This window comes from Homo sapiens, chromosome 2 (genome assembly GCF_000001405.40).
Source record: "Homo sapiens chromosome 2, GRCh38.p14 Primary Assembly".
Taxonomy (NCBI): Eukaryota; Metazoa; Chordata; class Mammalia; order Primates; family Hominidae; genus Homo; species Homo sapiens.
This window is the reverse complement of record NC_000002.12, coordinates 67,080,577-67,368,934: the sequence shown is the minus strand read 5'-3', so window position 1 is coordinate 67,368,934 and position 288,358 is coordinate 67,080,577. Positions and strand designations below refer to the sequence as shown.

Sequence of the window (288,358 nt, the reverse complement as noted above, 5' to 3'; positions counted from 1 at the left end):
ATATCCAGAATATATAAGAAACTTTTACAAATCATTAATAAGAAGACAACTTTCTTAAAAATGGTTGTTTTAGGCTGGGCGCAGTGGCTCACACCTGTAATCCCAGCACTTTGGGAAGCTGAGGCAAGAAGATCACTTAAACCTAGGAGTTTGAGACTAGCCTGGGAAACAAAGTGAAAGCCCCATCTCTAAAAAAAATTAAAACAACAACAACAACAACAACAACAACAACAACAACAAAAACTTAGCCGAGTGTGGTGACATGTACCTGTAGTTGTAGCTACTTGGAAGGCAGTCTGAGATGGGAAGATCGCTTGATCCCAGGAGCTGGAAGCTTCAGTGAGCTATGATTACACCACTGCACTCCAGCCTAGGCAACAGAGCAAGACCCTATCTTATAAAAATAATAAAATAAAATAAAGGGTGTTTTAGGCAGAATTCACCCCCTTGCCTGGAATGTCCATGCCCTAATTCTTCTGTTGAATATGTTATGCAACATAGCATAAGGAATTTTTGCTGATGTAATTCAGGTTAGTTATAGACTTTAAGACTGGGATACTATCCTAGGTTATCTGGGTGGTCTCAATTTAATAATGCTAACCTTTAGAAGCTAGAGACAGAAAGATGAGGTAGAAAGAGATGAGCTAGCTAGAAAGATACAAATGATCTTTTCTTTACCTAGAAAAGGTAAAATAGAGTCAGAGAGAGATTCAAAGTGTGAGAGGCACACAACTCCTTGTTGCTGGAGGTAGCCACATAGAAAGTAAAAGAAGAAATCCAGGTAGCCTTTAGGAGCAAAGATTGGTCCCTAGATGATAGCCAGCTAGGCAATGAAGATGTTAGTCCTAGATAAGCACAAGGAACCAAATGAAGCCAACAACCTGAGCAAGCTTGAGAGAGGTTTCTTTTCCAGAGCCTCTGGTAAGTCCCACTGAGACCTTAATTTGTCTTATGAAACCCTAGGCAGAAAATGCTGCTGAGCTCACCTGGACTTCTGTCCTACAGAAACTGTGAGATGATAAATTTGTATTGGTTGAAGCAACCAAATTTGTGTTAATTTGTTATGGCAGCAATAAAAAACCAATACAGTGGGTAACAGATTTGAACAGATATTTCACCAAAAAGATTATACTAATGGCTAATAAGCCTACAAAAACATGCTCAAAATAATTAGTGATTAGGAAAATGTGAATTAAAATGAGATACTGCAATGTACCCATTAAATGGCTAGAAAAAAAGACTGACGACATCAAGTGTAGGTGAGGACAGGGAGTAACTGGAACTCTCATACATTGCTTTTGGGATGGTAGAATGAGACAGCTACTTTGGAAAAAGGTTAGCAGTTTTTAAAAAGTGAGACATTGTGCAATTGAGAAATTCCATGCCTAGATATCTACCCAAGGGAAATGAAATCATAAGTCCACACAAAACTTGTACATATATGTTCACAGCAGCAATATTTCTAGTAGCCAAAAAGTGGAAACAATTCATCAACTGGTGAAAGGATTAACAAAGTGTTGTATATCTATAAAGTAGAATACAATTCATCAATAAAAAGATACAGACTACAGATACATGCTATGACATAATGAATCTCAAAATATTATGCTAAGTGAAAGAAACCAGATGCAAAAGACTATGTATTGCATGACTCCATTTATATGAAGTTTCCAGAAAAGGCAAATTTATAGAGACAGAAAACAGATGAGTGGTTGCCTGGGGCTGGGAGTGGAAGTGAAGATTGACTGCAAACAGGCACAAGAGAGCTTTTTGGGATGATGGAAATGTTTCAAAGCTAGATTATGATGATAGTTGCATTACTCTGTACATTTACCAAAGTTCACTGAATTGTATACTTCTGATGGGTGCATTTTATGGTGTATAACTTGTACCTCAATCAAAAAAGATGGTAATAATTAACTTTGGTGAAAATATAAGAAAGGAAATGTAATCATAGTACAATGCTCAGCTGTGAGTAATATCTACACAGACTTTACTGAGTATTGATTTAATCTAAAAATGACTACAACTGAATTGGAATCATAGAGGAGGGAAAGCAGAGGCAATGGGAGTCTAAGAGAGTAAAGTGCTAAACTACCATAATAGGAAGTAATTAGATAATGCTCAACATTCATGTATCTAAGAATAGCAAATACACATACTATTTAAACATTTAAAGTTAGGTAAATGTCAAAAGAAACAGCTGAAAGAATCAAAATGACTGCTTCTGAAATTACCAAGCAGGGAGTAGAAAAAAGTGGGTGGGAAATAGATAATTTTATGTTACAAATATTTTAGTACAATTTGAAATTTTAAAGCATGTGAATTTAATAAGAAAGACTTTAAACATGCAAGCTTCCTTATTTTTTTTTCTCTCCTCTTCTCATTTTTCTTTCCTCTGCTTTCTGGGAGATTTTTCTAACCTTTTTCTAAATTTTATTTCCTAATAAATCTATTGAGTTAAAAAAATTGAAGCTCTCATGTTTTCAATTCCATACTCTTTCTTTTGTTCTTTGAATGCTCCTTTTTATAGCATCTTATCAATGCTCTTCTTTCTCTAGGATTGTTGTGTTTTTCTTAAGGTTTTTTTTTTTCCCTGCAGTCTTTGTTTCCTTTGCATTTTTTTTTTCTGTTTTCTTGTTCTCAATTATTCACATTATAAGGTTTTCTCTGCTGTCTGTAGATCTTGGTAGCTCACTTATGTTTAAGAGTATCAACCTAAGATTAATATCCACAGAATAAACTCATGGTGTTCTGCCTGGTGATGGGGGAGAATTTGCCCAACTTCATAGAGTAGAAGAGGGGATTTGGTATTTGTTCCTTAAACTGCTCTTAACCAATTTTCCTTATGTTAGCACCCCATTTCTGGGAGCACTTAGTCCTTCTGATATCTGAGTCTTTGGAGGAGTCTGTGAACACATTCAGGCTTCCCACATTACTAGATTAGGATTCATCTTCTTCCAGTTTCCTGTTAGTTACCACTGGTTCATCTGCTTTCCCTTTCCACAAATGTGGTTGAAGTTGTATCCTCTCCTGTTCTACTCATACGTTGAGATTTATGTCTTTAAAAGCAAAAATCCCTTTATTGCCATTTTTAGTGGAAGGGAGAAAAATTATAGGCATATGTTCAATCTTCCATTTTACCTACATAACTGACATAGATATTTTGACTGCTGGGTCAATTTTGGTGTTGCATAAACAAAGAAACAATTAAAATCTCGATTTCCAAGGAAAGTTGGTAAGTGATGTTTGAAATGGACATCCTTACCTTGGACCAGAGCATGTCAACTTCTGGGAAAGACATGAAATTGATAAAAATTAAGTCTGAGGATAAGGGAGGTTGGGATGGGCTAGGGTTGGCACATATAGTGGGGGATGAGGTGGGTGTCAGACAACATGCAGAAGCAAATTGTACAAAACCCAGACTCATATGTCTACTCAATAACAACCTTTTTTTTTCAGAACCAGTCTAAGCAAAATATTTGCTCCTTTTCTAGTATCCTACATAATATGCATATCAAATCCTCTCATTTTTTTGTTAAAGTAGCAACAGTCATACTCATTTAATTTTAAATAATACATGCATTTATCAGCTTAATGATGGCACATATTTTTCCATTGGAAAATTTAAAGGAATCTTCTGCTTTTGGTAGTGTTCTTGATTACAGTTCCCAAAGCAGAGTTTGAATAATTCAGAAATGCATTTCTTAACTCCTATTGATCATATAAATAGGGGAAATTTTCCCCAAGTTGGAAGTATCTTATTTTTTCTTCAGCCAGAGGTGATATCAATTTGTTTCATTTTACATAAAGTTTTAATTTTGATTGGGCATTTATTATAAAATGACTGTAAGGGAAGGGATATTTGTGTTACATTATAATCTTATTCTCAGCTCCAGGTTGTACAGGACATTGTCACATCTCTTTTCCCATCAGATCTTTTAGTATTCAATATTATATATATATTTAATTGAATTCTTTAGGCTATTGTATAATCATTTAAGAGCTATTTTCATATCTTTAAAAGTTAACTTAGTTATGACACTTAAAAAATTACTGTTAGTTCTAAAAGTAATATATACTTGTAAAAAATTTATGTCATATCAGAATGAAAAAGGAGTGAAAGTGTCCCTTAATTGGAGTGGTTATGTCTGTTAAGCATCTACCTTGCTAAAATAATAATATGCTAGTAACAAAGCAGTGATTTTACATTCTGACAGACTAACCTGGATGTGAAAATAGCCAAGACAATAGTCTCTTTAGTCATTATGTGGGGATCAACAAGTTTGTCTCAAATTGCACTGTGCATTTGATTAGTGGTACTGTTGGATCTTGAGAGGAATGGTATCTGGATGCAAATGGAAAAAGAAAAGCCTTGGAAGTGGTGAAGAAAGAGAAAGATGTTGATTGATTAGAAAATAATTGCTTTGGAGAACAGAGGTGGATTTCAGGTAAATGAACCCAGACATCTTTGGGTTGGGTGTGCTCAGTGATGTGAGGCAAAACCGTTTCTACCCTGCAGGTACCTGTTCTTAACGTTCTGATTCACAGATTAAAGTCTGAGGAAGTCAGGAATGTACTTCTTAACTCATCCTTATTGTTTGCAGAGATATTGGAAATTCCTTGAAGAGTAGGATGTGCTCTTTGGCCTTCAGTCAATGTAGTTGCCAGATTTTGTCTTTTTATAAATCCTTGTCATGAGGTTAAGAACAGAATTTAAATGGAAACTTGTAGGATATTTATACAGACAGGAGATTCAAATACACTGTATTTGCCTTATTTCTGCTGTCATTTATATTCTACAGCTTTCATATGATAGTTGATTATGGCATAGGAAACATGGTGCTATGGTTTCCAGAGCAAAACTTTATAGGACTATATTTTTATTAGGGAGGAGTGGTGGTTCAAAGGAAAGAGGATTGGACTTCAGAAGATATGAATTTGAGTCCCAATCTGTCACTCACTAGTTGTGTGAAATGGTGTTAAGTTACTTAACTTCTCTGAGCTTCAGTTTCTTCATCTGCAAAATGAGATGATACCTGCTGCTTGGGGTTGTTGTGAAACTTAGACACTATTTAGAAAAGTGCAACATCAACTGTGTAATGGTGAACAAAGATAAGTGTGGTACTTGCCTTCACAGAGCTTGCTATCAGGAGGGACAGTCAATATTAGATAATCAATATCACCAGCAAATGTAAAACTGCATCTGTGACATGGTACTCCACTCCACATCCCACCTTCCAAAAAATCCTGTTGTCTCTGTCTCTGTCTTCATAATATAGGGAATCCTCACTTTGTGGTTGGTAGGCTTGAATTTCAGTTACCACAGTTTAGTTAAATAATACCAGTTCACCAAAAACATGGTTCAAATTTCAGTTACCACAATATATTAACTGAGTAATACTAACTCTTCAGTTCGTAAATCTCTACAAAAATAATAGCTGCTCATCATAATCAATGATCAATCATGTGACTTCTTTCAGAGCTTGTCAGTGACTCATCATAGCACATCTCTTATGCCCAGCAAAGTGTGCAGTTGTGTTGACTCCTTGTCTCTTAGTGATAAATAGATATGACATTTTACAAAAATGTGTAATTGAAAGAAGAAATTGACCCATAAAGATGAAAGTGTGGCAAAAAAAAAAAAACCCAAAATGATAATAATGGTGGAAGTGAAATGCAAATCAAATGTAAATGGAGTTATAGAAGAAATACTTATCCATGGGAATGTAAGTGCTACCATACTTCAAGAGACTCTAGATTTGTAGCCAGAAGGACTTCCTTCATTCAGATGGACTTACCAACAAAAATGAAGAAAGTAGTTGCGCTAAAAAGGATGAAGATGCCCCAGAGGAAATTACAGAGAAATTAACTGCACATTAAAGAAACTCTCAGAAGTATTTCATGATGTTGAAAGTACAAACATTAAATGTTGGAAGTTGACACAAATTTAGATAGAAGTATGATAATTCACCAAGGTATATAGGAAAGAGGTTGCTCATTATTGTATGTTATATGGCAATTTTAAAAAGGCAAGAACTGTTCAAACCACTCTTGTTATTTTTTTTTTACAAAGAAATAAAACACTATTTTTTTTCTAGTGTTTCAATTTACTGTGTTCTCATAAATAATAGTTTTAGTAGTTTTTAGTATTTCATTTCCCTATACATTTTAACTGACAGAGAGTTTTTAATGTTTTGAGAAAAATTTTAAAGGTTGTAGAATAATCATAATTATTCCTATTGATTATTAGGATGAGATTATTTATTAAGTTGTACAGTCATGTTTACTGTTCTGCAGTATATTCAAACCAAAGATTGCCTGAATATATTAAAAAAATTCAACCATCATCATCTCATGCTTAGATTATAGCTATAGTCATCCGAACTATTTTTTCTGCTTCTTGCCCTGTTCTCCTGAAGTTTATTCTGAATACAGAAGCCAGAGTCATCCTGAAAAACACATGTTAGATCACGTCGTGTTTCCACTACTGGTTTCTGATCTCACTCGGAAGGCAGCATGCCTACTTTTATAAGGACTCGTGTGATCTAAGTTCCAGGTTCTTTTCTGTTTCTGACCTCATCTTCTGTTACTCTCTCTTGTTTCTCTCTGCTTTAGCCAAAGAGTCCGATCACTGTATTTCTTTATTTTATTTTATTTTATTTTATTTTATTTTATTATTATTATACTTTAAGTTTTAGGGTACATGTACACAATGTGCAGGTTAGTTACATATGTATACATGTGCCATGCTGGTGTGCTGCACCCATTAACTCGTCATTTAGCATTAGGTATATCTCCTAATGCTATCCCTCCCCCCTCCCCCCACACCAAAACAGTCCCCAGAGTGTGATGTTCCCCTTCCTGTGTCCATGTGTTCTCATTGTTCAATTCCCACCTATGAGTGAGAACATGCGGTGTTTGGTTTTTGTCCTTGCAATAGTTTACTGAGAATGATGATTTCCAATTTCATCCATGTCCCTACAAAGGACATGAACTCATCCTTTTTTATGGCTGCATAGTATTCCATGGTGTATATGTGCCACATTTTCTTAATCCAGTCTATCATTGTTGGACATTTGGGTTGGTTCCAAGTCTTTGCTATTGTGAATAGTGCCACAATAAACATACGTGTGCATGTGTCTTTATAGCAGCATGATTTAAAGTCCTTTGGGTATATACCCAGTAATGGGATGGCTGGGTCAAATGGTATTTCTAGTTCTAGATCCCTGAGGAATCGCTACACTGACTTCCACCATGGTTGAACTAGTTTACAGTCCCACCAAGAGTGTAAAAGTGTTCCTATTTCTCCAAATCCTCTCCAGTACCTGTTGTTTCCTGACTTTTTAATGATTGCCATTCTAACTGGTGTGAGATGGTGTCTCACTGTGGTTTTGATTAGCATTTCTCTGATGGCCAGTGATGGTGAGCATTTTTTCATGTGTTTTTTGGCTGCATAAATGTCTTCTTTTGAGAAGTGTATGTTCATGTCCTTCGCCCACTTTTTGATGGGGTTGTTTGTTTTTTTTCTCGTAAATTTGTTTGAGTTCATTGTAGATTCTGGATATTAGCCATTTGTCAGATGAGTAGGTTGCAAAAATTTTCTCCCATTTTGTAGGTTTCCTGTTCACTCTGATGGTAGTTTCTTTTGCTGTGCAGAAGCTCTTTAGTTTAATGAGATCCCATTTGTCAATTTTGGCTTGGGTTGCCATTGCTTTTGGTGTTTTAGACATGAAGTCCTTTCCCATGCCTATGTCCTGAATGGTAATGCCTAGGTTTTCTTCTAGGGTTTTTATGGTTTTAGGTCTAATGTTAAAGTCTTTAATCCATCTTGAATTAATTTTTGTATAAGGTATAAGGAAGGGATCCAGTTTCAGCTTTCTACACATGGCTAGCCAGTTTTCCCAGCACCATTTATTAAATAGGGAATCCTTTCCCCATTGCTTGTTTTTCTCAGGTTTGTCAAAGATCAGATAGTTGTAGATATGCGGCGTTATTTCTGAGGGCTCTGTTCTGTTCCATTGGTCTATATCTCTGTTTTGGTACGAGTACCATGCTGTTTTGGTTACTGTAGCCTTGTAGTATAGTTTGAAGTCAGGTAGCATGATGCCTCCAGCTTTGTTCTTTTGGCTTAGGATTGACTTGGCGATGTGGGCTCTTTTTTGGTTCCATATGAACTTTAAAGTAGCTTTTTCCAATTCCATGAAGAAAGTCATTGGTAGCTTGATGGGGATGGCATTGAATCTATAAATTACCTTGGGCAGTATGGCCATTTTCATGATATTGATTCTTCCTACCCATGAGCATAGAATGTTCTTCCATTTGTTTGTATCCTCTTTTATTTCCTTGAGCAGTGGTTTGTAGTTCTCCTTGAAGAGGTCCTTCACGTCCCTTGTAAGTTGGATTCCTAGGTATTTTATTCTCTTTGAAACAATTGTGAATGGGAGTTCACTCATGATTTGGTTCTCTGTTTGTCTGTTATTGGTGTATAAGAATGCTTGTGATTTTTGTACATTGATTTTGTATCCTCTGACTTTGCTGAAGTTGCCTATCAGCTTAAGGAGATTTTGGGCTGAGACAATGGGGTTTTCTAGATATACAATCATGTCGTCTGCAAAGAGGGACAATTTGACTTCCTCTTTTCCTAATTGAATACCCTTTATTTCCTTCTCCTGTCTAATTGCCCTGGCCAGAACTTCCAACACTATGTTGAATAGGAGTGGTGAGAGAGGGCATCCCTGTCTTGTGCCAGTTTTCAAAGGGAATGCTTCCAGTTTTTGCCCATTCAGTATGATATTGGCTGTGGGTTTGTCATAGATAGCTCTTATTATTTTGAAATATGTCCCATCAATACCTAATTTATTGAGAGTTTTTAGCATGAAAGGTTGTTGAATTTTGTCAAAGGCCTTTTCTGCATCCATTGAGATAATCATGTGGTTTTTGTGTTTGGTTGTGTTTATATGCTGGATTACATTTATTGATTTGTGTATATTGAACCAGCCTTGCATCCTAGGGATGAAGCCCACTTGATCATGGTGGATAAGCTTTTTGATGTGCTGCTGGATTCAGTTTGCCAGTATTTTATTGAGGATTTTTGCATCAATGTTCAACAAGGATATTGGTCTAAAATTCTCCTTTTTGGTTGTGTCTCTGCCAGGCTTTGGTATCAGAATGATGCTGGCCTCATAAAATGAGTTAGGGAGGATTCCCTCTTTTTCTATTGATTGGAATAGTTTCAGAAAGAATGGTACCAGTTCCTCCTTGTACCTCTGGTAGAATTCAGCTGTGAATCCATCTGGTCCTGGACTCTTTTTGGTTGGTAAGCTATTGATTATTGCCCCAATTTCAGAGCCTGTTATTGGTCTATTCAGAGATTCAACTTCTTCCTGGTTTAGTCTTGGGAAGGTGTATCTGTCGAGGAATTTATCCATTTCTTCTAGATTTTCTAGTTTATTTGCGTAGAGGTGTTTGTAGTATTGTCTGATGGTAGTTTGTATTTCTGTGGGATCAGTGGTGATATCCCCTTTATCATTTTTTATTGTGTCTATTTGATTCTTCTCTCTTTTCTTCTTTATTAGTCTTGCTAGTGGTCTATCAATTTTGTGGATCCTTTCAAAACACCAGCTCCTGGATTCACTAATTTTTTGAAGGGTTTTTTGTATCTCTATTTCCTTCAGTTCTGCTCTGATTTTAGTTATTTCTTGCCTTCTGCTAGCTTTTGAATGTGTTTGCTCTTGCTTTTCTAGTTCTTTTAATTGTGATGTTAGGGTGTCAATTTTTGATCTTTCTGGCTTTCTCTTGTGGGCATTTACTGCTATAAATTTCCCTCTACACACTGCTTTGGATGTGTCCCAGAGATTCTGGTATGTTGTGTCTTTGTTCTCGTTGGTTTCAAAGAACATCTTTATTTCTGCCTACATTTCGTTATGTACCCAGTAGTCATTCAGGAGCAGGTTGTTCAGTTTCCATGTAGTTGAGTGGTTTTGAGTGAGTTTCTTAACCTGAGTTCTAGTTTGATTGCACTGTGGTCTGAGAGACAGTTTGTTATAATTTCTCTTCTTTTACATTTGCTGAGGATAGCTTCACTTCCAAATATGTGGTCAATTTTGGAATAGGTGTGGTGTGGTGCTGAAAAGAATGTATATTCTTTTGATTTGGGGTGGAGTGTTCTGTAGATGTCTATTAGGTCCGCTTGGTGCAGAGCTGAGTTCAATTCCTGAGTATCCTTGTTAACTTTCTCTCTCGGTGATCTGTCTAATGTTGACAGTGGGGTGTTAACGTCTCCCATTATTATTGTGTGGGAGTCTAAGTCTCTTTGTAGGTCACTCAGGACTTGCTTTATGAATCTGGGTGCTCCTGTGTTGGGTGCATATATATTTAGGATACTTAGCTCTTCTTGTTGAATTGATCCCTTTACCGTTATGTAATGGCCTTCTTTACCGTTACATAATGGCCTACCATTATGTAATGACCATTATGTAACGTCTCTTTTGATCTTTGTTGGTTTAAAGTCAGTTTTATCAGAGACTAGGATTGCAACCCCTGCTTTTTTTTGCTTTCCATTTGCTTGGTAGATCTTCCTCCATCCTTTTATTTTGAGCCTATGTGTGTCTCTGCATGTGAGATGGGTTTCCTGAATACAGCACACTGATGGGTCTTGACTCTTTATCCAATTTGCCAGTCTGTGTCTTTTAATTGGAGCATTTAGTCCATTTACATTTAAAGTTAATATTGTTATGTGTCAATTTGATCCTGTCATTATGATGTTAGCTGGTTATTTTTCTCGTTAGTTGATGCAGTTTCTTCCTAGTCTCGATGGTTTTTACATTTTGTCATGATTTTACAGTGGCTGGTACCGGTTGTTCCTTTCCATGTTTAGCGCTTCCTTCAGGAGCTCTTTTAGGGCAGGCCTGGTGGTGACAAAATCTCTCAGCATTTGCTTGTCTGTAAAGGATTTTATTTCACTTCACTTATGAAGCTTAGTTTGGCTGGATATGAAATTCTGGGTTGAAAATTCTTTTCTTTAAGAATATTGAATATTGGCCCCCACTCTCTTCTGGCTTGTAGAGTTTCTGCTGAGAGATCTGCTGTTAGTCTGATGGGCTTCCCTTTGTGGGTAACCGACCTTTCTCTCTGGCTGCCCTTAACATTTTTTCCTTCATTTCAACTTTGGTGAATCTGACAATTATGTGTCTTGGAGTTGCTCTTCTCGAGGAGTATCTTTGTGGCATTCTCTGTATTTCCTGAATTTGAATGTTGGCCTGCCTTGCTAGGTTGGGGAAGTTCTCCTGGATAGTATCCTGCAGAGTGTTTTCCAACTTGGTTCCATTCTCCCCGTCACTTTCAGGTACACCAATCAGACGTAGATTTGGTCTTTTCACATAGTCCCATATTTCTTGGAGGCTTTGTTCATTTCTTTTTATTCTTTTTTCTCTAAACTTCCCTTCTCGCTTCATTTCATTCATTTCATCTTCCATCACTGATACCCTTTCTTCCAGTTGATCGCATTGGTTCCTGAGGCTTCTGCATTCTTCATGTAGTTCTCAAGCCTTGGCTTTCAGCTCTATCAGCTCCTTTAAGCACTTCTCTGTATTGGTTATTCTAGTTATATATTCCTGTAAATTTTTTTCAAAGTTTTTAACTTCTTTGCCTTTGGTTTGAATTTCCTCCTGTAGCTCGGAGTAGTTTGATCGTCTGAAGCCTTCTTCTCTCAACTCGTCAAAGTCATTCTCCATCCAGCTTTGTTCCTTTGCTGGTGAGGAACTGCGTTCCTTTGGAGGAGGAGAGGTGCCCTACTTTTTAGGGTTTCCAGTTTTTCTGCTGTTTTTTCCCCATCTTTGTGGTTTTATCTACTTTTGGTCTTTGATGATGGTGATGTACAGATGGGTTTTTGGTGTGGATGTCCTTTCTGTTTGTTAGTTTTCCTTCTAACAGACAGGACCCTCAGCTGCAGTTCTGTTGGAGTTTGCTAGAGGTCCACTCCAGACCGTTTGCCTGGGTATCAGCAGCAGTGGCTGCAGAACAGCGGATTTTCGTGAACTGCAAATGCTGCTGTCTGATCGTTCCTCTGGAAGTTTTGTCTTAGAGGAGTACCCAGCCGTGTGAGGTGTCAGTCTGCCCCTACTAGGGGGTGCCTCCCAGTTAGCCTGCTCAGGGGTCAGGGGTCAGGGACCCACTTGAGGAGGCAGTCTGCCCGTTCTCAGATCTCCAGCTGCGTGCTGGGAGAACCACTGCTCTCTTCAAAGCTGTCAGACAGGGACATTTAAGTCTGCAGAGGTTACTGCTGTCTTTTTGTTTGTCTGTGCCCTGCCCCCAGAGGTGGAGCCTACAGAGGCAGGCAGGCCTCCTTGAGCTGTGGTGGGCTCTACCCAGTTCGAGATTCCCCGCTGCTTTGTTTACCTAAGCAAGCCTGGGCAATGGCGGGCGCCCCTCCCCCAGCCTTGCTGCCACCTTGCAGTTTGATCTCAGACTGCTGTGCTAGCAATCAGAGAGACTCCCTGGTCGTAGGACCCTCCCAGCCAGGTGCGGGATATAATCTCCTGGTGCGCAGTTTTTTAAGCCCGTCAGAAAAGCGCAGTATTAGGGTGGGAGTGACCTGATTTTCCAGGTGCTGTCTGTCACCCTTTTCTTTGACTAGGAAAGGGAACTCCCTGACCCCTTGTGCTTCCTGAGTGAGGCAATGCCTCACCCTGCTTTGGCTCGTGCACGGTGCACTGCACCCACTGACCTGCACCCACTGTCTGGCACTCCCTAGTGAGATGAACCCAGTACCTCAGATGGAAATGCAGAAATCTCCCGTCTTCTGCATCGCTCATGCTGGGAGCTGTAGACCGGAGCTGTTCCTATTCAGCCATCTTGGCTGCCACCCCCGATCACTGTTTTTCAACCCACCAGGCAGGCTTCTATCCAGGGCCTTTGCACTTGCTGTTTCTTTCCTGGAATGCTCTTTCTCCAGATATCTACCTGACATATTCCCTCATTCCCTCCAGGATTTTATTCAAAAGTCACCTTCCCCATGTGATTATTTATTTCCCTGGGCACCCAGTATCTGAAGTTTCAGCCCTTTCTTTCTCATCCCTCTTTTCTTCTTCATTTTTATCTTTCCCTTACCAAGTATCACTAACACTATATTTTTCACATTTTAATCTTGCTTATATTTATTTCCTTCACTACAATGTAAATAGAAAGAAGAGAGGGATCTTCTTTTTGTTTTTATTCTCTATCACATATCCCCAGTGCCTACAACAGTGCCTGACATGTGGTATGTGGCCTCTGAATATCTGCTAAATTAATGTAGAGTACATGATTGAAAGTCTATACTTTTAACAGTTTTCAGAAATAAAATTATTTCTGGATCATAAAGGAGCTATTGTATGATATTTCACAAGTAAATGAATATTTTTACCATCTGAATATTAAATTTTACAAGAAGATAAAAACAACTAAATACAGCTTTGTCTTTCATGACAAACATGTTATAATTTAGTTTCCTAAATGTTGGTAAAGGAGGGATGTTTGTTTGTGTCGTTGGCATTGAGAGCTGTGGAGTTATACAAAAGATGCCATTCATCAAAGTCCTGAAGGAAATATTCAGTTGCATTTGACCAGCTAATGCAATTGGGAGGGAGATATTTTGTTCAAAAGAGATCATACTATAACTAAAGAAAAAAAGGAACACTCCACATAATAATATCTTTAATTCTCCATAGATTAAAAACAGAGGATAAAATAAAGTAGCTCTTGATGATGTTAATTTTCAGCTATATCCTCCATAACAATCACACTATTTCTCTCCTTGAAGTTTCTGCAACTGCTTTTAGTGGTCAAAACTTAAAAAATTTTTTACCTCCTCTTTTTAACACTTTTACCCAATGTATGAATCTTTCAATTTTTACATTTTTGTTTCTCACTTTTATTTCTATCTTTTCCTCTGCCATGTTCCCTAACCTTGAAATTGCTTTTCTTTCTTAAATTAGCTTTCCCCCAATTCTCTCCTTATACTTTTTTCTATGAAGCTTTTAAGATGCTGATAGAAAATTCTTTTGCAGAGATAAAATATGGATATAATTGAGTTAGATTGAAAGAGCAAAGTAAAATGAAATTTCGAGAGACAGTTTAATTGTCATTAGCTGAGGGATTTTCTTGCTTTCCCCAGTGTGTTCAGGGCCTAGTCTTTATTTGTGGGATGAGTAAGAAAATATCATGTGATCTGGATGGGCACGGTGGCTCACGCCTATAATCCTAGGACTTTAGGAGGCCGAGGCAGAAGATCACCTGAGGCCAGGAGTTTGAGACCAGCGTGGCCAACATGGTGAAACCCCGTTTCTACTAGAAATACAAAAAACAAATCAGTCAGGCCTGGTGGTGCATGCCTGTAATCCCAGCTATTCAGAAGGCTGGGGTCCCAGAATCACTTGGGCCTGGGAGGTGGAGGTCTTGGTAAGCCGAGATCACACCACTGCAATCCAGCCTGGGTGACACAGCAAGAATCTGTCTCAAAAAATAAAATAAAATTAAATCAAATAAAGAAAAGAAAATATCCTGTGACCTATGTCAGTCTAGGAGTCTAGGACTGTGTTGGGCTCAGCATCTTCCAGCTCCCTCAGGTTTATGAGATCTTCTGTGACCTCAGCCTGTGTAGGACTGAAAACCACACTTGGTCCTGGGTTTCCACCTGGACCCTTGGGGCCAGCTAATTGCTCCAAACCTCTCTCTTTGAGCAGACTCAGCTGTGCTCTGAATGCCAGCCTCTGGTCATCTGTTCATTTTAGCTCTGTCCCCCCGGACTCGGCATGTTCTCACTGCCCATCCTTCTGTCACTGCCCTTCTCCCAACACTATCCACTCTGCCCACTGAAGCCTCTGCTCCATGGTAAATAAACTTTCTCCTTGGTCTTTAGCTTTTCCTAGACCTCCCTTAGCTTTATGACTGAAATGAAATCAGAGCCCCCTGAAATGTGTGATGGGAGTAAGGTGGAAGCAATATCTAACTCTCATGCCTACGTGCCTTTTCAGTTCTACTCTAATGTAAAATTATTGTGGTGTTTTTCCTTTTTTCTTTTTATAGAGACAGGATCTCACTCTATTACCCAGGCTGGAGAGTGCAGTGGTACGATCACAGCTCATTGTAACCTGGAACTCCTGGGCTCAAACAATTCTCCTGCCTCAGTCTCCCAGGTAGCTGGGATTACAGGTGCTCACCACCACATGTGGCTTATTTTTAAATTTTCTTGGAGCAATAGGGTCTTGCTGTTTCTCAGGCTGGTCTCAAACTCCTGAGCCTCCCAACACACTGGGTTTATAGGCGTGAGTCACTGTGACTGGCTAAAAATTGTCCTCTTTTGAGGCTTCTCTCTTCAGATGCTAACCATCTACCTTACCAGTCATTGTCATTAACTGAACTGTGGGCCCATAGAGCTGCCTTCATCAACAGCACAGGCCCCCGGCTTAATCGTTCCTTTCGCTTTAAGTCCACATCCATTCTTGGTCATGCATGTCTACTTTGGAGGCACTTTTCAACCATTAGGAGATACGGCCATGTTAGGCTCTAATTAATTTTTTAAAGCAGCGAGACAAACATTTCATAATACTAAAAATGGCAGTCTATGTAATTGTTTATAAATATTAAGATCCTGTAGAAGAATGAAACACCCCACCTCTTTGAATTGAAGAATGACCAAGTGACTCTCTTTGGCCTATGCAATATGAAAGGGCAAATCACGTGTTACTTCCATGCAAAAGTCGTAAGAGCCAGGGAGGGCTTCATTACATTTTCCCCACCCCTGTGCTCACTGAGATATAATAAAAGTGTGCAATCACCTGTTATTTTAAGCTGCTGATATTTCCTTGTGCTGATTCTCTCAGCATAATTTAGCATATACTGATGGATATATTAAGAAACAGATTACTCCTCCTCCACCCACATAAAATAAGGTTTTATCTGTAAGGTACTTTATTTTCTATCCAAAATAATCTATGCTTGTGTGTGTGTGTGTGTGTGTGAGAGAGAGAGAGAGAGAGACACACACACACACAGAGACAGAGAGAGAGAGAGAGACAGAGAGAGAGACATACTCCATATCAAACTAGTCTAGACCCTTTGTGTTCCTAAAGAAAACCATGGATCAATTTTCAAAATACCACCATAGCATATAATGTTCCCCCTTAAAAATAAAGTGAAGTATAACCCAAAATAGGAATAATCCCATAAATCCCTAATGAAGATTACTACATGAAAGACAATCTTTGACACAATCAGTGGCAGAGATATGTTCTTAAGCCCCCCACCCATTCAGATACGGTAATACCTGAGCACATGGCAGACTATTCCACAACAACTTCATGATTTCTTGAAAGAGCCCCAATTGTGAGCACTGAGCCCGTGAGTGCCAGAGACCTTCTTGTATTAATGGTTCTAGAAAAAATATTTAGACTTTTTGTAATTTCATAGTTTGCAGATGAGGGTCCCTCTGCCTTAAAGGCTCTTTTACCACATTCATCCCCTTCTTTACCTAGGTAGGCCCTGCTTCTGGGATTTGTGGATTAAAGTATACAAGCAGTAAAACACTTTAATGGATATCCAAGAAATATTTGTCAGAAATTTGTATCAATTTAAATTCCTACTAGCAGTGTGTGAAAGTGTCCTTCCCACCAAAAGGAGGACATATTTTTAATATTATGTTTCAAAATAATGTTAAGTTGTTTCAAAAAATGTTTTAAACCACGTAATTGTATACATGTCCAAACCCAATGCTTTATTCTGTGAACGTTTGATACATTAAAATTATAGTACTAATAACTCCTATAATTCTTTACCTTGGTTTATTCTATGGAATTATTTCAGCACTTCAGGAAAAATCATTCTGGGCATGTTGTAAAATTTGTTTTATTAGCCGTGAGTGGCACCTCAAACTGTAGGTATTTAAGCAATTGCTTCTTGAGAAGTGTTCATCTGAGTGCAAATGAGTTTGGCTCTGAACAGATTTTAGCAGGCATTTGACAGCTTGGATGACTGGCACATTGTCATCTTCATAACACACCTAAAATGCAGAGTGCCAAAAATCACAAACAGGTTGGATGTAGTTAAAGATCTGAGACCTTGTCCAACTTAGTTAATCTTTTAAATCATAGCAGCAGAAATATGCCAACTTTAATTAAAATTGCAGATTATTGTGTAAAACATGACTACCTGATCCACAAATATGTATTTTTTTATATTAATGTTCCATATTTGTGTTATAAGACTCATGTATTGTGTGGACTTGGCAGCTGATGGTAGTGGGAACCCACTTGGGCAATGATGATTTTGGTATAACAAGCAGCATTTTCTTTCTCTGATCCTTTTGATTTCGTGCTCTAGGGCTATATAACTTGGGTAATTTTTATGATGAGGAACAAAATTCATGTTTTTATATCATATATTGATGATAAACATTTAATAAAGGACAGTGAAAGGACTCAGAGAGTCAGTGGTTCACACCATATAACACATTCTTCTTGGGAAGTGCTGGGTTTTTTCATTAAAGGGATTTTGGATCATAGTGTGTGTGTGTGTGTGTGTGTGTGTGTGTGTGTGTGTGTGTGTGTTTTAGTTAATGTTCTGCTGTTGGTGAAATACAAAAAAGAGAACAAAGTTGTGTCCCCAATGAAATCTCATCTCGAAGCGTAGTTCCCATAATCCCCACATGTTATGGGAGTGACCAGGTAGAGATAGTTGAATCATGGGGGGTGGTTTATCATGTTTTCATGGTGGTGAGTTAGTTCTTATGAGATCTGATGGTTTTATAAGGGACTTCCTTCTTCACTGGGCACTCACACTTCTTCTCCCTGCTGCCATGTGAAGAAGGATGTGTTTGCTTCCTCTTCCACCATGATTGTAAGTTTCCTGAGGCCTCCCCAGCCATGCTGAACTGTGAGTCAATTAAACCTCTTTCCTTTACAAATTAGCAGTCTTGGGTGTGTCTTTATAGCAGTGTGAGAACGGACTAATACAGTAAATTGGTATCAGGTGGTGGGGTTCTGCTGTAAAGGTACCCAAGAATGTGGAAGCAACTTTGGAACTGAGTAACAGGCAGAGGTTGGAAGTTTGGAGGACTCAAAAGACGATAAGAAAATGTGGAAAGTTTCAGAAATTCCTGGAGACTTGTTGAATGGCTCTGATGACAATGGTGATAGTAATATGGACAATGAAGTCCAGGCTGAGGTGCTCTTAGATGGAGATGGGGAACTTGTTGGGAACTGGAGTAAAGGTCACTCTTGCTATGCAAAGAGACTGGCAGCATTTTGCCCCTGCCCTAGAGATCTGTGAAACTTTGAACTTGAGAGAGATAATTTAGGGTATTTGGCAGAAGAAATTTTTAAGCAGCAAAGTGTTCAAGAGGAAGCAGAGCATAAAAATTTGGAAAATTTGTAGCTTGACAATATGATATAAAAGAAAACACCATTTTCTGGAAATAAATTCAAGCCTGTTGCAGAAATTTGCATAAGTAACAAGGAGCCAAATGTGAATCACCAAGACAATGGGGAAAATGTCTTCAGGGCATGTCAGAGACCTTCATGGCAACCCCTCCCATCACAGGCCTGGAGGCCTAAAAGGGAAAAATGGTTTCCTAGGCTAGGCCCAGGGCCCCTCTTCTGTGTGCAGCCTAGGGACTTGGTGCCCTGAGTCTCAGCTGTCCCAGCCATGGCTAAAAGGGACTAAGGTACAGCTTGGGCCATAGCTTCAGAGGGGGAAAGTCTCAAGCCTTGACAGCTTCCATGTGGTGTGGAGCCTGTGGGTGCACAGAAGTCAAGAATTGAGGTTTGGGAACCTCTCCCTAGACTTCAGAGGATGTATGGAGACACCTGGATGTCCAGGCAGATGTGTGCTGCAGGGGCAGAGCCCTCACAGGGAACTTTTGCTAGGTCAGTGCAGAAGGGAAATGTGAGGTGGAAGCCCCCACACAAAGTCCCCATTGGGCTACTGCCTGGTGGAGCTGTGAGAAGAGGGACGCCATCCTCCAGACCCCTAAATGGTAGATCCTCCAACACCTTGCGTTGTGTGCCTGGAAAAGCCACAGACACCTAACACTGGCTGAAAGCAGCCAGGAGTGGGGCTGTATCCTGCAAAGCCGTAGAGGCAGAGCTGTCCAAGGCTGTGGGAGCCCACCTCTTGCATCAGTGTGACCCGGATGTGAGACATGGGGTCAAAGGAGATCATTTTAGAAATTAAGGTTTAATGACTGCCCTTTTGGATTTCAGACTTGCATGGGGTCTGTAGCCTCTTTGTTTGGCCCATTTGGAATTGGTGTATTTACCCAATGCCTGTACCCCTATTGTATCTAGGAAGTAACTAACTTGGTTTTGATTTTACAAGCTCATAGGCAGAAGGGACCTACCTTGTCTCAGATGACACTTTGGGCTTGGATTTTTGATTTAATGCTGGAATGAGTTAAGACTTTGGGGGACAGTTGGAAAGGCATGATTGTGTTTTGAAATGTTAGGACATGAGATTTGGGAAGGGTCGGGGTCGATTGATATGGTTTGGCTGTGTCCCCACCCAAATCTCATCTTGAATTGTAGTTCCCATAAACTCCACATGTCATGGGAAGGACCAGATGGAGATAATTGAATCATGGGGGTGGTTTCCCTCATCCTATTCTCATGAGAGTGAGTGAGTTCTCATGAGATTTGATGGTTTTATAAGGAGCTTCTTCCTTCACTGGGCACTCACACTTTTTCCTGCCACCATGTGAAGAAGGATGTGTTTGCTTCCCCTTCCACCATGATTGTAAGTTTCCTGAGGCCTTCTCAACCATGCTGAACTGTGAGTCAATTAAACCTCTTTCCTTTATAAATTACCTGGTCTCGGGTATGTCTTCACAGCAGTGTTAAAAGGGACTAATGCAGGCTCTTTTTTATTAAATTTAGTTTTCAAAAAATTTTTATTATGTTGCAAAATATTCACTAGATAGATGTTTTTATTCCTAGAATAATGTCACCAAAACATATTGAGTACCTATTTTAAAATTTCTTCTCAATGTTTTTCTTTCAAAGAGGAAATACAGGAATCCTGATCAGAGAATGGAGAGAGTAGGGCATGACAGGTAAAAAGAGAAGTCATTGAGGAATGACTATCAGGAGAATCAAAACTAGAGTGTTAGGATGAAGTGGAGAGGAAGAAACTGCATTTTGTTAACAAATAAATTACTAGTAGTTCTGACAATTAGCACCTTGAGGAAGATATCATAAAGCCATGAGTTTCAGAGCTGCAAGAGACGATGGTGAGTTTTAATTCCCCCATTCATTTTTCCGAGCAAGAAAATTGAGATCCAGAAACTTGTCTAAGATCTCACAAAGTGGGGTGGGTCTCAGGGGATGGGGGGTGGTGGTTAAAGCTGAGATCAGAAGGCAGATTCTTGTATTTTCACTTCTGTGATCACTCTTCGATGCTTCAGCTAATATGTCCACTTTAGAGTTTAAATTCACTGAAATCTGGAGCATCTGTGACTGATTTTTTTTAAAATGAACATACTAAAAGTTATACAATGAATCAGTTTTATCCCTTAATAGAATCACTACAAAATTATACATTAATTCCAAAACTGATTTATGACCTGTGTAACCTTGGGAAATTTCTTCATCTTTCTACTCTTTCATTTTCTCATCTGTAAGATGAAGATATTGACCTTGCAAAATTATTATAAGGTTTATAGAAAATGTATGTAGCACTACACCTATTCAAGAAATAGTAGCTAGTGATTTAAAAATAAATCACAGCTAGCATTTATTGATATGTGTTTCTGTTTAGTACTTTATATGAACTATCTCATTTGCTCGTTTACATTATTTGTATGAATATTATCATTTAAAATTACAGTGCACTGTGTAACAACATTTTGGTCAGTAGCAGACTGCATGTAGGAAGATGGTCTCATAAGATTATAGTGGAGCTGAAAATTCCTATCACCTAAGTGACATTGTCGCCATCCTAATACCATAGGATAACACATTACTCACATTTGTTGTGATACTGATATAAACAAACCTACTGCACTGCCAGTAGTGTAAGTCTAGCACATACAATTATATACAGTATATAATGCTTGATAATGATAATAAAGTACTGTTACTGGCTTATGTGTTTACTATATTATATTTCTTATCATTATTTTAGAGTATACTCCTTCTATTTGTATATATGAAAAAAGTTAGCTGTAAAACAGCCATAGGCAGGTTTTTCAGGAGGTATTCCAGAAGGAGGCATTGTTATCATAGGAGATGACAGCTCCATGCATGTTACTGCCCCTGGAGACTTTCCAGTGAGACAAGATGTAGAGGTGGAAGACAGTGATATTGATGATCTTGACCCTGTGGAGGCCTAGGTTAATGTGTGTGCATGTGTGTGTGTGTCTTAGATTTTAATTACAAAGTTTAAAAAGTAAAAAAAAGAAAGAAAAATATCTTCAAGAGTAAGGATATACATAAAGAAAAAAATTTTGCAAAGCTGTACAATGTGTTTGTATTTTAAACTAAATATTTTTAGAAAAGAGTCAAAAGAGTTAAAAAGTTTAAAAGGTTTATAAAATAAAAATGTTTCCGTCATCTAAGGTTAGTTTGTTATTAAAGAAAGAACAAAATTTTTAAATAAACTTGTTGTAGCCTAAGTATCCAGTGTTTATAAAGTCTATTATAGTGTACAGTAATGTTCTAGGGCTTCACATTCACTCACCACTCACTGACTCACCCAGAGCAACTTCCTGTCTTGCAAGCTCCTTTCATGGTAATTGCCCTGCACAGGTGTACCATTTTAAATCTTCGATATGGTATTTTACTGTACCTTGTCTATGTTTAGATATGTTTAGATGCACAAATACTTACCATTGTGGTACCATGGCTTGCAGTATTCAGTACAGTAATGTGCTGCATAGGTTTGTGGCCTAGGAGCAATAGGCTATACCACATATCATAGGTGTATAGTAGGCTATACCATCGAGGTTTGTGTAAGTACATGCTATGATGTTCACACAATGGAATCGCCTAATGACACATTTCTCAGAAGGTATCCCTTTCATTAGGCAATACATGACTGTATATTAGCATTGCTCAAAGTATGTTCTAGCTATTCCTTTGGAATTCTTGCATCTGAGTAATTAGAAGAGCCAGATTTCTGAACATAAAGCTGCTACTTCCCTGCTACCAGTGCCTGACATTTTATAGGTGGAGCTGGGTCACCACAGGCAGTGCCTCTAGTCATGACACTTTGTGTTGTTCTATGTGGATGTGTATTAGATTCCTCTTGCTCCTGTAACAAATCACCATAAACGTAGTGTCTTAAAACAACACAATTTATTATCTTACAGCTTTGGAGGAAAGGAGTCCAACATGGGTCTCACTGGGCTAAAATCAAGAGGTTGGCAGGGCTGCATTCCCCCTGAGGCTGTAGGGGAGAATTTGTTCCATGCCTTTTGCAGCATCTAGAGGCTTCCTGCATTCCTTGGGTCATGGCTCCATTCTTCCATCTTTGAAGCCAACAACATTAGGCCAAATCTGTCTCACACTGCTATTTCATTTCCGCTTATAAGGACCCTTGAGATTCTACTGGGCTCACCCAGATCATTTAGGATAATCTTATTATAAGGTTGGCTGATTAGCAACATTAATTTGATCTGCAGCCTTAATTTTCCCTTGCCATGTAACAAAGCACATTTGTAGATTCTGGAAATTAGGTTATGGACATCTTTATGGTTTGGAGGGCATTATTCAGCTTCCTACAAAAAAAGAAATAGAAATCTCTAGTTAAGAGCTGAATAATCTCACTATACTATATCTATATCTCTGCAGGAAAGAATCTGATAGCATTGACATATTCTTCACCAGCTTTGTTTTGTCTTCAGTGTTGCCTTGCAATAGTGAGATTTTTTTTTTTTTTTTTGCCAGCAAAATGGTTTCTTTTATGTAGAATTTATATGCAGCAATTTCTTTAAGATGTGTTAGTATTGGCCAGGCGTGGTGGCTCACGTCTGTAATCCCTGCACTTTGGGAGGCCAAGGCAGGCGGATCATGAGGTCAGGAGTTTGAGACCAGCCTGACCAACATGGTGAAACCCTGTCTCTACTAAAAATACAAAATTAGCCAGGCATGGTGGTGCATGCCTGTAATCCCAGTTACTTAGGAGGCTGAGGCAGGAGAATTGCTTGAACCTGGGAGGTGGAGGTTGCAGTGAGCCAAGATCCCGCAACTGCACTCCAGCCTGGGTGACAGAGCCAGACTCCATCTCAATATATATGTGTGTGTGTGTTAGAATTATTATTCCTAATATTTCCCAATTACTTGTTCTTGAAGAGATAGTGTAGTATTAGAAAGGCATTCTTGGTGGGGGTGGGGACCAGGAGGGAGTACAGAAGGGTCAGAGGGAATGAAGTATCTACTATGCCTTTACCTTATGCATCCTGATTGCCACGCTGCAGCTAGGAGCACAGGTGTTGCAGGCAGATGAACCTGAGTTTGAATCTTACTGCCTCTTATTAGCCAAGTGACCCTGGGCAAGTTATTTAAATTTTATAAGCAGCGATTTTCTTACATGCAAAGCAAAAATGTTAGCACTTATTTTACAGGGTTATTGATATTAAATGAGATAATGCACACAAAGCATTTAACATACTACCTGACTCATAGTGAGGACTCCATTAACATTAGCAGCTGTTGTGGTGGCGGTTGTTATTTTCATCTCTCTGAACTTCAGTTCCCTTGTTTGCAGGGGACGGTTGTATCAGATGCTCTCTAAGATTCATTCAGTTCTAATAGTCTATGATGGACCGGGCGTGGTGGCTCATGCCTGTAATCCCAGCACTTTGGGAGGCCGGGGCTGGCGGATCACGAGGTCAGGAGATCGAGACTATCCTGGCCAACATGGTGAAACCCTGTCTCTACTGAAAATGCAAAAATTAGCTGGGTGTGGTGGTGCGCACCTGTAATCCCAGCTACTCTGGAAGCTGAGGCAGGAGAATCGCTTGAACCCAGGAGGCGGAAATTGTAATGAGCCAAGATTGCCCCACTGCACTCCAGCCTGGTGACAGAGCAAGACTCCATCTCAAAAAAAAAAAAAAAAAAAAAGGTCCATGGTGTTAGATATTATTCTCCATGTATGAAACGCTTGATTAACTTTGTTTCATTTTGTTGCTGAAGAGTGAGCTGTGTAGATTTTAATTAGGGATTCAATATCTGTGTTCTAAAGGTTATATATCCATTGAAGTTATTTATTTCTGGAGATGGGTCAGAGAAATTATATTTTTTCAGAGACTGTCCTTTTAATCTTAACTTTCAAATTTCATGGCATGAATTTGGCCATAGTATTCTCTTTTGATTAAAAAGAAGTCTCCACTGTTTCTGTAGCTATGTCCTTTATGTCTGCTTTTAAGATTATTTTCTATTTGTCTTTTTTCTTTTTTATTCTTTATTGCTTTGGCTAGTAGTTTGTCTAACTAGTTTTTTTTTGTTTTCAAATCAACTTTTTTTTTTTGCTGATTCTTTTTAGTTTTATTCTTGTTTTTAAACATTTTATTAATTTCTGCTTTTACTGTTATTATTTTATTTTATATACTTTGTAGTTGATGCTCTCCTAATTTTTTGAGTTGCATAGGTGAGTTATTGATTTTTACTCTTTCTGAAAATGTATATAGCATTGAGAATATAAATTTTTTCAAAATATTGCTTTAGCTTTATCTCATAAGTTTTGATATGTACAATTTTCATCATTCAATTAATTATAAATATTTTGAAATGGTCATTGTAATTAGAATACATAAATTATATAAATTTTAAATTTCTAAATATATGGGATTATTTTTTGTATTTGACTTCTAATCTGATTGTACTTGTTCAGAGGCTGATCTGAATGACAGAGATTCTTTAATATTTGTTGAGAATTGCTTTTTGTTCTAATAGATGATCATTTTTTATAATTTTTCTACATAGGCTTGAGAAAAGTATGTTTAATTGGTGGATGCATTTTTATATGCAAAATATGAAGCAATGCATAGTAATATTTTGTTTTTGATTTATCAATTACTAAGAAAGATGATAAAATCTCTCATTATAATTTTGCCATTATCAATATATCCTTGCATTTCAACTGATTTTTGCTTTTCATGTCTTGAGGCTATATTATTAGGTACATACAAGTTGCCATTTTTACATATTCCTGCTAAATTTTGATGCTTTTAATATATAATGACCTTCTTCATTTCAATATGCTTTTTTTTTGCCCTAAATTGCATTTTATCTGCTATTAATGTAGTGAAAAAAGCTTTTTTTTTTGATGGTGGTGGGAGGGCAGATATCTTGTTTCTTTCTTTACTTTCAAACTTCTGTGTCTTTATGTTTTGGGCGTTCCTCTTTCAAACACATACAAACAAATTTCTATGTTTATTCAATCTTAGAGTTTGTAATCAACTTGTATTTTATCTTCACTGAAGATCTTTTAAACTGGAGAATTTAGTTTTTTAATATTTGCTTTTATTAATGGCGTTTGGGGATTTATTTCTACCATATTATTTCATCCTTCCCTTGCTTTCCTCTTTAGTAGTTACATTAGGGCTTAAGTTTGGAAATTATGTACCTAGAGGTGATTGTAGAAGCCATTGGAATGAGTATATTGTCAAGATGAGTATATAGTCATGTCATATATACATAAGTATATATGTCAAGTATATTGTCAAGTCGAGGCGGCAGAACTTGGAGGAAAGTTTAACAAGCTGGTAGAAAGAGATCCTACAAAGAGACTGATGAATTCTGAACAGAGAGACAGGAAAAGGATCTGGAAAGGGTAATGTCTTAGAGTCCAGCAGGTGAAAAGGTTTCAAATAAGAGTGCATGGTTAGCAATACCAGATGCTACTGAGTCTATGAAAGGGAATTACATTTTGTGGTTAGAAGATTATTGAAGACTTTTGAAATAAATATTTCAATGAAGTAGTAGGAACAGAAATTTTATGGACAAAGGAAAGGCATGATGTAGAATACAATCTTTGACTGAAGGATTTGTAACAATGGGGGAACTTTAGCATGAGAAAGAAAGTACCCGTCAAGATGTAGAAGAAATAATGTAACAGAACAGGAGCAACTGATGAGCCAAAGTCATCAATACAATAAAAATCTCCACACTTTCTTCTGATGTAGGTTTCTTTTCAAGAATCCACTTAGAGACTGCACAGATTACATGCCTAATTACGAGTTGGAAGAAATGCAATATAAATGACGAGGGTGTCTCAATAGGCAGCACTGATGAATCCATTAATTTGGGTATCATTGATCAAGCACTGTGAAGTTAGTCCTGCAATGTGGGTTAGATCAGAGCATACATTAATAAACGCACTTGCATTTGACCTATAAAATGAATGATCAACATGTCCCATAGGGCTGGGAAACTCATGAGCTCTCTTAAGAATCATCACTATCACTAAGCCATTTTAAAGGCCTGGTTTTAGATTTTCATTAGCAGAAATATCTCTGAATGCCTCTGCTAATGAAAACCAAGTGCCTAATTTCTGCTAAAACAGACTCAAGGCAATTATTAAAGTTTTTGCTCTTAAAGTGAAAATAAAGTAATTTTACTTTACTTGTACCTTTTGTCTTCTTTCCTTTGGGAAGTGACTGCAATCACCAATTTATTTAGCAAATATTTATTGAACAACATCAAGAGTGTGACACTCACCCTAAGTGGCACTAACTTGTCAAATAGCTCAGGAGGAGCTATTTCTATTTTATTTTTAAAAAAGAATATTTTGACTAGGATATCCTTCCTCTAGGCATCTTAAATAAAGCATTGTTTTAGGGTAAGGGCAGTTATCCACACTGCTGAGAGCTTTGACTGCTTAGACAAGGCTCTATTCACTTTCTAGAACTCTAAAAATTGTGCAGTGAGAAAAACATAATGGGTGGCTTCATTTTGAAGTGGCCACCCTTAAAAAAGAGGATTTCTCTTTTTGTAAGGAAAACCTTATTTTTTTTTTTGTTTTTTTAGAATGAAAAGTAAGTGCCCCAAAATTCACCTAGACATTGGGAGGGTGCTTTATTTGCTCTGTATCATCAAGTAACAAGAGTTTGATGATTGTCTTTTGGAAGCTCAAGAAGGAGTTGTTTAGGGCTTGAGTAGTATATAGAGTAGAGGAGACAGAATAAAAGGGTCTTAGTAGGAAGATGACATGGATAACAGTCAGGACCTAAGCGGGGAAGAGGGTTGGTAAGAGAGTTATTGTAGAAGAATGGCTGAATATATTTATGGTGTGGAATATTCCATTTGAAGTTAGTTTTTGACCTGTGGTGTAATTTAATTTCCTTCTATAATCCTCAATACAAGTCAGTTTTACATGGCACCCTTATTTAATGGTGCTTTGGGTGATGCAGGAAGAGGAGCTCTCCCATGCTTGGGACAGAGGGGGAATGAGGAAGAACTCACCTGGAGGTGAGATGGCAAGGAGAGGGATTTCAGAAAGAGTAGGAATCGGACACAGGGAACCTTTTGGGAACCCATGGAAGTATTGTGGTGTGGTGAGATTTTTCACAGAAAGTGGAATGATTACAGAGTGATTTTATTTATAAAAACATGGTTCCTGATTCTTCAATGCCAGAGAACTTGGGGATAGCGAGCTTACTCTTGAAACACTGACAGCAATGCCAGTTGGTCATAAGAATGTATTCCCTCAGGCAGCACAGATAAATAAAAACAGTGAAAAAAAAAGGTGGATCTTGAAAGTTCTAGGACTCCAATTGGAAATAACTTTTCACAGAGAAATGAAGACATCCTAGCTTTGCTCTCACCTGCTGGGACTCTGGATAACTGACTTATCCTTGCCAAGCCTTAGTTTCTCAATGTATAAAATGAGAGAATTAAGCAAGTTACCTATTAGAAGAGTGCCTGCCACATATTAAGTGCTTAATAAATGCTAGCTTCTAAAGAAGGTGACTCTGATGCTACATAAATAAGTCATTTATCCTTTTAACATTGCATACCTAGAGTGTGCCAGCATCTGTTAGACTAAGGCTAAGACTCACCCTTCTCTCCTCTGGTTTTATTACCATTGAGAAATAGGAGAGGATGAATTGGGATCCAAACTTTATATTTGGAAGCCCAATACTACCATAGTGCAGGGCCCCTGGCAAAAAGAGAAGGAAAAATGGGGCATCCTATCATTCTTTTGTAAACTGAGCAGCAGAGGGAGTGCCATGATGTGCTTGCCTCTTACAGACAGAACATGGATGAGGAAACATCACCCCTTGGGAACAAGCAGCCCTGGGAGAGCATGGAAGGGGCACTTGTCCCAGTTGGAAATAACGTAATCTCACCACTTGTGAGTGGGACTTGGCCCAGTGCTGCTTGGTCTATTCTCACCATCATATAAATGATTCCTCTTCTAGTCTTGCAAACGTGCATGTGTGTGCAGTTTTAAACGTTTGAGAGAATGGATTTTGTATTAAAGGCGTCTCCGTTCATGTTTATTAATGGAGAGGTTGTAGAAGCAGGACTGGTGTTTGTTTCATTTATTTAGCACTTGTGACAAGATGGCTCTGAGCCTGGCCAGTGCGAGGACATTACTTTATTGATTAAATAATGTGATGAAAGGGAATGGTGCTTATGTGTTGAGAGATTATTGCCAGAGACACTTGGCCAACGAAGTGCTGAAAGGAAAGCAGTGTGACACTTCCACTGTGAGTAAGTAATTAGCAGCCAGTTGGAACTGAAATGAAGTGTCCTGGGGAAAGTTCCCATTAATGTTGCAGGTTTGCATTTTTAAAGGCATACAGAAACATACATCTTACTTCTTCATGTTTTGACTTTGAAATAATAAAAAATAAACATCTGAAACTACAGTGATATAGAACAATACCTTTGAAATGGCACAAAATAAAACTGCCCAATTTTATATAAAAGGGACACAATTCTAATCTCAGGTATCATATATAAAACAGGAAAAAATTCAAACAATGCATTTATTACATTACTTTATTGCAGTTCTAAAAAATGTCTACTACTTGTAGAAATATTTTAGGGTCCATATGAAGAAGACGTCCTATGCAGGCATTTATGGGAGAAAATAGGACTGTACTATTCAAGAGTGTAACCTGACATTTGTTCTTTAACCTGTGGAATGATTTGAAGGATGGATGTTTTGCCCAGAAAGATGGGGATCTGTAAGAACTCGAGGCACTTGTAGGTCTAGTTTGAGTGATGGCATCAGGATTTACTCTCTGTCTCATGCAGATAGTCTAGCGCTCCTGAAAGGGCATACATGGGCATTTGCAGCTCCTTTTGACAACTTGCTGTTTATTCCATCATGTCTGTAACTCTTCAGAATATTGCTCCTTGCTTTTTGTTCTTCATTATTTATCTTTTTCTCTCATTAACCTGCCTGTCTGTATTCTTTATTTTCTTTTTTTCTCTCTTCTTTTTCTTCTTGGTAGAGCAAATAATTAAAACAAGGACTCTGAAGGCTCTCTTCCTAGATCCAAATACTGATTCTGTGACTTACTTGCGGTATGACCTTGGGAAAGCCACTTGACATTTCTGTGCTTCAGTTTCCTCATTTGTAAAATGATGATAATAATAGTGCTTACTCTTAAGGATGCTACAAGAATAAAATGATTTAAAATATTTAAAGTTCTTAAGCCATTCTTGCCACATAATAAATGCTATTATAATTTGTATGTATTTATACGATGAATTAACACATTGGTTTGATTCCCACTGACTCAAAAACATTTAATCACTCTGTAAGACCTCCAGAATGATGCCAAAATTATTACCAAGAGATTTGAGGTGCCCTATTATTTGGCTGTAACCTTTTAAACCTCTTTCATGATATACTCCACCACATCCCATATTCAAGTCACTTGAGTGTAGTCATGCTATAGTTTAGAAGTTCGAACCCTCCAAATCTCATGTTTCAATTTGATCTTCAATATTGGAGGTCGGGCTTAATGGGAAGTGTTTGCATCATGGTGGCAGATCCCTCATGAATAGATTAATGCCCTCTGATGGGAGCTGGAGATGAGTGAATTCTCACTCTTAGTTTCTGTGGGAGCTGGTTGTTAAGAAAAGCCTAGCACCTCCCTTCCCTCTCTCTTGCTTCCTTTCCCACTGTGTAATCTCTGTACATGCAGGCTCCTCTTCACCTTCTACCATGTGTGCAAGCAGCCTGAGGCCTTAGTGACAAGCAGATGCTGGCACCGTTCTTCTTGTACAGCCTGCAGAACTGTGAACCAAATAAACCTCTTTTCTTCATAAATTACTCAGCCTCAGGTATTCCTTTATAGTAACACAATTGAACTAGGATAATTCATCATAGCTTGAATTTACCATATATTTTCTAACTTCTCCAAACTACTCACTCAGTAGAAATACTCCCATTTCTTCTTGTTTTCTGCCACTTAAATGCTGAACACCTATGTTTTTATCACTTAAGAATTTGAACATTATCAGTATATGAAAAGTTCCCTGTGTAGACCTCTCCTATTTACTACAGTTGTGGGAGGCTGAATGATGGCCTCATACTCCGAATGGCCACATTCTAATCCCTGGAATCAGTGAATATTACCTTATATGGCAAAGGCTGTCTAGAGTCATTAAAGATTCTTGAGATAGGAGATTATCTTGGAGTATTCACCTGATCTCTAATGCAATCCTAAGTGTCATTATAAGAGAGGGGACAAAGGCACAATTCACACAGAAAAAAGAAGAGAAATTAATATGACCATGGAAACAGAGATTGGAGTGATGCAGCCACAAGCCAAGAAATGCCAATGGCCACCAGTAGTTGGAGGAGGCAACCTCCAGGAGGAGCCTGGGCCTGTCTACACCTTGATTTTAGCTCTGTAAGACTCATCTTGGACTTCTGGCCTCTAGAACTACGGAAAAGTACATTCATGTTGTTTAAAATCACCAAGTTTGTGGTTACTTGTCACAGCAGCCATAGGAAACTAATACAATGGTATTGCGGTCTATGATTTTATTTTCAATACATTTTCTTAATTTGTTTTAAAATTTACATACTGCAAAAATCACTCTTATTGGTATATAGTTCTATGAGTCTTAACAAATGTACAAACTAATATAACCATCATCACAATCAAGAAATAGAACAGTTCCATCACTGTCTTACCCCCTGCATACCCAAATATCCTGTGCTACTCCTTTGTTGTTGAACTCTTTCTACACTCTTTTTTTAAAAAAATAATTTTTTGAACTGGGTTTCACTGAGTCACCTAGGCTGGAGTGCAGTGATGCCGTCATAACTCAGTGCAGCTTTGACCTCCTAGACACAAGCGATCCTCCTGCCTCCACTTCCCAAGTAGCTGGTTTCACACACGTCCATGTGAAGAGACCACCAAACAGGCTTTGTGTGAGCAATAAAGCTTTTAATCACCTGGGTGCAGGCGGGCTGAGTCTGAAAAGAGAGTCAGCGAAGGGAGATAGGGGTGGGGCCATTTTATAGGATTTGGGTAGGTAAAGGAAAAAGGGGGGTTGTTCTCTGGCAGGCAGGAGTGGGGGTCACAAGGTACTCAGTAGGGGAGCTTTTGAGCCAGGATGAGCCAGGAGAAGGAATTTCACAAGACAATGTCACAGTTAAGGCAGGAACAGGCCATTTTCACTTCTTTTGTGGTGGAATGTCATCAGTTAAGGCAGGAACCGGCCATCTGGATGTGTATGTGCAGGTCACAGGGGATATGATGGCTTAGCTTGGGCTCAGAGGCCTGGCATTCCTGTCTTCTTATATTAATAATTAATTTATTTATAAAATAAATATATATTCTTAATAATTAATTTATTTATAAAATAAAACAAAACAGTGGTAAAGTGTTGGGATGGCGAAAATTTTTGGGGGTGGTATGGAGAGATAATGGGCGATGTTTCTCCGGGCTGCTTCAAGCGGGACTAGGGGCGGCGTGGGAACCTAGAGTGGGAGAGATTAAGCTGAAGGAAGATTTTGTGGTAAGGGGTGATATTGTGGGGTTGTTAGAAGAAACATTTGTCATTTAGAATTATTGGTGATGGCCTGGATACAGTTTTGTATGAATTGAAAAACTAAACAGAATAAGAGAAGGAGAAAAACAGGTGCACATGTACCCTAAAACTTAAAGTATAATAATAATAATAAAAAAAAAAGGACTAAGAACTGGGAGGACTTAGGACATCTAATTAGAGAATGCCTAAGGAGGTTCAGCATAGCCTTACCAGCAAAGCTTATTTATTTACTTTAACAGTTAAGAGTGACGGTTTGGGGATAGCACCAGGAGATATCAGCTGTGATAGCTTGGAGAAACAGTGTAAACCGGCAATGTAAACAAGAGCAGGGCATGTATGAGTAGTTGAGAATGGTGAATAGGAGTATGACTAGACAGAAGACAGTAGGGATGACAAGTTTTTTGCGGCACAGTCCAAGTTGGTCTGGTGTCTGGAATGAGACTGGGGCCTAATAAAAAGGAGCATCTATACAGGAGCTTAAATGAGCTGTACTTTGTAGCATTCTGAGGACAGGCCTGACTTCTGAAAGGGAAAGTGGTAAAAGTATTGTCTATTCTTTTTTAAGTTGGTGGCTGAGCTTGGTGAAGTGTGTTTTTAAAAGACCTTTAGTCTGTTCTACTTTTCTTGAAGACTGAGGACTGTAAGGGATATAAAGGTTTCACTGAATACTAAGAGCCTGAAAAACTGCTTGGCTGATTTGACTAATAAAGGCTGGTCTGTTATCAGACTGTATAGAGGTGGGAAGGCTAAACTGAGGAATTACGTCTGACAGAAGGGAAGAAATGACTGCGGTGGCCTTCTCAGACCCTGAAGGAAAGATCTCTACTTATCTAGTGAAAGTGTCTACTTAGACTAAGAGGTATTTTAGTTTCCTGACTCGGGGCATGTTGAGTAAAGCTAATTTGCCAGTTCTGGGCGGGGGCAAATCCCTAAGCTTGATGTGTAGGGAAGGGAGGGGGCCTGAATAATCCCTGAGGAGTAGTAGAATAGCAGATGGAACATTGAGAAGTTATTTCCTTGAGGATAGATTTCTACGATGGAAAGGAAATGAGAGGTTTTAAGAGGCAGGCTAGTGGCTTGTACTATAGCATAGCCTGCTTTTGCTGGTGTGTGGTGATTAGGCCTGGTGGAACTGCCGTCAATAAACTAAGTGTGATCAGGGTGAGAAACAGGGAAGAAGGAAATGTGGGGAAATGGGGTGAACGTCAGGTGGATCAGAGAGATACAGTCATGAGGGTCAGGTGTGGTATCAGGAATAATGTGGGAGGCCGGATTGAAGTCCAGGCCAGGAACAATGGTAATTGTGGGAGACTCAACAAAGAGTGAGTACAGCTGAAGGAGCCGGGGAGCAGAAAGTATATGCTTCAGGTGTGAGGAAGAAAATAGATTTTGGAAATTATGAGAGCTGCAGAGAGTGAGTTGAGCATAGTTTGTGATTTTAAGGGCCTCTAAAAGTATTAGGGCAGCAGCCGCCACTGCACGGAGACATAATGGCCAGCTTAAAACAGGAAGGTCAAGTTGTTTGGACAAAAAGGCTACAGGACGTGATCCTGGTCCTTGTGTAAGAATTCTGACTGCACAGCCTTGCACTTCAGCTGTATCTAATGAAAAGGGTTGGGATGAGTCAGGGAGAGCTAGAGTGGGGGCAGCCTCTAAAGCTGTCTTCAAGGAATGGAAAGAGGAGTGGGGAAAGGATTTAGGATCTATGGGGTCAGCTAGGTTTCTTTTTGTGAGTTTATATGATGGTTTTGTTAGGATGGCAAAACCAGGTATCTAAAGGTGAAAGTATCTAACTATGCCCAGGAAGGAAAGGAGTTGTTGTTTTGTAGAAGGGGTTGGGGTTTGACAGATTAATTGGACACAATTGGCAGGGAGAGCACGTGTGTTTTTATGAGAATTATGCTGAGATAGATAACAGATGAGGAAGAAATTTGGGCTTGACTGAAGTAATGGGGGCTGTCTGTGAAGCTTTACGGCAGTACAGCCCAGGTAATTTGCTGAGCCTGATGGGTGTCAGGGTCAGTCCAAGTGAAAGCGAAGAAAGGGTGAGATGAAGGGTGCAAAGCAATAGTAAAGCAAGCATGTTTGAGATCCAGAACAGAATAACAGATTGTGGAGGGAGGTATTGAGGATAGGAGAGTATACGGGTTTGGCACCATGGGGTGGATAGGCAAAACAATTTGGTTGATAAGGCGCAGATCCTGAACTAACTTGTAAGGCTTGTCTGGTTTTAGGACAGGTAAAATGGGGGAATTGTAAGGAGAGTTTATGGGCTTTAAAAGGCCATGCTGTAGCAAGCCAGTGATAACAGGCTTTAATCCTTTCAAAGCATGCTGTGGGATGGGATATTGGCATTGAGCGGGATAAGGCTGATTAGGTTTTAATGAGATGGTAAGGGGTGCATGATCGGTCGCCAAGGAGGGAGTAGAGGTATCTTATACTTGTGGGTTAAGGTTGGGGAATACAAGAGGAGGACATGAAGGAGGCTTTGGATTGGGAAGAAGGGAGGCAATGAGATGTAGCTGTAGTCCAGGAATAGTCAGGGAAGCAGATAATTTAGTTAAAGTGTCTCGGCCTAATAAGGAAACTGGGCAGGTGGGGATAACTAAAAGGAGTGCATAAAAGAGTGTTGTCTAAGTTGGCACCAGAGTTGGGGAGTTTTAAGAGGTTTAGAAGCCTGGCTGTCAATACCTACAACAGTTATGGAGGCAAGGGAAACAGGCCCTTGAAAAGAGGGTAATGTGGAGTGGGTAGCCTCCGTATTGATTAAGAAGGGGACGGACTTACCGTCCACTGTGAGAGTTACTTAAAGCTCGGCGTCCGTGATGGTCTACGGGGCTTCCGAGACGATCCGGCAGCGTCGGTCTTCAGCCGCTAAGCCGAGAAGATCTGGGAAGGAGTCAGTCAGAGAGCCTTGGGCCAGAGTTCCAGGGGCTCTGGGAGTGGCTGCCAGGTGAGTTGAACAGTCCGATTTCCAGTGGGGTCCTGCACAGATGGGACACGGCTTAGGAGGAATCCTGGGCTGTGGGCATTCCTTGGCCTGGTGGCCAGATTTCTGGCACTTGTAGCAAGCTCCTGGGGAAGGTGGTTCTGGAGGAACGCCTGGCCGCTGCGGTTTAGGCGTTTGGAAGTTCTTGTGTGCTGGAGATGTGGCTGGGGTTTGTCTCACAGTGGAGGCAAGGAATTGCAACTCAGAAATATGTTGCTACTTGGCTGCCTCTATTATTGTACACCTTGAAGGCGAGGTTAATTAAGTCCTGTTGTGGGGTTTGAGGGCCAGAATTTAATTTTTGGAGTTTTATTTAATGTCAGGAGCATATTGGGTAATAAAATGTATATTGAGAATAAGACGGCCTTTTGACTTTTTAGGGTCTAGGGCTGTAAAGCATCTCAGGGTTGCTGCCGAATGAGCCATGAACTGGGCTGGATTTTTATATTTGATGAAAAAGCCTAAACGCTATCTGATTTGGGATAAAGAAAAAGGAGTATTAACCTTGACTATGCCTTTGGCTCCAGCCACCTTTTTAAGAGTAAATTGCTGGGCAGGTGGGGGAGGGCTAGTCACAGCACGAAACTGTAAGCAGGACCAGGTGTGAGGAGGGGAGGTGATAAAAGGATTATAGGGTGGAGGAGCAGAGGCTGAGGAAGAATTGGGACCTAGCTTGGCCTGGCGAGGAGGGGAGAGGTCAGATGGGTCTGTAGAAAAAGAAGATTAGAAAGACTCAGCGATGCTTGGGGTTGGGACTGAGGGGACAGGCAGGAGGGAAAGAAGGAAGATTTGGGAGGAGTTGCATTGAGAACAGAGACTACAGAGGGACTGATGTGTAAAAGAGTGCCTGGACGTCAGGCACCTCAGACCATTTGCCTATTTTACGACAAGATTTATTTAGATCTTGTAGGATGGAAAAAATGGAAGTGCTGTTTTCTGGCTATTTGGAACTCCTGTCGAGTTTGTATAGGGTCAAGCAGCATTGTAGAAGAAAATAAGGCATTTAGGTTTTAGGTCAGGTGTGAGTTGAAGAGGTTTTAAGTTCTTGAGAACACAGGCTAAGGGAGGAGGAGGAGGAATGGAGGGTGGAAGGTTGCCTATAGTGAAGGAAGCAAGCCTAGAGAAAAGAGAGTAGAGACATAGAAGGAAGGGGTTCGGGGGTTCTTAAATTCCAGAAAAGTGGGAAAGGGGTCGGGGTGTGGAAATAAGGGGTTGGGGCACAGAGATAAGAGGTCAGGGCGTGGAAATAAGGGATTGGGGTGCAGAGATAGGTCGGGGTGTGGAAATAAGGGATTGGGGTGCAGAGATAAGAGGTTGGGGCATGGAAATAAGGGATTGGGGTGCAGAGATAAGAGGTCAGGTATGGAAATAAGGGATTGGGGTGCAGAGATAAGAGGTCGGGGTGCGGAAATAAGGGATTGGGGGTTCTTGCCCGCTAGAAAAGCTGGACTTGCCACTAAGGGTGAAGGAGAAGGGGTTGAGGGGTTCTTGCCCCTCCTCCAGAAAAGCAGAGAAGGGGTAGAGATATGGAGAGAATGGATTGGGATATTTGCCCCTCCTCTAGAAAAGCGGCACTTGCCACTAAGGGTGAAGGACTAAGGCAGGCATCCCTGCGTGGTCTGACACCTGTGAAACCTGGGTGAATAATCAGAGAGGTGTCCCTGAAATGATTAAACACAAAGGGAAGGCTGCCTTCCCTAGTCCGTGACTGGCGCCGGAGTTTTGGGTCCACAGATAAAACGTGTCTCCTTTGTCTCTACCAGAAAATGAAAGGAATTGAAGTTAGGAGAAGGGGGAGATTGAAGTGTGGCACCAAGATTGAAAGGAGAAAGAGGTTGAGGGATAGTGAGGGAGGTTGGAGAAGAGAGTAAAAAGAGGCTGCTTACCGGATTTGAAATTGATGAGATGTTTCTTGGGCTGGTCGGTCTGAGGACCTGAGGTCGTAGGTGGACCTTTCTCATGGAGCAAAGAGCAGGAGGACAGAGGATTGATCTCCCAAGGGAGGTCCCCCGATCCCAGTCACAGCACCAAATTTCATGCACTTCTGTGCGAAGAGACCACCAAACAGGCTTTGTGTGAGCAATAAAGCTTTTAATCACCTGGGTGCAGGTGGGCTGAGTCCAAAAAGAGTCAGTGAAGGGAGATAGGGGTGGGGCCGTTTTATAGGATTTGGGTAGGTAAAGGAAAAAGGGGGGTTGTTCTCTGGCAGGCAGGAGTGGGGGTCACAAGGTACTCAGTGGGGGAGCTTTTGAGCCAGGATGAGCCAGGAGAAGGAATGTCACAAGACAATGTCATCAGTTAAGGCAGGAACAGGCCATTTTCATTTCTTTTGTGGTGGAATGTCATCAATTAAGGCAGGAACCGGCCATCTGGATGTGTGCGTGCAGGTCACAGGGGATATGATGGCTTAGCTTGGGCTCAGAGGCCTGACAGCTGGGACTACAGGTGCATGTCACCATGCTATTTTTTTAAATTAATTTTTTGTAGAGATGGGGCGTCTTGCCATGTTGCCCAAGCTGGTCTTGAACTCCTGGGCCCAAGTGATCCTCTGGCCTCAGCTTCCCAAAGTGCTGGGATTAGAGGTGTGAACCACTGAACTTGGCCCCTTTCTACACTCTTAATCCCTGGCAACCATAGATCTTTCCAAAACTATAGTTTCGCATTTTCCAGAATGTCATCTAAATAGAATATTTTCATATGCATCTGTTTGAGTCTAGCTTTTTTCATTCCATGTAATGCATTTGAAATTCATCCCATGTGGTTGCATGTATCAATAGTTCATTCTTTTATATTGCTGAACAGTATTCCATTTTATGAATATATTAAACAGTATTCCATTTTATGAACGTACTAGTTTATCTGTTCCTCAGCTAAGGAATATTTGGGTGGTTTTTAAATTTCACTTGGGTAAATACTTAGGAATGGAATTGCTGAGCTGCATGGTAAGTATATGTTTAATTTTTTCTTTTTTTTTTTTTTTTGAGACAGCATCTTACTCTGTCACTTAGGCTAGACTGCAGTAGCATGATCATAGCTCACTGCAGCCTTGAACTCTTGGGATCCAGCTATCCTCCTGCCTTAGCCTCCCAAGATCTGGGACTACGGGCACACTCCACCATGCCCAGTATATATTTAATTTTATAAGAACTTGTCAAACTGATTTCCAAAGTGTCTGTACCATTTTCGATTCATATCAGCAATATCTGAGAGTTGCAGTTGCTCTGTATCTTTTCCAACACTTAATATTGTCATTTAAATTTTAAAAAATGTGTTTATTTTGGTCATTCTGATATTTGTGTAGTGGCAACTCATTGTAGTTTTAATTTACATTTTTCTAATGACCAGTGATGCTAAGCATATTTTTCATGTGCTTGATTTCCGTCTGTGTGTCTTCTCAGATGAGCTATCTGATTTTTATTTTTTTTTAGCAGTCGGGAAACCAATGTAACCTTAGCAATAGTGAATGTCAAGTTCAGAATTATACGTTAGTTATTGCTTTCAAATGAAACTTTTTGTCTTAATCAGTTTTGGCTACTGTAACAGACTACTATAGATTGGATGTATTAAACAACAAATAGTTATTACATTTATTTCTCACAGTTCTGGAGGCTGGAAGTTTGAGTTCAGGGTGCCAGCATGGTGATGTTCTTGGTGAGGGTCCCCTTCCTGGTTTACAGATGGCTGACTTCTCATTGTATCCTTACATGGCAGAGAAAGAAAAAATCTCTCTTGTTTCTCTTCTTATAGAGGCATTAATCCCATTCATAAGGGCTGCACCTTGTGACCTAACTACCTCCCTAGGGCCCTGCCTCTTACTAGCATTGATTTGGAGGTTAGGATTTTAACATATGAATTTGAGAGAGACCCAAACATTCAGCCCATAGCACATCCTGTTTCACATACATTAAATTTAGAAGCATTTAATTTTACTATGAGGAGTCAACCTCAAATATTATTTTACATAAAACAGTTCTGATAAATGTATGATTTAAGGTAACAATAACTTTGTGAAATTAGATAAAATGAGCAATATAACACTAATTCAGGTTCTAGTTACTGTTGTTCTTTAGCCATTATATAGCCATAACATGATCTGCAGAGCAGATTGATTTCTTCCTCATTAGGATTTTCTTGAATTGGTGCCTTGACTTAAAAGCTGACCCAAGTCACTGTGTTATTGGTCTTTTGGTTTTCCTCTGCAGGCATTGGCAGCTCCATCCCTTTGTGATTCACTTGCAGTTTTATCACTTGAAATAGTGAGTTTGAGTTAATCTTTTCTTCTTAAGTACTACCCATTTCCTTAGAATTCACATTTCAAGAACTCCCTGGATATTCCAAATACATTGCCATTTTAAGAGGTTCTCCATTTCATTTTTCAATTATCCACCAATAATCCTGCCTTTAATCCTAGCAAAGAACTTTCTCTACAAAAGACCCCTAAGCTGCCATCATTCCCCCAGAGAAAATTATTCTCCAATCTTCCCCTCAATTTCTTCTTGTAAACATTGAGCCTTTGATGCTCTTCCCAGAGAGTTGTTAGCCTTTTGTCTCTTCTTCCATATGAATGGGCTTTTGCAATCAGACTTGAGTATAATCTTGAGTTGAACTCAATGAACAAATGATTTCTGCACTGCTGTTGTATTTATAACTCTGTAGTGGAAAAAAAGGGGTTTATAATCTGTTTTCACTACTGAAAATAGGTTAAGTAAGGGTCTGCTGCTATTAATCTTACTCCAGGAGCACTACCTTATTTTTAAGATAGGTACATAAAAAATCAACTCAAGAAAACGTTTCTTGAATGAAGCGAAGTGTTTTGTAGCTCCAGCTATAGATTTAGATGCCCTAGCTCGCCCCATTTGGGAATATTCTCTTCCAGGCTATAATTTCTTCCTTCTTTTTCATAAGACTGGAGGAGGGAGAGTCAGTTACAAATTTGGTTATAACATAACTGCAAATAACCACGTTGTCAGGTAACTTCTCTTTCATGTGATAGAATACATTGGTTTGAAAACATATCAGAAAATATTTTACTGAGATCTTTCAGAAAAAAAAAAAAAGTTGTAAGACACACTTGCCCATACCTTTTTGGAACAATTTATTCCTTGCTAAAGTATCCGCTTGTTGCTATACAGATGCAGTCTGAGAGATTAAAAAATTAAAACCATCAATATGTCCTACGTAAAAGCAAATGAGCTTCTCAGGCTTTAGAGGACTTTTATATATGTGGATTTTTTGTAGGCTAATTTAAATATTAATAAAAAGATAAGAGAATTGATCCAAATGTCTTTATTCTTGTACTCATAAGCCAAATTCTGCACATTGGTTCAGAAATAATGAACCTTTAACCAATTCTAAACATCCCCATTCTAATTATTTACTTGAAGTACTTTTAAAGATTGCATCTAAGCATGCAGTGATTGAAACAAATGTTTTTGTAAGTTTTTTTCTATAATGTCCCACATTTTTACAAATGTTTAGAATATTTAGAAATATTTCAGATGTTTTGGGATGTTCTTGTTGCTATTCATTGGCAAGAGATGAGATGATTAATAACAAACTGTTGGATCACCTAGTTCTCCAGTTGGCCCTTCACATTTGTGGTACAGGTCAGGATGTCTAAGAGAATAGTGAAACATACTCACACCTATTATCCCTGCAGGAGGAAGGCTGCAAAGGCAGGACGAATCCCACTCAAGCCACCATCCATACAAATCCACTGGCTTTGGCATGATGTTTCCTCTCTTAATATGTTTTACTGAAGACTGATATTAACAGCATTCTGCCAGGAAAACACTAAAGGACTGTCAGAATAAAGAAGACTAAAGAGAAATGACAGCTGAATTCAGGGCATGACCCATGACATTTGATTTTTTTTGACCATAAAAATAGTATTGAAATCTGAATAAAGTCTATAAATTAGATAAGAGTATTATAGCAATGCTAGTTTTCTGATTTTGGTAATCTTTTGTTGTTTCATTGGGGAATTTCTTCTTTATTAGAAAGATACACAAGTATTTAAAAATAAAGGGGTTTCATGACTGTAACTTATTCTCAAAGGATTAGAAAACTCAGAATCTATTAAAAATATGTGCATATATACATACATATATACACAGAGATATACATGTGTATATAAGGCATAGACATTCTGTGTATGTCTGTGCATATACACACAAAGAGATAGATACAGCAAATGTAGTAAAATGTTAACATTTGGGGAATGAGGATGAAGGCTGTATGAGAATTCTTAGAGCTATTCTAAATACTCCTTTTTTAATAATTAGGTTGGTGAAAAATAAAAACTCTTTACTATGAGTCTGAAATTTTGGCAAGATATCTAGTTAAAAGAAAAGAAAAAAATCCCAGCTTGCATGTTTTTGAGAGGGGAACAGGTGGCTCAGAAGCAATAGGATAGCAGGAAAAATGCAACCAAATATGGGAAACTGTAGGCATTATTAAAAATTAATAAACACTATTAGTCTACATATTCTTATATGATTGTATTTCAAAACCTAAAACTAAATTTTCACTTAGGAAAATATGTTAAATGAATGAGAACAAACCCACCCAGGAAGTTGGAAGTAGTAAATTCTGTAGTGTTTTCTCTGTAGTTGTTGACAAATGCCAACCTGGCTTTAGTGTATACACAGGATGATTCCATTTATTTTTATGAGTGTTGATACTTTCCAGATGTTTGTTTTATTAACCTACCTAATTTTCTTCTTTCTAGTAATGAAAGCACTGGGTCCTGTTGATTTCAGAGCAAACAGCAAATGCATAGTGGATTCTTACAGATACGTTTCCTCATTACGTTTGCTAATTTTTATGAAACATTAAACAGATTAAATAATGGGAAATAATTCTACTACTTTATATTTTACCAAATCTTCCTGTCAAAAGAAATATTTTTCGTCTTTGTATCAGACACTGCTTACTCAGTATATATATTTCCCGCAAGACCCCTCTTCCTGACCACAGATCCATGTGCTTCAGGGCAAACAACATCATTCCTAGTTCCAGGAGGCAGAGCTTTTCTAATCCAATCACAGTGATTCTACACCCTAACAGTGACTAGTTTAGGAATTGGCATATAACTCATTTTTAGCAAAGGAAATTTGCTAATCAGGATTTAAGGGACACTTAGTAGACTCCTGAGAAAGAGACCTTTGTTCTTGTCACTATGATGCTGGATGTGACACCTGGATCTGTGCAGCCCTCATAGGACAAAGCTGATGAGGGATGGGAGAGTGGAAAGGTGGAGAGAATCTGAGTCCCCAGTGACAGTGATAAGCTGCTGAATCAACCAGCCCTGGCACCGTGATTACATTTGGACTTGCAGATATTATTATTATGCCTGGAAATTTGTGTTTTTTGAAGGTGAATACATACTGATTTTTCATTAAGTATTCTGAAAGTTTTCTACAAAAAAATTTAAATTTCATGATTATTAAAAAGCTAGTGAGATTTATCAAGCCAATTAGATGATACAGGCTTTTGTATTTTATTTAAACCAAGCATAGAAATACGTATTTCTTGAGTCATAGTCACAATCTCATTCATTTTCTGAGATGTATATTAACAGTTTAGAATGAGAAATTTATGAGAAAGAAGATAAAGGAATTCTGGCTGTAAAGTGAAAGTAATATTTACCTACTTCATAAAGTGATAGTGAGAACTGAATGAGTTATATTGAAAGCTCATAGAGCAGTGGCCGGCAGGTTGTGAGTTCAACAATTATTACTAACAATAGCAATTATAATTATTATTCTTTTTTGTGGCTTTTGTTGCTAAAATACTTGCTATCTTAATTTTAATTGTCTTTATTTTAAGTAACAGACTCTCTGAGAGGCAATGAATACCTCCAGTGAATTCAACTGGAGAATTTTGGGGAATAAATGTTATAATTTCTAATTCTTAGATGAAAAAACTGAATCATAGGATGGGACTTTCTATGCAACATCTTCAAATACAATCTTGATCATCACATGGATACCAAGTCCAATATAGCATCATTTAAAAATGTGAAGGGTACCAAGGTGTACTCCAGTGTGTATCAAACAGTGGGCCATGTTACAATGGTAGATTATGAGGCCAATTTAGTGGGGTTGCAACCATAATTTTAAAGAATTGAATTATTATGGAGTAGGACTGGTAAAATAAGAGTAAATTGCCTGTGTAAAGGTAAATATTGTTTGTGAAACCTTGTTTTGGTAATGTGTGCATGTATTGGTTTAACCTCTCACTGTGAGTTTTGATTATTGGTAGAGTGGAGAAACAGGGGCTCCATAGCCAGACAAACTTGGCTTCCAATATCATTGGCCTGTTTTACAGAAAAGAGCATGGAACTGTGCCTACAAGCTAACAGGCACTCAAAACAATGTCCCTTCTTTCCTGCCTCTGTCCACAGGCTGCCCCCACCTTCTCCAGTGTGGACTTGAAGTTTTGGAACCACAGAGTAATGCAACACTGACATTACACACAAGGTGTCCTTAAACAAACAGGTATCACTGTGTCATATTACAAATTCATCCAAGCTCGACACACCAGGAGCTCCGTGAGTGATCTGGGTTCTGAAGCAAGGAAAATCAATTGTATTTAAACAACGAAAAATAGTGTCTCCTGAGCTGCTCATAGCCAAGAAATCACTCTGGCCCCATTCTTAAAATAACAGGTATTTGGGTAGAACTATTGATTGTTTTCACTTTTGTTGCCTTAGCAGAATGACGCATCATCCATAAAAAATGTGAATGTGAGGACGGTGGGACCATCCTGGCACACTGAGCAGCAGGGACCTCCGAGCCCTCAGATGTCATCCAGCCAGGTGTGTGGGGGCCACTCGCCATGCACAGCTTCTCTCAGCAGAGGTGAGCTAAGAGGAGGGAGAGGATAAATGTGTTATCACATGCTGCCCATTGCTTATCACACAGGGAGCCCACATCTCCAAGTCCAGTGCATTTACTTGATATGACTTACCTTAGTTCCTTTTTTACCCGGGTGGAATGCTCAGGGGGAGGAACCGAGACACATTATTTGGTTTCACTGACATAATATTGAGCAGAAAAAGACGAATTCTCCTTCCCACCTCCTTTCCTTCTCTTCTTTTCTTCTTCTTCGTCTTCCTCCTCCTTCCCTTCCCCCTTCCTTTTCTTCTTTAATAAAACATCCATTTATGTACCAGAACTTAGTGAAACTGCTGAGGTAGTCAAGCCTGTAAATTGAACCGGTCCCTTTTACCTCCAGAAAATATGAACGCATCCTTCTGCCACGGGGCTGGCACACATGGCGGGATTATGCTACCGTTAACAGGAAGGCAGGAAAGTACATTATCACTTCAGGGCTGTCATTACCAGAGGGTTTCGCTGTGAACTATAGCATTCAGGGCAAGGCAGGCAGTGGAAAAGGGGGGCTGGGTGGGCAGGGAAGAAAAAAAGAAAATGTTGTTGTTGTTTTTCTTCCCTTAACAGGCTGACCAGAATGGTGGTGATATGAAGAGTTGGGGAATTCGACTTGAATACAAAACATAACACTGCTTTCACTTAAAAAGGTGATGACAACAGCTACCTCCTTCCATTATCCTGTAGGTACATATTTGGAAAAAGACAGGCTCAGCCACACCTGATGGCTTCAGCTAATCAATTCATGTTCATCTTAAATCTGTCAAGACAAGATCACCTATTTAGTGTTAAGCTTAAAGGGATATATTTTGTGCCAGTGAAATCTCAAAGAGATCAGTTCACTACACATTTTTTTTTTCTTGCTCCTCATAGAACAAACCCATTTTAAGATTATTTTTCCTCCTTGGTATAAATTTTAAAATTTATTTTAAACAAATCACTTATTTAATATCATAAATTACAGCAATAAAATGACCAAGAGATGAGAGTGCGTTTGACTTTTTAGGTTAGTTCATAAAACAGTTGCAAAGTTCTATATCTAAGTAGCGTTATTGCGATCTTATAACGGCAGAACTTGGGGATAGGCAGTGGAGTGAAGTTCAGAATCTTGGGCTTTGTTTTCTTCAGTCCTTCTACAAAGTTGCTTAGCACAGATACTGAACTCTTAGAGAAGTTACAATCATTTTTAATCCGTTTCTTCACAGTCTGTTTTTTGTCTGGATTCTGTTGTACAGCATAACAGATAAGCAGATCCCTAATGAGTTCAGAGCCAGCCAGTTAGTTCCTGGATATGTTACAGGTCCTTGTTAATCCAGTTAGGTATAGCAGGTTACTCATTTTTCCCATTTCTGCCCTTCACCTTGCCCTCCACTAAGATTTCTAATTTTATTGCAGAAAGATCTACCTTTTAGCAATGAAGAAATCATTATTATTTTTAAAAAGCAATAGTGGTGAGAGTAATTCTAGGCAAAGTATTACAGAAAAAGTAAACAGCATGAGATGGTGGTTCTACGATTCCCTACAAGACCATCTGTTTTCCCAATGAAAAATCTAGTGCTTCCTCGAGTTATGTTTTAAAAGGCTTAAGCAATCATTCAGATAATCAGACTTCATTGCTATGAAATTTCATCAAACTGTACTCAATCCTTGAACTCATATCTGGGTCCATTTTGCCAATCAGATAAAACTTCCTAGGCTTTTTCCTAGAGGCATGAGTGGTTAACTTGATCTTATTGCACTGCAAAAGATTTTGTGCTACACATCATTTTTCATAAAAGCTATTTGTTGTGTTAGGAGAACTCCAGAGAGACTGCTTGTTAGAATAGATTTTGGGGGTGGGGGTGGGCCAGCGCTGGTTCTGCTATGTCACTTTGGACCAAATGAAAATTCTTAGAAATTCTTACAAATTAACCTCAGAGGACATGAGGAGGCAAAAAGGTGATACAGAGGAAATTAGTGTCTTGGTAAGTAAAGATGTTATTTCTCATGAACAGACCAATAATTATAAAAAAAAAAAAACCAAAGAAATCTATAATTTGGAAGCACTGAATTCCTTTGTCTTAAGATTGTCACTTGCTTCTTCTTTCAGTTGGCATAGGGGTTAAAGCCACCTGACTCCTTTTTTTTTTTTCCTTTGTAAAGGTCAGCCAACGCATGCCCACTCTTGTCCACATGAGCACAAACAGCCTTTGCGTTGAAAAAGCACTAGGTGGTGCCCATTTTCTTTGCTGGTGAAAGGGCTGGATTCCCCAAGGGAGTCACTCTGGGCAAGTTCACCAGGCCCTGGCCCACATAGCACAGTGCACTTCTCTCACAGATGACCAGGAGCATGGTGTCACAGTCTGTCCCTTCCCTGATGCATCCTGGGGCTTGCCTGTTTTAGGAAAGAGCTTTGATTTGGGGATACAGTGTTTTTACATGTGAGGATAGGAGTAGAGGAGGGTGGTGGCAAAAAGCTTCGAGTGTTCCCTTTGAAAATGAAAGATAAGAGGAATAAAGGCTGCAACACTGCCATCTGCATTTGTAAAAAGTCATAGTATATCTCTGCCAAGGCTCTCCTCCTGCCAGATCATCTGGACAATGCAGTGCACATGCTAATTTTATTTTTTCCCACTTTTGCCTGTAATCAAACTGTGGAAATAAGGCAAATGAAGGTTAATCTTAAATTTCAATTTGTCTCTTCACAAAAATAATTATTTGTTGAATAAAGCATGGCTAAATTGAAGATTTTGCATGCCCATGTCTCCCCCCCAATACCTACCATTTGAAGAGGTGGCTTTATACTACTGAGTTCTTTCCTTTAAAAAAAATCTTATTAGGCACGCTTAACAGATTGTTGCTTTGTGTTCAAGGAGAGCAGATAACTGGCTAAGAAGATTTTTTTTTCCAGAATAATTTTATCCAGGCGATATGCCCATCGGATCTGTTTTAGAATGTAGAACTATTTAGAAAGTTTTTGTTCTTGTAAAGATCTGGTAGCAGCAATTGAGCATAATCATGTTATTGTCATAAAAAGAAAAGAAAAGAATATAACAATTTTTTTCTAGTAGACATATGTCTTGTCTGTCTATAACCTATTCCCTGAAATTTGGCCTAGTAGAGTTAGTTTGTTCAAATATATTTATTTTGTTTTAGAGAAAGCAAGAAAATTGTTTTTTTGAATGCCAAAGAAATAGATTCTTGTAGTAAAATCTTAATCTTGTTTCACAGGTTGGTGAACCATACTCCAACAGAAAGGGGACATAAGACTGTAAGTAGTTTTAAAAAGTTGAACTAAGAGAAAAGCTTTATTATGAAACTATGAGGATTATTTCTGTGCACTGGCTGCCCCGTCATATGTCGTGGCATGTGGCGGGTTGACTGCTCATTAATTCTATTTATATCAGTATGATAATCCACCCCACTGAGTATGCATGTGTTAAAATATTCATAAATTATGTTTATTGTGACCAAATATACATTAAATGCCAAAAGAAGACCATTATTTAAAGACAAAACCAGTCAACAATCAAACAAGCAAAGCCTTTTTACTGTCAGTCCAGTACATTATGTTTTATCAAATTCACATGAATTGCTTCTCCTTCCAGTGCCCCATAAGGAATGTTTATCCTTTGTTTTTAAACTATGCAAAGAAATAGACTTCACTGAAAGGAACAGATTTGGAAAACAAAAGCTGTTACATGATCTCAGACTAATAATAACATCGGCTGGAAGAAACCATCTAGGGAAATGCACTTTTGGCTTCCAAAATTATTTGATCCCTAATATACCCTTGACTTGAATTTGATGGCATTTCATAAAATCATAGACTAAGTTAAATAAAGCAGCTAACTTTTTTTGATAAACTAGGCTGCCAATAGAATTTTAAGTTTGTACATTTTTTGTTTGAAAACAAAAAAAGGATAGTTAAGAAAATCTAGAAGGTTGAGAATTGAGACCAGTAATTAAACTATACTGCGGCAGACCGTTTTGGAACTTATTACTTCCAAATGAAGCAATCCTTAACTACTCTGTTTTGAATGATTCCAGGAAGTTGAAAAAATTGAGGTGATTATTCTTTTTACAGGCTGCTTATGCAGCAACACAGCACAGTTGAAAAGTTTGAATTCCTTGTCAAAATCCAAAGTGGTTTTAGTTAAAATATATTGCCTAACTTACCCAATTCATCATATTCTGAATTGAAGCCATGAAAACATCTAGGATTATTAATTATGAGGACCATACTTCAGATTTAACCAAAATAATGATCATTTTAAAAAGTGACCTGTATGCTGGCTTAATAGTCACTTGTAATATCCTCCAGGAAACTGTTAAAAATTTCAAAACTTAAATTATACTTGAAAGGACTTTTTTTCTAAATCAAAACAATAAGTGAGGAGTAAAACAAAATAGAAAATTCTGAATTTATTTCATTGTCACCATATGCTTATTTTAAAGAAGAACACAACATTTAGAGAACAAATTAAATTTAGAGAACAACATTTAGAGAACAAATTAATTTAGAGTAAAAATTAAATGTTTTTCTCATGTCGCCAATACTTACTATAGGAGTGAAGTCATCACTTAAATTGCATGTTAATTTCAAGTAAGATTTTTTTTTTTTCCTGTATAATGACACCATTATAGAATGTTTTACTTTCTACTTTTCCTTGGAAGAAAAATGTCTTTACTTCTATACAATCTTTTAAGAAACCTAAACAGTATGGCAACCTGAACAGGTATAGGAAATCTCTCCAGGGAAATAATTCAAAATGTGGAAAAAGCCATGTATATAAAAATTTTCTTTATAACATTGTTTATAATAGCAAACATTGGAAGGCATTTTAATATCTAGCAGTGGAAGCTTGGTTAGGAAAAGATGACAACATTCATTTGATGAAATATTATGCAGTCAATAAAATTGGTATAAAGCAGTATGAGAAATATGGGATAAAATACTAAGTTAAAAAAGGATACAAGATGAAGGTGTAGCATGATTATAATAATTTTAACACATGCAAACAAAACACTAAAAGAGGATGCACAAAAGTGTTAATCATCAAATTGAAGATTGAAATGGATTTTTTACCCTCTTTTCATACTTTTATTATGTTGTCATGCAATTTAAAATGCATTTTAAAATTTCAAAATTATTATCAGTAATCAATTTATACTTTTTCTTTAGATGTCATAAATAATCACCATAGATTTTTGAGGGGAAAAATTAGACAACTCCAATTTCCAAAGATGTTAATTTTAAAACCAGTATCCCAACGTGTGGTTTTAGTATTCAAACCTAATTTGATTTCTATGGAATCATAGTGCACTTATATTTTATTAAATAATAATTCCCTCTTTTATTAAAAAAATCCTGCTTATTATATTTAACTCTAAACGACAGCTTTTTCGCCTCTCAGTTCTCAAAAACCCTGAGCAGCCATTTCAGAAAACAAAACAAAAGAAAACCCCACATATCAAAACACCACAAAACCCTCTCATTAAGCTCTCTGCAAAGTTTGAGATGTACTTTCATGTGAATCTTGGCCTCTGTACAGCACTGCTGCACAATCATTTTCATCTGAGATTTGAACATATTGGAAGAACTAGAGCCTTCCTTTCTTTTATCCTGTCATTTCCCCCGCTGGAAGTGATGGGCATATGGCAGGCACCCTCCCTAGATTCTCAAACAACAGGAGGGACCTGATTTCAATTCCTACATCCTGTCATCAGTGACTCTCGGGATATTTTGTTCTTGCAAGGCTAAGGATGTGATTCGAATTTGCCATACGGACAGAGCTTAATGCGATGCCATTTTTACCACTGGCGCCCTCAATCAGTTAATTAAACATGATATAAATCACCACATGTATTTGTTAAGTAAGATTAATATGGCAAAGTCAAAGTAAAAAATGAGGAATCCTCCCCATCCTAGGAGTGTGAATCACTGATAGGAAGATTACACTTTTGGAAACTCAATACTTTTGAGCAGGCTTTGTTGGTTTAATCCCTCAGACTGCTTTGTGCAACTTGAAACCTAGAGCTGTCATCTTTAGCCAAAATTTCAGCCATAACTTCCTCAGCTTTCACCCCATTATTGAAATCAGCATTCACAATACTTAACAAAGATCAAACCTTTCAGCGGACCACGGGGCAGCCTCTTACCACCTGGGACACCAGAAACATGTTTAATAAATATTTCATTTTGTTTTAACATGAAGACTCCCTGGTTTCAATTTTTTTTTTCTTTCCTGGGGAGCTAAGGGCTACCACCAAGCTGCACATTCCGTCACTATGGTCAGTTAGGTTTATAGCCTTAATAAAAGGATTTGCCCCCCTTCACATGCTAGGGAGCCTTGTTAAACCACAGCAATTATAGAAACACAAGATAGGTGCTCTGCAAAGATCAAAGCTCACTTAAAGACAGCTCTGTAGGAATTTGGAGCTCTCTTTGAAAAGTGCTCAGTTTACAAAGTATAGAGGTATTAAACCCTAGGAATTAAAAACTTATTTTAGAATAATGTTTAAAGTCTGACAGTAGTTAATATGGGATCTCCTTCAGTCACTCTTTGTGTATTATTTCTAATATCTATTCACGGCATACCTATAATAGCTCCAAAGGAACCATTACGCTCAGAAGACATACGCATATGATGGATCCTTAATACCAAATGCATTACCTACTCAGTAGGTACATTTTAACCTCAATATCCCAGCTCAGGGACAGGGTAGAAAAATAGCATGTAAATTTCTTTAGGAGGAAAAAAATGCAGCATGCCTGGGTCTTCAGCTTTGTGGCTCAGTGGAATCCCTAGAGGCTGCTTTCCATGCAGGAGGGATAGGTGATGGCCTGTGCTGGGCTGCACCAGGTCACTTTAGCATCTGGCCTTTGGGGCTGCCGCACAACTCACCCAACTCTAATTGGATGTTGAAGTACCCAGTCTTAAGCATTGTAATGTTTCCTCTACCTCTGTAGATTGTATCATTCATCCAGAAACACATACACACACACACACACACACACACACACACACACAGAGTAATGCATGTGGACTCCATTTCAGAAAAAGAATGCTAAACCCCGAGTGGCCTAAACTTAATTGTGTGGCTATGGGAGCTTTCGGGTGACAAAGGGTCTGCAAGCCAAATAATTACTTTTGTGTGCAGCATCTTACAACAGGGCAGTATAAATGGGCTTAGCCTGGGATTTTGAACTCTGTGCTTCAGCCTCGGAAAATGAGTTATTTAAAAGCAGCTATTGCCAGGAACATTTTAATATCTATTTAGAGAAAACTATTTGGGGTTTTTGGTGTCCAGGAGTCTTTAGCTTTGAAACATGTAGGTATAAATGCAAACCCCTCATTTCACGTCAGCATATCCATTTTAAATAAAAGGTTGTAATGATGATAAAAATAAGAGCTAATATTTGTTGACTGCTTGCTATTTGCCAGGCTGTATGCCCAGTACGTTACATGGAGTATTACATTTAATCTTCATGACAACCCTATGAGATAGGTTCTATTATCGTATTTATTTTCTAGACGAGGAGACTGTGGCTCAGAGGGGCAAAGATCACATCACTAGTAAGAGGTGGGGTTGTGATTTTAATCTGGGTTATATGACCCTAGAAGCCACGCTTTTACAGCCTGTTACTATCTGATTTGAAGTTTATTTTGTGCTGTGATCTAAAGTTTCTATTTTATGGTTTCTTTTTATTTAGCTGTAACTTTTAAGAGAATTCTAATCCTTGAAAATAAAGGTAACAGAGTCTATTTTTCCTAATTAGCTTTCTGCTTTTAATTTTAGTGTTAAATGGGTAATGTAACTTCAGGTTTTGTGTTTCTAATAATTTATTTTGGAAAATGCCATACCCCAAGAGTTACCTGAAAGAGTTTCATGATAGAAACTCTTTTTATTTGCCTTGGAATCACCATTTTATAATTAATCTAAGAAAATGCCCTCATTGAAAATAGAAGCAATCAATTATCTTGTTTGCCTTCCCTTTGAATAAAGCTTTTCCTTTGACTAGTTCAAGATTCTGATACGTTGTTTAATGTGAAAGAGATGTTCCAGATTTAGAAGTATTATAGTGCAGCATGAGTCAGATAGGCCTGAATTAGAATCTTGGATTCACCAAGTTTTGGTTCTGTCATCTTGGGCAACTATTTCAATTCTCTTAATCCTATCAGTTTATTATTGGTAATACAAAAAAATAATGCCGATCATACAGTGTTATTACGAAAACTTTATGAAATATATATGTGTAAATATATATATATATATATATATATATATATATGTCTGTTTTCTGAGCATAATAGTTCTATTTCAAGGGCCCCCTTGATGTCCAACTATCAAGCAAAGCCCCACCAAGATGAGTGAGTTCCCCTGTGTTCACAGTTTCAGGCCTTAGCAGACATGGTTAAAGTGCTTCCTGACAATACCAACACTAGAGCTTGATCCAGGCCTCAAAATAAGGCCCTTTTTTCCCAGTAGAGTTCCAAACTGTGAAAACAGTATTTCTGCAGCCTTTCAGAGACGGAGTCTTGCTCTGTCGCCCAGGCTGGAGTGCAGTGGCGCAATCTCGCCTCACTGCAAGCTCCGCCTCCTGGGTTCACGCCATTCTCCTGCCTCAGCCTCCCGACTAGCTGAGACTACAGGCGCCCGCCACTACGCCCGGCTAATTTTTTTGTATTTTTAGTAGAGATGGGGTTTCACCGTGTTAGCCAGGATGATCTCCATCTCCGGACCTCATGATCTGCCCACCTCGGCCTCCCAGAGTGCTGGGATTACAGGCGTGAGCCACCGCGCCCAGCCAAATCTAGATTATTAACACAGTCAAAGGGAAGGGAGAAGAATATATATACATATATATGTACGTAGATGCGTGTGTATATATACACATATATAGAATATTTGTGAGCTATACATATATATGTGTGTGTATGTGTATATATATGAATATATACATAATGCCTCCCTTTGTTGAAATAGCAGGAAAAGTTCCAATTTTAGTTTTTAGATGATAAACTTAGTTTTAAGGATTTTCTATCGAGCTATCTTTTGTGGATTGTCAGATCTCATTTGAACAAATATCTCAACTCACTGCTCGGCAACAACATATGTCATCCTGACCTTTTAAGACCTTGTAACCCACCACTCCAAGATAGGCTGCTTCCTTCCTAGGCCATGGAGACCTGGCCTGCATGTTTGAATAGCCTCTAGCTTCTTACTGGTACGTAATACATATTAATAATCAATCAATCAATCTGCCACCTTTCATAAACACTAAATTTCTTTCACAGTATAATAACACAGTTGACATTATATCAAAATTCAAGACTTTTTGAGAGGTCATTTTTATCTTTGATCTATCTGAATATAAGTTTATAGAAACATATAAGCTACCAATATCCTCTTAAAAGGGACTGTTAATGTAAAAAATGTTTATTCTGCCTTTTGACATATTTTCTGTCTTTGCTTTCTTCACTTTTCATAATCTTTCACTGTCTACATGTAATGCTATCAGTGTCTTTAGAAGCGTTATTCAACTTGTAGCATGGCTGCAAGATAAAGGTCTTTAAAAATATCATTTTAGTGAAGTACGAAAAGTTGGCCATCACTGAATAATGGATCAGGATAATTGTGCCATTGCTTCTTACTCAAAGGTTCACCTATCCTACCAGAGTCTGGATGTATGGAAACAACTGGTGTTTAGTCAGAACATTTGCTTTCCTTCTGGGGTTGCCAGATTTCACAAATAAAAATACATAGTACCAAATTAACATAGACTTTCAGATAAACCATAAGTAATTTTTAGTATAAATATGTCTCATACAATATTTAGGACAGACTTATACTAAAATATTATTCATGGTTTATCTGTCGTTCAGTCTAATTGGGCTTCCTGCATTTTATCTGGCAACTGTATTTCTTTTACCTCTTAAGTTAATAAAATAACAAACTCAGTCTTATTTCCATTAGCTCTTGTGGGATTCAGTACCATGCCATTTGATGGTGGTGGGAGGAGAGACCTGCCTTTGCATAAACACCTGGAAGACTTGGAACCAGTGGTTGAGAACCAAGTCAGAAGAGATAGTTTTGTAGTCTGTATATCAAACAGCTATAAAGCCACAGTTTGTAATTCAATTTTCTAATTTGCTTTACTCATTTCTCTTAAAGACAAAAGTGAAAATAACTCTTTTAAAATTGTATAGAAAAGCAGACTGCCTATGATATTGTTCATTATTTATTCCTTCATTCATTCATTCAAAAAATATTTATTGAGGGCCTACTATGTGTCAGGTACTGCATGACAGTTATAATAATATTTTTAGATTTATGTTATACTTATGTTCAGGTTCAAGGGTATTGTGTGTACCTGGATATTAATGGTGCCTGTTTTGAATAGCAGTGGTTGTAGATGTCTAAGTCATGCTTCCTGCCTTCTAATCAAACAGCAACAGTAGACATCATCTGTACTCCTGACAACTAATAACATATATTTTGTTAGAAGTCTTTTGGTTTTGCCTCGAAAAATAGCTGTATACTTAGGCGACGATGTTGTCAATACCTATAGTTTTATAGCTAGAGCTATATCTTTGAAAGGTCCCTGCTTTCCTATAGCACTAAGTTAAATTATGATTCATTCCATATTTTTAGAAACCAGAAGGTCAAAATATTGTTTAGGTATATTGCTTCATCTGCCATATATAAAAAAGACTCCTATCAATTGCCCTTCTTAATTTTTAAGTCATTTTTACCCATTTTGAGGTTATGGAGTATCTTACATGTGTTTGATTGGATTCAGTCAAATAGGCTGTACAGCTTTTACTATGCCTTGTAATTTTTTTCACTACAATAAAAAGCCTTTTAAATCACCGCTACTTAGAATTATATTGAAAATACTTGTGATACTTTTATATACAGTGAGTTTAATGCCAGGATGTGAAAGCAAATTGATTGTCAGCAATTCTGTGCTTGAGCACCCCGGAGTAAAAAGAATTACACTAGTAACCCTGGGGACCTCCTGCTCTCAGAAAGACTGTCTGCACTCAGACATCCACTGGCAGGTGAAAAAGAAGGGATTGCCTAATTCTTGTCTGAAATTCTATAAACACATTTTAATTCAGAGAAATAATTTTTGAAGGGAGAAAAAGCACCTCAAGAGACACTTATGTTTAACGTTTTTAATGTAGTAAAATGAGCTGCAAGGAAAGTATGTCATCTTTGCAATAAGCATTTGAAGATCTTCTAAGAGTGACTTAAAGGTAGACAACTTGCCATCTGGAGGTTGTGTGGCTGTGGAAGGCTTGGCTAGATCAGCAGATAAAACCCTCATGGACTTTTTACCTCTGACACCCTGGTCAGAGTGAGAAGTACTTGGGGCTTTTAACAAGAGTCTCTAATGACACATACCTCCATCAGCTTGAAGAGCAGCTGACATGTTTTAGGAGTGACCTTAGACTGTCATGCAAGCATTAGAGAGAATGAATTAATATTTTGGGGAGGGGCCTTTGGTCAGGATTATGATCCCTGAAGAGTCACTCTTGATTCTTCTTTCCCAGATCTTCAAGGTGAAATGTTCAGGAAACCAAAGGGTTATTGGCTTTTCAAGTATGCAGAAAGCAGATGTGTCAGGTTTGATTTCAGAAGGCAGACTAGCTGCATACACTTTTTCACTCTCTCCCACCCCAAGCTAAATTTGACTGGGACAAATATTGAGGAAGGGGACAGAGTGGGAAATAAAAGGCTAAAGTGTTTCTGCTGACATGGGCCGTTAATATCTGAAGAGGTCCAAAGGGAAAATCTCTACAGGCTAGTGGGACTGGAGACAATATGGTTCTAAATGGAAGTCAGACCTCACATATGCAAGCAAATTGCTATCAAGGATATGGCCTTGAACAACTTTTTGGGGGAAACTTGTAACACATTGGCCACAAGCACTCATTGGAAATGAGGCCTCTTACCACCAGTTCCCTTAAAAAGGATGTTTTATCCAAGACATTATCTTGAGTTCTCACACCAGCCCTGGCACAGCTCCACAATGTTTAGAGAGGCAAGACTTGCAGAGAGGGTAAGACTGCATACCGTAAGCCCCACAGCTTATCTTCTAATCCCAGCTCAGTCACTTATTAGCTGTGCAACTTCAGGCAAATTATATAATCTCTCTATGCCTCAGTTTCTTTATCTGTACCATGGGAAGGATTGAGTTAATACATATATAGTCCTTAGTTACCATCATCATATGCATCTTCCCTTGCTGGATATGAGACTGGAACACTCAGACTGGGGGTTATTTTTGCAGTCATATATGTGCTTAGAAAATAAAAGTGTATAAACATAGATAGACAATGAGAGCATTTTTCAAGGGCATTTGTCAGAATGATGGCTCCTGACTGCAGTGAGGTTCTGACCATCAGCATAGGCATGTTTTAAAGTGTCATGTGTAAGTGTTGTACAAAGATGAGTCCTCAGGAATCATCTGGCCCAACATCTTTCTTTTATGGATAACTGCAGTCCACGGAAATCGGTCCTGAGCCAGGTGTTGGCAGTGCCAGGACTAATTTCCATGTCCCCTGTCATCCAGTGCAGAACCCATTCCATGACACTGTACTAACTTTGAGTCTTTGTTGCAAAGCAGATTGTCTAGTCGTTATAAAGAAGCCCATCTTACCATTTTTTCTACCTGAAAAATATTCCCTCTTGTAAGTTTCCTGATCCATTCTCCAGATTATCTATTTGTGTACTCTGAAAACTGTCTGCCAGAACAATGAGGTTCTTTGCCAATATCTAGCCTCCTCCAAATAATAATGCCAATCATCCTATCATTGTTTAGTTACAACAGGCCTTGCCAGCCTTTCTAAAGGAGGATTGCTAAATTGTTTTACTTATGGGCTAAACTTGACATTTTTGTCTTTTACCATTCTCAACATCAATTTTATTCTTTCACTTAGCAGAGGTGGTCAATTTGCCTCAAATACACCTTATGAATTCTCACTGTGATAGCTTTGTTTATGCTGTATCTCTTATCCAGAATGGCTTTTATGCTCCTACCAATCTTACAAGATCCCACTCTGTTACCTTTCCCATGGAGACATCATTAAATATTCCAGCTGTTAGCTGAATCAGATAAGGGTTAATGCCACACTTCGTTTTGATAAACTGGAGCCAGTAAATATCCATGAAACTTCACTATCCTTTTATGAATATTGCTCAACCTAGACCTCTGCTCTTATAGGCCAGAGCTGAGTATGCTTCTACATGCAGTCTTACCATCTGCATCTGTGGACTAATGCAACTTCTTGTTGTCTGGTCTTCCTGAGAATGCATTATATAGATTGCAGTTCATTTAGAATGCAGCTGCCAGGGTCGTGACTCACACAGAGATTAATCATTATGCCTGGGTTAGCTTCATTACTTTGACTACCCATTACATCTTGCCAAGATTATAAAATGTTGCTTTTAACTTACAAGGCCTACACTAGCACCCACTTAGCTCCAAGACACATATTTATGCTGTTTTCTTTTGTATTATCAGGTCACTGGAAATTGCTGCTATTTCCCATAAGCTTTGACTTCAAAAATTAAGTCATGCTGAAGCTTTCTGATATCAGATTGAGTAACATATCTAGAAAAGAAAGTATATCACATATTTTATTATAAATTATATAAAAATTTATAGGGCATATATAAAGTGCTGCTGTGAAAATCTTAAAGAACCAAGTATTTGTTTGACTTTTCTTTAAAATAATAATGTCATCACAAAAAAATTAAAGATTGTCCAGCAATTGTAGAGTTACTAGTTAAACTATTGCCACACTGGTGCAAGCCATCTGTATCATCTGTGGTATTATTTAGTTCCTTTCATCATTTGATTCAACCCAAACCTAAAAAAAGAAAAGGATTCTGAAAAGAAATGTTGCCACTTCTCCCAGAACACAGTTAGCATAAGTGGAAAAATAAAGGAAAAGACATTTTCCAATAAAAATTGCTGCATACATTTAGTTAACAGAAATTAATAAGAACTACCAATAGGGGTGAACTGTATTAATTTCCCCAGATCTATATTCATGTGAAGTCTTCACAGGAACAAAAAGAAAGAAGGTTAATGTAATAAAATTTTTGAAGGACAATTGTAGAAGTGTGATTGGTATACTTCTCCAATTGTATTTCTTGATGATTATATTTTAAGGGAGTTAGAATTAAATCTTAAAATATATGTGACATATATTCAGACTTGAAGGGAAAGTAGAAAATTGAAGATGTGGTAAATGGTTATGTTTAAGAGCAAAAGGTCTGTATTAGAGTTTCATCCTTATATGAAATTTTGCAGATCTTGTTTTTGTAGTGGGAACTTAAATCTATCTGTGGTACTTGGTGCAGGTAATGAGGCTGAACTTGTTATTGATTGATCTCAAAATTTTTGTGAAGTCTTTATACAATATGACTGCCACGTACTTTAGAAATATATAATTACTAATGACAACAAAAATATAGAAAGGATTTGTTCTGTGCCAAGTTTTATTTCAAATACTTTAGATATAGTAATTTGCTTAATCCTCACCACAGTTCTATGAAGTTGGTATTATTGTTATCTTTATTTTATAGATGAAGAAAGGAAGGCCCACAGAGGTTAGGAAACTTGCCCAGTTACATAGTTTATAAGCGATGGCACAGGATTCAAACTCAGCTGATCTGGTGCCTGAATTCATGTTGAGAACCACTGCAATATACTATTTTTTGGAGTCAATGTAGGGAAACATGGATGATCACACCAAAAATTATCATTTTTGATAATTTTTGAAAAAGGTGATTATTATCAAAACAACAATTTGAAAGTGAGAAGTTGAAAAAATGGTTTTGATGATTTATTGATTGAGATCCAGTGGTCAAATATCTTCTACTAAGAATCAAGGTCCATCCCTTGGTCTAAAATAGGTGACTTATTTTGATAATAGATAGATGCTAAGTGACTTAGTTTGGTGGGTAATGGAGAGCTTTTAGAGTAAAGAGTCATTTGGAAGGTAGTCTGAAAGCATTCCTGCAATCCCTCTCATATGTCCCCCAACCCCAAATCTCTAATAAACATTTTGTCAAAGAGTAGAAGAGTTATTTAAACTTGAACATATATAAAATTAAAGAACAATGAGATCTTAATATCTGTGATCATGTGAATAGAATGTACGTCTTGACTGTTTTAAACCAGCAGAACTTGCAGTAATCAACCAAGCATTATCCAAAAAAAGCAGCTGAAGCACTGAAAGAAAAAAGCATGCAAATTCTTATTCCAGCTCTGGAATCAATATGTTCCATGGATTCAATAATATTAGACTTTCTTCATAGTTTCTTGGGAACATTAAAAAGAATTGTATACAACAGTGCCTTAAAATCTACAAAAGAATCATTCAAAAATTTTAAACTGTTATTAAGAAAGCCAATGTATTTCTCTAGTAGTGCGAAATATTCTCTTGTGTTGTTCTTTTCTGTGCCATCAGATTGTAATTTGCTTGTGACCAAGGACATTTCCTTTTTTATTTACTCACCATGACTCAAATAGAGCTTTTCACTCAAGAGGCCTTCAGTATGTGTTGGACAGTAAATATAAAAACTGGAATTTGGTCCTGGTTGCTCAACATGCATGAGGTGCTTACTGAGGAATAAGAGCTGTGCTAAGCATAGAGACACACAATAACTTAGATGTGGGCCTTTTCCTTGAGGGGCTTAGTCTTGTGAGTTCCCAGTAAAATACTGACCTGTCAGGATCATTGGTGTGGAGTCTGCCAGTCATCTCATAGATATCCTCTCCAGTGTCATATTCTTGTTAGAATCACAGTTGTGTGTCTCACCCTCAGCCACTAAATACTGTGAATTGGTGAAAACATCTGTCACACTTCATTTAGAGACCTGCTAAGTGCCATTAAAAAAATTAAAAACAACCTCCTTAAAAATACAAAACAAAGCAGTAAAACATCAAATCTCACAATAATTTGATATCAACTTATAAAAATTGATGTAAAAATGCATTCTGAGTATTAATCTTTCTTTCCAGAGAAAGGGGAAAGACCCTAGCTACAATCTTGTGGACATACTTGCTTAGTCATTTGTATTGTTTTGCCAAATGGAAAACACAGCTAAGAATTCTTTATTTATTTATTTTTTTTCTGAGATGGAGTTTCACTGTGTTGCCCAGGCTGGAGTGCTGTAGCACAATCTCAGCTCACTGCAACCTCTGCCTCCCAGGTTCAATCAATTCTCCTGCCTTAGCCTCTGGAGCAGCTAGGATTACAGGCGCCCACCACCATGCCCGGCTAATTTTTGTATTTTTAGTAGAGATGGGGTTTCACCATGTTGGCCAGGCTGGTCTTGAACTCCTGACCTCGTGATCTGCCCGCCTTGGCCTCCCAAAGTGCTGGGATTACAGGCGTGATCCACCGCACCCAGCCTAAACACAGCTAAGAATTCTTATTCTTACTTTTTATGTTCTTGGTTTGTATCCCAAATGGAACATAATTTGGTATTTACCATTAGAGTGATTGTACTTGAGGCAGATTTGAAAACATTACATTTATAACTTAGCTTAGAGGCTTTCTGATAAATCATACATCAGCACTATGGAGCTGAATACAGTTCAAACAAGTTAATTAGGCAGAAGAGTGTCAACATGAACCTTTTTTCCAATCTGGATTAATAGAGCTTAATGAAAGGGGGAAGAAATAATCATTTCGTAGTGAGTTATTTCACAAACTATGTGACCCATATGTAGTACCACAAAACACAGTCTCTTACACAGATCTGGTTGAATCTGGTTGGAAAAACTTTCTAAGGGTTTGCTGCAGGGTATAGGAAAGGAAGTAATTAGAAACAGGACAGGGACTTTATGGAACACAACAGAAAGCTAATTAAAGTGCTTAAGTTGCTTATTAAACTTAAGTTGCTTGTTAAATGATGATCCAGTGTCCTGGTAGTCACTTTCTATTTTGCATTATTTGGATTTAGGCAATAGAAGTGAGTTGAACAATTCTAATTTGGAAGTAATAGGCTAAGATGTATGGGAATAGAAGGGTGACTAAGAAGAACCCTGAAATACGCTTATATTCTGGGAGTAGTGATGACATACATACCGAGTAGCTATCATATGCAACTATGATATTATATTAAAGATCTACTGCAATTAGCTGTATCTGAGGAATGAATAAAATATTGAGAGGAAGAGGAAATGGTGAGAATGTTTCATGAACAAGGTAACAGTTAATCAACATCTTAAAAATCCTAAGGACTCTGCCAGCAGAGTTGAGGAGACAAGCCATTCTAAGTGGGAAGAAGAGAGAGCAAAGACATGGAGTAGGAAAGCATATAGTGCTCTGGGTATGAAAGCCATATTTAAGGAAGAAGCTTTAAATTTTTTTTTTTTGAAATGGCATCTCACTCTATCTCACCCAGGCTGGAGTGTAGTGGTGCCATCTCAGCTCACTGCAACCTCTGCTTCCTGGGTTTAAGCAGATTCTCCTGCCTCAGCCTCCTGAGTAGCGGGGATTACAGGCACCTGCCACCATGCCTAGCTAATTTTTGTATTTTTGGTAGTGATAGGGTTTCCCCATGTTGATCAGGCTGGTCTCAAACTCCTGACCTCAAATGATCTGCCCGTCTTGACCTCCCAAATTGCTGGGATTACAGGTGTGAGCCACCATGCCTGGCCAGAAGCTTTAAATTTTGATGGAAAGTGTTTATTCTTTATTTTAAAAACCAGTGCAAGAACTAACAGTTGCACAATGAATTTAAAAGGGAAAGAAGCCATGATACTTTATACGTAGAAACTTATACTTGAGTTAGAGAGATTCAAAACTAAAGCCCATGATAAATTTTTCAGAAAAAGAAGTGCTTAACTTGTACACTGAAAACTTTAAAACATTACGGAAAGAAACTAATGAAGACCTAAATAAATGGGAAGACATCCATGTTTATGGATTGTAAGATAATATTATTAAGATAGCAGTACTCACCAAATTGAGCCACAGATTCAATCTTTGTCAAAATCCCAGTTGGTTTTTTAAAAGAAATTGATCCTAAAATTCACATGGAAATGTAAGAAAACCACAGCAGCCAAAGCAATGTTGAAAAACAAAAGTTGGAGGATAAAGTAGATTAGTGGTTTTAAGGGTCTAGAAGGAAGGAGAAATGGGGAGTGACTGCTAATGGGTATAAATTTATTTTTGGAATGATGAAAATGTTCTGGAATTAGATAATGATGATGGGTTCACGAGTTTGGGAATACTGTAAAAACCATTACATTGTCCATTTTAAAAGTATGAATTGTATAGTATGTAAATTATACCTCAAAAAAGCAAAAAACAAAACAGAACAAGGAAAAGAAAGCCTGTGAAGCAATTAGCTAACTGCTTATGGTGAGTTTATGGGAAATGGAAGTTTAGACAAGAGAAAGCTCTTTATGTCATAAATGGGCGAGAGAGGTGAGAAAGGTGGGTAAGATAGCCTTGACTGCAGCAGATTGAGAAAAAAAATGGAAGTTTGTTTGGAAATATAGCTGTGGTCAGCTTACTAAGGGACTTTAAGAATCAACTGGAACAATGTTATAAAGAATTATACATGAAAAATAAGGAATCAGTCATTGCTAATTCAAGATGTTGAAAGTAGAATAAAAAAGAAAAGCCATAAGAAAAGTCAGAGATGAAAAGAGTAGAATTAAAATGCAAAAGCAGCAAAACCCCTTTAACTGGGTGCAGTGGACTAAATATTTGGGTTCCCCCCAAATTCATGTTGAAATCCTAATGCCCAATGTGATGACATTAGGATATGGGGCCTTCTGGAGATGATTAGGTAAAAAGGGTGGAGCTCTCATGAATGAGACTAAGGCCCTTATCAAAGGGACCTCAGACAGCTCTCACCCTCTTTTCACCACATGAGGATAAAGCAGGTAACTGGCTGTGAACCAGGAAGCAGCCAGACATCAAATATTCCGCCCCTTGATCTTGGACTTCCCAGTCTCCAGAACTGTGAGGAATAAATGTTTGTTGTTTAAGTCACCCAGTCCATGGTATTCTGTTACAGCAGCCTGAATTAAAGCTGCTATATATATATATTATGTATATATTTATACGTAAATATATATAAATATATACATGAATATATTTATATATATTTATATATAAATATATAAATTTTATATATAAAATTTATATTATATTTATATATATATATATAATATATATTGGTTGTAGAATATATTTGACTTCCTAAATTGGCTTTGTCCCAATGTCTTAATTCAGGCTGCTATAACAGAATACCATGGACTGGGTGACTTAAACAACAAACATTTATTCCTCACAGTTCTGGAGGCTGGGAAGTCCAAGATCAAGGGGCTAGAATATTTGATGTCTGGCTGCTTCCTGGTTCACAGCCAGTTTCTTGCTTTATCCTCATGTGGTGAAAAGAGGGTGAGAGCTGTCTGAGGTCCCTTTGATAAGGGCCTTAGTCTCATTCATGAGAGCTCCACCCTTTTTACCTAATCATCTCCCGAAGGCCCCATCTCCTAATGTCATCACATTGGGCATTAGGATTTCAACATGAATTTGGGGGGAACCCAAATATTTAGTCTACTGCACCCAGTGGACTAAATATATATATATTTATGTAATATATAATATATATTTATATAATATATAATATTATATATAATATACATTTATATATAATATATTATACATATAATATATATTATATATAATATATAATACATATAGTATAATATATATTATATATAATATATAATACATATAGTATAATATATATTATATATAATATATACATATAATATATATATATTATATAAAATATAATATATAATATATAATACAACATATATTTATATATATTATATATAAATAATGCATATATAATATTAGTTGTAGAATATATTTGACTTCCTAAATATATATATAACTTGTGATATATGTGACTTCATGTAATAATAATGGAGTACATTAAATGCAAGCACATGTTGATAATGAGCCCAAATTCTATTCTTCTATTTAACAGCTATTCAGAAGTTTTTAAAAAAATGACAGGTGTTGAAGCTCACTGCAAATAAAAGTGATTAAATAACATTTTTTAGTTTATTGATTTTGCCATATTTAGTGTTTGCTGTGACTATCCGGTGTACCTTTGTAATAAACTAAATGACTCTCTTTTATTAATATGTAACTCCATGTTTCAACTGTATTACCCATTGAAGCTCACAAAAGAAAGATTTTATCTTGTTTATTAGCTGCCCTCTTGAGAGTCATCACAAATTTATTTGATGTTCGGTAGGCCTGCTGATGGAAAGCTCTGATAGAGCAAAGTACTTCCAAATCCATCTCAATTTTATGAGGTGACTAAAACCCATGGGCAGAACCAAACTTGTACCCTTGATTTTGTGACCAAGAATGCAAGACTCACACCTAATCCTTCAGCGTTTTTGACCTAAATGAATCAGGGAAGATTTGGGGTTTGAGTTTAGTGCTATGTGTCTAACAGCTATAAACGAGCTTCTTCATTTGGGTGGACTTGTCTGGTTGAGTGATTTTTAGTAGCTATCAACAGTGAAACTCAACAGAGCATGCAGAACTATCCACAAAGAGCGTGTGTTTGTCAATAGTCAGGTATTGTATAAGTCACTTAGACACTGGCTTGATTCGTTGGTGTGAGCAAAATATGAATAAAAGAATGTGGGCATCCTCGTTCACCTACTTTTATGTTTTTCTATGCATCCATAGAAATGGGTTTTACTTTCATTTATATGTTAAGGAAGAAATGATAAAATGTTTATAATAGGTATAGATTTCCCAGAGTGATTCATAATAAAGTATTTGGCGTGAAATTGCCATACTTTTCAAGTAAGTTGTGGCATATGAAATTCTGAGTAACTTTCCACCCATTCTTTATTCATTTGAAGAACACTTACTAAACTTCTGTCAGATGTAAAGTACTGTATTAGGCTCTTTGGGCATGTTGTAAAAGGCTCAGTCTTGATCCAAGTATTTCAGGAAGAAATGCATTGAAGAATGAATAAAGAAATTCTGTACATAGTGAACATTTCAGACTAAAGATGCAATCAATCTTGGTGGTAGGAGTTAGTATTTTTTTCTGTACTTTTAACGTTTTCAGTACTTAAAAAATTTTCTGAGTACTTGTTACTTCTATAATCAAAACGACAGAACAACAGCAAAAACAAACAAACATTTAAGCAATCTGTCCTTGAGAGAAGAGATAAAGGAATAAATAGAGCAAGGTCAGTGAGGAAGCTCAAAGGATCACTGTAGACAGAAGGGCAGGTTGTAGGAAGGAGTTTTATAGTCTCCAGTAGAGGGAATAAGGAACGAACGTACGGGGAGAAATTTGGAAAGGACATTCCTTCCCAAGAAGGAAACACTAGTTGCCAGTCCCTGGTCCTCCTTGCTCCGACCCCACTTTTCTGACATATTTTTTAAATGTCTGCAGTCCACCTTTCTTTTCTCCTGCTTTCTCCTGTTGATTCTAGAGGGTTCTACTGTGCCTACCCTCAAAATCTTCAAATGTTTTTCCTTTGTCTGGTGAATGAATTCATCTCCTTATCCCGACATTGAAGACCTCTGGCCATCTGACTCCAATTGTCCTACCCTAACATTTTAATTATTAGAAACTTCCATTAACCTGCCTGCCACACAGGCCTACTCTGTGTCCTCCAATGAACCTTTGTCATTTCCATTATACTTCCAGCTTTATTTTTTGAATATTTTTTCCCTTTTTGATTAAATAACTCCTGTATATCCTTTAAGTTCAGTAGTCCAGTTCAGTAGTTCAATTCAGAATGCTTCCACAAAGGAGTTCAGTTTATTATCTCTTCCTTTGGTACTATTTTGACACACATGGCACAAGTTTTTTACTTAAAATGTCACTTAACATTGGTGCTACTGAGTGTGTACACATATAAATATAACTTACACACACATACGTGAATATATTGTCTCCTCAATTAGATTTTAAGTTCCTTGAAGGTGGAAGCGATGTATCATGTTTGTTTCTTTCTCAATAACTTTATCATACTAGTGGTTCTAGTAATACTAGTGATACTTTATCACTAGTGTTCCATAATAGTAATTGTAAATACTTACGTAGCACTTGCTAGGTACCAGGTGCTGTCCTAAGTACCTTATATGTACATATTTATGTGCATATATGTATATGTGTATATATGTATAATTTGTTTCTTTTCTGTTTCTGTTTCTGTTTCTGTTTCTTTTTCTTTTTCTTTTGAGTTGAAGTTTCCCTCTGCTGCCCAGGCTGGAGTGCAATGGCTCACTGCAACCTCTGCCTCCCGGGTTCAAGTGATTCTCCTGCCTCAGCCTCCTGAGTAGCTGGGATTACAGGTGCATGCCGCCATGCCCGGGTAATTTTTGTATTTTTAGTAGAGATGAGGTTTCACCATGTTGGCCAGACTGGTCTCGAACTCCTGACCTCAGGTGATCCGTCTGCCTTGACTTCCCAAATTGCTGGGATTACAGGTGTGAGCCACTGCACCCGGCCTAATTTGTGTATTTCTAACAATACTTACATAAGGCAGGAACTATTATTATTTCTATTTGGCAGGTAAGAAAACTAATACATCAGATTTGTACCTCCCAAAATAATAACTGTGAGCTATATGTGGTTATTTTAATTTAAATTAATTATCTCTCATATGTAACATTAGCCACATAGCAAGCGATCAATTGTCATATATGGCTAGGGACTACTATATTGGACAGGACAGATTATAGAACATTGCCATTGATGCAGAAAATTCTATTGGCCAGTATGGTCAATATAGTTAAATGACTTCCTCAAGGTCACATAGCTGGTTGGTGTCAGCGTTGGAAGTTTGCACCCAGTCAGCCCGGTTTTATGTTAAGATGCTGCAGAGCCCTTCCCTGAACATAGGTGTATGAGCAAACACACACACACACTGCACACTCAGACACAAGCATGCTCACTGAGAGCTGAGGAACAAAAGGGCTTGAATAAGATATATGTGAAAGCAGACTTTCCTCTCCCAGATGGAGGTGCAGCAGAGGAAAGGGACAACTGCTCTGCCCAATCTCATGCCAACTGTTTTAGGTAGAAAAGCAAGGGAATGTAAAGGGTTCTCAGCAGGGCGCACAAAGATATTCAATGCTTGGTGGCAAGGCTCACTCATCACACACAAAAATGCACAACCTTTGGATTATCCAGAATAGAGGTTCTTAATCTAGAGCCAAGCTTTTTGGGGCTATGAAACATCCAGTGAAATGTAAAAGTTCAGTATATTTGTGCCTGTGTGTTTTTTTTTCTTTAGACAGAATCCATAATTTTTATCAGGCTCTCAAAATGATGTGGGACCCCAAAAGGTTTAAAAATTATCAGTCTAGGGTAGTAAAGCAAGTATATAGTAAATTATATAGTAAAGCAATTATATAAATAGTCTAGAATTTGAACCTGATTATTACTTTAAACTTTGAGTTATTAAAGAACACTCACTCATTTTTGATGGTTATGTAACTTGGTACCAACTTTTCAGAGGCCAACTTTGCAGAGTCTGTCAAAAATTAAGGTTATATTCTTTTAAGCAGCAATTCTCTTACTGAGTATCTGACCTGCAGAGATAGATATCTAACCATATATATGTACAAAAGCATATGTAGAACAATCCATTGCATTCTGGTTTATAAAAATGAAAAATGGGAAATAACCTAAATGTTCATGAATAAAATGATTAATGAAGTGAGGTAAGGAATAACCATATCTGGAATATTATGCAGCAGTTAAAAGGGATGAAACAGATCTATTGTACTACATGTGAATATCTTTAAATATATTGTTAAAGAAAAATTTTAAAATGGGCAGCTTAAAACTTTTATGTACTTAAAATTATAAGTGTTTAGAAACAAGCTTGGGAACACTTGTCTAAATCATAAACTGTGAATTAGACAAAAGTGAGCCTGGGAGCTGGGAGACAGGGAGCTTTCATTTTTTAAATTCTATTTGCCTCAGCAGTTGTTATATTTTTATGACCAGAATGCATTTATCTATTCCTTATATAGCTGGAAAACAAAAACTGCCAACACAATTTTTACTGGCCATAACACGGATCTTTACTTTATCTGGCAAATTGATCTTTCTTTTCTGTAACCTAAATTTCCCCTATTTCTGGTGGTAGTTAAAAGCCATGTTCCTTTTTGACATAAATTCACTAAAGTCATCTTCATAAAGTAGTACTTTGACTATGCTGTAGCTTTGGATCACTGTTTCTTCTGTAGAGCTCGAATCTCCAGCATGGCATCTAAATATCCCTAAAGGTAATATTAATGATGATGACAATGACAGTGATGGTGATACCCACCAATTACTGAACTCTAACCATATCCCAGGTACTGGTCTAAGTGCTTTATAGGTAGTAACTCATTTAATTCTCATAACCACCCTATGAGATAGGCAACTGTCATCCCCGTGTTATAAATGAGGACACTGAAGTACAGAGAGGTTAAGTAATTTACCAACATTGCATGACACCAAAGACGCAGAGCTGGTATATCTGTGGTCTGGCTCCAGAGTCTGCACATCTCACACTGATGCTCTTCTGGCTCAAACCCACCTTTCCAGCCTCATCTTTCACTAATTGCAGTCTTCCCACCTCCCACGCACTGTTGCTCAGCCTCACAGTGCTCTTCAGCACTTGCTAATCTGCCCTTATTTCTGAGGGGCATGGGCTTTTACACAGTCCTGGGACACACAGCTTGGAGCTCCCTGGATCACAGAGGACCTGCCACTTGGATCTTTGCCCACATCATTTCCTCCAATTTCCACATCCTTTCAGGGCTCAGAGCAAATGCCTTCTCTTCCATGAAGACTTCTCTGCTTTCCTCAGCCTGCATTCCTTCTCCTGCTCTGTTCCCACAGTCCCTCTTTGTCATCTCTCTTCTAGCATATACACCACACTCTGTCTTTTATAAGCCTCATTAATATTCATATCTTTCTCTCCCACTAGACTCCAAGGTCTCTGATTGCAAGGGTCGCTTTTTTTTTTTTTTTTTTTTTTTTTTGAGCCAGAGTCTCACTGTGTCGCCCAGGCTATCACAGCTCACTGCAACCTCCACCTCCTAGGCTCAAGTGATCCTCCCACCTCAGCCTCCTGAATAGCTGGGAATACAGGTGCTCACCAGCACTCCTGACTAATTTTTGCATTTTTTGTAGAGATGGAGGTCTCACTGTGTTGCTCAGGCTGGTGTCAAACTCCTGGGCTCAAGCTATCTGCCCACCTCGGCCTCCCAAAGTGCTGAGATTACAGGCGTGAGCCACCATGCCTGGCCAACGGTCACTTCTTGTTTATTTTCTACAGTTCTTCACTTACTAACATATTTTTAAATTTATTGGAATTTGAAAAATTGTCAAGAAGCAAACTTAATATTTAGATTATTAGAATCAGATAATTAGAAGATTGCTGAGCAAAGTTTTATGTCCATATATTAGAACTTAGAATTTCCATTTTACCAAAAAGTTTATTTGAAAGTTACTAGTGGCCAGTCATGGTGGGTCACACCTGTTGTCCCAGCATTTTGGGAGTCTGAAGTGGGAAGATTACTTGAGCCCAGGAGTTCGAGACCAGCCTGGGTAGCACAGTGAGACCCCCATCTCTATAAAAAAATTTACAAATTAGCTGGGCATGGTGGTGCATGCCTGTAGTCCTCAATACTTGGAGGGCCGAGGTGAGAGGATTGCTTAAGCCTGGGCAGTCAAGGCTGCAGTGAGCCATGATCTCACCACTGCACTCCAGCTTGGTTAACAGAACAAGACCATGTCTCCAAAAACAAAAACAAACAAACAAACAAAAAGCCTTGCAAAACTAAGACTATCATGTGTCATTTGTTTGAAGAATAATAATTAATAATGATCTAATAATATTAGTAATGGATGACATTTATTTAGCAATTACTATGTTCCAGTATTTTAAATTAAGTATTTGATATTTGAACAAATGTTTGAGGTTGATACCATAATGTATACATATATATAATATTATGTATATATATATGGATTTTTTTTATATGGGGTCTCACTCTGTCATCCAGCCTGGAGTGCAGTGGCATGATCTTGGCTGTCTGTAACCTCTGCCTCCTGGGCTCAAGCAGTCCTCCCACCTCAGCCTCTCAAGTAGCTGGGACTACAGATGCTTACCACCATGCGTGGCTAATTTTTGTATTTTTCTAGAGACAGGGTTTCACAATGTTGCCCAAGCTGATTTCAAACTCTTGGACTTAGGGGATACACCCACCTCGACCTTCCAAAGTGCTGGCATTACAGGCATGAGCCACCGCGCACAGTCGAGGTTGGTACTATTAAATCTCATTTTATGGAAAAAACCTCTTAGGCTTACATAAGTTAAAGTATGTTGCCCAGGCTCATAAAGGCAGTAAGTGTGTAGGCCAGAACTTGAAGTCTAGTAGTCCTTATTCCAGAGCTCTGATGTCTTCCTGCCTGTGCTGACTCCCATAATCTGCAGTGAAGCAGCAGGGAGGCAGTTTTGTAATGGGCTTTCCACTGGGCTGGGTCTGAAATAACAAGGGTTCTGGTCTTGTTTCTTCCATTAATAATGTAAACTTTAGATTATCCTTCAATTTCTTTAGGTCTTGTTTGCCCAAATTGCTGGAGTGAGGTGGGGTGGTGGATCAGTCCCCCTCCAGTGCCAGAGTCTATGATTCTCCGAAGAAGTCAGAGCCTCTTTTTTGATGTTTCCCAAATGTTACATATGGCACATGTCAAGAGCTGTGCAAATTTTATCTAATCCACTGTGTTTATTTTCTTCAACATAAAGGTGAAATATTTTTACATTTTCCCAATGCATTTCTCAGTAATAACATAGCCAGTAAAAATAGTTTTGTTCATGTAGAGCAGTGCTATTATATCTTAGCCAAAGAAAAAGAAGACTCATATATGGGTGGAGGGGAAAAAAGAAGCTGCATTTGTTACCAAGAAGGAGCCGAAAATATTGCAATTACTATACTGCCCTTTCCCTAATTTGACTTAAATTAGTGACTTCAAGTTATCAGAGGATATGAAATATACAATATGTGCACATAGGAGACAAAAATATTGCTTGCTAGTACCTACGTTTATGACATTAATCTATCTCTCAATGATCTAATATAAAATAAACCATTTGAAAGCAATTTCATTGAAATACTTTCAGAAGTGTTGAAATGAAAATATTAATCTTTTGGAAGTGTCATTTTAGATGTCTTTTTTTTTTCTTATCCCAGGAAGATGGGTTGGGGAGTACTGAGAATAACGAAACAGCCAAGGAGAAGCAAAACCAAGAGTGCTACTTCCTTTTTACCTTTCTTCTTTCCTCTCACTTTCTTTTTCCCCTCCCTCTCTTCTTCCTTTCATTTTTCTTTCTCTCCACAAATATTATGGAAAGGCTGCACTAAACAAGATACTGGCTAGGCATGGACACACAGATGTAAAACAAAACAAGACTCTGTCCCGTGGAGCCCAGGGATTTTCCATAGAGGTGAACTGGATTCCTTGAGGTGGGTGCAAGTGTGATGGGGGAGCTGCAGGGTCATACTGAGCCCACTCATGGATACTCACTTTAGGCTGTTGCCTGTTCAACAAGTCTCCCTCCCACTTCTTGTGCAATTATACTCCTGCACTCTTTATTTTTACTTCAGTCTACTTTTTCCTTAACCACAAATCAATAAGTCAATAAATAATAAAAAGAGTGGATTTCAGTCTTTCAAGAACATTGAGATATGTTTCATATACACAATTAAAATTATCCTAGAGAAATAGAATTGGAGTTGGGAATTATATGAATTTTTCTATCTCTGGCATACAGGTGTATTTTATGCCTACCTATGTAGTTTCTTTACAATAGGAACAAAAGACAGTTCTACCTCAAAAATGACAAACCCTTAAGAATTTATCACCTCACTTAAAATAGAATCCAGTCTGTTCTATGTGTTTCAGCATAATCCAGCCCCACTCTACCTCTGCTTCATCTCATCCCCTTCAGTATCTTGAAAATGTTAGGGTCTTTTATAATTTAATTTTCTCACACTAGTGTTGGTTTCCTTTGCTGGGATAGGTAATATTACAAACTCTACATTGTTTGTGCTTGCTTATTTATTTAGTCTCCTCTACAAAACGTAAGCTCCCTGAGAAATCTTATCTGTCTTGTTTGTTATTATACTATATCCACAGAGCCTGGCATAGATGCCTGACACATGTTTGTTGGATGAATGAATGAATGAACAAGGGAATGGGCATACTAATTTGAAACTTAGAGAAAAATAGAATAGCCAGCCTTTTAGAAGATGGAATAAAGTGTTAAAAATATGAGTTTGGGGTGACATAGTTTGGCTTCAAATCAGTTTTATCACTTACAAACTGTGTGACCTTTGGGAAATTACTTAACCTCTCTGTGCCTGTTCCTAGAGAATGAAGATAATCATAGTATCTATCTCAACACTTACTGTGATTGCCAAACAACATAACACATGCCAAACAACATAACACATCTGAAATACTTTCATCAGTAAATGCTAAAGAATGGTCAGGAAGTCCTGTATTCAAGACCTTCAGAAATACGATCACCCACTTGGATTTGAGTGACTAATGAAAGTTGGGAAGTAGGTTGTTCTGTTGCTCTTTGCTTTGCCTAGTTTGTGAGCCTGAGAGCTGGTGGCCACTGTGAGAGCTGGGAAGACCACTGTGCTTCCTCCTGTATGGTTGACCAGGGCATCCCAAATGCACATAGCCCTGTCTGACTTTACTGATAGAAACCAAGGCCTTTCTCACATAGGTGCAGTGTGGAGCTGGTTCTCAATGACAGTATTTCACTAACAGTGCAGAGGAAAAAATTAGAGTGCACAACCCAGGAAAATCCCTGCCCAACTGCCAGCCTCATAGCATCAGGGGTTTGCTCGGCAGAAATGACAAGGCAGTGAGAATTTTTAGACTGCACACTAGAATTTGATTCAGAATCAAGGTTTGTAACAAGCTGAAAGTGACTCGTCAGTTCAGTTTTGCAGATAGATGAGCAGTCCCTTGTTTCCTTGGAAACTCGGACCTGAGCATATGCAGCTTGGAATGTGCACCTTCATGTTTTCAATCGAGCAGATACAGGATGAGTTTCTCCCAAGAGATTCAATATGTTGCCTAAAACAGAAGAATCAAGAATAGGAGAGAATTGCCATATTAAAATCGGACACCACAGACATAGCTGGATTTCATAAAACACAGTAATTCCAGATAAGAGAAACAGATACTCTCATAATCTGGCCCGTGATGGGTTAACCATTTTCTTTATTTGCATAATTTATTTTTATCTGAATTGAAAAGGTGAGTGTGTTTCTTGAAATATCCTTTTGTGTACATTTAGAATGTCTAATATTTACACTGCTTACTCCTTGGGGATCTTCATGAGCTAAAAGTAAGCAGAAGCTCCTAGTTTTGCACCGTGGCATTCAGAGAACAAGATAAATTCTTGCCCTGGAATGTTTATGACATATATGATGTAATGTTAGTCTTTTCAAATAAAATCTTAAATTTAGGATAATCTTTAGTTCCTAAAATGCTCCAAATGCTGCCTCTGCCTTATGTGTGGGTCTTGGAATGCTCTGGCACTTGCACATTTGCACATGGCACATTTAAAACGCCTGCTACTTTCTACTACTAATAATAGCTTCTTAATGTCAGGCACCATGTTGGACCCTATGTACCTTCTTTCAGATTCTCAGGCTTTTTTCTCTGTTTAGCAAATGAAGAAATCAATGTTCAGAGAAGTTAAAGCAATTTTTCTATGGTCAAACCATTTTTTAGTGGGGAAACTGTAAGTTGAACACAAGTCTCTCTGATTCCAAAACCTGCATTTGTTATTCAAGAACAACATTATCTACTATGATAAAGCAGAGTGGAAGGATGGAATGCTCTGCTTAATTAATATTCTTGTTAATAAAAAGCACAGGCCGGGCACAGTGGCTCACTCCTCCCAGCACTTTGGGAGGCTGAGGAGGGCAGATAACTTGAGTCCAGGAGTTCAAGACCAGCCTGGCCAACATGGTGAAATCCAGTCTCTACTAAAAATACAAAAATTAGGCCAAGTAGCTGTAACCACAACTACTTGGGAGGCTGAGGTAGGAGAATCACTTGAATCTGGGAGGTGGAGGTTTCAGTGAGCCAAAATCACGCCAGTGCACTCCATCCTGGGCGACAGAGTTGAGACTCTGACTCAAAAAAAAAAAAAAATATCGATATTCTGATATACTAACAGTCAAAATATTATAATAGGGCAAATGAGTGGCAAGGAAAGAGATATTAACTCAGTGTGGGGAAAAAACAATCCAATCAATAGTAAAAGAGCCACAGCTGCCATGAACTAGTATAGCTATTATGAGAAGTTGCTCACCTGCTTCCACAGGGTCTATAATTACAGACTGAAAGCCCACATGTAAGGCATATAGTGGAAAAGATTTCCACTTTTTTTGTGTGAAAGATGATGCTGAAGTTCCCTTTCAATTTTAAGTCTATGAATCTGGACAACAGAGACCCATAGTGAGTGAGATTTAATCTTTGCTGATTCAGAAGGTGCTTCAAGGCTTTTCAGTGCCTCATGGACATCACTGTCATCATCAATTACAAGTCCTGGGATGAAACGAAATGTTGGATTCCTAGCTAAAAGAAGACCAGCTAAAACAAACTTGTTAAATATTTTTTTTAAACTACTGCCAGGAACCAAAGTTCCCTCTAGCTCAAGGGTCTGTAAACCTTTTCTTAAAGGGCCAGTTAGAACATCTTTTAAGTTTTTCAAGTTTTTTTTTTTTTTTGCGCTACATAGCCTCTGTCACAGCTACTTGACGCTGCCATCAAAGGGTGAAAGTGAATGTAGGTGATATGTAAATGAATGAACAGGGCTATGACCCACTATAGCATTATTTATAAGCAACTTGGTGGCACTGATTTGTAATTTTCCAACCTCTGCCCTAGATTAAACATCTCCCAATTTTTCACACATTTTTCCTCATCTGGTGACTATACAAAGAGCCAGTCTCCAAACCTAATTACAATGGTTTAAGACCACCTAGGATTTTTTTTATCTTAATGTAGACCATAGATAATGAAATAAAAGAAGAACCAATAAAATAAGTGAATTTGCAAGGGATTTCCAACACTAAAAAAAGAAGAAAAAAAAACAAACTTTGAAAGAAGAGAGTTCTCACAATTGCCTATGGGAAATTAACTAGGACCATCAATTGAGCTAAAATTCTCTCCAAGGATTTAGTTGACATACAGCCAGTGTTCACTATGATGATCATAGCCAAACATTATTTGTGCAAGTATCTACAAATGAATTTAGAGGAAATTGTAATTTTTCTCCTTCATCATTTAAGTGATGAGAAGCCCATCAAAATAATGGCACATGGTAGGGCTGACTGTGCTGCGTGGAAATGATGTTTAAATAATACAGTGCCAGAGCGCCTCTGTCTAATTACCTAAGCACTATTGTGATGGATAGTTTAGAAACATTGAGGTAGCTATTGATAAAGCAAATGGAAAATGTGAATGTTCTTCAAGTTTCTGACACCAGAGATGGACATTGAACTGGTTTAAATGGAAGGCTCATGGCTTCTTTCAATTGCTTGAAGCTTCCTCTGGAGTTAGATTATTTCAATTTCACTGAGTGAAAGTTAGAATCAGCACAGGCCTTTCTGTAGGACATTTTAATTACTCCTAATTTAAAATATTAAAAATCACTATTTTTTTTCCTTTTTAAAGAAAGAAAGTCTGTCATTGACTCACTTCTGATTTTAAAATACCGAACTTATGAAGAATGCATGCCCAAAACACCCGGACAATTCTGCAGAAAGGAGATGCTTGTGTGGGGACATCTCTGGAGTTGCTATTTATGCACTGTGAAAATCTGCAGGAGTCGTGTGATCTCTCAGCCTCATTTTTTAAAAAATTAAGTCTACAATATGAGCTCAAATGCCATTGTGGTAGTTAAGAATATAACCTATGGGGAAGCATTCTATAAAACAAATAAAACTGTGACTGTTATTGATGTTGTTAAATGATTACAAAAATAATAAGAATATTTAAGCTGAACAAAAATTAATTCATTGAAAAAATCAGTCAACTCTCCTCCTGTCTTTAAAAAACTGCTTTAATTGAATCACAATAATTAATGAAGTGGCCAAATGTCAAGATAGCCACAATTTTTTTACTAATAAGGATTCTACTATATGAAATTTCTCTGGTGTTCCCTTTAGAAACCTTACAGAGAAATTGATGATTACTTTCTTGATGGAGTATGTGGGGCCTTTGTCTCCTCACACTCTTTCCAGAGGGTTTATTGGTCTTCCACTATCCATTTCAGTGGCTACTTTGAAAAATGTTTACCCCCAAATACTTAAGTTCATGATTCTGCTTGTGCAAAATTTTTTGTCTGATTTTTGGTGAGAGAAAAGCCAAGTTCATTATATATATGTTTGTATATACCTCCCTGAAATAATGAAATCAAATATATATTTGATATATATATTTAATCAAATATACATATTTTCCAACTTTTAAGTTCAGGGGTATATATGCAGGATGTGCAGGTTTGTTACATAGATAAATGTGTGCTATGGTGGTTTGCTGCACAGATCAACCCATCACCTAAGTATTAAGCCCAGCACCCGTTAGCTGTTCTTTCTTATGCTCTCCCTCTTCCCACTCTCCACCCTCTGACGGGTCCCAGTGTGTGTTGTTCCCCACCATGTGTCCTGTTAATTTTTCAAGTGTAAGAAATATGAAGTTATTGTAATGTTCTACCTGAAAACTTACTATTTAGTTAACATTAGTTATCAAAGTAGCAAAAATAATATATATTACTTTATATAAAAACCATATATGACCATATATATATATATATATATATATATACATAAAATTGAAATCAGGTAGTTTATCTTGGCCTTAAAGAAAAACTCTAACATATTTACTGCTTAAACATGAATGCCTTTATAAACTTTTTTCCTTTCCAATCTGTCTCCAGACTACCCACAGGTCTTTGGTTCATCTCCCTACTTAGGCTGAACTCTTCAATAACTACAAATTCATAAACACTGCAATTTATTCTGTAACAAGCTATAAATCTTCTTTTTGTTGTTTTTACATTAGAAACAGAGCTAATGTTTATTGAGCTCTTGTCCTGTGTGAGATACTTTACTTGATTTGTTTTCATTTCATCTTTATAGCAACACTCTGGGAAGTAGATATTATTATTGTTATTTTAAAGATGAGGAAACTAAACATTAGAGAATAAAATTGGTTAAGGACATACATTTAATGAATTATGTAGCTAGTGTTCAAACCTAGGGTAGTTTGATAATGAAAACTCAAATTCTAATCCCTGTCTTTTAATCTATCCTTTAAATTTGTTAATTTAGAAATCACCAATCAGAATAATCTCTTGACATATATATAATATATTCTATATAAAATATTATATGTAATTATGTAATAGGTAATGTATAGGTATCATATATAGGTATACATATAAAATACATACATATAAATGCATTATACACACATATACATTTATATTTTATGTATACATCAAGAAAATTACCCAGCACATTGCAAATGCAACATAGAATTTACATGGTCACTTACATGTTTTCTGCATTTCTACAAAAGAATCTGCAATGAAAGCTGTTAAATAGGATGCAATTTGTAAGCCTTTCATTAAATAATGATTCTCAGCTGGATTTCTGAGAAGAGAATATTAATGCAACCATATGTAACTAGCATTGCAAGAAATTAGCGTTGCTGATTTAGTCTTGAATCAATCATTTTAAGCTATGCATTAGACTCTTTGCTGATACATTTCTGTCTCAGGCAACTTAGAAATTGTGGGCTGAATGCAGCTATGCTCCGAGTATAATTTGTATGAAATATCAAGTTTCTTGGGTTTGGGTAGAGAGTGATCAAATCCATATGCAGAAAGACAAAATGGCACTACTCAAGGTCCGATTGCTAATTATTTAATACTAATCTCTAACATGTACACTCTTGGGCATGCGGTTTGGTGATAAGTCAAGTTTCAGATGCCAACCAAAAGCTGGGTCTCTGGACATGGGGGCTGAAATGAGTCATAGTGTGGGTGTGGACGTGGTGTGTTAAAATCTTCAAAGCCCTTATTTGGTTGCCAAGTTTTGAAAATACTATGAGGCATTTTTTAATTTCCTTGGAAACTGTGTTAGCAAGCCAGTTCTACAGCATTTTCTCCAAGATTGAAGCATTGAAGTATGCTATTGCCCATGCTTATTTTATTAGTCACAAGAGGTGTTTTAATAACAAAGATTCAGTCATCACCCAATGACAGTCAGGATTTTAGCTAAGAGATCATAAAAGGAGAGGAAGCAGAATTCTAAATAGAACTAGATATGACATGTCTTCTGGAGAGAAACTATGATAAGAAATGTTGCCTGGACATACAGATTTGTGGCCACTTCGATGACTAAAATGTCCAGTTTTGCTTAACTCTATGAATCATATGACATGATTGCATTTGATTATTATTTCTCTGAATTTTCTTTTATTCTATAAGTGCCTTCCTCCTCCACATTTAACTTGACTACTCTGTTATTTTTATTCTGAGGAATGCATTTAGTTAATCACTACCTCATAGAATGGTTTAACTTGTTTCTCTATTTCCTGTATTTCTTGCACACTAGTTAGATCTAGAGACTTGATTAGATTATGATTCAAATTTATAGTCAATAAGACTCCATTAGAGGTGCTGTGTCCTTCCTATTGCATAATATCCAAAGCACGTAATATTGGGTTAATCAGTGTGTAGCTTCCCAGTATTAGTCACCTGTATTAGTCCATTCTCACATTGCTATGAAGGAATTCCCAAGACTGGGTAATTTATAAAGAAAAGAGGTTTAGTTGACTCACAGTTCCACATGGCTGGGAAGGCCTCAGGAAACTTATAATCATGGCAGAAAGCACTTCTTCATAGGGTGGCAGGAGAATGAGTGCCCAGAGAAGGGGGAAGCCCCTTATAAAACCATCAGATTTCATGAGAACTGACTCACTATCATGAGAGCAGGATGGGGGAAACTGCTCCCATGATTCAATTATCTCCACCTAATCCCTCCCATGCAGGGATATGGGAACTACAATTCAAGATGAGATTTGGGCAGGGATGAAGTGAAACCATATCACCACCCATCATAAAATCTCCCATCAACCTTTCACCTAATGATTTTGGCAGCAATGCATGAAGGCTGCCTTAATCTATTACTTCATTACGGGGCACTAACATCTTTTTCAATGAATGAAATCTATACCAGCTAAAGGTGGAAGGTGAGATGGGCTACAGCTCCTGAGAAATAGCCAAGGACACTGGATGGGGATGGTACAACAGAACAGAGCAAATAACTCAAACGGGCAAGCTTATAAGGCATCATAAACATTTTCTAATATATCTCATAAACCTATTTTCCAGTGTTAGGCAATAGAAAATCTCCAGCCTCCTGGGGAGGTGGCAAAGCCTCAATACAAAGTGACTAAGCTAAAATGAAATGTCAAGGACAGAATGGACCTACCTTTCTTTTCCTTGATGTAGCTTCTAGTGGTGACCAGGTGGTTTCAGTCCATTCAAGTCTCAAGTAAAACTCCAAGTAACGAGGTGACTGTTGCATCTTTTAAAAATGAGTATTGTACACATACTTCTTCCAAGGCAAATACTTAGTCAAAACTAAACAAATTGTAGAGGCCAAATTGTCTTGTTGTTTCTCAGTTTATTTATTTCATAATAACAGCCACCAATACAGGTGGTTTGAATGTTTTCAAAAATAAACAACTACTACCAAAAATAAAACAAAACAGGTTTAGGATCTGTTTCTTGTCCATACTTCTCTCTGTCTTTCTCACTGGGTTCCTTACCTCTGCCATAGAAAAGAGAAAATGATTTGAGTAATTATCCCAAATTTATTTCAATAACTAATAACACTCTGGATGCATAAAACAGGTTAAGTCCGCAAAACTTGCTCTTTCTCAAGGAAGATAGAAATAGTGTCAACATTTCCAATTGCTCTGTTTCCTCAGCACTCCTAGCTCCCTCCCCTGTTTTATGTCCAACGGGCTCTATGTTTTTAGTATGTTTTTTTCTGTCTCCCTTCCCTAGAATTTTTTTTTATTTTTTTCTGTTTTATTCACTGCTTTTCCCCCCAGTGCCTAGAATAGTATCTGACATATAGTGGACACCTAACAAATATTTTAGGAATATTCAGGGCTGTATATGAAATGTACAAATAACATACTCCCTGCCCATTTCTTTAACTCCATATTTGTGTTAGCAAAATGTTCTCAAGTTCTCCTATTTCTATCTTGAGTGTTTAAATAGAACTGCTCAAATCTATTTCCTATGTAACTATAGGAAACCCTGCCACTGGATTGTTTTGTGGATTCCTGGTAGGTGCTTAGATGTTCCATTCATTGTCTGTCCAGTCTCTTCCCAGGCTGTACTACCCCCAAACTGCTCTATTGTTGCCACTGGCCTTCCAGGCAGCACTTCTATAGGCTATGGCTCCTCCTTCTTCCCCAAGCACAGACACAGACTCTTCTTCTATTCCCCAGGTTGTCACAGGAGTCACGTTAGGTTTCCATGGTTAAGCAGCTTTACTGAAGCTTGCAGAGATCACAAAAGCTGTGCAACACACATAGCTCTAGAGCAAGCGCTGGTCATGAAGTCTATTGGTCCTGCTCTATCCCAGGTGAGCCCTCTGGCCAATTTCCCCCTTAGACCTAGGTCTCCTGTGATTTTCTGGGGCCCATGCCCTCACCCATGCCAGAGGCTCCTTTCCTTACTTCTTTCTTTGCTATCTATACACTTAGCTCCTTCCCAAGGCCTGGCCTTAGAATGGCCATAAAATAAGTAATATCAGAGGACTGTTGAAGTTTGGAGACCATTTTACTTAGTTAATATCAGAATAACATCTCTTAAAATCTCTGCCTGTACAAAACACTTATATTTTACATTGCTGCATACTTCCCATAGCTGATGGTTTTTCTTCTAGTTTAGAGTCTAAGTCTTGCCTTTGAAAACCCAAAGAGCCCCATTAAAGAATTTTCTCAAAGCAAAATGAACCATTCCCCATTTGATATATTCTGCTGCCACTTTTAGAGTGTGACGTGGTATACTTACTTTACCTTTGGGTTACCTCTGGAGAGCAGAAACTGAGACAAAGACTTTTTTCTCTTTCAGAAGTTGTTCTAGGAAATAAGAGATAAGACTGCAAGACAGAAACAATTCAAGGGTGCATTTTTGAGCCAGCTGTCAATATGAGTAATGAGCTTGATCCCACTGGCACTTTCTAAGGAGTTGTCAGACAGACTCCAGAATTGTCCCAGAGAATGGGAGGAGAAAGCCTTTATCGATCAGCTTCTTGTGGTGACAGAATGAACTCCCAACACTTGTGACTTCCCATGTGTGAATGCCAGGCCCCTGTCACTGTGTCAGCGGACCTCTCTATGCCATATGGCTGCAGGAGGCACTGCAGGCTCTCCCTGTGCAAGACTGGCTGCCACTGCTGTGACTGGGGTACAAGGTGGGCTGGGAGCATAGAAGATGGTACCCCAAGTTGTTCAATATAAAATCTAACACTGGGCAGGGACTCAGAAATCCTGGGTTTGCAATCCTACTCTGCACCATTACTGGTTGCATGACCTTGGACCAATTCCTTTACTTCTCTGAGGCTATGTTTATTCACAAATGGAGAATGCCCCCAAATAATAAATAAATAATACAATTAAAAAATTAAAACAATTTATTTTACTATTAATTTATTTCAAAACTTAAAAATTACTAAAATAAATAATAACAAATAACATCAAAGAATTATTGAAATTTGGAGATCATTTACCTAAGATACAAAACAGAGGAATCAAACACTCAGTAGGTTCCTCAATTAGAGTAGCTACTATTATCATATAAAATTTAATTTAAAAAGATCATTGAATGACAACCTGAATTAAACTCAAGAAAATATGAACTATTTCTTTGGCAAGCAGCCTTCCTTGGAAGAGGATGCTGCTCTTTAATGGGGGAGGTGGGTTCCTACATTTGCATTTTTCTTTATGTGAGTTATGTGAGGCGTAGGTCCCCTATTGCCTGAGGAGGGTCTTGAAAACATGGACACAGATGTACCCAAAACATGGTGGCATGCTTGTGCGTCAAGATGTGTACCCACCCACCCTGTGGAATGCTGGGGACATAACACAAAGGCATGCTTTGGGCTGTAAAGGAGGGAAACAGGAGTAGTGATGTGATAATGATCCTTCCTAAAGGAGAAAAATCTATTTAGTAAAGCCAACCAAAACCAAGGCTGTAGACATTTTCACTTTAGAACAGCGTGGTTGTCAGCACTCTCTGATGGGTATTCGTGACAATTTTGGCAACAAAGGCAAGGAATTTGACTGAAGTTTCTAATTGAATTTTGAAAGATGGTTGATCCTTCCAGGAAGTAAGAAATTGATGGAAATGTCATTGAAGTTTGTCTGAACACATCCAGACACAAAGCCCATCAAGATACACCTGGGCAAATCTAGATTCCTTCCTCAAAACCTCAAAATGTTATCATGCGAGGCATCAACAGAGCTGCCAAGCCAAGGAGAAACACATCCACCAAATCCTGCAGAAAGTTTTATCTTGTCAGAAATTCCAGGGAAATTGTGAAATAAAAATAAGCACCACATATTCTTTAAGAATTATTGAGTATTAGAAATACTAAAAATTATTATCGTTTTAGTAACTAAAAAAACCCACTAATTCAAGACTCCTATAGCCTATAAATGTAAAATAAAAACAACAAAATAGAAGACTCAGCTTTTGTTAACACATTTAGGTTTGCATGAAATTACATCCTTTAGGAAAAGGACAATTGACATTGTTTTTAATGACTGGTCATAGCAAGATGCCTGTGGTCATTTCTCTCACTAGATAAAAACACTTTGTTAAAGTCTGGCTCTTTAGGTGACTCTGGAACCAACACAGTTATTTGAGATATGCTTGGGCTAGTTTATGTCATTTCTGTAATTATTTATTTTTTTCTGTAATTCTTTATTATTACTTTATTTAAGAAGGTCTGTGTCAACTAAGTGGACGCATATTAGCACTAAATATTTACAGAATATTTATTAGTTTTCAGGGTTCTCTTATGGTTGTTAATCTCATGCTGACATGTCTTGATATTTCAATTTAAATTGTCTATGTGTGTTTATGTAGATGCAATCCATGTGCATATGCATACATCTCTGGTAGAACATATAAATAGGGAAACCTCAGGAGGCCATCTTATCCACAAGATATTGTTCCAGTGGAATCTGGAAAACTCCTTTTCTGCCCCTATGCTCTTCTTCAACCAGTAACGCTCAAAATGACACCCTTGATGATTCATTGCTTTGGCTCAAGTGTTAGTCCTTTGTAACTCCCCCAGTAGAGTGATACCTACAGTCATGTCAGACATTGAGGATGTACGAGCCAGTTTTCCAGAAATGTTTAATTTGAAGGAGGTGAGCATCTTGGGAGGACACTGGGAACCCAGAGGGCAATGTTGGAGTTACCATGGAAAGATGGAAGGTGGTAAAGGACCCAGAGAGAAGAAACTGGGAGCACCTAGGAACCACTGTGCCCACAGTGGGCCCTCTGCATAACTCTAAGGGTATGTAAATTGGAAACTGTGAAACTCATGAAGATTTCATTTGTTATCCCTTCCCAACAGCAACCTTGCCCTCAATGGCATATATAAAGGCAGAAGGCAAATATCACTCTTGGGAGGATGACGACATAGAGCAGGAGGAAGTCCCCATGGCCTGACCAAGAGGGGAAATAAAAGACAGCTCTTCTGGTTCTCAGGGACTGTGGAAAGAAAGGTCAGAGGTAGGAACTAGGCTTCTGAGCTTTCTAAAACAGGCTGAAGCAGAGTGCCAGGCAAGGCATGGGCTGGCTTGCCAACACAAGAGGCTGGGTGTTCCCAGGATATTGAATGTGAAACATGTAGATTCAGCCAGCACCCAAACACCATGTGAGACCCTGAAGCAGATGGCACTCCAAAAGCTAGAGTGATACCCACCATGAGGGCCTATACCCCCACACCAATCAGGGAAAATGATGGATGGGGAAAGAAACAGCTTTCACTGGAGGCTAAACTGTTAAAATGAGAAGAAATGGGATGGAGGTACTTGAGGAATTTTAGGTCGGCCATAGAAAATAAAGATACCACCATTTTCTAGCACACTTGAATATTGTATGGGTAAATTTGTAGCAGCAATAATAATTTTCAAGAGAAATATACAATTTTGGGGGATCTTATCTATGCCATTGTTTAGGTGCTCCAATGAGGGGGAATTTTTCCCTATCCTTGTTCCAGGAGAAAATTCTAATGCTTTCCTGTCTTTCTCAATGGGTAGAAATGGTAAATCAACCTTATGTGAACTGTTTCTCTTTTTCACAAGACATTTAATTTTGTGAGATCAGATGAGAGTCTCCTGCTCATGTTGAGTATATAGTAGCTTTGGTGGCTATTTCATTATCATATCCAAATTATGAGTTTTTATTAAAAATAATTTATCTCTGCCTAGAAAATACTCCCAGGAACTTGGGAAACTCTCAGCCCTTTGGAACTGCTAATTCTGATAACCAGGCCAGTCCTACAATGGCATGTTTTGGGATTGAGGCATGCATTCTAGGTAAAAGCAAGATGTTAGCCATCTTCTGAATAGTCCTATTGATGGAGGCCTTGGGCTCCCTATCTTTAATGCCTGTGGCTTGGGCGTATGGTAGTGGGTGGCAATAAAAGTTACTTGAGATGTCACATTATACAAAATAATAACGACTTTTAAAAAAGGTGTAAATTGAAATGAAAAGTCTACAACTCTGAAGTTTTAAGACAAGCTAGGCAATATAAATAATCAAAATATCATTTGTCTTCAGTGTGAGTCCTAATTCTAAACAGCTTACACATTTTCAAGTCAGAGTTACAGGAAAAATATTGATAGCTAAATAAACAGGGTGAGTACATGATTAATGTTTTAAAATAGTAAACACTTCACATTTGTAGCATTCCTTTAACAGATTGATCTCAGAGACCTTGTTTTCATTCCTGCTTTGCAATCTGTGTTTTGTTTATTTATTCTCTTCATGTTGAATTCCTCTCTTTTAATTTACCTTTCATCTTAATTTACTCTAGGGGGCAAAGTGAAAGTGTCTAAAATAAGTGAAAAATCTAAAACAATTAGAAAATTTAAGATGTAGCAATAATCAACTCTAAGAATGTAACTGCCCTTTTTCAGCAGGATAAATTGTGGGCCATAAAAATATACTATTATTAGCTCTTTTCTTTAGACTTGTAAAGACTCCTACAGCTGCATTTTATATTTCTAACAAAGATATAAAATTATCCAGGAGAATGTAGAGGCTAAGAAGTGGTGGAATCTTTTTTTGCTTATTACCTTAGGAATGAAATAAAAATATGATAATGAGGGGCTCTGGCAGGGATTTCCCCTCACAGACCCCAATAGTCTTGTCCAAGATGTGCACATGTTGTCTGATATTGGGTGTGGAACAAAATTTGATCACAGACCTATTAGAAAAACAAATTGAGAAACATATATATTATTCCTGTAGTTTTTACAAATCAGAAAAGAAGATGTTCTAGAAGCTATTCAGAGATAATGCTTCAACCAGGTTGGATCTCACATCTGCTCCAACTGGAGATTTTAATCTACTCTTTGGGTGGAGAAGCTAAAAAGTCCATGCAAAAAGCTGTGAGGGGATTGTTAAACTCAAATGCTGAACATGAAGGCACATTCAAAAATATGTTGGCCACACTACCCTATGGGAGAAGGATAGGCATACATGATGTTGACAATTTGTTGGAGATAAGACAAGTAGATCCTGGCTACTCAAAATAATTTCCCTGGGTAGAAATTTAGATCCCTTCTACAAGCTGAGATGGGCCTGCAACACAAATATAGGTCACTGTCACTCATGGGGATTATCCAATGTAAGGATGGACCAGCTATACACAGAATGTATATCTTTCTGATTCTTCTTTTCTTCAGTGATATTCCTTCCTGGAATAATGCCAATGTATTTTTGTGTTGCTAATCACCCACCAAGACCAAAGGCTTATTTTGGGAGGTAGAAAATATCTGTTTATGATCCAGCAATTCGTTATTTTTCTATTTAGTGTCATAATTTCTCTGTAACTAAAGCTGATTTTTATTTCTTAAAAATCAAGAGCCCATAGAAAAATACAACCATGTTGGCCAGAGTCAGAGCTACCCTGAGCCTGCCACTTCCCCACAAGAGCAGTAACCACAAAGGACATTTGGGTTCCAGGCTACTCCTCACAGGAGAGTCCTTGTGATGCTTCTAGGAGGTGCTTCAGAAATAATTTTCAGGGGAAATTATCAAGAAGATAAATGATCTGACTGCACTGTGTGTTTGGATCACGGTGCCTGGGTTGCATATGTTGCTTCGACAATGTACGCATAATTTAAGATGCTAAATCCTTTGGAACTGCCGTGGTAGTATTGCAGAGATTTTTATAGGGTCAGCATTGTGTCTACAAGTAAATCAGGAACACAATTGCTTTTGTAAAGCAATGACCGAGACTGGAAGATCAGAGACAGTCAGCAAAATCAAAATAGCACTCCTCCCACCAGGGGCCTGATGTTTCAAACATTTCAAAACAGCGCCTAATATTTTGCAAATCTTTGCTTTAACTATAAATATGCTTTCTCCCTGGAGTTAAGATCAGGGAAAATCCCACAGGACCTCATAGCTACTTTAAAAAAAAAAAATACTGGACATAGAGTTGAAATTCCTTTGTTAGAAACAAAAAGAACCCACCCCCCCCCCCAAATCTTTTTATTCTCTAAGCAAGCTTTAGTTATTTCATGTAATTATGACCTTGCCAAGTTTGAATTTCAACTGGGATGATGTAGTTTATAGGGGGAAAATAGTTGTATTCATGATAGCAGGATATATTAAGACTGATAATATAGTCCATTATCTTGTTCTCTTTATGTTTTCATCATGTATTCCAAATATACTAGCATCTAGGCAACCAATATATTTCCTAGTATTTTTTTGACAAATAACAGCTTTCTGATGATTTGAACAATAATGAAACACCCACACATAATTTCTCACCATGCCATTGGTACTCTCGGTATATACATTTTAAATTAAGCGCCATGTAGCATTGCATCATTTTCTAACCTGTGAACTGTAGTGCTAAGTGGTTGAAGCAAAATCTTTCTGATTAATCAGATCTTATTTAATAAATGATATTATCTTTGACCACTCTTTTGGTGTGGAGGCTTTTTATTTGACACGAGGGCGAAAGAACCTCCTCGTGTCATCTCTGGCATATTTGCTTCTCCCTTCCAAGCCTAGCAGGGCCAGGTCTTCTGCCCTGGCATATGAGGTCTAAAACAAAATTCACAGAAATCAAACCTCAGTTCCGCCATTCCTTGATGTCCTCCCAGGTGAGCTCCTGGGCTTCATGCTCATACTTCTAAAGCAAGCAAACTTTAAGCTAATTATGTGCTAGTGTATTCTCCCTTGCTGAATTTTGGCAGGTTGCTTCTGTAAATTATGAAAAATAAATGTGAAATATGCAGATGTCTTTTGTTTGAAGCAGATGTTTGGTCCATCTTGCCAGAATCCAATCAGCTGTTCCCCTGGGGGTCTTCCCCCGACAACATTATCCCAGAGCAACTCAGGAACATGAAGGGATGATCAGAATAGCACTTCACAGGCCTTTGCAGAAGATTCTGGACTTAGAGTTCTCTGTTAAGGAGAATTAAAAATAGAAATATCCCAATCTATAGGAATCAGATTGTCTCTGGTAAAAGACACTGGATTCGGAGTGATGTTCTCTGGTGGTGTACAGTAGAATGGGATAAGGGTGGGCTCAGTGTTGCAGTGGTATTCTTGAGGAGGGCTGCCTTTAATTCTGCCATATTGACAATTTATAATAATACCTTGGGATCTTACAGTGACATTTCTGCCAGTGCAGCTCACACCAGGGTCCAGTGTGTCCTCCTACCAAAATCTCACCTTAGACAGTGGATTCTACGATTCAAAAGGAAGTGGACACATGACCACTATGTGGCTAATTGATTGAGTTTACACAGCTATACAGAATACTTCAATTGAAAGATCCCTTTATTGATATATAGCAAGATGACAGGAAAATTAAAATATTTAGGGCCAAGTATACTATATTGAAGATGAAATCTCTCTACTTGCTGATTCAGGGACTCTATCTCATGGGACCCTAGTTTTACTGTGAAATCTGGGTAAAAAGACTTATTAAGAGTAAAATATTTGCATAGGTATAACATATATGTATAAGTTTAAACAAATAATTCTGTAGGCCACATTAGTAAATGTTTTGCATTATCATAGCCATCAATCAGTTTCCACTTTCATGAAGTCTGTTAAGCAAAAATAGTTGTACGGTCCTCCAGGGTCCATGGAAAAAAAACTTTAGAGCTGGTGGATGTTGAGGTTGCAGGTGGCAGGTATCTTAAATGACTTTAACCCAGAAGGTGGAGATGGACACTCATTCCAGACTCTGCTGACCACTAGCATATGACTTTGGGCAAGTTATTTAATTGCTCATAGTCTCAGTTTCTTCATCATGATAATATCTACTATAGAGAATTTGTTTAGTGAGACAGTGTAAGTCAAGTACTTAGAGTCTGTGCCTGACACATTATTGGGCAAAAACTTGATCACTGAGAGCTAATTCTGTAATTTTCCTGTTCACTTTCCACCACTTCTCAATGGGGATGTATTTTATGTATGTATGTGTTTACATGTATATTTATTTACTTTTACCTAATGCATGTCTTTTGTATGGCAAGGTGAACACATTTCCTTTGCATCTATTTGCAGCAGAGTTGAGGAGTCACTCCCCTGCCAACATCTGCTTCATTATAGACATCACATAGGATGCTATCTGACATTTGCAGTCTCCCTTTAATTTATGCCTTTTGAGTAATAAATTTGTTTCCTTAACTTTTACTCATGGGTCCTATCTCCAACACTGTTTCTCTCTTCTCAATCCACTTCAAAACTCCAAGTTCTTTTTTAACTGCAAAGCTTCATAGTGTTTTAAGGATCTGAGTGATATGAATATAATGAGATATTTTATACTTAGTATTTATTGAGCACCAACTGTGTGACAGGTTCTGAAAATAGTAAGTGTGAACAAGACAGACAAGGGCTCTTTTCTGATGGATCTTTCCTTCTGGTAGGGTAAATAGGGAACATCTCACTGCCTCTGTACCTGAAGCCTTTACTCATGCTTTTCAGAATCGTATACCGTGGCTTTTTTCTTAGTAACAGCATGATAGAGTACATATATGTATTTTATTTGTATGCCTTGAGGCTTGCTGTGCTATTCAGGGACATTTTTACCACGTGCATAAGACCATTACAACTGGTTAAAAGTAAAAAGTTTGATTAAATAATTGATTATTATTTTCTTCCTGACACCAAATAAAATTAATCAGTTACTATGGCAATGTATAGACACCACCCTACTGAGCATTTATTTTGCAAAGCACTTTGTTATCTATCCTAGAAAAATCTATCTTCTGAATCTATTCACCAAACCACCTAAAGGAAAAGAGCATAAGGAGAGAATTATATATATAAAAAAAGGAAAGAGATGGCCTGTAGCCTCAGGGGTGTTAATTTTAAATTGATGATATAAAATCTACAGGCTAAAAATAACAATAACTTATGATGTTAAAAATAACATTTCCACATTATTCATCTAATACCTATGTTCATAAATATGGATGGGTAATAGTGCTCATCTTATATACTATTGTTTGAGGGATTAAACGAGATAGATACGCAAGAATTTTATGAACCTAGAGAAGTGCGCAATTATTAGGTGACATATTGCCAACTGCATGAAGAACATAGGTGGGGCTTCTTATTCCTCTTTCACATAAAATAAACTGAATCGCAGACGAATCAAACAATGTATCTAAGCCTGTACAAACAATAAACCTCAGGACTTAACTGTGAGCCTAGGTCTTCTGACTCTACTATACCTAACTTTCAAATGATTTATGAATAATTAAAAAGCTACATAACAATGAAACCATATTAATGAAATATAGACATGATACATAAGTATTTGAGACATATAAAGAAGAAAAGCAGAGTTAATTAGGAAGGCTTCATGGGAGAGCCTATTCATTTTGAAGGAGGTGGGACTTGGATTAATCTGTGTATTCTATTGTATATATTGTATGTACTGTAGTCTTCCTAATTCCTCACTTGTGGCTCTATTTTAAATTTAGATTTATGATTCATAATTATTTTTTTAACTTGGAAGGTATTTGCCTTGTAGTCCAGCATTTATTCTCCCTCAAGGACCAAATCTCATGTCCTGAGAAGGTATCCCTGGCCAAGGAGTAGCCTCATGTGAAACAGAGGTGAGGTACAGCCCACAGCAGGTGTCAACAGCTTTCCCACTCACCGTTTAGAGGGGATTCCAAATAGTGATTCAGAGCTCAAAGGTACTATGAACCATGGGCAACCCCTTAAGAAATTAAAATTTCATATTCCTGGCCATTTTTAATTGCAATTTTCCTAGGAAAAATAGAAAGTTCTAAAATAGACATCATACCAATAACAATAATAATATAATATTTTTTGTAGATCTACATCCAGAGTTAAAGGGAATATATTTTAAAGACATCACTAAAGCATTTATCTAGCTTTAACTGCCTCATCAAAGAATATTATTTTTAAAAAAGAAGCCTCATAAAGATGTATGAATATATAGACCTATGATTATTCAAAAAAATTGTACAAATCAAAATAAATTTGCCAGAGCAATTTAAAATAATTAACCTTTGACAAACCTCCCTCTCTGGTAATGGAATAGTAACTATATGAATAAAAGATAAGTCATGACATTCAATGAATTACAATATTCATCCCATAAATTACTTGATATAATAGCTCTATAGTCTACATTTTTATAACACGAAAATGTCCCAAACACTAAAGAACCCATTCATTTCCAGCGTGTGATTTGCAGATGGGTTGGGTAATTTCTTTTGCTTTCTTCAGATATCCTTCAATTAAGTCTTTACTATTATTTTCCTCCCAAAATATACTTCCTGTCAGCCTGTCAACCATTTTTGCGGTACGTACACCTGGTAGCATTGAGGCTAGTGCTCACCGCCTAGAGTAGCTCAGGAAAATAAGTGAGTGCTACCCTGATTTGCGTGCTGGGTGGGGTGATTACCCGGCCAGCACTGCCACCTGGCTGATGGCCACATTTCAGAGTCCCGGTAGCCCAGGCACTTCTGCTTACTTGTGTGCCCTTTGGACAAGGGAGACAAGAACTCCCTGTTCTGTCTCCACTTCCTTGAGATAAAAGAGCAGCCGTCATCTGCTTTGCCAGGGTAAACTGAAGCCATCTTTGACCACATAAAGATGATTATAGACCCCAGAGCAAAGTATCAGTGCTACATAATGATAACTAGAAGGTGTTTGTTGGCATATACAAATCTCAGGATGGCAGGATAGATGCAAAATGCCCAAAGATTTTTGGTCCAAAATGTGTTGCAATTTTAAACAAAGAATGGAAATGTATGGCAAGAGCCTATCTCCTGAGAAATGGATGCATCCCTGGCTGCTCATTTTGCCCATTAAGTACAAGATTTGCTAATCATCTAGGGGTGACCAGATTCCTTCAACTCTTCCAAGCCATTTGCTTGGAAAGTGAACAAAATGGACCATGAAGGTGGTGCTCGTTTCTAATTCAATGTGTATGCCTCCCCAGTGTCTTTCTAATGCATTCACATCACAGCAGAATGCATCTATACTAACATATCATTTAAATTTTCATTATCTTTGCTCTCTTAATCATAGTCCGGATTCAGTTATACTATAATAAAACCAGGCACATTTACTGAGCACTTACTATGTATCAGATAATGGGTCAAGTCCTACACATATATTTAATTCTTTCCACAACTCATAAGGTAGGTTCTAGTTTCATTCCCATTTTGCATAAGGAAATGGAAGCTTAGAGTCACAGTGGTGTGCCTAATGGAATATGCTGTGCTTCCCCAGATACACCGTGCCCTCTAGCTACCCAGATTCAGGACCTTCACAGAAGGGTTATCTTCACAGATAGGGTTATCTTTTCTAACTCTGGAGTTGTAGCTGTAGATAATGGTAGTCACAATTCCATACAGAGCAGGGGCTCATTTGGATTCTCTTTCATCCCAAAGTCACAGAAGTAGGTGAGTAGGGCTCCTGCTAATTCCAGTCCTCCCACTTGGTCCTGATGCTACAGAACCACTCCTGAGCAAATGGTGCACAGTGCCCATTGCTGTGTTGTCTTTTGGACAAGGTACTTATTGGAACCAAATAGTACCTTCTATTTCTCTCTCTTTTTTTGTGAAAGATCACATGTATAAAAGAAAGGACATATGAAAAATAAGTCTTTAATTCACAGCCCAAACTATTGCTTCCTAGTTTGAGAAGCTTACTAGTATCTGGTCCATGCAGTTGGATATACTTTTATGTTTTATTTAAGAAATCCAGAGTGATTTCATTTTCTTCTTCTTTGGACCTTTTTTTTTTTTTTTTTTTCTTTTTCTTTGGAGGTCACCATTTCTGAGCTGGAAAGTTAGGACTCATTGGATGATCATGAATACATAAGAAGGTAGAAATCGGTGAAGGGCCCACTATTAACCTATCATTTAGAAATGATTTTCATGGGTCATTTATTAAGAGCCCATGGAAAGAGTTCTGCAAAGATCCCTGAAAGAAATGCAGCTCTTGCCCAGTCATCACCTTTTACGGTTGAGAAAGTTGAAGCTCAGAGAAATTATAAACTCCACCAAGTTTTGTACAGGTTAGTAGCAGAGTCTAAAGTCTGCTGTTTTACCCTTATTTTGGTGTTCCTTTAACACGTATTATTGTACATCTACTGTCCTAGGAACTGAGCAAATTACATTTGTTGTTTACCCCAAACTTTGATATTAGGAAAGAAAAAAACATGTATCTTAAAACAACGAAAGGAAGATCTGTTTCCTTTTTCATCTTTTGTGCATTTGCCCTTTTTCTAGTTTCTTAAGTTTAATGTTTCTTTTTTAGTAACCTATAGGACATTGCACTAGGCCTGAAGGAGAAAGAACATTTTGGGCTGCAGTGACAAGAAAGTGATAGTTTAATGCAAGGTTCCCCCAAAATGTTATGAGAAGCTTCTATTTTACATTTTATTTTCATTGTTGGTTTTTTGTTTTTAAAGATGGTGAGTGGGGCAAAAGTGAAATTTCCACTGAAGTGAATTTTGGTCTTTTTTACTGTGATTCATGGTAAGAAAAAGTTATATATTATAACTTAGCATATATCTAATATATATACATACAGACACATACATATATATACACACATATAGTTATAACTGAAACATGAAAAGTGTCATGAAATATACTCACGTAAGAATAAAAACAGTAAATTTAACATCAAATATGATTTTATTAATATTCAAATACTGTAAGATGTGTCACCCTTTTTATTCTACTCTATTTCATTTTTTTTTAAGGTAAACAAAGCTCAGTAAATTAACCAAAGCAATTTGGGCAAATGTTTCAATTCTCCATTTAATTTTGTTTGTAAAAATACAGAAAGGTCAGGTGACCAGTGAATTTTGGTCTGGGTTAGCCCTCTATCTCAGACTGAGAGATTTGCCATTTAAATGCTAAGGGTACAGAGGGAAATCTATCCCTAATTTATTTTTTGCCTTCAAATTTCCTGAAATCCAGTCATGTGAGTAATCTTGAGCGATAACTGAACCTCTCTGAACTTTCATCACACCTGTTAAATGAGGGGCAGGTATACATGACTCTCATGATCCCTTCCAGCTTCAAAAGTGTGTGATTCCATGGTATTTTTTTATTTGATACCTGGATACTTGTGAAAACAAAGTCCTCTCAAATGTATTCTATGCATAAACTAAGAATTTCTAGAACCACAAATGTATTCCTCTTGAAGTTACTCTAAAATGTTGACAGATGTGAAAGTGAGCATTATCGAATGCTTAGTTTTACATTTGCATTCAGATCTGTTGTTTCAATGGGGACATTTTTATAAAATAAAAATGTGTTACTGCTGTTCTTGGAATTCTCCTGGTTCCACAGCAGATTTAATTAGCTTAAGCACTGTCTTCTTCTGTGCACTTTGGTTTTGGGAGGCTTTGCCATTGTTAGCTTTGTGGTATCCCAGGGAGAGAGAGGTCCAGTTTTTCACTGGAATAATATTACGACTGTAGTGCCTCTATTTGTGTGAGAGAATTACAGTGGTAGCAATGCCAGTACCAAAGCATATTGTGCACATTCCTCAAAGGCGCAGGATGGCATTCCAGCTAAGTTTAGTAAAACTAATCTGGGTAATGGCCTGAAGTGAAACCACCTTTATTGGTTACGTAGCTCAGTTGCCAAAAAGGTGAATTGTTTTTATATTTTCTCCATATACAGCTGTGTGAATGTTTGAGTCCTTGGATTAGTAAAGCAAGCGAATCAACTGAGAGAGAGCATTCAGGGATGTGGAACTCATGTAGACTTGGTATAGAAGGTTCAGCAATCAGTGAAGGCTTAGGAAATTTTTATCCTTCCAGTCCAAAAGTAACTGAACTCAAGTTTTTGCGAAATTGATTTTCTATAGAACAAAGCCAATGTGTTCATTTACAGTGAGAAATACAACTGCCATATGGTCTGGAATATTTACATGAGCGTGACCCATGTGTACTCTCACCGTTGGCAGCCTGTGATAGAAGCCAAATGATAACCAGCAGGTTGCAGGGTGAGCTCTGAATTCCAAGAAGGGGCATCGGTTACATGGGTGGAATATTTAATGCCTTTGGGCCAAGAGAGTTCATGCGTCCATCTCAGGAAAAGGAATTGGAATGTTTGCAGCCCGTTGGCTAAGCCTCCTTTCCCTCTGGATAGCAATAGGATGCTGGGAATAATATCATCTACCCTTCAGTGCTGCTGTGAGGGATGGAGATGATGCACACCTCACGGTGTCTAGTGCATTGTAAAAAGGCTCACAAAATGATGGTTATTTTAACCTTTGTGACTGGGCTTTTGTGTCTGACCAAGCGCTTTTCTTCACTTCTGAGTGATGTTTTCTTTCTTTTTGCTATTCATGATCATAATTGTTAAAATTGTAGCAATTTGGAAAAACCAGGAAAACACCCCCAAAAAGCTATCCTACTACTACACAGAGAATAAAAAGCTCTTACTAAGATTCTGGTATAGAGTCTTCTCCAAAATGTGACTTCGGTTGAAATATAATTGTCTAATATGGAAGGACAGAACTATTTGATGCCATTAAAATTCTATATTCAATCTTTCCAAGGGATCTGACCTAGTTCATCTGCCTCAACTAAAAGTTTTCCATAATCTGATTCTGCCTTGTCTATCTCTGGCTAAGCAAAATAAATAATGAGAAATAAATTGTCTGGATTGGGTCTTCAAGTCACACTAAACCAGGTAGGTAAGTAGCAGGCCAGAAATGATCTGTGAGGGGAAAAAAAAAGGTACTGTTATTTGCAATGTAATTCCTGGTGGCTTGGACGCCAGGTCTGGAGTGCCAGGAGGGAGGTGGAGAAGGAAGTGGGGGAAGGTAGATAGAGGTGGGGAATGGAAAAGAGGACAAGGGAGGTGTTTAGCTTTCATTTGCAAGCGTGATACCCGCTGCTTTGTTTATGGATTTGATGCTATTCATATAGTCTTTGCAATATTAATTTTTAATTTATGATGCTCATTAGGAGACACTTAAAACAGAACAATTATCATTTATCTTGATATATTATTTACTAGGACTGACTGTCATGGTTAGGGGCCCATGATTAGTGAGAGGGGGTTGGAGAAGAGCTTCCAAAGGTGCTGGGGTAAAAGGATAGGAGCTTAGGAAGCAGTTGTCAGAACCCAAAGCCCAAAGTTCTGATGTCGAAGCGAAAGCCACACAATCCCTAATCAAGACTCAGGAGGCCCTCTCCAAGACAAGCCTGGAATAGTACTTAATGAACCTGCAGGATCATATTAATGAGACGCTCTCTTAGGCTACCAGCTCATCAATTATTCATCCAGCTGCATTCCTGATACTTCACTATCTTCCTCCTCTTTTTGCATTGGTGTGATTACTTTTTTTTAACCCTCCATTTCCTTACCTGGAGTGTAAACAAAGCCTTCTGTTCTACAGTTTCCTTTTCCTCTGCTCAAACACCATCTCTTCTCAATACTCATCCAGGATATCAAATATGATAATGGAAGTCTGCTACAGGGGAAGTGTAACTTCTGGGAGTGTCAGGGAATTAGGGCACCCCGACTTTTTGCCTCCTTCATACTCTGGGTTTGTCTGTACATTGCGCTGATAATCACACTGTGTTATAATTATCTATTTATGTATGATTCTTTCCCATTAGATTGTGAATTCCTAGAGAATGCCTGATATGTAACAGACAGTTACTGAATAAGGAAATGAGTCAATGCATAAATGAATGAATACGGGTGCTCAGTTATGCCTAATATTCAGCCCTGTCTATCTATAGTCAAGAAGATTGTGAGGCTGAGGCCTAAGCACTGCCTGCATGTTCCAGAGGAAGCTAAATGAAACAGAACAAAACAGAATTCTACGTTTACAATCTGGGTCATTCAGGTGAAGATGTGTCTGTAAGCTTGGTGTAGAATACTCACTAAGTCTCTGTGGTAATCAGTTCTATATATGCTTATTTTAATAATTTGTTTTAAAGAAATTACTTACCACAATCAACCATAGTTTTAGGCACAGAATTGTGTTTTATACAAGTGAGAGGAGAATTTCAGTGAGCTTTTCTGAGTGAAGACCAATGTGCTTAATGGGGAGGGAGCTTTGGAATGGGACAGCAGCTGAGCTTGTACTAAGTATATTATTTGGTTCACTTGCTCAGGGTCAATCAGGAAGCCAGTTTCCCTTCTTCAGGAAGAGAAGTGCTGGAGGTTGTGATGCTGATCAAGGTTATTACCCCATACAGATAGTGAGGCTAGAAAAAAAACAAAGACTGCAAGTGTTTGTCATTTGTCCTGGGCAGGTGGGATGATGAATGGTAGAGGTAGCACTACCTGAAAGGCAGATTGACAAGGGGAGGCAAGGCATAGATGGGTGTGAGGAACTGTCTTGACATTCCATCCCCCAGCATTATCTCCAACTGGTTATGACTACTCAAATACTAGAAAAGAGAGCAAAGATCCAAATGATTAGAATGAATAAAAGAGTTAAGAATATGGGGATATAATTGTTCAGCTTTGGCAGGCAGGCTGCAAAGCCAAAGGTGATTGGAGACTTTTGCCAAATGGATTCTTGTTAAATCTCAACTAAGTTGCAATTCTATGGGGTTGTATCTAGAGAAGCATTGTCTGGAAGTTCTCTCTATAGACCTTCATGTTGGCTCTCATCAGTCAGTCATGCTGAGAATGGGTTATAAGTGCTTGGGCTATTGCTGTCCTTACTCCTTGGGGCACCTAGCTGGGCTGGGATGGTTGAGACCCTCCAGCTGTTTGTTCTGCACCAAGAGAGGCCTTATCCATTGATCTTACATCATGGATTCTAAAATGCATGTTTTTTTTTCTCTCATTTAACATTTCTGAAATTGGAATGTGTTTCCCCATAAATATTTTACAATTGCTTTTGGCCAGGTGGCAGTGATAAGGTAGTTGTTATTGCCTGCACATGCCAAAACCTGGTCACAGCTGTTCATATTATACAAACTTCAGTTGAGTGATGTGCATTGTACTGCTCGCATTGGGTTGAGTTTCCCTTAAAGTGTCTTCAGTAAAATACACTATGATTCAGCATTGAAACAAAACAGTTATTATGTACATGGAAAGGCAGGGAAACAGAGAAGTAGGTATAAATGTGATGTTGATAAAGGAAAGTAAGTCACAGAAGTGATGAACAGACAAATACTTTGCGAGTTTTGAAGAAAGGAAGATGCTCACAAATAGATGAAACCTGTCTGAAGTGAAGCTCTTCAATTAGAGGTGGGAAAAATGGTTTTCTCTTTTTTAGGGATATATAAAGTAATGATGTGTCTTTCAGTGGATAGATTTTTAGTTTCTAATCATTTTCTGTGTATGTCATGGTATAAAATATATTGGAAACCCTGGCTTTAAGCTCTTGGATTTTTTTTTTCTCATTTGAGCTTTCTGGTAAAGAAATAATTTAAATTCAACTTAAACTTTTTAAATTATTAAAATAGCAGTATGGTTGTGTTAAAGAATAGCTACCTTGTGACTGATTTGCCATGTCTTATATACAGTATTAATTTTTACCTAATTTCAGTTTAGCTTTACATGTTAAAGATGGAATTGAACTGCTGGTCCTTGAGGCACTTTAAGCTCAGGCAATTGATATAAGTGGTGGGTACTGAGTCCAGCTTTGCCATTCCCAGAGGGAGCAATGGGAAGCTCTCAGAGGGTGAGAGTCAATAGGTTCTTTCTGTGTTATCTATAATATCTATAATATACACTATATACTGACTGTATGTGATTAAACAGGATACAATCTCTAATTTTTGGAGGTCTAATTAGAGGCTGGCCTCCAACAATCACTAGCTTCTTCATCAAAACAGAGTGGGTCATTCTGAAAATGCAATTTAAGGATATAAATTAGAAAATCAAATGATTTTAGGTACAAAGTATCTTGAGATGATTTGGTTCAATTCTTTTCTTTTAAAAATGCGTAGACTAAAGCCCCAAGAAATGAAATGGCCACCTGGCATCTCACAGCTTGTTTGTGGCAATAATTAGGCCTTCTGTGCCTGGCGGAGTGTCCTGCCACCATCACACACATGGGTCTTGTGAGGCAAATTTCCACATAAACAAAATGTATAACTTTTTGTGTATTTTAATTATGTATAAAACCTTATTAGATTCAATTCTTCTTCTAAATCTTCATGCTATTTGCACCGATGAAAATTTATTGAGATTTCGTCACTAGTTAGAGATTTAATCCTCGGCTTAAAAATACACTCCTCAGTCTTAGAAGTTTTTACTTCTGAGTTATTACGACCTTGGTAATTTTTACTGTTCATCCTTTAATCTTTCTATTTTCCCAATAGAAAAAATGTAAACTTGGAAAAAAATGCTACACTCTCTTTTGGACTTAAAAATGCATCAGCTTGACTCTAATCAGGAGGATAGAGATGGGGAAAGGAGGGAGCAAAAGTCATTTTCTCTCCTCTCTATTCCACTTCCTCCAATGGAATTGACAATATATTTTAGAGGCCTATTAAACTGATAAATACATTCTGGATGGAATGACCCATCTTACTGATTTTAGGATATGACATTTAAGGGCTTCTGAAAAAAGAGCAGAGAGGGCTTGCCAATATATCTTAGTATACAACAAATTGAGGTTGACTCTGCCTTGCTTTTTTATGTTTTGCAGCAGATGAAGCTTCAAAACTAAAATAGAAAGGAATATATTTACAGTGTGTAGTATGTGTGTGGGTATCTAAGATATAACGTGTATGTGTACACATATAGACACACATACCTATGGGCTTCATATATGACATATATTTTTCTTCCCCACTACGGATCTTAAAGGTTAAGAATACCATTGTCCAGTATGTCCACAAAAGCCTGAGTGAAGCATCACCCTTCTCTATACAGAAACTTACATTTTCTTGAGTATTTATTCTCAAAATTAACCTCACCTTGGTTGTGTAGTTTATCTAGATTAAATATCAAGTATCTTTTCAAATAAAAAATAAGAAAATAAAAAAGAATTTAAGAATAAAGAAAACAAAGAAAGAAAAGGAGAAGGAAAAAGGTACTCTCTCTTCCCTGAAATAAAATAGAAGGCGCATGATAACATCAGAGGGCCTTTCAAAGCCACGCCTAAAAGCCTGGTGCCTGGAAAGATGACACATGATGGTCAAGTACACTGAAACTCATGGCTTGAGTCACTATGAAAATAATTAATACATGTATTATAAATCTGCCTCTTGACAATCTATAGAGAAAGGTTATTAGAATGAACAATCAATTTTAGAAAAGTGATAGCATGAAAACTGCCTTTCAAAATAGAAATATTTTAATTTACTTAACCTATAACTGTTTTACAACATGAGAAACTTTGCTAGATTTTTTTCTCGGAAGTGTTTTGTTGTTGTTTTAAAAGTCTTTGAGATAATAATTCAAAGTTGTGCTGAGCTGTGGAGTGAGCACAGCAGTTGAGGTGAGGGGTGTTATGTCCAGTTCCTGACAGGGACTTACTTACTGGGTATCTTATGGAATCAGCTCCAGGGCAGGCAGTCCTGAACCTGTGTGTCCCAAAATGTATGGGGGCTGGCTAAGATCATTGCTGTAATTACCTCTAACTTCAAAATTCTGTGGTTCATTTGCTTATCTTGAGTGATGAAATCTATCTGGAACCTTTAATATAAATGAAGATAGAAAATAACCGTTAGATCATAAGAAAAAATTCTACATCCCTCCCCTGCTCAAAATGGAAATTTTTCCCATTGGAAACTATATTCTGGCTTCAATTACCATCACGTACACTTGCTAAGAAATTAAATTTGTCAACTGTTATTTCCAGTCACTAGCAGGGCATAATATTTTCAAAATGTCATTTGGGCTCATTCCTCCTCAATACAGTAAAGCATCAAAGTTGAATGTCCACTTAGGCTATCTCCTCTTCACCCTCATGTCTTAGTTATTTAAAGAACAATGCTTTTGAGTAACAGAGTTACTGTTTCCTCCTGATATTTTTTTTCTTAGAAAATTCAGTTTCCTTGGCAGCTCCTAAAGGGAAAATTCAATCATGAGATGTACCATAGAAGAGGGCACCATGCTACTTTTAATATTAGCCCTTCTTAATCTAGATAAGGTCATCTAACTTTTCTGATTTTTGCCTGGGGAGAACCAGCCCCCGCCCAACTTTATTTTTTAAACATATATCCTTTTGTCTGGTTGGCCAGTAATTGACTTTGTCCCTTTTTTCATTTATTTCCCTGTCTCCTGGTTGTATCATCTTCTCCCAGGAGTCTCAGGTTAGAAGTTTTCCCTTTTGTGAAACCATGACAGGTGCCTAATTGAATGATGAATGTCCCTTTATTACTCTGTAATTGAACTGCCAGCTTTTTGATTGGTTTGTAGAGATGCTCCCCCCAATCATCAGGCACTGCAGGGGGTTTGGTAGTTGGCAGTCTGGTCCTACACTCCATCTGTCTAATCCCATCTAGCCCCCACTTGCTTTTTTGGGGGTGGTGATAGAGGTAGAGAGTGAGGGGGATGGAAGTCATAATAAATTATGCTAATTCCACGTGGCTCTGACAATGAGAAGATCGTATTGTTCCGTGCATCTTGGGGGTAAATGCTTCAAGACATTTTGTCGTCATGGGTGCCTAGCCTGACAGGCCCAGGATGAAGATTAATGGGCCTCACCTGAGTGACAGAACAGGGGATTGTGGGGAAGACAGGGTCATTCATCATACTCTGACAGGTGTCATTCAATCCGACAGCAGCTCTACTGTCACCCAGCTAGCAGTTCCATTTTTCTGCCAGTTAAGCAAGGAGTTTAATAACATCCCCAGAATTAAAACTCATTCTTTGTAGCAGGTCTGACAGCTGAAAATAAGAAAATCAATTCTTCACATGTTATAGCACAGTTAACTGACTGGGGCTTTGGCTCTAATTTAGTCTTTGGGCTGCATTTCACGCAAAGAGCTTTTTGTAAGACATCGTCTATTAAAATTTACCCATAGTGCTAACTTTGGGGTTGTTATTATTGTGGGTGCATCAAAGACTCAGGCTTTCATACCCTGTGTCATTTTATTCAATGCATGCTGAAACACATCCCTGCAGTAACTGGGTCTCTCCTAGTTTATCCTCATTAACAATATTTGCTGCTTCTCTCTTCATTAATATTGATCCCTTCCCCAACTACCAAGAACAATAAGACAGACACTAATTTGAAACATTCGGTATCATTAAACTGTTTGGATTTCAGGTTTTAGGGATCCTGGAAGGCAGAGAAAATGGTTCAAAAATTAAGAAGGGGAGTTAAATTTTGGTGCTTTAGCTTGACCTGATGAATGATGACACTCTAGGTTGATAGGTGTGGTAGACTGCAAAACAGAGATCTGGATTCCTTTTGTCCCTCTTCTTCTCTACAGAAGTAATCTATCTCTTCATCTCCATGAATCTTATGCCTGTTGTTTTGTGGCAGAAGTAACCCTATGTAACTTTGAAGCCTGGAGCTTAGGAGATCTATACTTTCTACTTTTACTCCTTGTGGATTTGAAGCCTGGAGCTTAGGAGATCTATACTTTCTACTTTTACTCCTTGTGGAACCTAGATACCATGTAAGATGTTGGTTCACCTTGCTGTAATGAAGCTCAAACTAGCTGCATGGAAGAAAGAGAGGCTACATGGAGGTACATGAAGGCCCCAGACATATGAGTGAAACGTTTTTGGACTTTCCAGCCTATTTCAGCTGTCAGCTGGATGCAGCCACATGGCAGCCATCTTGGACATTCCAACTCTAGCTGATGCCATACAGAACAGAAGAATGGCCCTGCTGAACACTCCCTAAATTTCTGGCCCACAGAATTGTGAGCAAATAAAATTGTGGTAGTTAAAACCATTAAATTTTGAGGTAGTTTGTTATATAGCAATGAATAACTGAAGCTGAGGGTGAGATATTTGTGCCACATTATAAGGGAGCTAGGTACACAGCTGTTTTCCTGTAAACACTGGTGTGAAAATGTTTAGTTTTGGAGGCAACATTGTTTCCCTCAAAGACTCCCTATTTGAGTAACTTTGCCAACTGTTGTTGAGCCCTCCCCCATGATCACTTTCTCTTGTATATAACAGAATAGTTTTCAGTACCTTTTTTTTTTTTGGTTGATAGAAGCTGTGCCATTGGCTGAAGATAAATTGTCACATTATTTCTATCCTTCATAGTCTCCTTATCCCCATCTTATACAGCTAGGGTCAAAGAGGGCATTTTTGTAAAATAAATTCCAAAATTGGAGTATTTAATTCATGGCACAATGCTGAGCATAAAGGGATGTGAGTTACAGACATTGATGAAATAAAGCAGATTACTGGTTAGCCTCACAGGGTGCCATATAGGCACAGCACATATAGATAATTATTTTCTTGTGAATTATCTAATTTGAATTTCAGTGGCAATTAGATTAGCCAAAGACTTTGGTAAAATAATGTATTGGAACATCACAAATGAAAATTATTCTATCTCTGCTGCCTTTAAGGAGACAGGCACCATAATTATAACTCTTTAGAGTTACAAGTAATAATATCAGAAAACGCTGGGGTAAAAGTGTGATGTGAAAGACAGCTATTTGTTTAAGGAGAAAATCTTTAAAGGTACATGTTATAAGTACACAGAGGGCATGTGATAACAGTTTTGGACTTTCCAAATCCAAAAGTCATGGATATTTATTATAGCAGAAGAGCATCTGAAGTTCGGGGAGAAAAGAATTCTATAAAGGCAATAGCATCTTGAGGAACGTCTTGAGCCCGTGGTTAATTCCAGGGAATGAAACAAAAGTAAAGATCACCACAGCAACTTTTATTTTAATAATTTATACAACAGAAATTTTTCTTTCCTTAAAAACATCCTTCAAAACACACATGTGAAAGTTTAGACATTGGGTTCATGATACAATGTCTTTGAGACAAATAAGTTCTACTTGCCTGAGGAGTCTTAAAAAGAGGCCACTATGGTGCCGTGATGTTGAATGAATGGCCTCTGTTGGCCTTGCCTCGTTAAGAATTTCTGCTGGGTGCAGTGGCTCATGCCTGCAATCCCAGCACTTTGGGAGGTTGAGGTGGGAGGATCACTTGAGAAGGAATTTGAGACCAGCCTGGGCAACATAGTGAGACCCTGTCTCTACAAAAATAAAAAATAAAAATGAAAATTAGCTGGAAATGGTGGTGCATGCCTGTAGTCTTAGCTATTTGGAAGGCTGAGATGGGAGGATCCCTTGAGTCCAGAAGTTAAATGCTGCAGTGAGCTGTAATTGCTCCATGACACTCTGGCCTGAGTGATAGAGCAAGACCCTGTCTCTAAAAAAAATAAAAAATAAAAAGATAAAAAATTCTGCTCTCCTCAATTTAAAATTGACCTGCAGACTCACATGACTGTTCAGAGTCAATATCTCCTGACCCCTAAACACGTGTGCTGTAACCTAATGATTTGATTATATCTCCTTAGCATTTTCATGAATTTGTTTCCTATTTTAGGTTTTCCTACTCTATTTCAACACTGATATTACAAAGGATCCCCATCTTGATACTCCACCCTTGGAATAAATGGTGGAACACTTATGTATATATGGTGGTGGACTGTCTCTTCACTGATCCTGCAGACCAAGAATCAATTATAAAACAAATTATCAATTTGTAATAATCTTTCAGCAGCTAGAATAATCAGTTCATTTTAAAGCATCTGGGGTGATACTTTAATACAAAGCATACTGTATTCATTAATGGTTTATAAGCTAGCAGAGAGCCTGGCACATAGCAGATGCTCAAGAAATGGTTAGGAATAAATATTAACAAGCCAATCCATAATTATCAGCTGCTTGACTATAGCAATTAAGAGTTTGTGCAATATGAAAAAGTTACATTCACTGACTTCTAAAAATGTAGTTGAGACTAGGCAATTCTAATTCACTGCCCTGAATCTATGGATGTTTTTGTTTGTAACCAAGTACCAGGCTCTAACATATAAATGATTTATTGGAGGTAGAATTTTGAATTAACAGTTAGAAGAGCCTAGAAATAAACACAGGCACATATGGTTAACTGATATTTGACAAAGGTGCCAAGAATGTGCAATGGGAAAGAGATAGACTTTTCAAAAACTGAAATTGGGCAAACTGGATATCCACATGCAAAAGAATAAAACTGGACCCTTACCTTACACAATACACAAAAATGAACTTGAAACGAATTAAAGACTTAAATGTGAGTCCTGAAACCATAAAACTCCCAGAAAAAATAAGGAAAAGCCTTATTGACATTGACCTTGGCAATGATTTCTTTGATATGACAACTAAAAGCACAGAGAGCAAAAGCAAAAATTGACAAGTGGGATTACATCAAACTGAAAAGTTTCTGCACAGCAAAGCAAACAACAAAATGAGAAGATAACCTAGAGATTGGGAGAAAATATTTGCAAACCATATCCGATAAAGGGTTAATGCCCCAAATATATGAAGAACACATTAGCAAAAACCCAAATAACCCAATTAAAATAATGGGCAAAGGAACTGAATAGATGTTTCTCCACAGAAGAGGTACAGATGACCAACAGGTATATTAAAAGGTGCTCAATGTCACTAACCATCAGAGACATGCAAATCAAAATCACAGTGCGATATCCTCTCATACCAGTTAGAAGGTCTATTATAAAAAAGACGAAAAGAACAAATTTTGGTGACAGTGTGGAGAAAAGGGAACCTTTGTACACAGTTAGTGGAAATGTAGATTAATGCAGACCCTATGAAAAACAGTACAGAAATTCCTAAAAAGTAAAAAAAAAAAAAAAAAAAAAAAAAAATCGGGGTACCATACGATCCAGCAATCTCATTTCTGGGTATATATCGAAAGAAGTGAAATCAAGGTCTTGAAAAGATATCTGCCTTCCCATGTCCATCTCAGCATTATTTACAATAACCAAGACGTGGAAACAACCTAAATGTCTATCATTGGATCAAAGGATAAGGGAAACGTGGCCTATACATACAATGGAATATTATCCAACCTTAAAAGAAAGAGATACTGCCATTGGTGATGACATGGATGAATCTGGAGAATGTTATGCTAAGTGAAGTAAGTGAGACACAGGAGGATAAATACTGCACAGTCTCACTTATATGAGAAATCGAAAATAGGCAAACTCATAGAAGCAGAAAGGAGAATTATGGTTTCCAGGGCCTAGGGGAAGGGAGAAACAGAGAGGTAATGGTCAAAGGGTACAAATTTTCAGTTATGCAAGATGAGTGAGTTCTAGAGATATATTACTGTACAGAATAGTGCCTATAGTTAATAATACTATATGGTATATTTAAAAATTTGCTAAAAGGGTAGATCTTCTGTCAAGTGTTCTTATGACAATAAACAATAATAATAAAGAGGGTGGGAGGAAGCTTTTAGAGGTGATGGACATGTTTATGACATTGACTGTGGTAATGGTTACATGGGTATATACTTACCCATAAACTCAAGTTGTATACTTTAAATATGTACAGCTTTTTGTATGTCCATTATACCTCAAAAAGTGTTTTTTAAAAAATGTTGGCTGGGAGCGGTGGCTCACGCCTGTAATCCCAGAACTTTGGGAGGCCAAGATGGGCAGATCATGAGGTCAGGGGATCGAGACCATCCTGGCTAACATGGTGAAACCCCGTCTCTACTAAAAATACAAAAAAATTAGCCGGCCGTGGTGGCGGGTACCTGTAGTCCCAGCTAGTTGGGAGGCTGAGGCAAGAGAATGGCGTGAACCCAGGAGGTGGAGCTTGCAGTGAGCCGAGATCCCACCACTGCACTCCAGCCTGGGCGACAGAGCACAACAAAAAAGAAAAAGAAAAAAAATTGTCAGTAACAGGTCCGAGTGTAGTGGCTCAAGCCTATAATCACAGCACTTTGGGAGACCAAGGCGGAAGGATTGCTTGAGCCCAGGAGTTCAAGACCAGCCTAGGCAAAATAATGAGACCTCATCTCTTAAAAAAAAAAAAAAAAAAAAAAAAAGGCCGGTAACATGTGGAATGACTACACTTACATCATGTCATGGAAACCTAAATGATACATTACTTAGTGATATAGTTATCTATGTAAAATTAAAAATAAAAGCAAATAAATTATATACAAACAAAAATGAGCCAGAAGACTTGGATTCTAGTCATGTAGACTCTGCTGCATAGGAGGTAACTTTGGACAAGTCACTTCACATCTCTCAACACCAGTTTTCTTACTTATATAATTGAATTCATAATATAACCCTTTATGAGGATCACCTTGTGTGATGTGTATTAAAGCAATTAGCCGAAGCTTAGGTTAGCCCTATGCCTACCGCCCTTACCATCCTGCTTCCCTGGCAAACCAGTTGAAACTTATTTAAATATTTTTTACACTGTGACTGAAACTTCAAATGTCATATATTAAAAACAAAAACAACCTTTAAGATAGTAATCTAGGAGCTTCTGAAATGTATAAATAATGACATCAAACTTCATTTTGTTTTTAGTCCAGACAAACCTTCTGCATAAACACCTATTCCATGGCGTCTTTACGTATGGCCCCAATTTTTCTAAGTAATAGAAAACCAAAATGTATCCTTGGGTTTTGTAAATGGTAATGCACATTGTCTATGGTAGCAGAATCTGTACAAAGGAGGTCATCATTTCCTGGGAAGAGAAGATGAAGAAGTGAATTGAAGAATACAAAACAGAAGGAAAGAAAATGAAAAAGCACCCCATCATCAGATGTGAAGGTCCTAGGGAGTAGAACTCAAGAAATCTGTCAGCTTGAGCAAAACTCAGAACTTGGGGATGAAAAATATGAATGCTAAAACTACAAGTGTGCTGATAGCCTTTTTGCTGGATGGAAAAGAACAAATAATCAACCCACTACAAAGATCGAATCGTGCCGACAGCTCCAGAACGACAGCACTTACTTTGCAGTATGACATGTAGTTTCCATTCAGGGAAGCCCCAGTCAGAGGAGCAGTGTTCCAGTGGGTGGGTCTGACGTCAGGAAGGTGGATTCCATCCGACTTACAGCTGCACCAAAGGCCGACTTTGGCAGCAATTCCTGGGCTATAATTTTATAAACAGTCTTCTCTTCCCAGACTTCCAATGTGAATTTAGACCTCAGCACAGATTCTGTCTCACATCTTTATTCTGTGTCATCACATTCTAATCCGATGACAAACAGTTGGTCTGAGATTTCAGTATATTACTATATTAGTACAATTTATGTCCTGTGTGGAAGTTGATGAAGTGTAAAGACTATACTGCGGACTCGCCTGGATTCTAATCCAGCACCTAAACGGATAGTGTTGCTTTGGTGATCACAACAGCACTGTGTTATGAAATCAAATAGCTAGTTTGTGGTGCTGGCTCACTAGAAGGCACTGGCAGTGCTATTAATCACATTTTCCAAAAACTGGGCCAAAGCGCTGTGATTCTTCTTAAAATAATCATCACTATAATTTGGCATCGAGTCATGCCATGTTTTGCTTGATAAGGTTTACAGAAATATTATTTTTAAATGCATACTCTACGTTAAATAAGAAAGATATGTAGAATGCAGTGGATTCAGCTGAGTAGTCAGAAGATAACTACAGAGGTTACACGAGGCTGCCACTGCCCCATCAAGCAGACAGCGGCTTGATTCTCCCTGCTTAGAGAAAGAGGTAGTGCTAGATGGCAAACCAATTAGCCAAGTGCATTCTCATTCCAAGTTTCCTTCAGCTTATTTTTATTTTTTTTTTTTTAAGAAATTTCCACCACTTGAAAGTAGTGCAGTCTCCTGGCACATCCCAGAAGAAGTAGACCTTAAATAGATGAGCTCAAGAAGGATAGAAAGTAAATCAATTTCCATTTTCACAAGCCTGAGTCTGCTTATTTTCAGAGAGGACAAATCATGCAGAAAATAGTGCCAAATTACTCATGGTTTAATGACAATTTCGCAGAAAAGGCAACTGATCTCCACAGCTGTTATGCTCAGGACTATGTCTGGAGAGAGGTGGCTAGACCTGGATTGGGGTATCAGGGTGAGGACTTAATGCCTCAGGGACTAAAGCCTCACTCTGCTTCCTGGCTTGGCGTGGTGATGTAAACAAGATGCTCTACCTCGGGCAGCTGCCAAGTTGCTCTGCAGTACTCAATGGTATTTGTCATGTCTCCTTATGGCTGGCCTTTTTATCCTTGCTGAAACAAAAGAGATCAAACAATGTCATGTGGTATTACTTGAAGTAAATTCTTGGCCAACTCAACTATTTGCATGATAGTGTCTGGTTTATAACTTCTCTTTATTTTTGTTAGATCAACAGATATTTTTCAGGCCATGCTCCTTTTTGAAAGGGTGAGTATACGGGGAGGGATTATGTGCTAATTTTGCTGGACTATTTTAAAACTTTTAAAAGGAAGAGAAGTAGATGATTAGGCCTTTAGTCATGAGACATGACCTCAGTTTTCTCATAATGTTAAACAGGTAGATGTTGACTTATTGGGCTATTTCTTTCCTTGAACATTGCTCATTGTTGTTAGGGCTATGACATCAGCAGAGGCATGGGAACGTAGTACATTTTCTATAAGTGTGTATCAATTTCCCTATCTCATTGGGCTTGCTTTCATAAATATTTTTTAAAAATTTCTCCACCAGAGCACATCCAAAAGAAATACATGACCCGTATAGATAATTTTAAATTTTTTAGTAGCTACATCAAAAAAGTAAGAGCAGTGAAAGTAATTTTCATAACACATTTTATTTAACCCAATATATCTAAAATATCATTTCAACATAGAATATTACAAAAAATTGCTAATGATACATTTCACATTCATTTTTTCATACCATGTCTTAGAAATCCAGTCCATACAACATACCTCAATTTGAACTAGCCACATTTTAAGTGCTCAGTAGCCACGTGGGGCAGGTGGCCACTGTATTGGACAGCACAGATTGAGACTAAACATGATTACCCCAGCTGTTTTCAAAGTGTGTTTGCAATACCAGTGTAAGATTTTGCAGTATTCAGAAATAATCAAGGCTATAGAAGCCTTATATTATTTTATGTGAACACTTTCAGCGTGTCAAGGCACAAAATAAGTATGTATAAATTTGCTTGCCAGCAGGATTTCTTCTTAGTCACCTATTTAAACTACAAGGATGCCAGTAACCCATAGTGAAACCATAAATATTGGATTTATTATTCCTCCTTTCAATGGTATGACAGACATGTGTACTTAAATGGAGAGACAATTTACAATTGTGAAACATACTTTTTATTATTCCTGTCAAAATTATACTATTTTATTTTTTTTAACTAGAAAAGCCACATGATAAGTAAACTCTAGATTGAAATTCAGAAATATCACCCCTAAGATGAGAATACAGTTGACATACGGTTTGGGTGTCTGGGTCATGGTTTGATTCCACATATGGTGGTTCTTCCATGTAACAAACTGTGATCTCAGCTTGTACCACTCTAGTAAGAAGTCACTATTACTTTGATTTGATTAGCTAATCAGAATCTAAGGTTTAAGTTGAAAGGAAAAACAGGAAGATATATTTAATTCTATTATTTGTGAGATGAGAGGGCTGGACTACAATCAGGGGTTGACAAACTTTTCTGTAAAGAGCCAGGGAGTAAATATATTTTAGGTTTTGTGGGCCACACACTCTGATGCAAGATTCAGCTCTGTTGCTGCAGAGGGAAAGCAGCTACAGAACATATATAAATGCATAAGTGTGGCCAGATTTGGTCCAGTATTTGATCACCGGACGAGGTCAAGGACAATAGACGTGATCTATTTCTACTTCTCCCATCCTCCTAAGCAACGCTGGCTCACTGAATGCAGCATCCCCACTGAGTGTAAATGCAGGTCACAGTCCTTTACAACATAGTACTCCAGGCAACCACTACATGACATTTAGAATTGGCATGTTCATTGAAACTTAGTTTTTGTTATCCCTAGATGATTTATAGGACTGTATCTATTTGAGAAATTATCATTTTTACCATGGATATGCACTTTAATATTTGGAATAAAGAAAAGAGTACTATACACTATGTTTTAAATTTAATGGAGGTGAAAGGAATTTTTAGAAACTTGTGTTGTTTGAGAAAGAAGGCCTGCTACCTGCATTTGTCCTGGGATAGACTGTAAGCTATCTACTTACCTCAGGGTCAATCTGTTCTTGGCAGAAAGATGAAATCTGCTCATCACCATCCAGCCTTTAATCTGAAGAAGAGGAATAGTGATGCCATGGGATATGACATTGTTCAAGGGAGAGGTCTAGTCTCCTTACCAGCAGAGGTAACACCCATTTTGTAGGTCAATTGAAGGACCTTGCTTGAGATCCTGAGGCTCGATTTGAATGTATGGCTGTAGGAGGATAGTATTAGGCTTGGGGGCTTATGAGGAGTAAGAATAACAGACAAAGATATTCTAGAAGGCACTGGAGATAACCACCTTGTTATTAGAGAAAAAAAGGTTAACGTTGCTTCTGTTGATTTTTGGAGAATTCATAGGGTTTTTTTTTTCCTATTGAAAGTTGTAATTCTAAGGCCATAAGGTGGCTTATGCCTGTAATCCCAGCACTTTGGGAGGCCGAGGCGGGTGGATCACGAGGTCAGGAGATCGAGACCATCCTGGCTAACACAGTGAAACCCTGTCTCTACTAAAAATACAAAAAATTAGCTGGGTGTGGTGGCATGCGCCTGTAGTCCCAGCTACTTAGGAGGCTGAGGCAGGAGAAAGGCGTGAACCCAGCAGGCGGAGCTTGCAGTGAGCAGAGATTGCGCCACTGCACTCCATCCTGGGCGACAGAGTGAGACTCCATCTCAAACAAAAAAAAAAAAAAAAAGAAAATTATAGTTCTAAAACAGATTATTTATTAGCGCTTTTCTTTAAGGGCCATAGACTTCCTCTACTCATACTTTTATGCTCTGAGTCATGCCTGTGGCATAAATAATAAAGAACTGATTATTTTTCCATTACAACGAATGAGTAGGATGAGTTGGTTTAGGTATCCTATTCCATTCCAAGAATGGTTTCTTGGAATGTGGATCACTGAGAAGAAAACAACATTAACATCAGCAATGGCAAACTAACGTCATTGCAGAATCCTGGAATGTTAAAGCAGAATCATGGCAGTTAAGCCCAACATTTTACAGATGAAGAAATTGAGGTGAGAAGAAGTGAGACCTTGACTTGTTCAAGGACACTCAGCTAGTAATGACTGAGATTAGAACACAAATCTCACTCTGCATCCAGTACACTTTCTGTTTATACTCATTAGTGTTTTCATGTTTCCTATTTTCTTCTCTTTGGCAGACAGCTAGATCCTCCTTCCAATCATTCAGCGAAGGTCTTCTAGGTGCCTGGTGCTATACCAGGTTCTGTCATGTAGGTTACTGTATTTAATCTTTCTGAATCTCCACAGCATCTCCCTGCTATTATCCCCATTTTACACTTGGAGAAACAGGATCACAGAGAGATGAAGTGATGTGGCCAGGTGACATGGCCATCAGGTGACAGAATCGGAATTATAATCCAGTTCTCTGTACTCCAAATCCGAATCTACTGCACTAGATTTGGTAGGAATGTTTAGCTAACATTTGAAATAGTTGACTCACTTTTTAACTTGCAGGTGGAAAATAGAACAGCAGTTGCTTTACTGACTCTAAAACCAGCTGCTTGAATTGTGGTTGCCCCTGTCCTGTTCCCTCTGGTCTCTGTTGCAATGTTAGTTTCCTTAGTGAAGCAATGGGTGAGAAATAAACAACATAGACAAGCTGTGGGAGGTGAGGGATGCCATTAGTCTTAGGTTTGTAGGTTTAGAAAAGATCTAGAGGGCAGATACAAGAACTCCCTTCTCTTTACAGACTAGGAACTTCACACTCCAAACCATAAAGCAAGTTAGGGTTGAGTCCTAGAATAGGGGGAGAGTCAATAGGTTCTTTCTGTATTATCTGTGATACCTGTAATACATACTTGATACTGATTGCATGTGATTAAACAGGTTGCAACTTGTCTTTATTTTTTGGAGATGTAATTGGAGGCTGGCTTCCTCATCAAAACAGAATGAGTCATTGTGAAAACACAACTTAAGGATATACATTAGAAAATCTAATAATTTTAGGTACAAAGTACTTGAGATGATTTGGTTCAATTCTTTTATTTTACAAATGCATAAATGAAAGCCCAAAGAAATGAAATGGCCACCTGGCATCTCACAGCTTGTTTGTGGCAATAATTCGGCCTTCCGTGCCTGGTGGAGTGTCCTGCCACCACCACACACACAGGTCTTGTGAGGCAAATTTCCACATAAACAAAATGTAGAAATTTTCATATATTTTGTTTGTGTATAAAACATTATTAGAGCCAATTCTTCTAAATCTTTGCGCTATTTGCTCCAATGAACATTTATTGACATTTCATCACTAGTTAGAGACTTAATCCTGGGTTTAAAGGTACACTCTTCAATCTAGAAGTTTTTACTTCTAAGTAATTGTGACCTTGGTGATCTTTGCCATTCATCTTTCAATCTTGTCTAGTCCACTCTAGGAACTTGATGCTTCAAACCACAAAGCTGGTTAAGGCTGAGTCCTAGAATAATAAAGTCATAATAATATAGGTAGTCTTAGTTCTTGCTCCTATTAAGCTGTGTGGTTGCAGACAGTTTGTTCTCAATATATATGTATGGATCCAGACTGAGGGTTGTCCTTAGGGAAGTTAACTCCCCTGCACTTATGGCCTGCCCGGTAAACAAGCTGTCGGAGATTCTGTTGTTTAAGAAAAATTCTAGAGTCAGAAAAGTAAGGTGATGCTGGCATGGGACTTGATGTAGGACACTGCCAATGTGCATGGAAATGCTCACCAGGCTGCAGCTGACGTCTAAGGTGGCCAAGGGGAGGTGGCATTTGCCACAGTTCACCTCCTACCCCACTCAGTGACACTCGTGTGTCATATTAGGTCCACTCTGTCCCTGACATTTCAGAAAGACTTAAGACAGATATGTATAGTCCCCTCTGCTACAGCTGGGAAGTAATTAATGAAGAAATAACTCTCCTGTTCTACTCATTCTGGGTTTTTCTCACTTTCAGCCAAATGTTTCTTTGGCTCATGGTGGGCCTCATGTCCTCTTCCTTGAGGGGTCTGGTTCTTGGTTGCCTTACTTTTGTCAGGTTGAAGTTGCCATGACTGCCCTTTCCCTGTTCTCACAATCATGACAGCACCAAGAGGTGGTTCCCTGGCATGAGCTGGCCAACGGAACTAGGCAGTGATCATATTTTTAGGTACAGAGGTCTCCTTACTGTGTCCCCCTGGGGAAACATTCCTCACACTCCCCACGCTGCCTCCCACGAGGACCTAGAACCTCTAACCCAACAGAGCCTTAAGCGGTAGTGATGAGACACACAAATTCAACAGGTGGGTTGCTGGGAGATCATGGCCCTGTGTATTCTAGCTATTGGGGCATAGCCTCACATATTAGGTGTAGACTTTTTGCAGTGTATATCCTGGGGCGTAGCACCCTGGCACTGCAGGTTGTGAACCCTGAGCTGGCACCTTTGTGGAAACTTTCATAGGATGATCCAGTGTTTTTATCAGGTCAGCTGCTTTCAGGTGGTGCCATATGTGGCAGTGTCAATAGATCCCATATTCCCATGCTCACCTGTTCATTGTTGCATGTCCTTTACTGAACAATGACAAGCATTGATCACTAAATAAATGATACATCATTATCATGGTTAGTGCAATAAAGAAATGTGCTGCTTTGAGAGGTTATAATATAAGGCTTGGCTATATAAGAGTTTTTTAAATAGGAGAGGTTATGATATTTTTCCTTGCCAAAGAGATCAGGGAGGCTTCCCTGAGGAGGTGATAATTGAATCACCTTGTGGAGAAGGCCTAGGAGTTGTCTAGGTGCAGAGGAATGGGAATAATGGTCCAGAAAGAAGGAAAAGCCTGTGTGAGCATTGGACATTCAAGGAAATGAAAGAAGAGCTCCTGGCTGTGTATAGAGTTTAGGGAGATGTGGTATGAGAGAAGGATGGGGAGAGAGATGAGGCAGACTCCAGTCAAATGAAGGAGCTTTTATTTTATCTTAAGTGCCATGGAAAGCCATGGAAGCACAGTTGTTATGTAGACTTGGGTGCATGAAATAGGAGGGTGGGGATAAATAAATCAATTTTGTAAACCAACTTTACAAAGACTTCCCTGGCTGCTGAAAGGAGAAGGCATCAGAAGGGCCAGAGAGAAACTACAAGCAGATCTATGAGGAAGCCACAGAGTGTGCAGGTGGGAGATGATGGTATCTCGGCCCACTGGAAGCCCTCAATAAATCACGTTGCCATGGTTGTTGTAATTGCTTTTCTAAGATGTAGAGGACAGGCTCATGTTGGCTGGAAAGCATACATTTCTTTTGGATTTATTTGGCTTCTTGGCTTTTTCAGGAGTGAATGTGCACTTGTAAAGGCATAGATTTGGGAGAGACATGGAAGCACAGAATGTGTGTATCAGTGCTGTGCCACGCCAGGCTTGGCTGGTGCCTCTGCTCATGTTTAAAGGCTGTCACCTGGACCCAAGGCATTGCTTTGCTAATCTGGTGACATCCACAGCTGAGTGGTCATAGCGCAGTAAAGAATTGAGATGAAGGCGATGGAGTCATTTGGGTAAATACAGTGGCAGTGTATTAGTCCATTCTCCCACTACCATAAAGGACTGCCAGAGACTGGGCAATTTATAAAGGAAAGAGGCTTAATTGACTCACATTTCTGCATGGCTGGGGAGGCCTCAGGAAACTTACAATCATGGTGGAAGGGGAAGTAAACATGTCCTTCTTAACATGATGTCAGGAAGAAGTGCCGAGCAAAGCGGGAAAAGTCCCTTATAAAATCATCAGATCTCTTGAGAACTCACTCACAATCATGGTAACCACTCCCATGATTCAGTTACCTCCCACAGGGTCCCTCCCACAACACATGGGGACTATGGGAACTAGAATTGAAGATGAGATTTGGGTGGAGACACAGACAAACCATAACAGGCAGGAAAGGAGGAGTTAGTGCAAAGCCTCTCTATACCAATCTCTTTTTTTCTGGGGGTCTTGGAGATTAACATACCTGCCTCTCTTTAGGCATTTTACTTAGATCACAGATAGTGAATCACTGGACACACCAGGCTCTTTCTGGGTCATGAGGTCCACTCTGCCCAGAACACTGTTCCCCCACTCCACTCATTTCCTTCACTCATGCACTCACCTTTCCAACTCCATATCAGCTCTGGGTGCACTGCTCCAGGAGGCCTTCTCTGATCAGCTCACCCCACCCACGCTGGGTTGCTGCCTCTCTTCTCCTTTGTGTTCTCAGAATCTCCTCTGCTGACTCCCTTCTTCATTATCTGTCCACATTGGACCCTCTCTGGTCATATGTCACTCTCTCCCTAGGCTGTGAATTTCTTGACAGCAGGTGATAGCATCTCATTCATTTTTGTATCCTTAGAACCTAGCATGATGCCAGAAACTCAAATATAGACATGAACAAATGGTTAAAAGAAGGAGGGGATGGATATAAATGTCACTTGCATTTAGACAAAAAGCAGACAGATGAGACTTGATCAGTCAGGAGAAATGAAAACACTAGTTTGGGGTAGGCCAGTATGGTCGGTCTGGTGGTGTTGGTAACGGGACAGGCCTTTTTTGCCCCCACGTTGTGTTCTTGTCTCTTTCTGCTAGGTCCATTCTACCTTCTAATACCTCAGGCTGCACTCGTGACTTTCTTTGGTCTGATTCTAGGGTGAGGTAAATGCGAGGAGAGCTGAAGAGGCAAGTGCTGGGGGTTGGGTGAAGAGGCCAGTTTTTATGCACCATGTTGGGGTTAGCACTGGATCATAGGTAAGGCTCATGTGGTGTCTTCAGAGGGGAAATTAAATAACTTATTACCAGCTAGTTGTTTTAAAAAAACTTTATTAAAAAAACAATCCCAACTTATTTTGCTCCTCAAATTAGTGCATGTGGGTAGAATATCAGGTAATGTGAAAAGAGGAGACCATAGGTGGTGATAACACATGGGGCCTTGGTCCTCTGTCAATCTGCTTTCAATCCCCAGCTCTGCCCCTTTCTCCCTCAGGGGCTCAAACAAGCCACTTAACTTTACAGAACCTTGGTTTCTTTATCTGTAATTGGAAGGGATGCTAGTTTTTTCCTGATAGGGTTGTTGTGAGGATGAAATGAGATAATACCCGCTTAGCACAAGGCGTGGCATATGGTAAGCCTGGAAGAATGTTAGCCAAAGCTATTACGATAGATTCATTTGCATTGTGTGCCATTGTATGTTTTAAATGTTTCATTTGTTTAGGTATTTACCTATGAATCTTTCTAATGCAAAGTATCATTTTTATGCATAGATGGCTCAAATTATTCTGTATATATACTATTGAAATTCAGAAAATAAATATAAAACTGAGTTTATTTAGAATAAGAGCTTTATTTTGCTGCCATTGACTTTTCTTTTTGATTTAGGAAAAAAAAATACTATACTTTGTCTTTTGAAACTAATCAAAACTGCACTTGTTCAATTTATTCAGCTCCGAGTGGTTCTCAGTAGCATTATCTCAACTGGGAGATATAAAATCATTGTAACTTTACATTCTTCCATTTTGTCTGATATGCCTAAACTTAGCAACTCAGGGGAGTCATGTTCTTGCCAGGTAGGTAGAATGCTACTGTTTTAGCTCATGGCAGATACAGACATCTCTTTCAGGAAGAATGGAAATTGGGTAAGATAAATCACTTACTAATAATGGCATTTACAAATATCATTAGCTTTTCTGGAATGTGGTCCATTTAGGGTTCAGACTAAAGGCAGCATACTGTACTAGAGAAAGCACAAGATTAAGAATCAGGAATGCCAGTTCTAACCTTTCCTAGCTGTGTGACCTTGAGCAAGTCACTGAATCTTCCCAGGCTCACATTTTATTCTTCTATGAAATGAGGCTAAAATAATTCCCTGTTGTGAGTATTGATGGAGATTCTATTATAATTGTGAAGAAATTATGTATATCACCCACTCCTCCCAAAGGAGAGGTTTTCTCAGAAGTTCTGATATTCAAATATGTGTATATTTCAAAGGACACAGAATTGGTGATGTCAGTGACTATGAGTCTTATCTTATACCTGCCAACAACATATCAGGTGATATATATATATATATATGCCACCTGATCAATGATAATATAGATATTGGTAATACAGCTATAATGGTAACATAGATATAATATAGATATTCTATATTTATATAATCTAATCAGGAATATATGAGAGAGAAAAATGTAAACAGTTTATCAATGGACAAATATCTTTCCAATATACCAAATTTTTCAACACTGAAAATTTATTAAAAGGAAGAAACTTTTCTTTCAATGCAGACTGTAAATAATTTCCCTTTGAAGTGTGTTTGCTGAGCACAAAAAATCCCATTTTTTTGCTTTAGGGCAAGAAAATTCTTTCGTGAATGAAACTGGACCCCTATTTCTCACCATATACAAAAATCAAATCAAAATGGATTAAAGACTTAAATATAAGACCTCAAACTATGAAACTACTACATGAAAACATTGGGAAACTCTCCCGAATATTGGTCTGGACAAAAGTTTCTTGTGTAGTACCCCACAAGCATAGGCCACCAAAGCAAAAATGGACAAATTGGATCACATCAAGTTAAAAAGTGTCTGCACAGCAAAGGAAACAATCAACAAAGTGAAGAGACAACCCACAGAATAGGAGAAAATATTTGCAAACTACTCATCTGACAAGGGATTGATAACCAGAATGTATAAGGAGCTCAAATGACTCTATAGGAAAAAATCTAATAATCTCATTTTAAAATGGGCAAAAGACTCAAATAGATATTTCTCAAATGGAAAACAGACATATGAAAAGGTTCTCAACATCATTGATTATCAGAGACAAGCAAATCAAAACTACAACAACATATCATCTTACCCCAGTTAAAATGGCTTTTGTCCAAAAGACAGGCAAAAACAAATGCTGGTGAGGAAACGAAGAAAAGGTAACACTTGTACACTGTTGGTGGGAATGTAAATTAGTACAGCCACTATAGAGAGCAGTTTGGAGGTTCCTCAAAAAACTAAACATAGAGCTACCATAAAATCCAGCAATCACATTGCTGAGTATATTCCCAAAAGAAAGGAAATCAGTATATCAAAGAGATATCGGCACTTCCATGTTTATTACACCACTGTCCACAACTGCCAAGATTTGGAAGCAACTGAAGTGTTCATCGTCAGATGACTGGATAATGAAAATGTGGTATATATACACAATGGAGTACTATTTAGCCATAAAAAGAATGAGATCTTGTCATTTGCAGCAACATGAATGGAACTGGAAGTCATTATGTAAAGTGAGAAAAGTCAGGCACAGAAAAACAAACTTTGCATATTCTCACTTATTTGTAGGAGCTAAAAATCAAAATAATTAAACTCATAGAGATGGAGAATAGAAGACTGGTTACCAGAGGCTGGGAAAGGTAGTGGGGGTGGGAGAAGTAGGAGGGAAATGGGGTTGGTTAATGAGTACAAAATAAAAATAGAAACAATGAATAAGACTTAGCATTTGATAGCACAACAGGGTGACTATAGTCAATAATTTAATTATACATTTTAAAGTAACAAAAGAATGTAATTGGTTTGTAACACAAAGGATAAATGCTTGAAGCGATGGATACCCCATTTACCCTGATGGGATTATTACACATTGTATGCCTGTATCAGGGTATTTTGTATACTCCATTAATACATACATCTACTATGTACCCACAAATATTAAAAATCTTTCATAATACAATAACATTTTTACATATTTTAGTTCCTCCACTATGGTTTATATTTTCATTTCATTTTGTGATTCTGAGAAGCAATTATCCTATTACTCAGAGAAGCAGTTTTTTAGTAAGGTATCTCAAAGTCTCCCTCTCTGCTTGGAGACATGCTTCCATTATTCTTAGAAGCTCCATCTATGAGCTTTCTTTTCTTGGCCAAGGGTGTAAATAAAAAACCTAGTTGAATTTGGAATTTAGGCCCTCGCCTTAGTTGCTGTAAGAAATAGAATGAATTATTTATAACTGTGGGTGTCCAGGTTTTCATCACCACTGGCAGATGGGTGTTTTAGAGCATTCACCTTTAAGATATCCAGAATACAAGCTGTTGATCCTCTGTGGATTGTAGATTTCTAGACTTGGGCTTCTTGGTTCCTGTTGGTTTTTGTCAAGTTTTATGATCACCATTACATTAGCCCCTCTGAAATGCTGGGAAGCTGGGAGCCTCCTTCCTATTAGGAAGCCTTGCCTGACTTTCATACCAATAAAGTTGTTCTTAGACCAGAGTTCATCCTAATAAGCATCTTGAAAATTGCACCTGAACTAAGAATTATTTCCCCCTCTGTCTGCCCTAAGCCTCAGAATCTTACACAGCCTACATGCCTTGAATCTAAGACAGGGCTTATAGCATAACAACTTTTTTTATCACCTTCCATCAGGCAGCAAAGCCTCCAGGTGGATTAGGCTGAGTGTATAAGAAGCTTATAAGGTAGCAGATATCAAGCCTCAGTAAAGGTCATTCTACTAGAGCTATTCTCTTTCTGGACACAGATTTCTTCCTGGACTAGTGTAGGATGTGGAAGGGGGACTGGTATTCTGCCACAGACCCTTGGAATGCTCAAGATAAAGGATCCTCTGTGACAAATGTGCACATGGTCTAAGAACCTAGGGCTGAAAGTGGCAACATGTAAAAGGACAATGGAATACAAATGGGATAATGTTACTTGATCATCTTTCCAAGTATGACACATGAAGGATTACTAGAATGCAATGCTACTGTGATTTCTGGATACCAAATCTTTCTTTTATGCAGAAATATACATTCCTTCATCAGAAAAAATAAGTTAGACGTCCTCATTATGGTTCCATTTGAGGAAGAAAGATTTAGGACAGTTCTCTACCATCTAACCAGGGTTAATGCATAAAGCTCTTATCTAGTCAAATGTAGCCCAAAAAGTTGTTGAAGGGATGTAGAACAGATGGGCTAGAGAGGGAATTTAAAAATAAGCTTTAATAAACTCTTCCTAAGAGCCAAGATCCACATTATGGTGGCAAATTGCACAATAATATAATTGTCTTAGGGATGTAAAGACTCCATGCAGAATATTGGCTCAATGCTCTGGCTCAGTTGAGTTGAGTGATTTTGGCCATCTAGGCTGCTGATGTGTCACTTACTTGCGGGCCACTGGAGTAATATGATTAAACCAGCCACTTAGACAACCCTCCTGTAACAAACACAAGTGCCAGGATCACACTGATGCAGGGGTGTGAAGCAGAGTGCATTTCTCAAGATGCTTTAGGCCATCAGGATCTGGTGGCATAGCACTCTGTTCTCCTGGCCCCAACTTTTCCAAGAAGCCTGACCTTCTAGCAGACAACCTAAATTAATGTCAAGTACAAATGGATTCTCCATAAAAACATTTGACTAATTCATTGCCTAGATCTTAACATTTGTGGCCAAATTTCCAGTTTTCCTGCTGAATAACTTCTTGTTAGAAAATGTCAGAAAAGGGAAAGACATCATGGGCTTCTGAGTCAAACTGTTTTTCTCCCTGAGTTATGGGTCAAAGGTTTTACCAATTTCCTTTCTAGAATTTTTCCTAGGCTCCAATCGAAAAGGAGTTTAGCACCAGATGGGTGGGGCAGGGATGTGATTAGCTATTTATTTATATTTCTACAATATTGAATATACTCTTATTGATAGAGATTTCCATTTACTTTCTCTGAATAGAAATTTGGTTTTCCTAGGGTTGGGGGCTGGTGGGAGAATGTCTTTACATGGCCACACAAAACCCAACACAATCTGGTGAGCCCTTGGAGTGTCTTGCTTAAAAGGGTTCTCGTCACTGGGAGTACTCACTGAAGCCAAGCCAGTTCCCTGTGGAATGCTGGTGTCTGCTACTTACAGAGCTGGCTGTCAGGTTGGTCCTGTGTGTTTGTAATTAGCTATGATGTCTGGATGTTGATAGAGTGAATCTGGCCCATTGGTTCCCCTCCAAAGAGGGGTTTCCTGGCTAGCTCTCCTGTGTCAGAAATGCCAAGTTTGGAGTTGCCTGGAGATGCCAGAGATGCAGATTTATTTGGCTGAGCTCTGGTTGTGAAGCCAAGTGCCGAGAAAGCAGATCAGAGACCAAACCTGAATAGTAATCAGTGGGCTTCTCCAACCACTTGGCTCCTTTGCTTTCCAATGTTATGTTTAATGTTTTAGAATATATTTAGTAAACATGTCACTAGCAATTGCCAGTCCTCAGTCTTCCCTCACTCTTTTTTTTTTTTTAAATGGTCTTCCTTTTTCCTTTAGGTTAGTATGATAGGCTGGTTTTACAATGTATCTGAGTGTGTGTGTGTTTCAGGCTAGACAAATTGGAAGATTTGTTTTTACTAGCTCTTAGCTTGTTATAGCATCCACTCCTTATGAACCAGGTAAATAATATACCTTCTTCTCTTTTATCATCAGATTTGGCTTGTTCTTCTCCCCTGAGAAAGCTGGGCTTAGAGTACACATCAATTCACACAACTTGGTTTGAATTTATAGATGCATGCAAGGCGTGCTCGTTTTTCTTGCATTGAGTTCAAAAGACAATATTCCTTTGTGCTTTAGTCCATATAGGATACAACTACACTCTGCCAACTAAGAACTGAATGGTTTCTAAAGTCTTTCTCTTTAATTATTCCAACCCCAGTATGAGATGAAGTTGGGATCCTTGTTCTTCCCAGTCCTTGCCTCCTTCTTTCTCCCTATCCTTACTACTCCTCCCTACATGTGTATTTTCCTTTAGTTACTGTCTAGCTCCTTACAGATCCCTGAATATATCGAGCTGCTTCATGCTCCCTTGTCTTCATAATTGTGTGTTAGTCTCCTATGAATGTTGTGACAAATTACCATAAACTTGGAGTCTTAAGCATCAGACATTTATTCCCTCACAGTTCTGCATCCCAGAAGTCCAAAATCAACATGTAGATAGGTTTACTCTCCCTCTGGAGGCTTTAGGGAAGAATCCATTCCGTGTCTCTTCTGACTTTTGGTGGCTGCCCTCATTCTTTGGTTCATGGCCATGTTAATCCGTTTCTGCTTCCAAGGCCACATTGCCTTCTCCTCTTCTGTCAGTGTCAAATATCCCTCTGCTCCCCTCTTACAAGAACAAATGTGATTACATTTAGGGCCCACCCAGATAATCCAGGGTCATCTCCTTGTCTAAAAATTCTTAACTTAATCACATCTGCAAAACCCTTTTTCCATATGAGAGAACATTTATGGGTTCTAGAGATTAGGACTTGGATATCTTTTGGGGGTTCATTATTCAGCCTAACATCCACATGCTATTTCCTTAGCTTGGGGCATTCTGTCCACTTTTTTTACCTAGTCAGTACATCTCAGACTATCTATGATGATGGATCATTTAAGAAATTAAATTTAAATTTGTCACAGACAATTTTTCAAAATCACATGCTTGCACTTTGCAGCAATACCAAGTTACTATTATAATTTCCAAACTCTTACTCTTCTCTTGCATCAAACCAGTAACGAACAGTTCGCATACTGCCACTAGTCCACAGACCACACTTTGAGTAGTACTGATCTATATGGCTCCTACTCATTTAAGCACCATCTTTTCCAGTAATCTTTTCTGGCTCTCTCTTTCTGACTTGAGTTTAATGACCCTGAATCATGTTCTCATTGTTACTAAGATTCTTTAATTTTTCTTCACTTTCTAGTTCTTAATTATTTGCTTGATCCTCTATCCTTAAGCCCCTTAAGTGTTAAGAACCATGCTTTGGTAGACTTTGAGCCTACCATGGATCTTTATATACAGCAGATGCCTAATAAGTTTTTATGGAATAAATGATTAAGATATACATGGAGTCTTAAAGTTGCATCCCAAATGAACAGAAAAAAGACTTATTTGGGGAAAATGTGAGGAAAAGATGAGACTGAAGAAACTGAAGGAACCCTAGGATGGTGTAGTAGATTACAAAAATGGTCACAAATTCTTCCTATCAAGAAGGGAAATTTATTTCTGTACCCTTTAAATCTGGGCTGGCCTGGTGATTTGATTTGACCAATAGAATGTGGCAGAAATTATAATTGACTCCTGAACTAGGCTTTCCAAGTTTTTATAGCTTTTGTTATCCTCTGCCACCATATGAACAATGCTGGTTCAGCTTCCTGGAGAATGAGAGACCTTGCAGAGGGAGGTACCATCCTTTGGCTATTCACAGCATCTTTTGGGGCCCCTAAATATATGAGTAAGCCCAGTCAAGGACAGTTGAGCCCAGATCACTCGAGTAAAACCACCTGAATGAGCCCAACACAAATTGATAATACACAGAATCATGAGCTAATTAAAGTGGTTGTTGTTTTAAGCCACTAATGAGGGTGGTTTGTTATACAGCAAAAGCTAACTGATCCAGAAAGGAATCAAAATGGGGCATGAAAGTTAATCAAGAGTTGTCTTTTGTCCTCCCCCAACGCAGAATAGGGATGGGTTTAAATTGTGACAGGGAGGACTAGAATTAGATGTTACAAAGTACTTTTCCTATGCAGAGTGTGAAACATTAAAAGACATAGATAGCAAGAGGAATAAACATAGATGTAATTTGCATCTCTGGCCATAAAACAGAAAAAGGCACTAACAGATCCACGTGGAGCTTGAACCCAAGACCTATTGTCTTTAGAGGCAGAGTCAACAGGGAAGTTGATGATTGTGCAGTTCAGCCCAACTGAAAAAAAAAATGACAATAAGTTTTCTCGAGATTTGCAAGTATCGCTGAATAGAAAGGAGGAAATAAGTTGAAAAATTCAGCTTTAGATTTTGATGACTTGAACTTGTGCTTCTCCCTCCTCATGGCTCATTTGGCCTACCTTTCATTCATCCCTTCTACAAATATTTACTGTTCCCCTCCCCTGCACTGGGCTCAGGAGTAGGTACTGAATATTTGATGATGAATAGGACAGACACAAGACCTCACAGATCTTACTGTTTGGAAGAGCAAACAACCTAATAGGCAACTATTACACTTGGAAGCTTAGGCTTTTTTGCTTTTTTCAGATACATCAAGCATACCTTTCTGCTTTTGTGATTCCCACCATCATGTGCAGCCAATCTCCATCAAGCTTCAGCATCTGTGCCTTTCAGCATGACACTTAGATCACTTTAGGACTAGTCTGAAATCAGCTGTTTGAAATTATGCATCACTAATTTATTGAAGTGGATCATGACGAATCAAGGAAAGTGGAGTCAGAGGTGTGAGAAAAGAAGCAACACATCTGGTGGAGGGTTTTATGGGCTTACAGGTGAGCCTATCCATGCCAGCCTGCAGTGTAGAATTTTAACTTCTGCTATAAAACATCTGAGGCCTAGAGATCACAAATCAGATACACTGCATCCAACGTTAAAAACATCTCGTAATTTACCACAGTAAATCAATGTTTTCCTAGAAATATTGGAACTGAAACAAGAGTTGAGTGAAAACAGAAAAATCTCTAGAGGTTTAGTTGGCTTAAAGGTATTTCTTGAAATATTGAATCCCAGGGCTAGAAAACTGCATTAGAGATATCCTTGAAAGACGTTTTTCCAAGGGATGGAAAAGTGGCTTCCGGAAGGTTGTTTATTACTTGGTAGAAGGAACCAGTTAGTTAGGTTACGGGAGGACAGTCATCTCTTAGTTACCTGGGGGCCAGTTATTCCAAAACTGTGTGTTTTGATCCTTGTGTCCATTGCTTCATACATTGGAACTGCCATCCAAAGGATTGCTGAGGAAGGTGGAGAACATGTAACTCAAAATTAACAGCATGCTAAAGATTAGCAGCATGTTAGCTATACTTGTTCTTTAGATAGCTCTATGAGGAAGTGGCTTCATCTTTCCAATACGGTGGTCCTTAATACTTGTGGATTTCATTTATACCACTATATTTGTCCATATTTACAGGAGTAGGAAATCCAGGGGAGGCAATTAGAATACAGTTTGCCATTTCCAGTATTTTTGCTTCTAGTTTTAAATTTTTAGCATAACCATTTGTCTGCCAAAAAAGGAAAAAAAATTCCCAGAAAGGTCTAGGAGAAAGACCATGGAACTGGTGGCTAGGAACGAGATTTCTACTCTGGGCTCAGAGATTCTCTAACTTTTTTATTCTCTGGTTCCTTATTTTAAAAATGGACACAAAATAGTGCCTTCTAGTCCTTGTGGTGGGGAGGAGGGTGTTAACACTAATTAACAGGAAAAAGACAATTAGAAAGTTAAAAGCACTGTGTAAATATAATATCTGAAATTTGAAACTCCTAAGATTATACTCTTTGGAAACTACTCCTACAACAGCTCTTGGTTCTGGTCCAGGGACTAGAGGAGGTTGAGAGAGTGGCCGTGAGCCCTTTTGCTCCATGTGTGAAGGTGCCTCCCCCTCGCTGCAGAACCTCTTCTTGTTTTGGCATCAGGTCTCAGCAGCTTGCCCTTCCTAGGTGGGTAGCGGTCCACTTGCTGTCTCCTGAGAAATCCTGATTGGCTCAGTTTCCTTATTCATAGGCATGGTATTAAACTTGGGAATTATAAGATAATTTCTTTCAAGTCACAATTGTCAGTTTGCACACAGCCATAGTTCAGGATTTGAAATCTCGAAATCTTTTTATTAAATGTCACCACTGTCTCAATTTCAAAATTGTAGAGGCACTTTTTTTTTTTAATAAAAGGACATTGTTGAGAATTTGAGCCCTTGAATTCCCCTAAAATTATTCTCCTTTGGTGAGAAAACCCCTACTGATTTTTATCTTGTTCTGCTCTTTAAACTACAAGGGAAAACACATGCAAATCCACATATATGCATACCAGAAACAGGAAATGCTTTGTTACCAAAATTCAAAACTAGATGAAGATCAAAAAATTTATTGAGTACTATGCTTATTACCTGGATGATGAGATAATCTGTACACCAAACCCGTGTGACATACAATTTACCTATGTAACAAACATGCACATGTATCCCTGAACCTAAAACAAAAGTTAAAAAATAAAAATAAAAAAATTACTCACAGAAAAAAAAAATTCAAAACTGATTCTATCCACCTACTTCATTAAATAAACAAATAAATACATCATTTATTTCTTAATGGCCCTAAGTGAAGTGCACTGTGCTTTTTAAAGACAGAGAATGTTAATGCAGACACCAGAAAAACTCACCTGAGAAGCCACAGAGTGTAAGGGAAAAGCTCTTGGACTCAGGGCCAGGAGGCCTCTGCTACAAACTTGTGTGTGACCACAGTAAACCGCTTAACCCTGTGGACTTGAGTAAAGGAGAGGCTGAGCTCAGTAATATTTATGAGAATTCTTCCAACTGCAGTATTGGATTTTGATACTGAAAGGAATCCTAGTGTACTATGTACTGCATTCTTTGGGTTTCTTCATCTTGTTTAGGGTCTAGGATGACTTCTTTCTTCTTTTCTTCTCTCCTCTCCTCTCCCCTTCCCTCCCTCCCTTCATCCCTCCCTCCCTTCCTTCCTTCCTTCCTCCCTTCCTCCATTCCTCCCTTCCCTCCTTCCTGCCATCATTTCCTGAGTGCCTGAGATGTGCCTGGCACTTGCTAGGAGTGGTGATATAGCAGTGATGAGGACAGGCAGGTCCCTGACTTTATGCAGCATATACTAGTGAACTGAGAGAATAAACAATGAGTCCATCAACGTCTGTTAAGACTTAGCAAGTTCTCTGCCAGCATGGCTCCAGTTGTCTTGGAAATCTGAAGGAGGTAGACCATGTAACAAAAGGCCAAGACAGATCCCTGCCTGGCATTTTAGCCTCCAATTTGTGTTGTCAGCTAGGAGAAAGTTAAGTTTAGAGGCTGAAGCCTGGAAGGCAAAGGGCAAGGCATGCTCTAATGGGTACCCATCATGCAATTCTTTGGTCTTATGGTCTCTTTTATAATCTCTATTAGAAGGGCAGCTTGGGACATTAGGTGTCCTGACCCCGTCACAGAGCAAGAGGACCCATATTTCCTGCTTGTCAGAGGAGTGCATCCACCATCCCTCCCCTCCTCTCAACCATGGAGTTCTATATGATTCCAGATAATGAACCAGAGAGACTACTTGTATTTTGAACGGCTGCAGAGTATGAACATTTCCTCATGAAAAGAGCCTTTGTCCCTTTTATCGATACTTGAAAGAGGGTGAAGATAAGATGATTCTGGATCTTGTTTGAAGAAAGCTCCCCAAAATTGATCTGAAACTTGTGATAATCATTTCCCAGATGAAACTGGCCCAGACACCACCCAACACCTCCAGGAGTCCTTACAACTCTGCTTATCTGGGTGAGATGAGTCAGCATTACACAGTTTCACTTGTTGCACAAAGGAAGGGACGGTCATAAATATCAGATGGAGGCTCCCATCCTCACTTCATAATCCAGTTGGACATGCTAGTGAAGGAAGGGCTTCTGGAAGGGCTAAATGAGTTGGTAGATGTCAACAGCTCAGCACAGCACTTGACACAAAATAAGCATGTTGTAAACTGCAAGGATTAATAGATATAATATAGATTGTAGATATTTTCCTGCTTCACTTTATGTCACAAAAAAAATGCTAAGTGAATTGCTTAAATGTTGAAACATTCTGGGAATAAACGCAATTGGGCTTTATTTTGTTTCTTTTTTCTTTAGTAGAAACTATATATTTACTTCATTTTAGGTACTACTCAGGTACTCACACCTCAACATATCATTGCTTCTTCCTCTTGTTATGGGGTCAGAAATTTATCATGAAGTTTTAATTGTTAGACAATGAGGATTTTCCAGTTATCAAAATTCTTTGGGAGAGAGAAAACTTTAGCCTCTTTAGGCCAGCACCTAATGACACAGTTGGGAAGAGCAAACCAAATAATTTCGGAAAACAACCTTTGACTACAATTCTGATCCAAGAGGATCAGAAGTGTTATCTATTGAGAGACTGCCATGTCTCAATTTAACAATATTAGGCATTCTCACCTGATTTTTCACTTAAGTCATATAATACACCTGCAAGTAAATGTGATTTCGCCCCTTTCCATACATGAGGAAAACGAACCTGGTGCTTTTTAGGTTAGGTGCTAGAATTTGCACAGGTCTGTCTAATTTTGAAGTACAATCTCTTTTCCTTACTGCCAAAGATGGGGAGAAGAGTGGAGAATAAGAAGTTCGGTTAGAATGGGAAGACTCCTAAGACAAAACTGGCTTCTTAGCATTTGCTTAGGACAAGTGTTAGAATAAATGAACTAAATTAACAATAGCAACAAAACAGGAGAATATTCTGTCTTGGTCTGCTTAGGCTACTATATTAAAATACTAGACATTGGGTGGTTTAAACAATAGACATTTATTTTCTCACAGTTCTTGGGGAGAGAGGACAGAGATCAGGGTGCTAGCATGGCAGGTTTCTGGTGAGGCCTGTCTTCCTGGCTTGCAGACACTAGATCTCTGGTGTCTCTTCTTATAAAGATACTAATCCTATCACATCAGGGCCCCACCCTTATGACCTAATTTAGCTTTAATTACCTTCTTAGGGGCACTATCTGCTAATACGGTCACACTAGGGATTAGGGCTTCAACATATGGATTTTGGAGGGACACAATTCATTCCATAGTTATGCTTCTCTCTAAGTTAATGCTTGTCTATGTCAACCTTATTTTTATATTTTCTATGCTTAACATGGGCCCCATTATAAAACTCAACTTATTTGGGATGGAATAATTAATAAATAAAAACAGTTGGAGGTCCTTCTTTCCAAAAGACTATAAAAATTGATGCTAAAGTATAATAGGGTTGTAAAAAAGAAATTTCAGCAGCTTAATTTCTTAAAAAAAGTCGTAAGAGTTTTCATTAGCTAACTTCCAAGATAGCTAGTTTTAATCTAGAATAAAAGGTTTCTTAAGGTTTCTCAATAGTGACACTATTGACTCCATGCACCAGATAATTCTTTATTGTGAGGGTTACACCGTTCATTATAGGATGTTCAGCAGCATCCCTGGCTTCTGCCCACTAGATGCCTGTAGTACCCCTGTCCCACTCCCACTGCCACCCTGTCTTGGCCTCAATCATAATAATAAAAATTGTTTCCAGACATTGCCAAATGTCCCTGGCAGGAGTAGGGATGTGACAAAGTCATTTGATCTAGATTCCAGTTTGTAGACCACAGAGTATTACGGATCTTAGAGAGGCCTCTAATTCCAAAACAGAGAATCTGCTTCAATCTCATTGGGATGCATGATCCCTTGATTCATCCCTTTTCTCCCTCTTAACTCAGTCTGTGCCTCATGTACACTCACAGATTTCCTACTCTGCCCCCATTCCCTTTTGCCACTTGTCCTTCTGCTGTTTCTGTCTCAGCAGAAGTGTCCATTTTTCTGCTCCTGCTGCCAGGCAGGTAAAGGTTAATTGAGTAAGAAACAACTTTGGCATCTTTTATACACTTCTTGGTTCTGCTACCAAGGTATTCTCTCAAGTCCCAGCTAAGCAGTGGCCAGAAGTTTGCCTCTCAACTTTATAGTGAATTCCTACTCTCAAATCCTATCATCAAACAAAGCTCATCTACAACTTTGCTTCAAAGATCAAGACTTCCTGGTTTGACTGCTGTTAACATCTGTCTTCCATTTACAGACCTTCTATTTCTTTATTTGCTCTGAAGGAAAGTCCATTCTCCTGTTCAAAGCACTCTTGGTCTTCCCTATTATTACCTTTTTCTTGCTTTGGTCCCCTCCCCGTGTGTCCTTGTTTCCCCTTGCATCTTTAGTCTCTCTCATTCTCCTTGTCTTTTCTTCTGTTTCTGAAAACTTGCTTAAGTTTTCTTTACTTTCAATTAAAAAACTAAAAAATCCTCTTCCCTAACCCAGTGGTTCTCAATTAGGAAAGATTTTACGTTCCAGTGGACATTTGGCATCATCTGGAGGCATTTTTGGTTTTCACAACTGAGGGTAGGAGTGTTACTGGCATCTTAAGAGTAGAAACCAGGGGTGCTGCAAAACATTCCATTTAAAATTACAGGTCTTCTTTTCCCCAACCCCAACAAAGACTTATCTGCTCCAGATATCAACAGTTCCTGAGGTTGAGAGTGCTCAACCCTATAATTCCCTGGAGATGCTACATCACCTCTGCTCTTTTACTTTTTAACTCATTGGAAGAATTGTGCACACCTGCAACTGTACTTGCTCACTGCTCAATCACATTCACTTACTCTTTAATCCATTGCAATCTAACTTCCTTCCATAGGTTACCAAACCATCAAATCAAGCAACCTCAGTTCAATCTTTAGCTTCTGAGCCTCTCTGCAGTCTGTGATATTACCTTCCCAGCCTGTAGCTTGGGAAATCATGGAAGGATCAAAGGTTCACGCATCCCAGTGAAGTTGAAGTAAATTGTCTATTTTGGAAATGAGAAGTCTTCCAAGATCCACAATACTTTATAGTCTGGAATCTAGACCCTAGATCAGTGGTTCTTAAATAAATTTGCTCCCCCTCTACCCCTGTCTGGGGACATGTGTCAATGTATAGAGAGAATGTTTAATGTCATGATTCGAGCAGGGGGCACTACTGGCATCTAGTGGGTAGAAGCCAGGGATGCTGCTCAATATTCTTCCATTTTCTTTCTTCTGACTTATCTTTTGGTATGCCTCCTTAGCTCTACCCTGTCTTTATCCTCCTCCAATCTGACAGGTGTTTCCATTAACTCTGTGGTCTCTTTTTACTCCTCCTCTTTGTTTTATCTATGCTGCCGGTTTGTAAACTTGGTGAAAACATTTTAATCATGCTAGATACATGGGATGCTTTTCAGGGTTCCTTGCACAAAGGATAGCTCAAAAAATATTTGTTTGCTTGAATTAGGATTAAACTACGTATATCTATGTAGAAAACAAAACAAAGCAAACTGGCCTCCAATCTCATGAAAATCCGAGAGCAAAATTTGGAGCTTTTATTTATCATGTGGCACATCTTATCTCCATTGTTATGCCATGGTAAAACAGGCCCATGGAAAGTCAGGAGAAATAGGAGTCCAGAATTTGAGTTGAGTTGCTGACACTCTTGGACTTGGGAAAACCTGTATTATTCTTGGGCATATTTCCTCATGCATAAAACAGAGGGGCTAGAGCAGATGAGCTTCAAGGTCATTTCTAATTTCAAAGTTCTATGATCCTAAATAGAAAACTCATAAAGTTGAATCCCTAGTAAATTTTTTTCTAATTCAGCAAGTTTTTCAGTAAAATGATATTCTTAAGTTGACTTAATTAATATCTTTATATTTTGATGGGTCAAACATGCAGTGTTTAAACATGTGTATACATATGAATACATACATATTAAACATTATGTACCTATATAAAATATATGTGTATGTATATATGTATCTATATGTATGTGTGTGTGTAAGCATCATGTAAATCCAGTAAAACCAGGCTTTATTTCTAAATCAAATGTTCCAGTGCAATTCTAAGTGAGTTAAAAGATGTTGATCATAAAAACATGGATTCAGCCTTAACAACTGTGTCACAGATAATGACGATGTAATGAGGGAATTTAAGCAACAATCAGAAATGATGTGGTTTTCTTCCCCCACCAAGCACATGTTAAATTAACCAGTAAGCCTTGAAGCCATGCATACCTGATGATTATTTTATGTTATCTTGTGTTTTAAAAAATGGTTCCAAAGTACTAGATTTACAGCACTGCAGAATCCCACACTGTTGCAATGCTGTCTTCAATTCAGCCACTTCATATTGAAATTTCACACACAATAATTGGCTGACCTTCACAGCTATGGCAGAAACTAATTAAAGCTGTAAGGCTGTGCTAGCATTGCTTTTGTGTGAAATGTGAAGTTTGGTGATAATGAAATATGGGGTGCAGATGTTATTGTCTTAGATAGACCGTGCCCTTGGTTCACACTAATGAAGAACAGCAATTATTAAACAAAAAGTATTTTTTACTCATTAATTATTTTGTGTTGTGAAAGTAGAAGTACAAACACAGCACCACCTCTTCTACCAGCTAATCCCCAAAGTAATTTTATGGACTTTACCAGCTGACTTCTATATCATTAGGTATCCAGTTTTCACTTTCTCCCCCTACTGCTCTTAGACCTTTGGGAGCCTTAAGCAAGGACCTGGATGGGTTCAGAGAGCAAAGGGTAAAGGGCATGCTAAAAATGGTCACCCATAAAGATTTTTAGACAGCTGGAGGATTAAATGAATGAAGCTTTTTGGAAATAACTTCACACACCAAACAGAGATGTTGGTAGAAATATGATGCCATCCACATTGTTGTCGGATGATAGGCAAAGGTCACTGCTGCTCTTGAGGTGCAAGTAGAGAAATGAAGCAGGCCTGAGCTCTGTTTCTTGGTTGTTTGGAGTCTGGGTTTCTATTAATAGGTCAGTGTGACTTGCAGGACTTCCACTGGGTCAAATATAACAAATCACAGATTTGTAACAATTAAAGGAAAACACTAAAAAGGCACATTGTATTGGCAAGTCTTCACTTTCCATGGGCGAATGATCTAGTCTGCTTCTCTTTAGTCCTCTTCTCATTGACTATATTTTAAAATTTAAGTTATTTTTTTTTCCTCATTGACTTTGGGATACTCAATTCTTATTAACTGGCTGAGGTGGGAGAGACATGAATTAAACTTAAATTGTCCAATTTCCCTATTTGGGGAAGGAGAGTGAAATGATTAAGTTTAACTGTTACTTGTGTAATTTTTACTGTCATTCATACCCCGTACCATGAGCATGCAGGTAGCGACTGCATAGGGCACTGTATCAAGGCCTTGTCTAAGAGGTGTCAGCTAGTAAAATGCAGCAATGATGAAGATGGGAAGTGGCAGAAGCAGCAGTAGGTAGGTGGGCATCAACTGGATCATGTTACTTCAGACTAGGCAGGGGAACAAAGGCTTGAGAGGAGGAAGATTTGTGGTCATGGAGATACCATGTAGGGGGAGGTTTGCCATAGAGGTTAGAGGAGGTAGCTTTGGGCTCCATTTTCTTAATGGTTGTGCCAGTTGTCAATATACCTTAGTCTCTGGGTAATGGGATACTTAGTGGGACTATGACTGAATTTGAGGAGTAATTAATATGGCTAATGATGGTTATAATGACTGTTGGCATTCTATGTCTCTTCATTTTGGGGAAAGGATAAGAACATCTTCCCTTATATGAAGGATAGCTATACATTGTTAGGTGGAAACAGACTTGCATGGTTGTTGTAAAGAAGTTCATTTGCGTGCAGATGGGTGCACATAGAAGCTCAGTGACCAAAGGGGTGGACTATGTCAGTTATTAGGCTATTGCCTCTCACTTCCTAATCTACGCTTCATTGCCCTGCTTTTGATAGTGGGACATTTCTCCCTTGCCAGCTTGCACAATGTTCCCTTTTTGCAGTAGAGGGCACTGGAGGGACACTGGAGGAGGAAAGGGCTGTTCTTTCTGGTTTCTGTGTGTTTTCTGGTTACTTCTGTAGTATAAGGTAGGCAGCATTCACAGGACACCAGCAGGGTTCAGAGGCAGCACATTTCATGAGTATCTCCCCATTAGCAGCTTTTCCCCAGCAACGCAGAGGGCAGCTTTTTAGATGTTCCACTATTATGGGAAACTGGCCTGCCATTCAGTGAGCCATGAATGATCAAGTCCTCTCCAAGGGAGACTGGGTCTCACTGAGACCTTGAAGGAGGCAGGGCTTCACTGGGTCCTCTGCCTCAAACCTAGAGGTAGTGGCTGCTCCCTCTCTGTGCTATTTCTGTAATCTTACCCCAAATAGGTAAGAATTACCTACTCCTAAGATGGCAATCCACTCTTGTAGTTAATAATCCTTTTTCACTAAGCTTTCCTTGTTCACATTGCTATGTGGCTTCTGTCTCCTGATTGGAACCTGACTGATTCAGTGACCCTCCCATCTTCACTTCAATGACTTAAAAAAGAAGTAAATTAATTTGTTTATTATCATGACTGATTGAGTTAAATATAAAAGGCTAGGCAAGAAGGTATTGGTAATAGCAGAAAGGTGACAGAATATAATTGAAGCAATTGTCAGCTTTCAGAAGAAATAGATATGAATTAAAAGATTACAACCCTATGCAATTTTCAGTGTAAAGAATAATGAAAGAATGAACAAAAACTCTTAACTTTACCATATATCAAATAAAGCAGTAAATTAGACTGAAAATATAGAAAATATAAAAATGTGGTCACATTGTTCCATGTTAAAATGTACAGAGTACCCACTTAGAGATTACAAAAGGCCTGTAGTGTTAAATCCTTTGGGCTAAGACATGAAACATCAGCTTTGGAGTGGTCTTGGCTTACAGTGTAGAGGGAAGCATTAGATCATCTCACTCTCAGGAACTGGTTTCACCCCTATTACCACTCATCCAGAATGCATCTCCAATTCACTTATTTGAGGCAGACTCCACAGCACTGCTAAATTTTATAGAAGCGAGATCCCAAACACTGCCCTCTCTTTACAGCATAATCATCATTTTCACCAGCAAATCTACCATTACACAAAATATGATCAATAATGGAGTGGATGCTGTTAAATAGAGCAGTAAAGAGACCTAGCTGGAACATTAATGAGAGGCAAGGCACAGCAATGGAAGCCAGCTCTTCCCCAAGGAGAGAAATTGCCCCCTTAGGATATCAAACCATGTTTCTCCTCAGGCTGCATGACACATGGACCTATCAATACCATGAGTAGAGCAATGTGCAGGTAGAGATCACCCATGGGAATGGCATCTAGGGACAGCAATTCAGACAAAAAGGAAAGGGTAATAACTTGTTCATTGAGAAATAAGTGAGTTACAATGCTCCTGAGCAGGTGTCTGGTCTGATGCTTCTAAGCTAGAAGTGCCCGTTTGGCTTAGAAAATATAATGTCAAACTTCTTTTCAAGCCAGATCCCTGGGGACAACTAAAACTGGGTTGCTGCAGAGAACTGCTTTTTAACCAGGGGCTGAGCAAAGTGCTGCTAATAAAACATCAGATGGTCTTTGTGGTGGTTTCTTTCAGAGTAGGCTGGCTTCTGACTGATGGGTCTTTGGTGTCTACTTGTTTTTAGCAAAATTTTCTTTTTTATCTTTTTAGAGATGGGGTCTCACTCTGAAGCCCTTGCTGAAGAGCAGTGGCATGATCATAGTTCACTGCAGCCTCAAGCAAAATTTTAATGTGAGGACCTGTTAGTGGTAGAATACCTGTTTGCCTCTATGAAGAAGTAAATGTCATTTTCAGTCAGAGATAGAGAATGATAGTGATGGTGAAGTTGGTTCTTGTGAGTGTCTCCAGGTTACTCATGAAGGGCAGTTTGCACACCTCCTACTCCCATTAGGTGCATGATTAAATTGCTACGATACTCAACTGCTATAAGGTGTACTGCTGGTAGTCTCACCAAATCAGTAGTTCCTAAACAAGGGGTGCTTTTGGGCTGCACCTTGCCTCTGGATATTCTGATTGAGTGGGCTTGTGGTGGGGAATAGGCATCCGTATTTTGATCTCAGGTGGTTTTGAGGCAGTGATTTCAGGGTACACTTAATCACACAGACTCTTCAAAGGCCAAGGTGACCCAATGTAATAAAAGTTGAAAGAGGAAAAATGGATGCTCTTTGGAGCTTTACTACAAGTTAGAATGAGACTTGGAAATTTGCAGAGGTTTTTGTTAAGCTAGGAAAAATAAAGATGAAAGAGTTTAAATCAGATGTGGTAAGACTAGCAGAGTTTTGATATATCTGGAACAGTATGAGTTCAGTATCCCAGCACCACATTATACATCTTCAGGATATACATTCTCATTGCATCCTCTGTACCCTTTGGAACACGTGTTCAATAGGCAACAGATCAGAAGCACCATCGATACAGTTCAGTCCACATAGTTTATCATCATGGCCTCTGGGTCAGGAGAGGGGACTAATGCTGATCAGAGGTGATCTATGACTTAGTGGGTAGATGGCAAAGATTCCAAGCCTGATGAAGAATTGAGAGAATGTTCTGACCACATAACTCAAGTTTGAAGCAGAAGAGCCAACTTATTATCCTTAGTGCCAAGTCAAGAAGAGTCTGATTATGGAATGTTCTTGGAGACTCTTTTATTTCTCTATAGTGTGAACTGACTTATGTTAATTTATTTACACTCTTTTATTAGAAGTCCATTAAAAACAATAGGGCAAATTTTGAAGACAGGAGACTGATATCAAGGTTCGGTCCATAGCCATGTAGCAGGACAAAGATTATTGGTCTGTGTAAGAATCACACACATGATGTTGACACCCTAGCACCACTCTCTAAAAACCATCCTATCTGACAGTCAAACTGATCCATGCAAAATACTTGTTTACTTATTATAAAGATAATGTATATCTATGTAGACTCACATGAAAATAATAATACCCATCATATACATCAAGAATATGAACAATTCTGTTGTACTTACACATCTCAAATCCTCTGGCAGGCAATCTTCAGCAGTTTAAACATCTTATACTAAATTAATTAGGTTTCCTCAGTCATGTTATTTGTATCTAGGTCAAAGTGAAGCAGGATATTTCCCTGACCCCTTTGGGGGACTCATGACACAGGTGTCTTGTTTACTCAGCCCACCACTCTCAACTCCTCGCAGGAGGGAGTGTGTGAGTGAATGAGGCAGGAACTGGAGTGCATGAGCACTGGAACCAGCTAGCTGCTTTGGTGCCAGCAGGATCAAACTGCACTCACGTGTATCTGTTGCGTTCCATCCCTTCTGGGAGGGAGCCCACAGGTGAGTGGGTGCAGGAGCTGGAACGAGTGCTTTTGGGCACTGGCAGGAGCAAAGTCTCTGCAGGCCCTATGGCAGCATCTAGGTGAGGGGTGCCTGCAACCCCCAAAGCCCCAGAGGGCATATTACTGTGCTCTTTTAGCTCTGCTGTCTGGTCTGTGGACAGCTTAAGTGTTAACAGTTCAGTAGGCCCTCTGCCTTTTCACATGAGGTGGCTGCCTTCCACCAGCAAAAGCAAAAAGCCAGTGTGACAGCCTTTTCTATCCACACTCATGGCTCCCAAGCTCTTGTCCAGCATCCAGGAAATAGGAGGTTGCACCAAACGAATTGAAGAATGGTAAATGCAGGGGATTTTATTGCTGATGAAAGTAGCTCTCAGCAGGAAGGGGAGCTGAAAAGGGAATGGAGTGGGTAGGTAATCTTCCCCTGAAGTCTGGCTGTCTCTGACCAGATTTTTCTCCAAAGTTATGCCATCATGCTCTCCCTCTGAAATCAAGCCACTTCTCTCTGACATCCAGCCATAGTCCTGATGTCCAGCTGCTGCTTCTCTCTGCTGGCTGAGTCTGAGGTCTTTACAGGCACAGGATGGGGGATGGGGTGGGCCATGGGTAGTTTAGGAAAAGGCAACATTCAAGTGGGAAAACAGGGATAGAAGTTCTCACTTTGGGCCACAGTTTTAGGGTTTTTGGCTCGAAGGTGGGGTTTTGTCGGGGACCTACCCTTTTCTGCCTAGAATTTCTCTGCCCCCTGCCTCTATCATTGTATCAAGAGGTCACTTCCTTAATTATTCAATTAAATCAGTGTATTGTTGCTTGTTAATACATGTGTGTTTGGATACATCTCAGGCCAAATATAGTTTCCAAGTGAAAAGAACTGAGAAATAGTAGAAAGCTGATTATTATATTTTCTTGATTCAATGATATTATCATTTGTAAGACATACTTTCAATTGTTTTCAAGGATACAAAAACTAAAACCCCAAGCATTAAATGTATACATTGTTTGTAAGAAATGTCTTGATTTTATAAATGTTAAAATGTAAAAACAAAAACAAAAAATCCCAAAACAGGCATCTTAAAGCTGAAGAAAGTGTAAGCTACTACATAGGCATTCTTTCCATCCCTTAACACTGAATAATAGAAAAGACTAGGGTATTGTGGGGTGCAAGGTCTTTCATGAAGTTCAGTAAATCCTACAGATGACTCAATACTGATAATATATTTAATTTTTAAAAGAAAAACATCCAGATAATTATTTAAAATACACATGTCAAAGGGAGGTCTTATCTTGACTTTATGTATTTTTATTGGAGATGGAAATTTTTGTGTGCAAATTTGCAAGACTTGTAAATGCACTTAGAGGAGTCTATGCATGAGGAATGAAGACATCTCTTAGGAAAAACTTCATCATAAGAATAAAGATCACCAAAGCACAGCTGAGCTATCAAATGGCATCAGGCTTGGGAGAGAAAAGATAGCCTCCAGTCCAGCCTGCATAGACTTGAACTTGAGTTCTAGGAAGAAGGGCTTGTCAGTAAATTATAGTAAAACAAAAATAAAGTCAGAAGGATCTCTTTTTTGTGGTAAATCTATGGAAATATAATTATGTAAGAGAGTGTAACAAGAGGGGTAGAAGATACAACAAGGTTAAAGCACATTCAAGTGTTCAATTCCAGGGCGCAAGCAGTGAACAGACTAATCTGCAGCTCAGTGAAACAAGAAACTGGGGAAGACCACACACAACATTGGTATCACAGGCAGCAGCAAAGATAGGATGCTCTTGGAGGGCATCAGTGTCATTACCTTGGCATCACTGAGGTCTTTGATGGCACCAATAGTGGAGGCTCAGCAGTGATTCCATACCACTCAAAGGCAGATGAGGAGACATTTTCAGAGACAACTAAAGCAGGAAGGGAGGATATGATAGTTAATGTTATATGTCAACTTGATTAGGCTAAGGGATTCCCAGAGGGCTGGTAGGACATTATTTTTGGGTGTGTCTGAGAAGGTGCTTCTGGAAGAGATTAGTGTTTGAATCAGTAATGAATAAGGACAATCCTCTCACACATGTGAGCAGGCATCACCCAATTCACTGGGGGCCAAATAGAGCAAAAAAGGCAGAGGAAGGGTGAATTCTGTCTCTTTTTGAGTTGGAACATCCATCTCCTACCTTTGGGCATCAAGCTACTCGTTCTGCAGCCTTCAGACTCTGCAACTTACACCAGTGGCTCCCCTGGTTCTGAGTTCTTTGGACTCAGACTGAATTATACCACTGAGTTTCCTGAGTCTCCAGCTTGCAGACAGCAGATTGTGGGGCTTCTTAGCCTCTGTAATTGTGTGAGCTAATTCCCATAATTGTCTCTATCTATGTATCTATCTATGTATCTACGTATGTATGTATGTATGTATGTATGTATGTATGTATGTATGTACCTATCTATCTATCTATCTATCTATCTATCTATCTATCTATCTATCTAATCTGTCTATCTGTCTATCTATAACCTATCTATCTATCTATCTAAGACAGCCAGGTGGGAAGGACTCGCTGGAAAAATTCCAACCTGCCTATGCACTGGGAGGAGTGTGCACCAGGGTGGAGCCACAGAAGTTCGCACCCTTTGCAGTGGGGAGGAGCTTGGCTCCTCCTCCTCCTGGGTGGTACCTGCGATTCAAGATGAGAGGCAGGAAGTCCATGGGCAGGAAACACTCTCGCTTTGCTAAGAGTCTCTGTTTCCCCCTTTTTTCCTTTTTGCACAATACTCATTTTTCCCACTCTACAAATCATCTGGGAGCCTAAATTTTCATGGCTATATGACAAGGACCCCATCTTCAGCTGAACTAAGGAAGAGGCCCACAATCTCTATCTGTAATCTAACTATATGTATATATAGGTATATATGTATAATTTTATATTATATATATTATATATCTCTTATTGGTTCTATTTCTGTTGCACAGAGAACCCTTTCTAACACAGAGGAAAATGCTAGGTGTCATATTTTAACCAAGAGTATATGTCAGACACCCACAGGACACTTCCCAAAATTGTGTATGGGGTGAAAGGGAGTAGAGACAGGGTGGGTGAGGGATGTGCCATTAATGGAAAACTAGATTTCTCTCACTTCTAGGTGGGGATATGGCTTACAAAAAACATTTTTATTCATATTTTGACTTAATTTTATCAGAATAGTCTATTAAGAAAACTCCAGGTAATGCTTGTAAGAGTATAGCAAGAACAAAGTGCACATTCTAAATGAACTAACATTTTAATAGCTCACACTAAATAATTTCATGGAATCAGCACTCTATATTTTAAAGAAACACAGAATATAATATTCAGCTATTGAACATAGATGATTTAATCCTGAATATTATAAAAAACTATATTATTTTCCTATTGTCTCTTTCTATTATTAATCAAGCAAATTAAGTCAGTCAAGTGATTCCAAATAAAATGTGACAATTTATTATACATGGCAATTTTAAAATTATAAATTAAACTCTATGTGGTAATTCTATTTCCAGAATCAAACATCTACATGTTTATGTCTTGAAGACTATCTAAATAGTTTACTTCTTAGTAGGATTTTTTAATAGTTTTTTTTTTTTTGTTATGAGTCAAAAGATACCTCAATAAAGTGATTAAACCACTTGGAAAATCATGTGCTTACACACATATTTATATAGTACTTTTTTTTCCCTTTAAATGAGATGCAACATTAACAATTCACATCTTGATAGGTAGTAACATGCATTTTGTGTCTCAAACTGGGTTTTCTTTTCCCTTTCTCTCTGGCATTTATGGTAATTTTAAAACAAGTTGGCAATAAAAATCAAGGAAACCTGCCTGAGTAAATGTGTTTATTTCATAAATGTTGCTTTTTATTTAGCATCTGAAGTGATATTTGAAGGAAGAAACTTGCTAAAATCTCAACAGGGACAGTTCATAATTTTCCAGCAGGTTGATGAGGTCTGAGATGACCTCACCTGGCCATTATATCCTTGCAATTGCTGACACTTGTATGTTGCATGGAGCATCAGGTGGCCATGAAAGACAAGGAAAATTAAAGAAAAACAGGTTTACTCCTTCTGAAAAGTTTTAATTATTTTAGAGCAAATGTGTGTTTGCCCATAGATTATGCTGTGAAATTGGCCCACAAATGAGTTAGTAAAGATGAAAATAGTATGAGAATTGAAATCCTGAGGGAAAAAGGGCTCATGTCCCCAACTAGATAACACAGACATACAAAACATGTTTGTTTTTGTGTGTGTTTGAAGTTAAGTAAACACAATGAGGCAAAACCTGTAATTTTATGTAAACTCAAAATGTACAAGAAATTGTATGCATTAAACCTGACAGTGAAGTAACAAAGTTATACTTAAAATTTATACATAAAACCCAAAAGCATTTTACATAAAATTGCTAGTCAAAGATTGGAATACTTTTCTGATGGTGGGGAATACATGGGGGGATATTTTTATGAAAATTATTTAGAAGTACCTGTGTCCAGTCTTTGGATTATAGTACTGCAAGATCCAGAAAGGCCATTTTAATTATAATGCTCAAATTCTGTCACCTTTCTGTCTCTTTTTGTTTTCTAGAGTAGAACGCCAATCTATTGACCTTCAACTTATGCTGAATGTAATCTATGTATTTTGGTTCTTGCCTGGAAAGCAACTGAGCTTGAGGATTTAAGAAACAGAGCTTAAAAGTGTTTCTTCTTTCCTGAGAATTAGAAAATAGACATTACATCTTTCAAATATCCCTTTATTAAAGAGCTAAACATACACCTTGTTTCTACCCAGTCTCTATTCTCAGACCAGGATGTTCTGATTATTTCTGCAAGTGATGCTTCAACCTTGGGGTCAATGGGGACTTTCATTGTGTTGACTGCATTGATTCTGAAAGTCTGATTAGATCAAGTAACTCCACTGAGATGTAGGCACAATGCAATCCATACTTAGACGTGTCCTCATGAAATAGGACTTTGGAAGTTTGCTAATTTTGCCAAATTGCATTTAATTCTGAATATTTTAGATATGTTGACAAAATTTAAGATTGGCAAACTTACAGCTAAAATTCCTAGGAATAATGGAAGATGTCAAAACTGTTGGTGGGCGGAAGTATTTTTCAGACAATGACCCTTGATACGTCTGTGAGTTTGTGTGTCTCACTAAACACTCACATGAATGTCAGTGCCCATGCATTCACCCATAAAGAGAAGGCTTTTTTAGTGATGGGACCATATTTGTACGTGGCACAGCTTGTAACCTTTCTTGGGCCCTATTTTCAGGGTTCCAGACCTGCTGACTGCCTTCATCAGCTTAACTAGTTCCAATACTTCATAGCTGAAATTCACAGACGCTCTTTCTTCAAGTAAATTGACAGTCTGAAAGTCAAGTAACAGTATCTTCAGAAAGCTCTATTGTGAAGCTGAATTTTGTAATTGACACCAATAACATCAGAGTATTAAATCACTCATATTTTTTATAGTGGATAAGCTAGTCTGCTTGTAAATATGTTCAAGGATAGCGTGTAGGTGGCAGAAGAGTTATGCTACAACTTTAACAGCTAATAAATCTTTATTTAAGCAGGGGACTTCTAAAATTTAATTAGGCATATGAAACCAGAGATTATTCTGAGGATAAAAATATGCCAGTTCTCACAAGAAAAGACATCTGTCTGGTGGAAAAACTTCAAGTTAAAATTTACTCTTCTGTTACTTTGTCAATAGAAAGGCTTTCTGGTAGAAGAGCAAATATCTAACTTTAAAAAAAAAAAAAAAAAGACACAGACTGCCAGGAGACCTTGGCACACCCTAGAGGGGAGGAAAAGTGAACTCTGCAAGTGTTATTTAGCTAATTCAGGTCAATGCCTCTTCTTTCTTTTCCTCTCTTCCTCCTTCCTGGGTCATGGAGAGTTAGTCAAGGATCGATGGCAGATTCAGCCGTATACAAGAAAATGATGGCAGTCAGTCATCTTGTAATTGGATAATTCCAATGCATTCCTCACCATTCTCAATCTAAAAACGTCTCCTTCTCTGTTCACAATACCAAGTATGGCTACAGTAAAGGAGTAATCCTGCTCCCAAAATATACGACTTGTATATCTAAATTGCAATGATGTCTTGAGCCCTCTCTAGGTTGCAGATGCCTCATACCTAAAATCCCTGCTAGTTAAAATGCAGACTACAGGGACTGGTTGCATTCTAATTCCAAATGCTCTAACTTGAGTTACTGTCTTCCCTTGATTCCCTTCTTGGGAGAAGGGTGGTGGTACATCATACAATTGTTATTACCTGCGAAAAAAGGGCAACATGCTTTGAATATCGCTTGTATTCTCTTAGCAAATTTTCTAGTTTTACATAGAAGTATAGAATTTGGTAGGCACTGTGAAGGAAGATATTTAAGGAATAGTCTCTACTCTTATGGAATTTGATGTAGTTCAGAAGATAAGACATACTTGAAGCATATAGTAACATTTCAATTGTATAAGGTATAGCTCAAGGCAAGAAATATGTATGCACTATAGGACTAGGACAAATCACTCCAGGATTTTTTCCATGGGCCAGCCCAGTCCTTGAGCCAATAAAGCTGTTCTTGATGTTGTTTGTTTGCTTTTTATTTCATAGGAGTCCTTTTTCTCATAACAAGATATTTTAGCAAAATCAGCTTTAGGAATGCAACTTCTGTTTTTAACTTTTGCTGCTAAAAGATGTGCAAATGAAGCAGAATGAACATCATGAAAACAAAACTAGTTAATGATGGGATGTTTTAATTTTTTTTTTTTTTTTTTTGCTACCATTAGATACGTGCCAAAGATGTTCTGTTAGTTTGCATGGTGTTTCCTCCCAATCACTTATTTTATACTAAGAAGCCAACATTGATGTTTCACTGCAAATGTCAACAAGCATCATAAATAATGAATTGAGAATTGTGCTCATATTGCCCAATTAAATCATCCTTTCTTCTGATCACATGCCATTCATGCCTTTTGTGCACTTTTCTTTATGTTATTTTAAAAGTTATTATGGTATTTTTTTAAAAAATAAGTAATGCAGATGTTCTCTTTTGTGAAAGACTTTAGATCTAGCTTTAAAAGACTACATAATCCTATTAGTGAAAATAGATGAAACTGTTATATGAGAAGACATGCAATTATTTATCTTTTCCAAAATTCTGGAAGTGGGTAATCCTGCACTAGGTGACCTCTGCAATGACTCTTGGAACTGTGTCTGAAAGGCAGTGCTGAGTGGATTGGGAATCAGATACCTGGTTTGGTCCTGCTGCCATGAACTGGGTGGGTAGACTTGAGTAAGTTTTTGTCTGATATTGGAGGTTTGGACCAGATGACCTTAAGCTTCGATTCAGCTCTAAAATCCTATGAGTTAGGCCAACTGAATCAAAAGACTAGAATGCTTAATCCAAACTTGAGTCTTGTTTCCATTAATGTGAGAAACTGAACATTTTGTTGGAATACAAGTGGTTTTGATTGTCCTGGAACTTACATTAAACTGGAGTCTGCTGTCTCCAAGACCTAGCAATAGGCTTTTATCCCACTGGGAAAAAAATGACAGAGATTTACTGAGAATGTTTAGGGGGTTTCTGAATCATTGCATGAAGCAGAACAATGCTTTTATATAGAAAGTTTTTTTTAAGTGTACTCCTTCACAAGAGGGGGAGAGTTTCATGGTTTTGCTGTCAGTTAGGGCACTTTAGGGGTTTGTGAAGTGGTGTTTACATCCAATATCAGTCTTTTCTTTTTTTAAGCAGAGTCTCACTTCGTTGCCCAGGCTGGAGTGCAGTTGCATGATCTTGGCTCACTGAAACCTCTGCCTCCTGGGTTCAAGCGATTCTCCTGCCTCAGCCTCTCAAGTAGCTGGGATTACAGGCACCTGCCACCATCCCCGGCAAATTTTTGTATTTTTAGTAGAGACGGGGTTTTGCCAAGTTGGCCAGGCTGGTCTCGAACTCCTGACCTCAGGTGATCCACTCACCTCGGCCTCCCTAAGTGCTGGAATTACAGGAGTGAGTCACTGTGCCTGGCCCATTATCAGTTTATTTTGATCCATAGCTTCCTCTCTGTGAAATGGGTACAATAACTATTTCAAAAGGTTGTGCTGAAGATTGCAAAGACAGTGAAAATACTGAATTGTTTATCAGTTATATACCGACAAATACACATCATGCCAAATCTTAGTGGCCTAACACAACTGTACCATGTTTTTCTCATGATCATGTGGGTCAGAATCTGGGGCAGGGCTCAGAGGGTCTGCTCCTCTCTGCTTTATGTGGTGTTGGCCAGAGGTGGAGTGGGTCAGTGCTTGTCATGGGACCTCCCTTTCTATGTGGTTTCATATCCTCCAGGGTCTCCCTCTCCCCATGTGGCCTCTCTGTCCAGTTGGATGGGCTGAACTTCTTAGCATGGCAACAGGGCTCCAAGAGCAAAAGCAGGCTTGGGTATGGAGTCCTAGAAAGTAATTTCTGCTACATTCTGTTAGTCAGAGCAAGTCACCAGGCTAGCCCAGTTTCAAGTGATGGAAAACAGACTTCACCTCTAAAGGAGAGGAACAGCAAATTCACTTTGTAACTGGCATGCACCGAGGAAAACTTGATTCATTGGGGGCTCTTTTTAACCATCAGTCATGGCTTGAATAAAGCCTAGCACACAGTAGGCACTTGATCAATGCATAAAAATCTCATATGTTGCAACTTTCACCAGCATTCAATCTTATTAGAGAGGTAGCGTGTGTTGACTCTGAGTTAAGGAAAGTGAGAAGGAAGGTTGTGTTACTGGCTCAAATTCATGTAGTCAAAGATTGATAAGGATTTGATTAGGACTTGAACAGAGTTTTTTCAGACTGTAAGTTCTTTGTTCTTTCTACTACAATTTGTTGTGGATATATTGCAAAGAAAATGAAATATGGAAAGTGATCAGTAAATACCATGGTCAAGGAGGCTTACGTGGCTGGCTTTGTTATTTTAGAAAACTGTACTTTGTTTATAAGCCAAATGTTGGTTGAAAATAGTGAATGCTATTTTCTTGACTTTTTTAAAAAAATATTTTCTTCAAAATTTAATTACATCTGGCACAACTTTATAACCAAGCTCTAGATATATTTATTAATAAATGCTTTCTTGGAAATATATCCAAACATTCATATAATTTCAGCTTCCAGTAAGAAGTCAACATAGAAAAGAGGTAAAACTATTGGGATTGATCTGAAATCTAGGCCTATCATGGTCTCCTGAACTCAGTCTCTGTTCATTCTTTTCCCCTTTTAAGTTCAGTATGAAAACAATGACTATGTTTAACAAGAATGCAAAATGAAGAACATAAAAAAATCAATAGTGTTAAAAATATAGAGTACTCATTGTACAAGCCATTATATCATATTTATATAATACTTAACATCAATATATGAAACTCTTTATGTAAAAGTGTCAGGCAAAGATTTTTATTCTTTGTGTTATAGTTGTTATTATTGTTGTTATTTTGATTGAGTCTCTTGTTGAACTCTGAATTCTATTTGAACCTGAAACAGTAATCAAAACTGTAGGCTATTTGATAATCCCCATGAATATAACTAAAAAGTTTTCATGAAAGCCCTATAGACAGAATCCATTGAATTTAGAATAGTTCTCATACCAGTAGAAAGAAGCAGATGTCCCAAACCAAACACACTTGGTTTAATATACTTTTACGTTAGCTTTAATGGACAGATGTTTTGACTATGACATGGCAAGACAAGGATTTGAAATGGTCGATTGAAAAGATTTTGTTCATAAAAGTAATTGCTCTTACATTACAAAGTGAAGGATTTACATGTGGAAAATGTCAGCCTGTTGCAGCATCTCATGATGGATCGTGTTACCACAAGCCATAGAGTTCACTAGAAATAAGCAACTTACTTCTGAGGGGCCCATTTAATAGGCATCACACACAGAATGGCAGGGAATGGGAGCCTCAAATCTAGAGTCATTCTGGTTATGTAGCTGATCGCTGATTACACACTTTCAGGATTATCTGTGACTTTTTTTCCCATCAGAATTTGACTTCTGTCTATATTATTTTATGAGCAAATAGCAATTTCTACATACCAGACACTATCAGAAGAGCTTTATGAATGTGAATAATCCATTTTATCCTCATAGGAACTTCTAAGAGCAGGTTAGGAAAATGATGCACAGAGAAGTTACATAACTTGCTTAAGGTCACACTTCTTGGAAATGGCAAAGACAGAATATCCCAGTCTAGCTCCAGAATCTGTGCTCTGAACTATTTAGACTCTGCTCTTTCTTTTATTGTTCAACAAGTGGTAGAAGTTATATCTAATTATTCGTGTGGTTCAGGAATTTCTTAAATGAGACTGATTTAGGTAAGTGAATCTGTTGTCCCAGGACCTCAAATGCTACCTCCCAACCTATCTAGAAGTCAGCTCACTTGCAACCTTATTCCCAAAATTAGAATTCAAAAAGTTCTTCCAGCCCATGAAATAGACACAAAGCCTTTACATGAATTCCATGCACTTTACCTGTTGGGCTCTAACTCAGACCCTACCTAATGCTTATTTTGACATATAACAGTTGAGGGGGAGAGAGACATAAAATTTGAAAAAGATATAAACATTTATACTACTATATAGCACAGTAAAAACATTATGACTGAATTATTAGGAAAAAGCTAATGTTCACCATGCTTTATTTAGAAGACAGGGAAATAGACAATGTATGTCAAAAGGTCTTTCCTCAGAAATATTTAAATTTTTAGACTGTGATTGCTCTGTAGGCTAAGCTTCTATAATGAAAGATAATATTTGTGGAATATCCTATTCTCAACAGGGCCAGATAACGAATTAAAAGAGGTATTGTTGTGGACAGAATGCTGGGTGAATTGGAGACATTCTCCCACTAACTTGCTGATAAATGATCTGAACAGGTCAGTCATTCTCTCTGTGTCTTAGACTGCTCACAGGCCTTACTCAAAGAGTTATTGTAAGGATTAAATAAAATAATGTATGTGAAAGTGTCCAATATGTAGTGTATTCTCGATAAATATTTGTTAAAAAAAAAAAGTAGCATTGCATGCAAATGTCAAAGATAAATTATTTTTGAATTATGACTTGGAAAATATTTGTGTAATTATACACACAGAGGAATGTGGCTAAAGGAACAGAAGTGATTGCCTCAGTATTCTTCAATAATTATGTTACCTTACTTTAGATTTCCCCCACCTTTTTTTTCTTCTTCTTCTTTTTTCTTTTGTCTTTTCACCTACTTTGAAGAATGTAACTATCAAAAAAACGGAATCCTGGGTAGAAATAAACCTTCTCTTTGATAAAACCCAGATGCACAGCACGAGATGCATTTCCTGTAGAGATTCATACAGGGACCAAATGGTCTGGGAATTTTTCGCTTATAATTCCACCATGTGTCCGTTTTGGCTCCACTTAGCATGTAGAGATGGAGAGTGAACCTTTGTTCATGTGTGTACTTGTGATAAGAGAATGACTGAGAAAGGATTAAGCAAGTCAGCAGCCTCATCCAAGCACAACCCCGGGCCTTAAGCAGTGACAATCAATGGAAACAGCTAACTGTGTTCTGTTGTCCAGAATAATTTTTAACATGGCAAGGGTGGAGGCAGGGGTTAGGGAGGATGAATCAAAATGATCTGGGGATTTTTAAAAATAAAAATGTATGTTTTTCTTCCTCAACCAAAATTTTAGATACTTTCTCAGGGGTGGAGGCAGGGACATGAATATTTTCTAACACCTTTTCAGCAGATTCTGATACCCATTTTTTTCCCACCCACCATGAGAACTACCAGGCTGGTATATTAATTCCACCTGTCTATGATTTGACCTCACCCCATAGCTAGCATAGTATAGCCTCAGGCCACAGTAAGCTATAGTTGGGCACTGGCTGCCTCCGTTAGGCAGGGCTGCCACCCTTGACGTCCCCATCATGGGTCAGCATATGTTTTTACACTAGGTCTACTGCCCTCCTGAATGTAATTAAATCTGTTGTTGAGTTTCCAACCTGAGCTAGAAGGGATCCTGTCCTAGTGCTACTCTTTAGTTGTTTCCATCCTGGCCCTTACCCAGCCATGGCTGTCTCTACAGGGTGAGGAGTTCTTGGGGACAAGTGGACTTGCCTGTCAAGCAGCCACCATCCCTTTTGGCCCAGTGCGTCCCAAACTTTAATGTGCTTATATGAAACACCTGAGGATCCTGCCAAAGTGTAGATTCTAATTCAGTGGGTAGGTCCAGCGTGGGTCTGAGAGTCTGAAGTTTTAACAGACCCCTGGTGCTGTGGACTACACTTTAAGCGTCAAAGCATTATATCCTGCTCCAGGTACCCAGGCTCCTGGAAGTCCCTGAGCAGAGGATGCCAAGCTTACATGGTTCTCCCTGGGTCTCTCCTGAAGACAGACTGTGATGCCAGTGTGCACTCTTCTAGACTTGAGTGGTGGCCAAGGGGGTACTTGGAGTGGAGGCCTTGTGGGCACAGGTTAGATGAGTGAGGTGTTTGAGTTACAGAATACATCCAGAGGGCAGAAGAGAAATGGGGATCATGGGATTGACTTGGTTTGGGATCAGAGGCCACACACAAACCAACTCACTCCACGTTACCATATTTTAACACAGCATTCGAAGTAGTCCAAGAATTTTAAGTTAAAAATTGTCCTTTTCAGTTGTTAATTTACATAGGAGGATAGAATTTTACTTTAACCATTTTTTAGCTTGACTATATATATTTTTAAACATAAAAACATAAAATATGTGGGCCTTCATTTCTTGCTGCAGGCCCCAAAATTGTTAAAAGTGCTACTGTTGTAGGCACTTGATTATGTAACCACCCTTTACCTCTCATCTAGGCCATTTTGAGTATAAACATCACATGACAGAAGTTCAGACTTTTTACTTGGATAGTTCTTTTGCATCTGCATGTGCTTCTTTCCTATGTTATTTGAATTCACTTGCCTCTCGTGGACCTTTTAATATGCAGCTCAGGATTTTTTGAGACCATGAATATGTATACTGGACTATGTAATACTGAATTCTTTGGGATATGGAGCAGTCACGGTTTCTTCTGGTTAAGAATGTTTGCAAATGTGACTCCACAGTTGAATAACAATGAAACCCACCCAGTTAAAAAGGCTGGCTTGCAATGTTGTTTGGCTTGTTTTTGTTGTTGTTTTTCTTAACCCATTTTCCTATTCTATTAGCATAGCATAGTTTTACAAGTCCCTGGTCAAAAGTCAAATCTTAGCTGTACCACTGATAAGCTATTGAATTCTAACTTTTCCAGGCCTCAATACATTTTTGCCTCTAAAGTAGAGATAATAATGTCATCTCATAGGGTGATAAAGAGGATGAAAGGATATAATAAACATAAAAATATTTGGAATGGTGTCTGATACATAATAATCACTCAAATAATGTTTTCTATTATTCACATTTCATCTTGTTATTGAAGCTGCCTAAATGTTCTGTCATCCCATTGATTTTTCTCTTCTTCAGAGTCCTTCATCTTCCATCATCACTTTGCTATTTAACTTTTGCTTGTTGTCTTAGTCTGTGTCTGCTGTTATAACAGAACACCACAGACTGGGTAATTTATGAAGAAAAGAAACTTATTTGGCTCATGGTTCTGGAGGCTGGGAAGTCCAAGAACATGACACCAGCTTCTGGGAAGGGTCATCCTAAGGCAGATGGCATCATATTGTGAGTGTATGTGAGACAGAGAGGGAAGTTGGCTGAACTCATCTTTTTTTTTTTTTTTTAAATCAGAAATCCACTCCTGCAATAACTAACCCAGACCTGTGATAGCAGCATTAACCCCTTCATGAAGGCAGTGCCATCATGGCCTAATCACTTCTTAAAGGCCCACCTCTTCATACTATTACAATGGCAATTAAATCTCAAAATGAGTTTTGGAGGGGGCATTCAAACCATAGCATTTATATTCCATTTTTCTTTATTAGTTTAATGTGTATGGATTTAAGAAAACTTTTCAAGAAAAACGGAAAAAGGAAATGGCTCAAAGAAAAAAGGGGTTGGAGTCACCAGATAGCAAGAGTTAGAGAAGAGAAATCACTCAATTTGCTGAGCAGGCATAGAGATTAAAGTACTGAGTATCATCTGGAAGAACTTGGTGGGAAGGCTGGCATGCTTCTCCCATTGAGGGAGGGGGCAGGGTTACTTGAATTCAGTTAAGAGCTTCCTAGGCTTATCAGGGATAGGCTTATCTCTTTGTTCCTCCCTCCCCCCACCCTCATCCTGCCATTTCACCCAACCTTGGTAAACAATCTGAACATGACTATTATAAGGCTACACCCAGACAACAGTAATTGACAAAGGGATCATTAAGGAAAAAATAGGATTAGAGTGAAGGCTTTTGAAAAAGCATTAATTTGTATCCTGCATTCTCACTCACTGACAACTCTGTTAACTAATAAGAAAGGAAAATCTCAAGTCAGTTCCTTCCTACACTGTCACCCTTGTCTTTTCTCTCATTTGCTTAAGGTATCAAGTAGAGTCAACTTCAGCTGGAAATAGTGTAGGGCTTATTCTAGGCCACAACATGGGAGCAAAACAACCAGAGATTTAGCCAAATCCTAATTTATTTACCCCATTCTGACAGAGAGAAATGTTTGTTTATTTCTGAGGCTGTGCTATGATGTGCAGTTCAAGTGCTCTGACACTTTAACGCACCATGCAAGGTTAGCAGCCTGTTCACCCTTTATTAATTTGTTGGTGAATATATTTGGATTTTCACTTCATGCCAATAAATGCAAGAAGGGATGCAGTTTTGACATTGTTTCTTTACCCTTACACTCCATGTAAACCAAAAGTTGTCTATCTGGCAGCTTAGTGGCTATATGTAAAGCCCCTGTTTACTTAATCTGAAGGTCCGTTTCATTTCTGCTTGGTTTGCAAAATAAATGAAATGAACGAGTGTGTCAGAATTAGAATTGTGAGAGTCTGAAAAAGACATTTGGGTCACTGAGTGACTAAAAGCACTCTCTGTTTACATGTTTCTTCAGTTTCTGTCGCTGCAGCTGTGTCACAGCTTATAACAACTAATCCCTTTTTATTTACATTTTACTTTATTTTGTATTAAAGGCACTATTAAGCCACGTCTTCCAAATGTGTCTGAGGTTTCATAACTATCTTAATAGTGTATACACATTACAGTTATGGCAGAGAACTTCCTCCAAGTCTGGGTTTTGTTAAGAGTGACTTTAAGAATAATAGTTTATAGGACAATTAAAACGTGTTAATCTATATTTGAAAACTTGATCTGGTTAAAAATCGGTTCCCCGTCCGCTTATATTTGCCAGTTTTCTACATCATGTAGCTGGGGTTTTCCTGAGAGGTGGAAAGAGTGGGTTGTGGGAAGAGATGGCTGGAGAAAGCCTGGGAGCTAAGCTGATTTTAGGCCTTTGGGCTGAGGTCCTGTTAACATAACCTATGTTCTGCTTCAGGGGAAAATGACGCACGGAAGGTTGGAAATGGGGTTTGAGCGAGCACACTTTTCATGCTCAACAAAGCCTAACATCATTTTACTATACGATTTGAGTTATGTGCATGCTTTTAATAAACTGATCCTCACAAAAAATAAATAGATTTGTTCTGCTTAAACTGGCATACAAAGGGCTCAGAGGAAAAAAACTCTTTAACAAACACCTCTTGGGGATTGGAAGGTAACTTCACACTCCAGCTTCACGTTGGGAACGTGTGATAACAATTTGACAGGAAGTAAGTGGATTCTGTCCCAAGCCTTGGGAATAGACTTGACCCTGAGCATAATGTGTGAGTCTGAGGCCAAGAGCTTCCCGCCCAGCAGGGGGTAGCCAAGCGCCGATGACTGGGCAGGAATTCAACCCCATAGGTTCCCATCTCTTCCCACCGCCCGTCAGCAACACAGCTCTCCCTTTCTAGAAACAGGGTTTCCCCTCCAGGCTTGGATTCTTAAATCTAAAAAGAGCCTCTCACCTGAGGCCTTCACCTGAGAGCTGGAGCCTGTGCGATGGATTATCTGGACAGGGACCCCAATGAACAGGTGGAAAAGTACATTTATCTGCCTAAGGCTTGGAATGAAAATTGGGGGTGGGGTGGGTAGAGGCAGATTTTACTCTTCTTCAGATTCTTTTCTCTGTCTCCCAGTGGGCACAGGCTGAGCCTTGCGGGGATAGAAGAGAGATAGAGAGGTTAGGCCCTGGTTCTCTGTGTAGGGTGGTATGCATGTGTGTGTGGAGGGATATGGGTGTGAGTGTGCTGTGTATATGTGTGGAAAGCGTGTGTGTAGGTGTGTTAGAAGCGTGTGTGGGTGAATATGTGTGTGGGGTGGTGGGGAGTGTGTGTGTGGGGGTGAATATGTGTGTGTGGGGTGGTGGGGAGTGTGTGTATGGGTGTGTGTGGGGGAATGTGGGTGTGTGGATGTGTGTGTGGGTAGGGAGTGTGTGTGTATGGGGTTGTGTATATGTGGGGGAAATGTGTGTATGGGTGTGTGGGTATGTATGTGTTTACGGTGAATATGTGTGTGAGGAGAGTAAGTGCATGTATGAGTATGTGTGTCTGTATGTGGGTATATGTGTGGGGTATGTGTGTGTGGGGTTTGTGTTTTGGGGGGGTGTATGTGGGTGTGTATATGTGGGTATGTATGTGGGGTGTGTGGGTGTGTATGTGTCGGGGGGAAGTATGTGGGTACGTGTGGGGGGATGTATGTGCGTATGTGTGTGGGGTGTGTGGATGTGGGTGTGTGTGTCTGTGGGTGTGTGTATATGTGGGTATGTGTGTGGGGTGTGTGTGGGAAGTGTGTGTATGTATGTAAGGTGTATGTGGGTGTGGGTGTATTTGGATGTGTATGTGTGTGGGGTTTTGGATGTGTATGGGTGTGGGGGGAGTATGTGCATGTGGAGGGGTGTGTGTGTGGTGTGCATATATGTGTTGGGGAAGTATGTATATGTATGTGTTTATGTGGGTATGTATGTGTGGGGAGTTATACGTGTGTGTGGAGGGGTGTATGTGGGTGTGTATATGTGTGTATGGGAGAAGTATATGTGGGTGTGTATGTAAGTCGGGTATGTGTGGGGAGTGTGTGTATGTATGTGGGGGTATATGTGTGTGTGGTGTGTATGTATGTTGGTGGGTGTGTATGTGTATGGAGTGTATATGTGGGTGTGTATGTGTGTGGGGTATGTGTATGTGTGTGGGGAAAGTGTGGATGTGACTGTGGGTGTGTATGTGTGTGTAGGGGGAGTGTGTGTATGATGTGTGTGTGGCTGTGTGTGTGTATGGGGGAAGTATGTGTTTATGTGGGTGTGTATGTGAGTGGAGTGTGTAGGGAGTGTGTGTATGTATGTGGGGTGTGTGTATGTGGGTGTGTATGTGTGTATCTGTGGGTGTTTATGTTTGTGGGGTGTGTGTATATGTGGGTATGTGTGTGTGTGTGTGTCTGTGGGTGTTTATGTGTGTGGGGTGTGTATGTGTGGGGGTGTATGTGGGGGGACCTGTGGGTGTGTGGGTGGTGTCAGGGGAGCCTGGATGGAGCCCCAGGACAGCCTGCTGAGGGTGGAAGCCTGGATGGCAGATGCTCAGGTCTGACTGCTGGGCTGCAGGGAAGAAAGAAATGCCAAGCTGAACTCGCAGGTAGGGAGGAGGAGAGGTGGGACAGTGACAGGTCACTAAAGAAAAAGCATTCTGAGAAAAGCCTGTGCTCCTTACGGTATGCTGCAGGGGCTGAGCCTGCGTCCCTGCTGACACCCTCTGGGAACCCCCATCGCAAGCCTCACCTTGTTGCTTCTCACTGGGGCCGTTTTCGGTTGGCGCTGCTTCTCTTTGTTCTGTTGTCCCCCAGTGCAGTGAACCCTTACATTATGGGTTTCTCTTGTAGTTCTAACCTCTAATACTCAACCATTACATCTTATCTCGTCTTCTAAATTACTCTAAAATCCAATTATAAAACCCTCTCTCCTTCAAGAGCACACAACTTGCCACATTACTGAAATGCTGGGCTGCTCTTTTGTTTTTCTAAATTAATAATAACTATACCATTTTCCGTCTGCTCTTACCATGGGACTCTTTTATATCACCACATAAAATGCATATTATGATTCTTTTTGCTTCTTTTCTGGGCTGCAAAAAAGCGAAGGATGATTTTCCAAATATTCATAAAAGATCTGTCAGTTGGTTTTTAGTGTAAAAACATTTGAAACTACAATCCTTAAAGAAGAAAGCATCTTAATATTTATCAGTTAAAATTTCACTATTGCTTTCTTTTGTATGGGCAAAATAGAAGTCTATCATTTTTAAGGTTTTAAGAGATTTGAATGAATTTTATGTGTTAGTTAAAATTTTTATGGATTGAAAACGCTTAGTTTCACTAAGATTTCAAAAGCACAAACGATTTTTAAAATCTAGGTCCCCTCGTGAGTTTCTTGAATTTACAGGAGGGCAGTGACTATTCTTAAATATAGATTCAACTTCTATAAGTTATCAAAATATTTCAGGAAGAGAGAACATGCCCAGAACATATAAGAAAAAGCTTTAACAGTATCAGGAATATCCTCAAACACTTTTTCTGACAAAAGGTTAGTCGTGGTTTTCAATGCTAGAAAATTGCTCTTAGGAAAATATGGTTAAGTTCAAATTTGATATTAGAAAAAGAAATTTGACTTGTTTTAGTATTTTATAATCACAGGCATGTAATTGAATGGTGATTGCTTTTCTTGCAAATTCTTACTTTGGTCATGTGGAAAAAGTATATTTGATATACCTAAGGCATCTGATTATGCAGTAACAAAATATGCTTGCTCTGTGATTAGTAAAAATATGTGTATGGCTAATCAGCCACTCTGCTTTCAACTTCACGAGCTTCAGCAGTGTTCAGTGGAGCTCTTCATTGTACCATCTGTATTTATGAATGATTCTTTCTCATGCTCAGATTTTAGCTGCTTAGGTTAAATATATTATAAAATGTAGGAAAGATTGGAAAAGTCCTAAATTACAAATTAAATTTCATTGAAACATTTAAATAATAACAACCTAGCTAAGTATTTTGTGTAGTTTTTGTGCCCTGAAGTTAAATCTCTATCCCCTTAAATATTAAATACAGGAGAGGCCAGTTGTTTCTTTAATAAATTAGTTATATTTAAGGGTTTTCAGAGGCCAAAGTGAAGGCCAAGGGAGAAGACAGCGTGCAACTGAAGCAGCACTACTTGCAATTTATAGGCTAAATGGATGAACCAGAAGGACATGCTAATCACCAAATAACATCATCAAATACAAAATATAGGAACATGATTATCATGAGCAACAACTCAGGGAAAAATGGACATCAGGAACAAGAAAATTATAAATGATATATAAAAAACAAAAATTATACTTTTTCATTCTTACAATATATATTACATATACAGTATCAAAACATATGCAAATACACACTATATACTGTATGTTCTTTTGAGTTGTTTTGTACAAATAGACTCTATAATCTTAATTTAATCATAGTGGACACATCCATATTATCACTTAACATTTCAACTATGCATCCCAGCATAGCTACATCTCCCTCCCTCCCTTTCTTCCTTCCCTTTCCTTCCTTCCTTTTTAAAAAATTTTCTGTGAAAACAAGAAAACTTAAAGTTATTTTCCCTTGCACTTCTAAATTTTTTAAAAATTTAATTTTTTTTGTTGTTGTTGTTTTTGAGACAGAGTCTCCCATTGTCACCTAGGCTGGAGTGCAGTGGCAAGATCTTGGCTCACTGCAGCCTCCGTCGCTGGGGTTCAACCGATTCTTGTGCCTCAACTTCCCAAGTAGCTGGGTTTATAGGCATGTGCCACCATGCCTGGCTAATTTTTGTATTTTTAGTAGAGCCAGGGTTTTGCCATGTTATCCAGTCGGTCTTGAACTCCTGGCCTCAAATGATTCCCCACCCTCAGCTTCCCAAAGTGCTAGGATTACTGATGTGAGCCACAGTTCCCAGCTGTACCTATAACTTTTAAATATTATCTTTTAGTTGCAGTGCAGGCTAAACATCACTATTAGTTTTGTTGGATTGAATCTAGCATAATTCACATATTAGTTTAAAATGTAGATGTTTTAAGAATTGACATTATCTACTTTGTTTATGTACTCAAGCATTCTACTAATATATTCTTTGAGGCTCTTCAATCTTTTATTTCCAATTTTTAGTAAATTTCTAGCTAATGAGCCAAACTTTTACCATTTGAACAAAACAGATTCAATTAACATAATTCCAATATTATGGGCAGCCCTTGTAGAATTGATTTCCTTTTTTAAGCCAAGAGTGCATCTCCTGTCATGTGTGAGTGTTGCGCAGCAAACTTAAAAAGAAACGTTTGAATTTATGTCACATTCTTTTTCATACTTTATGGGGCTTCATTTTTTTAAATTTAAATTAAGATTTTGGGGGTTTGTTGGCAGGTTAATGTATGGACTATGTGATCTCTTAAGCTCTTTAAAATAATCTATTAAGCAAATAAAAAATGACTATGTGATACATGACATTTGGAAAATAGTCTCTGGAAGATAAACCATAGTGCCCTAATTTATAAGCTACTCCTAGCAGGTCTTTGAGGCTTTGTGTCAATTTGGACACAGACCAGATCTTGGACCACAAGAGCACCATTTGGGGTGACGTATCGGTAAATTACTTTTCAGTACCCTAGAGGACCAGAAGAGTTAATGCAGCTTCCAGGAAAACAGAACACTGGGCAGTGTAACTTAGGTGGTGGGATGGCTGGATCGGATTTGTCATAAGCATGTCTCAATTGTGACTTTAGAGCTCAAGCTGTGACAGTGCATCAGGGCTTTTCCTCTCTTCTCTTCCACCCGCTATGTTTCTAGGGGACTGAGCATCAGTGCCCCTCCCTGCAGAGTTGCAGCACTGGGAGATTATTATGGTCTTAAAAGTGAAAGCCTATAATTTAAGGTCGTAACACCATCTTTAAAATGGAGATTGAAATACAGTAATATAAAATACATAAGGCGTCAACATGTAGCAAACGTCTCTTCCCATTGGATTTTTCCATTTACAGGAGGGTAGTAATACCATGTATATTTTCTCGAAATATATAGTGTGTTTTCCATATTGATTGTGCAGCTTTTTCATTTAAAGTGGAGCCAGTTCCCTGATAGACCCAAATTCCTTTCAATACCTACTAAATAAAATGTTCTGGCCCTAAAAACAGGATAAAATAAAATAAAATTTTAAAGCCTAGAAAAGAAGGCTCCAACTTTCTAAGATATCAAATATTTACTTTCTAAGATATCAAATATTTCTAGAAAATAACATCTTGATGAGTTGGTTATAAATGAACATGTGGATTGTGTTTTCCTTAATATATCAATAGGTTATCATGGCAGAAATAAGTACTAAGAGCAGAAAGGATCCCCAGTGCTAGGTCCTTCACTTTGAAAGCAAAGGAGCTCAAGACATTCAGCAAATTCAAAACATCCCCTTACCAACCTTTTAAGATTATGTTTGTATATTTATTTCTTATGACATTTCAAAGCTTTTTCATAATTCTAGGTATTGATTTGAAAATGCCAGTTTTCAGTACTAAATAATGGTGGAATAAAATTTTCTCTGAGTCAATTTTTCAACCACAAGAGGACAAACGCTGTAAGGAAAATGATTCTACTTTCACCAGGAAGGAAACGTCATGGGCCTCTGAATTGGGGGGAAAAAAAAAAATCCTTGCAGCAGTGCCTATTGGAAATTATCAGGAATAAATATCTTTTTTTTTTCTTGAAATAAAGTTCAAGGTAACACTTAAATGAATAATTATTTACCATCTTGTTAAATGCAGGCGTGTATGGCGGGCACCATCTATTAGTATAAAAGCTTTTTCTGCTTAGAATGGCTCATTAGCTTTTTTGTAGGCTGTACTGGTTTTAACATTCAAATTCAAAATCTCCTCTGATTTTGCTGTTCCATTTCTGGCAGCCGGCCAGTGGCAGATATGCATAATATTTCACTGTTAGACCTTGCAAACATTATATCCTGCTGTGCTAAAGAAAACATTGTGTTTCTTACCACATGAAAATAATCCATCACTTTTCAATCAGCACACAAAAAAAGCTCTACCTGTTTTTTCCATCAGACTCAAGAAAAATTAATGGCCCCAATGTGAAAGGTGGACCCTCCATACATGATCCATTAAAGTACAAACTAATCAAAATATATCTAGCATCTGATTTGCTAAGCAAGATGGAACAAAAGAGGTGTGATGAAAAAAAATAGATCCTTCTAAGACCCATACAACCTTGTTCTATCAGTATTAACCTTATTTATTTTAAATGTGGGAGGACATAAATAAAAAACCATGAAATGAATCTGTTGAATTCAATCAATTCAAATAGACACTGTATTTATCTGGAAGAGATGGCTAAAGATACTTCGTGTGGACTGGAAGAAATTTTTATAATAAAAATGTTTTTTAAAAAGTAAAGAAAGATTATAAATCCCCTAGTGAGCCACTAGGCAACCTAATATATTAAAGTAAAATTTTCTTTGGGAGTAAAAAAATCAGTATTTTGTCAACTTGTTCATGCCTTTAAAAATAATTTCATGCCTTTTGCAATGCTGATGTTGTAGCTAGTTTTGAGTGAGACATGAGGACTTTCCTTTCCAGAGCCCTACAACTTTTGTAACAATATTCTAATCCGAGAGATAGCAGCCATATCAAAGGAGTGCCAATTAAAAAACAATCCATTTTATGACTTTTAAACACATTTGTTGGAGTTGCTTGGCCTTCTTTGCTACTGCCTGGTTCTGGGAAATTGGTTTCAATTTTTCTCTCCCTTTCTCTCTCATTTTCTCTCCCTTGCCTCCCCTCACTTATTCTCACTTTTTTGTGGCATGACCTGTGTCATATAGTTTAATGAATGTAATAAAAAATGCAGACAATGGAATGTAATGCTAATACTAAGAAGGTATCTATACTAGTAAATAATTTTACACAAAAGTATATTTTTACAACCTCAGGTTTAGAATTCTACACTGTGTTTTAACTAGTATTCCAGTTTCTGTCTTCTTTTTGTTTTTCCATCTCAAATCCATGTTGAAACAGTCTTTACATTGGTCTTTCTAAAGCATAACTGTATTTATATCCCCTCATATCACAATCTCCCTTTAGGTGATGTCCATTGAGTGAGAGAATAGAGTTTCAGAGTTGGAAGGCTCAAATATAATCATTTCACATATGAGCAAACAAGCTTAGGGATTTTAAGAGATTTGTCCAAAGACACGCGGTTTGTGAACGATAGCTCTGGAATCTTCAGGAGCCCCAGTCCAGCACTTTCTCCACTACATAACTGGTTCTCTTCTAGAGTAGTGCTTCTCAGACTTTAACTGGCATGCAGATGGTCTGAGGATCTTGTGAAAATGTAGAATCTGATTCAGTAGGTCTGGGGTTGGGCAGAAAATCTGCATTTCTAAGAAGGTCCTAGGGCATGCCCATGCTGGTTTGGAGACCACACTGAGTCGCAAGGACCTAAGAACTCTTGCAAATTCTTACACTGGTTTTCAAGGTGCTTTGAAGTGTAGTCCTGTGTCCCGCTGTCCTGTATGAACACTCCAATATAGTTATGCAGAGTACTTCCTCGCTTATTGAATACCTTTCGAGTATTCTGACTTTGACCTTTTTATTTATTCATCCTCCCACCTCTCTCTGCTTCTTTGCAATTGCATGTCTACACTTTCTTTCAATAGCAAAGTTATTTCCCATCTTCTCCATAAAGACTTTCTCATTACCAAACATAAAATTATCTTTGTGTCCTCTGATTATCTCTATTACCCCTTAAAAGCTTAATAAGTCAATAGCTAGTTATCAAATAAAAGAACAAAACACATGTATAAGAGAATAAAATAGCAGCAGTGAATGAAGTGCATTAAGTTGTAGAAGGCAAGAGAAACAAATTCCTGAGCTCTGCAGAAAACCTCAGAATTAATAAAAAAGGTTTCCTCCTTTTCTTTTACTACATCTTGTGCTAAAAATACTTCTGGGTTAATTGCAGAAAATGAAGCTTAGAAGACTGTGAATTGTCATAGGCCAAGGATCATCAAAATTTTTTGTAAAGAACCAGATAGTATATCATCTTGTCAACTGCACGGCTTCTATGGTAACTACTCAACTCTGCCATTATGGTAGGAAAGCAGCCATTGGTAATATGTAAACAAATGGATGTGGTAGTGTTCAATAATACTTTATTTACAACAAGAGGCAGCAGCCAGATTGGCCTGCCTGTAGTAGTTTACCAATTACTATCACAGATGATAACCAAATCTATTTTAAATAAGGAAAGAGAAGGACTTATTGAATCCACAGTTGTTAATTGTAGCTTAACTAACTCTATAATGGGGAGCAAATCTTAAGAATTGGGCCAGGGCAGAGAAGAGATGCACTGGGCAACGCAAGAAATCCCAGAGATTTTTCAATGAAATAATCTTTTATGGAGCCCAATCCAAATCATGTTTATAACACACCCAAACCCAATTTTCAAAATCCTACTACCTTGACATAAAGGTGTGACACATGGGTCATATAATTGGCAGCACCCTGTTAGAAATGCAGAATCTCAGGCCTCATCCTTACACATTACCATTAGTGCAATCTGAATCTCACCAAGATCCTCAGATGATTCTTTTGCACTTTACAGTTTGAAATCCCAAAATGAGGTGTGTCAATGATCTGCATCAGAATCCTATGGGAGCTGGGAAAAATGTCAGTTTTGGTCCAATCCCAGACCTACTTAATCAGTGTCACTGGGGATGGTACCCCAAGTTTAATAAATATAAATCCACGTTGGAACTCTAAAACTATTGATTGTGAACTAAAAGATTGACACTAGTTGCTTCCATTCTATCCTTTCTGGCTTCATTTTTTGGCAGCTGTACTTGTTTTGTTAATCTCTTTCCTATTCCATTTTTAAAATTAAATTTTTTTTTACTGATACATAGTATTTATACATATATATGAGGTATATGTGATATTTTATTACATGCGTAGAATATATAATGATAAATTATGGTATTTGGGGTATCCATCACCTCAATATTCATTTCTATGTGTTAGGAACATTTCAAGTCCTCTCTCTTAGGTATTTTGAAATATACAATACATTGTTGTTAACTATAGTGACCCTACTCTGCTGTCACTGTTCCCTTTTCCAGCTCTGAATTATTTGCTTTTCTTAACATAAGAGTAACCTTTATTTTTTCTTAAGTAAGTTTTGGTCAGCATGAATATATGTCCATAAAATGATATGAAGACTATTTTATTACCTTACCAGATGGTACCAAGGTTCCTCTTGTGGAGATGATTAAGTGTGTTTGGGAGAAGCTTTTGATAAGCCACTTGGAGTATAGCAGTCAAAGGCATGCTCAAATAATAACATGGTGATTAAAATGTTTTCTAAAAGTGGGAAGACCTATTAATTAACTACATGACCTTCTGTTTTTGCCTGGGAGTATACAGGTTTGGGGTGGAGGTGAATTGCTTTGGAAACTTGTTCTACGTTTTCTTCCATAAAATGATGGTTCAGTAGAAAAAAAAAATCTCAATTGTATTAAGGAAAACAGGACTTTGGAGTGTGGCAAGTGTCATGTGGTTGTAAGATATGTGATACAAACTATCCTGATTCTCCTGCAACGTCTTCATCAAAGTCTCCACTGCTTACTATGACTGCTTTCTTATAGGGCTCTGCTGGAGTGAGGAAGCTGACTGAGGGAAGAACCAGAAGGCTGCCAAAATGTAAGTCATGGTGGATATGATAGACAAAACGGCCGGAGAATAAGAGGAAAGCTGACATCAAATAAATATCAATACCTGACGAGAAGATTAGGGCCACCCTAATAATGTGTTATTAATTTGCACATTTTAAGAGAGAGTTTACAAATCCCTCTTTGCATCAAAATCATCAGTCCTTGGCCCTATTCCCATATATTCTCATTCAATTGGTCTGGAGTGAGACCCAGACATTCAATACTTTTTCAAGATCAGGCGAATCTGAAAGGTGCAGCCAAGATTAAGAACTAAAGTGGGGAATCTAAAATAATCCAAACAGTGCATGTTACAACTGATAAAGTAGAAAAGTAAGTACAGATACAATTCCTTTCTCTTTTTTGTCTCTTTTCTTTCTTTCATCACACAAATCATTTTTAACTATTGTTCTGATAGTTTTTATTAATAAGCACTCAATAAATGTGCTGCATTCCTAACAAAGATAGAAAAATAACATGAACCTAATCAATTAGTATAGATTTACCTAAAATATTATAATCGATGGCTTCTTGATTATTAAAGAATATTCATAAATAATATAAATTTAGTAGTAATATAAATATATGCACATCTGGCTTGACAGTTAGATGAATATATGTTGGTCTACATTATGTTTAAATAGCCTTTCTTTACCAAGTTAGTAAATTTCTCACAAACCGTTTTTTGAGAGTCATTTTATTTTATTGTAGGTGTTGAGAGCTTGGGATATTTTGAAAGAAATAGTACATTTAAAATGTAGACATTTATTCAATGAATATTCTTAAACTGCTCTGTAATAACTCAACATGGTAAAGGCTACAGAGAAATGGGAAGGAAATTCAGGTGAGGTTGAGAAGACCAAAGGTAAGCTGTATAAAGAAAAAAATCATTGGTAATAAAGAATTCATTATAAAGAATTCATTAATAGATTGACTCATGGAAATCAGCACTGAGTCAGCAAATCTGCAGCTAGGATTGACTGACTGCTATGCCAAGGGGTTGGGCTGAGAATAGTAGGGGGGGTACTAAGTTGGATACTCCAGAAAATCTCTCCTCATAGCTCTTCTAGCATTGGAGAGAAAATCAGAAAAATAATCTAAGGCCTTAATTTAGTACAATACTACTAGCTGGTTATTCGAAACATCCCAAATGGTCAAAGAGTTTACAACAAGCGTCTTTACATAGCTATGTTTTTAGTGCTATAGTTGTTTACTTGAGAAAAGTCTTCCTAATATTCTGATTGTGTCTATACTGACATAATGGCATTGGTTTATTGAACCCATCTCTTTACATTGATAGCCTTTAATAGAAAAACATATATCTATGTATATATTCACCAAAGATTAATACAGTGTATTGTAACCAGTCCCATTAGAACAGATAACTATGCTCAAAAAATTTCAAGAAAGCGATTTATTTATTTTAACAGTTTCATAACAGTTTCATTGAAATATAATTGACATTCACTAAACTGTATGTATTTAAAGTGTGCAATTTGGTTTTTGACATGATATACACCCATGAAACTAACTGCAATCAAGATAACAAACATATTCATCATTCCCAAGAGTTTCCTCATGCTCCTTTATAGCCACTCTTGCACTCCACTGCCCTGAAGAAATCTCTGCACTGTTTTCTGCCATCACAGATATCAGTTTTTGTCTAACTAAGATACATCTTTGTTATTGCATGGATCAATCATTCATTCTTTTCTCATTCTGAGTAGTATTTCATTAGATGTACAATAATTTGTTTATCTGTTCCCTTGTTAAGAAGGAACATTTTGGCTTTTTATTTTTGGTGATTGCCGATAAAGCTACTATGAATATTTGTGTCAAAGTCTTTGTATGGACGCCTGCTCTCATTTCTTGGGTTAATGCAGAGGAGTGGAATGCTGGATTGCCTAGTAGTTGCATGTTTAACTTTTTAAGAAAGTGCAGAACTATTTTCCAAAAATGTTGTAGCATCTTACTCTTGCGCTCCACTCCCCTGCAGAAATCTCGGCACTGTTGGTAAAATGTAGCGCACCACTTGCCGTGTTTGAGAGTTTGTTTCTCCACATCCTCAACAATATTTCATATGGTCAGTGTTTTTAATGTTGGCCATTATAATAAGTGTATATATATATATATATTAGTGGAACTTCAGGTGAATGATTTTAAAGACTTCCTTGCTAGGAAATAGGAAAATATGAAAATGCATTCAGTCCTCTTTTTCTTTCTGCACTGTCTTAGATATTTCAGGTTCAGTGTCTATTCCAAAACCCTTCTCTCTGCTCTGCCATGGCCAAAAGAGTTCATTCACCTTTCCCCTTTGACTCTTGCAGACAATTGTGTGCCTTTAAAGGAAATAACAACAAGAATTAGGAGCGCCCTGGAGGCAAGGTAAAATTTGGCCTGTGTAATCAATCATATCTGCTTCACTGAACCATAATGACTCTGTGTACAGGAAGCCATCTTCAGTGGGGCAGACTTGTTTCTATGAAATCCTTAATATTTTGTGGGAGAGAAAGTGGTTTTATATTTAGCTTTTAACATGCTCAGTCATAACTACTTTTCTTGGGCATAAGTGAGTTGTATTGGTGTGCAGTTATGGTAATATGTCAAAAAAATACAGATAAGTACGTCAGTAGAACAGCTGGCCTATTTTAAAAATAGTGTCTTTAATAATTCAAGCTAAGAAATAGGATCAATTGTGTAATATCCAACATCACAATAACCATTTACAAATAGTGAATTGTGGCGGCTCCCCTCGGTTTCCTCCAGAATTATTTCCCTCAAATCAAGTAAAGTCAAAGATTTGGAGATAGATATATGACCTTGAGGAACAATTTCCAGGAAACACAAAACAAACAATATACTAGTGTCCGCAACTAGAGAAAAAAGCTGTAATGCTGTAAGGAGTCACCAAACTACAATGGTAGCCAATAAAAGTATTACAAATGCCAAGCAGGTGAAGCTTTGTAGCGGAAGTCACTTTATCATCTAGTTCTTTAGTTTCTGTTTTCATTGAAGTTCAGACATGCAGCAAGTATTTTATTTAACTACTGAGGGGGTGATATTAAGTCTGTATAATATGTGACTTTCTTTGCACACATTTCCCATAAGTCATTCCAAACTACTTTCATACAACATAAAGGAGAAATTGGGAAAATCTTCAGTCAACCACCACCCCTTAGAAAATGATCCCTGAATTAGAATGTCCATGTTATATACTGAACATTATGACCTCTAAGAGGAAATATATGAGTATCTAATCTTGAGGAAGATTATGGTCTTGATGATGAAACTGATGAGGATGAAGAAGTTATTGATGATGATGACAATACTACTACTAATGATCATGGCACCTAACATTTTCAGGGTGCCTTCTCTGGGCCAGCTTTGCATACATTATCTCATTTAATCTATGCAATGCCCTGTCAGATTGGTCATATTATTATCTCCCTTTTACAGGAAAGTTCAGTGAAATAAATTACATAGGCAATATAGCACTTTGTAAGCTCTCTCCATTTTAGTCTTGTCTCTCTGTTACCACAAAAATTAATGGGACTTAGTTCCAATAATTGTTATTAGCAGAAAAATTGGAGGACAGACAGTGTGCAATTTGGTTGGAGAAAGAGCTCGATAGCTCTTCACCTGGATAACAATCAGTTAATGGATGTAGATATCAGGAATAAGGGAGAAAGCTCTTCAAGCAGCAGATCATTATGCAGCAGCTCAGCATGTTTATTAATCATTGTGCACAATTAAAATGCCATTTCATCCCTCTAATTAAAACAAGTAGTTCCCTGAGGCTAGCACCTGAACTAATGAAGCCTGGTTGCCTAAGGATCTCACTCAGGGAAGGGAATTAAACAATGGAGGAAGCAGTATGTTTACCAGCTTGCCCAGACAACGTCAAACTGTATATGACATCATGAGCGAGTGGACCAGTTGAGACTGTAATTTTAAAGAGCCAGAGATGCTTCTTTTTCTGAGTAAAAGCTGGATTTCAATATTGAAAATTTTCTAAGTTTGTAATTGTTTGGTATCAATATACCTGAATTAGAATGTCCATGTTATATAGTGAAAATCATGACCTCTAAGAGGACGAGTATGAGTATCTAATCTTAAGCAAGCTGAAAATGTTAGGTGCCATGATCATTAGTAACAGTATTGTCATCATCATCATCATCAATAACTTGTTCGCCCTCATCATCAAGACCAATTGTATTGGTTGGTATATTGATACAGACCAATTGTATTGGTTGGTATATTGATACCAACCAATTGTATACTTTACAATAAATTCTAAATTTTCTTTCTTCTTGGTATGTGGAATGGGGATTTTGAGGGATTCTCTATTGGCATCTAGGTATTTGGGAGGCTGAAGGGATTTTTGAAATTGGTTGACTCTAGAAATAAAAGGGTATAGATAGGTTATGGAGACACAATTTAAAATAGAGGGTAGATAAATGGGCTAGATGAAAGAATACGTAGGATTCAATCCCAGTATTGCCACTTGAACTGAATGACCCTGAACAAAGTCCTTAGAAAATAGGAGGACTGAACTAGGTAATCATCAAGTTTTCTTCTAGTTCCAAAATTCTATGGTTTTGTGGTAATAAGAGATTTCATTGTATCCCAATTCCCTTGCAAGTTTGGCTGAATCAAGTCTTGCTTATTCTTTCCTTCTAATTCCTGTTCAGCTCACCAGCATATCTTTAGTGTTTGATATTATACTTGGCATATAGAAGTCACTCAGTTAAATATACATGGAAAATATCAATCAGGTTAAACCTATAGATCTCAGTAATACACAGGTTTCAGTGCCTTGCTTCAAATATTTAGGAGCAACCCTACATATGATTCTGCATTATTTACCTGAGAAGTGGCAAACCTGAGGGTTATGAAAGCTGCTTTCATTTCAGCCCATCTGTGAACTCAGTTTTGTACAATTCTGTACTTGAAAGCTATGGTCTAATGTTGCCTCCACTTGTACTAGGCAAGAAGCCATGGCTCATTCTTCCCCTTTTCTACCTGTCATCCCTTTAGTCCCCTTGATTCCCTGATATCACAGAAAAATAGTCATGCCTAGAAGTTTGAGGAACTTAGGAGCATTGGTTTTGTTTTGTTTTTTGTTGTTGTTTTTTTTTTGGAGACGGAGTCTTACACTGTGGCCCAGGCTGGAGTGCAGTGGCATGATCTCGGCTCACTGCAATCTCCACCTCCCATGTTCAAGCAATTCTCCTGCCTCAGCCTCCCAAGTAGCTGGGACTACAGGCACACACCACCACACCCAGCTCATTTTTTGTATTTTAGTAGAGACGGGGTTTTACTGTATTGCCCAGGCTGGTCTTGAAGTGCTGAGCTTGGGCAATCCACCTGCCTCGGCCTCCCAAAGTGCTAGGATTACAGGCATGAGCCACTGAGCTCAGCTGGAGCACTGGTTCTTAACTTATTTTTTTATGGGTCACAGAGTTTCATGAAAATCTGATAAATTTCATGAAATCTTTCCTCAGAAAAATGTGTAGCATGATTTTGCAAACAACTGTGGGTTAGAAGCTCATCTGTGGAGCTCAGATTAAGTTAAGAACTCTTATTTTAAAGGGTTATGTAAGAATTTCCAACAGTCCTTTAGGAGGCCTATGTTTCTCCCCGCTTCTTACCTCCCTCCAGCATGTAAAGAAAGATGGCCAGCTAATAGAAGAGTAGGGTTTTTTTTTTTTTTTTTTTTTTTGGTAGAGACAGAACTAGTAGCACGTGCATGTCAATGGCAAGTCATTCTTTATAGTGTTGCCAGTAGGCTCCAGAATAAGGTATAATGATTTCAGTTATTTCCCCTTCTCCCTTCTTTCTTTATAACCAGGCATCTGGCTTTGACATATTTATTTTAAACAAGTGAAAAGACAACAATGAGGTGGTAATAATCACACTAGTAAAAAATAGGCCAAGTATAGAAAAATATTAGGGTCTTCATTTTCTCACACTGTTCATCCTATTCTTCGGGCAAGGAATATGTTGGTAACTGGAAATTACAAGCTCAAGTTATCCGATTTATGAATCTAAGAATTTATTCTTTCTGTTTTGGGGCCATTGTTCATATGTTGAACCTAAATCTTTCTTTCCAAACTGAAGCTCAGTTTCTCTTGTATATCATAGTACGAAATGGAACTTGGTCAATAAGACATCCAGAAACTAGCAGAAATCAGCCAATAACTCAGATTAAGTGGCATGATAATTGGGTTTCCTAAGCATTTTTTGGTATTAAAACAAGTTAATCAACCATAAAACACAAACTCTTCGGAATCCAAGGTCTTATTCAATTAACTTCTGGCCTGAAACACTTAAGTGTTTTTTCTTTCTTTCTTTCAAATCATTATGTCATATTTTGCCAAGAGAGAAAGGATTGTCTGGAGTGAGAAATTCCAAAGATGGAATAAGAGCCAATCCTTTTAAACTGTATCATTTTATCCATGATTATTATTTTTAGTAAAAATAAAAACAAAAGTTTTCTTCTTGCCCAGAAAGGAGATGAAATCTTAAACTTACAAGTTGAAACAGAAGGACTGAAGTTTTATACTTTTTTGTTTGAAGTGACCCTTGTATTGTTATTGTTATATTTACTCAAAACATTGGATAAACTAGAAATTTGGGAGGCAAAATAACTATTAATATAATACCATCAACACATGATTTTCTTCCTAGATGCTTTAAGTTGATTTACAACTGCTTAAAATCTTTTCTTGGTATGAAGGTCATAAATTAATGGTTAAAATAGGCAAGTGTAAACCTTTACTAGTCCTCAAATCACAGCTTTAGCTTAAGCTTTCCTGGATGTGAGCCTATAAGTAAGTTGCCAAACTACTGTGGTAAAGAGAGAAAAGGAGGCTTTTTCCCCCTTTTTGTCAGACAAAACTGGGTTAAAATCCCATATACCATATATTTAGCTATCTGACTCTGGGTAAATTATTTAATCTCTATGAGCCATGGTTTTCAGCTGTAAAGCAGTAGGAAAAACATTCTTCTGATAAGGTTCATGGTAGGCACGCTGGTTTAAAAAATAAGTTATTTCCCTATTCCTTGAATTGTTATTACACCTGGATGGTGTCACTATGACTACAAAGGTAGCAGAAAAAATGCAATGACTCTATGAGATAGTTACAAGATCAGGAAAGGCAGTGGGTCAAAATTTTGGTAGACAACTCGAGAGTTAGGACATAGTACAATCTGCATTGCTTAACAATGAGGCTATGTTTAGTCAATTTTGATGTTGTACAAACATCATAGTGTATACTTACTGTATACTTACAGAAACCTAGATTGTATAACCTCCTACACACCTAGGCATATAGCCTGTTGCTCCTAGGCTACAAAGCTGTAAAACATGTTCCTATACTGAATACTGTAGGCAATTGTAGCACAATGGTAAGTATTTGTGTATCTAAACATAGAAAAAGTAATGCATTGCATGGGGACTCTATGACGGCTATGACATCATTAGGCAAAAGGAATTTTTCAGCTTCATTATAATCTTACGAAACCATTATTGTATATGAGGTTCATTGTTGACCAAAACACCATTATGTGGGGCATGACTATAACTGGCTTCCAGATGTGAGAATGGGCCACTGGGCAAGAATACTCTTTGGTGTCTATGGTCAGGTTGACAACGAGAAATCTAGGGGGTTGAGTATGGTTGGTTAAGTCTCAGAGCATAATGTGGCCAGCCAGGGAAGGAATAAAGGAGTCAAACATTCATTCATTCATTTACTCAAAACTAAATACTGAGAACCTGCACTATTTCTGGTAGTGGAGTAGTTTATTGTCTAGCTGGGGAGAGAGAAAACATACACACATAAATTATAATGCACTATGATAAGTGTTAGAGATATTAACAAAGTCTTTTGAGAACAGAGAAAACAGAACAATTAACATTTGAGAAGCTGAGAAAGGTTCTTGGCTCACTAAATGTTCATGCAATGAGGGAGGAATATTTAATCTGGGTGTTAAAGGATGAGTAAAAGTTTGCCAAAGGGAAGATGCAGTAAAAGAAAATTGTAGTTTGAGGGAAATAGAATGGATGTAGCTTGAAATTATAATGGTCTGATGTATAAAGGGAATGATGCCAAATTCAATAGACAGTCAAGAAGGTTGGATAAAGAGGGAGGTGAGCTCAGATTGGGAACATTTTTGGAACATTTTTATATGCTGATTCTGCTTATATTGTGTAGGTAAATGGAGAGCTATCAGAGGTTTACTGAAGTGTTGGATGACATGATAAGTTTGGTTTTAAAGGAAGATGACTCCAACAGCAGGTTGAGGATGGGCTATACTGAGAACAATCAAGTCACAGAGATATTAGGAAGCTCACTGATTTAATAAATACTGTAGTCATTTTTGGAGGAGTGAGGAACAATCGCATCAAACACATCTAAAAATATTTTGAATTTTGCCCTATTTCTAGCTTACGAAGTATTCTTATACCCACTACTTCATTTATTCTCTAAATAGTTCTGTGAAGTAAACATTATTATTAGTAGTATTTATATTTTACAGATGAAGACCATGAAAATTAGAGAAAATAAAAGACAACCATCTTCCAGTTACTAAGTGAGATGCTGGGATTAGATTAACTCAGGTATTTGATCTACAAGATCATTGATTTTTTTTCTAACATACAGTTGCTCCGAATCCAATTGAATTTTCCAGTTGAGCATGAAAATTATATTGTTGCAAAAACGCTGCAATAATTTACCTTCTTGAATCAACATACTTGCGTATTTCCCTTCCATTCTGATTCTGGACTTACCCATATGACTTACCTTGTTAAGTGAAGTGGGACAGTAGCAAACATGGCCAAATTGGAGACCTGAAAAGTATCTGTGCATTGGGGCTTGCCCTTTCTTGATACATTTTGGAACCCTCAACCTACCATGTGAAGAATCATGGGCTTGCCTGTTATATAATGAGACATGTGGCCAGATTATCCCTGTTGCTCCACCTGAATTCAAGCCAACCACAAGGCATGTGCATGAGGCTGTTCTAGATCATCCAGCCCTAGGTGAGCCAACCCAGCCCAGAATCACCCAGGTGATGCAGAATTTGTTTATTGTTTTAAGCCATTATGTTTGGGAATTATAATGCAGCAAATACCAATGAATAGTCTGTATTCTGCAAGTGCCTTTTATACCTACAGATATTTGAACAAAACAACAACAAAAATGTATTGGAAATATCCAAAGGTTTTATTTCTACCAGCCTGAGCAGTGATTTTTGAACTTGGCCACATGAGAATTACCTAGACACTTGTTTAAAAACTCAGATTCTTTAGATCACTCTAGACCCCCTAACTCAGTATTTGTGGGGCAAGAGCTTGGAAGGCTATGTTTTAAACAAGTTTCACAGTGATTCTTACATTTACTAAAATTTGAATTTAACTATTCAAAAGATATTATTTTCCTCACCCAAATATTCTTTCATGAATGTCTTTTACTAGTTTGGTAAGTTACCTGGAAATTAACTTTTAAACCATGATTAAAGAATAGTAGGGGGGAGGAGCCAAGATGGCCGAATAGGAACAGCTCCAGGTCTACAGCTCCCAGCGTGAGCGATGCAAGAGACGGGTGATTTCTGCATTTTCAACTGAGGTACCGGGTTCATCTCACTGGGAAGTGCCAGACAGTCGGTGCAGGACAGTGGGTGCAGCGCATCGTGCGTGAGCCGAAGCAGGGCAAGGCATTGCCTCACCCGGGAAGCACAAGGGGTCAGGGAATTCCCTTTCCTAGTCAAAGAAAGTGGTGACAGACAGCACCTGGAAAATCAGGTCACTCCCACCCTAATACTGCGCTTTTCCAACTGGCTTAGAAAATGGCACACCAGGAGATTATATCCTGCACGTGGCTCAGAGGGTCCTATGCCCACAGAGTCTCGCTCATTGCTAACACAGCAGTCCAAGATCAAACTGCAAGGAGGCAGCGAGGCTGGGGGAGGGGCGCCTGCCATTGCCGAGTTAGTTGTTTGATTGATTAGGTAAACAAAGCAGCCGGGAAGCTCGAACTGGGTGGAGCCCACCACAGCTCAAGGAGGCCTGCCTGCCTCTGTAGGCTCCACCTCTGGGGGCAGGGCACAGAAAAACAAAAAGACAGCAGTAACCTCTGCAGACTTAAATGTCCTTCTCTGACAGCTTTGAAGAGAGTAGTGGTTCTCCCAGCATGCAGCTTGAGATCTGAGAACCAGCAGACTACCTCCTCAAGTGGGTCCCTGACCCCTGAGCAGCCTAACTGGGAGGCATCCCCCAGTAGGGGCAGACTGACACCGCACACGGCCAGGTGCTCCTCTGAGACAAAACATCCAGAGGAACAATCAGGCAGCAGCATCTGTGGTTCATCAATATCCACTGTTCTGCAGCCACTGCTGCTGATACCCAGGCAAACAGGGTCTGGAGTGGACCTCTAGAAACTCCAACAGAACTGCAGCTGAGGGTCCTGTCTGTTAGAAGGGAAACTAACAAACAGAAAGGACATCCACACCAAAAACCCATCTGTACGTCACCATCATCAAAGACCAAAGGTAGATAAAACCACAAGATGGGAAAAAAACAGAGCAGAAAAACTGGAAACTCAAAAATCAGAGTGCCTCTCCTCCTCCAAAAGATTGCAGCTCCTCACCAGCAATGGAACAAAGCTGGAGGGAGAATGACTTTGACGAGTTGAGAGAACAAGGCTTCAGACGATCAAACTACTCTGAGCTACAGGAGGAAATTCAAACCAATGGCAAAGAAGTTAAAAGCTTTGAAAAAAAAATTAGATGAATGGATAACTAGAGTAACTCATGCAGAGAAGTCCTTAAAGGACCTGATGGAGCTGAAAACCAAGGCAAGAGAGCTATGTGATGAATGCAGAAGCCTCAGTAGCCGATGCGATCAACTGGAAGAAAGGGTATCAGTGATGGAAGATGAAATGAATGAAATGAAGCAAGAAGAGAAGTTTGGAGAAAAAAGAATAAAAAGAAACGAACAAAGCCTCCAAGAAATATGGGACTATGTGAAATGACCAAATCTACGCCTGATTGGTGTACCTGAAAGTGACAGAGAGAATGGAACCAAGTTGGAAAACACTCTGCAGGATACTATCCAGGAGAACTTCCCCAACCTAGCAAGGCAGGCCAACATTCAAATTCAGGAAATACAGAGAATGCCACAAAGATACTCCTCGAGAAGAGCAACTCCAAGACACATAATTGTCAGATGCACCAAAGTTGAAATGAAGGAAAAAATGTTAAGGGCAGCCAGATAGAAAGGTCGGGTTACCCACAAAGGGAAGCCCATCAGACTAACAGCTGATCTCTCGGCAGAAACTCTACAAGCCAGAAGAGAGTGGGGCCAATATTCAACATTCTTAAAGAAAGGAATTTTCAACCCAGAATCTCATATCCAGCCAAACTAAGCTTCATAAGTGAAGGAGAAATAAAATCCTTTACAGACAAGCAAATGCTGAGAGATTTTGTCACCACCAGGCCTGCCCTAAAAGAGCTCCTGAAGGAAGCACTAAACATGGAAAGGAACAACTGGTACCAGCCGCTGCAAAAACATGCCAAATTGTAAAGACCATCAAGGCTAGGAAGAAACTGCATCAACTAACAAGCAAAATCACCAGCTAACATCATAATGACAGGATCAAATTCACACATAACAATATTAACTTTAAATGTGAATGGACTAAATGCTCCAATTAAAAGACACAGACTGGCAAATTGGATAAAGAGTCAAGACCCATCAGTGTGCTGTATTCAGGAAACCCATCTCACATGCAGAGACAGACATAGGCTCAAAATAAGGGGATGGAGGAAGAGCTACCAAGCAAATGGAAAACAAAAAAAGACAGGGGTTGCAATCCTAGTCTCTGATAAAACAGACTTTAAACCAACAAAGATCAAAAGAGACAAAGAAGGCCATTACATAATGGTAAAGGGATCAATTCAATAAGAAGAACTAACTATCCTAAATATATATGCACCCAATACAGGAGCACCCAGATTCATAAAGCAAGTCCTGAGTGACCTACAAAGAGACTTAGACTCCAACACAATAATAATGGGAGACTTTAACACCCCACTGTCAACATTAGACAGATCAACAAGACAGAAAGTTAGCAAGGATACCCAGGAATTGAACTCAGCCCTGCACCAAGCGGACCTAATAGACATCTACAGAACTCTCCACCCCAAATCAACAGAATATACATTCTTTTCAGCACCACACCTACTCCAAAATTGACCACATAGTTGTTGGAAGTAAAGCACTCCTCAGCAAATGTAAAAGAACAGAAATTATAACAAAGTGTCTCTCAGACCACAGTGCAATCAACTAGAACTCAGGATTAAGAAACTCACCCAAAACTGCTCAACTGCATGGAAACTGAACAACCTGCTCCTGAATGACTACTGGGTAAATAATGAAATGAAAGAAGGAATAAAGATGTTCTTTGAAACCAACGAGAACAAAGCCACAACATACCAGAATCTCTGGGACACATTCAAAGCAGTGTGTAGAGGGAAATTTATAGCACTAAATGCCCACAAGAGAAAGCAGGAAAGATCTAAAACTGACACCCTAACATCACAATTAAAAGAGCTAGAAAAGCAAGAGCAAACACATTCAAAAGCTAGCAGAAAGCAAGAAATAACTAAGATCAGAGCAGAACTAAAGGAAATAGAGACACGAAAACCCTTCAAAAGATTAATGAATCCAGGAGCTGGTTTTTCTAAAAGATCAACAAATTTGATAGACCATTAGCAAGACTAATAAAGAAGAAAAGAGAGAAGAATCAAATAGATGCAATAAAAAATGATAAAGGGGATATCACCACTGATCCCACAGAAATACAAACTACCATCAGAGAATACTATAAACACCTCTATGCAAATAAACTAGAAAATCTAGAAGAAATGGGTAAATTCCTTGACACATACATCCTCCCAAGACTAAATCAGGAAGAAGTTGAATCTCTGAATACACCAATAACAGGCTCTGAAATTGAGGCAATAATTAATAGCTTACCAACCAAAGAAAGTCCAGGACCAGATGGATTCACAGCCGAATTCTACCAGAGGTACAAGGAGGAGCTGGTACCATTCCTTCTGAAACTATTCCAATCAATAGAAAAAGAGGGAATCCTCCCTAACTCATTTTATGAGGCCAGCATCATCCTGATACCAAAGCCTGGCAGAGACACAACCAAACCAAAAAAGAGAATTTTAGACCAATATCCTTGATGAACATCAATGCAAAAACCCTCAATAAAATACTGGCAAACCGAATCCAGCAGCACATCAAAAAGCTTATCCACCATGATCAAGTGGGCTTCATCCCTGGGATGCAAGGCTGGTTCAACATACACAAATCAATAAACGTAATCCAGCATATATACAGAACCAAAGACAAAAACCACATGATTATCTCAATGGATGCAGAAAAGGCCTTTGACAAAATTCAACAACCCTTCCTGCTACAAACTCTCAATAAATTAGGTATTGATGGAACGTATCTCAAAATAATAAGAGCTATCTATGACAAACCCACAGCCAATATCATACTGAATGGGCAAAAACTGGAAGCATTCCCTTTCAAAACAGGCACAAGACAGGGATACCCTCTCTCACCACTCCTATTCAACATAGTGTTGGAAGTTCTGGCCAGGGCAATCAGGCAGGAGAAGGAAATATAGGGCATTCAATTAGGAAAAGAGAAAGTCAAATTGTCCCTGTTTGCAGATGACATGATTATATATCTAGAAAACCCCATCGTCTCAGCCCAAAATCTCCTCAAGCTGATAAGCAACTTCAGCAAAGTCTCAGGATACAAAATCAATGTACAAAAATCACAAGCATTCTTATACACCAATAACAGACAAACAGCCAAATCATGAGTGAACTCCCATTCACAATTGCTTCAAAGAGGATAAAATACCTAGGAAGCCAACTTACAAGGGATGTGAAGGACCTCTTCAAGGAGAACTACAAACCACTGCTCAATGAAAGAAAAGAGGATACAAACAAATGGAAGAACATTCCATGTTCATGGGTAGGAAGAATCAATATCATGAAAATGGCCATACTGCCCAATGTAATTTATAGATTCAATGGCATCCCCATCAAGCTACCAATGACTTTCTTCACAGAACTGGAAAAAACTACTTCAAAGTTCATATGGAACCAAAAAAGAGCCTGCATCACCAAGTCAATCCTAAGCCAAAAGAACAAAGCTGGAGGCATCATGCTACCTGACTTCAAACTATACTACAAGGCTACAGTAACCAAAACAGCATGGTACTGGTACCAAAACAGAGATATAGACCAATGGAACAGAACAGAGCCCTCAGAAATAATGCCGCTTATCTACAACTATCTGATCTTTGACAAACATGACAAAAACAAGCAATGGGGAAAGGATTCCCTATTTAATAAATGGTGCTGGGAAAACTGGCTAGCCATATGTAGAAAGCTGAAACTGGATCCCTTCCTTACACCTTATACAAAAATTAATTCAAGATGGATTAAAGACTTAAATGTTAGACCTAAAACCATAAAAATCCTAGAAGAAAACCTAGGCATTACCATTCAGGACATAGGCATGGGCAAGGACTTCATGTCTAAAACACCAAAAGCAATGGCAACAAAAGCCAAAACTGACAAATGGGATCTCATTAAACTAAAGAGCTTCTGCACAGCAAAAGAAACTACCATCAGAGTGAACAGGCAACCTACAGAATGGGAGAAAATTTTTGCAACCTACTCATCTGACAAAGGGCTAATATCCAGAATCTACAATGAACTCAAACAAATTTACAAGAAAAAAAAAACAACCCCATCAAAAAGTGGGCGAAGGATATGAACAGACACTTCTCAAAAGAAGACATTTATGCAGCCAAAAAACACGTGAAAAAATGCTCATCATCACTGCCCATCTGAGAAATGCAAATCAAAATCACAATGAGATACCATCTCACACCAGTTAGAATGGTGATCATTAAAATGTCAGGAAACAACAGGTGCTGGAGAGGATGTGGAGAAATAGGAACACTTTTACACTGTTGGTGGGACTGTAAACTAGTTCAACCATTATGGAAGTCATTGTGGTGATTCATCAGGGATCTAGAACTAGAAATACCATTTGACCCACCCATCCCATTACTGGGTGTATACCCAAAGGATTATAAATCATGCTGCTATAAAGACACATGCACATGATTGTTTATTGCAGTACTATTCACAATAGCAAAGACTTGGAACCAACCTAAATGTCCAACAGCAATAGACTGGATTAAGAAAATGTGGCACATATACACCATGGAATACTATGCAGCCATAAAAAATGATGAGTTCATGTCCTTTGTAGGGACATGGATGAAGCTGGAAACTATCATTCTCAGCAAACTATCACAAGGACAAAAAACCAAACACTGCATGTTCTCACTCATAGGTGGGAATTGAACAATGAGAACACATGGACACAGGAAGGGGAACATCACACACCGGGGACTGTTGTGGGGTGGAGGGAGTGGGGAGGGATAGCATTAGGAGATATACCTAATGCTAAATGACGAGTTAATGGGTGCAGCATACCAGCATGGCACATGTATACATATGTAACAAACATGCACGTGGTGCACATGTACCCTAGAACTTAAAGTGTAATAATAATAAAATTACAAAAAAACTAAAAAGTTAAAAAAAATGAGCTGTCAAGCTACCACAAGATGTGGATGAATCTTAAATGCACATTGCTAAGTGCAAGAAGACAGTCCTAAAAGGCTGCAGATTACATGATTCCAACTACATGACATTCTAGAAAAGACAAAACTGGAGAGATGAGAAATAGATCCATGGATCCCAGGAATCCAGGAAATGGGCAAGAGACCTGAATAGATGAAGAATAGGTTTTTTTTTTGTTTGTTGTTGTTGTTGTTGTTGTTGTTTTTTAGGGCAGTGAAACTATTCTGTATGATACTGTAATGGTGACTATAAGATATTGAACATCTGTTAAAACCCATAAAAACATACAACATAGAGAATAAACCTTAATGTATGCAAAAAAAAAAATAAAAAAAAAGAATAGTAGGATGGGCACAGTGACTCATGCCTGTAATCCCAGCACTTTGGAAGGCTGAGGTGGGAGGATCACTTGAAGCCAGGAGTTCCAGACTAGCATAGGCAACATGGCAAGACTCATCTTTACAAAAATTAAAAAAAATAAAAAATAGCCAGGTGTGGTGGCACACACCTGTAGCCTGTCGTCCCAGCTTCTCAGGAGGATCGCTTAAGTCCAGGAATTTGCGACTGAAGTGAGCTATGATCGTGTCACTGCATTCCAGCTTAGGTGACAGAGTAAGACCCTGTCTCAAAACAAACAAACCAAAAAATAAAACCACTAAACAGTAACAACACAAAGTTTGTTTGTTTGTTTTTCTCACAGTGTTATTCTCTGTAGCCTCTATAGATTTATAGCATAAGAAGAACCCAAAACTTAGATAGGGACTAAAATCACATGATATGATACTAAAAATTGGCAAAGATGTATAAGTTAAATATTTACTTTTATACCGAGGCTATGCTACTAGTGAAAAAAAGATGATATGGGGAAGAATTAAAGAGGAATGTGATAGGTAGAGATACTCTGCAAGAGAGGAACAGGAGGCTTAGTCACTGGGGAGTGTACAGTCTCTCAAAGGAAAGTGAAGTTGAAGAAAAACAAAGAGGGAAAGGAGCAACAAGAAAAATAGGACAGACTTGCTGAGGTATGACCCTAACATAGTTTAAGATTAATATCTACTGTAGATGTCTCGAGTTTCTTTCATGGATTTATACAGTAACACAGAGACAAGATTCATGAGGCATAAAAGAACACTACAATGCCTGTGTAAGTACTGGTGTCTCCTAACCAACGGAAAGGGGAGCTGAGAGCCAACTCCCAGTGAATGAGGGGGTCTGGTTACACTATGAGCTCAATTAAGAGAAAATCAACCGGCTCATTATTATATACAAGGACATTCATTCTTCCGAGTGAGGAGAATGATTACAACTTGAATAGGAAAGCCACAAACCACTAATCAGGGTATCTCAGGTTTGACCTATTCAAGTATATTCCAAATTACCCAATTAGCTGGATTGCCAATAAGTTTCTTGTAGCAGTTATATTGGCACTGATGATACTATTATCAGTTGTTTTAATCAAGCCTTTGAAAACAAAAATGATGGGCTGAATATAGTCATAACAAGGACTGGGAAATTAGAGCCACCAGGTCACTGCTGTTGGGTTACTCCACATTCTGCTCTGGCAACTGTTCTTAAAGGATGGTGTGAGCTTTATTTGGTTTGGTTTTTGTATCTCTCCTCCCTCCCCCCATCCCTGACACCCAAGCTCAGGCTTTGTCCCCAGTTCCTAATGTCCTAGCTTCTCTTGATGGGCTACTATAGCTACCTGAGTGACCTGCACTTTGTTCTTTTCCTGATTCTGAGTCCACTGGCCTTCTTGAGCCATATCTTGGTAACCTGGATTCTTAGCCATCTTTTTTTTTTTTTGCTACACCTTAAGGTTGAGCTGGGCCTATATTCCCTAAATCATAGAGGATGAAAAATTAGAAACCTGCCCACCCTCACCCACCCCTCCACCCCCACTGGCTTTCCTGATTATTACAGAGTGAGGAAGTACTTTGTATTTGTTGGCCAGCAATGATTTGAGGGAAGGAACTGCTCATTCTTGTAGCTCCAGAATACATGCCTGGCAAATAGTACATACTTAACAATTGTTTGATGAATGAACCAGTAAATAAATGGGGAAAAAATGAAGTTTGAGATCATAATTCAACAGGAACCCTGTCAGTCTTGTTTATTCTTAATAGAACCTAAAATGATGTCTAGAATGACATTTATGCTCAAGAAATATTTTTTGAAGGAATGAATGGCTATGAACAGTATTTCTTTGCTATTTCTGGTGGAAATCATGGAAAGTATTGAGTTCCATATTTGGATTAAGGTCAGCATGGAGACAAGGGAACAGCCACAAGCTGCAGGGCAGGGAATAAGAATTCGGCAATATTTCACTAGAATCTCAGAAACCTTAAAATTGTAAGCCAACTAGATGTCAGGGTAATCTTGGGGAGGTCATTGGCCTTTCTATAGCCTATGGAAAGGGGATTGGAATCAATCCTGTCAAGGGGACTGGGTTACCCAATTAGAGTACTGTCATAACAAAGTACAATGCTGTGGGAACAAGAAGGCCGAATGATTGTTTGGGCAAGTTGAAGAAAAGGTCAAAGAGAAGACTACACTTAGGCAGGTCTTTTTAAGCATTGTTGGCAACTGTGCATGCAGAAGTTCAAGAAATGATTTGTCTTGGTTTGGGTTTCCATAGAAGCAGACCCTGAGACAAGCACTCAAGTATGAGTGATTTCTTTGGAAGGTAGTCCCAGGAAGTGCTGACACGAAAGTGGGGAAGTGACTCAGGAAGGAAAGAAGAACATGAAGTTGTGGTATCAAGTCAGTTACCTGACAGCAACTGGAGGTCGAGACCTCCAGAAAACTCTGGTAGGCAATGGAGGACGCTTATCAATTATTCTAACTAAAGTACCAAAAAATGGAGCCAATCATCCACCAACTCCTTGCCTTGGTTGAAGACATGCACTCTTCCCTTGTCTTGCAAGTAGATCAAGCATGCTTCCTGGGCAAAAAAGATCCCTGGGCAGAGCATCACTCAGTACACTATAGCTCCTGATTAAAATGCAATAAAACTAAAATCGATACAGCACCAGCATACCTTGATACCATTTTGCCTTTGCAACTTATTCCAGTCTTCCTCCTCATGCCTTCATCCTGAGCTCTATAATAACAAAAGATAGTTAAGGAAGGCATTGTCCCTTTTGTTGTTGCTCAACCAAGACGTGAAGCAGAGTTGGATTACTTCCACAGAGCAGGGAGGTTGAATTTCATTTTGCTAGGCCAACAGGCAAGTTTCCATGAAGAAACATCCTCCCTGACACGCCCCCAACCCTTCTCCCACCCTGCACCTGCATAGAAGAAAAGAGTGATCATTTCCCTAGACCCCTGGGTAATTGATTCTCTTTGGTGTCCTCTAACATTTCTGAAACTACTTCCATATCCTGGACTCTAATCTAACTGCTTGACTTTCTGGAAGCAATGTCATTTCATTGTGAAATACTTAAGGGCAATGCTTGAATTTTTTTTGGTTTCTACTGTTGCAACTGGGAAATAAGGAGTGCTTAAAAATGTTATTTTGGATGGACGAATGGATAATTAATGAATGAGTGAAGAAGTAAGTGAATGACTGCCCCCTGTCCCCTGTGATATTCTGGTGACTGGCTTGGGGATGAGTTTGCTTCGCCATCCTGATCCTTGTTCATTGTTTCAAGTTATTCACTATCTCTTCCCAAACCCACTAGGGTGTTACTGCTTAGGACACCAGCTTTTGCAGAACTGCGTCTCAAACCCCAGCTTTCACTCTTCTTCCCACATCTCACCTTCTCTTCATTTGCTTTCCCTGCCCTTTGGTATGCAGGCCCTTGCAAGAAGGTAAGACATTCATTAATAATAAGTTCCAGTTAAATTTTATTAAAACCTTCTTTTGAGGGATATTTTTATTTTAAAAGATGATGCCAGGATGATCCTAAAAGATGCCGTTTCTGAGTTTGCAAAGTGCTTAGGATATATATTCTGGAGCTGGTCCCCTTGCTATGCCCTAATTCTGCCATACAATCACCTTCCTCTCTCTCCTGTGGACAGAGATTGGGCATGGGGATGTGGCTTTCCTGCCCCATCAACTGTAAATAAATTATATTCCTCTGTGACCATTGCCTATCTTATTTCCCAACAAGAAGACAAGATGTGGTTTGGGGATTTCAACTTCCGAGTTCAGCTATGAGGCCTATGGACTGAATCTTAAGCTTTTTCTTGACATCAGATATCTCTACGTATATGACAATTCCTGCCACAGAACTCTACTATCAAAAAAGCCCCACAACCCCTGAGGTAAATCCCTGAAGAAAGGATGTGGGTGGGGAACTGGGAAGGTGTGATTCTAACCAAGGGTACCATATGAGTATCAGAGAGTAGTCCCAAAATGAGTAAAAATGACCCTAAAGTTCTGGATACATATGTGAAAAGAAAATGGGGGAGGAAAAATAAGACCAAGGTCTCTGGCAAGAAAAGTCTCTGGAATCAGAGGATTTAGGTTTACAAGAGTCAAAAGGAGGCCACACCTGAGCGTCTTGAGGATGGCACATTGGTGGATAATGACCACATAAACTAAATTAATTTTTTCTTACAAAAACAAAAAGAACTTGAGTAGTGACAGATGGTGGCATGGAGGGGGCTTAGGGTTATAGGAGGGAGAAGAGTTGCAAAATTAGCAAGGAAACAGGTTTTTCCTTAAAAGATGACAGTGATCTGTCTTGATTTTGGTGGATCACTTTATGCAAGGCCTCACAAAATCTTACTTGCAAAATTAATTCAAATTAGATATGAGCACGGTCATATGTATTGAAACCTAGCTTGTAGTGATAAATGGAACAGGGCAACAGTAAATGACAATATATCATGGAGAAAGGAGATTTTTTTAGTGCAGAGCTTGGAGGCCTGGTATTTTGTCTTGTCTTATTTAACATCTTCATTAATGATCTGCAGGAGGAAGTAAACAATAATGTAATAATAAAATCTGCACATCAAAATTGAAAAGCAAACCCTGATGAGGTCTGAAAAGTAATGCAAAAGAATCTTAAGGCGTCAGAAATTGGATCAGAAAATAAAATGAAAGCTGAATGGAAAGGAAAAAGATACATGCATATATACACATAATCTTAGCTTAAAAGATTATGTACACAATCTTATTGTATAGTAATTATATAATTAATTATATTACATATTTATTACATATATTAGTATAGTATATATATAAAATCTTCTAAAAATTACAGTAAACAAAGATATTCTTTTTGAAGAAAATCTAGAAAGCAATACATGTCTCAATATTGGAAAAGATTTTACAAGAGCGTGGGGCAAAAAGTGCCTCAAGAGGGCACATGGCTAGTGTGGCCACACAGAGCAATAAAATATCCATTTGGTGGGAATCTTGGGAAATCCAAGTTTTCCCTGTTCCAGCACTTCCAGACTCTCATGTTTCTCTACTGAACATGCACACAAATGCATGTGCACTTCCTGCAAGAAAAGAAAAAGTTTTTTTTTTTTTTTTTTTTTTTTTTTGCAGTTGGGCATATTCTAATCAACATGAATTTTTGCCAGTTATTACTACTGTTAGAAAAAAAAATTGTTATTATGTCTATACAAGATAGAGTCTTTAGAAGTAATGTCTAAAGAATTTAATTCAAGAAAGAAAGGGCCCAAATTAAATTTCTCAAATGAACTGAATGCTATCCAATATACCACATTTTTATTAATCTCTCCCTTTTATGTAGGCCAATCTTCCTCAAACATTTTGATCTCATGTCACCTTTACACTTAAAATTATTGAGGATCCTAAAGAGCTTTGATTTCTATCGACTACAGCTATCAATATTTACCATATCAGAAATTAAAACAGAAAATTTAAAATATTATTTTTTATGAAGTAACATGAAACAGTATACCATAACATACTGTATTTTATGAAAAAATATTTTTTTAAACAAAATAATTAGGAAATGGCATTGTTTTACATTTTGACAAACCTTTTTCACATTTGGCTTAATAGAAGATAGCTAGACTCTCATATCAGCTTCTGCATTCAATCTGCCAGACATGTTTTGTGGTTGAAATAGATGAAGAAAATCCAGCTTCACATAGACATGTAGTTGGAAGAGGAAAAACAATGCAGACCCAAATCCTATTTTACCTCCAACTGCATGAGAATAACCTTTGACAGCATGGATAAGTCTTAAGTGCTTGGGGTTTGTAGTGAGATTCTAAAACACCTTCAGATCTAACATCTACAGTCTAATAAAGGCACCATTCTAAGAGGTCAGACTGGACAGTACTTTTAAAAATAAGAAATAACTAGAAAAAAGTTATTGGGCTTACCAGATTACCAGCTGGTATGAAATTGAGTATATTTTACAAATTTACTTATATTATTACCAATAGGAGCTCAAGTAAACCATTTGCAATGCTGAATTCCTGATTTACATTAACACTGATATGGAGGTGACAAAACCTGAAGGTTACGCAAGGATAATATCTGGAACATAAACCACCAAAACTCGGAAATTGGGTTATGTTACTGAAGGAAGTCCAAGGTCAAACAATAACACTATTCTGTAGAACAATAAGCTCAGAGAAATTCTTTAAAAGGGTTCCAAGTCAGACCATTGGATCACCTTTCAGCCTGAATTGGCCAATCAGTTTGGCAAATATTTTTACTGTGCTGATCACTAGTTTGAATGACTTGACCAAATAGTTGTTTTGGCATTCTCTAAAATATTACCAAAGGATTTGACATGCAATTCTGGTTATGTAACTACCTTGCTTGCTCAGATTTCTTCAAAGCCTTCGCTTTGTGGTGTGCTCCAAAAATCACATAGGAGGATTTTAAATGCAGAATTCCAATACCTATCCCCAGTCTACTGAACTAGAGTTTTGAGGCAAGTGGGTTCTGAGAATATACACTTTTAAGTTTTTCCACAAGTGAGTCTTTTGGTACTCAATTTATAGACAGAAATCTAATATTTGTAGGATCACCTACAAGGTTCTTCATGATGGGTCTCCAAAGTTCCCAGTTTAATTTGATGTCACTCAGCTCACATGATACCCACACATTCTCCAAATGTGCCTCATTTTCTCATATCTTTTTGCCTTTTACCCTGTTCCTTCCTTAGCAGTAGTCTTTGTCTTAAGTCTTAGGTGTATTTGGCCAACTTTTATTCCTTTTTCAAGAGTCAGGTCCATATCACCACTTCTGTAAAGCCCTCCCTGATTTACCAAGGAACGTGCTCTCTTATGTTTGTGCCTTGCATCTCAACTACTGCATTGTAAGATTTATCCCATTATAGAATAAGGTCCATTTACTTGATTACATCTCTGTTAGCTCCTTGGGGGCATAAATTATATTTTTTCACTCATATATCCCAAACACTTAGCTCATTACTGGAACACTGTATATGCTAAGTTTTTCTGAAAATAAATGATTGATTGATTTGAAAATAAATGATTTTTAAGAATGATTGAGATTAGCTCTGGGTATAAAATCTCTCTTTGGGAAGAAATGAGACATACATTTGGTGGCAAGTGTCTTTTGAAAAAAAACCTCTTCAGTAACAACTGTGTTTTATTCTAATACATTAGTGATAAATATTAAAGGACAGCCATAGTTCCTAGGAAATATAATGAGAAGGGGAAAATTCTGACAGCACATTTCAACTTTAGTCTTTTCCTTAAAAGGTTTTTTAAAAAAATCACTTTATTGAGATATGATTGACATATAAAAAGCTGCACATATGTAACATATACATTTTGATGAATTTGGGACAATTATATACCGTGAAACCATCACCAACTTCAAGGCCATAAACATGTCCATCATCTCTCAAAGTTTCCTCTTACCCTTTTTATTATTGTTGTTGTTGTTGTTTTTCTTTTAGTAAATTTTTCTTAGTTGTCGGCAGAAAATTAAAAACAGAAGGAATGCTACACACACACACACACACACACACACACACACACTAAGAGGTCATTGTATATAAAACTAGCTAATGTAAATCAACCTTGTACAAATAACATGAGATGGGAAAAGGGGAGCCGCCACACCCCTTCAAGGCAGGACATCTCATTAGTATGCAAAGGAATAAACAATGGATTCCAAAATCAAAGTCAAAACAGTAATAAATCAGAGCGATAAGGTGAAAAATGATGGGATAAGTAGCAGTAGTGGCTATTAGCATGTACACCTGCTGATAAGACAAAGCAATCCAGGAAGGTGCTTGGGAAAAATTCCAATGCTGAGACCAAGAGCAAAGATGTTACTTTGAAATGGTCAAGGGATGAAGTAGAGTTCGGGATCCTTTGAATGTTTTCATAAGGTCAGAATGGAAAACCTAGATGACCCAGAACCCTTGTAAATGACAAATGAGCTCCCAGTAGTCTTGTTAAGGGGCAAGTTGATTAGTACTTTCTGAAGTTTTCTAATAATACAGGCCCATTGTTTGACTACTTCTCGGTTATGTTGACATTTTGTGACCTAGGATAGTTAAGATGATAGTTAGAATTGTATCCAGAGAAATAAAGCACTCTTAACATTTCAGAAAATTCTAGATGTGTGACCAAACAGGTCAGTTTCACTCACACCTACTTGCCATACTAGTATCAATGGATGGATCAAGATAGGAGTATGTGAGGCCTCCAAAAGCGTCATATTTTCTAACTCCAGTGCTGCCTGTTGATGTTGGTTTGACTCTTTTCAGAGGGATTCACTGTTTTCATTTTTCACCCTCAAGCTACCAGCAACCACAGAAAACTCATTCCTGGAGCCTCCTGATCAGAACAATAAAAACATTGTACATGAACCTTGTATATTAAGGTTTCACAAATCAATCGGACTCATTATGACTTTTTAAGAAGATAATTCAACAATTAATCTGATGTTAAAAAGAATCAGTGTGTTTAGTAAAATGCAGATTGTTGTCTGAATAAATATTGTGATGTTATTTAATACCCAACCTTATTGGTAAAGAATAGGCTAGCCCCAAAATGATTCAAATATTTGTGAAATATTCCATTTTTGAATACTCCCACACCAAAATCAAATTTAAAAATGAAACAATGTAATAATGGGGAACCTCCTAAATAACACAGGTAAATATCTTTACAGTTCATATTGTGTAGGTGAAAACTCTCCTTTTAATTCTCGCAGTAAATATATACATGGAAATAAAATGTTTAGCATATACCAAGGAATAACAATAGCTTACATTTATTAAGGCCTACCTATGTGCCAAGCACAATGGTATTCTTATCATTCCCAGATGCACAAGAAGGTGCAGGCAAAGGCACTGCAAGGGTAGCAGTATGTCCAAGTCCAGAGAGAGAAAGTAGAATCCAATCTACTTTCAAATAACTTGGAAATATGATTTTCCCGTAAATGCTATTTCTTTGGGTGTTACTTCTTTCATATAAGAGTCAGGCTAGGGCCTGTGTCTGATTTCTATATCAGTCATTCTTCTCGCCAGCTGTTTACCAGTCACTATTGATGCCTTTTATTTTTTTCCGTCCTGAACAGAGAATTTCAAAATTTTCTGAGCTAGATTAATTTCTTTCAAATCTTTGCTTTACTTGTCTGGCTGCTCTGAGAGCAAAAATAATTTGATCTTGGCCTCACCCCCTTGCCCTTCACTGCCACTTTTTGATCCTTTAGCCCTTTCACACTGCCCAGTCTGCAACAACTACAACACCACCACAACAAACTAGATCATAATGCATTATTTAGTTACAGGAAATTTTCATGTAACAAAACATAAACAAGTATGTAATGAACAGTCTCTTCTTTGTAGTGATTAAACTTAGCTGTCAGGGATTTATTTCCTACATGTTAACCACAGTGCTAGAAAATAAAGTACAGGAGTGGAACATAAATATCAAAAAATTACTTAATGAATACTGTGAGGAGGTTAAGACATCAGCTGAATCAGTAGAAATCATTGCTGATTGCAAATCATTAGACTGATCCTCAGCTGAGCAAATTATTCTATAAACCATAACTCACAATGGGGAGTATGTGCAACAGCCCAACTCCTGCATTTACACGCTGAGGGTGCTTAGGGTTCAGAGGTGCATATATCGCCTGATGAATGTCTACCTATGGGTAAGCAATGCACATGGCATGTGTATGTGTGTGCGTATGTGTGTATTTGTGTATGTACTACATCTACTTACAAATATTATACTTATCCCTTTACTAAAAGAACCATTACATGGCTCATTGAAAACAAAGTTGAATATCTTAAACAACATTTTCAAATTGCTGACAGCAGATTTCTGCTTTCCTAGTTGATATTTAATTTTAAAAGTAAGACTTCAGAGCCTTAAGTATGCACTTAAGAAGTCTAGCAGTCAGTCAATAAGAGAATTGCTCACCTAAATAAATCAGGGTGAGAAGGGAAAAGTCTCCCTTTTATTTTTAATATGAAAATTCTGATTCTATTTGAGCTTCACCCATGTTATGGCTCCTCTATCAGGGTTCAGCTCTTTGCAGGGAAGGAATATGTTCTTTGCTACTCCCAAGAAGTGAATGGAAAGAAAAGAACCCTAAGAACCGAAGAATGTGTATCTCACATCTAGATCTGTGGCTCATGAGAAGTAAGAATGACGTGAGGCATGTATCGTGTATTTCCCCTGGACCTTAGATGATCCCTAATTTTTGGACTTTTTCAATTCCCCAGGCATCTGTGATCATAATGTTAGGACCAAAGGGTGACGTGTGTAACAGGAGAGAGGAGTTATCATCGGACCAAATATATCCGTGAATGTACAATGGCATTTAATTAAAACAAACAAACCCTTAAAAAACAATCTTAAATTCCTCCTTGGAAGGAGAGTTGCACAAAGGCCACCACCATGTATGTTAGTTTCCATTGGGTAGATGGAAGACATATGCTATCTATATTTTTTGGAGTTAGACACATCTAGTGATGTTCAAACAGGAACTTGGAAAAGGCCAAGTAGGGGTACTTGCCTATAAGAACACTATGATGTAGATACTGTTATTACTTCTATTTCTTAGGGAAATAAATTAACCTAGCAAATGGGTAGAGCTGGGCTTGGCAAATTGCAGTTTGATATTTACATAAGCAACAAACTATCCTGCCTCCCAAAATGTGTGACTCTGATTCTTTAAAGGGTGGAATGAGCAGATAGGCAGGAGATACAGTTGTATCCCTTTGTTAGTGTAAGGCTTTGTTAGTGATCAATCTTCCCTCACTTTCTACTTTATACTTATAGTCACAGTATTATTATCTCCTGCATATGCCATACTCTCCTACCCCATTTGGTTAATTTCATTAGTGTTTATAATGATTTCACAGCACAGGTTGCATATATTGGGAAAATGTATGCACTTAGTTGTCACTGGGCAAGAAACTTAGCTGATGGAGGTAAGATGATGAAGTGCCAGAAGAAAAGGAAGTGGACTAATATGAAAAGAAAGATTTCCTACCTAGGAAACAGGAGATCAAAGGATAGAACAAGAACCAGAGGTACGTTCTTAAATAAGCAGAACAGGTATGAAGCCTCCCAAAAGTGGGGAGCAGTATGTTCCCATTACAATGTCAAAGGATGATCTATCTGATAATCTATGTGGCATCTATTAATTTAACAACAACGATGATGATGATAATATACTGAAGTCCAAGAGGTATTAGTCTATCCTCTTCCCTTGAGATAAATACACCCTTTTAAACCAATTTGAATCAATTATATGTACATTACATCTCCACAGAAAAGAAGACAACCACAGAATATCCTAAGTAACTGCACATATCAACGTAACTTATATTCATACAGAAATGAAGACTTGCTAAAGCAACATTCTTGAAAAGATGTCTGGGGATGTTGCACTGCTAAACCTACCTGTCCCTGAGTAACTATATTGTGTCCCAGAGTTCCCTCTGATTGAATTCCACTGACTCAGAGTGGCAATTGTTTTGATAACATACCCTTGATCGGCTTCCTTCCTTTTCTCACTTTCCTTTTGCACTGGTGTCTCCTGTGATCACTTCCAAAATAAACTACTTACACTCAATTCTTGTCCTCAGGTCTGCTGCTGGGGAAACCAAACCACAGTAACTTCAGAAATATATACTTGGAATATGTCATGTATTAATGGGTAAAGACACCGTGGATATGAAGGAAATCACCTATGGGAGAATATTAAGAAGAGAAGAAGGTAAAGAATCTTCCTTGGGGAACATCTACATTTAAAAGTCAGGGAGAAGATATATCAGCAGGAGCGTCAGAGGGGGTTGTGGACAAAGTATTTACAAAAATTAAGATGTGAAGACCACTAGAATTTGCTTAAATGTTGATGGAAAAAGATATCATAGCAAACAGGAGTGTGAAAATATAGGTAAGTGAAAAGAGGAAAACAGGAATAGTCATTGGTGTAAGATTCCCAAGGGATTAAGATAAAATTGAATCCAGATCCTGAATGGTGGGATAAACTTTGCAAAATATTTGGTAGGTTGGTTCATAGAAAGCAGAGGAAGTTCTTCTCTGATATGATAATTCTATATTTGGAAACAACAAGATAATGGATTGTCTTTCTTCCTACTTTTAATGTTCGAGTATTGGCATGAACAAAACTCAGAACAAAATGAATTTCACTTATTTCCAAGTGGGCTACTCTATCATTTTACCATCTCACACCAGTTAGAATGGCAATCATTAAAAAGTCAGGAAACAACAGGTGCTGGAGAGGATGTGGAGAAATAGGAACACTTTTACACTGTTGGTGGGACTGTAAACTAGTTCAACCATTGTGGAAGTCAGTGTGGCAATTCCTCAGGGATCTAGAACTAGAAATACCATTTGACCCAGCCATCCCATTACTGGGTATATACCCAAAGGACTATAAATCATGCTGCTATAAAGACACATGCACACGTATGTTTATTGCGGCATTATTCACAATAGCAAAGACTTGGAACCAACCCAAATGTCCAACAATGATAGACTGGATTAAGAAAATGTGGCACATATACACCATGGAATACTATGCAGCCATAAAAAATGATGAGTTCATGTCCTTTGTAGGGACACGGATGAAATTGGAAATCATCATTCTCAGTAAACTATCGCAAGAACAAAAAAACCAAACACCGTATATTCTCACTCATAGGTGGGAACTGAACAATGAGATCACATGGACACAGGAAGGGGAACATCACACTCTGGGGACTGTTGTCGGGGGGTGGGGAGGTGGGAGGGATAGCATTGGGAGATATACCTAATGCTAGATGACGAGTTAGTGGGTGCAGCACACCAGCATGGCACATGTATACGTATGTAACTAACCTGCACAATGTGCACATGTACCCTAAAACTTAAAGTATAATAATAAAAAAATAAATTAATTAAAAAAAAACACATCACATAGACATGGAGTTTGAGGAGAAGATTTGTTCTATTCAATATTAAGTTAGGCTTCCTTCCTGTATTCATCAAATTGAACTGGATGGAATACGAGTCCCTAATCCAACACCTCCAACTGGAGAAATAGTCTGCTGATTCTCACAGATCTCATGTCCTGCTTAGTGTAGATAATTTTCATATGGATTATAATGAATAATATGAATTTAAACAATTCACTAGAAGCCTAAAACATTTTGTTTGAAGCTCTTCTTTGTCCAGCTAAAAATAACTTCTGGTCTACAAGGCTACCATCATAATTGAGTTCTACATCTCCAGTCACAAGTAGAACCAAAATTACAGTCAACGTACAATAATTCTTTATCTCTTGGTTCCAGATTTTCCTCAATTATTTATATCTCTCTATTATGGTCTCATATTCCTTTCTGTTACAGAGTTTCAGTCTATGTTGAGTCAAGCAATTTTAGGGCTGCTTAAACTCTGGTTCATTAGCCATGGTCCACTAGCATCCATGTCATGGCACTAGGGTTTAATATGGTTAATAGGATCCTGGCTGGATGAGGAAGTATATTGAAAATTAAACTTTAAATTAAACATAAAACACTAAAAATTATTAGAAGCATTAAAAAATAAATGTTTCCATATATGGGTTAGAAAATCTGACTTTATTTTGATCCTAGGGGCTGCTGGCTGTAGTGAAATGTATAAAAAGGAGAGTGTGATCCTAGTTTCTGTCTCTAACTATGAGTTACTTGTGATTAACTTCAAATATTCTCTCCATAAGAAGAGGCCCAGAAGAAGAAGATGAGCTTCAGTTATTCTAGCACAACTGCTGTGATATTTGTAAATATTCAAAACCTATAATAAAATGTATAAAAGGAAACTCCATTTGAAATGATTTGAAATCTCACATGGAAATCTATTTTTTTTAAATCAGAGCTTAGTAAGAGAAAATAACAGAACATTGTAATAATTGAATTACAAAAACAACTGAATTTTGGAAAATTTATTTTCTCTCATGTGATGTGTGTGTATGTGTGTGTGTGTGTGTGTGTATCTATTTAGCAATGGCGTTATTCTATCAAATGGGATTAGATTCATTTTTGACTCCTGCTAAGCACCCTGTCCCCCCAACCCCAAGATTATGAAAGCGGAAGGGAAGGGGGAGATAGGAAATATGACTTATTTAAACTGTATAAAAATGCTGAAATAAAATGAACATTCAAAACTCATGTGATTGAATTTAATCTTTCTTTTGTTCAACACATTCACTGAGGAAATCTGCCTCCAAATGGTTGATACTGTAGAATATGATGACTCCAGTAACCTCTCCTAGACTCTACGTTTGCTATAGAAGACTATTGTGGCTGATGATAGATGATGAAATTTACCCTCATGGTTTGCAGGGAGTCTAGTGCCAATAATTTAAGACTTTCCATGATACATCACTACCTTCATATTCTAAGCAATCACAACCTATTTTTATCCACCTGCTGTTTTATGGCTTAGAAATCACTTTATTTGTGATGTTAGTAATTTATTATAAAAAAGATTTTCAAATTACATATTTGCATTGAGTTAGGGAAGGAATTAAAATGCTTTGCTCCACCCTTCTTGGTAAATAAATATAATCTTTTCAATAGTTTGAAGGTTCTCAAGGAAATGAGACTCTTGGTCGGTCAGTTTTAGAGTTTTTTATTCATGAACAAAATCTGTGGGAGCATGTTCAAGTTTTAGGCAAGAGAAGCCCAGAAATCAGCTCTTAAGTTAGTAGAGAAGGGTAGTTACTACATATTTGGAGGAATTTTATCATTTAGAATATGTTGTGAGTGGTTCTTTCAAAATATTGTCTACTAGCAGCCATTGAAATAATATTTCTCTTACTTCAGACATCTGATGGCTACCTTTATAAATTCTGCCTATGAGAGTCTGTTATACCTGTATCATTATTTGCCTAATTTTTCTTCAAATAAACTCACTTTTCACTTCAATAAATTTACATAAGGGAAATTTTATATCACAACTATAAATTAAAACCATGTTTAAAACCATAAGTAGAAGGTAATTAAAAAATAAAATCATTGTTATTAATTGTAGATAGATACTATTCCTATTAAAGGATAAATCATAAAAATAGACATTCAGATGGTTGGAGAGGCCTTCAGTATATACTGGTATTAAATGAATGCTTTCTCCTTGAGAAATCAGAAGGGTTGAAAGATAATTATAACATTATAACTTTATGTTATTTAGCATTGAAACCAACACCGCTAGTAGTATACCTCCCACACTTTGCAAACAATGCATTAAAACAGTAACTTGCAGCTAAATCAATTGGCACTGTCCTATACACATTTTACCACAATTTGATGAGATCTAAAAGTGTTATTGTTTCCTTTTCTTCAATACCTCAGTGATGGCTGGTTTCAGCTGAATGGTATCTTAAATTTTATTTGAATCATTCTACCACCAATAATATAGAGCTGCTTATAGTTAAACTATATGTTGCTAATAAGTTGCTCTCCATCCTCTCTTAGTTTAAACTCCTTGTCATTTTTGTCAGCTGTATGCCCAGTTTCCAGGTATAATTAAATTTGTGTGCGAACATGTAGCTTTTTATACCAATGACATTTATTTCATAAAAGATATAGATGGACCAGTTCACATCTTTTAAAATCACTGCTATTTATTTAGGGTATTCATGGTAAAATTATTTTACCTTTTCTGTATTTTTGAAATGTTTCCTAATAAAACATTGGAAAAAACAACTTATAGTATGTGACAACCAAAACCATGCACTTTCCAATTTGTTCTCAAGTTAGTGGTTAAAAGAAAATGTAATACAGTCTAGCTAAATAAAAATATTACCAAATTTTCTTCACGTAGGTTTGGGTTCTTAGAGTCTTGGTCTAAGGAAGGTCTCAAAACCCAAGTAAGGTCCCAATAAATATGTAGGTAAGGTCCCAAATATATGTATATATTTGGTTTATTTTTTCCACTCATAGCTAAAAGTTAGTAACTTCAAACATTAAGCCTTCTTTTTTCATTTCTGATTTGTTACATTTTTATTTTAACAAAAGGTTTCTGAACTTTAGCATTGGGAAGGTACAAAAGGTAATATTCAGATATAAGGAGAATATATATTTGAACTATTGTATAAGTATCAACAATCCATTCCTTTCTGTTCATTGGGTCTCAGTTTTGCTTGATTTGGCTTCTCAAGATTTGCTTGATTTGAAGTATGTTAATCTTTCTGAAATTACTTGGTGAACTTTTACCCTTAATTTCCAGGAGTAAATATTCACTCAAACACATATATTCAACTGTGTATACAGGGAGCATTTAAAAATCTTTGTAGTGACTTTTAACATGTTTGCAGTGAAATCTCCAGCATCATAGTATGCAGCAAGCAGTTTTCTGAATACAGAATAATACATATGACAGTTCCACAGTGTGAGTGGTCCTCATTACCTTTCAACAAATAATAGCAAATCACCAAATAAAAATTAATGATTTTAATGAAGAATGTTTGAAACTTGCTATTACTAGAGAAAGGCAGATACACAGACTAATGCAAATGATAACATCTTCTGAAATATGACTACATTGGGTCTTTACTCTCAATTGATATACAAGCTGTAATAAAGTTTTTACTGTTATTCAATATCAGCAATGGCATTAACAATATAATTTGAGTTGCTTGGTGGAGAAGCCAAAACAAAGATTATATAGTATTGTGTTTTGATTTTAAGTTTTAAGATCTTAACTCTGTTTAACCTGTTTGCATCAAGACCCCCAAAGTGAAAAAAGGAATTGATTAAAGGAAAAGAATCAGTATGTGAAATACACTCATATTCATTTTTTTAACTCTCATAACAGCTCTTCAACAAATAAAATCTGAATTATTTGCAATAGCACAAGCATAAAATATTCTGACAAATATTTTGTGTGCCAAAATACCCTGTTTGGGCAGGCAGTCCAATCTTTTAAAATCTATTTCACATCTTCTTCCTTGCAATTATTAATTACAATTATTATGGGTTAAAAAAGTCACAGTGCCTGATCCTTCTAATATGCAGTATATTAAATCAGCACTGCATAGTGTATATAAATAAAGATTATACATGTTTTCTGGGACAACATGTCCTTCCTCACTCTTGAAGTTTCTGACAGTTGACCCCTAGTGTAAACCAATTCACTCCCCAGTTGGCACATCCCAGAACACATTGTATTTGTCTATAACTAAGCCATATAGCTCCAGAATTTTTATCTTTAGTTGAGGAAGTCTGGACCATAGGTCTATAGGTCACCTACCTAAACATGTTAAATTTGTTTACCCCAATTATTCTTACCCCCAGTCTAGTTCGACATGCGTAAATAACTTGATACTCATTAAGTCAAAGGGATTTTGAAGCAAATAAATAACAACATAGCTTACTATGTGCACTGCTAAATGCTATTGGTAACCTTTAAAACTCATTATCTATATGATGACAATATTGTAAGGTATTCCAGAATTGCTTACAACCTTTTATAATGAAAGTTGGTTGTTACCAAGCAACAATATTAAAGTGTAGAGGGAAAATGAGGACATTTGGAATATCAGGAAGCATTACCATAGTATTATAGAGGCTTAGAACTGAAAGGAATGTAAGAGAAAAAATAATGCCTAGCACTTCATCTTTTTATCCAATCAACAAACCTTTGTTAAGCTCCTACGGTATGCCAGATGCTGATGGTAAAAAGATAGAGAAGGTACACTCCATGCATGAGCAAGGGCCAAGAGGGAGAATGTGACACACAAGGACACAAGTCAATAGATTGGTAGGAGCTTGGAGAGGACAGAAGGCACAAATCTGGGTGAGAACAGGAAGAAATTCCCTCTGAGGTTTATTTCTTTCTTTCTTGTAATCACCTCTGAATGGCACCTGCATTTCACTTAGTTCTCCTATGGCTGTAAGTGTTTGATGATGGCATTGAATGGGAGTATGCTGCTTCTAGTAAAAGAAAGTAAATATTTCTTCTCATGAAATAATTCACACTAAAACTTATGTATTTAACATTCTCAGTAGACAATTCTCAAGCAAGAAGATGTCAAGGATGAAAGTACTTGTACTCCCTTTATTTAAATAGATGATTGTTCAGAGTTAGATTAGTTGCTGTCCTTGATCCTGGTCGCATGTTAGATTCACCTGTATATCTTTAAAAAATACACTGCTTGGTTTCCACCCCAGATGATCTGATTTAATGGCCTGAGATAGGTTAAGGGAATCAGTATTTTTATAGAGCTCCCCAGTTGATTTTGCCCTGCCAAGAGTTGAGTGTTTGGTTTAGATTAGAGGCCTTTTTCAATCAGGTCTATCTGAGATCTGAATAAATCCCTAAACTTTCAAGCACCATATTAATAGGACTCACTACTTACTTACTAAGGTTCATAACAGCCTGGATTAACCTCCTCTGCTTTCTCTGGAGCCCCAGAAGCATTGGGCTTCTGCCTGCTTCATTTTCATTTCCTTGAACAGCTAGTCATAACCTTTTAGCGCAGTAGTGTGCTTCTCTTATTCTGGGGCAAGTTTCTTCATCTAGTTCTTAATATGCCTTTTTGCTGGAAACTGACTTAAATTTTCTCCTCTTCTTTTTTTGAAAATAATGTTATTTTTATTATAAAATATGTATTTTTATAGAAAATTAGTAAAGCATTAAAATAAAAACAAAGGTTACTCTCAATACCATTCCAAGAAACAGTACTTCTCAGGGTATGTGTACATATCTATATCTATATCTATATATCTATGTATACACACACACATTGTATTTACAAACAGTATCCTATAGTATCAAAATCTTTTATAACCAATACTTCACATGAAAAATTTTACCTTGAAGAATTTCAATATTTATAAGTAATTTTATGATCATAACTGTAAATGGCTGCTTGTTCTATTGAACATGCTATCCTTTCTAAAAAAGCAGTTTCCTTTTTTGGGCATTTAGGTTGGCACCATTTTTTTTTTCACTTCCAAATGTCCAAATTTGGATTTTATTTTTTAAATGCCAACTTAGAATCTTTGGGGACTTTAAACCACACACAATGATTTTAGTATTTTATAAGTTTAGTCTTCTATATCATCCTCTTGTTTGCATCCTCTTTTAAAAAAAGCTTTTTTCTTGCATTCTTTTCTTTCTTGCTTACCCTTTGGCCATCAGAGATGAGAGTGAGGTGGGCTGGGAGTTAGCCTTATGGCAAACTCCCCTCTTGCTGCTGGTCCTACCCTTTGCCTCCAGCTCTCCTTATTCCAGGAAACATTGGGGATGTTCTGCCTGGAGCTCTTCCTTATCTTTCCTGGGCCACAAGCTCCTTCACAAAGGGGTCAGAACAGGATTTACTTCAATGTGGTCTCTGAATCACAGACATTCTCGGAAGTTCCTGCTGTGTGTACCAGTATCTCTAGAGTTTATTGCTGATGTAGGTTTTCCTTTCTAGGTCTATCACATCAGGTGCGAGAAGTGAGATTCCAGACTCAGACATAAACAAGCACTAATTAACCCCTAGCATTTACCCGTCTTATGTCTTCATGAACTAATTTAACTCTCTCCATCTCAGTTTTCTCATTTATGATAAGGAAGAGTAATTGTACTCCACTCATCACATTAGCATAAGAATTAAGCAAGACAGTACTCGTAGGTGCATAGTACAATATCTGACACGAAGTGCTTCATAAATGTTAGCTTGATGATGATGATGAAGAAGACAAGAATTTCAATGAAAGTCTCAGGTTACCATTGTGCTCAGAAGCATTTCGTGAAAGATGAGTAAAAAGGAATCTGATTCTTTTATTGGAAGCACATTGTTTTGAATTAAAGTGAACAGAGGTTAAATTACAAAATAATAAGTTACTGAAAGCAGACTTTTTATTGTCTTAAAGTTGAATCACTCTGTACTTATGAAGTTGTTCTTACTTAATAGTTAAATATGTTTCTAACACTTGTAACCCCAAAACTCATGCCACAGCTTAGACCCTGTTATGGGCTGAATTGTGCCACCTGTCCAAATTCACATGTTGAAATCCTAACTCTTGGTGCCTCAGAATGTGACTGTATTTAGAGATAGGATCTGTAAGAAGGTAATTAATGTTAAAAGAAGTCATTAATATAGGCCCTAATCCTATATGATTGGTATCCTTATAAAAAGAGGAGATTAGGGGCTGGGCATGGTGGCTCACGCCTGTAATCCTAGCACTTTGGGCCAAGGTGGGTGGATCACCTGAGGTTAGGAGTTTGAGACCAGCCTGACCAACACAGCAAAACCCTGTCTCTACAAAAAATACAAAAATTAGATGCGCATGGTGGTGGGTACCTGTAATCCCAGCTACTTGGGAAGCTGAGGCAGGAGAATTGCTTGAACCCGGGAGGTGAGGTTGCAGTGAGCCGAGATCATGCCACTGCAGTCCAGCGTGGGTGATAGAGTGAGACTCTGTCTCAAAAAAATAAGCAACAACAAAAAAACCAAAAAAAAAAAAAAAAAAAGAGGAGATTAAGACACAGATACACACAGAGGAAAGAGCATGTGAAGACGACACAGATACACACAGAGGGAAGACCATGTGAAGATACCAGAGGAATATGGCCAGCTACAAGTCAAGGGGAGAGAGCTTAGAAGAAACCAACCCTGCTCACACCTTGATAATGTCCACCTCATAGTGATATACTTCCAGCCTGCAGACTATCGAAAAATAAATTTATGTCATTAAAGCCACTCAGTGTGTGGTACTTTATGCAGCCCTAGCAAACAAATAGAGACAAAATCTATTTTTTTGCCCTCTGTAGTGTTTAAAAATGTTTTAGTTAGTCTGGCTTTTAAAAACACATCATCATTATGCTGCTTTTCAGCAAAATAGTCTTAGTTCTTATAAACATTTTTCCATAAATCCTATTTGAGTATTTTGAAAGAAACTGCAAAGTTGAAGAGAGTTATTTCAATCTGGATATTACTTTTCTTTTAAAAAATAATTTTTTTCTTGTGTTTAAGTCTTTGCTTTCCCTGGTCTTCCTGTACTATTTCCAAGAGATTCATATGCTGAAAGTTTACTCCAATATTTTTGTCAGTTTATCTTTTCTTCTTATTAGCCTAGAGAAAGGTCTTCTAAAGTGCACAAAATATATGTATGAGTAGACTTCCTTTTCTTCGTGGTCTTTTCTAAGGGCTTGTTTTTTCTCTTACATCTACAGTGATAACATATCTGAGTGCTCAATAAATGTTACTTGTTTGAGTCAATGTTTAGAAGAGAATCAGTGAGTGGATTGTAGTTACACAAAGCCAAAAGTTGAACTTTTGTATGTTGCTTGAACTTAACTTAGCAGCCTCTGGAAAATAAACTAGGCTTACTTATTTTTCCACATTTTCACCTAACAAGGAGGAGTCAAAAACACTTTTTTTCTTCTTATAAAAGCAGGAACCCTGAAGAGGGTTTTTTTTTTTTTTTCTTCTTGAGACAAGCTCTCACTTTGTCACCCATGCTGAAGTGCAGTGGCACATTCACGGTTCACTGCAGTGTCCACCTCCCAGGCTCAAGTGATCCTCCATCCTCAGCCTCCCAAGTAGCTGGGATGACAGGTGCATGCCAGCACACCCAGCTAATTTATGATTTTTTTGTAGATTTGGGTTTCTCCATATGTTGTCCAGGCTAGTCTCAAACTCCTGGCCTCAGGTGATCCTCCTGTCTTGGCCTCCCAAAGCATTGGGAATTACAGGTGTGAGCCACTGCACCCAGCCCCTTTGAAGAGATTTTTAAAAATGATACACTATAGTAGCTATCTAGAATTTGGAATATGGAGAGTGTCCATTGGTGTAAAATTTTACTGGTTGAGAGATTTAACACATATGAGAGGCTAGTGTCAAGAACAGAAAAATGTGTGGCTATAATAAAATAATGCCTCTCATCTGAATTATCATCATTGACTCTCAAAATCAGGGAGGAGTTATTCTTGAGACTTTTATGCTTAATAATTCTCCCCTTAGAATCAGTAAATAGAAGCATAGATTATATTACATATTATTTCAAGAGCTGATTTCATCAACTTTTCAAGATTTTAAGAAATATAACTGGGCCATTATGGATGAATTCTTATCTACAAAATTTGAAAGAACTTCATTGACAGTGATTCTACAATCATCTGTAGATAAATTTTCATTTCATGTCTGATAAATTTTCATTTCATGTCTGCATTTGAATTAGGGGGAGAAGAACTGGGAAACATCTATATTGCAATATTTACAATTGACAGTGTTAATTGTTAACAATGGAGAATGGAGTCTTTATTTTAATTTTTATTTTAAATTCACAGGTACAAGTCCAGGTTTGCTACATAGGTAAACTTGTGTCATGGGAGTTTGTGGTACAGATTATTTCGTCACCCAAGTATTAAGCCTAGTATCCATTAGCTATTTTTCCTGATCCTCTCCCTCCTCTCACCCTCCACCCTCTGATAAGCCTCAGTGTGTGCTATTCCCTTCTGTGTTCAAGTGTTTTCGTCATTTAGTCCCACTTATAAGTGAGAATATGTAGTATTTGGTTTTCTGTACCTGTGTTAGTTTGCTAAGAATAATGGCCTCCAGCTCCATCCATGTCCTTGCAAAGGACATGATCTCATTCTTTTTCATGGCTGCATAGTACTCCATGGTGTAAATGTACCACATTTTCTTTATCCAGTCTATCACTGATGGGCGTTTAGGTTGATTCCATGGCTTTGCTGTTGAGTATAGTGCTGCAGTGAACATATGCATGTATATGTCTTCATAATTGGATGATTTAAACTCCTTTGGATATATACCCAGTAATGGGATTGTTGGGTTGAATGGTATTTCTGTCTTTAGGTCTTTGAGGAATCACCACATTGTCTTCTACAGTGGCTGAACTAATTTACACTCCCACCAACAGTGTATATCCTTTTTCTCCACAACCTTGCCAGCATCTCTTATTTTCGACTTTAATAGTAGCCAGAGAATGGAGTCTTAATGGAATCTTAACAATGTTAGAAAAAGAAATACATTTAGGAGCAGTTGGTCCCATACTTTTTCTATTCAGAAGGACTCATTTCCTGAATATGGAATATGGTATTTTATTCTTCTATCCTGTCTCCCAAACCCAAGATAATTATTCTTGATTTGCTTTATGGCATGACAACATTTCTGAATAAAAGTTATTACCCCAGTTTTAACTACAGTTTCTTATCAATACCATACATCCTTCCCCATTAATTTTATTCTTAGCACTCTGGGCTCTGCTGTTGCTATATATTTGTACATTATCAAGATTCGACATGCTGGTCAACTTCTCTATCACTGCAAAGCTTACCGGGTTCTGGAATGCTATCAATGCCATGTTCACTAGGTGTCTTTCCTATAGTGTAAATTCAGTCATCAAATTTAGTTGTAGTCACTTCCTGGAGGAGGGAGGCATTTAAACTGTGTGGGTCCAAAGCTGGTAATGACTTCACAATTATAGAGGAACCACAGACCATGGTGTTCCATGTAAATGATCACAGCAGGTCAACATGACCTTTCAAATGGGAGCCTACACTTAAAAGATGTATGACAAGACTTTGTAACTATGTCATTTTAACTTATGTCTCTTGACACTGGAATTCTCTTTGTTAACCTTACCAGCAAGGCTCCTCTTCAAAGGAACACTATGAAATTTTTAAATTCTAACCACATATTGATTCATCTAATTTCATACTTGAATAGTCATAATTTATCAAATTTAGAGAGTTCTGATGTTTAGTTTATGTGGTTTGTTTTATAGCTGGGTTCTTTTTCTCTTTCTGAATGGGGTATCCCACTAAAATCTCAGTTAATATGTTCCAACACTGCCACAGGAAGCTCTGTGTGCAACAGCTTTGGACGGTTTCGATTTAATCAAGAGGAAGATGAAAGTGGGTGTCCATTTCTTTCAACTCCTCGGCTCTTTCACCATCCATCATAGTCAATGTGTGGTTACTCAGGACACAGCATTAATGATAGCTGTCAAAATAATAGTCTGTGGGTTAGAGGTCAAGAAAAATATGTAAAAGACTTCAGGGTGAACCAGATGATAAAGTAGCTCATTTAGTCATTTAAATGCTAGCCTAGCATGGCCTTGGTGAGATCAGGGGTTAGTGGAAGGAAGAAGAATAAATGGGGACATCTCCAAGTAGTTTACTCTTGTTAAAAGGGGAAAAAAAGATGATAACAGCATTACCAAACAAGCACACTAGAGGCAATTTTCTTAATTATAGTGCTGAGCCAGCAGTGCACACAGAGTGGGCTTGCTCTTGGCATGAAAGCTTTTACTTTCAAATAATATTAACCCTTCTTGGTACTGCAAGTCTTAATTAAGATAATTCCTGGAAGTGCTGCCAATGTCAGCAGTTTTACGTTTCCATTGGTGTTTATAAGCCATTTGTAAAAGAAGTGGGCTGGGGTCCTGGCACAGTGTCCAAAGTGAGTTACTTTATCAGAGGAACTTTTTCAGTGAATCTAAAGAAAAAGCCTACAACATTTTGTTTTATTCCATTGGTCACCTAATACCACATTATACAAATTCCTGAGAGAGGGAGAGAGGGAGAGGGACAGACAGAGAGATCACTTTGGTCCTATGAAATGATCTGAGACAGCAAAAATCATGTCACACGATACATATCGAAAATGCATGTTTTTGCTTTTAAATATAGGCTGCTGCCTTAGTTTGGGTTGCTGTAACAAAAACACCAATGACTTGGTGGCTTAAACAATAAACATTTATTTCTTACAGTTTCAGAAGCTGGGAAGTTTAAGATCAAGGCGCCAGCAGATTTGGTGTCTGGTGAGAGCCCTCTTCCTTGCTTGTAGACATCCACCTTCTAACAATATTCTCATATGGCCTAGAGAGACTACCTGTTACCTGTTTCTTCTTACAAGGGCACTAAGCCCATTTCTACTTTCATGACCTAATCACTGCCTAAAGGCTCCACCTACAAATATCACATTGAGCAACAGGCTTCAACATATAAATTTTGACACATTCAGTCCATAACAGCCACAAATTGGCATTGATAGCCTTGTAGCTCAATTGTTGGATATTGTTAATTAGAATGCATTCTTTTGTATAGTAGATGAAAGTAGTACAGCAATTGCTTGCAGTAATTATACACTGTAAGAATCACTGAAATATCATTTTTATGTTTGAAAAACACTGGCTTAATGTAATTTTTAAATGAATTCTTACATTTGTATACCACTACAGGGTTCTAAGAAGGAGCCTTTGAAATTGTCCAGATAATAGCATAGTTAATTTATGGTCACTTGAGGATTTACTTTTGAAAAGAGATCGGTGGTATATAATATCCATCTGTCCAAATTATGTTTCTCTAATTTGTCTAGGTGGAAATGTGAAATGTGGCCTGAGAGAACCCATGGTTCACTAAAATGGTAGGCACATCAAGAATCAAGCAGAGAAAAAAAATTAAATATTAGTTGAGAAATTTCAGTTTCTGAGTATTCTACATCAGGGATCTATAATCAACAACTCTGTGGACGATGGCTAAGTCCTCATGATACTGACTCTGGAAGTTAGAGGGAAAAATTTTTCTCATGGGCTAATTTACAGAGGCTAGACTCATTCTGTTTATAAATTTTTATTATCTTATACAGATTACATGTTACACTATTTTAAGCACAAGTTTTTCAAACATTAGTTTGAGTCATTTTCAAGCCTCAAATATATTAGCAAACCTTTATTTATAGTTTATCTTTTGAGATTATGAGATGAGATATATCAATTATTTTTTTTAAATTGTTTTATGTAAGCAAGATGCCTACTATAAAACAATGCATTTTCCAACTTTATAAAAATGTTTTCATTTTTGTTAACTGTTCTTACAGGATGGTTTGACTCAGTTATTGTCCCATGAGTGTTCTTTTAAGAGTTTCTTCTTTCAAGAGTTTATTTATCGCCACTGACTCTCTAGAACTTTTTTGACAATGACATCAGAACTATTAGGGAACTGCATTGGCCCTTAATTGTATAATGTGTCCAGAAGCCAGCAATGGCTAAAGATCTTGGTAACTGATAGTGATGAAAACTTTTCTTTCAACTTAAATATGCTCACAAGAAACAAACAACAATAAAATTTAAAAAACACAAATAATAGTTTCCTTATAGTTTTTAAGACTATGCTATTTAACGATATTCGAGAAAAACTTTGGTAGTGTAGTTTACATTTCATAAGTGAGAAAAAATCAATAGTAGATTTGCTCTTTTTGAAATCCAAACAGAATAAACAGTGTACTTGGTAACCACACTTAGCCATATCTTTTGAAGTTCCATCATTAACACTTCTACTTTTTTTTCATTCCTTATTAAAGTGTGGAGTATTATAGTATCGTACAACATCAAAATTCTAAAGGAAAAAAACCCTATATTCTCTTAGAGGTGAGAAAAAGGGACTTAATTGGATGTGATTATCATTATCATTTTTTAAATGAATACCATAGTAATGGGTTAAGTATAAAAACAATACCAGGTGTCTCCAAAGATGATGATGATCTAAGTTAATCTAGGACCTAAGTGGTCTATTTGAGCAACAGCAAAAATAATACCTTATTTCCATTTTATAAGTTATAAAGTGATTTAAATCACTTGGACAGAGTATTTCATTGGAATTTAATAATGGGGGATAAAATTTTAATGAGATGGGATGCCATATAAGAATTAGGGCATAGGAAATGACTTAGAAATGTTAAAAATGTGCAGCTAATAATTAATTTGTAGTTAGTCATAAAAGTAATCTATTTCTCATTTATTCTTCTATTCATTTATTCAGTAAGAAGTTATAGAAATGCTATTTTTTAAAATTATACTTTAAGTTCTGGGATACATGTGCAGAATGTGCAGGTTTGTTACATAGGTATACATGTGCCATGGTGGTTTGCTGCACCCATCAACCCATCATCTACATTAGGTATTTCTCCTAATGTTATCCCTCCCCTGGCCCTCCATCTGCAGACAGGCTCCAATGTGTGATGTTCCCCTCGCTGTGTCCATGTGTTCTCATTGTTCAACTCCCACTTATGAGTGAGAATATGCAGTGTTTGGTTTTCTGTTCCTGTGTTAGTTTGCTGAGAATGATGGTTTCCAGCTTCATCCATGTCCCTGCAAAGGACATGAACTCATCCTTTTTTTATTGCTGCATAGTATTCCATGGTGTATATGTGCCACAAGAAATGCTATTATGTTTTTAACTTTTATATATTTGATGAAAATTGCTCCATGTTTATAATTAACAGGATCTCAAATGTTTCTAAAGTCCTTATTAAGATGGAAAAGAAGAATTAAAGATTATATCAATCAAAAATGTGGATAACAGATCAAAGTTAATCTATTTATTAAAGATCTGTTCTTTAGCAATAACCTCTCTGAATCAAAGTTTCTTCCTGTGTAAAATGAAATGAAACCAGCTAATCTTTACTATCAACTTAGGTTGTATTTGTCAACTATGAGATAAGCTGGACTTGCTGGCAGGTGGGCAGCTTTTCTGAAACTTGCTAATTCTCCATTTTGCTGACCAAATCCTATCTCAACATGTCTACTGCTCCATGAAGCTGTAAGGATAGCCACAATCTCCAACCTTAGAACAAGATTCCGAAACCTTGACAGGAACTGTACCTTGACCTAAGTGGTCTTGCTCTTCCAAAACATAGTTTGCCAGACTGATAAGCTTTGATTTATCCTGACTTAGCTAAGGAAATTTTCTTTTCCAACCAAAGTGTTCCTGGGAGATACTGCAAGTCTCTGTTTAAATGCAGACACCTTCTCTTCTGGCTTCATGTTAGTCAGGACTTTCTTGTTACCCTGTGGACCACAGATACATCATATTGGAGACAGTGAGAGAGTGAACGCAATGCTGTTTTAAAGGATGGCACATCAGTAAGTGTGCATTGACTATAGGGCATGTGCTTAGTGACCTGAGGTGATATGGGAGAGCAGACATTAACCATAGGCCTCAAGAATGAGATTAAATAAGCAGATACTAAATAGGCAGCCACAGCAAATATCCTCTCTCCTCATACTTCCTATCTGCCCGCTTGACATGAAGATAAGGAGAACCTGACCTGATTCCCACCCCCTGCCTCGCCAGCCTCACCCCCTCCCCTAGACATGATCTATTGCCACTAGTGACTCCTACATCACAAAACAGTACGACTGGAAGGGACAATGGAAATGGCATTTTATAGAAGCTGGAGAAGGGCACTGATTTGACCGGGGCAAAAAGTTAGTTTCTGGAAAATCACTATGAAACTGAGGTCTCCTTTCTAGTTCAGTCCCAGCCATTCATACTCAGCCTCTCTGACAACAGGGAACTTCCAGAAAATTCTGTAATTCCTCATACCCTGTATTAGATTTGTAGGAATGCTGGAACAAAGTACCATGAACTGTGTGGCTTATAAAAGCAAAAACGTCTTTTCTCACAGTTTTGGAGGCTAGAAGTCCAAAACCAAGGTGTTAACAGAAGCATACTCCCTCTGAAGGCTGTAGGTGGAATCCTTCCTCGCCTCTTCCTAGCTTTTGGTGGTGGCTGGCAACTCTTGGCATTCCTTGCCTTGCAGCTACATGGTTCCAGTCTTTTTCATTGCTGTCACATGGACTTCTCCCCTGGGTGTCTGTCTTCACGTCATCTTTCCTATTCTTATAAAAATGTCAGAGTAGCCTAACGGCCCACCCTATTCCAGCATGACCTCATCTTAACCAATTACATCTGCAATGACCCTTTTGCCAAATAAGGTAGCATTTGGAGGTACTGGAGGCTAGGAATTCAACATCATGGTTGGGGGTATTCACACAATTCAACTCATAACATATCCCCTAGCATGCAGGCCGAGGCCTACAGAGATGCTGGGAAGAATGGAGAGTCCAGTACAGTGAGTTCTTCTGGGTATCCCTGCTTCTTCCCCTGGTTCTCTTTGACATTCAGCTTGTGTTCCATTAACTAAAAATAGCAGGAGCTTTGCAACCAAGAAAATAGGAGGGATGCTCGTGTCTGTTCCTCTCTTCTCTCTTCCCAAAGCAGCCTATAGTCTCTGAGTGGAGAAACCATGGCCCTCCCTTTCCTGTAGTCTTTGCTCACTGATTCCTGTCTCTCCATCAAAAAACATAAACCTCGCTCTCCTGGCCTGGATCACAGTCATTACTCACTGACCAGGAAGAGAACATCACAATGGCTAATGGAAACTCTCCTCAGCACAAACGATGCAGTTCTCTAATTTGTTTAGCTAAACTACATTAGTCATACTGAAAGTTTTATTATCAGAGTCAAATACAGGAAGCTAGAGCGGACATGCTGTATTTTAAAAAATTAAAGCATTTTTAAAAATAAGCTTGGCATATTGATTAGCTAATTTTCTAAACAAGAGGCTCATTCCTTTTAATCCTTGGCATTACTGTAAATTCTATTTCCGCCTATGGGTCATAATGTTCCAAAGAGGATTTAAAACAACAACAACAATACACACATATTTCATGTTAGGTTCTGCTTTAAGATCACCTTTGCTGAGATGTTACTGAATTGGGTGAGAGAGTTGTGGCCCTGGATTTCTGCAGGACCTTGCCATTGTGAATTTGGAAGAATGAACTGTGATTCTTTGCATGAATTGACAGAAAAACTTTATACTCATATATATGATTTTGTATGTTGTCTAAAGCAAACAACTATGGCCAGTTCTGTCATTTCTATAGAGGTCACTTTGTTGGACCTGGTTTTTATTTCTTATAGCCTTTTGCAGGAGTGGGCCCTTAAACACCTCTTTCTCTAATTTTACTACTTATTGTTGTTACTGTTGTTTGTTTATAACAGATAACGAAACACATGGCCTTTGTCAAGAACTCAGTCAATGCTCTGGGTAATTCATACTATTATTTTGTGTGAGACATATTACATATTACTACCAGTGTATTATCTTATAGTGAGACCACTTGAAATCTTTCCTTCTAAATAAGCCTGTTTGTTCACAGGCTTCATTTTACCAGATTCACTGTTAATGTTTTCAATGCCTAGCATCATGCGCTTATCATAGTAAGTCTCAAAAATCGATTCCTTAATAGTGAAGAACAAGCAGGCACACTTCTTAGTCAACATTAAAAATTTACTGAATTTCTTTTTCTTGTTTCTAAATTAGGCCACTTCTACAATAAAGGTTTTACTACACTCCTATATTGATTAAAAGTTCTCATATAACTGTAACAGAGGAAAAGCCTATGACTTGAAAATTCTCAGATAAACCATCTTACAGGTGAATGTTTTAGGTTCAGTGAATTCAGCATATGCTAAACAGGAAGGAATTAAATTGAAAGAAAATAGTGGAAAGGTTTATGTATTTTCTTCCAAAGTTTAACTAAAGTAATTAAATTAGGAAACCAATCATTTTATGTGTGCTCCTGGAGTTTATTTGGGATAAGCAATTTATTTAGTAGATTCTGCATTGCCAAGTTAATTTTTTATGACATTTGCAAATGGACCAGACAGTGTAACATTACCTCCTTCTCCTTGCAAAAAGAAAAAAGAAAAATAAAGCAGTACCAAAAATAAATGTCCTAGGCATAGTTCTCACATCATTCAAATTACCCAATTCAATGTTTTAAGCCAATCTAATGGCTTTGCCCATCCCTATCACCACCCTCCCACACTGGAAATATGCCTCCAATAAGATGTTTTCATGATGAATGAGCTAATGTTTATGAAGCACTTAGAGATCCTTGGGCAAGACACTTTCTAATTACAAAGTATAGTTCTCATTATTAAATGGAAGCTATTTTCCACCTGTGTTTTTTGTTATCCATGCTATTTCCATGCCATACCCTCCTGATGGTTTCCATTGCAAAGTGAAATCAGCTTCTTACAAATAAGGGTGGGGGTGCATGAGAGCTTAATAATTTTAAGTCACAGTGCATTGCACATGCCCAGAAAAGCCTAGATCACTTCCAAATTCAAGGACTAATAAAAATTGGAAGCACTCCAGTAATTTTAAATTGCTCTGCACATTGAAGAGTGATTTAAAATCATTGGAGTGATTCAATTTTTTTTATATATGCACTTCAATTTAGAAGTGAGTCAGACAGACAGCATCATAGTGTAGGATAGAAGTCCAAGACACTGAATTAATGTTTAAAAAGTTAGGAATTAGACCAAAACATCACTGGAGGAAGTAAGAGCAAACAATCACCAGAGTGGATTGGGCCATTAAGTTGAAGGACCATGGTGAATTTCTGAACACATTTTCCAAGGCTGTCCTCACTTTGTCCATGGCCATCTTTTTTTTTTCTTCTGAACTAATGATATTTATAGTCCTTATTGCTAATTTATAAATCCACTATATATTTGTTTTAATATTGCTCAGGTTTATATTTCAGTATTGTCATTGATTTTTGTCTGATCATTTAATTTTCATGTGGGTGAGTCTTTATGTAGAAATATAACATGAGTCACAAAGGTAATCAGCATATGTAACTTAAAATTTTCTAGAGCCACAATTAAAAGAGAAAAATGAAAAATGTGAAATTAATTTTCCTAATATATTTTATTTAACCTAATATAGCCAAATATTATTTCAATATTTAGTTAGTATACATTACTTAGATCTTTCACATTTTCACATTTTTTTCTTTGTACTAAGTCTTCAAAAGCTGTTTTATATTTTAAACTTACAGCAGACCTTCATTTGGAGTAGTTGCATTTTAAATGCTTGATAACAACATGTGGCTAGTGCTACAGTAGATAGTGTGGCAAAAGAATATAAACACCTTGAAGGTATGAACTATGTTTTCTGCTTCATTTTATATTTCAGATTTGCATTTCCCATTGCCTTTACCAGCTCACTTAACTTGTGACTATAGTAGTCAACAGTGCACACTTATTAGCATAAAAAACCAAACAAAGCAAAACCAAACAAGCCAGTGATCATTCTTCAGGCCACATGCAGTTTGCAGCACATACTCTACCTGAGCTGCATATGGGATTGAAACAGAAAGCCGACATACGGAGTTTCTTGAAGGCCTAAGGCTGAATTTCAGCATCTATGCGTTTATGCATAAAATTCAAATATGGCAGTGGGAAATACCTCTCTGTTAACTATGACAAACAGAAGAAAAAACACACAGGAATAATTTTTGGTAGTCAAATTGAGCAAGAGTTTATTCACAGCTACAAATAGAGGAGCATCATTTTCCCAAAAAAGACTCTGGTCAGTGATTGGTTTCCATCTCAAGTCTCTGCTGGAAAAGGCATTTTATGCTCCGGGGACAGATTTTTCAGATCCTCCCAGGCCAGAACATGAGGATATGAGTAAATGCAAAAAAGATGGTGCCACACAGTGGATGCATTGTTGGGAAAGCAAATGATTTTACACGACTCAGAGCAAAGAAAGGATGTATAAGGCCACGAATGACAGTTTGATGGATAAAGATGAATGGCCAAAGAGAAACTGTCACTTAAAATTCTTCCTTTGAACATTCTTTCATTGAGGAATTTCATAGAACTACACTGAATTTTTCTCTCCTTTTTCAGTCTTTTGTTTGCCTTATTCTAAAAACAATGTATGTACCTTATTTTGAAAATGCCAAAAGTAAAAAAGAATAACAAAAGGTTACCTTTATTTCCACCACCCAGAAGAAATCATTGTTACTTTGACTTATTTATTTCTAGTGTTTCTTTTATGGATTTTCTATAGTTAAGATAGTATTGTGCCTTCTTGATTTTACACTTTAATTTGAATATTTTCCTGTATTATGAAAAGCCTCTTAGACCACAACTGACTGTCATATCAATAACATTTTTTTCCATTACAACTGATGCTGTAATGAGCATCTTTGTACTTAAATTCTTTACGGCATTTCAAGTTGTTTGCTTAACATAGATTACAAAGGGAATTACTGGGTCAAGAATTCTGGACTTTTGTAAGGGTTTTGAAATTATATTGCCAAGCTATCTTCAAAAAGGCTACATTTTCTTTCTGATAGATATTTCTATCATGTTTGGCACACAAAACTGTATCTTTACACTCTATTTCTAGTTTGTTCCCAAACCACTGTCTTAACTCCCATTATGCAGTTTGGTTCATAGCAGTCTGTAAGTCCATAACACCAGGTTGTCAACAACCTGGTGTAATAGTCCCATTCAAGCAGCAGTCTGCATTTAGCACCTATTCAAACTATTTGTGAACAGACAGAAAAGGGAAGAGGGCCTTTGGAAATATTTGCCTTTATTAAAATGTATTACTGCTTTAATTTCCTTAGATGTATTAGTGGAAAATATGTTCTTCCTATATATTCTAAGGAAGGACCATTTGATATGCCTCACTTCTGTTGCCTGGTAAACTAGTTATCTTTCAAGATTTGTAACAACCTACATTTACTGAGACTTTCCAGATATAAACACTTTACATTTTGGAATTTGTCATTTCACCCTCACAATAACTATGAGGAAGACACCACTATCAGTCCCCTTTTACTGTTTAGGGGTCTGAGCCTTTGATATTAGAAATAGGTAACTTACTCAATTTATATGACTATGAAATAGCAGACTCAAGATTTAAACCCAGAATCCAGAGAGTCTATTTTGAGAATTGCCTGTTCTTCACTGCTACCACTATGCAGCCCAGAATGCATACCTCTTTTATGAAAATTTTCTAAACCATCTTCATGTGGACTTTTCCCCTTCCTCGTTAATATTCCCTCCAGTCCTATACTTTCTCTTTCCTTTGCACCTCTAACTCTTCTTTGCACATATCTGTTTATTAGCTAACTGTAAGCTTCTTGAGGGCAAGTTGGTACCTGCTCATCATCATATCTCTGCTGCCTAACAATGCCAGGCATCACATAGGAGCTCAAGAAATATCCGTTGAATAAATGGTGTGAACAAAACATCTTGGAAGAGAGTCCTAACATCTTGCAATACTATTCTTGACATCTTGCAATACTATTCTTTTAAAAGTATGGAATTTTTCCAGAGTACATGGCCTCGTTCTTATAAGCACAATTTAAAATAAGAACCCAAAGAAAAGGGACTGAACTGTTTAGTATTATGAGAACTTTAGGCTAGTAAAATGTCATTTAGGCTACTCTGGGTTATATTTGGCCTGTAACGCAGAACCAAATATTCAGGCAATAATCTTTAAAGATTTCCAAACTATTGTAAACCAACAGCCTATTTTTTTTAAACAAGTCTAAATTGATGTATAATAACATAGAGCTGTGAAGCTTCATGGTTTCAGTTGTTTTACTTTGATATTTTTTTCTCAAAGTACAGCTCAGCAGCTCTGAACCCACAAAAGCCAATACAAAAAAGGGGTTTGCATAGAATCTTTGGAAACTGATAATGTGTAGTATGCACAGCTTTATTCAGCAACTCAAGGGGGCAAATATATCCATTATTGCAATCTATCACATTAAGAAAAATAATGGCTCCTCAGGCAGTTGGAATAAAATGTTTAAAAACTAAATAGCAAGGAAACCATTTAATGACTCTTCTGTATGTTTATGACTTCTGTGCATTTACAACTTCTGTGTGTTTTTTTTAAAGAAGGATGGATGTGTTCTTTGTAGAGAAAAGAAGTTGTGTAAAACCCCAAATGCTCAGGTTAAGACCCAGAGATGATAAAATGTCTTCCTCACAGAACATTCCTACATTAAAAAAATGGTTTTAACCACAATGACTGAGAAACAAACCATTATACAGTTTTGGATGGAATGATACATCTTTAGTAATGTACCTATTTTACTCTTGTATTTAATATATATAAAAAAGGACCACTTTGAGATTTTTAATACATTGTCTTTGATTTTTATGTCTGTTTCATAAGAACTATTAGCACTAGTATTTATCTTTATTTTTATTTATTTTAATGTTTGTGGGTACATAAAAAGTGTATCTATTTATGGGTTATATAAGATGTTTTGATACAGGTATGAAATGTGAAATTAGCACATCAGGGAGAATTGGGTATCCATCACTCCAAGCATTTATCAATTGAGATGCAAACAATCTAATTATACTCTTTATTTAAAAATGTACAGTTATTATTGACTATAATTCTTCAGTTGTGCTGTCAATAGTAGGTCTTATTCATTCTTTCTTATTATTTTGTTTCTTACCCATTAACTACTCCCACCTCTCCTCCAGCCCCCTACTACACTTCCCAGCCTCTGGTAACCATCCTTATTCTATGAGTTCAATTCTTTTGATTTTTAGATCCCACAAATAAGTGAGAACATGTGATGTTCGTCTTTCTGTGTCTGGCTTATTTCACTTAACATAATGATCTCCAGTTCCATCCATGTTGTTGCAAAAGACTGTATCTCATTGTTTTTTTATGGCTGATACACATATCCACATGGTGAATATGTACCATATGTTCCTTATCCATTTGTATGTTGAGGGGGGACACTTAGGTTGATTCCAAATCTTGGCTATTGTGAACAGTGCTGCAACAAACATAAGAGTGCAGATATCTCTTTGATATACACTGATTTCCTATCTTTTGGGTATATACCCAGTAGTGGGATTGCTGGATCATACGATAACTCAATTTTTAGTTTTCTGAGAAACTCCCAAACTGTTCTGCATAGTGGTTGCACTAATTTACATTCCCACTAACAGTGTACAAGGGTTGCCTTTTCTCCACATCCTCACCAGCATTTCTTATTACCTGTGTTTTGGATATAAGCCATTTTAACTAGGATGAGATGATAAGCAGTTTTGATTTACATTTCTCTGATTATCAATAACATTGAGCACCTTTCCAAATGCCTGTTTGCCATTTGTATGTCTTCTTTGTAGAGATGTCTATTAAAATTTTTGCCCATCTTTTGATCAGATTATAAGATTTTTTTTTCCCATATAGTTGTTTGAGGTCATATATTCTGGTTGTTTATCCCTTGCCACGTGGGTAGTTTGCAAATATATTCTTCCATTCTGTGGGTTGCCTCTTTACTTTGTTGACTGTATCCTTTGCGTGCAGCAGCTTTTTAACTTGATGTTATCCCATTTGTCCATTTTCGCTTTGGTTGCCTGTGCTTGTGGGGTATGACTCAATACATTTTTGTCCAGACCAGTGTCCTGAAAATTCTCCCCAATGTTTTCCTGTAGTAATTTCAAGGTTTGAGGCTTTAGATTTGTCTTTAATCCTTTTTTGATTTTTGTATATGGTGAGAGATAAGGGTCTAGTTTCATTCTTCTACAAATGGATATCCAGTTTTCTAAGCACCATTTATTGAAAAGACTGCCTTTTCTCCAGTGTATGTTTTTGGCACTTTTGTCAAAAATGAGATTACTGCAGGTGTGTGGGTTTGTTTCTGGTTTCTCTATTCTGTTCCATTGGTCTATGCGTCTGTTTTATTGCAAGTACCATGCTGTTTTGGTTACTGTAGCTCTGTAGTATAATTTGAAGTCAGGTAATGTGATTCCTCTAGTTTCGTTCTTTTTGCTTAGGAGAGCTTTGGCTATTCTGGGTCTTTTGTGGTTCCATATAAATTTTAGTATTTTTTTTTTCTATTTCTGTGAAGAATGTTATTGGTATTTTGAGAGCGATTGCATTGAATCTGTAGATTGTTTTGGGTAGTATGAACATTTTAACAATAATGATTCTTCCAATCCATGAACATGGAATATTTTTCCATTTTTTGGTGTCCTCTTCAATTTCTTTCATCACTGTTTTATAGTTTTCATTATACAGATCTTTCACTTCTTTGGTTAACTCCTAGGTATTTAATTTGATGTGTGGCTACTGTAAATGGGATTACATTTTTTTCTTTCTTTTTCACATTGTTCACTGTTGGCATATAGGTATGTTACTGATTTGTGTATGTTAATTTTTTATCCTGCAACTTTACTAAATTTGTTAATCAGTTCTCATCACTTTCTTGTGGAGCTTAGGTTTTCCAAACATAAGATTATATCATCTGCAAGCAGGGATAATTTGACTTCTTCCTTTCCAATTTGGATGTCCTTTATATCTTTCTCTTCTATGATCGCTCTAGCTAGAACTTCCAGTACTATGTTGATTAACAGTGGTGGCAGGGTCATCCTTGTCATTTTCCTGATCTTAGAGGAAAGGCTTTCAGTTTTTCACCCATTCAGTATGATACTAGCTGTGGGTCTGTCATCTATGGCTTTTATTATTTTGAGGTATATTCCTTCTAGACCCAATTTTTTGAGGGTTTATCATGAAGTGATAGTGAATCTTATCAAATGCTTTTTCAGCATCAATTGCAATGATCATATGGTTTTTATCCTTCATTCTGTTGATATGATGTATCACATTGGTTAATTTCTGAATGTTGAACCATCCTTGCATCGCAAGGATAAATCCCACTTTGTCATGATGAATGATCTAATGTATTGTTGAATTTGGTTTGCCAGTATTTTGTTAAAGACTTTTGCATCAGTATTTATCAGAGATATTGGCTTATTGTTTTCTTTTTTTGATGTGTCTTTGTCAGTTATTGTATCGGGGTAATACTGGCCTCATAGAATGAGTTTGGAAGTATTCCCTCCTCCTGTATTTTTCAGAATAGTTTGGGTAGATTTGGTATTAGTTCTTTTCTCTGAATATTTTGTAGAATTCAGCAGTGAAGCCAATCAGGTCCTGGGCTTTTCTTTATTGGGAGCCTTTTTATTATTGTTTCGATCTTGTTACCTGTTATTGGTCTGTTCAAGTTTTGGATTTCTTCCTGGTTCAATCTTGGTAGGTCGCACGTAACTAGAAATTTGTCCATTTCTTCTAGATTTTCCAATTTATTGGCATATACTTGCTTATAGTTGGCACTAATGATTCTTTGAATTTCTGCAGTGTCAGTTATAATGTCTCCTTTTTCATTTCTGATTTTATTTGAATCTTCTTTTTTTCTTAGTCTGGCTACATGTTTGTCAATTTTAACTTCAAAAAACCAACTTTTTGTTTCATTGATCTTTTGTATTTTTTCATTTAAATTTCATTTATTTCTGCTCTCATTTTTATTATTCCTTTTCTTCTACTAATTTTGGGTTTGGTTTGCTCTTGCTTTTCTAGTTCTTTAAGATGCATCATTAGATTGTTTATTTAAAGTTTTTCCTCTTTTTTGGTGTAGACACCTATAGCTACAAATTTACCTCTTAGTACTGCTTTTGCAGTATCCCTTTGGTTTTGGTATGTTGTGTTTCCATTATAATTTGTTTCAAGACATTTTTCAATTTCCTTAATTTCTTCATTGACCCAATGGTCATTCAGGAGCATACTGTTAAATTTCCACGCATTTTATAGTTTCTAAAATCCCTCTTGTTACTAATTTCTAGTTTTATTCCATTGTGGTCAGAGAAGATGCTGGACACTATTTAAATTTTTAAAAATGTTTTATGACTTGTTTTGTGACCTAACATATGATCTATTCTTGAGAATGATCCATGTGCTGAGGAAGAGAATGTGTATTCTGCAGCACTTGGATGAAATGTTCTTTAAATATCTACTAGATCTATTTGGTTTATAGTGCAGATTAAGTCTGATGTTTCTTTGTTGATTTTCTTTCTGGAAAATCTGCTTAGTGCTGAAAGTGGGGTGTTGAAGTTTCCAGTATTATTGTATTAGGGCCTGCCTCTCACTTTAGCTCAATAATATTTCCTTTATACGTCTGGGTACTCCAGTGTTGGGTGCACATATCTTTTTGTTGTTGTTGTTGTTGTTTGTTTTGTTTTGTTTTTTGAGATGGAGTATTGCTCTGTCACCCAGGCTGGAGTGCAGTGGCGCAATCTCTGCTCACTGCAAGCTCCGCCTCCCAGGTTCATTCTCCTGCCTCAGCCTCCTGATTAGCTGGGACTACAGGCACCTGCCACCACGCCCAGCTAATTTTTTTTTTTTTTTTTTTTTTTGTATTTTTAGTAGTGATGGGATACCGTTTTAGCCAGGATGGTCTCCATCTCCTGACCTTGTGATCCACCCGCCTCGGCCTCCCAAAGTGTTGGGATTACAGGCATGAGCCACCGCGCCTGACCTGGGTGCACATATCTTTAAAACTGTCACATCCTCTTGCTGAATTGTTCCCTTTATCTTTATATAGTGACACTGTTTGTCAATTCTTATAGTTTTTGTCTTGAAATCTATTTTGTCTGATATAAGTATAATGACTCCTGCTCTTTTTTGGTTTCCACTAGCATATTTTTTCCATCCCTTTATTTTCAGTCTATGTGTGTCTTTATAGGTAAAATGTATTACTTGTAGTCAACAGATTAATGGCTCTTAACTTTTTCATCCATTTGGCTAGGACTTCCAGTACTAGCTGATTGCAGACTTTAGCCCATTTACATTCAACGTTATTATTAATAAGTAAGGACTTACTCCTGCCATTTAAAAATTTGTTTTCTGATTGTTTTGTGGTCTTCTCTTCCTTCCTTTCTTTCATTCCTGTCTTCCTCTAGTGAAGGTTATTTTCTCTGCTGACATGATTTAGTTTCTTGCTTTTTACTTTTTTTAATCCATTGTATGTTTTTTGGTTTGAGGTTACCATGAAGCTTGCAAATACTACCTTATAAACCATTATTTTAACCTGATAACAACTTAACACTATTTTCATAAACAAACAAACAAGCTAAAAGAAAACTAATAAAAACTCCCTTAACTTCATCTCTGCACTTTTTAGCTTTTGGTTTCTATTTATATCTTAATGTACTATGTTTTTCAAAGTTATTAAGTTGTAGTTATTATTTTTGATTTGGTTGGTTCATCATTTAGTCTTTCTACTGAGGATACTGTAGTTTGCACATCACAGTTACAATGTTATAATATTCAGTGTTTTTCTGTGTACTTACTATTACCAGTAAGTTTTGTATCTTCATATGATTTATTGTTCATTAACATCCTTTTCTGTTGGATTGAAGTACTCCCTTTAGCATTTCTTATAGGACAGGTCTGGTACTGATGAAATTCCTCAACTTTTGTTTGTCTGGGAAAGTCTTTATTTCTCCTTTTTGCTTAAAGGATATTTTCACCAGATATGCTATTCTACGGTAGAAGTTATTCTCCTTCATCACTTTAAATATGTCATGCTACTCTCTCCTGGCCTGTAAGGTTTCTGCTGAAAAGTCTGCTGCCAGACATTGGAGCTCCATTGCATGTTATTTGTTTCTTTCATCTTGCTGCTTTTAGTACTCTTTCTTAGTCTTTGACCTTTGGGAGTTTGATTATTAAATGACTTGAGGTAGTCTTCTTTGGGTTAAATCTGTTTGGTGTTCTATAACCTTCGTGTACTTGGATATTGGTATCTCTCTCTAGGTTTGGAAATTCTCTGTTATTATCCCTTTGAATAAACTTTCTACCTCTCTTTCTCTACCTCTTCTTTAAGGCCAGTAACTCTTAGATATGACCTTTTGAGGCTATTTTCTATATCCCGTAGGCATGCTCCATTGCTTTTTATTCTTTTTTTTTTTGTCTCCTCTGACTGTGTATTTTCAAATAGCTGTTTTCAAGCTCACTATTTCTTTTTTCTGCTCAGTTCATTAAAGCAATGCTATTAAAGGACTCTGATACAGTCTTCAATATACCAATTATCTTTTTCAGCTCCAGAATTTCTGCTTGATTCTTTTTTATAATTTCAACCTCTTTAAATGTATCTGATAGAATTCTGAGTTTTCTCAGTGTTATCTTGAATTTCTTCGCATTTCCTCAAAAAAGCTATTTTGAATTCTCTGTCCGAAAGGTCACATATCTCTGTTTCAAGCAAGGTTTGCAAGCACTCAAGTTCAGACCACTAGGATGGGCAGTTCTCCTCTGGCTAGGGTTGGTTTAAATGCTCCCTCTGTGGGTGGGCATCATCTGAGTTTGGTCTGGTTTTCCTTTCTGCACTAACAGGGCAGAACTGAGTTCTGTGCCTCACAATTGCTGTGTTTTCCCTCTCTCAACACCCATAGATGCTCTCCACACCAGTCCATGGCTGCCGTGGTGTCAATGATTCAGGACTGTTTTTTTAATCTCTTCAATTCCTCTTCCAGAGACATGAAGTTAAAACCAGGTACTATGAGTGCTCACTTAATATTTGGTTCTTACGAAGGTATTTTTTCTATGTAGATAGTTGTAAACTTGGTGTCTTGCTGGGGGTGGTGGCGGGAACAATTGGTGAAACTTTCGATTCCACTATTTTGCTCTGCGTCTCTTCAGCACTAGTGTTTATACTTAGTACCTTTTCTTTATACTAAAGCCTTTCAATACCCAGGTGAAAATAATACAGGAAAAATGTATTTGAACATGAAAACAACTATTTAAAGGTATGGTTAGGAATTTTGTGCATATATTGCTATACATATACATTGTATGTACATACATGTACATTCTTATATATATTTTATATTTATATATTTTGTGTGCATATATACATATGTGTGTGTAATCAACACACTTATAAGTGTACTTATAAGTGTTCAAAGTCATTTTCCCATGTACAGTTTCCCCTTCTCTTTTATATCTCTATTGTGTCCTATACTTTGTTTTTAGAGGCATACTGTTTGCAAAGTTTACTTAGACAAAGAAAAAAGTTTTTCTCATACTTTTTCATGAAATGATATTATACTTGCAATAAGAGGCACCAACTTTAGTAGAAACCTGAAATATGTTTCTAATAACTCATCATAGTTATGCTCCATATGACAATAATGAAATTTGAATGCTTGTGGTGGCTTTAGGTGGTGGCTGTGCAGAGATGGAGAGTGCTGGGTCAGTCCTAGATAAAGGTCAATGGCCAGCAGGTACAATCTGTGACTAAATAGCCACATTCAGAAGAAAAAGTGCCAACTGGTATTGAAAGTTTATGAAGTGCCACCAAGAAGATGTTCTGAAAATTGTTGTTTAATGAAAGATTGAAATGAACAGATAAAGAAGTTGGTTAGATTACAGGAAACTGGCTTCAGGTACTTCATAAAAGTTTTTCCTAATGATTTTCTCTTGTTTATGCACTATATCTATCTAATTGTCACCTTTGTGTTGGATTAAGTGTACCACTCATGTTAAAGTTGAGTCTCAGGATAAAAATCTCTCCAAATCAACCATGTATTTGAGTTCTGCTTTGGAACCATCAGAAGTCTAGTTCAATTCAGCTCTTGTTAGTGTGGAGTCAGGGTGCTGGTTTTCAATAGAAACTAGGATCACATCCTGATGCAGGGTGTGTGGGGTTATCCTGGAACAGCAGGAGAGCATGATCCAGGATGGAAAACCATGCATGGGAACCACAGTGGAGCAGATGGCTTCTATGTAGCAATCACTGCTTTGCTGGGATTGTCAGATAAACCAGAGATGGCTCAGACTTGGTCTTTCCCTAAGGAGGCATTGCTTATAGATGGTAAATATTTCACCAGCATTCAGCTGCTAAGGTGGGGTCAGGAAGGTCAACTGGAGCTTTGAGAATTTCTAGCTCAGACCTGAAGCTATCTCAGGGAATTCAATAGTAAGGGGTAAGGTGGAGCAGCAAAGAAAAGAACCAAAAGGAAGTGTTCTGGATCCTCCATTCCTACTTCAACTAGGGCAACCCCATATCATATTTCACTTAAACAAATAAATTTACCTTAAAAACTACATTAAGTACCTCTGCTTTCGATGATTATTTATGTGAACACCGAGGTAGGGGCACATATTTTGCTGATAATAAAAATGATCATTGTTGATTAAACTGCTTTGAGGCATTAGCAGGTTTGTTATAGGAAAAATCAAGACAGAACAACACATCCTGTGGTGTCTGGACAGAGCTGACCCTGTGCAACACAGACCTCAATGGACCCTGATATCTTCTTGGTAAGTAGCTGTGGCACAATGGAGGTTAAAATGTGGTGGTAGCACAGGTTGCAGAGGGAGTCAGTAGTCATTGAGTATCACAGTTGTTGAGGAAGTCCTAGTACTGAAAAGCATGCAATGAGGCCTGGCTACAATCCAAACATGCTGGATAGTGCTGGTTGCTCATATTCAGGGGGGTCTAACCATCTTATAACACTGGGCTAGATAAAGGATATATGGATTTCTGTAGCACAGTGATAGGCTCAGGCACTGGAATTCAGGCAAACTCAAATTCCAACTGCTTATGTTTGGAAAGTATTGATTCAGCTTCCCTGAATCAATTGGTAATGTGAAGCTAGGTAATAAAATAGGCTAAGAAATTATATAAGAATACAGTATGTATTTCTGCACTCAGGGATACAGAAAACTCTGTTCAATAACCTCTAAAAGAAGATAGGATTGTGGCATCATAAGATAGGAGTTTTACCTCTGTTATGTCAGCTTAGTCTCAGATATCAAGTTCATGGGCTTTGAGTCATCCAGGGATGTCTAGTACTTGAGTGTTGGATCACCAACCTACTGTGAAACAGCGCTTCCAAATCTTACACAGCACAACTGGGTGGAGGTTTTTGTTGACATTCTCCAGTGGCATGCATTGGTCTTGAATAGGGTGATCAGTGTCTTGACAGAGTGAACAGAAAAAGCCAAAATCATTGCAGACAAAGTCTTAGTTTAGGTGTTAGAAAGATGATCGTTTCACACTTTGCTATTAAGTGTATAGTGAAAAGCATGAAAAACACATTCTCTACTGTTCGTGGATAATTTTCCTGTTCAAGTTTTTAATTTAAAAAATTTTTCATAAACATCTTAAACTGATTTTAGATATCTTTATGACTAGAAAGATCATAAAATCACAGAGGTTTCAAGCTCCCCTTTTGGCTTAGATCTTAAACAGAACCTGGGTTTCATCTAGGTAATGTAAGAATGCATGAGGTATCTGAAATAGCCAAACTCATAGAAGCAGGGAGTAGAATGGGGGTTTCCAGGGCTGGGAGGAGGGAGAAACAGAAAGTTGCTATTCAATGGGAATAACATGTCAGTTATGCAAGATAGATAAGTTCTAGAGATCTGCTGTACATCATACCTATAGTTAACAGTATTGTATTGTACACTTAAACATTTGTTAAAAGTATAGATCACATGTTAAATATTCTTCCTAAAATAAATGAATGAATAAATAAGCAAGTAAACAAATAGAAAAAGAAAAAATGAATTCAGTGACAATTAACTGAATGGGAAGAGGTAGAAGTTTTGGATAATTCCCACAAAATCTCTCAAAGAACTCTAAGAAACCAAGCAAAGACATGGTTCAGTGGCTATGAATAATTTATCCTCTTGAGTCACAAGCTGTACCTGTTTTTTGGCTAAAATAAGTTATTCTTTGTAAATGAATAAAAAATATTACAGTGAGCTAGCTGGGAGTGGGCAGATTTTGGTAAAATAATGTCATGTTCAACATAATGCAGAAAATGGAAACAAAGAAATACAGTAGTATATTTACTTTGTACCACATAATTCAGTAATAACGTTAAGAGTATGACCAATAATCTCTTACCAGCAATAAATAGTTACATTTTGTGAGCTGAAAAAGTACAGCCAGACAGCAAGTGGGAAGTTAGTACTGAACCCGTATCAAGGACGTTCTAAAATCTAGTGTGAGGCAGGTGTTGAGGTCAGTGAAAGGACTATATTTGGGCATCAGAAGATGCAAACATGGGTTCTTTGCAGGAACACCTTAGCCAATTCTGTCACTTTACTTTCTGCTTCCATAGGATTATAATGATTTAATTTCCCTCATGCATAGCAACTGTTGTCCAAAGGCACTGCTTTTGTTCTGCAACACTGCTTAGCTTCCAACACTCATATTCACACTTCTTCCAGGATCATCAAGTTAAGAAACTTTTGATGAGGCCACAAGGATCACAGCCATGTTTCAAATATGTCCTAACATGTACATTAAATATTGTTGCATATTTCTTGTCACTTTCCAAGTCCCTAAGGCTTTGGTGATATCTTCTCTTCATTTATCTCATATTACAAAAGAACTGCCTCTCAAATACCACCATAATTATTGACTTCCATAATGACCACTTTAATTGAAATCATTTGGGATTTCCCAAAGGTAGTCATTCAAGAGCCATATAAATAAATGACCTATTAGCAGATTTAGAATGCTACACATTATTAACAAAGTGAATTCCTCTTTCATCTGTCTACCACCCCAAGGATAATAGCATTTCAACAGGAACAAATCTGTTTCTCTTCAAGATTCCATCAACTAACACTTAGGCTTACCTACTATAGACCTTACTAATACACACCTCCTGCCAGGGTTATTAGTAATTCAGAGAGTTTGTACATGAGCTTGGTTATCATTCACAATAAAAAGATTAATTATTCTTAGAAGTGGAGGTTGTTAATGAACCCTAAAATTTTCATCTAAATCCCTTATTTCACAGACACCCTAATGAATTGGCAGGCCTTGTGATCCTAAGTGGGATGTTATAAAAACATTCACTCTTTGCTAAGGAGGATTTAGAACCAATTGCCTTAAAATACTTTTAACCAGAACTTTGCTAACAAGACTCATAATGAACTATTTTTGTGTTCCATTTAAATGGAGATGCAATTTCTAATTATTCATCCTCTCAACATATTTATTGAAGGCTTTGTTATATGTAAAGCATTATTTATTCTGGATTCCAAGATCAGGTTTTTTTTTTTTTTAACAAAGAAATAATTCTAGCATATGTCCTACTATACCGGTACAACTTTATTTATATTATCTCTCACTGAGTGGAGAAATTAAGTTAATTTATTTTCTCAAAGTATTTCAGCAAGAATACTGAAACAGAAAGTGATTACTGTGAATTAGTAACAAAAATAACACAATTAACCACCACTCCTAATGACCAAAATGCTCCACCTTGGGTTAACTGCAATTTTACTTTATTTGGCTACTGAGAACCTGAAGGATTTTGTGGGCTAATTGCAGGTCTTGAAGTAACTAAAGAAATGAAAAAGACACACTGGAGTAAGTAGGTGCTCATGTAAGCTACTCATATCTCTTACCTCTTTCTTTCAGAAATACAGATGTGGTTATAGTATTGTATTACACCACTCATTATTTAATTCAGGGATAATTTACCTTATCAGGTTCTTCAGTGCTGGATTGTCTATAGGCAAAATTCCTGCTGCTTTTTATATGGGTAAGACAAACTACAGAGCTTAGGTGAGGTCTTAAACTTCATAACATAAATGAACAAACTATCTTTTAGATATTTACTGATACTATATGATAGGTTATTCAGATTCCTATTTAAGAGCATATTAACTTATTTTGTTTTTGAGTATATGTTCAGCTGAACTGACCAGTCACTAAGAGTTTTGCATGGAATGTATATTTACCACCACCACTTCCTATGCAATAAATAATTAGCCAAGTCTAGCCAATATGACCAATGTCGTCAAAAGGGTACCCAAATGCACTGAAATATTTGTCTACAGAATGATCTGCCATTCAAAGATCCTAAAGTTTCAGGCATGTTTGCTGACAGAATAGAACATAAAACTTTAAAAAAAGGCTGTTTTCTGTGATGTGTCAGCATAAACTCATTATTTTATTTCAAAAATTTTCCTGAATTTAATACTTATTAATTTTACACACGAGATTGGAATTGTATTCCTTGTCCCACCTGTGAGTATTTTTTAAACAGTAGCAGATAACAGCTCTTTCCAGATATAAAAGGGAAATTTTAAATGTACATTACTTTATTGTACTCCTTGATGTTTATCTTTCTCTAGTGCTTGCTGCTCCTGTGGTTGCTGATTATTCTTATTAAATACATAGATTTATGCTTAGGTGTTTTGGCAGTGTGAACAATGAGCAAAGGACTGATTTACCTTCAAATGATAATTTGTTATGAGTTGCACAGAACATTATATTCAAGCTAATTTTATATAAGCCCAAGCTTTTCAAATTTCTTGTAGTCCTAATATTCACTGTGTTTTTATCAGGAGAAAAGGAGAGTGCTAAAATGAAATTTCTTAAAATTGAAAATATGAGTCTTCCTAAGACCTTCTTCTTGGGAGAAAGATGCAGACATTACTCAAGCCAACAGATAATCTTCGTTTACAAATTGGATCAGGAAATGTCTGTCCCATTCCAAAAAGAAACACTTAAGAGATAGAAGGATGATTATGCAAAAATTCACATGAAACTTTTTTCTAAATGTTTGATTATGTGCCAGAGGAGAACAGCATTAGAAGGGTCAACTCAGCAACAGAGTAAGAACATTTACTTTTTACAGCAAACACCACATTTAAAAGCACATTCTACTCAGAGGGTCCAGTGCCTCCAACTCAAGTTAAAAGAGGTTGGCTTAAGAAAATGGTGGCTGCCTAAGTCTCTCTCTGTGTATACATGATCTTAAATAACAAACAAGATCAACAGGATCTTGCTTAATAAAACCACACAGGATCCATGCCTTCAGCATTACTACTAGAAATTGAGAATATCATAAACTTTATATTGCCTGGAAGTAGAGAAATACATACTACAATGCATCAGAGCTTCCTTTGCCTCTACAAGCCTTTGGTTGAAGAGAACAGGGAGGAGGGGAATCCTTTGTGACTACATATGAAAAAGTAGATAGGATTCAATGTCATCAACGAAGCATAGGCAAAATCTACCTCAGAAAGAGAAAGACCAATACTGAGCACAGACCTGGGCCTGAGTGGTTCACTGCATCATTTACAGAAAAGGGGCTTGAATGTGAGGAGGAGCAGAGGTTGAAGCCTAAAAGAAGTATTGTTTCTAGGAGATATAGACATAAAAGGTGTGACCCTTGAGATATGGCAGTGAAAAGAAAGAATGAAGTGGGAGAAAAATTAAGGATGCTGCTGAAACGACAGAGAACCTTAAGCAGCAATTTATAATGTACATATAACAGTTATGGATATTTTTGACTCAAATAAAAATAGAAACACTGATAGAAGGATATTTTAACGTTCCATTCTTCATGTAAAACACATCAACTGTATTAAAATATGAGTAAAGATGTAGCAGAACTAAACAAAATAAGTAAGGTAGATTTTTTGGAAATATATCAAACACTATGCCATAATAATTGAGAATGGGGATTCTTGTTAAGTGCATACAAAATATTTACAACCATTGATCATATAAGTTGCTCAGAAAATTTCATGAATTTCAAAATATTTTTAAAATTAACATTCCTGATTCAATGAAATAAAGCTAAAAATAAAACTAAAACCCATTCTGCTTGGAAATTTAAAAAAACCTTTACTCTTAAGTGAAAGAAGAAATACAAACAAAAATTAGAATACTAAAAAATAATGATATGAAATACTATACATTTGAATCTAAGTGATAAATTTAAAGCAGCTACCAGGAAACCATTTATAGTTTTAAACACCAATATCAGTAAAAACTTAAAAATAAAAATAAATGAATTCAATTTCCAACTTAAAAATCTAGAAAAAGAAAAACAAAGTAAACAGGAAGAAGCACAAGGAAAGAATCAATAAAAAGAAAACAAATTAATGAAGTAGAACATAGTAAAACAGTAGATCAATTTGATAAACCAAAGTCCTGTTTCTTTGAGAAAAAGTATTTGAAACACACACACAAGCCACTATTTAATCAAGAAATAAGGAGATAAAGCATAAATATACATAATAAGAAATTACAAGGAATAAATAACTATTGATTCAGAGTAAATATTTTTTAAAACTGTAAGAAATTACTTTTCACTCCACACAAGTAATTTGAAAATCTAGATGAAATGTATGATTTCCAAGCAAAATAGAGTTCACCAAAACAAACCTACTGAGAGATCTTTTAAAAGAAAGAAGTTGACAGGGAACCACTCTACAAAAATGACTATCCCCAAATAGTTCATAATTATTTCAAGTACTTAGTAATTAACTAGTTCAAATGCTATATAAAATGTCTGGAAGCATAAAAAATAAACTTAAACATTGAAATTCTTTATATGACGCTAGTATAACATTAATACATAGACTTGATATTAATAGAAAAAAAAAGAAAATTACAAACCAACACCACTCATCAACATTAAAACAAAGATTCTAAGTAAATATTAACAAATAGAAAAGTATCCAAAAAAAAGGTCATGACCAAGTGTTATTTGTATCAAGAATGTAAATTTTGATCATGGAAAATCTGAATATCAATCACCATTTTACTAAGTCTAAGGAAAAAAATTGTCTTTTTTCATAGAAGCTGAAAAAGCATTTGACAAATTCAATACCAATTCTTAATTTAAAAAGCCCTTGAAAAAGGATAAATGGCTACCTGATAAAAACATATGCTACAATTATAAAGCCAGCATGTTACTTAACAGGAAAGCAGAAGAATTTCCACTGAGATCAGGAAAAAGCCAATATGTCCACTGTGCCCATTACATTTCATGTTATTCTGAAATCATTAGTCATTGTAATTAGACAAGACTAAACAATTAGAGACACACAAATTGATAAAGAAGTGAAACAGTCTTTATTTGCTGATGAAGTGATAGTATATATACCTGCTGGAAAACCCTAAATAATCAATGGTAAAACTAACTTAAAGTAATTCATCACTGTAGCAGGCTATAAATTCACAGGCAAAAATCATTAGTCTTCATATATACCAATTGATGTGGTTTGGCTCTGTGTCCCCACCCAAATCTCATCTCGAATTGTAATCCCTATATTTGGAGGGAGTGCCTGGTGGGAGGTGATTAGATCATGGGGGAGGTTTCTCCCATGCTGTTCTCGTGATAGTGAAGGACTTCTCACAAGATCTGATGGTTTAAATGTGGCAGTTTACCCTGATCTCTCTCTCTCTCTTTCTTTCTCTCTCTCTCTCTCTCTCTCTCTCACCACCTTGTGAAGAGGGTACTTGTTTCTCCTTTCGCCATGACTATAAGTTTCCTGAGGCCTCCCTGGCCATGCAGAACTGTGAGTCTATTAAACCTCTTTCCTTTATAAATTACTCAGTCTCAGGCAGTTCTTCATAGCAGTGTGAAAACGGACTAATACACCAATAATAACTAGTTTTAGAAGATACAATGGAAGAATAAAAATCTAGTATGTTGTCAGCAACAACAATACAAATGCTAAAGCATAAACTTAACAAAATAATGTGAAAAACATTGAAGAAAATTATAAAACACACCTGAAAGACAGAAAAGTACACATTACAAATGGAAAGGACGTCTCAACATCAGTAAGATGTCACTTTCTCCCAATATATGAATTGAATGTGTTCTCAAACCAACAAGCTTTACTTCTAGAGCTAGAAAAATTGATGCTATTTTATGCAAAAAGTGATGATATAAAAATATTGAGGAAAATAATAAATATGAAAAGCTTTTTGAGGAAAGGGTAGGTGCTAGTCCTGACGAACATTAAAATGCATTACACAACCTCTATAATTGAAGCAGTGTGGTACTGATACCTGAATAGACAGATCAACAGACTAGAAGAGAACCACCAGACATAGACGCAAGTTCATACAGAAATTTACTATGTGATAAAGTGGTATCTCAAATCAGGAACAAAACTGGACTTTTTTCTTTATCTTTTACGCGTAGGCATTAATGATTACACTATTATTTGGAAAGCATTTATTTTATCATGAAGGAAATGGTAATGTCCGTATCAATATTTTAACTCTATCACTAATTTAATCCAAGACAAAAGCTCCTTGCAAACCATCAGAGATTGCTCTAAAGAGGCCAGGTGCTTCCTGAATACAAATGAGTGTTGTATTGAAACCAAGAATTTATTTAGAGAATAGGGATAAAATTATTAATAATTAACTACTTAAGACTTTCTCTTCTGGGGCAGCTATTGGGCCCAGTCTTTTGTTTCCGGTTGGGATAGTAATAGGGAAAGCCTGATGAAAGTCTAGGTTGGTTAACACATTTTGAATGTCAAACTCATATTTTTCCATAAGAAGGACCATTTTATTAAAAATAAGAAAACAAAAACTGGACATTTTGATAAATGATTTTGAGACAACTAGACACCCACTTGGAAAAAAAATTAAAAGTAGTAAACTAACTCCTGAAACCACAGAAAACAACGAACTCCAAATGAGTCAGAAATTTAAATGTAAAAATGTATAAATATTAGATTAAAGCATCAGTAAGTGCCTTTGTAACTTAGTTTTACGGTAAAGCTTTTGAACTATCATTCAAAAATGAGAAGCAATAAAAGACTGACACATTTTGCTACATAAAAATAATCAAACCATTTGCAAGTAATGGCCTAAACACAAATGGCAAATTCAGAAACAATATTCACAAGATATCTTGAAGTGCTGATGTTTTAACAGGCAGGGAACTTTTTAATATGAAGGAAAAAAGGCTATGTTCAAAATGAGCAAAGTATCTACACAGATATTTTTTAAATGTGAAAATGACCCTCAAATCTACTAAAAGTTGTTCATTTATAAAAGAGAAATTCAAGTTTAAGTATATTGAATACTATTAAATTTAAATTTACATTAAAATATACTAAATATTAGGTCTCACTGGTTAGATAGGCAAAAACACAAAAGATTAACAATATACTGTTGACACACCTGTTGGAAAATGGACATTCTCTTTCATTGTTGGCTGCAATCCAAAACATGACTCTTTTAAAAGGGAATCTGACAATATCTAACAAAACTACAAAGTCATTTGGCCCATAAATTCCACTTCTAGCAATTTAGACTAAAGATACACCTCTAACAAGTATCACTTGTAATTAGAAACTATTGGCAATTACTAAATTGCCTGAGCAAGGAAGATTGAATAAATTATGGAACATACACATGGTAAAGTACTATCTAACTGTAAAAAGGAATGAGGAAAATTTCTATGAACTGATAGAAACTGATTTTCGATACTTATTATTAAGAGGAGAAGACCAAAGTGCAAAGAAGTATCTACAGCATGCTACCCTTTATGGGAGAAAGGAGAAATAAGAAAACATGATTATTTTTATATTAAAAAAGGATAAACCAGAAACTTCTAAAACTAATTTTTTATGGAAATGAGTTCATGTTGGAATTTATAGGGAAGAGGGTAATTTTTTCCTAAGTACAGTGTTTTTGTGTAATTTTGACTTTTGTAATGACATAAATACTCTGGAGATTCAAAAAATAAAACTAACAAGGCTAGGGGTTGGGGGAAAACCTAAAACTCAATGCAAAGATAAACAAAAGAATTCAACTTATTTCAAACAGAATAGCTATACTTAAAGAAAAAAAATACAAGTGACTTTTGAATGCAGTTTTGACTATGTATCCTTAGTCTTCAAAGAAAGAAAAAAAAACTGCAGACAAATCTTTACCTCTTGGTAATAGGGATGTTTGTTGCAGTGGTATCTTAACCAAGGAATCAAAATTAACATCATTAGTAAAGGGCACACGGACATCATGTTCCTTCTGATATAATAATCTGGTATGAAAGCATTGCTTATGTAGTATGTCTGCTAAAATACATAACCTGAACATAATAAGGAAATAGCAAAAAAAAAATTATGAGAATTCTTATAAAACATCAGCCTGTGTTTCTTCAATGATTTCAAAGATGTGAAATACAAAGTAAGTCTGATGAACTGTTACAGATTAAAGGATACTAAAGAGATCTTGGATTGCATCTTGTACTGGGGGAAAATTGTTATAAAGGACATTACTAAAACAATTTATTTGAAATATACAGTGTAGAGTAGATAATAGCATTAAATCAGTGTTAAATTTTCTGAATTTAAAACTTGTTTCTAGGAATAAACACTAAAGTGTTAGGGGTCAGAAGATACATTGTATGCAGCTACACCTATGCTGTTCAGAAAAAATATGTAAATATCTATAGAAAGAATGATAAAGCAATGTTGTAAAGTGTTAACTTGGAATCTGGGTAAAGAATATTCAGAAGTTTCTTCTACTGTTCTTACAATTTTTCTGTGAGTTCGAAATTATTTTGGAAAAATAGTTCAAAAAAGAAGCATAGAAAATTGTGTTTGGTACTACCTTCTAAGGAAGTACTTTTTATGGTATCATTACAAGTGGTTAATATTAATACTGACTGGATGAGGAGAAGTATAAACTTTTCAAGATCATCAAGAAAAAATGCCTCTTCTGTAATACAGGTGTTTTAAAACAATGGATTTCTACATGATCCTTTATCCTCTTCCCAGCTTAGTACTGTTTCCTGTAAAATGGGATTGTGCACAGTTCACCTATCAGTTATGCTGAGGTATTCTTTTGTAAATTTCCATATGTATAACATTAAGTTGTTAAATAATTTGAAAGGTATATTAAAAATTATATATCTAGAAATCTCTCCACTTGCAATTTAAAAAGCAAAAGATATTCTCTTAGAAAACCTTGAAAATATAGAAAAACATATAAAAAGGAAAGGAAAAATTATTGTGATAATCTAATGAAGAAGAGAGTTAAAAGGTTTTGAGCTTTCTTGGATGAAGGATCAAAATCATTTGCAAAAAAAAACGGAAGGGAGAACAAGAGTAAATGAAAATGTTGATTTATTGATGAAAATAAATCCACTGCATTCTCAAAATAGTAAATTTGCATTGGAATTCACTAAATTTTCCTTCCAGAAAGTGATCTCTCTTATAAAGAATGAAAAACAATTTGCTGATATTCAGTCTCATTAGGTAGACAAATCGATAACTACATAAAGCCTGAGTAGCTTGTTGGCACAAACTTGCATGACCTTATTTTCACTTAAATGTATCAAGATTTGTCCTGGCATTTAAGAAGAAACACTTTTAAGTTGTCAACCAAAAAATCTATACAAACAGGTGAATAATTGAATTATTCACTTTTTATGCATATAGTGGTAGAAGGGTGGGGGAGAAAAGAAAAAAGAGGGAAGAAAATAGACTAGAATTTTCCAGGGAACCTTCAAAGCTGAAGAAGACTGCGACTGAGAAAAAAACACAGCACTATGTAAAGATCTAAAATGTGCCTCATCTTAAATCAGGCCTCCAGCCAATTGTGGATTTAAGTGTGGGACAGCCAGGCCACTTTCTGGTGAGTTCCTTTCCTGTCAGAATTTCTCCCTAGTGTTCATGCTTTTAATGCCATGAGCAGAATTGGAGGGGGACGGGCCTTTCCTGCCCAGGGCCTCCTAAGTGGTACATCTGTCACGGATCATGTTATAGAATAGGAATGTTTGTTTTTGCTCCTATTCATTTCAACTGGCAGGCAGTTATTATTAGAATGAAAAATTAAGCTATTATGCCACAGAAGTCTTGCTGGCTCTATCAAACTTATGGAGTTAATACAGCAAAATTATCTTTTATAGCTGATAAAAACAGCTGTATATAGGCTGCTGGCCTGTTGTTACACAGGAAGAAACACAAAATGGCAGCCAACGTGGGATGCCCCACGCCAAGATGGAGGCATCAGTGGCCATTGCTTTTGGAGCAACATGTGGACACAGATGTCGTAAGCAATAATGGTCTATTCTGAGAGAGGGTTTTATTTTTATTAGTCTTCCTGTAGGACGGAAACAAAATTATACCTTCAAGTTTTCTAAAAGTAACTCTATATGCCTTAAGTAGCATTATTATTTATAGTCTTGCCTTTTTTCTGTTATTTAGTGAATGTTTCGATTAACATTTCCGAGATAAAAATATTCATGTAGCAATTAGAGCTCTTCAGAAACCAATGAATTGCAACTATGGCCACTTCCTATTTATAAACCACTCTTCTAATATCTTTAGGAGCTGCTCATCTCTTGTAAAAGATTTGAATCATAAAAAATGCAAAGCACAATAAGTACTGATGTGGTGCTTTTCATTCCAAGAGCATTGTAGTGATAACTCATTCAGGCCACCTCTGTAAAGATCACATTAATGGTGGTACCCACTAAACCAGAACAGCATTGCATCCCTGGGGTGGTGGGGGGAAGGTTAGGTCTCCAGGGCATGCTTGACTGAACTAGCACATTAACACCTGGGCATTTTTCAAACCAAATTCTTGAATCTTTTCTTACCATGTGTAGAAATACCCAAAATGTCAACAAGAATAATATTTTAATCCTATCCTAAAGACTTATGTTACAAGTGTCATAGATTCTCCTAATACCCATGTGTGTTTATACATAAATACACATATATGAATATATATATACACACATATATATGTATGATGATTTTTATTTGTTGTGTTTGTTGATTTTTTGGGATGTTTTATTTTCTTTCTAGGAGTCATAACAATGATCTTATTTTAACATAGCTTCCCTTGTTTGACAGAAACTTGCTTAGACTTTGGAAAGAGGATCTAATTTCTAATTTTGTCGAGTTGGTGTATATTAATGGCAATTTTTGATCTTACTATTGATGTTAGAATTAAAGGGTAGATACATTAATGCAATTACTAAGACTAGATCCTGATGTAATATCTAACTGGTCTACCATTTTTTCTTCTTAAAGGTGTAGTAGGTTTGTCTAAAAATAACATTCTTGAGGTGCAGACTCATGGGGAAGTGGAGAAGTTGTTTTGTTTTGCTTTTTTTTTTTTTTCTTCAAAGATAAAACTTACCAGAGGAAATGAAGCAAATGCACTGGTATTAGTGGCAGTGAAAAGACCTTTTAATAAGAGTAATAGGTATCAGTTATGAAGGTTTTTTATGTGGCATGCTCCATTCTTCACATTCCACACATACTGATTTATTTCATGCCCATTTCACAGATAAGGAAACTAAGGCATTTGTTAAATGAATTGCTTGAGGTCTTACAAATATTAAGCGACCAATCAGAATTCACATTCAAGCAGCCTGGCTCTAGAGACCTCATCCCTACACATCACATGAAATTGCTCTCCCACCACTAGGGAATGTTTGTAATTACAAACAACTTCTCCATTCAGTGTGGAAAAACATTATGGAATAAGTAGAAATTGGAGAGTCATTTGTGTGACTTCCGAAATTTTTACTTAGCCTAGGAAATTTCAATTAAGTGTTGTAATTTTGGTTTTAGAAAGTTGATATTTTTAAAACTGACATAACATTACTCATAAATAGGTAATTATTTTATTTGAAATGATGCATGATTTGATTAAATCTAACTTCTTTTTCATTGAGTATTGATTACCATGAATGAGAAAAATATCTCAACAAGATATTTACATAAAATAAGAATGGCATGTTCACACTACATGATGATAGTAATAAACAATAGATCTATTAATTTGTTTTAAGTAAAATATAGAAGCAGTTAAAATGAAAGTGGCATAACTATATTTAACATTGTGTGTGCTCCTGAAATGTGATCATGCTAAAAACTATGAAAATATATAATCTGGAATAGACATGGTTTCTGTTTTCTAAGCAACTAATATGTACATACATAGATATAGAGACTGCATGTCAACATAAATTGAAAATTAGGTCAATACCGAAAACAAAAACAACAAATTCAAGAACTTAAATTTATATAAAAATAGGTTGGAAGACCTGGAGAATAGGAGAAAATTGCTGCAATCTATCCATCTGACAAAGGGCTAATATCCAGAATCTACAAGGAACTTAAACAAATTTACAAGAAAAAAACAACCCCATCAAAAAGTGGGTAAAGTATATGAACAGACACTTCCCAAAAGAAGACATTTATGCAGCCAACAAACATATGAAAAAAAAGCTCATCATCACTAGTCACTAGAGAAATGCAAATCAAAACCACAATGAGATAACATCTCACACCAGTGAGAATAGCGATCATTAAAAGTCAGGAAACAACAGATGCTGGAGAGGATGTGGAGAAATAGGAATGCTTTTACACTGTTGGTGGCAGTATAAATTAGTTCAACCATTGTGGAAGACAGTGTGCCAATTACTCAAGGATGTAGAACCAGAAATACCATTTGACCCAGCAATCCCATTACTGGGTATATACCCAAAGGATGATAAATCATTCTACTACAAAGACACATGCACACGAATGCTTTTTGCAGCACTATTTACAATAGCAAAGTCTTGGAACCAACCCAGATGCCCACCAATGATGACTGGCTAAAGAAAATGTGGCACATATACACCATGGAATACTATGCAGCCATAAAAAAAGAATGAGTTCATGCCCTTTGCAGGGACATGGATGAAGCTGGAAACCATCATTCTCAGCAAACTAACACAGGAACAGAAAACCAAACACCACATGTTCTCACTCATAAGTAGGAGTTGAACAATGAGAACACATGGACCCAGGGAGGGAAACATCACACACCGGGGCCTGTTGGGGGGTGGGGGGAAAGGGGAGGGAGAACATTAGGACAAAAACCTAGTGCATGCGGGGCTTAAAACCTAAATGGCAGGTTGATAGGTGCAGGAAACTACCATGACACATGTATACCTATGTAACAAACCTGCATGTTCAGCACATGTATCCCGGAACTTTAAGTAAAATTTAAAAAAAATTATAAATAGACCAGGCACGGTGGCTCACGCCTGTAATCCCAGCACTTTGGGAGGCCAAGGCGGGCGGATCACGAGGTCAGGAGATCGAGACCATCCTGGCTAACACGGTGAAACCCCGTCTCTACTAAAAATACAAAAAGTTAGCCGGGCCTGGTGGTGGGTGCCTGTAGTCCCAGCTACTCAGGAGGCTGAGGCAGGAGAATGGCGTGAACCCAGGAGACGGAGCTTGCAGTGAGGCAAGACTGGGCCACTGCACTGCAGCCTGGGTGACAGAGCAAGACTCCGTCTCAAAAAATAAATAAATAAATAATAAATAAATAAATAAATAAATAAATAGAAGGGAAGGCTTACTCTCAGATACACACACACAAAATAGGTTGGAAGAAGTACCAAAACTTAAGCACTAAAGGGTATATTGTACAAAATGGTTCTGTCTTCAAAGACAAAAATCAACTCTCTGACTTTAGTTTGAAAGGCAATTCAATTTAGTTTAAAAAGCCAAACTTTATTTATAAGCTTCCAACACTAAGACTTGGTGCAACCAAATTTTCTACTTGCCAACTTTATTTTGCATTTATTCTGTATATATTCATAAGTGTATATATATATGCATATCTGTGCATAGGCATGTGTACACAGAGCCACTGTTGTGGTCGGGACATTCATACCATCCAGTAATCTTGGCTAATACCCAGCATTAACGGAAAGTGATTTAAGCAAATGGGGGCTAACATGAGAAAAGATCGTGCTTATAGGGAAATTTTAACACAGCTCTTTGGTTGCTCTATGGAAATGTGTGGCTTTGTTTCCATGCAGACTGTACTGAAAGATCCCATATTGTCAGCAGCACTTGTATATACTTTGGAAGTTTTGTCCAAGTTTCATAAATCTTGTCATATATCAAGTTATTCTAAATATGGCCAAAGTAAATAATCTGCAGCCAGAAGAGTGAAAGGTCATTTGTGCCCTAATTGCAGAACAATGTCCTCTCTCAGTCAATGCCACGGCTCTCCTTTCATTAATCAGGCCTTTGGTGAGTAACATCTATTCATGTTAGAGTTTTCTCTGAACAAGTTTCAGAATATAAACCAGTCTGGAATTGAGATATTTAATTGTTTGGGTGATAGTCAAAAAACTCTCATGTAGCTTTTTTTTCTTTTTTAATAATTGTAATATTGAGAAACAAGATAAACTTAAGAGGAACGTCAATCTCAGCAATTTGGAAACACTCATAAATCCTCTCACCCCTGTTACCCCTGGCTAAACATGATTCAGCTTCATTCTCTAGTTTGATGTTCTCCCCCACCCTCCATTTTCAGCTATTAATCTCATTGAGCTTCTCTGTCTTGACATTAAACTACTCAAAATTTAACAAAACATTACTCAGACTCCAGAGACACGGATTCTTCATGCTTTTGTGTGAAAGCTGCTTTTATCTAGACATTCCTTTACAAGCATGTAAAACCAAGATAGAACTGTGACCTCCTGTTGGATAGCTTTAGGGGTCTGATATTCAGCAGTTCTTGTAGGGCTTCCATCCAAACACTGGTTTGGCGTTTCAACTTTACCTCCTTCTTGTACCTGAGATATAATTAGTGTTACCTACATCTCAGGTAGGGTACTTGCCTTTTTCTCTGATGGCAGCCACCTTCTTATTACCCCCATCCAGTAATTTGTCTGAGGGCAGAACCTGTGTCTCCCTTTTGCTATTTTCTGTTTCATTAATTCCCAAGGAGAGCATATGCACTGTCTTACTGTGTTTAAACAAAATTCACTTAAGTGATAAGATACTGAGAGTAAAGACTGATGCAAAGGGTTGTCCTACTCTTGGCAAAGCAAACAAACAGATAAGCAAAAAACTAGACCTGAGGTTCTATACGTAGCCATCCATCCATCCATCCATTCATCCAATAGGTATTAGGTGCCTACCATGCATCAGTACTGATACAATGATGACTAGGACAGAATCCCTGTTTTCCTAGGGCTTATATTCCAGTGGGGAATGACAGGTAGTACATATATACAAATAACATAGTTTCTATTACTGAGAACCACAGACAAACTAACAAGAGCATTGCCATGGAGAGAAAGGTTCTGGAGAGTAGGAGTTTAATATTAAATAGAATGCCTGGGAAGTCCACCCTGAGAACATGATATTTGAGTTGAATCATAAGAAACAGCTAGCTGTAGGAGGGCAAGGGGACATTGTAGTCAGAGCGGGCATCTGGTGCAAAGGCATGGAATCAGGAAATCGTTTGGAGTATCAGAGAAAATGGTCTAAAAGCCATATAGTCTTTGGAGTGGCCAGTTTGGGCTTTTTATTAGTTGGGACCTTTGGAGGGGAACCTGTGGGCATATGTGTGTTTTGAAAGAGACACCTGCATCCTTTGACCTCTAGCTCTGAATCTTAGAGTGGTCATGGCTCAGTGGAGCCAGGTGCCTGCACATTGGATTTTTCTGATTATTTCCCCTGCATCTCACTCAGGAACTGATCATCAAGAAAACTAAAATCAAAATTGAACATCTCCAAGATACAATCTAATCTATGAGTTAGAAGTAAATGGCTCATTTGTCTCACAGAGCGAAAGACCAATATAAATGATGGGGAAAAATCGACCTGGTTTCCTGGGAACTGTTTTGTTCCAATCTTTTCCATTCCATTTCATCCTATCCCATCCCTTTCCCCAATTCTCTGCCCTTGAATAATGTCTTTTTGTTGCAACTTGCTGCCTTATTTCTAATTAAATGCTGCTTTTAATTTTAAACAGTTTCTACTGATATGAAATGGTTGAATTCATAAAATTAAGTTTATTATTTTCTGTTGGGGTCTCTGACACGCCTAGATTTGTTCCTTAATTTGGGAATACATGAACTACACCTATTGACTCAATCTTTGATAGAAATTGATGAAATATTGTGACTTTAAAAAAAATTATCATTGCTTCCTTCATCCTGTTGTTGGGGGCGTCTCCAGAATGTTGGATCCTAGGCTACAGAGAGAGGGGTGAACATAGTGTGATCCCACCTTCGCAGCTCCCACAGTGTATGGGGAACAAAAACAAAGAAAGTAGCAGAAAGAGGCAGAAGTGAGGTCCTAGGGCAACCAAGAGTCAATTCATTTGCTCTGGAAAAAGGCCAAGGCAAGTCAGGAAGAAGTTGGAGAGTGGCTAGAGTTAGGCACGTAGTCTCCAGCTCCCCTGACATTGCCAGTTCGGCTCACTACAAGGAGGGCAGCAGCAGATCCAATCTCACCTCTCCAGCTTCTGGGAAGAAGACACTACTCTCTCAGGTATTTACCTTAAATCTTAATCAGTCACATAATTGCTGCTCCAGCTTTCTTGAACCATTGAGTGAGCTATGGCTGCAGTTGCTGAATTATTATTTTCAACAGAACCAGTCACAATGCTTTATAATTTCATTGTCCTTCAACATGAAGCCTAGTTCCAGATTATGACGCAAATTCATATTGCAAGTTTTATTATCTTTGCTCTCTCACTAATCAGTCAAGGTCAGGTGAGGAAAGATTCTCAAGATTTAGTTGATGTCTGTGATGGCAACTAAAACATAGGTGCTGGAAAATGAAGAGGCAATTACAGACAAGGTTTCTACAGGCCCAAGGTGGAGAAAATGCCAGGAGTTTATATTTAAATCCTTCTCACTCAATACCTGTTTTCACCTGAGGCATGAGAGAAGATTTCATCTGGTTAATGTAGACCGTGGTAATAATCTAAATATCACAGTGTTAATACTTTTGAACCAAGAGAATGAAGATAATGATATCAACACATTTGGGGCCTGTAGCTTTGCTACCTCCCCCTCCTTCACACACAAACAGATGAAAAAAAAGTTATTTTTAAAGCGTTTTTCTTCCCAAATATTTTATTACATTCAATATATTAGTAGCTAGTACAAGTAGTGAATAACAAAACCTGTTTGGTTTTTGTTGGTGGTAGTTTTTTTTTTTTTTTTTTAGACAGAGTTTCGCTCTCGTCGCCCAGGCTGGAGTGCAATGATGCGATCTCGGTTCACTGCAACTTCAGTCTCCCAGGATTCAAATGATTCTCCTGCCTCAGCCTCCCAAGTACCTGGGATTACAGGCGTGCACCACCACACCCAGCTAATTTTATATTTTTTAGTAGAGAGGGGGTTTAGGCTGGAGTGCAACGGTGCGATCTCGGCTCACTGCAACCTCTGTCTTCTGGGATTCAAATGATTCTCCTGCCTCAGCCTCCCAAGTACCTGGGATTATAGGTGTGCACCAGCACACCCAGCTAATTTTGTACTTTTAGTACAGATGGGATTTCACTATGCTGGTCAGGTTGGTCTTGAACTCCTGACCTCAAGTGATCCACCGACCTCGGCCTCCCAAAGTGCTGGGATTACAGGCATGAGCCATTGTGCCTGGCCAACCAAACCTGTTTTTGTGTATAGATGCAGCCACAGAAAGTAAACATCACAGAATATTTGTAAATAAAATAGTAGGCTAAAAAATATATTTGCAGTATCTGTCTTTTTACTCAGGAATTCTAGTTAGTTACAAGAATGTACCCCTCAACAAGGGGAATTGGGAGTATGTGGAATAGATTTAGCTATAAGTGCACTTATAGAAACACTATCAACAATAGGAAAAAATGAAAATCTAAATGTTCAGTAAAAGGGGATTGGCTAATTAATTTCCATATGGCCACAAAATGGGAAACTATGAAATAATTGTAATAATTTACCATGGAAAGATATTCATGATCTATATTGAAAGAAAAACCAAGCAGACTGAGGAAAAGTATGTATAGATTGAACTATATTGAACTATGTCTTTGTAGGTCAAAAATGATTGGATATCTGTAATTTATTACCAAACTAAGGTATCATCTCATTTTTGTAAATAGTAAAAACAAAACATCTGTGTGAATATATGTGCTTGTGTGTACAGTCTCTGAAAATATATTTGCCAAGGTTTGCAGTGGTTGTCTTCAAGATAATAGGTTTAAAAAGCCTATTAAGAAGTTTATTAATAGTAGCAGTTATTATTATTTTCATTATTATTGTAATCTCTTTTTACTCATCCATATTTTCAGGCTTTTCTTTAAGAAGAATATAGTCTTTTATAATGAGGAATACAAAATACACTTCATTTTGTAAAAAAGAAATGAGCAATTTGATCCACAAACTTGTGTGGATGTTATTTCATTCAGTGGTGAAAGCTCCTTTGGCTATTGTCTTTATTCAGCCTTGATTCCTCTTCTTTTTACTGTAGTGAAAGACCATTTCTCTTATCCTAGAATAGACATTCTAAAGAATAGCCAGCAAAATGTGAGCAAAAAAGAAAAGAGTGCATGCTTTGTTCCCCATTAACTGACCGACAACTAACCAGAGCATTCTCTGTTCCCATGCAAAAGATGTCTACATCAGAAATTTAGTGAACACACACACACACACACACACACACACTAGCACCTACGTACATCAGTTAAGTTCATGTTTCGAGTCATTTTTAGGTAGTTGCTGCTTGGCATAGTGCACGGAACTACACTCTCTGTTAGGAACAACAAACTGAGGACAAAAGATAATCTATTTCTATTTCAAATTAGTGCAGAACTGAGCTCAGTGCCCATGTGCCATGGCGCTCCTTGCTTTCATCATCTTCTTTTTTTTTTTGCATCTTCTTTTTTTCAGGTTAGTTCCATGACTTGACTAAATGGGGGCTTGGCTATCTTGACAGAGTCTCATTCCAGCCCTGTTCACATGCTCGGTGGTTGTGGAAATACAGACTCCAAGTCATTCAACACTTTTAGCACCTTCCTGAGACCATTTACTCTCTGTGAGTACTGTAGACATCAATACATATTTAGCCCAATCTCCTACTGTATTTACACCTACTGTTATCATCACTGACAAATGTAAAATGATGATCATCACAATCATGGCCTAGAGAAAGTGCAAGATCTTCAATCAGCAAAGAAAAATTAGATTATCTGCCCTTGACTGTTCTTCCTAACAAAATAATAAATTCATATTACAGAAAATTTTTCTTAAGAAAATTTTTCTTAAGCAAAACATGAACTCAAATTTTTTTAGCGTAATTTAGATGACAATTCCCTTTCAATCACATGGGCTATTTGGGCCTTGCATAAATTAGTCAGCAGAACTCAATTATTTTGCTGATTTCCACAAGAAATCCTTTCCCATCTAGCATTTCAAAATTAGAGTTATCTTTACTGAAGATACATTCACATTGTACCAGTGTACCTCCCTATTTTCCCTAAATCGCACCTGACATCTCTGTTTTCCCTCTTCCAGTGGTTCTCAAGTTTTTGTGTATATTGCCTGTGACGTCCATTACATGCAGATCAGGAAGCTTCATGTCTTGAGATTTTGATCTAATAGGTATGGGAGGAGGCTGAAGAATCTGGACTTTTATCAGGCACCCCAGAGATTATGATGTATTGTCACATTGAGAAAATAATGCTTACAGTCATTTCTTTACCAAACAGCCAAATAAGTTTTTTCTTCCATCTTTTACTCATCCTCCACAAAATGCCCAGCGCTTCTGAGTCTTTTAAAACACCAGTTATCCCTCCACACACCCGATATTAAATATCATTTTATTATAAAGGGCAATTTCATGATCAACCTTGGTTATCTCAGAGTTTCCTTGGGACCTTAGTCACTATTCCAAAAACTTTAAATCATAAACCCCTGCCCAAGAGAATAATTGAGCTTCTTTTATGAAGATAAAACCTCAATCAGAATATTAACAAATGCTCCAATTCAATGAGTAATTAATGTATTTGGACTTTTTTAACCTCAAGAACTAATTTTAATGAGGTCCACTAATAACTGTGACTAGATTAAGCCTTAGAGACCAGAGATTTTCAGTGTATATGTGTGTGTATCTATCTATATACACACATAAATGCATATATGTCTATATACACACATAAATGCATATATGTCTATATATACACACATATATTTATCTATATATATACACACATGTGGATATATACATATACATATATATATACACACACACACACAGACATTCTCATCAGTAGTTAGTCCAACAGACAAAAAGATAATATCAGATAGCTAAACTCACTAAGATTTTAAAAATGCAATTCAGGATATAATAGTTGTATCAATTTTTCTCCCCGAAACTACTGCTTAATGAAGAATTTTGCTTTATGGGTACAAATGCAGAAAATGGAGTCTACCTGCTTCCACCTGAGAGCTAAAGAACCTTCTCTTTGATCAAGCTGAGTTCCAGAGTTCCAAGTTTCCCAGGATTCAGAGATCCCTGGCCCAGCTGTGATATGCAGTCTCAAAACACAAAACATCTGGAGAGATGATATGAACAGTTCATCTTTCCCTATTTATATTTGAAGGCTAAGGCAATGTTTATGGAATAAAGAATTTGTTTAAATGAATGTCTGAACATTATGAATTCCTTGTTATACTTTATCTGGCTTCACAATTGATGTAGTGAACCAAGATCTCTCTATACATATACTCACATGCATACACATACACATAGGCTTATAGTCATAAAGCTATATAGTCATATATACATGTATCTATATATCAAAAAAGAGATTGTTATTTTTCTTTATGTACCTAGGGAAATCCCTGAACCTATTAAGGCCACTATATTCATTTCTCTAAAGTCTAAAAGCAGACTGGAAGGATGGAATATGAGTATAACACGAAAGTAATATTTTTCACAAAGTCATGGCTATTAAGAACCTTATAGTCTTTGAGTGGAGTGTATAATTTGAAATTAAAGTTTCATAACTGAGTATCCTTCTTTTTAGAAGAAAAATGTTCTCATAAATCTGTTACCCAAAATGCTTTTGAAAGAAAATTTACCATTTTCTTCAACTTTAAAATCATACTTGCAAGGGAAGCTCTGTGCAGAGATGTTTGGCATAAATATGAATGACAATATATAAAAACTATTACCACACTACTAAAAAATGTTGGGCAGCTTTGACCTGGTTATTTGATTGAACTTTCTGAATCTGATTTGTCAACTGAAGACAAGTAAAAGTTTTTTTACAAATTCTATCCTTAGCCTCTCAATTAATCTCAAATATTTGTTCAGAGAAATAATTGAAAATTCTGACTGTATCCTGACTGAAATGTGGATCACTGGGGGCCTCAAAGCTTCAGTGTGTTTAGTTCCCTATGGTTTTGAGGCACATGCCCTATGTGAACCTTTTGAAGGACAGAAAAATTCATAACTGACTAGCAATTGGTTAACTTTAGTTAAAAAGTGAAACACCTACTCTAGTGGTGCAAAAGATGTCTGCAAAGGGCAAAATCTTCAGCTTTGAAAGGCATTCAGCAATGTCAATAGACTAGCACTTGAGAGTCACCTAAAATTTATTTGTATTACTTTTCACCCAATTTTAAAGAAGAATATTTCTAAGATAAAAGCTTAAAACTTTTTAATTAAAAAAAAAAAACTAAACTCAGTACTCCTAAGCCTTCATAGATATATACTTCAGTATCTTGCATGACATTGAAAGCTCTAATAACCAAATTCTTTCCTGACTCCTAATTATGTGTCCTTGTTCTTCTGTTTAAAGTAACATTTTGTGTCTATTTGTGTATATGCATGTGTACACATTTGTGTGAGTTCACAAATGATTACTCTGATGAATGTTAATTTATATCAATCTAACCAAAATAAAATTAGAGAAATCTTATTTTGTTTTTTCATTTAAAGTTTTAAATTAGAAAAATCTAATTTTTTTAAAGTTTTATTTTTAATATTAATATGAATATGTTTGTGCATTAACTTATAGATTTGTGTTTAATTTTGCTTCAGTGATTTTTGCCACCTAAGGGCCTAGAACAACATTGTAGGCACTCAACATATTCATGTAATATAAATTAATTAGTAGGAAAAAATGAAGGCTACACTTTATAAAAATATTTTTATTTTACAAGTTTTGGTTTTCCTCTAGGAAACTGAATTAGTATAATAATTTGATGTTTTAATAGCTCTATTTATACCTACAAGTAACAAAAGTTTGTCTTGACAACAGAAGTGCAAATACTTTTACAAATATGTTACCCCTATGTTTTGTTAAGCACTTAAGTGGCTGATAACATTATTAGATACACTGCGTTATTATATATTTACCCCAATTAATTATTATTTCTTGAATTAAGTACTTAAAAATCTATGTGAATAATGACAAAATCTTTCATCATTTTGTGGTCTCTCACATTCTGCTCTCAGAATCATGGCCAGAAACAGAAGTCTCAAATCAGGTTTCCTTCTCAGCCACAGAAAATTCAGAGATTGACTTTCTCTTGGCTATTAGCAAGTCCATCCTGCCATGGTATCTCTCTGATGCCCTCAATGAGGCATTTTTAGTACTTTTTCCCAGCATTTCCATTCTTCTACATAAGTTTTGTAACTAGTCCATGATAGAGTAGCAGAGATTGCATCTACCTATCCATCTGGAGCAATAAAGAATGGTCAAAATAAATAGTAGAATAGTTTCAAGATGTTAGATATCAGTAAAAAAGATCAATCACCCCTGAGTGATGAGAAACATAAAAGGTGAGCCCTATAATTGCCCAGCTAAATGCCTTGAGTTTCCAAGCTGTGATGCAGAAAAAAGAAACTGAGGCAGAACCTTATCTCCGAGTTAAGGAAATAGAGCTGAGAGTCCAGGGAGAGCAGCTAGAGTTCACAGAAGAAAATCCTGGGAAGGGGGAATCTGCAAATAAAGGGAACTCCCGAGAGCTGCAGAGGACCCTCCTCAAGTACTCAGTTGAGTAATCATAAGCACATGTCTGAGGAAGCTACCCAAGGCTGGCAAAGAATACCTGAAAAGGGTTAAAATAACCAGTGCCTAACCTGGCACTGTTATTTTCATACACACGGGGCCAGGATTAGTAACTCTTCCCATCAGCAAGATTGGAAAAATTCATGGGTCATTTGGAAGAGTGCTGAGAAAGGTCTTGTCTCCGTAGAGAAAAATAATTATCTCTGTAATGATCACTGTCCTGTTTCTGCCTAACAAATCTTATATACGAATACCAAAAGGATCAAACTGCTTCTAAGTAATTTAAGTATGCCCCAGAATAGAGCTCAAGAATATTATTAAAGGTTCAAAATTATCCAACACCCAACAAGGCAATGCTTATACAATGGCTGGCATCCAATCAAAACTTACCAGGCATAGAAAAAAGCAGGAAAATCTCACCACTCCTATTCAACACAGTGTTGGAAGTTCTGGCCAGGGCAATCAGGCAGGAGAAAGAAATAAAGGGTATTCAATTAGGAAAAGAGGAAGTCAAATTGTCCCTGTTTGCAGATGACATGATTGTATATCTAGAAAACCCCATCATCTCAGCCCCAAATCTCCTTAAGCTGATAAGCAACTTAAGGAAAGTCTCAGGATACAAAATCAATGTGCAAAAATCACAAGCATTCTTATACACCAATAACAGACGAACAGAGAGCCAAATCATGAGTGAACTCCCATTCACAATGGCTTCAAAGAGAATAAAATACCTAGGAAGCCAACTTACAAGGGATGTGAAGGACCTCTTCAAGGAAAACTACAAACCACTGCTCAAGGAAATAAAAGAGGACACATACAAATGAAAGAACATTCCATGCTCATGGATAGGCAGAATCAATATCGTGAAAATGGCCATAGAATGGCAATCATTAAAAAGTCAGGAAACAACAGGTGCTGGAGAGGATGTGGAGAAATAGGAACACTTTTACATTGTTGGTGGGACTGTAAACTAGTTCAACCATTGTGGAAGACAGTGTGGCGATTCATCAGGGATCTAGAACTAGAAATACCATTTGACCCAGCCATCCCATTACTGGGTATATACCCAAAGGATTATAAATCATGCTGCTATAAAGAGATGCACACGTATGTTTATTGCAGCACTATTCACAATAGCAAAGACTTGGAACCAACCCAAATATCCATCAATGATAGATTGGATTAAGAAAATGTGGCACATATACACCATGGAATACTATGTAGCCATAAAAATGATGAATTCATGTCCTTTTAGGGACATGGATGAAGCTGGAAACCATCATTCTCAGCAAACTAGGGCAAGGACTAAAAACCAAACACCGTATGCTCTCACTAATAGGTGGGAATTGAACAACGAGAACACTTGGACACAGGAAGGGGAACATCACACACCTGGGCCTATTGTGGGGTGGGGGGGATGGGGGAGGGATAGCATTAGGAGAAATTCCTAATGTAAACGACGAGTTAATGGGTGCAGCAAACCAACATGGCACATGTATACATATGTAACAAACCTGCACGTTGTGCACAGGTACCCTAGAACTTAAAGTACAATAATAAAAAAAAAAGAAAGAAAAAAGCGGGAAAATCCAACCTAATAAATGCCTAAAGTAGAACAGAAAAAAGGTCTGAAATCAATAGTCTCAACTTAAACACACACACACACACACACACACACACACACACACACACACACACACAGAAAAAGAAAGTCAAATTCAACCCAACATAAGCAGAAAATAGGAACAGGAAATAGTAAAGTTTAGAGCAGGAGTCAATGAAATACAAAACAGGAAAACAGATGGGAAAATTAATGAAACCCAAAGCTGGCTCTTTGAGAACATCAATAATATTGATAAATCTCTAGTCAGACTGATTAGGAGATAAGTTATAAATTAACAACATCCAGAATGAGAGAGGTGAGGTGACATCACTACAGATATTATAGATATTGAAAGGGTAACAAGGAAATGTTTTGAACAACTTTATGCCAATAAATGTGACATATAGATGAAACTGGAAAATTCTTTAAGGCCACAAACAATCAAAGATTTTCTAAGAAGAAATAAATTGCCTTATTAATATACATCATTAAAGGAACTGAATTTATAATGTAAAACCTTCCACAAAGAAATTTTCAATTTCAGATGGTTTCACAGGTGAAATCTATCAAATATTTAAGGAAGATACAACACCAATTCTTCATACATTCTTCCAGAAAGTTAAAGAAATGAAATACTTTTCAACCCATTATAGGAGGCTACTTTTATCCTAATATCACAGCTGTAAAAATACATTACAGAAAAAAACAGATATCACTTATGAACAAAGATGCAAATATTCTAAACAAAATTATAGCACATCAAATCCAATGATATACAAAATTATTATTTTTGTTTTCTTTTAAAAAACTGTTATTTTAGGTTCAGTGGTACATGTACAGGTTTGTTATATAGGTAAACTTGTGTCTCAGAGGTTTATTGTACAGATTATTTTGTCACACAGGTACTAAGCTTATTATTACCCAAGAGTTATTTCCTCTGCTACTCTCCCTCCTCCCACCCTCCATCCTCAAGTAAGCTTTAGTGTCTATTGTTCCCTCCTTTGTGTCTATGTGTACTCAATGTTTAGCTCCCATTTGTAAGTGAGAACATGTGGTATTTGGTTTTATGATCCTATATTAGTTCACCTATGGCCTCCAGCTCCTTCCATGCTGCGGCAAAGGACATGATCTCATTCTTTTTATGGCTGTGTAGTATTTCATGGTGTATATGTGCCACATTTTCTTTATCCAGTCCACTATTGATGGGCATTTTGGTTAATTCCATGTCTTTGCTATCGTGAATAGTGGTGTGATGAACATACACATGCATGTATCTTTATGGTAGAAAAATTTATAGTTCTTTTGATATATGCCCAATAATGAGATTGTTGGGTTCAATGATAGATCTGTTTTAACATCCTTGAGAAATCGCCAAACGGATTTCCATAATGGTGGAGCTAATTTAAATTCCCACCAGCAGTGTATAGGCATTCCCTTTTCTCTGAAATCTTACCAGCATCTGTTACTTTTTGACATTTTAATAACAGCCATTCTGACTGGTGTGATATGGTATCTCATTGTGATTTTTATTTGCATTTCTCTACTAATCAGTGATATTGAGCTTTTTTTTCCCCAAATTCTTGTTGACTGCATGCATGTCTTCTTTTGAAAAGTGTCTTTTCACATCCTTTTCTCACTTTTTAATGAGGTTGTTTGTTTTTTCTTGTTAATATGTTTAAGTTCCTTATGGATGTGGGATATTAGACCTTTGTCGGATGCATAGTTTGCAAACATTTTCTCCCATACTGTAGATTGTCTGTTTACTCTGTTGAGTTTCTTTTGCAGTTTTCTTTAGTTTAATTAGATTCTATTTGTCAGTTTTTGCTTTTGTTGTAATTGTTTTTGATGTCTCTGTCAGGAAATCTTTGCCAGTTCCTATGTCCAGAATGATATTGCCTAGGTTGTCTTCCAGGGTTTTTATAGTTTTGGGTTTAACATTTAAGTCCTTAATTCATCTTGAGTTAATTTTTGTATGTGGTATAAGGAAAGGGCCCAGTTTCAATCTCCCTTATATGGCTAGCCAGTTATCCCAGCATCATTTATTGAATAGAGAGAGTACTTTCCCCATTGTTGGTTTCTGTCAGCTTTGTTGAAGATCAGATGGCTGTAGGTATGTAGCATTATTTCTGAGCTCTCTAACTTGTTCCATTAGTCTATGTGTCTGTTTTTGTACCAGTACCATGCTGTTTGGTTTACTGTAGTCCCTGCAGTATAGTTTGAAGTCTGGTAGCATGATGCAGCCTGCTTTGTTCCTTTTGCTTAGAATCACCTTTGCTATTCAAGCTATTTTTTGGTTCCATATGAATTTTAAAATAGTTTTTTTCTAGTTCTGTAAAGAACGTCATTGGTAGTTTGATAGGAATGGAATTGCATCTATATATTGCTTTGGGCAGTATGGCCATTTTAATGATATTCTTTCTATCTATGAGCATGGAATGTTTTTCCATTTGGGCTATCTCTGATTTCTTTGAGCAGTGTTTTGTAGTTCTTTTTGTAGAGATCTTTCACCTCCCTGGTTAGCTATATTCCTAGGTATTTTATTCTTTCTGTGGCAATTGTGAATGGGATTGTGTTCCTGATTTAGCAGCTCTCAGCTTGGCTGTTACAGGTGTATAGGAATGCTAATGATTACTGTACTATGATTTTGTATCCAAAAACTTTGTTGAAGTTATTTATCAGCTGAAGGAGCTTTGAGGCCAAGATTATGGGGTTTTCTAGACATGGAATCAGGTCAGGGATAGTTTGACTTCTTCTCTTCCTATTTGGATGCATTTTATACCTTTCTCTTGCCTCGTTGCCCTGACCAGGACTTCCAAAATTATGTTGAATAGAAGTGGTGAGAAAGGGAATCCTTGCCTTGTGCCAGTTTTCAAGGGGAATGCTTCCAGCTCCTGGTCATTCAGTATGATGTTGGCTGTGGGTTTGTCAGAGATGGCTCTTATTATATTGAGGTATGTTCCTAGTTGAGAGTTTTTAATGTGAAGGCATGTTGAATTTCATCAAAACCCCTTTCTAATATAAAAAGTTATAATACATATGACCAAGTGTAATTTATTCTAGCATTTGAGAGTGGTTGTATATTGCAAACTTAAATTCAATATATTAACAAAGTGAAATACAGGGATAAGCCATATACTTATCTCAATAGACAAAAAATAAAGCCATTGACAAAAACATCTAACATCCATTTCTGATAAAATTTCTTAGCAAAATAAAGATGAAATGAAACTTTCTTAACTTGATAAAAGATATCTCAATAAAAAGGCTACAGCAAACATCATGTGTAATAATTAAAAGACCTAAATGTTTTTGCCCTAATATTAAAAACAAGAGGACTACCATTTTCACCCCTATTGTTCAATATTGCACTGGAGTATTTGGCTTTTTTTTCATATCTTAACAGTATTTTTGAAATTATTCATTTCTTAAGTTCAGTTTATCAATTTGCTTTTTGTAGGTTGCAATTTATATGCCATGTCTTTAAAATTTTGCCTAAATCAAAGTCAGTATTTTCTTATTTTTCCCCAAAGCTATATAGTTTTCATTTTTATATTTAAAAATATAGGCCTATAATCCATTTTCAGTTCAATTCTGTTTGTAGTAAGAAGCAAGGATTGAGGTTAATTTTTCTTGCAAATATATATGCAATTGTTCTACCATAATTTGTTGAAATGACTATTATTTTACCACTTTGCACCTTTTTAAAAATAAGTGTGACTGCGCTTCTAGACTTTATCCTGTTTCATTGTTGTCTATCATGATGTCAATACTACAATTATCATGTAACTTTATAAATGAGTCTGTAAAATCGACTATTTCTTCTTTGTTCAACATTTCTTTGGCTATTTTATCTCCTTTACATTTCCACATGAATTTTAGAATCTACTTGTGAATTTTTCAAAACCTGTGCTGAGAATTTGACTGAGATTGCACTGAAGATTTATTCAGAAATACTTGATATCACGATAATACTGAGTCTTTTTAACCATGAACATGGTATATCTCTACTGTTATTTAAGTCTTACTTAATTTCTGTCAGCAATATTTTATGGTTTTCAGTGTTCCGATATTTCATACCTTTTATCAGTTGTATGCTTAAATATTTCATATTTTTATGCTATTGTAGATGGCATTGTTTTTAATTTCAATTTCTGATTGTTTATTGACAGTGCATAGACATACAAGAAAAACATACTTTTGTATACTGATCTTGTATTGTGCAATGTGGGTAAACTCATTTATTTGTTCTGTTAGTCTTTTATTAGATTTCATCAAGTTTTCCACATAAATGTTATCTGAAAAAAAATTTTTATTTCTTCCTATCCAATATGGATGTCCTTTATTTCTTTTCCTTGCCTTTCCACACTGTCTAGACCCTTCAGCTCTCCAGTACAACACTGAATGGAAGTGGTGAGCAATGATATCCTTGTCTTGTTCCTAATGTTAGAAGAAAAGTATTCAGCCTTTCACCACTAAATATGACATTAGCTATAAGTCTTTCATAGATTCATATCTCAAGTTGAGGAAGTTCTCTTTTATTTCTATATATTGCAGATTTTTATCATGGAAAATATTGGATTTTGTCAAATGCCCTTCCTGCATCTATTGAGATGGTAATATGGTTTTTTTTAGTTTTTTTTTGTTTGTTTGAAACTAGTAAATTCTAGTAACTGATTTTTGAATATTAGACAACCTTACATTCCTCAGATAAACTCTGTTTGGTCATGTTTGACAGTTTCTTAAAAAGTTAAACAAACAACTACCATATAATCTAGTGACTCCACTTTTAGGTCTTTACCCAAGTGAAATGAATGTATATGTCAATACAAATCATATTTCTGACAACAGACTTCTATCTAGACTATAATAAAAACTGTCAAATTCAATGGTAAGAAAACAAACACCACTAAAAGACTAAGTAAAATATCTGAGTAGACACTTCACTGAAGAAGATGGCAATGAAGTATGTGAAAAGATTCTTAACCATTAAGAAAGTACAAATTAAGACCACAACAAGATAATACTTGTATTAGTCAATTTTCACATTGCTGATAAAGACGTACCTGAGACTGGGAAGAAAAAGAGGTTTAATTGGACTTACAGTTCCACATGGCTGAGGAGACTTCAGAATCATGGCGGGAGGTGAAAGGCACTTCTTACATGGTGGTGGCAAGAGAAAATGAGGAAAAAGAAAAGCGGAAACTCCTGATAAACCCATCAGATCTTGTGAGACTTATTCACTATCATGAGAATAGCATGGGAAATACCAGGCCCCATGATGCAATTACCTCTCCCTGGATCCCTCCCACAACATGTGGGAATTCTGGGAGATACAGTTCAAGTTGGGATTTGGGTGGGGACACAACCAAACCATACCATTACTACACACTATTAGAATGGCAAAAAAAAAAAAAAAAAAAAAAGAAAGAAAGAAAAAAGAAAGGAAAACATGCAATACCAAATGCTGAGGAGGATGTGAAGCCACAGGATATTTCATATATCACTGGTGGAAATATAAAATCTACAATCAGTAAGAAAAAGAATCTGGCAAGTTTTTAATAAAGTTATACCTATGTTTATCATATTTCCTATTCCTAATTATTTACCCTGGAGAAAAAAATAACTTACATTCATGAAAACCTGAATGTGAATGCTTAGCAGTAATTGCCCCAAACTGAAAACAACTCATATATTTTTTAACTGGTGAACAGACAAAGACACGTTGCTGTATCCATCCAATGGGATACTAACTACTCAGCAATAAAAAAGAACAAAATATTGTTTCACACAACACTATGAATGAATTTCAAATTCATGCTGCTTAGTAAAATAACTGAAAACCAAAATGTTACATATTGTATAATGTAATTTATATGACATTCTGAAAAAGGCAAAACTACTGTGAAATTACTGAGCAGTGGTGCCAGGAATTGGGTGTTGGAGGAGATGTTGATTTTAAAGAAGCTGGAGAACTTCTGGGTTGGTGATGATAGAACTGTTCTATATCATTGTGGTGGATAAAACTTTATACATTTATCAAACCTATAGGGTTGTCACACTTGTTTCCAAATGGCTGCACCATTTTACATTCCCACCAGCACCGTGCAAGCCTTCCATTTTTCCACATCTTCACCAAGACTTCTTATCTCACTTCTTTTTTGTTAATGAAGCATATTGCAATTTATCAGTTATCAGTGCAATGTGTTCAGCACATCTATTTGCGTGTCAAATGTATCATTTTAATATTTCCTTTCACATGCAATATACATGTATTCACAAAATGTTGAGGCTGCCCCCAAGCATTTCTATTATTTCTCTTTTCCTTTTATTTTCCTTTTTTCTTCTCTGCTTCATCTACAGTGGCTTTATCTTCCTATGTGCTCTTCAATTTGACTGTAAAGAAGGCTCTGTAAAGGGAGGGCAGTGTACTGCACATTAGCTCTTGTACCTTCACAATGCTTGGCACATAACTTTTTATTATCTGACTTCTTGATCATTGCCATCTTAGTGGGTGTGAAGTAATAGCGCATTGTAATTTTTATTTGCATTTTCCTGATGACTAATAACATTGAGAATCTTTCTATGTGCTTATTGGCCATTAGTACATAATGAGAGGTGTGTGTTCTTGAGTAACTAATAATAAAACTTATTCTTCTTCTTATAAACGTACTGTAACAACTCCCTATCATGACATTAAGGTTCTAGTAAGAACACTAAATATTCCCTCTGATGGCCATGATCTTTCAAAAAGTTATTGGGAGACATTCGAGATGAATAAATATATGGGGAAACTATACATAAAAACTACAAATCACACCAACTTGGAAAAAGACTTCAAGTGACAGTATAGGAGATGGAGAAAACAAAATCCTTAGCATTCATTACTTGTTATATTAATAACCTGGGAAGGATTTCTTATTGAAGACACTTTATTCAAATGTTGACTGTAACTCCTTGGAATAGTACTTACTTGCTTTATCAGTGTATGCGGAATAGCTGGGCTCTCAATTTTTGTTGAGGTCTGAAGAGAATTATTATGTAGATAAAAGTTCATGGAAGTGTGCTTTATTTTGACTAAAAGCTTATCTGCATGTCATGCATTTTCTAATAATGTCTCCTCTTGAAGGTAGGTTTTACCTCAAGGCAGTATTTAGAAGCTATATTGTCAGCTTTTAATAGAATAAATCAATAAACCATTCAAATCATTTAATATTCTCAGACTTATCAATGCAGACCAAAAGGTGGGAGGAAAATAACACTGACAATGTTTATGATCAACTTTTTTCACCTTAATATAAACATAAAGTCCGAGACACATAGGGGGAAGTTCTAATATGGAGGTTCTAATATGCACAGGTTATATGTCTAATGTTATGACATGTTTTTTATCGTTTAAATTTAAATACATTTTTAAATGTCATTATACTCAGACCCATAAAGTAGAAGTTCTTAATTTCCAAACATATGGGAATTTCAAGCTATCTATTTTATTATATTACTATTATCTTTTCATGGAGATGAGGTCTCACTACGTTACCCAGGCTGGTCTCAAACCCCTGCGCTCAAGTGATCCTCCTGCCTTGGCCTCCCAAAGTGCTGGGATTACAGGCATAAGCCACCACGCCTAAAAAGTTGTCTTTTTATTAATGATTTCTGGCACTATACCATATGTGGTGTCAAACCTCTGAAATGTATTAATTTTTACTTTATGGCCCAGTGTATGGTCTATTTTTGCAAATGTTTTATGTGTACTTAAAAACAATATTTATTCCTCAGTTGTTGAAGGGAGTGGTTTTCTATATATCAATGTTTCTTAAACTATCTGCAGTAAAGAACAAGATTTTTTTAAATTTTAAATTTATCATAGACAAAAACTTCGTAAAATACAATAAAAATAAATTACTAACAAATAGAATGGAAAAAGTAAAAAAGTATAGGCTTAGATTTCTTATTATTAGATCCAAAAACATAAAATTGCTCTCATTAAATGTCTATTAAGGTTTCTTTCACATATTTTGTTGTGGAAAAAATAATTTGTGGATCCGCACTAATCTGGTGCGTGAACCACCCTTTGAACAGCATTACTCTGCATTTCTGTTGAGTCTGATTTGGTAATTGTGTTGTTTATATCCACTAGATCCTCATTAATATTTTGTCATATTCTGTCAATTCCTGAAAGAGGTGTTTTAAAATCTTCTAATCTGATCATGGGTATGTTTATAAACTCCTTTCATTCTGTACGATTGTGTATCATATAAGTTCCAGCTGTTCTTAGGTACATAAATATTTAGAATTGCTTCTATTTCTGATATATTAAAATTTATCTTTACATAGTGAACGCTTTGTCTATAATAATGCTATTTCCTTTAAATCTACTTTGTCTGTTATTGATATATCTACAGTAGCATTCTTTTGGTCAGCCTTTTATATATACCTATATTTAGGTGTGTGTGTATATATATATATATTATATATAGTCTTATAATAAATATATACATATACCTGTATATATAATGTGTATGTGTTTCCCTTATGTTTTAGAAGTAAATTTTCTTAACTGCAAAAACTATTTTTAATACAATGCAATCTATTACTCTATATTTTAACTTCAGCGTGTACTCCTTCTATGTCTAACATATGATGTGTTTTCTATTTGTCCTGTTATGTTTCTTTTTTCCCCTTTATTCCTTTGGATAAATTTTTTTATTTTTTTTAACTTTTTTAATTTTTTTATTTTTATTTTTGAGATGGAGTCTCGCTCTGTCACCCAGGCTGGAGTGCAATGGCACAATCTCGGCTCACTGCAGCCTCTGCCTCCTGGGTTCAAGCGATTCTCCTGCCTCAGCCTCCTGAGTAGCTGGGATTACAGGTACCCGCCACCACACCCAGCTAATTTTTTGTATTTTTAGTAGAGACAGGGTTTCACCATGTTAGCCAGGATCCTTTAGATAAATTTTATCTCCTTGTTTCCTCCTATTTATTTTCAGATCATATACTGTTTTAGTATTCTTTTGGTCATTATCCCAGAAAGTACATTGTGCATTAATAACATTAAACTTATTCCAGTCTAATTTTAATCAATAAATTTACCCTTTTCCCAGACCAGGCAAAGAATTTAGAATAACGTAAGTTGCCACCTCTGCTAATATGATTATGCATTTTAATTATCTGTCTGTAACTCTTTTTCTCTCTGTAACTAGCTATCACAAGATATTGTTTGTGATATAGTTTGGCTCTGTGTCCCCAGGCAAATCTCATCTCGAACTGTAACCCCCACGTGTTGAGGGAGGTACCTGGTGGGAGGTGATTGGTTCATGGGGCAGTTTCCTCCATAATGTTCCATGACAGTGAGAGAGTTCTCACAAGATAGTTTAAAAGTTTGGCACTTCAAGTTTCCAGAGGCCTCTCCAGCTATGTGGAACTGTGAGTTAATTAAACCTTTTTTCTTTATAAATTACCCAGTCTCAGGCAGTTCTTTATGGCAGTGTGAAAACGGACTAATACAGTTTGTAAAGTCAAAACTTATTTTGACTTATTTCATTTTCTCCTTATTCATGTCTGTATTTATGACCTTCCTTCTATTTCCCTCTAGCACAATTTTCCTTTTACTTGAAGAACACCCATTGGAATTTATTAATTGTAGGTCAGCAATAGTGAACTCATTTGTGTGTGTATGTGTGTTTGTATTTCATCTTCACGCTTAAAGACTAATACAAGTGTGTTTATTTTTTCCTCAACATATTGAAGATGATATTGTGCTGTTGTCATTTGACTTTTATTGCTGCTGTTAAATTGTCCACTGTTAATTTGGTTGGTGAACTTTTGCAGATGTATTTTTCTCCTCCTACTTGCTTTTAACATTTTCACTTTGGTTCTACTGTTTTACTATGATGTATTTTTCTGTAAATTTTTTTCTATTTGCCCTGAGATCTATTGGGATTCTTGAACTGTGAATTGATTTTTTATAATTAGTCCTGGAAAGTTCTTAACCACACTTTTTTTCAATAGCCTTCTCTTTCATTCTCTCTTATGGTCTTATGGGAATTGGATCATACTTCACCTGATCTTCTGTATTTTCCATTTATCTGTGTCTCTGTATTTTCATCTTGATATTTTCTTTTCACCTCTTTAGTTCCACTAATTTTTTATTTAATAGCTTCTAATCTATTGACGTTTTTAAGGTTTAATATTTATCTATGTTCCTTTTAAAAATACACTGTGTCAGTCAGGTGAGGTGGCTCCCGCCTGTAATCCCAGCACTTTGGGAGGCCGAGGAAGGCGGATCACGAGGTCAGGAGTTTGAGACCAGCCTGACCAACATGGTGAAACCCTGTCTCTACTAAAAATACAAAAATTAGCCGGGTGTGGTGGCATGCGCCTATAATCCCAGCTACTCAGGAGGCTGAGGCAGGAGAATGGCTTGAACCTGGGAGGCGGCGGTTGCAGTGAGCCGAGATCGTGCCACTGCAATCCAGCCTGGGCAACAGGGTGAGACTCCGTCTCAAAAAAAAAATACACTTCAGTAATTTCTGTTTTCAACACACACTTCTGGTAAAGCCAAGGCTAAAAATATTGGACCTGAGTAGCTTTTTCTATTTGTTTCTGTCTCTGTGTCTGTGTGTATATCTTTGTTTCCTTTTTTGTCCTTTTTTACAGTCTTTATCATTTTTTTCTGTACTCAATTAAAAGCTAAAGGCTTGGCCATTTCTTATTAATAAGAAGTAAATTATTACTATTCACCCCTCCTCCCAGCTCAAACATTTGTGACAGCAAATGAATCCTACTTAACACATTTTTCTTCTGTCATTGTTTCTTCCTAACTTTCCTTCTTTCTTTTCTTACTTCCCTCCTTCATTAGAATTCTATTAGGCAGGCTCAAGACAGAAGAGAAGGCAGCATGATGGTGACCAAGGTGCATACAAGGAGGCCATTAAAGCAAGAAAGCAGTTAGTACAATCAGAAGTTTACCACATGATATCAAATATACTAGGAGTCAGGGTTCTCACTCAGAGATGAGAAATACAAAAATAAAAATGGGAAAGCTAGAATAAATCCTGTAGTTTAGTAATAAAATTGAAGAAGTATAAATATATATAGTATGTATGTTTATTATATATAATTTATATATTAGTGTAATGTATACACATAGTATACATTTTAACTTCTTAGCTTTATTCTAGTCTCTCGCTATATAATATTCATATATAATATATGTTATAAATTATATAAATATATAATTATATAGTTTATATATAAATATATATTTGTTACCATATATAATATGTATATTTGTTACTGTCCACTAAGAGAGACTAAGAGCAGTGACATCCCAGTAGCAATAAACATGTGTATCATACAGCTATTGGTTTCTATTTGATATTCTCCACTAAAGGAACCAGGGCTGCTTGGAAAATGGCTGATTTCAGGGCATCAGTGGGGAAAAACAAGATGAACTAAAATAATCTCCTGTGCCAGAAGGTAAGAAAGTGCTTAAAAAATGAGCTTGTAGGAGTTCTCACTAGACAAATCTGGGACAATTTAATAATTAAAAGAAATATTTATAGTAACAGATTATAACCATGGTAATAAAATAGGAACCCACAAGTTTACATTCCTATAAATGAATACATCATTCTACTTTAAAATAAAAAGTCAACTAATAAATGAGATCAATAGTATTATTTTAATTTTACAGCTGAGGAAACGGAAGCAAAATGAGGCTTGGTGAGGTTAATTGTTTTTCCCACTGTCACAGAACTAGTAAGTGATATATTCAGGACATCAACCCAAATCTGCCTGACTCTAGAGTCCAAGTTCTTAACCACTACATTTAGTCTCTCATGTCTGATCTTCTGACTTTCAGACCAAGTCTAGACCTCCTGGCCTTATTATTATTATTATTTTTAGACAGAGTCTCGCTCTGTTGCCCAGGCTGGAGTGCAGTGGCATGATCTCAGCTTCACTGCAACCTCCTCCTCCCAGGTTCAAGCGATTCTCCTGCCTCAGCCTTCTGAGTAGCTGGGATTACAAGTGCCCACCACCATGCCCAGCTACTTTTTATATTTTTGGTAGAGACAGAGTTTCACTGTTAGTTAGGCTGGTCTCAAACACCTGACCTTGTGATTCACCCACCTTGGCCTCCCAAAGTGCTAGGATTACAGGTGTGAGCCACTGCACCCGGCCCTCCTGGCCTTATGGTTGGCTTTCTCTGAGGGTTGGCAACCAGCCCAGTAGTTATAATTACATAATGGAACTGGGAGTCCCGTGGCTATCATCACAAATGAATCTACCTTTCATCTTTTCCTGAAACCTTCCTTAGCATCCTACTCTGCTCCAGCTTCCCCACTTCTAACAGAAATGCTGTAGATGAACATTCATACTTACAACATTTCCCTGGTTTGGTTTTTGCCTTTAGGAGTTGGAATTACTACTGATGTGATTTTGTTTTAAAGAGCTCAGTTAAACAAAACCTTCTTGTGAGAGGACCCAGTTAGCAGAAAGGAAATCCCTGTGCAACTCTCCCTTGCCTCTGAAAGAGTAGAACCAGCCAGCAGTTCAGACAACAGAGCATATTTTGCAATAAACCTTAAGCTAGCTGTTATAGGACACCAGATGCCAGCCAAACTCAACCTCTTCCCAGGTCTCCCATGCTAGAACTTTCCTTTCTAATCATAGTAAAAGGTTTGCAGGCACAGTAAAATTCAAAATAAAATCAGACTTGTTAAAAGCAGGTTTGCTCTTGAAATAGGGCAAATTAGTTATAGTCTGAGTTTTTAATACCATTTGACTGATTGGCTAAGACTTGGCTTCCACAGAACATAATAGCACTGAGATTTAAGAAAAGGACCTTTCAATTTGACCACACAGTCCTTATAACCACCAATTGACATATGGCCACATGTCCTTCTTCATGCCACAACTTGGCAATAGTCTGTGTTTTGTGCCCTGAAATACTGAAATTCTAAGCCAAATTCATGAGAGAATTAGTCATGGACTTCGCTTCTCTTTGACTTCACATGGCAAAGGTAAATCTGTGAATGCTTATAATCACAATTATGGGTTTGGCACATAATATTAATGATGCAGTATCTTATGCCTAGTTTCATAACATTACAAGGTAGAGTTAGCCAACAGCCACTAGGACTGGATTAAGGATCTGTGGGGTACTGGCACATGTAGTAATTTACCAGCTTTCCCTTCCATTCCCCTGACATAACAGATTATCTTTGAGGAAAAAATTATTATTCACTGTGAAATCAAACACAACTACAATTCAAGTGTAAACCACAAATCAAATATATGCTTCCATGGAATGTCCAATTTGAACATGAGAGATAAATAAATTAGAATGTGGAGTTTCCTTATGGAGTAAATATAAACCTTTGACTTTTAATCTGGACTTGAATATTAGAAAGTGGCTACTTTAAATAAGTGTGATTAGTAAATTAAGGTGATATTCTTTCGTCAGTCCTGATGGGCAGGTTGCAGATAAGAGACCCAGATGATGATTTCTATCTCTTTGGTGTATGTTTATCTCCTGAGAGGATGCTGTCATATACCAAGTAGGAATCCTTACTCTGCAAGTGTTTCTTATCTGTAAGAACAGCAATGCTCTTCCTTAATTAGGTGTTTTAGCCCCATTTTCATCACAGCTGCCACCACAATCATCTTCATCATTAACATCAATTAATACTGAGTGCTCATTGAATGATAAATACTAGGTTAAATAAAGGATACCACATGTGGAGTAAAGTCCAGCAAAAATTCAAACGTAGTATCAGAGAATCAGAATCAGAAAACTATGAAATTTTAAGATCCCTCCTTTTCCCAAAACACCCTTTATGAAACCTGTGACCTAAATCTTTGTTACAATTTGCTTGTGTCTTCATCTAGACCTCATGGGAAGTCTGCCATTCCGCTGCCAATATATTTGAGGATTCTTAATGGATGTCTGTACAGACAAAGAAGGAATGCTTCCCCTTACCCTCTGAAGATACCCTGAAAATGAACTGACAAAAGGTGGATTAATAGGAGAAGGCGGCATACAAATTTACTTTAATATGCATAGAACAGTGGAGTCCCAGAAGAATGGTTACCCTATAACCCAATGGGCTACTGATACTGATATACCCTTCGTCATAGGGGGGAAAGGAGATGGGGGAATGTGGTAACTTGAAGAATAGTAAATGATTTTTAGGGGGGAAATAAATGGGCCTAATGCTTAGACAATGGTTAGTAAATAATTTTCTTTAACAATTGAATAGGACAAAAAGCAGACAATGGTTTGGGACAAAGTCTGTCTGAGCTCTAGGTGTGATGTATATTTTTCAGTCTCTTCATCTGTAATAAGCTTTAATCTTCTCTGGATAATGGAATTCCAGGGACGGCAATTATGTTCCTCTTTTGGAGGCGTAGTTTCTAAGTAGGTAAGGGAGCTTTATAGAATAGTTTCATCCTGTGCTTTTGGAGAGGTAGAAGATTGAGAGAAGGCATATGGGGAAGGTCAGAGAGACCTTGGGGCTTCATGATGTCAAAGGGCAAATTTCACGGTTATGTTTTCTGAGCACCAACAGGACTTATGTCTCCTAGTCATTTCTGGCTCTGATTCTTTTCACCTCCTGCATACTGTCCCTTGTAGTGTATCGTATTGCGCCTTGGTAGACCCTGCTCCAAGTTTAGATCTTTATTTCCTCCAAAATTACTCAAGATCAAAACCGATTGTTATCAAGGGTAGAAGTTAGGTGAGCAGGGATGGGGAGTTAAGGAGATATTTAGCACATCAAAACAGAAAATAACAAAAACTTAAAATTGAATATGATGAGGCTTTCAAATCCTTAAAAGTCTCTTGACAATATCTTCCATGAGGAGAGTCTTGTGGACCCTTTCTTCTCAGGTCCCAGCCTCCTGTAGCTTCTGGCTTTCTACTCCTCTCTTAGCTCACCTTATCTGACTTCTAACCCTTCCTTCTAACTGCCCCTTCCATCTCTGGCTGCCAAACATTCAAACTTTATATCGTCTCATACTGAGTAAGTTATTTGTTATTCTCCTACATGTTCTGGACTATGTGTTTGGCATATTTTAAATAACCAAAAGACCAAGAGATGATGATTCTGCTAAGCAACAAAAGCTATCTGTTCTAAGAGATCATTTTAATATGAGATTCTAATCATTGAATATAAATTTGTATGCACATCTACATAAATATACACACACACTTTCCCCAGCATGTGCACGTGCATGCACACACAAATTTTCATTCCAAACGCAATAGGACATCTTTAGATTGGCCTGGCTCTCACTTCAAAACAACTGCTAAGTTTTACAAACCTCCCAAAAGACAGAATAATCCATTATGCAAATCATGTATTTAAATATACATTTAAAAAATATAGAGAGAGTTTAATGGATAGATGGAGGGGGTGGTTTATATTTCATATCCGACACCAAACTTCCCCTCAGATTGTCTAGTTTCCTCACTCCCCAGCATCTTAATTCCTATGGCAGCTATCACTTCCTGTCTCTTTTGTCCTCACAGCCTCTTCTGTCTTATTTCCCTTCAGGTTTCGTCTCCTTCCTATATCTGCTCTTCTTTTCTTCCCTTACTAGGATCTTCTTTTCTAAGTGTTTCCATCCTTTTTATGCTGTTCAGTAGAAGGTTTCTTCAATATGATTCACCACAAATCACCTTGCTCAGCGTAACAAAAGACTTGTATTTTTTTAAGCTAGTGGCAAGGGGTTATAAATTCTGGCAATACTTTTTAGATTTTACATTTGTAACAGGAGAATGCATCATAATTTCAAATGTTCATGCCATTTGATCCAGCATTAACTCTTAGTAATTTATCCTTAAATATACCTTCACACAAGATGTTTGTATAAAGTGATGTAATCACCCAATGGGTTCATTTTGCCCACTGCCCAGATAGGGCCAATTTATCAAAACAGGGGAATTGCAATAGAGAAAGACTTTACTACAAGTAAAGCCAGCTAAACAGGAGACCAAAGTTTTATTATTACTCAGATTGGCCTCCTCCAAAATACAGAAGCTAGGATTTTTTCAAGGATAGTTTGGTGGGCAGGGGGCTAGGGAAAGTGTGCTGCTGACTGGTTGGGGCTACAATCATAGGGATGTGGAAAATGATGCACTGAGTCCACTTCTGGGTGGAGGTCACAGAGGAGTTGCTGGTCTAGGTGGGGCCATCTAATTGTCAGAAATACAAAAGCCTGAAAAGACATCTCAAAAGGCAAATCTTAGGTTCTGACAATTAGAGAAGTTGAAAATCTTGTGACCTCTGGAATAATGGCTGGTGATCATTTAACTACACCTACATCTTAGCAGAATTCAGGCCCCTCTCATCCTCCTAGTGTTGGCCTTTCATTAATCTGACAAAGGCAGTTTAGTTTTGGAAAGGGCTATTAGCAATTAAATTTTGAGCTAAGTTTCTCCCAAAGTTAGCTTGGCCCCATCCAGGAATGATCAAGGGCAGTTTGGAGGTTAAAGGCAAGATGCAGTTGGATAGGACATCTCTCTTTCACTGTCATAATTTTCTTACTGCTATAATTTTTGCAAAGGTGGTTTTGGTTATTTATTGTAGCCTTATTTCTAGCAGATAAAGATGGGAGAAAAACATGAAAGCCCATTAATAAGGGGCAGTTTAAGTAAATAATGCAGAGTCAATAAAACATACTCTGGATGTCATGCAGATGTCATAAAAAATTTCAGGAAAAAAGTTAGGGAAAAAATTTGGTACATAAATGAAAAGATTTCCAAGGTATATTATTAAACAAGAAATCTAGGCACAAGAGAGTTTAAATAGCATGCCACCACTGAAAATGTATATTTTTTTCTTTATATACAAAAAAGTTTTCTAGAAGAGCAAGCAAGAAATTACTAACAATTGGTTAATGATGTAAACTTGTTGGAACCTGTTTGGGGTGGATCTAATTCGTATGTATTAAACTCCATGCCCTAAAAACAGAGAAAATACCTTTTAGTTTCCTCCATGGAAAAAATGGACTACAGGATAGCATTTGAGAATAGTAAAAATTAATACATCTAAACTATTTTTATGAAGCAAACATATCATGTTAAAGCCTTAAAATGCATAAAAAGAACAGTGCAGATCAACCTCTCTTGGAAATATTAACATAAATCCCAAGTAATATATAATTAGAAAGACTAACAGTTCATGCAGAGAATTCATCTTCCTGACCAAGTAGAGTTTATTCCAGTGATGCAACAATAATGTTCCACATTAATAGATTAAAAGGGAAAATATCATCAAATCTCTGTAGGTGCTGACAAGGCAAAATTTTATATCAAGTCTTGATTTAGAAAATAAACTGAGATAAAAAAAGAAATATACAAACATTTTATATAAAATAGGAAAGATTAACATTTTGTAACAAAATGGAAATTGGTGTACATGTATTTCAATGAAGGTCAATGCCATGTCACATTAGATGTATTACCAGTAAAATCCAGAACACCACCAAGATGTTAAATATCACCAGCATTATTTATTACCATTTTGGAGGCACTAGCCATAGTAATAAAGCAGGAAAAAAATAGGTAAACATTATTCAGATGGGGAAACACAAGGCAGAATCACCATTATTTTTAGATGTTATGATTGTGCACATGGAAAACCCCAAAGACTTAACAGAATGATGTATTCCAAACAATGAGATAATACAGAAATGTGGATGAGTAAAAAAAAAATTCCAAATCTACCACCTTCCTATACAGCAAAAACAACAAATTACAAGATATGGAAGAAAACATATCCAAATTACAAAAAAAAGCCATAAAATATTTAAGGAAAAAACAAGACAAACAGAATCTATAATCTATAAAAGAAAAAATTTAAAATCATACTATGGATCAAAAGGGAGACTTGAACAAAAGGAACAAATAGAATCTTTGTGAAGAGAAAGATTAAATATCATAAAGACACCATTTCTCCTAAAACTAAAATTACACTTAAGATAAAATAAAAATAACTGATGTTTAAAAGTAAATGCACTGAGTTTATTATCCATATGGAAAAAGAAACAAGAATGAATAACCAAGAAATTTCAAAATTAAAAGGAATTAAGAGAACTAGCTCTAATAGATACATCATATTACAAATGCACACACATACACACATATATATATTTAAAAGAATAAATGTCCAACTAATAGAGGGACAGATTAATGGAATAGAATAGAGAGTGTAGACACAGACCTGGTACATGTTAAAATTAAGTATATATTAAAAAGTTGGCATTAGTAGATTAGCAGAGAAAAGATGGATTTATTTAATAATTTATATTAATGCCCCTGATAAGCCATATGGTAAAATTGGATCTCTAACTTATACCATATTCCAAAATAAATGCCAAATGGATCAAAGATTTTATCATGAAAATGAACAGAGAACTAAGAGAGAGAAACATGGAAGTTTTAAAAATTTTTTCAAAGTGGAAAATGCCTTTATAACTATGTCACAAAACCCAGAAACTATCAAAGGAAACCTGAGAAAATATACTTTCAAAATCTACTTGTCTAAAAAAAGACACCACAATTAAGATCAAATATCAAATGAAACTGGGAAAATGCACCTAAAATACATGTCACAGGGAATATGATAAATTCTTATAAAGATCTCCTATGATTTAGTTTTTAAAAGCCAATAGAAAAACTAGGCAAGGAGCATGAACAGATAGTTCTCAACAAAGGAGAAACAATTATCTTCAAAAATATGTAAGGAAAGCTCTTTCATAAACAGTGAAACATAAAATTTAAACCCTCAGATGGCATTTATTTTTCACCTACAAGTTTGACAAAGATCAAACAAGCTGATTACATGCTGTACCTATTTGGTGAAAGTGGCATTCTCCTACAAACTTGGTAGAAGTATATATTGGTACAATATCTATAGAAGACAATCTATCATTATCTATCAAAATCAAAAATGTTTATTTGCTTGACCCTGTAATTTTACTTCTGGGAACTTACCCTGAAGACACACACATATATAGGTACAATAATGTATGTATAGGAGTGACTGGTATTGCATTGTCATTGACAAAAATACAAAAACAAAAAGTAAAAGAAACAATCAAAATCTCCATTAATAAAGGATTATCTGTGAATAAACCTTGATTCATAAAAGATTAATTAAGGTTATATAAATTATGGCAAATTCAAATGATACAAAACTCTTCAAGTGCAAAAAGGCATGAGTCAATTACATGCACTAAAATGAACAGATTTTGAGAAAGGAATAAGTGAAAAAAAGGTACAAAAACTGAGTATGTTTATAAAATACAGAGCATGTTACATAAAAGTGTATAGTTATACATTGAGAATGTGTGTGGAAATACATAAGAAACTGGTAAGAGTTCTCCTTGCCCCTGGAGAGGAGAACCAGGAAACTCACTTTTCACTATTTTGGGTTCTTGGAATTACCTATCATTTGCATGTTTTACCTATTTATAAATACAGTTAAAAAGAATTACCAGATGGAAAAGTGAGTCAGCTGTGGCCTGACTTGGTTGTTATAAAAGCAATCTATTCATGCCATTGTTGCCTCAGTTGAGTTATTTTGTATTTGGGAACATTTCATCCTTGTTTTAAATATATTTTTAAAATATTACATTACAATCCAACATTATACAATTTTATATATTATATATACAAACAAAAATTAGGCATAAATCAGTTATGATAATTAAAACTGGTAAAAATTGTAAAATCCTTTGAAGACCTCTAGAATTTTCTAAAGTAGAGACTTTGGTGTCACTGAAATAAATTTCATGAAGGACAATCATGTAAGAACTCAACAACTCTTTGCCAAAAGCTTTTGTCTGATAATTCAAGCAAAGCTGTTTATTTAACTTTCAGCATAAAACCAGAGTAGTTTTCAATATGCCTTGAAATCCCACTGAGTCAAAGATGCTAAACAGGTCAAGACTTCCAGGCTTTCACCCATGCCACATGCAGACACTGCTCACTGAAAGTGATGTTAAAGATTATGAGAAAACTTAGACTCCAGTTGAAACCATACTACTGAAGAATTAGTAATTAATTTTTTGGAAAATATTTGCTATTGTGGGGAAAGTGTGTCATATGGTTTGGATCCATGTTCCCACCCAAATCTCAGGTTGAATTATAATCCCAAATGTTGGAAGTGGGGCATGGTGGGAAGTGATTGAATCATGGAGGTGGTTTCTCATGAATAGTTTAGCACCATCCCCCCTTAGTACTGGATAGTGATAGAGTTCTCACGAGATCTGGTTGTTTAAAAGTGTATAGCGCCTCTTCCCTCTGTCTCTTGTTGCTCTAGCCATGTGACCTGCCTGCTTCCCCTTTGCCTTCTACCATGACTGATAATTTCCTGAGGCATCCCCAGAAGGTGAGCAGATGGGAGCATCACGCTTCCTGTACAGCCTGTGGAATTGTGAACCAATTAAACCTCTTTTCTTTATGAATTACTCAGTCTCAGGTATTTCTTTATAGCAATTTAAAAACGGACTAATACAGCATGTGTTTAGGGTAAGTTATTGTACACTACACAATAATGTATTAGTGTGTTTTTTCTTCTAAAGTTAGTTATTACTTTAATGATGTATCATGTATACGTTTATTACCAAGATTTAGTCTTTTCACTATGTATAAAAACTTCAAACCATCAGGTTGTCCATGGGAAATACACATAATCTTATCTGTGAATTTTTCTATCCCCAGAAGCCTGCACAAAGAAGGCAGTGCTCTTCCATGGGTCACTCCTGATCTACTTGTAAGTCTTTTTCTTCTGCTGAATGCAGGTTGCTGGGTTGCTATGCACCTTCTGTATCTTTGGGGAAGGACCATGATCTCTAATTCTCTAAGCAAACATTGGCCTTATCCACTTCATCATTGAATGAATCCTTTCTCTTTCTCCTTGCATTTTCTTCTCAGCTCCTGGACTCACCCCATCTTCTGACCCACACCCACTGCTCTCATGTTGGCTCAGAGGTGGAAAATAGACCTCAAAACCTTAACAAGTAAAATCTTCAGAAAACCAGACTACACGCTCCAACATTGTGAATAAAATGAAAAGGTGTTAGTGAGAGCTGTGCTACAGATGCAGTCAGACCAAGACGGTGCCAGCCAGGAGCAAAAGTGAATATGAAGAGGAAGAGAAATTGTGAAATACCTACACACATAGAGAAGGATTTCCCCTCAGTTTATTTCTTTACTCAATAATAATGTACTATCAGGTATTATCTGCTATTTTAACTCTTCCAGGAGTCCTAAAACTCACTCCCACTTCTAACAGAAACTTGTGGGAAAAGGATGTCAACTTAGATCAGTTTTCCTTTATTTAGTTTCTGAATTTCTCCATTAAGTTCAACTACATAAAAAAGTCAAGCATTTTTGCTTTGATTGATGCCAGAGGCCTCAAATTCTGTATAACAATAACTTCCTTTTTAATGGTGTTCAGTGTCCTAAGATAACAAATCCCTTTTTAAGAAAATACTTAATGCAAAAGTGTCCCATGTTACCAGGAATTAAGAATCTTTTAAAATATGTGATATTTATCTTCACTGAGACCTACTGAGCATTTATTTCCTGTTTAAAATGCCACACACGAGAAAAAACTTTAAAAAATGATGGTGGCGTACAGATGGGGTTTTGGTGTGGATGTCCTTTCTGTTTGTTAGTTTTCCTTCTAACAGTCAGGACCCTCAGCTGCAGATCTGTTGAAGTTTGCTGGAGGTCCACTCCAGACCCTGTTTGCGTGGGTATCAGCAGCGGAGGCTGCAGAACAGTGAATATTGCTGAACAGCAAATGTTGCTGCCTGATCGTTCCTCTGGAAGTTTTGTCTCAGAGGGGTACCCGGCAGTGTAAGCTGTCAGTCTGCCCCTATTGGGGAGGGGTGCCTTCCAGTTAAGCTACTCTGGGGTCAAATGCAAATCAAAACCACAATGAGATACCATCTCACACCAGTTAGAATGGCAATCATTAAAAAGTCAGGAAACAACAGGTGCTGAAGAGGATGTGGAAAAATAGGAACACTTTTACACTGTTGGTGGGACTGTAAACTAGTTCAACCATTGTGGAAGACAGTGTGGTGATTCCTCAGGGATCTAAAACTAGAAATACCATTTGACCCAGCCATCCCATTACTGGGTATATACCCAAGGGATTATAAATCATGCTGCTATAAAGACACATGAACACATATGTTTATTGTGGCACTATTCACAATAACAACACTTGGAACTAACCCAAATGTCCAACAATGATAGACTGGATTAAGAAAATGTGGCACATATACACCATGGAATACTATGCAGCCATAAAAAATGATGAGTTCATGTCCTTTGTAGGGACATGGATGAAGCTGGAAACTATCATTCTCAGCAAACTATTGGAAAGACAAAAAACCAAACACCGCATGTTCTCACTAATAGGTGGGAACTGAACAATGAGAACACTTGGACACAGAAAGGGGAACATCACACACCAGGGCCTGTTGTGGGGTGGGGGCAGGGGGAGGGATAGCATTAGGAGATATACCTAATGTAAATGACCAGTTAATGGGTGCAGCACACCAACATGACACATGTATACATACGTAACAAACCTGCACGTTGTGCACATGTACCCTAGAACTTAGTGTAATAAAAATATATATATATATATAAACTTTAAAAAAGTATTTATAAGCCTAGACATTTCCCAATATCTCAATGTTTGATATGATATAGACTAGCATAAAAACATTTGTCTAATGCTGTTTTCATTTGATTTTTGGACCCCATCTTTTTATGAAGATGCCCTAAGTGGTCTCTTGAAGGTAGACGAAATTGATATTATTAGTTACCTTTTCCACTCTAGAGTGGTTAAAATCCGCAAAAGGGAAAACTAGAAAGTCTCTCCTGAACTTCAGACCTGGCTATCCACTATCTACAAGGTATTTCCACCCGGTTGTGCCCCCGGGACTGTGACTCCCCAGGCCTTGCTCTGAAGGAAGCTGCTTCTGTCACCTCCTTTGCAAGAAGTGGCAACCATCTTGTTACTTAGACCAGAAACTCTGGTCTCATTTTTGACTCTTTCCTCTCTTTTCTATTAAATAAAAAAAAATCAGTCTTGTTTAAAACATTACAACATACACACACACACACACACACACACACACACACACACACACACCCTCTGTCTCTTCCCAATGAGATGTTCATGATCAGACCATCAACTCTCAGCCCAATTAGCCACTTAGTTGCCCTTTCAAACTCTGGTCTTATCTTCTCTAAATTATTTTTGTGTTTAATAGTCATCTTTCTCTCTTTGAATTCATGCTTGCAAAAAAAAATAATAACTTTTCTACATTCCAAATCAGATCATGTAATTTCCCCACTCAAAATCTCTAATGCAACACATTGGCTTCTAGAGCTAAGGCAAAATCCTAGCAGGCTGAAGTCAAATGCTTCTATCTTCAGCCTCACATTTTATGCCTCTGAGTTCCAGTCACATTTTACTACTTTAAGTCCCTTGAAATATTCCAAACATTCTCCCCTGCCTCTGACCCTTTGCATATGCAGTTATTCCTGTTCAACTGTTTGTTACTCAATGTTCAGGTCTTAGCATGGATCCCACATCTTCCAAAAGGCTTTGCCAGATCCTCTCCATTACCACACCTCTGAGAATACTGGGTCAATGAGGCAATGTTCCACTGATAGACTCCTGTAACCACCTATGTCACATGAAGTATCATCTGTATTTCAAATTTCCTCTTTTTTACTCTGAACGCCTCAGTAAATGAACAATTTGAACAGAGAATATAGCTCTGAACCCAACAGAATTCCCACCACAAAGTAGTTATACCATAAGTATTTGCTAGATGATTAAGTGAATGAGTGAATGAATGAATGAACCTCAATGTCTCATAACCTCTAGTTGAAATCAATATCCTAAAACAAGTTCATGTCCCAAACAAGGACCTGAATGCCCCAGCCAGTTAGAAGCCCAGAGGAATTACAACCTCCTTCTCAATGACAGCACCAATCTTGGCAGTCACCATACTGAGGAAAATATTTGTTCCCTGCTGCAAAGGAGTACATGGACAGTAAAAGCCAAGGACATGAAAGCTCCATAATGGAATCTTCCCTAATATCTCTGGAAATGCAATCCCACAAATTTGTGTGCAGTGATGAAAAAGCAATAAGCACATTTCCCTAGCAGAAGGACTGTTTACAACAAAAGACATGAATGGATGAACAGGTATCCTTCCCTTCTTCCCTCCCTTCCTCCCTTCCTGGTTCAAGCACACACATATAAACTCACAAACATACACTTACACATGACCATTTGCAGCCTCTGGTTGTAGAGGAGTAGGACAAACACAAAAACAGGTAATATTTTACAAATACCTAAGGTGAGCTCTCAGTTCCATTAAATATTTATCAGCCAGCGCCTGTCCACCGAGTACTTTGTTATACTTATTTTTTTTTTTTTTTGGTCTGGAGTTAAACTGATGACCTTAGCCAAAGATAAAAAGGATTTATAATGCAGATATATACAACACAGCATCCCAGAAACACCTATCCTCAACTCACCCTATTGACGTCAGATTAGAAAGGTGCTGCTAGGCTCAGACGTATTCTGAGCATCTGTCCGGTTCGCTTGGCATCACAGAAAAGAAAAAGATAGGAACAGATTTGGCAACTGTGGTATAAATTATTTGGTCTTAAGGGCTGATACACCCCTAAAGAGAAAAGGAATTAACCCCAGGCCAGGCTGACTGGGGGAAGATCAAGTTTACTGACACTGCTCATTGGAGGAGGGACTGGGAAGGACATGGAGGGTGTGTGGCTCCTCATTTTCTTAGGGCAGCTAAAGCCCCTAAATGTGGCACTGATAATAAGATGATATATTGTCAATGATGTGTGTGGCTTTCCTTTCCTTCCCCCAGTTATTAAAGCTGTATTCAGTTGGAGACACATAGTAATTTGCTGAAAATCATGATTTGCTAAGAAACTGTCACAAAACCCCAGGAGCCCATTATATTAGTAGAAGTGACAAGAAAATAAATATTTTTGACAAGGGAGTGTTCCTATCTAGAAAAGATGGTTGCAACGTCGATGGTTATTCAGGGAATCAAACTTATTTAAACACACTGTCTCTGATACTTAATAAATGTTATCGAGTGGCTTTTTGCAGCTAATAAAACTCGGTTTACATTCCACCCCGTGCCCACTCTGATTCGCCTCCCTGGGCTCACTTAAAGTGCATTAAGAAGCAGCAAGCCAGACCAGGACGATTTGCTGCAAAACTTTTAAATAATTCATTTGTGCACCACTGCTTTCAGACTGTTTTTACAAATGCTGTAATGAGACAAGCTGTGAACTGTTTTACATGGGAAAAAAGGCAGCAAAGTCACTGTAAGGCACTTCCCATGCCTTATTTCCCTGAGATTCAAGACTAAACAACAGAAACATTTGTGCTATTTACCTAGTCCCCATACATACGGCATCAACTAGGTCCCATTTATGCTTCTTCGTTAACTAGAATTAAAGGCATGCCATATTGGAGAGACTTAATTCCTGAGTTAATTTATAAAATTGATATAAGTCCAATCCAATTCCCAAAAAGCTATTTTGGGAGAGGAACTTCACAGTTATTTTAAAATTTCTCTGAATTAACAACTGAGCAAAAATATCCACCAAATGTAAAATTTTTAAATGATGTGCACTTGAACTGTAAGATAATGAAGCATATTATAAAGCAATGGCATTTAAGAGTGTGGCACTAACCACAGAACACATAGGCAATCAGTGAAACAGCCTGAAAAGTCTAGAAACAGGTGAAGAATATTTACATCTTCAAAACACAATAGACGCAGAAGTACAAACCAGTGAGAGAGAAATTTTTTTTAAAGATGATTCAACATTTGGTTACTTATCTCATAAGAAACTGTATTCACAGAATTTGCCAATTTAAATTCCAAAGAGAGGCAGGGCGCAGTGGCTCGCATCTGTAATCCCAGCACTTTAGGAGGCTGAGACAGTCCTATCAATTGAGGTCAGGAGTTCGAGACCAGCCTGACCAACATGGTGAAACCCCAACTCTACCAAAATTACAGAAATTAGCCAGATGTGATGGTGCACACCGGTGGTCCCAGCTACTCAGGAGGCTGAGGCAGGAGAATCACTTGAACTGGGGAGGCAGAGGTTACAGTAAGCCTAGATTACGCTGCTGTACTCCAGCCTGGGCAATAGAGTGAGTGAGATTCATCTCAAAAAATAAATAAAATAAATAATAAATAAATTCCAAAGAGAGGAATGCCTTGTGTCATAAGCAAAATCACAGAAGTTCTAAAAAAATTAAGTGAACATATATGTAATCTTGGAGAGGGGAAGATCATTCTAAGCATAACAACAAAGAGATAAACCACAAATGAAGAGATTATATTATTGAGAAATATAAAAACAAACACCCGTACATAAAAACAGTGTCAACAAAATTAAAAGGTAAATAACAAGTTATTTATTATTTCTTAAAGGGTAAATAATTTAAAAAAATATTTTAAAATCATAGAACATAGTGTCTCATGGATTTCTTGCACATCAAAAATAACATTTTTTTAAATGAGTACAAGATGGCACATGTATACATATGTAACAAACCTGCACGTTGTGCACATGTACCCTAAAACTTAAAGTATACTAATAATAAAATTTTTAAAAAAAGATATAATTAAGACAAGACAGAAAATTTCCCATACATAAAATGCCAAGATACACTATTTTGTTTATTTGTTTAATTTTGCCTGTCCCAATAGCAAGGATAAAAAGACTATATACTGCTAATATTTAGTAGGATGTGGGGAAAAAAATCACCTTCCTATACTTTTTTGGTTTTTTAGATAGGGTCTCGCTACGTCACCCAGGCTGGAATGCAGTGGTGGAATTATGGCTCACTTCAGCCTTGACCTCCTGGGCTCAAGCAATCTTCTCACCTCAGATCCCTAGTACCACGCCCAGCTAATGTGTTTTTTGGTTTTAAGTAGAGACAAGGTCTCACTATGTTGCTCAGGCTACCTTCTTACACTTCTGATGAAAGTATTAGTTTTTCTTTTTTTCTATAGGGAATATTCTCAAATGACTGTGTGCTCCAAATATTTTTTTAAATATTTAAATGGGAAAGTTTTATTCTAGAAATTTATATAAGGAAGCAATTGGAGGAATTTGTAAGTATGTATGAATAAAAAAGTTTATCAAGTTATTTATAATAGTAAAAACTTAAGGAAAACAAACTTATCTGAAAGCAGCGTACATACATAGAATGGAATACTATATAGCTATTAATTTTTGGAAAAATATTAATAAATGGAAATATTCATGATATTTTAAAAATAAAAGGCTACACAACAGCATGTAAAATATGCTACTAATTTCATATAGATATATATGATATGCACACACATATGAAACTGAGACACATTGAGTATATAAGGACACAAAAAGGATGAAAGTAAAATGTGGGTAAAATTATGCTAGAGAGCTGGTAAGAAAAATGAATCTAATATAGTTACAATGTCAGACAAATTAGTCTTTAAAGGAAAAGCATCACTAGAGATTTTTAAAAAAGAGTTACCACATCTTTCTTCTTTTTTTAGCCTTTGTGAAATACTTCTAAACTCACAGAAGAAGGGCAAGAATACTAAAAAGAATTTGAGGATACTCTTCACTCAGATTCACACATTGATATCATTTGACCACATCTGCTTTATCATTATTTCTTTATAAATACACATTAGTATTTTTTCTGAGCCACCTGACAGTAAGTTACACACAAGATGCCCCCTTACCCTTAAACCCATCAATGTGAATTTCCTAACAACAAAAACATTCTTTCACATAATGCAGTGCAATGATTAAAATCAGAAAACTTATACTGATGTAACATTATGATATAATTTACGGTCCATATTAAAGTTTTGCCAATTGCCTCATAATGTCCTTTATAACAATTTTTTTCCTTGGCCCAAGATCTAATCCAGGATCATGTATTGCCTTTCATTGTCAAGTCTTTTTGATTTCCTTTAATATGGGTACAGTTTCTTAGACTTACTTTGCCTTTTGTTATACTGACATTTTAAAAGAATATAGGCAGTTATTCTGTAGACTATTCTTAAATTTGGGTATGTCTGATGTTTATGCATTTTTGGCAGGAATACCACATAAGTGATGTTGTCTTCTTCTCATTGAATCACATCAGGAAGCCCATGAGCCAACATCATTCATAATAGTGGCCCAGTATTCCACTGTTTGGTGAACCATTTAAACCAATTTCCTACTGTAGTACATTTAGGTGGATCTCAACTTTTAAATATATGATAAACTATGCTGCAGTAAATATTCTTGAACACACATATTTGCATGGCTAATTTCCTTTGGGTAAACTCTACCGGTGAAACCACTGAGACAAAGGGTAAAGGGTAGATATATATTTTTTTTTGATGGGCTATTCATCATTTAAGCATTTATCACTTTTTTGGGTTACAAACTGTCCAACTGTAAAGTTTTATTTTTAAATGTACAATAAATTATTGTAAGCTATAGTCACTCCATTGTGCTATGAAATAATAGCTCTCATTCATTCTAACTAAATTTTTGTATCCATTTGCCCACTCCACCCCTACCCCTATCCCACTACCCTTCCCAGCCTCTGGTGACAATCATTCTATTCTCTATCTCCATGAGTTCAATTGTTTTTATTTTTAGCTCCCATAAATGAGTGAGAACATGCAAAGTTTATCTTTCTGTGCCTGACTTATTTCACTTAACATAATGTCCTCCAGTTTCATCCATGTTGTTGGAAGACAGGATCTCATTCTTTTTATGGCTGATTAGTACTCCATTGTGCATATGTGCCATATTTTCTTTATCCATTCATCAGTGGTTGGACACTGCAGTTGCAATCTTGGCTACTGTGAATAGTGCTGCAATAAACATGGTAGTATAGATATTTCTTTGATGTACTGATTTCCTTTCTTTTGGATACATACTTAGCAGTGAGATTGCTGGATCATATGATAGTTCTATTTTTAGTTTTTTGAGGAACTTCCATACTGTTCTCCATAGTGGTTATACTAATTTACACTCCCACCAACAGTGTACAAGGGTTCCCTTTACTCCACATCCCTGGCAGCATTTGTTATTACCTGACTTTTGGATGCAAGCTATTTTAACTGGGCAAGAAGAAATCTGCCCAGAACAATGTCCTGGAGAGTTTCCCCAATGTTTTCTTGTAGTAGTTTCATGGTTTGGGGTCTTAGATTTAAGTCTTTAATCCATTTTGATTTGATTTTTGTATATAGTGAGAAATAGATGTCTGGTTTTTTCCTTCTGCCTATGGATATCCAGTTTTCCCAGCATCATTTATCAAAGAGATGGTCCTTTCCCCAATGTATGTTTTCAGCACCTTTCTTGAAAATGAGTTCACTGTAGATGTATGGATTTGTTTCTCCACTCTTTCATTGGTCTATGTGTCTGTTTTTATGCTAGTATCATGTTATTTTGGTTACTATTGCTCTGTAATATAATTTGAAGTCAGGTAATGTGATTCCTCCAGTTTTGTTCTTGTTGCTCAGGATGGCTTTGGCTATTATGGTTCTTTTGTAGTTCCATATATATTTTAGGATTATTTTTTCTATTTCTGTGAAGAAACTTATTGGTATTTTGATAGAGGTTGCATTGAATTTATAAGATTGCTTTGGATAATATCAACATTTTAAGCCATATTGATTCTAAAATGTATTACTACATCTTGATAATATCCAAGTGAGCATGAAGCTCACAATTCTCAACTTGTTTGCCCTTAACACAACTTCAAAACACATAAAAGAAAAATCAACAACACAAAGAGAAATTATAACTAAATTACTTGGTAAAATAAGATATATCAAGAAGACAAAAAAACTCACAAAATGTTTTAAAAGTATAATTAATAAGTTTAATCTAATAGACACACAAAAAATATTCCCCTTCTCTCACCTTCTCTCAACTACCCCTACTGCAGAATAATATAAATTCCAAGCATACTGTGACATTTATAAAAATTAACCACTTTATTGTCTTCAAAGCATGTCTAAATAATCTTTCAAGGAAAGGTATCAGAAAAAACACATTCTGTATCTGCAAATAGTGTAGTTTAGTTATTACCAATGAAAATATCTCTTTGGAATAACTATATACTTGCAAACTAAGAAAAAACCCTTTTACATAATTTATAAGTAAAAGCCAAATTATAGAGGGAATCGAAAGTACTCATGATCAAATAATAAGAAAGTGCTACTTATAAAAACCAATAGAATGAAATTAAAACAATACTTAGAGGAAGATGTATAACCTTAAATCAATGCATTGGAAAATAAGAAAGCCTTGGGAATATGGGAGCTAAATACTCAAAAAGTGAAAACCAAACAGAATTGATCCAAAGGAAATACAAAAGTGACAAACTATGAAGGCAGAAATGAATAAATTAGAAAACAAATGTATAATAGAAGAGTTAAATAAAAGTTTTTAAAAAAGACAAACCTCAAGAAAGACTGACTAAAAAAGATATAATAGAGATTTCAAAAGATAGTAAAGGGAATAGTAGAAACAACTATACATCAGTAAAATTTTACCTGTAGTTAAATACATTGGAAGAAAAATACCAATTATTAAAGCTGTTAGTAAAGCAAGAAAAAATAACTTAATTATCCTATAATCTCTAAAGGAACTGGTTCAATAGCTAAAAATCATCCCATGAATAAAACAGTGGATGTAGAGGGATTTTTAGGAACAGATATTAGTGAATATTTGCATAAAGTCCTTCAGAAAACAAAGAAATGCTCCCCAACAACTTATATGAGGTTACTGTAACAAGCCTCAAATATCAAAATTATAGGCCAATTTGACTCATTACCACAGATGCAAAAATTCTAAATAAATATATTTTCAAACCCAACCTAGGAATGTGTAAAAACTATCAAGTTGGCTTAGCTCAGTTGTGCTAAAAAAAAAAAAAAAAAAAAAAAGGTGGGTTTAAAATTTCAAAGATCAATAGTGTAATTAGTACATTCACAGATTAAAGGAGAAAAACCATATAATCAACTCAATATGAAGCAGGAATAGTGTTTTATAAAATACAACATTAATTCATGATTTAAAAAACTCTCGAAAAATTAGAAATAGATAAGAATTTATCTATCCTAATGAAAGATAGTTATAAAAGAAAAAGCATAGAAAACATCATTTTAGCAGCGAAAAATTAAAAGCAATTTTTAAAAAATCAGAAACACACCAAGAATATGTACTATCATCACCTTTTTAGTTACCATCTTACACAGGACAGTAAGACAAGAAAAAGACAAAATTATAATGATTGCAAAGAAAAAAAACTATCATTATTTGTAGGCAATAGGGTTCTTTATATGAAATCCCAAAAGAATGTATAGGAAAACTATTAGAAATAATAATGAAGCACATCTATTAGGTAAAGATACAAAATTCAACGGACTCATCAACTCAAATGTCCAACAACAGTAAAATAGACAAATTCTGCCATATCAATATATAAAGAAGCACCATGCTAGGTCAGTCATCTACTGGACTGCATCTCCCATCGGTTGAGGATTTCCCCGGGTAGTATAAGCTTCCTTCCCCCACAGTATTGGGTTTTTTGGGCTGTGCTTGTGCCTTGGCCAAGCATGTGGCTTCAGAGGAGACTGGGTTAGAAAGACAAGTGGTGCATTCTGGTAAGGGATGTAGCCTATTCCAGCTAATACCTCCTGTTGAAATCAGAGTTCAGCTGAGGGAATGAGATACTGGGCCTCAAAGGTGCCAGATACACTCATACTAAAGAATTTGAACTTTTCTTTTTTTAGGCAATAGACTCTATTAAAAAGTTTAATGAGTGAGTGTCTGCTTTGTATAGCTGGGTTGGTAACAAGAATTCTTGGTAAGAAATAGTTAAGGTAAAGAAGATTGAGGGAAACAGATATGGGGTTTAGTTTGTAGCATTGTGATTTGAGTTTCTGTGAGACATCATCAAACTGCAGCTTTCATTTAGAAGTTTAAAATACCGTGTGCAACTCAGGGAAAGACCCAGATCAAGAGGACTACCAGGGGCAGCAGAAACTGTGGAAGAAAAGATCACCTGGGGAAGCATGTGAAACAGAAAGAGAAGACCACAGAGCTCTCCAGAGCTCCAGAGTTTAAAGGGTGAGCAGAGGAAGAAGAACCGACAGAGGAGATGGGAAAAAATAATAAGGTAGAAAAATAACCGGGGAAAATAGGTCCAAGATCTGGGTGCAGTCGCTTTGATGAAAAGAACAGACAACAACATCAAATGCTAAAGGGAACCATGATAATGAGGTCTGAGAAGAATTAATTAGATTTCATATTTAAAGATAACAGGTGACTGTGATAACAATAATTTCAGGAGAAAGCTTGTGATAAAAGCCAATGGGAACTCAAGTGAAATATAAGTCTAAGTAGGGAAGCACTAGTCACAGTTGCATTGAGGCTGGGAGATAAACTAGAAGGTTGTGGGGAATCCAGGCAATAAATTAAGAAAACTTGGGCTAAGGCAGCGGCAGTGATGGTGAGAGAGCATGGATAGCAAAGTTTTGAGGTACATATGTGAAGTATTTGGTGACTGAGTAGACTGTAGGGCATAGGGCTGAACACAGCCAAGAAGTGAGACGTGTTGAAGGTGTCCTGGAGAATTCTATCTAGCCTGCGAGACTGAGGGACAGATGAGTCATCAAATAGTCTTAGAATACATGAGATGGAACAATTCGGGGGAAAACATATGATTTCCATTTTGGACATGGGATGTGTGAGATGGCTAACATGTGATAGTCTATTAGAAATATCTAGGAAACTCTTGGACTTATGAAGCTTAAACTTAGAAGAATGGAGATGAAAACACAGATTTGTAATTTATCTACATATGGAAAGATAAAGTTACACAAATAAAATAGTATATATGGCTTTCCACACAGGGAAGGGACTGTCCTACAAAGACTGAAGAATCCAGGCATGAAACATGATGGCAAAGGACCTTAATGTAACTGTATTTGGAGGGAGGACCTTTAAGGGGTAATTAAGGTTAAATGCAGCCATGAGGGTGGGATCCTGAGCCAATAGAATTAGTCTCTTATAAGAAACACCGGAGATATAACAGAGACAATTACCCAATTCTTTACCAAAGAGATTCTTCTGTTCTTACATGGGTAAAGGCCTGAAAGACTTCTGTGTTCTTTTAAACTAGGGTGGAAAGACTTGCAAGAAAAGTAGAAAAAGCCTGCCTTGAAAATTCTCCTACAGTTCCCAAATCTGTAGCTATAAATGAACTGCAAGATAGGGCAGACTTCATTCTGTAAACAAGAAATAGTTCTCAGACAAAAAAGACTTGCATTTGGCTCTAAAATGAACATTTATGGGGCTTGATAAATTACCTTTTTTTCTCCCTACTCCAAGATATCTGGCTTTCTCTGCTTTTACACGTTGCCTCTGATTAGGGCTTTACATTAAATGTATTTTTTTTTTTTTTTTTTTTGAGACGGAGTCTCGCTCTGTCCCCAGGCTGGAGTGCAGTGGCGCCATCTCGGCTCACGGCAAGCTCCGCCTCCAGGGTTCATGCCATTCTCCTGCCTCAGCCTCCCGAGTAGCTGGGACTACAGGCGCCTGCCACCGGGCCCAGCTAATCTTTTGTATTTTCAGTACAGACGGGATTTCACCGTGTTAGCCAGGAAGGTCTCAATCTCCTGACCTCGTGATCCACCCGCCTCGGCCTCCCAAAGTGCTGCAATTACAGGCATGAACCACCGCACCCGGCCCATTAAATGTCTTTTATACCCCACCTCACCCATGCTACCTTTCTTCAGCTGCTTTTTATGAAGATAGCTTGGAATGTGATTTTGTGCTTCTCTTCCTTCAAAGGAAGAAATGTAGATTTGTTTAGCCTGTTTGAAGCAGACACTAGATACATACTGATGGGCTTGTATTCATCTCCTCGAGCTACCAAAATGAAATACCATAGACTTAAACAACAGAAATTAATTTTCTCACAGTTCTGGAGGCTAGGAGTCCATGATCAAGGTCTGGCAGGGTTGGTCTCTGGTAAGGGCTGCCTTTCTGGTTTGTAGACTATGGCCTTCTTGCTGAGACCTCACATGGCCTTTCCTCTGTGGCTCTCAGAGCAGAGAGAGAAGGAGAGGGAGATGGGAAGAGGGGAGGGGAGGGGAGGGGGGGGGAGAGGAAGTCTCCTCTGGTGTTTCTTATAAGAGACTAATTCTATTGGCTCGGGATCCCACCCTCATGGCTGCATTTAACCTTAACTACCTCTTAAAGGTCCTACCTCCAAATACAGTTACATTAAGGGTTAAAGCTTCAACATATTAATTTTGGGTGAACACAGTTCAGCCAAGGTGAGCAAGAGCTCATCTTGCTGAGATAATTCAAGAGGCAGAAGAACCCAGCACCAAATGGCTGTGGGTCTTGAGTACCTGTTTAAGTTTTTAAGAGGATTATGGAGAGTCTCCTAAGAACTTAAAAGGCTGCTCGTTGACTTTATTCTTTTTTTTTTGATATTTTAGACAGTTGGTCTTTGTAAACACTTTAAAGTTACGACAATACCCCATTTTTTAAAGTTAATGTGAATAAACATTTATTATTTACCAACATAAATAATTAATTTGTACTGTAACTTTATGCAGGGCTGACTGTCTCTTAATCACAGTGAACCCTCAACAATAACATGGAACATCTGTAAGGAGTATTTACATTGAAAGAATGCAAGAACATCAGCTTAAACTATAAGATCATTGAAAACTGAGCATGTCAGAGGACAAAGAACTTTTTGAAAAGGCTCTTTGAGCTTATGGCTACTCCCAGGGAAGAGTCCTGCAAACCGTATAAGCACTCCCTGGACACCCTGTCTGGTGGGAAGGTGGAGGCCATTGGACCCTAGTGGGAGGCTCAAATAAGAGGGCTGATAATGGCCACAGCTGTAACCCTGGCCTTGACCCTTGAATTCTGTCCCAATGCACCTCTTCAGCATTTGTGATTAACCCCAAGAAGAGGAGGAAAGCACAAAAAGCTGAAAGATAGAAACAATTAAAGGAGTGCTGGAAGAGTCTGAAAGCACATGGCTCTCTCATTTGTGCTTTAACAATAAAGAATAAAGCCAGTGGGAAGAGAATTCTCTCCTCACCTTCACGCAGCAGCTGTGGGAGCAGACCCGGTGAGATTATACCAGCATGGCTGAGGTCATGAGAGAAAAATGGGAATGTAGCTGCAGCCACTAGCATCAGGCAGTGGCGGAGGTCAGGAGTAATGAGAAGAGAGGAGAGGAAAGCCCCAGGAAGCAGCTAAGGGAATTCTGAAGAGGTCTTTGAGAGTGCTTGGGAGAGATCCCAGGAACCCTTGGAGAAGAACTGAAATGATCGGAGTCATCAACATTTCCCCCAGTGGGCTATATGCCTGAGAGTGCTACAGTTACGGCACAGTGTGTTCAAGCTTCTTCCTTAGAGTGGTAAGGGCAGGGTTCTAAGGTGTGCAGTTGCTTGTAGATTTTTAGAAGGTCTGACTGCAATGTTGGTGCTAGTTCTAGTGCACGAATCTCAAGGAGGCAGGCCACATCCATTTAACTGTCTGTCTACTGTACCTAAAAAGCACACCACATAGGCACAACAGTACAATCACTGAAGAGAATCTTTTTATAGCCTGAGCTAATCAATGGTGGCCAGGTTGCAACTCTTGAAGACCATAGAAGCAGAGAATGATGTGATTCAACAGCTGGAGCATGAAAGATCTTGCTATTCATATGAATGCAATGGTCTCCTGTACACACACACACACACACACACACACACACACACACAGAGAGAGAGAGAGAAGTGTGCACAAAGGTAAAGGTTCATTCTTCCTTACTTAACTGCATCTCCCTCCTACCCATTCCCCAGCCCCCAACACACACACAAGCTCTGATTTAGAGCATCTGTTCATTCAAGCTTAACTTTTATTTTCACTTTAACCTTAGTTCACTTGGATGTAGATGTTGGGATAAGGAGAGATCCTTATATATATTGGGGAATGGTGAAGGAAGGAGCAGGTTGAGTAACTGTATGATGTGCCCCAGTCCCAACACCTCACTGCCCCCCTTCCCATCCCAGCAGAAGAATATGTCTTTATGCAGATAAAACATTGGCTAAACCTTCCAAGTCAGGATTCAGTTTGGTTTCCAGTGTGGGAAAGTATCCACAGTTAACCCCAGTGGATTTTTCCTGAGCAGGAGAGGGAAAATATAATAGAAAATAAATATATAGACATCTCTTAGTGCACTAGTCTAAAAATGGTCATGACTGGAGCTTAGCCTGCAAGCTGCATCAGCTGCTTTACCTCAACTTTTTGCCCTTTCCCAACATGCACATATTTATAACCTGGGCTTCCCAAACAGATTACTCTGTATTTCCGCCATCTGGTTTATGGTTTTTTTTTCTTTTTACATACTACAGGCAGCCAAATGGTAAAGCCAGTAGGATTCTTGTTTGAGCAAAAGCAACTCTGGCAGAGTGTTGTAAAATAACAGCACATTAGCTACTTGGAAGCAGTAGCACGGCTCCAGAGACTTCAAGAATGCTGGAAGACTTTAAGAGGGGTTAATTAGGGGATGAGAATGGACTCCATTGTAAGTTTTGGCAGAATATTGAAATGTTGTCTTCATAAGTATGGGGAGAATTTTACCGAAAAGTAAAAGGTGAAATGTTTCAATTTTGCCTTCATTTTATGACTGTCTCCATTGAAGAGAAATGGCTTGGTTTCATTTGTGTACAGACATAGTTATTGTATCTTTGTTACTTCCATTTCTATCAGCAAATAGAATCAAGACAACATTAAAACAGGTGTCCCTCGTTCAGTGAAAGGTTCCATTAAAGCTTGTGTTGCAGCAACACTTTTGTTAAGTGAATCCTATGACACTGTTCAATTCCACTGTAAAGGTCAGAGATTCAGTCTGTAGGAAGAGTATCTGTCCCTGAATAGAATGAAATCATAGGTCAGAATATTGAAAGCGTCCTCAAAACACTTACATAAAAGAACAAATTATATCTGTCAGAAAACATATTGTTATTCAATATATGATTAAAAGTATTCTACACTCAGATTATGATATACAAAATAGAAATACAGGCGGTGGGAAACTCTGGAAGCAGTCTTATCTTCCTCATCCTGAGATACAGGTTCAACTAATGCTAAGAAATCAATTTCTAATGATCAGAATTCTTGGTTAGAATGTTTCAGTTTGTTCTAAACAGCTTCCAATTACCTTAGAGTTTCTGACCTGATATTCTAGGTAATTTTATGGGGGTTATGGGGATGAGGTGGAGTGCATTTTTTCTAGACTTTTATGGTAATCCATCTGGATATCTTTTTTTGTATCCTTATACTACAGGATCAAAGAGGGGAGTGTACAAAGCAATATTTAAAGCATTCATTCTCTCTTTCACTGGGGAGTTAGACTCTGGTGTTTGCAGAAACAGCTGTCATTCAACAAATAGTTTTGAAGCATGGTTTGGGCAATGGATTGTATATTTTGTGACTTTTCTTATCTTAACTCAAAGTTTGCTTCATTTAGCTGATAGTGTCTGTCTGCCTTAAGGCTACACAATGCACAATGCATAACTGACATGCCATGCTTATCTGTTATGGATTAAACTTAAAAAATTTTTTGAACACTAACTAGATCAATTCATTCATTCACTCATTCATTCATTCATTTATTAATACAGAGATCAGATACAAGATTACTGCCCTAAAGATGTCCTTAGTGCCAGGAAAAGTTCTGAGTCTCTTTAAAATGCTGAGCACGGCATGCACTCTCTGTCATTTAATCAACAATCCTTATAATACAGGAATTTTTATTATTGTTTTAACTTTTAGGTTCAGGGGTACATGTGCAGGTTTTTTATACAGGTAAACTTGTATCACGTGCATTTGTTATACAGATTATTTTGTCACCCAGGTACTAAGCCTAGTACCCAATAGTTGTATTTTCCACCCCTCTTCCTCTTCCCACCGTCCACTCTCGTGTAGGCACCAGTGTCTGTTGTCCCTCCTTTGTGTCCACGTGTTCACATATTTAGCTCCTACTTATAAGTAATAACAACAATGTAGGAATTATTATCCTCAATTTACAAATGTAGAAACTGAGATTCAGAGGGGATATACAATTCGCCTAAAGTTATATTGTCATTAAGTTGCAATCTGGATTGAAACTTAGGGTTCTCTGATGCAAAAATAAAAACCATTTACTTCCACCTCAACACCATACTGACTCTTAGCAGTGTTAAGAATGAGATAATCAAATTATGATGATAGAGTAGGATTGGTAAGTATTGTAACCTTAAGAGTATGCTGTTCTCAGCATGAATATATATCTTAATTCATGAATTCCTTAAGTTTAGAAGTCTGGCAGGCAACTGTTCTATAAAGGAGGGGGAGATTGGTACTATTTAACATAAATTTCCAGCAGTTAGCAACCCCTTGATAACATATTTACTGACAGTTGGAGATCTTGTAGTTTTATAGGATAAAATCTATGTGGGATCCATTCGTGCAGATGGCAGCACGAATTTGGAGAGCAAGGGAAGATGACAGGGAGAAGGCCAACATCTCCCCGTGGCCAGTTTCACAGTACAGGTGAGGTACAGGGGAAAGCGAAGAATTGGGAATGAAACACTTTAAGGTTTCTCTTTCTCTTCCCTTCCCTGGACCAATTCTAGCCCCCATACATTAGAGGGAGAAGAAAGAAATTCAGCAGACAAAGAGAAAGAAAATGAAGAGTGGTGAAGTGTTGGTAAGTGACAAATAGGGTAGGAAAACTTTCAGAAAATGCTTTCTACTCACTCAGAAATGGTGGAATAAAATGAAGCCCTCAAAAAATGCCTGGAATAATGATTCTTAATTTTTTGATGAATGTTAAAGTTTTGGATGGGGAAAATTTCCTCCCTAACATAAGTGACTGTAGGCAGAAAAGTACATAAAATACAGAGGCACTCCATTGAGTGAATGTGTTGCACCCAAGACAGCTTCCAGGGTAATTGGAGCAACATTCAAATATGGTTTTATGGTGTCCTGCCATCAACTTCTTTAGCTTATAGTTCACTCTGGCTGAGTCTTCATGGGGTCCCTTAGAGGGGTAGCTCAAGTTCCTGGTTGGGCCTATGGTCTCTAGGGTCTAAAGGGGACCAAGGCACACTGATTTCTTTTGGAAATCTATCACACCTTCTCACTTATTCTCAGATATGGAACCTAGATTTGTTCTCTGTCATACTGATAAAAGACATAATGAGATAAACAGAGATTTTATGAGAACTTTTATAAGCAAACTTGGGAAACATTCAGCATACAGAGAATGAATTTCCAGAAATATCGTCTATGTGTTTTTATGATGATGATGAATATTGCTGAAGAGGAGTAAATGTATTGGTTTGTTTTAGTTTGGAGGCCATGGAATACTCAGAGGTAATCTATGGAGATAGTTATTCGGTTGGAAGTAAGGCTTTTGAGAGAAGAGTACTTGTATGCAGTGAGAAGAGGAGAAGACTAAAAGCCAATTTAGTAATATTCCTGTAAATGATGGGTGATCACTATGAAGATGTGTTTGTTTCTGTTTCAAATCAATTGAAGTAGTCATCTGCTTTAAGTCAAAGTAAAGGTTAGAGCACAGTTCTAGGCATCAGCTGAGAAAGAAATATATCAGAGTAAGTTCCCTCCCTGCCCTTTTGTCTTTACTGCTGAATCTTAACTTTGTAGAATAAAAATTTGTGCCAAAATGAAAACACAGATAAGCACTTGGGAATAATTAGAGGGAAATGAGACACAAAATGCAGATAATTCAGGGAAAAGTTTCTGTAGAGGAAAGGACACTGAGATAGGGATGGCCACCTGTGCATAGTCTTCTTTTCTTTCTGAGAACACAGCCACAACCATGCTTCCCAGCCTCCCTTGCAGCTACATTCACCACAGGACAGAGTCTAAGCAATGGCA

The 288,358-nt window shown here is 37.3% G+C and overlaps 3 long non-coding RNA genes across 3 annotated transcripts, besides 10 other annotated features; 1 reads left to right on the top strand and 2 right to left on the bottom strand.

The window, feature by feature from the left end:
* Nucleotides 12,419-12,919: an enhancer, noted in NCBI's record as "H3K4me1 hESC enhancer chr2:67583148-67583648 (GRCh37/hg19 assembly coordinates)". NCBI's record gives its function as "activates a minimal SCP1, AML or CMV promoter by ChIP-STARR-seq in primed H9 embryonic stem cells {active_cell/tissue: H9 hESC(primed)}" and the evidence as "EXISTENCE:reporter gene assay evidence [ECO:0000049][PMID:30033119]".
* Nucleotides 34,071-34,583: an enhancer, noted in NCBI's record as "H3K27ac-H3K4me1 hESC enhancer chr2:67561484-67561996 (GRCh37/hg19 assembly coordinates)". NCBI's record gives its function as "activates a minimal SCP1, AML or CMV promoter by ChIP-STARR-seq in primed H9 embryonic stem cells {active_cell/tissue: H9 hESC(primed)}" and the evidence as "EXISTENCE:reporter gene assay evidence [ECO:0000049][PMID:30033119]".
* Nucleotides 35,097-35,609: an enhancer, noted in NCBI's record as "H3K27ac-H3K4me1 hESC enhancer chr2:67560458-67560970 (GRCh37/hg19 assembly coordinates)". NCBI's record gives its function as "activates a minimal SCP1, AML or CMV promoter by ChIP-STARR-seq in naive and primed H9 embryonic stem cells {active_cell/tissue: H9 hESC(naive and primed)}" and the evidence as "EXISTENCE:reporter gene assay evidence [ECO:0000049][PMID:30033119]".
* Nucleotides 35,610-36,121: an enhancer, noted in NCBI's record as "H3K27ac hESC enhancer chr2:67559946-67560457 (GRCh37/hg19 assembly coordinates)". NCBI's record gives its function as "activates a minimal SCP1, AML or CMV promoter by ChIP-STARR-seq in naive and primed H9 embryonic stem cells {active_cell/tissue: H9 hESC(naive and primed)}" and the evidence as "EXISTENCE:reporter gene assay evidence [ECO:0000049][PMID:30033119]".
* Nucleotides 37,148-37,661: an enhancer, noted in NCBI's record as "OCT4-NANOG hESC enhancer chr2:67558406-67558919 (GRCh37/hg19 assembly coordinates)". NCBI's record gives its function as "activates a minimal SCP1, AML or CMV promoter by ChIP-STARR-seq in primed H9 embryonic stem cells {active_cell/tissue: H9 hESC(primed)}" and the evidence as "EXISTENCE:reporter gene assay evidence [ECO:0000049][PMID:30033119]".
* Nucleotides 38,611-39,192: an enhancer, noted in NCBI's record as "OCT4-NANOG hESC enhancer chr2:67556875-67557456 (GRCh37/hg19 assembly coordinates)". NCBI's record gives its function as "activates a minimal SCP1, AML or CMV promoter by ChIP-STARR-seq in primed H9 embryonic stem cells {active_cell/tissue: H9 hESC(primed)}" and the evidence as "EXISTENCE:reporter gene assay evidence [ECO:0000049][PMID:30033119]".
* Nucleotides 79,691-282,489, bottom strand: LINC01828 (long intergenic non-protein coding RNA 1828). Its single transcript, NR_110564.1, has 5 exons — nucleotides 282,380-282,489; nucleotides 103,743-103,938; nucleotides 100,297-100,451; nucleotides 81,117-81,179; nucleotides 79,691-79,852 (listed from the first exon to the last, which is right to left on the bottom strand). It is a non-coding gene; the product is annotated as a long intergenic non-protein coding RNA 1828 (long non-coding RNA).
* Nucleotides 100,329-102,235: an enhancer, noted in NCBI's record as "HHc2:066683". NCBI's record gives its function as "enhancer in hindbrain, neural tube, muscles" and the evidence as "EXISTENCE:transgenic organism evidence [ECO:0001131][PMID:22448256]".
* Nucleotides 100,329-102,328: a biological region, named in NCBI's record as "HHc2:066683 enhancer downstream of MEIS1".
* Nucleotides 100,556-102,328: an enhancer, noted in NCBI's record as "E14 enhancer". NCBI's record gives its function as "enhancer in anterior and posterior lateral mesoderm" and the evidence as "EXISTENCE:transgenic organism evidence [ECO:0001131][PMID:24022755]".
* LOC101927661 (uncharacterized) lies at nucleotides 124,361-155,527 on the bottom strand. The gene is made up of 4 exons (NR_110568.1): nucleotides 155,440-155,527; nucleotides 139,440-139,536; nucleotides 125,574-125,656; nucleotides 124,361-124,623 (listed from the first exon to the last, which is right to left on the bottom strand). It is a non-coding gene; the product is annotated as an uncharacterized LOC101927661 (long non-coding RNA).
* Nucleotides 132,053-133,494: an enhancer, noted in NCBI's record as "HHc2:066644 HCNR fragment used in the ZED reporter construct". NCBI's record gives its function as "activates a minimal GATA promoter in hindbrain, branchial arches, neural tube and otic vesicles of 24-48 hpf transgenic zebrafish embryos {active_cell/tissue: hindbrain | branchial arch | neural tube | otic vesicle}" and the evidence as "EXISTENCE:transgenic organism evidence [ECO:0001131][PMID:22448256]".
* On the top strand, nucleotides 153,616-245,578 carry LINC01829 (long intergenic non-protein coding RNA 1829). The gene is made up of 8 exons (NR_038844.1): nucleotides 153,616-153,707; nucleotides 163,372-163,426; nucleotides 165,762-165,819; nucleotides 204,348-204,398; nucleotides 220,498-220,598; nucleotides 222,277-222,367; nucleotides 242,545-242,689; nucleotides 244,072-245,578. It is a non-coding gene; the product is annotated as a long intergenic non-protein coding RNA 1829 (long non-coding RNA).
* Nucleotides 282,490-288,358: the final 5,869 nt, after the last annotated feature.